The 251,335-nt window shown below is 44.9% G+C and overlaps 1 protein-coding gene across 1 annotated transcript; it reads left to right on the forward strand.

Moving 5' to 3' along the window:
* The first annotated feature begins 16,687 nt into the window (after positions 1-16,687).
* Positions 16,688-231,056, forward strand: PCBD1 (pterin-4 alpha-carbinolamine dehydratase 1). The gene is made up of 4 exons (XM_078643254.1): positions 16,688-16,818; positions 127,361-127,492; positions 190,647-190,727; positions 229,165-231,056. Exons 1-4 carry the CDS (start codon positions 16,816-16,818, stop codon positions 229,261-229,263), a joined length of 315 nt encoding a protein of 104 aa, XP_078499380.1. The 5' UTR covers positions 16,688-16,815; the 3' UTR covers positions 229,264-231,056.
* Positions 231,057-251,335: the final 20,279 nt, after the last annotated feature.

The raw sequence follows: 251,335 nt of genomic DNA on the forward strand, positions 1-251,335 counted from the left end.
CTCTCTGCAATCATCCTAAATTTGGGATTGTACCACGTTTGTCTAAACAGACGCAACATAGCATCTCTTCCGATGTGAGCTTGACCATTGTATGCTCGGGCCATGTTTGAGATCATGCTATCAGGCATTACTGGTCTTTCATCTTTGTAAACCCAGATTTCATCCTCCTCTCTTTGTCTACATCCTGCCTTTAACCAAATATTCTTTTCTTCCTCATCTGCCTCTTCCTGCATTTGCCTCACTTCCTGCCAAGTGTCAACTACTGTTGTTAGCATTAAAGGACTTGGAACATGCTCTTTTTCCTGTCTTTGTTAATTGAAGCCAAATTCTTTGCACAGTATGTTGCAATTGAGTCAACATACCTATTACCTCATGTGATGTGGTCATCCCCCTTCTTATGCACTGCACATTTGACAACAGCGATATTTTCTGGAAACTGTATCGCATCAAGTAGCCTCTTTATAAACTCAGCATTCCGTATGGGTGATCCTGCAGAAGTCAAGTAACCTCTTTGAGACCACAGTTGCCCATAATCATGGACAACTCCGAAACCATACTGGCTGTCAGTCACTATGGTGATTTTAATCTCCTTTCCCAACTCACATGCTTGAATTAAAGCAATCAATTCCGCTATCTGAGCAGAACGAATCCCTTTCAGACAAGATGCTTCCAACACGTGTGCAACAGCACACACTGCGTATGCTGCACTCAAGGCACCTTCATCAGTTCTCAGACATGAGACATCCACAAACATTACATAATCAGACTCTGTCAATGGCTCATCTCTAATGTCCGGTCTTGGTTTGGTACAATACTCAAGAACATCCAAACATTTGTGATCAACCTCACCTCTCACGTCAACATCTTGGAGATCAGGCAATAATGTGGAAGGATTTACATTGACACATCTGGAAATTGTCACATTTTCTGCTCCTAGAATTGTCTTCTCATATTTAGTGATCCTGTTGTTGGTCAGGTATTGGGTCTTTGTTCTAGTGAGGAGAATCTCCACAGAGTGTAGTACATACACCCTCACAGGAAATCCCATCACTATTCCTTCACTTTGCTTGATACTGACACTTGTAGCTGCTAATGCTTTCAGACAACCTGGCAATGCTTTTGCAACAGGGTCCTAAACAGCTGAGAAATATGCAATTGGCTTTCTCAGTTTACCATGTCTCTGAATCAATACTGACAATGCACATCCCTCCCGTTCACTGCAGTACAGTTCAAACTCTTTTTCATAATTTGGCATTCCTAAAGCTGGTGCTTCGCAAAGACTCGTTTTTAACTGTTCAAATGCTTCCATTTCAGTTTTAGTCAAAACAATAGGGTCTCGAATATCTGCTCTGGTCAACCTCTGCAATGGCTTTGCAATCAATGAGAATCCACTAATCCACTGTCTACAGTAACCTACCATTCCTAGAAACGTCCTCACTTGCCTTTGAGTTTTTGGTGGTTTGATTCCCTGTATCATTTTATTTCCTTGGCAATCTTATGACCTAAATACTGTACCTCCTTTTGACGAAATTTTAATTTTGAGGGAGACACTTTATGTCCCCCTTCGGCCAAATGATTCAGCAATATAACAGTATCAGTTATGCATGCATCTCTTGTCTTTGATGCTACCAGAAGGTCATCAATGTACTGAACTAATACAGACTCTCCAAGCATGCTCAAACTCTCTAATGATTTCTTCAGCAATTGATTAAAGATTGATGGACTTTCAGTATACCCTTGAGGAATCCGGCACCATGCCACAGTACAATCTCCGAACCGGAACGCAAATATTGTCTGGCTTTCTCGATGTAATGGAACTGTGAAGAATGCATTGCATAGATCTATGACTGTATACCATTCTGCTAATTCAAGGAACAAAACAGTCTACCCCTTTTAATTTATATTAAGGCTCTACTTGAGTCCTATATTTAAGATTAGCAGTAATAAGCTCACTGAAACCAGAAACAGAACAACCTTAGTCAGAGTCAAATCATTATGAGAAAATATTCATAGTTTATTTCTTTTCTTCAGTATAAATATATCATTTTTTCTTCAAAACAACAAGACAAGATTGACAAAACGTAACAATGATAATACATACAGGAATATTTCAATGACATCCCACACACCCCAACATACATTCAATCAATCTTCTCCACAAACACACCGATTCTTTAGGCATCCAAAAACTCAATAAATTATTACATACTAACCCATTCTTCAATCATCGCGTACACATCATACTTCAGTAGCCAGATGTTGTACATGTATTGCGTCCTGGGTAGTCTCCAAACAGAAGATAGGAGACTAGATGACAACATAGCAGGATAGACTCAAAACGCCAACGCGTGTTTCGGTGCGATGCCAGGTCTAGGGTCACACCTTCATCAGAGCACCCTGAAGAGGGGAGGGGGACGAAAGAACAGCATACAATCTGTAATAAGTAAAAACATGTTTTTTTTTAAATCACACAATTCCTCTATACAGTTGTTCTCCAAATGTTACCAAACAATTATTGAAGGATAGTTTTTCACCAAAGTGACATCACAATTATGCCAAAGTTTTGGTTAGGACAGTGAGCTTAAACACTGCATGATAAATCAATGCTATGAGATCAGAAGGAACAAGAAGGAACCCCCCAAGACCACACGTATAATATAAACAAACACTTTTACTAACCTCATTACCACCAGATAGAAAGACCTTACAAGGTTACAACTTAATATTTCACAAACTTCACAACAACAAGTGTAACAAAAGGAAGGAGGTCTCTTGGGAGGTAACTAGTTCCATCAGAGGTGGTCTATCCCCACAAGACTCAAAAAATTCAAAAGAGTAGATTAGAGTCAATACCTACTAGAAAGTGCAAATTTACTTTCAAAGTTTCCTGGCGAGATTCCACTTTAGACGTTCCACGCGCCTCTAGTCCTTAAAGTAGTACGACGGCAACCAGGGAATGTTTGATTGTATGTATTCTGCGGAGGGGACATGAAACACTCGCCAAGTACTCAGAAATCAAGGTTCATAATTTAAAAACCGAGGCATGAGACTCGTTCTAGCTAATCTAGAGCTATTAGCCCCCTGGATTATACTTACCAGAACAATCAGACAAACCGACTCGTGGGCAGTTTTTCAACAAGAAATGCGCACCCACTCCAGAATGGTAACTGCAACCATCCACTCGAACTCAAAAAAGACTTGGAGAGATACTGCAAGGTCTAAAAATAATGTATAAAGAGTGTCAGGACATCAAAATTTGCCCAAATCGCATGTGTATGCGTTCCTAAAAACATATAGAAAACCAGGGTAAACAAGGTTTCAAGTGGTGAGCATAGAGTGAGGTTTTTAAAATACCTTATCCCCATTTCCAAAAACCTAGATAGCGCAAACTCACAATAGGGAACACCCACCCATTCTCTTCAAAAATCTGAAATGCTCCAAATAAGAAGAGCAAAGCATTTACACGCTTCAAGATGATTTAAATACAAAATCATATCATCAGCATAAACAGGCTGGTAGGTTACCTGGAAGTATTAGGTGGGCGTACGCATATTCAAAAATGCCAAACAGGCCGTTTTCAGTCTTTCAATCAGTTCCTGTGGAGGGTCGAGACAGAGCCGACGGTAAAAATCCAAGCAATTGGCAATATAGGTGGGAGGCCGTAATTAACTGATCCCTTAATTAACTGGTGTATCGATAACGTTTCCTGAAAAACGGGGGTGGGGGAGAAAAAACAAGGCTCTCCCCTCAGTACTATGTCGTATATATCCGACCAAGCATGGGTTGCAGGCAGTTCAAACCACACCCGCTCATTATCAAAATAGTAAAGTGAGCTTGAGAGCTAAGATGGCAAAAGAAACCATCGCTCGTGAGACTTGGTGCCATAAACCCACGGGTCCCCCACCTTAACCCGAGACCCGGACATTTTCAAAGATAAAATAACAACGTCCTAGGGCCCCCACTTATAACAAGAATGGGCCCCAGGGTAGAAGGATGAAAGAGTTTCCATACCTTAAAGCCATTATGATATCCAAGAAATTGCAGACCATTCCGACGTGCGGCGAGGCGTTGGAATCAGCAGACCCGGGGGTGATGGGCGTAAGACACAGCTGGGTTATTGTAATTCCCGCCTGGGGCCCTAATCCAATCAAAGGGCAAGGATGTACTAGAGCCACGGTCAGGAATATGTAAAATCCGAAGTGGATCTTGACGGTGGAATAGACCCGGGTAAAACTAATCTAATCGTCAGACTCAGGTAAAATAAAGCATCGGCAGGCATGAGAGAATCAAAAAATATACCAGTCCCGCAAGTAAGCGCTCATGTCTTCAACGAGCAATTCAGGAATATATGCGTTCTCGTTTTCAATAAGTAATTTAGAGATCTTTTAAGATATGCCAAAAAGCAAGATTCAAAATCTGAAGTGGATAAGAAGAATCCAAGTAAGAGGCGGCTGGTCATACAAAATGAAAAATAAACCATCCGACACGGAGACTCAAAGGACATAATAATAGAGTAAAGATAATATCCCGTAATATCTTTCCAAAAACAGGTACAGTATGAGATGTGTGGAAACCCGGAACAGACGGGTAAACAAACCACAGAAGAACTACTCTAGACTGCCGAGCTCCATAGGGGATAGTGGTTAAAGGCACAAGAAGGAAAAATGCTCTCAACAATGGAAATGATCCCGGAAGACAGCGACCATTCAAGTAACGGTCTCATAAGATCGCATTCTCTCATGGGCAGTGTTCATTGAGGCCCTTTTTAGTTGCATCAAGGAGAAAAATCAAAAAAACCTCCCTTTTCTTTCTGAGGGCGGTACTATCCTTCCCTGCTATGGTGCGTACTTTCTCCAATATCGACCATTTGAGATCCAATTCATTGTGTTTGGTGTTGGTCCAATGTTGGACAAGTGGAGCCCCACTTTTCAAATTCCTGATATTTGACTTGTGTTCGCCAATTCAAAAACGGCATTCACAGCCGGTCTCACCCACATATGGGATCCCACAGGGGCATAATATGACGTACACCACATTCGATGAGCGACAGTTGCTCATTCCGCTCAAATTGATAATGCGGTTGTCAATCGCCAAAGAACTTCCTACCATGGCATGAGGGCAAGCTTGACACATTCCGCAGCGATGATTGCCCTCAACAGGTGGCAGTCCCAAGACTTCAGTTTGTCTCATTGTCTTGGTATACCATTCTGCATCATGAGGAATTTGATATAAAATCACTGCTGGATTTGGGACAACCGGACAACATGGGACAACTATTTTATTGACTTTTCTCAGGTCTTGTACAATTCTAAACTTCCTATTTGGCTTTTTCAATCCCATTATTGGTGAATTACAAGGACTGCTCTCTATTTCTCTCAATATTCCCTGCTCAATCATTTTGTCAATCACTGGGGTTACTCCTTCAATTATTTCTGAAGTCATTTTGTACTGAGGAATGTTAGGGTAATTCGCACCTTCCTTTACTGAAACTTTTACAGGGTCTACATCTTTCATTAACCCAATGTCTTCTCCTGTGAAATCCCACACTTTCTCTTTCACTGTCTTTTTCAGTACATCAGGGATTTTCTCTCGATCAAATACAGGAAACAATTTACTCCGCTCAGCCTCAACCATGAGCATAGTCATTTTATACAGGCTGTCTTCATCTGGGGTTTGCAATTCTATGCCATCCGTTGAACAGTATATGGCACAGTTCATTTTACACAGAATATCTCGTCCTAACAGATTCACGGGACTACTATCACACACCACAAATCGATGCATGTCTTTAAAATTCCCAATCTCTATCTCAACTGGTTGTGTCAAAGGCGTTTCCATCTGTCTATTAGCTACACCTACAACTTGGATCTTGTCACCCGAGAGAGGAAGATTTTTAACTTCCACTGATCTAACAGTAGAACGCGTAGCACCAGTGTCCATTAGGAAAGTTATTTCTACATCGTTCACCTTTCCGCTCACATATGGACCAGACTGATCTACCTCAAGAGTGGCTCCAAGCACACACTCTTCTCCCTCTCTCAGGCACCGTCAGAAACTTTCATCCGACTCACTTCCACCCTCTTCTTGTAACCAATACTGGGGACACGCATTCACTCTGTGCGGTCTTGTTACCTGCTCTCCTCCGCTGAATCCTGTCTCTGCACTGTATCTCTGTTTGTTTACACTGTGTGGAAGTGGCGGTTGTGGCACCTGACTTTGCTGAGTTACTATCAGCTGTTGTTGCGGTTGCTGTTGGTTTGTCTCATACTGAATCTGTGGATTCAATGATGTATTTTCTTGATTAACTCTTGGTGGATAGTTACACTCTTTCTTCCAATGTCCAATTTTGCCGCAATTAAAACAGGGATACTTTTTCTTCAATTCATCTATATTCCCTACTAGTTTTGGTTTTACAAAGTTCCCTCTTGGTTTTCCCTGATTTGCATCAGTGCTTTTATTGTCCAATTGCGCTACCTGTTCTGCCACTTTGACCTGTGCCCACATGGCTTTTTCTTTTAATTTCTTTTGCTTTGCATCAATTTCTTCACTACAATATTTAGCTTTTCTCAAAACTTCATCTACAGTACTCGATTGCCAACCTATCATTGTGTGCCGCATCATGTCTCCAGTCTCCGGCCTCAATCCATACACAAACCGATATACAAAGTGGCTCATGTCCTTCTCACTTAATTCCTCATATCCACTGTACTGTTTGAATACTAACAACAATCTCTCATAAAATGCATGTACAGATTCTTTTGGCTCTTTAGTCGTCCTATCTATTTTAACCCAGTCTGTATCTTTTGGTGGAATTTTATTTTTCAAAAATACGATCACTTGTTCATATTTCCGCATTACATCTGGTGATGGGGCACCTGTCACTTTGTCTCGGGGATACTCTTCTCTTGGCCAATTTACAGATATTTTACATTCAGTCCATAGGTCTGCTGGCACAACTATGTCAAACAATCCATCCAAATCCACCCACAACACTTTTGAAACCTTTACAAATCGGTCTACCTGTTGATACCATTCCACTGGTGTTTCTCTCAGTCTAGGGAAATCATTTGTAAATTACAATATATCTTGTCTACTCCAAGGACATGTACATATCCTCCTCCAGGTATCTCCCTCATAGGAAATTCAGTTGCAGCTGGCTCTTTTTCCCTAATCGGAAATGCTAATGTAGATTTATCACTACTTTCTTCTTTCTTCTTTCCCCATTTGACCCTCCATTTGCTCACATCTCCCCATCTTCGCAACAAGACAATCAACTCTTTTATTTGTGTTAACCTTCCAGCAGTATTCATATTTTCGATGTCTTTTTCTGCAAAATCTAGTCTATATGATTTCTGTAATGTTTTAAATTTGATAAACTCCACTCCCAACTCATTTGCCAATTCCTCTAATTGATCATGCACTGTTTTAGCTTTCCATGTTATGCTTTTACACATGAACATAAGTTCATCATCCTGGTAAGTTTTTTATTTGTCTGTGCCAATTGTTCCAATAATTAATTCTTCCATGTCTACTTTTAACTTAGCCACATCCAGCAGGATACAGGGGTTTGCGTTAAATCTACCATCTCTACACTCCTTTCTGGTGTAGCAGAGTCAGATTCTGCTCCAGTTGCATATTTATAAGGCAAACTTTGATTGAAACTTAAGTCAGGCGGATTCACAGTGCTCACTCGTTTAACTGCTGACAAGTCTGGATAAATGTTTCTGTTCAACTTTTGTAAACCTTGCTGTAACGGGATTGTCAGACTTGGCTCTTTTACTCTTTGGTTTTCAAACACTGGAATTACAGGTCCTATTGTTACTGGGACTGTCACTGCTTCTATATTTTTCGTAAAATCTTGTATCTTCTCTGTTAATTCATTTGTAGTTCGTATAAATTCAGGAGTACTAGCTTGCTCTTCATTTACACTATTCACCCTTTTTACATTTTCCCGCTCATAACTCTGTTTAGGGGTACCGGTAAGTCTTGATTCGGTCATTGAGGTATTTGGGTTGTATCTTACTTCTACTCTTTCTGGTACATCCTTTAATTTCGAAAACTGCTTTGGGGTTTCATTATTCCTTTCTTCTGCCAATGGAGCATTAGGTGTGGTCCATAAAGAACCTGGCTGATATGGAGGTGGTATCTATCTAAGATTTCCTCTAATACAGCATCCTCCGATTCACTATCACCATAACTTTGCCTCTCTCTTTCTATGTTTTTCTTCTTTTCTATACATTTTCGCCCTTCATACTCATCCACTAATCTTACTAGATACATTCCATCAAACATGTTAGCATTTCTCCACCTACGCATTCGAGTTTCATGTGTCTCTCCCCATAAGTCACGAAATTTACCTCTTGGTCTAATATGCCTACTTAGTTGTTCGCTCTCCAACTCATGCATCTCATCTTCCCACTCAACTAATGCTTCAAACTGAGTTGGTCTCGGTCTCGGCTCAAGCTGCATCATTCTGTCTCTCAAATTTCTCAAAATTGCCAAATCAAAAGATCCTACCTCTAGGCAAGCTAACACACCATCATCCTTGGTATATCGCACCCAATTCTCTAACCAAACACATGTTTGGTAACCAAATTTCGATAACATGTAAGAAGCAGGCGTTTTTGGTGGGGGAAGTAATTTTCCCTCCCTCGTGACTATCTCCTTGCCCTTCACAAACACATTCTTCAGCCTTTTAAACCATGAAGGTTTTTTTCTTATCTTCATCAAAATAATAAGCCATTTTCTTTAGATTTCCTGTCTTCCAAAAGATCGCGTACTGTTCTGTTGCTGCTCCGTAACACCAACCTATCACAGCGCGGTTCACACTAGCGTACCAATTAGAACAAGATACGTCTCTTTAGTGCTTAACCAATAGTTTTCGCTGCTTTTCGTGATGCACCAATCAGCTCTTTGCCCTGTCTTGGTCACGTGGACCAATCCAAGCGCAACACTTTTGACATCACCAGCGCTCCGGCTTCTGCAGCGCCGACTGACCCCTCCTTTACAGGATTTTTTTTTTCAAGAAGCCGTATTTACAAGATATTTTACAAAATCAGTTAGTAACTTACACAAAACAATACCATTCGCGTGTTTCACTAAACAAAGTGATAGAATTTCTCAATTGCACAAGTATTCTGTATTTCCAGTAGATAGCGCTTACCTCTTCTCTACCACAGAATTTTTACACTTGCCAATAAAGCAGCACCACTTCCGCTACTTTACCCTTCTCCCAAGCTCGGGTTAAGCTCTATTACTCTCCCAGCAGTAAGTTTTAGTTAGGATACGCAATGATCCCTATACTTGAAGGCTAAGATTTTATAGACTGTCCTCGCTATTTATTTATCCTTTCACACGTAGTGTCCCTAAACAGTGATATACGACGATACCACCGCAGTATACGACGATACTACTTTTCTTGAAACAGACTAATGCACTGTGCGACTCTACTTGTCACACTTCCTCCGTCTGCAGACAGAGGCACCAGCTTTACACAACACTTGGAAGCCTTTTCTGGACTACATATAACGTGATACGGACTCAATAGATGTTAGTCATAATTCTGTACCCCAAACCCTTATATAGCACTTTATACATAACCCTAGCTAATTTCTATAGCAACCACTACTCTGCTACCAAGCTTAACACTGATGCAGCGCTACTCCAAAAATAGCCCCTGAAACCATTTCACTTATCCCTAGAACACCAGAACTTACACCTACTCACTAGTGGGGCCCATATCACTGTGAGTTATTCACACATTCCTGCACTCTTCTCTCAAGGGATCAGTGAATCTCAATGAAGAGCTGCTATATCATTGGCGAAATGTCTAAATTAAATCTAAACGTTTATATTATTTACATCTGCAGTTTTTAATATTTTTACCATAGTTTTATCATCAGAGAATACACATTCAGATACATCGCCGTAAGGGTCGATGGGTCTGCTATTAAGAACAGTAGGCGTAGGAAAACTCAAGACCAGCTCAAATTTCCATGAATCTAATCTTTATTAAAGCAGATTTGACATGTTTAAAAGTTTCGTTTCTTTATTTCTTTAGTTATTATTTTCAAAAGACATTTAAACGAAATTTTGTTAAAAACAATTAATCTCATTTAATGTAAGTGTATCAGAAAAATACATTAGCAATTTAGGTTCAGAGCGCAAGTATTAGCAAAAGACAAATAGTTCCCAAAGTCCATTCTCCTAATTTCCTTAACTAAAGTCCCTCACTAAATATGTCTGCTGAAAGAAAAGTTCAGAGTTTCATTAGAGTTTTCTGACGTGTCCAAAGTAATCAGCGGTCCAACAGCATGTCTAGCAGCATTCAGGAAAGGGTTTTTTTCTTGATAAAATCGCAGTTTTTATACCTTTTTCACTCACTCTATCTACCTAAAAGAGTAACTTTCAAAGAAAAGTCGAGTCCTGATTGGTCAATTTTAGGGATGGATGAGCATAACCTCATTGTCACATTATACATTTTCTTCTTGTCAGGGGTTTTTAATGCCCCTATTGTTTTTGTCCTGTCCGGCTTAGTCGAGTTCCTTAATTTGCAACTTCATATTGGATTCTCACGTTCAGAACCACTGTTCTCATCACTTGGCAGCCATCTAGACTTCCAGGCCATCGCGGCCTTGAACTGCCTTCTGTACAGGCCTAAGCAGCTCGCATTCATTCTCATCTCCGCTGTCGCACATGCATTCTTCCGCTTGTCACCACAATAAACCAGTGACTCCATTTTGTCATAGGCCTCTCGAGTCAGAATGGGAACTATCATAGAAACAAACAAAAATAAACGTTAATTTAAGAAAACTAGCCCGTTCTGTTTACCTCCCTCCTTACTAAGGTTTCCCTATTAGTAATTACCTAGCAAATAAGCCACATATATGCATAATATACTTACTTTAGGTCCAGGCTCTAGCCACAAATACATAAACAAAAGCACATTTATGCTTCACTCCATTATCTTGAAGCAGCATATTAGGGGATACACTTGAAAGTAATACTGGTACTGGCACTGGCCAACAAACTGTGAGAACTGTGTGTGAAGCGAGTAACACTGAACCACATCGAGCATGATGCATGAGATAATTCAGCTGTGACGTGTCAGCAGGGTGCTCCAAATCCCTTTGACTGTTTAAGATGGCTCCCGTGGGCCGTGAGCTGACGAGCTCTGTGAGCACCTGCGCGCTGAGAGTGGCACTAACCCTGAGGAAACTGTGGCAGCACGTCCAGCGACCTATGAACATTTTCCCCACTGATGAAAGAGGACTCTAGAAACACGTGTCTGGGGATACACTTGAAAAGAATACTGGTACTGGCACTGGCCAACAAACTGTGAGAACTGTGTGTGAAGCGAGTAACACTGAACCACATCGACCATGATGCATGAGGTAATTCAGCTGTGACGTGTCAGAAGGGTGCTCCAAATCCCTTTGACTGTTTAAGATGGCTCCCGTGGGCCGTGAGCTGACTAGCTCTGTGAGCACCTGCGCGCTGAGAGTGGCACTAACCCTGAGGAAACTGCAGCAGCACGTCCAGCGACCTATGAACATTTTCCCCACTGATGAAAGAGGAATCTAGAAACACGTGTCTGGGGATACACTTGAAAAGAATACTGGTACTGGCACTGGGCAACAAACTGTGAGAACTGTGTGTGAAGCGAGTAACACTGAACCACATCGATCATCATGATGCATGAGGTAATTCAGCTGTGACGTGTCGGCAGGGTGCTCCAAATCCCTTTGACTGTTTAAGATGGCTCCTGTGGGCCGTGAGCTGACGAGCTCTGTGAGCACCTGCGCGCTGAGAGTGGCACTAACCCTGAGGAAACTGCGGCAGCACGTCCAGTGACCTATGAACATTTTCCCCACTGATGAAAGAGGAATCTAGAAACACGTGTCTGGGGATACACTTGAAAAGAATACTGGTACTGGCACTGGCCAACAAACTGTGAGAACTGTGTGTGAAGCGAGTAACACTGAACCACATCGACCATGATGCATGAGGTAATTCAGCTGTGACGTGTCAGCAGGGTGCTCCAAATCCCTTTGACTGTTTAAGATGGCTCCCGTGGGCCCCGAGCTGACGAGCTCTGTGAGCACCTGCGCGCTGAGAGTGGCACTAACCCTGAGGAAACTGCGGCAGCACGTCCAACGACCTATGAACATTTTCCCCACTGATGAAAGAGGAATCTAGAAACACGTGTCTGAGGATACACTTGAAAAGAATACTGGTACTGGCACTGGCCAACAAACTGTGAGAACTGTGTGTGAAGCGAGTAACACTGAACCACATCGACCATGATGCATGAGGTAATTCAGCTGTGACGTGTCGGCAGGGTGCTCCAAATCCCTTTGACTGTTTAAGATGGCTTCTGTGGGCCGTGAGCTGACGAGCTCTGTGAGCACCTGCGCGCTGAGAGTGGCACTAACCCTGAGGAAACTGCGGCAGCACGTCCAGTGACCTATGAACATTTTCCCCACTGATGAAAGAGGAATCTAGAAACACGTGTCTGGGGATACACTTGAAAAGAATACTGGTACTGGCACTGGCCAACAAACTGTGAGAACTGTGTGTGAAGCGAGTAACACTGAACCACATCGACCATGATGCATGAGGTAATTCAGCTGTGACGTGTCAGCAGGGTGCTCCAAATCCCTTTGACTGTTTAAGATCGCTCCCGTGGGCCGTGAGCTGACGAGCTCTGTGAGCACCTGCACGCTGAGAGTGGCACTAACCCTGAGGAAACTGCGGCATCACGTCCAGCGACCTATGAACATTTTCCCCACTGATGAAAGAGGAATCTAGAAACACGTGTCTGGGGATACACTTGAAAAGAATACTGGTACTGGCACTGGCCAACAAACTGTGAGAACTGTGTGTGAAGCGAGTAACACTGAACCACATCGACCATGATGCATGAGGTAATTCAGCCGTGACGTGTCAGCAGGGTGCTCCAAATCCATTTGACTGTTTAAGATGGCTCCCGTGGGCCGTGAGCTGACGAGCTGTGTGAGCACCTGCGCGCTGAGAGTGGCACTAACTCTGAGGAAACTGCGGCAGCACGTCCAGCGACCTATGAACATTTTCCCCACTGATGAAAGAGGAATCTAGAAACACGTGTCTGGGGATACACTTGAAAAGAATACTGGTACTGGCACTGGCCAACAAACTGTGAGAACTGTGTGTGAAGCGAGTAACACTGAACCACATCGACCATGATGCATGAGGTAATTCAGCTGTGACGTGTCGGCAGGGTGCTCCAAATCCCTTTGACTGTTTAAGATGGCTCCTGTGGGCCGTGAGCTGGCGAGCTCTGTGAGCACCTGCGCGCTGAGAGTGGCACTAACCCTGAGGAAACTGCGGCAGCACGTCCAGTGACCTATGAACATTTTCCCCACTGATGAAAGAGGAATCTAGAAACACGTGTCTGGGGATACACTTGAAAAGAATACTGGTACTGGCACTGGCCAACAAACTGTGAGAACTGTGTGTGAAGCGAGTAACACTGAACCACATCGACCATGATGCATGAGGTAATTCAGCTGTGACGTGTCAGCAGGGTGCTCCAAATCCCTTTGACTGTTTAAGATCGCTCCCGTGGGCCGTGAGCTGACGAGCTCTGTGAGCACCTGCACGCTGAGAGTGGCACTAACCCTGAGGAAACTGCGGCATCACGTCCAGCGACCTATGAACATTTTCCCCACTGATGAAAGAGGAACCTAGAAACACGTGTCTGGGGATACACTTGAAAAGAATACTGGTACTGGCACTGGCCAACAAACTGTGAGAACTGTGTGTGAAGCGAGTAACACTGAACCACATCGACCATGATGCATGAGGTAATTCAGCCGTGACGTGTCAGCAGGGTGCTCCAAATCCATTTGACTGTTTAAGATGGCTCCCGTGGGCCGTGAGCTGACGAGCTGTGTGAGCACCTGCGCGCTGAGAGTGGCACTAACTCTGAGGAAACTGCGGCAGCACGTCCAGCGACCTATGAACATTTTCCCCACTGATGAAAGAGGAATCTAGAAACACGTGTCTGGGGATACACTTGAAAAGAATACTGGTACTGGCACTGGCCAACAAACTGTGAGAACTGTGTGTGAAGCGAGTAACACTGAACCACATCGACCATGATGCATGAGGTAATTCAGCTGTGACGTGTCGGCAGGGTGCTCCAAATCCCTTTGACTGTTTAAGATGGCTCCTGTGGGCCGTGAGCTGGCGAGCTCTGTGAGCACCTGCGCGCTGAGAGTGGCACTAACCCTGAGGAAACTGCGGCAGCACGTCCAGTGTCCTATGAACATTTTCCCCACTGATGAAAGAGGAATCTAGAAACACGTGTCTGGGGATACACTTGAAAAGAATACTGGTACTGGCACTTGCCAACAAACTGTGAGAACTGTGTGTGAAGCGAGTAACACTGAACCACATCGACGATGATGCATGAGGTAATTCAGCTGTGACGTGTCGGCAGGGTGCTCCAAATCCCTTTGACTGTTTAAGATGGCTCCCGTGGGCCGTGAGCTGACGAGCTCTGTGACCACCTACGCGCTGAGAGTGGCACTAACCCTGAGGAAACTGCGACAGCACGTCCAGCGACCTATGAACATTTTCCCCACTGATGAAAGAGGAATCTAGAAACACGTGTCTGGGGATACACTTGAAAAGAATACTGGTACTGGCACTGGCCAACAAACTGTGATAACTGTGTGTGAAGCGAGTAACACTGAACCACATCGACCATGATGCATGAGGTAATTCAGCTGTGACGTGTCAGCAGGCTGCTCCAAATCCCTTTGACATAAACAAAAGCACATTTATGTTTCACTCCATTATCTTGAAGCAGCATATTAGTACAGGACACGACAAAATTACATAATTAGTTAGTTATGATTGCGACATAAGCAAAAGTTAATTCCACGTGTTGGTGTATGCGACAATTTATTCTAAGTTGGTTAATTTCTCATGCACCACTCTATTAGTTTAAATTATTCGTTATTGAAGTGTGACTTCACAAGGGGTATACAAAATGTTGTTTCTTTTCCTTGCTCCATCAAAGACAGAGTCCTTTTCCTTCTCTGTCCATTCGGCCCTTCCCCAAAAGCCACTATTGGCCGTGGCGATTTCTGCTGTCCGGGAGGCATGTTTAAAATAAGAAAGTAGGGGAACAGACTCTATGAAATTAAAGAAGTAGGGGCACGCCATGCCCTGCCGATACTGCCCACTTTGACCACTGGGTAGCGGATCTAAATTGTAAAATATCTAATTATGCCTTGCATTTACTATGCAGCAATGAAAAAGAGGAAGGCCTGGAAATATCTAAAATTATTTTTCCTCTAAAGATAAGAACTTATAAGAGAGGGATGATCCTGTTTGACCAATTGAAAAGCAATGATTGCATTATTGCTAAATGGAAGACTAGCCTCGGATTCCCCGCACAATACACACATAACTCTCCGAGGGAAGGGGCAATCTTGGATTATGTGGTGGTCGGTCGTAACTTCATTTTCAAGGATGGACAACTAAAAGGTAATGGATACCCCCTTCACTGTCCATTTTATCCTTGGGCTTAAATATGTCTTCTATTAGTGCGTGGAGGTTCGATGGAATCTCATCTAAATTTGATTTTAAAAAACAGGGAGATCATAGGATGATCTCTGGCCTAAAAGATAACCTAGAAGCTACACTACAACATCTTGATGCCTGGGTAGGAGTTGAACTGCATAGTTGCAGTATGTTCATGAAGCAGTTAGTAGTATGTGCCAATCATATGTTGAAATGGCTACGTAAGTGGCTAGCACAAACAGTGTTGCAGGCTGACCAATAGCACTTCATTTACAGGTGCTGGGTACATGTAGCACCACTGTACTAGGTACTTAAATTAGGTCAATTGGGGATAGGCCAATTTTACCATGTTTTAAGGTGCGAGCACAATCACTTTAGCACTGATTAGCAGTGGTAAAGTGCACAGAGTTCTAAAGCCAGCAAAAACGAATCGAGCAAAAAGTGGAGGGTACAGGTAAAATGTTTGGGGGTGACCCTGCAGAGAGGGACAGGTTCAACACCTGGGTACCTTTAGACTCCCCAGAATGTTAGAAAAAAGGACAGATATGTGGCGTGGATCCTTTTGGTATCAAAAAAGTTATGAAGGTTCAAATGCGTGCTCCACTTTACATCAACAAAAAGGACTTAGCACCAGGACGAAAGCGTTAGCAGTCAAGAGGTTAATCCATTAACAACCTCATTTTGTTTTTAAGTTCAGTCAATTACATTCAGTACATACTCTCCTGAGGTTAACAGTATTCTGTCCAAGATCTACCATTTTTTTCTTTTTTTCTTGTTAACTACTTTTTATTGAAAAGTAAAGATAGTAAGTGAACAGTACAATAGTTATGCAAAATATAACAAGTTAAAATAAAGTACAGATTTAATGAACAAGATCTATCATTTTTTAACCATTTGTAGAAGCTGGGAATTCGAATTGAGACTTAATCCTTATGCGAGACCAGCATGAAAACCTTGCACTTTGATAGTACGCTTCATGAAATTGTGGCGAGGGTCAGAGGCTGTGTGGTAACCCTGCTGGACATCCCCATCATGGCTTCCTGTGTCAGCCCTGGATCACAGGAGCGCTGCGGCCGTGTGCTTCTATCCAGGCGCCCGCCTCTGATAGCAGACAGCTGGGAGCAGGGGGTGTGTCATTCTCTGACTTCCACGCCTCCCCTCTCTCCTCTAGCAGCCGAAGCTGCCTCGCAGGACCGATCCGCCTGACTTCGGATCTACGGTGCTCCCGATCACAAGGCAGTCATGGTAAGCTTGTATGTTTTACCTGGGATATGGAGCAGGTTTGGTTTTTGACTTGAAGTCCGGGTTTAGGAGAATTTTGTAACCGATTCGCCACGCCAGAGCTTTCAAATACACGCTGGAAGAGAGAATGGGTTGAACAGGTAGCCATTCTGCTCGTTGTAGTTAATGAATAGCTAGGCTGTTATCAAAGAAGGGTTGAGGCACTCTGCTTCCTAACTGGTTTGCAGGAAAATCGTATTTTTAGTTAATTGGGAACTGAGCAAATGCATGAACCGTTTCTAAATGTGAGCAACACACTGGGCTGAAAGTCGACCTGCGCTGTTTTATAAGATTCGCCGTGGAAGGGCAGCTCTCTTCTTGCAACAGGTTGTTGTTGACGATCAGTGCCGACCTGCGTTTCTCTGGTTATTTTTATTTACCATTGTTACAAATGTGTGCATTTGTGCTGTTGAATGGTTCCGCAGAACTATAAGCAGTTATTGCCTTTTTACTACGACAGGATAAGTAAAAACATACCATTTACGCATTTTGTCATACCTCCAATTACCTCCCTGTTATGAGCGACGGCTACAGTCCTTCTTGTAGGTAATCTCGTTTGCGTTCTGAAACGTGTTCTCACTCAGATGGCAACTTTTACGTCTTCCGTGAGTGAAATTATTGTGTATCCTTCTATAAGATTGACTCTACTGAAAAAAACATATTTGGCTTAAAATGGCAGTTTTCCGAAGTGGGCATATTAAGTCGCCCATCTCCCCAAAATAGAAGCTTTCCATTTTCATCAAGTGTTGCATGTACAATTCGCCCATTTGTACAGAATCCACCATTACATGCCTATGGGCGTATGATACTTGTGACAGAGGTGACATCTTTCTGGCAAACATTATGCAAGGGATGGCCACAGCAAAGTAAAAGATGCTGATGATATGCCAAGTTTGGATACCTTTTCCAAGGACACATATCGAGAGAACACATTGATTAGGCATCGTATGCCAATGAAGGTTACTTTTTGCCAGGACCACTGTAATTCTCACATCATGACAGGAAGTGCCCCCATAATGTATAGAATGCCTCGATTAATGATGGTGGGCTACCTTATTCCACGACCACAATGATGTTAGTTTGCCCATCATGGTCCTCATTATGCCAGGAACTTCACTCCCAAAGGAAATGTGTAATAATCCTTATGTTCGAACAGAGACTGACGAACGTGCTCACCCATATGCACACACACACCAGCATACACAAAAATAGCACCCCTTCCGTGCACGGATTGTTGTCACAACTCTTAACCATTGGGGTGGAAATCGGGAACCTCTTAACACCCATGGCACAGCAATAGTCCTCTCCCATAGACTCCTACTATGAGCATCTGGAATCTGCTCCCATTCTCTTCCACAGCAGACCATTCTCCAGTCTTCACTCCACGTCCCATCTCAATCCAGACCTACATTCCCAGTGACACACTCTCTCTGGCTAGTAAGAAACGTCCTTGAAAAGATGTCCAATCACAATGTGATTGCATGTGGTGGAGGGCTTGGTTGCTCTTAGGCTTGCTTGTCTTTGGAGTGGAGGAACAAATCACTTTCAACTCGCCTTCTCTGAAAGCAGGATGTGACGACAGTTCCCCTCTCCCAGCGCTGGCACGTACTAGCAGCCAACCTGACGGGCCCTGTTACCTCAGGCTGACAGCCAGAGCGCACCGCGGGGAAATCGCAATTATAAAACATTGGAGCAGGGAGTGTGAGCCTGTCTGCTGCCTTAGCTCACTGCGAACAGAGCCCCAAGCCTGGGAGAGCTGCGTGGGTATGCCGCTGCTGGCGCGCTGATTCCTGCCCCACTTGCAGTAACATCTTGAGATGCTATGCATATGCGTGACAAAGCATTTCAATGCAGTAATGCGGATTACCACATTGAAATGCGTTAGTATCACACCTGATGCGTGATACTTGGCAGGACTGTTCAGTTTGCAACATGTCGGCTGCAGTGTTGATGGCTGATAGAGTGAAAATTACACTAGCACCCGAATTGTTTGAACTGCACGTGTTTGAGGGAACTCTGAGCCTGTAATGCATACACAGTTTTAGTGTTCTGGTTGTCGGCCAGTGGGTGTGGAGCAGCTTGGTGTCACCTCATGCAGTATCCTGTGGTTGACTCGAATGGGCTTAGGTTTTAAGAGCGGCAAGCCATCACTGGAGGCAAAATGCCCTTGTGTTTGGTCGCCTTACTAGTATTTCTAGAACACAACTTTACAATTGTGGTGGCCTTGTAGTTTGGTGGACTGTTTGGAATGTGTATTCCTTCATGTGAATTTGTGCACAATATGTCTGCTTTGCACAGGTAAGTAGTATCTAAATGTGCTGCAAATCACTCATTGGACATGCTGGGTAGCGTAACATGAGTGGAATTAAAAGTAAGATTGTTACAGGTGGGATTATTGTTCTCCTCTGCCTGTTGGTGCATCACAAGCTACATCACGCTCTTTCCATGCTCCACTAAACTTCTCACACTGTTGAGTTATCTGCAAAAAATGCACCTACAATGGTCTGTTCCTGTGGCTAGATATACTTCAAACTCCCCTTCCACATGTCCAAACCTAATGGGACTGTCTGATAATGTGACACAAATCTCTGCTCCATGTCCAGGTGGCAAAAGCTCCTACGCTGTATCTCTTGTTACTTTACCTTCTCACACTGTGTGCAGGTGTTTCCTCATTCTTTTTTCCATTGACCTCAAGTTATCCAATGCCAGGTATAACTCATTCATTTCTTGTCTTTTCTTTCCATTCTGGACTTTGTAGGCTTGCATATAAAATGGAGGGAAAACCATAGCTACAAATACAACTTCAATGTTGTTTTGTGTGTTCCACAACACTGTGTGTTCATGTTCTCACATTTGACCCAATAGAGAAAATTAGTGTAAACTACATGAGGAAGTTTACACTTCCACTTAACCATGCTTTACAAATGTTTGCAAGTCACAGGCATTTCCAATAGTATGCCTCAAAAACTGCTTTGCGTATGGCTTTCCAGAGACACCATTGAGAATTTTTTGTGACACATGCACTCTGCTCCTATTTCTCCTGTATGTACCTGTACTTAGTGTTCACTTATAAGATGGGGTAATGCAATTTTTTTTACCTTTTCTTTTTCTCTTCTCCATGGGGAATCAATCCCCCTTGTGGATAGACCTCTTTCCTTACATCTCCAGGTCTGAACATAATTTGACCATCTTCCCACTTTGGAAGATTAGTTACACTAGCCCTATGCTCGAGTGAATCTTCGACCACTTCCAGGGTATGAATGGATCAGAGTGGATTTTGTGAATGACAACAAATGTTCAAGTTAGTGGACACTCACAAGTTTACAAGGTGAAGCACGCTGTGTTCCTCTTGTATCACCTCTTGTGGGTGTTTGCTACTGTGTTATTCTACACACTCGTGGAGAAGATGTACCCTAGTAGTAAAACCTTTACCGCTGTCAGGGGTCCTTCTGTGAATTCCTGAGAGGCCTAAATAAAAGCATGTTCAGCCATATGTCTAATGCTTCGAACGATTTCCGATGAGAGAAAATCCGCATGCTTCCACCCGTCTATCTTGAAAGGGGTTTTCGTTTGTGAAAGTGAGAATGGTTACAAACTAATATGGCATGCATGTTTTTTAAGTGCACAACAACCATATAGGGTGACACAGCTTGACTATTGCTCAGATTTAAAATCAAGAAACATTATTAAATGGTCGAAAGCACTATGATTTTTCTTTCAAAACAGAAGTGTCTATATACTGTGCAATCTATATGTCTTTGACAATTTGTAAGGCTCTTTATGAGTCTCCATATTGTTGATGCATGCCGGTAAATTCAGGTTTAATCTTAACTTCAGCCCGATGGGGAGAGAGCACATTCTTGCGCAAGGACACCACATGTTTACTCACCCTTTGCACTATTCTCTCTTTCTGTAAACGAGGGGCAAACTGCTGAGCCGCCTATCCGGTCCGTTCTTTTATTTAAACTGTTTGTTTTGTCAAAAGGTCGCTGCGCGCGCAAATCAGACCAGCTTGCTAGGATCCATGTCGCCAGCTGATTGTTTGCTGTTGTCTAAATTGCCTTACAAAGCACCATTTCTTGTTGCGTGAGGTTGTGCAAGCATCGCACGTGTTTTGTTTGAAGCTTGCTCTTTAATGTAAAGCATGTGTCACATGGAAGAGATTAGTTGCCAGCTCCGCCGTAAACGGGAGTAAAGGCTTTGGGTGGGGGTGATGGCACTGCTATCGGTGACTACCCCACTGAAGAGAATAGTGCATTGGTAAACTTCGAAGATTTTTGTAGTCGCAGACATTTCGACAAGAAGGACTTTACATAGCAAGTTGATGCTTGTCACAATTCGCACGTCTCCTCAAAATGGTTAGAGGTCGTGATGCAGGAGGTGTATAGGGAGGGACATAGCACAAACCTAATTTTCATGGATTATATTACATATGACTTTCACAAAGTGGGAAGAGTCAACGATTTAATTATAGTATTATACTTTTTTTATTTGTCGGTTTGGACTGGTGATGAGTTTTATTAGGCTGGTTTTTATAATATAAGCACATTGGTCCCCGAAATAATTATATGGCTTTCATGATCACCTTGGATACGAAACAAGGGAAAGCACGTAGACTGTAGGACCAAACGAAGGGTGCGGGTCAGATGCCCTATGAACTGTGAGAAGGGGACTGGGATATATTGAAGAGCCCAGGCCGGATGTCCTTCTCCATCCCTGGCGGATCACCGCCGGACATCTTCCACTCTGTGAACCATAGCTGTGCAGAGCGGTGTACTGATGGGTCTGCGTTTCTGTACATGATAACCGGGACATTCCTGCTGGGAGATTGCCTGCAGACTTAGATGGCTCCACTTTTTGGAATTACCTCCCTTTATACTTTCGGTTCCGTTCTGAACATCTTGCCTTGCAGAAGATTTCTTTCTGCTTCAGTCTGATTGGGATCCTTCTGGACAGGTTGTTTGTGTTCGAGCTCATTGATGCCTTTGGGCAGGGGCATTCATTCACTCCAGCGCTTGACCACTCGGCTATTAATTTCACCAGCTGCTCTCTGACATCTTTGAAAAAGCATTGGGAATCCAACAATGCCTATGCTAAGCTGGCTCAAAAGGACGTAAAAAACAAAACTAGATCGCTCGAAAGGTGGAACAAAATATTGTGACTTTAGCATGGAAAACAATTGCAGGGAAAGTACTGAATACATAAAAAATCCTCAAGAAAACCAAAAGCGTGCACTATCCGCAGGACATTTCTGGTTTTCCAAGCTTAGGAGCTTTAATTTATTTTTGAGTTCTGCTTGAACTAGGCTCACGAGCTCTGAAACTCGTGGGCTGATCACATGGCCGGTTTTATCACTGGTGGCTCCCTGTGGCACAATTTTTTTTTTTTTTTTTTTTTTTTTTTTTTTTAACCTCCTTTTGATCCTCACTACCGCCAGGGCAAAGTGCCCCTCACCTCTCCATTGCTCTTGTCTCACATTCACGTCCGTTGTTTTAAAACACTGGTAAAGGTTGGCTTTACTAATGAGAATGTATATGTGCCCAAACAAACCCTTTTTAGAAACATTAGGAATAGATAATGAAAGAGTGGAGAAAAATACACAGCATCCTAACCTATTTAATGCAGTTTGCTCTTTTAAGACAGTTCAGTAACTGTCACTGTTCTACATTGTTTGTATCTTGTAAACTGCATTAACAAAAGGATCTCTGTGACAAAAGCAGTAATCTCACTTCCCAATCTATATAAATACAGATCTGTGATCTGCAAAGTATGCGTTCTTTGCAGCAGGTATATTAGACCCATGAGCTACCATATGGTGAGCCAAATCTGCCACTATACAAAACACCGAGCTCTCTCTTTTCCTGGAACATTAATCACAAGAGTTATTGTGACATTTGTATTGTGTCCTGAAAGCTGAACACACAAGGAGCTGGCAGCAGTTGTTTTTAAATCATACATTTTTGCTAATCGCAGCACCTCCCTGAGGTCAGCGCCCTCCTTCCCAGGTTAAGCCCAGTGCAGCTGTACCAGCCGCACTGTCCTAAAGCTGTCTATGGCTGATCATTTAATTGAAAAGGCCTCACTTCTAATAAAGAATAGTTTGCCAACCCCCTTCAGTCATAGTCCAATCCTCAAAAACGCACAACAAATAATCTGCACGTTCTTCATTTTTCCATAAAAGGCACTATTGACTTTGTAGGGTATATTTGCACCTGACACAGCAAACAGATCAACAGTAAATCAAGAGTTTTTGTAAGGTGCGCTACTCACCCGCTAGGGTCTCAAGGTGCTTGGGGGGCTGCTACTGCTCGAAAATCCAGGTCTTGAGTTGCTTCCTGAAGGAGAGATGGTCCTGGGTGAGTCGTAGGTGGGTGTGGAGGGTGTTCCAGGTCTTGGCCACCAGGTAGGTGAAGGATCTTCCTCCGGTGGTGGTTCTGCGGATCCGTGGGACGGTGGCGAGGGCAAGGCTGGCAGAGCGGAGATGGCGGGTTGGCGTGTAGAACGTGAGGCGGTTGTTGAGGTATTTGGGGCCCAAGTCGTGGAGAGCCTTGTGTGCGTGGGTGAGGAGTCTGAACGTGATCCTCTTGCTGATGGGGAGCCAGTGCAGGTCCCTCAGGCGGGCGGAGATGTGGCTGTGTCGGGGGATGTCCAAGACGAGTCGTGCTGAGGCGTTCTGGATGCGCTGGAGTCTTTTCTGTAGTTTGGCGGTGGTCCCAGCGTAGAGGGCGTTCCTGTAGACCAGACGGCTGGTGACGAGGGCCTGGGTGACCGTTTTCCTGGTTGCAGTGGGGATCCAGCGGAAGATCTTACGGAGCATGTGGAGTGTGTTGAAGCAGGAGGAGGTAACGGCGTTAACTTGCCTGGCCATCGTGAGGGAGTAGTCAAGGATGAAGCCCAGGTTGCGTGCGTGGTCCGTGGGCTTGGGTGGGGGGCCCAGAGCAGGGGGCCACCAGGAGTCGTCCCAGGTAGAGATGGATGGGCAGAGGATGAGGACTTCCGTCTTGTCTGAGTTCAGTTTCAGGCGCCTGAGCTTCATCCAGTCTGCGATGGCTTTCATTCCGTCCTGGAAGCTGGCTCTGGCGGAGGTGGGGTCGTTGGTGAGGGAGAGGATCAGTTGGGTATCGTCGGCGTAAGAAATGATGTTGTGCTTGCGTGCGATGGCTGCGAGGGGGCTCATGTAGATGTTGAAGAGGGTGGAGCTGAGCGAGGAGCCTTGAGGTACGCCGCAGATGATCTTGGTGGCTTCTGCGAGGAAGGGCGGGAGACGGACTCTTTGGGTTTTGTCGGAGAGGAAGGATGTGATCCATTCCAGGGTCCTTCCTTGGATCCCGGCGTGGCGGAGGCGGGTTGTCAGGGTGCGCTGGCAGACCGTGTCGAATGCAGCCGAAAGGTCGAGCAGGATGAGGGTGGCGGTTTCTCCATTGTCCAGCAGGGTCCGGATGTCGTTGGTGGCCGCGATGAGGGCGGTCTCGGTGCTGTGGTTCGCTCGGAATCCGGACTGCGATGGGTCGAGGGAGCCGTTCGTCTCCAAGAAGGCTGTCAGCTGTTTGTTGACGGTTTTCTCGATGACTTTTGCAGGGAAGGGGAGGAGCGAGATGGGGCGGAAGTTCTTGAGGTCTGAGGGGTCTGCGGTGGGTTTCTTCAGGAGGGCGCTGATCTCTGCATGCTTCCAGCTCTCCGGGAAGGTGGCAGATATGAAGGAGTTGTTGATGATGTCCCGAAGTTTGGGTGCGATGATGGAGTCGGCTTTGTTGAAGATGTGGTGTGGGCAGGGATCGGCTGGGGAGCCCGAGTGGATGGTGTTCATCGTGTGGGTGGTATCTCCGTGCTGACCTGAGTCCAGGCGCACAGGGTGGTGGTGGGGGGTGTAGGTTCGGTGGTGGGGAACGATTTCTGAGCGCCGGAGCTGTCGTGTATGTCGACGATCTTACGGTGAAAAAAGGTAGCCAGAGAGTTGCAGAGGTCTTGAGAAGGCGTGATGTCGTTGTTGCTGGCGTTGGGGTTGGAGAGGTTTTTCACGACGTTGAAGAGTTCCTTGCTGTTGTGGGTGTTGTTGTCCAGTCGTTCTCTGAAGGATGACCTTTTGGTGGTGCGGATCAGCTGGTGGTGTTTGCGGGTGGCGTTCTTGAGGGCTGTCATGTTATCCGTTGACTGGTTGTGGCGCCAGGCTTTCTCGAGGTCACGGCAGGATTTCTTGGAGTCTTTGAGATCGTTGGTGAACCACGTGGCATTCTTGCTGTTGAGGTTGCTGGGAGGGTTTTTCAGTGGAGCAAGGGTGTCAGCGCAGTCGGTGATCCACTGTGTGAGGTTGCGGGCTCCTTCGTTGGGGTCCGTGGTGTTGGTGGGAGGGTTTAGGCTCAAGGAGGTGGTGAGTCGGTCGGTGGTGCTCTTGCTCCAGCATCTTCGGGGGGTTTGTTGAGGGCGGTGGTGGGTCGTTATTTCCTGAAGTTGAAGTGTACGCAGCTGTGGTCTGTCCAGTGGAGCTCGGTGGTGTGGCTGTAGGAGATGTGGTTGCTGGAGGAGAAGACCGGGTCGAGCGTTTGCCGGCGTAATGGGTGGGGGTGTTGACCAGTTGCTTGAATCTGAGGTTGTCTAGTAGGGTGGTGGTGTTGTTGTCCTGGTTGTTCTCCAGGTGGAAGTTGAGGTCTCCTAGGAGGATGTAGTCGGGGGAGGCGAGGGCGAGTGGGCTGATGAAGTCTGCGATGGCCTCCCTGAAGTGTGAGCGTGGTCCCGGGGGTCTATAGATGAGGGTTCCTCTGAGGGTGGTCTTGGGGTCGGTGTGAATCTGGAAGTGCAGGTGCTCTGCGGTGTCGAGGGTGTCGTCGGTGTTGGTCGTGATGCGGATAGTGTTTCTGTGGGTGATGGCGATGCCTCCTCCGGTCTGGTTGACGCGGTCCCTCCGGATGATCTTGTAGCCGTCCGGGATGGCGATGTCGGGGGCTGAGGAGGCGTTCATCCAGGTTTCCGTGAAGAACGCGACGTCTGGTGCCGTTTTGTCCAGGAGGTCTCATAGTTCGACGGCGTGCCTGTGGATGGAGCGGGTGTTGAGCAGGATGAACTTGAGGTGGTTGTTGTTGGCGGTTGTTTTGGCTGGCGCGGTGCAGGACCGAGTGCAGGTGAAGTAGCAGGCGTGGCAGGTGAAGGCTCCGTGGGTGCGGTTCGGGGTGGCTTGGTAGCAGGCTGGATGTCGGCCGGTGTTGAGTGCGTGGAGGGTGGCGGCGTCGTAGCTCAGTCGGGTTGGCTGGCTCTGGCGGGGTCCAGGGGTTCTGGCGCTGGGCGCGGTCCAGGCGTGGACGGGCTTGCCTTCGGCGTGCCCGCTGCGCGTACGTGCGGTCCCCGCCATATTATGGCGAAGTGGGAGGGAGGAGCAGCTGGGAGGCGGGAGTGGGGCGGCGAATGGGGAGCGGGAGACAGGAGAAGGGGGCGGGGCCGCAGAAGAGCAGCGGCAGGGAGCAGAGGGGGGGGTTGGAAAGAGCGGGAAAGCGGAGCGGGGGAGAGCGAGGGCAAGCCTGGGCAAGCCTGGAGAGCGAGGGCAAGCCTGGAGAGCGAGGGCAAGCCTGGAGAGCAGGGGCCCTAAGGAGAGGCGGCAGCAAGAGGGCCAAGCAGGCAGCGGCAGCAGAATCCTGGCACACGGGGGCCGTGCGGTAGTGGAGTGACCGGGTCTAGGTAAAGGAACCATTCCTAGCCAAGCTCTTTGAAAAAGCAGCCTTCGCTGACAAATCAGACCTTGTTATGCAAAATATCCTCCCCTCAGTCATCATCTGCCTTCCAGCTCCAGAAGAAGCACTAAAACCAGTGGTCGAAGTGGGTGGGATCTGCAAGGCACGGCATGCCCCAACTTTTTAAATTTAACAGAATCCGTTCCCCTACATTTTTATTTGAAAAATGAGCCCCTAGACGGCAGAAATAACCAAGGCTTCTAGATAAAAAAGGTAAAATGTTTGTGGCTGTTCGGGACATGTGGGGCAGGCAGAGAAGGAAAAGGACTCTGTCTTTTTCTTCTTACCCAGAGAAAACCAGGACAGTGTCCACTTCTCCTGCTCTGCTGCTGTCAGCTGCACCTTCTCTCTCTTCTTCTCATTCGCCCTTTCTGTTTCGCCCCACCTCGCTTCCTGAATGAAAACCATGACTTCAAGAAATTACTCTTACCATCTTGTTCCTTCACCTGTTCAGTGGCAGCTCCTTCATGGGGCGTGGGGGCGTCGCCCCTCTGCTTTCTCGCAGTGCGAGAAGGCAGAAACATAAAATGGTAGTTTTACGAGAAAGCAGAAGTGCCTGGTTGGGGGCAGGTGGGCGTCCCTGCTAGAGGGCAGGGGGGGGGGGGGGAGTGGCTTGCCCACTGTTGTGAGTACTGACTGTTTTGGACAAACCCAGTCATGCGCACTCTCCCTTTTTCTCTATGTAGGCTGCTGCATGCAGTCTACATAGAGAAAATGGCCCAGCTGGGGCGCTCTCCACTGCGCCTCACCAATCGCAACGCTGTCATTGCAGCGTTGTGATTGGCTTGGGGGAGCAGGAGGAGGGAGGGTGCCTAACACGCAGCAGGAGCTGAGGCAGTGGCGCATGATGCGGTCGCAGAACTGGAGGAAGGTACATTTTTAAAATTTCATATAGAGATTACCGTCCCACTGGCCACCATCCCCTCCACCCCCCCTGCTCGTAAACCCACCCGCCCATTTTGCCAGCCGCGACTGGATCCTCCTGTAAAATTGTGACAATCATTCGAATCTGTGAAGCTTTGGAAACACGTGTCAATCCTCAAGCATGCCAATAAATCATTGTTGTGTTTTAATATATTTACCCTACTTTCTGAACTGTCAGTGGTAATGGTGCCATGCACCAATAGTTTGTTTTCGTGGCAGCAGTGCCAGTTGAAAGTTTGCACATGTGCAGAAACTTGGAACCCTATTTACTTTGGACACGTTTTGCTTCATTTTTAGTAAGCAACAACACCAGATCGTTTTTTTGTTGATCCTCAAACTTATTTGTATAAGCAAAAAGGTGGATTGTAGTTACTGTCACATTTTTTTAGTTGTGAAATAATCCCGATCAAGCTGGTTTTCCCTCATGCTGGCAGAATAGCTCTGCAACTAAAATGTCTGGCTGTAGTCACGTCTTTCAAACTCAGCCACTCCAACCTAGCATTTCACCCTGACAAAGTCGACAAATGGTCATTAACTCTTATAATAATAATAATAGCAATATCTTTAATTGGAAGCTAGTGTAAAAGTTAAAGTGGCTGTATTGCCCTCTTTAGAAAAGGTACTGTTGTTCACGTTCGAAAACTTGGGCAGTAAAATAACAGCCAGAATGGAGTAAACGTGCTGTCTCCATAATTTGCTTTCCACAGCGGTGTGTATATTTTTGGAGCAACTCTGGTTTCTGTATTCTTAATTTGAGAAAAAACAGGGCAAACAATCGAAGTGCTTACCCAGTTGCAAATGCCCTGTAGCGTGGGTCATCTTTTTTAAGCTTTCCGATGTAGAAGAGTGCGGTTTATCAAGTTTGGTGTTTTGTTTCTCAAGGTTGATCGGAGAATGCCTCTTATTTTGGTCGTTAAAGTGTAATCCACATGTGAAAAGAATGATGTAGCAAATAGAAAATGTGTTTTTAGATATTTGCCATTATTGAGTCGGCTATGCTGTTGTCCAGTGTAGTGATATCACGATAAGCCATTAGCCCGGCCAGTATGTGCTCAGATAAAGTACAGCGGAATCAGGTAAGTTGCGAGTAGTACATCCCTCTGCCTACTAATGTTAGTCACTAGAATGCCAAGCCTCCGTGTTCATGCCAAGTCAAAATCCATGCCACGCATTAAATGAAAAGGAAATGCTTCACTGATTATACTGCAAGAGATATGTCACAGAAAGCTATGCAAAGCAGTTGAATGTTAAAACCAGGTTGCTGCTGACAAAGTTTAGAAATACAAGGAAGCAATTGGTATTGTATGATACAATGATGAGCTACATTCCCTAAGCGCTAGTGTCCAAGTAAATTCATCACCCTGTCAATCATGGTATTGTACATGTTAGCTTGTGGTTCTATCCAGTATGATTAAGAATAGTTGTGCTACTGCAGTACCAGTAAATTGCAGTTTATTTTGTTGTTCATTTTAGTTCCATATCCCCAGAGCATTCTCATTATGTGTCAAACTTCTATAAGGTTTCTTAACTCCCACAACTCTAAAAAGTAGTATTGACTGAGCTGTTCTTCACACCTTCTGGTTTGCTTGAAAATGCACCATTTGCCACTCTTTTTTTTCAAAATTTTCTCGGTAGGTGGTTTAGGCACGCTTGCTCGCCGCAGTGAAGTGAAGTAAAATTGTTGTACGCCTTACCACTTTCAAATGTCACCAGCCGCCACTGCACAAAACAGAAAGAAGCACTTTTGCTGGAATTGCCCTCTTTCTCTGACATTTTTCTATTCCAAAGTGCAGCCTCTGGAGGAGAGGGGAAAAAAACGTGAAAAATATGAAAAATAACTAAAGCAAGACAGTTTTCACAAAGTGACCATATTGGTTTTATTCACACCCAAACGCATTAGCGCCACTTAACAGAAAGTTTGCCAATGAAGCCCTAGTTTCTTTTTCTCTTTCTTTGAACCGCATTCTTTTCCCCGGATGGGAAAGTGCACTATTCCTGCAGGAACTGCAATACCTATTTGATCCATGGAGTGGAAAACGTTTAATGTTATCCTTATCAGCTGTATTCCATATTTTAGTTTATAAAATGTGTACTGGCTGTGTTCAGGGATGTGGTCTTTTTAAACCATACCGCTTATGTTTTATAAGGATACAAGCAAGCATCATTGCTTCTGGGCCCTGTATTCATGTCCTTAACTATTTCAGGCAAAACACCCATTGATTTCTGGATGAGTGTAAAGGTTTTAAGGTAACCATGCTGTTCCTGCATTACATTCACATGCTTTACTTAATCTTGCATTCCCTATGAGTGTTTGCATTTTTCAGGATGTTTATTATTATTTTTTCTTTCAGGCAGCATATTACTTTTGGCTAGTGCATACTTTGAATTGAGGTGCATCCAGGTGTTTATAGTGGGGCACAATCGTGTTGTAGCTGAAGGCAGTATGAATTTCTCTCAGTTGGGTAGTATGGTGGTCAATGGGGAAGAGGATGTAGCACTATAGCCAGAGCTGCCAAATTTATAATTGGGGAACCAGGTTCAGCCTTCATGACCAGTCCACCAGGCCACTCTCCTAATGGAGCACGTTCCCATGCTAGACCTTAGAAGGTCCCGCTAGACCTTAGAAACCCTTGTGTCTTAGCACCAGCAACTGGACCCTATTGGTGCCGAATGTGGGTCAACCTTGAAGTCCTGTTCAACACAATCCATATCGAAGTTGATCTCCAGTCTTGCGGGCCGGTCTAGGAAGCAGCACACCCTACAGCGACAGTTACTATCACTGAGGTCACAGGACCTTTGAGGGTAATCCGCCACACCGATTGCTACATCCATTGGCCTTGTTTCAGCAGTAGTAGTGCAACTCATCAGGGATCGACACTGCAAGATTTGCATGCACACCAAATTAAGTTTGCAAGCTTCACCGTCTCTCTGCTTAATGCACTAGCACTTTTAACATGTGCTGCCTGATTTGGGGCCACTGGAATTATGCAGCAATGGAGGACAAAATTATGTTGCAGTGTTGACTAAATTATGCATAAAAAAAGGCTGCAGCGTAATGCAGTACATTTACTGATGCTTTAGTATTTTGATATTTTCGCACATACTAACAGTCTCTGCAAAGATTTTGCCTTATTAGTACCAGTGTAACATACAAACACAGCTGTGAGAATGTTGATCTGTCAACCTTTGCAATGGACCCTCCACTTTGAAGCAACACAACTCACATTATTTAGTAACTTTTGATCCGTTTGAGTTACAAACAATCTTGTAGTAAAAATCGTCAGATTATGCAGTAGATGATGCATTAGATGGCAGAGCCATACTTATGTAGGAAACACTTGCAAACTAGGATATTTTGGCATTCATGTTTGAACTGCTGTTGTGGAAAAAGAGAGAAGTGCTAATAGTAGAAACCGTATGGCTCTGAGACAAATTGCTTGTGATTCCACTTTTAAGCGTAATAGGGACATTCTGTGATTGGAAACATATGCCACTTTATGTATGTATTTAAATGTCAATAACTCATATTAAACCTTAAACATGTGAACCCATTGATGGAATGAAATAATAAGCTGTGCCTGGTACAAAAATGTGGGATGTTTTCCTCTTTCTGGTCACACCTCTGACTCAGCCCACTGATCCCATCCTCGAGTTATTCCCGCCCTCTGAATCTCCGTCCACAGTTCCCCTACTTTTCTTTAACCCCCACTTCGACAACTGACTCAACAGTGCTTAATTTGTGCCGGTGCTTAGCACCGGCACTTAATTATCAGGGCCGGGTCTACACACATTGCTGCAGTGCACACACGTCACTGATTTTTATTTTGGATATTCATTATTTACCTCTCTACTGGCACAGAGTGTTGTGTTGTGCAACTTCTCGTCCGCACTATGCAGTACTGTCTGCCTGCCTCTCGAGTCCCCAGTGACTCAGTCCCACTCCAAGTGTTGAATGCCCGAAAGAATTTAAGTACTGGGAATGGAGTTTAGAGGTCGTGACATGAGCAGCTAGCACTTCTGAACGTGTTTACCAAAGACCAACTGTAGGTGGCGCAAATCAACAAATTAAAAACTAAACCTTGCGATCTTCGATAGAAATCATCCTGAATGTCCATGATTCAGCATCAGTGGGCTAAGCTGAGCGAGAATGAGCGAAAAAGATATGTAGGTTACCTCTTGGCAGGGTCGGATTGGGATCACAATTTGGCCGGGCACAGACGAAAAAAGTGGCCCACATTTGCGGGGCGTGGCCCACATTTGCGGGGCATGGCCCACATTTGCGGCCGTGCCCTTTCATGAAACACAGAAGGAATGTAAGTGGGAGGATATTGTTCTTGGGAAGGACACAGGGCCAAGGTGACAATGTCCTACAAGCTGAGCACCTGAAAAACAGCCAGGCCCCTTTCTATTACCAAATTATTCCCAGCCCTCCAGCGCAGGAGCATCTGAAAACAGCGAGGCCCCTTTCTCTTAAAAAATTATCCCATCTGCCCTCCAGCGAAGGATCACCTGAAAACAGCGAGGCCCCTTTCTCTTACAAAATTATTCCCCAGCCCTCCAGCGCAGGAGCATCTGAAAACAGCGAGGCCCTTTTTTATTACAAAAGTATTACCCAGCCCTCCAGCACAGGAGCACCTGAAAACAGCGAGGCCCCTTTCTCTTAAAAAATTATTCCCCAGCTCTCCAGCGCAGGAGCACCCGAAAACAGCGTGGCCCCTTTCTATTAAAACATTATTCCCCAGCCTGGGAGCACCTGAAAACGGCGAGGCCCCAGCTATTTGTAAATTACTCAGCTCTCCCCAGCCCTTCAGTGCCTCAGGGCAATGGCGTGGCAGGAGAGGGGCTAAAGCAAAAACACAGCTTCTGGGCTATCCATGGGGGTGGGGGGCTGAGGTGAAGATGGTGCGAGTTCCCCATATCACCTGGTCCCTATAGTGAGACCCATTCTTCCTCGCCCATTATGCCCTGAATGAGAAGGGCTGTGGGCGAGGACTAATGCAAGCACTGTTTCTGGGCTGCGTGGGCCCCAGGGGGCAGAGGTGAAAAAGGCTCAAAGGCCTGGGCAACAACTGACCCCCTGGGAGGCTGATTCTGGCACCCAATCACCCCTCCCCAGCCCACCATCAGCATGATTGCTTGGCAGGGCAGGAGGTCAAGGAGAGGCCACAGCTGATCATCGCTGAACTGCCGGCCGCACAGCGAAGCTGCTTTCCTCTCCGTGTCAGTGGACTGGGAAAGGGGGAAAAACCGGCCCACAGAGTGCACTGAGACACCGGCCCTTCGGCCCATGCCAGAGTGCCCGCAGTGCCAATCTGCCCCTGCCTCTTGGTTACTAAAGAAACAGCTTGTAGGTGTTTGTGTTAAACCCTTTAAAGCACATTATCATAGGAAGAAGAGCAGCATGATCTTACAGCATTAATCTACAGACTACATGTACTTTCAGGCCTTTTTAATGTATGCATTTGCCTCGGTATTTGTGTATGGCAGAGATCTAGCAACAAGGAAACAAGGCCCTTTAACACGTTGCGTGGGGTCAAGCTGAAATTAAAACACGTTCAGTAAGTAAGTAGACGTGAAACTGATGCGGTAGTAGACAACGGAGCAAGTTTCTGCACACTCCACTCAGAACAAACCTCAGATTCTGGCCGAGGTCACAGCACAGCTCCGTTTGATAAAGAGGACCCTGCCTATTTCAAGGAGGCTTGGAAAAGCCACTTTTACCTCTTGGACACTAAAATGCAATAAGAATGCAGTCTGCAGTTTTTCAGCCCTTTTATCATTCTACCTGGATTTGACAAAGGGGCAACACATGCTCACAAATAACTACGGGGAAGGTACTGAGAGAGTAGACGGCCCCCGTCCTCTCTGGGAGTGTCTTTGCATTCGGGTTTTTAGATGTAGCATAATGTGAAGCAGTCTGTTTCGTGAGCTAGTCCGCATCTCACATGCCTGTGGTCAAAGCTTCCATCAGAGAAGGGTGGTAGGATCAGAGGGTGTTCGGAGCTGATTCCCCACTTCATTAATCACCGCTGCTTAAGTCTTATTTTTTTTAATTGTTTAATTTAATATACAGCCAAAGTGCAAATGTCCAGAACTCCCAGCGCGAAGCTGTGATGAGCGAGCTGCCTTGCCTCCCTGGCTGAGCCAAGAAGAGATTGGGAGGGAGGGGTGAGGGGGGCAAGCAGACCGCAGACAAATTTCTGTGTGTGAAAAAGGCCGCTTTATTGAAACAGGTGCACATTAACAAATTAAAAACCTCGGCCAACGCCTTCCAAAACTAGTCCTCACTAAATAATAACTTCCTTAATCTCCACACCCCACCCCACCCCTAAACGTCATTGACCCCGCCCCCACCCGAACATTACATCATTACAAATCCAACAATGCAAAAACCCGCATAAACATTTCAACTTATCAAACCCTCCAAACCATAAAACAAACTCCACCGTTTGCCCTAAAACCCATTTTGGTCCCCCAACCACTGTAGCCATTTCAACAAGTCATCATGCCCAATTCCCCCGGCCGAATGAGCCAACCAAGTAAAAACCAACCACAAACTTGCCAAGCCTGACAAAAACACAACTAAACCCCGCCACCCAGAAAGCGGGGGGGAGAACCACCCCCCCCTTTTCTGCCCCCCCCAAAAGACAGCGAAAAAACACTAAAGAACAAAAGGAGGAATTAGCCAGCAAACTCCTGAATCTTCAAACAACGAGACAGAACTTCTCGCAACTCAAGAAGATATAAATCCATACCCAACCTGGAAAGGTGAATACCGTCCTCTCGAAAGAACTCAACTGCATCATACCGAATGTCACCATGCGTCACGCGACCAAATCCCAAATCTCTGCAAAACCTGGAAACCTCTAGGTTGATCTTTTTCCGCGCCTTATCAATTGACTTGGGCTTATGAGCCCCTCTCCAGTATCTCCTAGGGACTAACTCCGTCCAAAAAACATGGCAACCCGCCCACTGCTGCCGCAATAGAGAAAGATCCTTCTTCATCGCTCGTAAGAGAACCACACCCTTCACCCTGCACAGATCATTTTCCCCAAGGTGAATTACTAAAACATCAGGACAGTGGCCTCCACCCAACCAGGAATTAAGGGCAGGAATCAAATCCTTCCAACACATACCCCCTCTACCTCTCCATATCACATTGAAAAAACGCTCATTAAAACCAAGTAGTGATCCAAAATAGCTATTCCGTGCTTGAATCTGTGCCCACTTCACGAATGAATGACCTACAATCCAAATTGTCATAGCCGTTGACCGAGGACCAGCCACCAAACCTGAAATGAGAAAAGCAGCATCAGATTTTAAGACCACGAGGATGACGCAAGCGCCCCGACCGCGTCATTCTTACATAGCGCCGAAAACACCTGGAGGACCAACGCCCTAAGCGCATGATATCTTGCCCAGACCAACCTGATTATGTGCCTGTCGCTGCCCCAATTCGAAAAGAATGAGTGCCATACTTCTTTTCATCCAATCCAATGCTTCTCAACGCTTTGCGCAATACCATGCGCAATTGATATTCAGTAACCCTGGCGCCATCTGCATGCTGAAAAACGCCAGCTTCAAGAACCCCCCCAGAAACAGTACACCATCTCCTGGCCCACTGTAAGGGGCATGTTACAGAGGGGGAAGATGCTATTAACCAAACCCCTTTACCTTTACCTCTTTGATCAGTTTTTGAGCGATGCAGCCACAAATGTACACCCTTCTCAGACAAATGAACATCCTCCCACCCAATACCTTTATTAAACCTAGAACGCAACAACTCTGAAACCCTAAATGCGCCAAAAAACATCCACACCATGTGCGTGGAGAACAGGCAAACCTCAAACTCATCTGTACAAATACGTGGAAGCGCCTCCACCACCCGGGCCAAATTCTGCCAAGACAAGGGGTTCCGAACTGACTGCTGCACACCGTGCTCACGAGCCCACCCTTCCAACAATCTCCTCCCCAATTCACCAGCCGAAGGAGAATATCCCCAAAGGAGTTTACCCATAAAGGAAATGCCTGCTAACTTCCCGACAATGGTAATCCTAGATAACCCCTTATCCATCAGATACAGAATGAATTGAACTGCATCTTCCACACGCCTCCAACCAGGTTCACGTCTGCAAGCCCCTGACGCCAAAAAAATCCCTCCAAGCCCGATCACACGCCGCTCGAGTAGATGAAGACAACGAACCTACCACCAACTGTAAGACCCCGTGTTGTCGACCTCCCAAAGGTGTTCCGGCATGCGTGTCGGTGTCCTGTCCGCCTCCGAGGCAAGCCCATGGAATCTTTCCTACTGTTAACGAGACAAAGCATCCGCAATGTCATTGTCCACACCAGGAATGTGTAGGGCCCTAAAGCTAATGTCATACCTGAGGCACCTCAAAACAAAGACTCGCAGCAGTTTCAGAATCTGAGTATCTCTGGCTGACTGTCTATTGATAATGTCGACAACAGCCCGATTGGCAATGCGAAAAAGAACCTTTCTGTGAGCCAACTCCTGCCCCCACAGTGTCAAGGCCACCACCACCGGAAACAATTCCAAAAAGGCAATGCTCCTACCACCATCTTTCCACCGGTCCGGCCACTTCTCCGCACACCACTTGCCTTGCCAATACGAGCCAAAACCATCACTGCCTGCTGCATCGGAGAAAATCTGGACCTCCCACAACCAATCCTGTTCCTGAGCCAAAGGGACTCCATTGAATGAATGCAAAAACGTGGACCACGTCCTTAAATCCTCTTTCACCCCAGCAGACAATCTGACACGGTGATGAGGTAAATGATAACCCGACAGTGCCCTGCCCAGTCACCTGCAAAAGGTTCTACCTGCTCTCACAACCCTGCAAGCAAAATTCAAATGCCCCAACAGGACCTGTACCTCCTTCACTGTAACCTTTGGTTTTGACAACATGGAGTGCAAAAGATCCAGCATTTTCACTTTCTTATCCTGTGGCAGACGAGCCTGCATCGCTCTTGAGTCAAGCTCAATGCCCAAGAAAGACATGGTCGCGCAAGGACCCATGGTCTTTTCCGGCGCCAGGGGTACTCCAAAAATTCCATAAGTTCTTGAAATTTGTCCAAATCTGCCTGACACTTACAGGATCCCTGGGGCCCTACAAAAAAGAAATCGTCTAGATGGTGTGACACTAACTCATGACCAGATTGGTGTGTGAAAAACCACTGCAAAAAAGTGCTAAAGGTTTCAAAAAGAGCACAGGACATCGAACAACCCATTGGCAGTGCCTTGTCCACGTACCATTTTCCTTGAAAATGGATACCCAGAAACACCAATCTTCAGGATGGACTGGAAGCAGTCTAAATGCAGATTCATATCGCATTTCGCCATTTCCTCTAAAGGACCTGCTGTCACCACTAAGGACATTGCCACATCAACCGATGAATAGGACACTGAAGCTGACTCTTCATCAATGAAATCATTAACTGATGCCCCTTTTGGCCATGATAAATATTGGATCAAGCAATACTGCCCTGGCTCTTTTTTGGGAATGACTCCTATGGGTGAAATGATCAAGTCCTCCAAAGGCCAATCATCAAAAGGACCAGCCATCCTACCTTCTTGCACTTCTTTATCCAGTTTGTCCTGCACCACTGATTTGAGCTCATCAGCCGATTCAAATTCTCTGAATAACCCAATCTGAAACCTTCTCGAAAACCAGTTAGCAAAATTTGTTGAGCTCTCACATCCCCATACCACTTCAAACTATCTGCCAACTGATCCAGCTTAACCAGAGTACGAGCCTTTTGGCCCAACCCCCGGAGCATTCTTCCCCCCTCTGTTTGCTGAGAGGGGCCTGATGTGTTAGCACTCTGCAGGGACCACTGTTGCCCGCCTGCTGTTCGAGGCCCCCAACACTTGACCGATGGATGTCTCCTACCACACTGAGAGCATTCATGCCGAAATCTGCAGTACTCCCTTGAACACAGACCCTTGTTAAAGTCCCAACATGCCCCCCCTCCTGACTGCGTAACTGCTGTGCTTCCCACCCCTCCCCTGGTGGGCTTACCTTGAAAGGGCCGATAAACTAAAGGTAAGCCACTGGCAGTAAAAGTAGTCTTACCACCGACAGAAACACCCATGGTGTGTTGCCAAAGATCTATGTCCAATTCACCCCACTTGGCATCAGGGTCCCAAGCCATACGAGCCCTGAATTCCTCATCATATTGAGCCCATGCAAAGCCACTACCAGTGATCTGTGCTTTTCTAATAACATCCATGTATTTAAATAAAGCAACACAGCGCTCTGGAAACTTTTCGCAATAAACGCTAGCGAATATCAAAAATGCTGACGTCCAATTTTCAATAGTCAGCGGTACCTTAGGGCGCTTAGCCAACTCATACTCCTCTTCCTTTGAGCCATCCTTAGAGCGCACTTCCCTATGCAGCAGCTTCAAAAGCACTACATACTCACCATTCCAAATTCTCTCTTTAGTAGAAACCATCGGATGTGCCCCCAAAGGCTTAGTCACACCCATATAGGGTAATTTCTTAATCTTTAATTCCTTGCTATGCAAAGGATCTGTTCCCTTTATTGGCTCTGTGTTCGTCCCACTCTCAGCCTTAGCGGCCGCACCCTCTCCATCACCTGTGCCTACTCCTTGATCCTTTACGTAACGGCCCTTATACAATTTTCCTTCCGACTCTCCCTCCAAAGAGTCACCCTCGATCCCCACTGACACCATTTTTGGTTTGGCCCGTGGTTCACCAAGCTCACCTGGGTTTAACACGGGGCATGCCCTGGCCCCGACGTCCAAGCCATTCGTTCGACGTTGTCCACCATCTGAGGAACCCTTCCTGCGGGGCCGCGCTCTTGAGCTGGTCCGGACACCACCACTTTCTTTGCTTGCACCTCCACCGGTGCCTGCAAAACACTACGATAAGCATGAAAATGCCCCCTCCCGAAGCAGTATCACGCAGTTCCCCTTCCTCGGGGCTATCCTCATCACAGTCCAAAATCAAAGGCTCCTCTAACTGGGGAGGGCTTGACACCAACAACCTCTTATGAGCTGTCCCAGGCTCTTCCACAAAAGAATGGGCCTTACCAACCCGTTTTTGAACACTTAACGGGGGAGCCGACTGTACGCGCCGGTACTCCCCCAACCTTTCACTACTCCTGTGAAGGTTGTCAGCAGTCCATTCCGTCCTCCTTGCTTGAAGATACGTAGGGGCCAGTGAGGTCACGCCGGACCTGCGTCTGCTGACCGCGCCGGGCTCCCCCGACGGTACGGAATGTGCCGCGCTAGGCTCCACTCTCCCTTCTCCTCAGTGACCATGGGCTGGACTCCGCCCTACCGAGTCCGCTGTCCCACACCGATCCCTAACCTGTAAAGAAAAAGGCTGGACTGATGTGCCGGGCCCCTGACTACCAACCACACCTAAACCAATCGAATCCTTGGACCAAACTCCCTGCATACTCCCCTTGTTCTGCATCACCACATTATCTGAAGAAAAACCAACCCTGCGAGGAGGGGGGGAAGGCTCCACCATTCCTCCCCACTACTCCAATCTAGCATGGCCTGTAACACAGCTGACGCAGGACCCAAGGCTTGGCCCCCTGAAACCACCTGGTCCGGAACCCCTACATCATGAGACTGAAGCACCTGACCCCCCAACATAGGATTGCGCAACTCAACAACCCCCTCTAATTCCGCCTGATATCCAAAACTGGCACCACTTCTACCCCTACCAGCTTCCTGAAGACCCTTAGACCATGAAGGAAACACATCAAGCCCCTCCCAAGACCTTGCTCCCACTCCAGACTTCCTACTCACCACAGCCCTTAAAGGAAGGGTGCCTACCTGCAACAAATTCCTAGAAAGCCCCTTTGTGGACCTCAAGGCATGAAAAGGGGAAGTTAAAGTGCCTGCCTCATGACCCCGAGCCCCAAAAGACACGTCCTCCCAACCCCCCCATCTGTGCCCACTCTCCCTCTCCCACGGACCCACTCTGCACAGAGATCACTTCACCCCTATTGGATGCTGGAGGGGAAAACAACAGGGGGCAGAATTGCCATATCGCACCCTCATCACAAACCTCCCCTTCAACCTGAGTTTGTAACCCCTCTTGCCTCACAAATCCTTCCTGCCCCCCAAAAGACGAACGAGTCGGTGACATTAAACTCGCCCCCCTCCCCAACACACTTAAATGCCGCATCATAGCGAGCACCGGGAAAGCAGAGAAACCTTGCCCCTCAATACCCGGCGGTACAGGCTGTAATTGAGTGCGCGAGGGGGAGCAAGCAACTCGCGCCAACTCCTCCCCCCCTCCCCGTGCGACCGCGGACAATTCAAAAGCGGAGGCCGAAGCACAACGCTTCTGGCCGCCACGCTGCGCACCTTTCTTCCCCCGCAACGGCGGAACCGAGCCCGCCCGAATTGAAACCGCCGGAGCTTGAAGCAGCTCCCGCGGCCCCCCAACAGGCAAAGCCCCAACTTGAGAGGGTCTTACCGGCACCAAAGACCGCTCGGCGTCGTCGCACGCCGTTTCCTCAGACCTCCGCGCCTTCACGCTCTGGCCTGCCTTCTTCACACGAGAGCGGCCACGTTCACTCAGTGCCCCCGAGCGAGAACACTTGGGGGTGACACAGGCCGCCACCACCGCCGCTACACCGTCAGAAGCTTGACGGTGAGGCCGCGACGGGCCCCCCACATTGCCAATCACCAAATCAAGCCTCCCTGCCTCAGTAAGAAGCCGGATGGCTTCCAAAACTCTATAGTCCTCAGCCGCCATTGCTAGAAATAGATGGACGTCAAAAAAGACTATGATAAAGAAACGCTAAAACTACCTCAAAAATTTTTCTAACTCAACCTCCCGGCCACCAGGTCACCAAACCTAAAATGGTGGCCGGGGGGAGGAGCCACAAGCATTTATGCTTGGGCTTGATTTGGTAGGAAAAAAACAGCCCAATATGAAAAAAGCCCGGGACCGCGATAACCCCCCCCCACCTGACCCTCCCAAACAGCCCGGGGGGGGGACCTCCCTTTGGTCGGCTGCCCCCCCCCAAATCCCCCATGGATCTGACTCTCTTGTTGACGGCGTGGTGGCCGCGGCCCTTAGATCATTCACAGAGTTGCCGGGCCGGTGGGCGGAACACTGATTTTGGGCTGAATTTTGGTTCTGCTCGAGTAGGAGCTGTGCGGCAGAAGGCAACGTGCACAGATTTCTTTCAGATTGCGCGCATTTGCCACGCAGCCATGCCCCAGCATGCCCGCACGGCCGCACCCCACCACCGAGTCCCCTACTCCTGTTCAAGCCAGGCAGCGTGACCTCACCCGACCGTCCGACGACGTGAGGTTTGGCAGCAGTAGTGCTGCACCTGTACTGGCAACAGCACCAGGTGAAACAGGCGGCAGGCTGGCAGGCCAGGCCTAATCAGTTATTGTTATTAGCCTAAGTAAGGCAGAGTGAGTGCAGTCAGTGTGTGTTCCAGCCGCTCAATGGGCACTCCACGAACTAACGGAAAACAAAGTCAAGCAAGCATAGCAGAGATGCAGTACAGTACTGAAGAAGTTAAGTAACTAATGGTAGTAACGTAGCTTAGCCGCCATGCCTTGATGCAAAAATTGGCAATAATATGCCATGGGTGGGAGGCAGTGTCTCATGCCAAAGCAACGCTGTTTTTTTTTTTGAGAGCGTGGTTGTGGCATGAGTCGACAGTCATTAGCAAGTCACGTCAGAGACTAGTCATTAGCTATTGCCCGGCGGCTTTGCTACTCAAGATTTATTCAAATGATCATGATTGAAAGAATAATCATCATGATGAGAGATGGACTGCCGTACCGGCGGCCACCTAGTACTAGCTGCCGCTGGCGGTACACAGGCACACGCACACAGGTTTTACTGAAAAGTGTGCTGGGAGTGGAACCCCAGCTTGCAATGCGCCAAGAGTGACGCTAGTGCTACCGATGAGCAGAAATGATAGCTCGCCTGAGTCACCTCGGTCTATACAAGCTGGGAAGATTGCCTGCATGCTGCCTCAAACATACAATGGATGTGGACATGTAATGGGGTGATCTGGTTGCTGTAGATGGCCATGTAATGGTTGACGTATATCAATTCTGGTGCTTTATTTAGAAGTAGACCAAAAAATCTGCTTCTGAAATCATATCTACTCGTGAGCTCAAACATACAGTGAGTGTAGCTGTGCTCTTTTCGGTAACCAAGATATAGCTTTGTTGGAAATGGGATCCCCGGCTGGCCAGGGCTTTCGCCAAAGTCAGTCAGAGACCACCACTCCCAAGTCAGGGCAAGGGAGTTACACGCCAAGATAACCCCTACTCACCCTCTAGGTAACGTGGCGCGAGCAGCAAGGCTAAACTTGGAGGCGATGTAGGTTAAGTAGTTGCGCACGCACCCCAGCAACAACAACCAAAGGCCCACCACAAAGGAAACTCCACACAAGGTTATATAAAAATAGCCTTTGTATTACACCAAAACACATTAGATAAAACACACACTTTACAATGTGCCAGAGGCACGGGCAGAATTTACAGGGGATATGTACAAGACAGGGCCACCTGGACCACTGTCAGGAATCAGAAGTAGCACTTTCAGAAATAATACTTTTGCATGTAAAATCACTGTAGCACAAAATAGCACACAATATAACAATAGAGCGCACAACCAGTAATTACTGGTAACCAGGATCTCACTAGCACCACCTGTACTAGGGAGAAAACAACCACCTATGTATCACAATACCTGTAGGGGTGTAAGAGGAAAACACATGATGCAATGCATAACATTCATTCAGAGGTGTAAAGGCACATGACGCATAAACAATACATTCAGAGGTGCATAAACAATAACAATTGCGCCAAACTCACGTAAGTCACCACCTGTGACTGTCCCTAGGCCAACTGGCCTCTCTAGGGCTAGGACGCCCTGTGTCCAGTGTCCAGGGGCCTAAACGTAGCAGTTGCCCACAAAGTGCTGGGCAACTGGTGCAATTGAGGATGAGCCAATTGTGGGAGCCTCACAGGTTCTGGAGAAATAAATGTCCCCCTGAGCCTCGCTGGGCTCTGAATAAACAAATGGCCCCTGAGCCTCTCTGGGCTCTTCACAACGACTTTGGCGCCTGGAGCCTCTCTCCGGGCCCTAAGAAATAAAGGTGGCCCTCCAGAGCCTCACTGGGCTCTTCACAAATGGAAAGGCACTCAGGAGCCCTTCTCAGGGCGCTACACCAATGACTGGCCCTCCCGAGCCTCTCAGGGCTCGTAAAACCACTGTGCCCCCTTGGAATCCCCCTCCTGCGGACTCGTAGCAAAATGGGGGCGCCTAGAGCCTCTCTCAGGGCTCAGAAACAAATGCGGGTCGTGGGGTCCCTCTCAGGGGACCCGGCGGAACAGGGAGGCACTAGAGCCCTCGTGGCTCTATGAACAAAGGTGCCGGTTGGAGCCTCGACCGGCTCAAAAAGAAATGCAGCCCAACAGTAGAGTCCTTCTCTGGGACTTGCAAAGGAAATGCCCCCGGGGCCCCACTCACCGGCTTCTTCCGGACGGGCGGGGCTCTCCTCTTCACACGGGAGCCTCGCTCCCTGCAGCACTTCTCCCCTCTCTCTCCTCGGCTCTCCCTCGCTTTGGGAGCCGGGGGGGGGGGACACGGAAAGACGCCGGCTTCTGGCTTCACTCTCTGTCCTGCCCCCGGCCTGCCTGACTTCCGGGTCGCGGCTGCGGGGGCGGGACTTCCGTCGGCGAGCTCCCTGATTGGCCGGCCAACCACTTCCGGGTCGTCGCGGGCAGCGCGGCGGCCCGTTTTCGGCACTTCCAGGCGGGGGGTGAGTTTACCGGGCTCCCGAGTTAAATTCTAGAAACAGCGGCAATTCACCGGGGCAATGCCGGGTGGGCACCGGCTTTCTTAAATAAACCCTCCAATCGAGGTGGGCACTCGATCTGGCCACCACGAGCAGGGTGGGCACCTGCACAGCAATTGGAGCGCTCCCAAGCGCTAGGGGGTCGCAATAAAGCGCGCTCAGCGCTACAAGCAAAACGAAACGCTCCCAGGCACTAGGAAAATCAGGAAGCGCTCACCAGCGCTAGGGACAACAAAGTCCAGCTAAAAGTCCTTCCAGGGGGGGCAGGGGGGCAAGGCTGGGCCCAGAGCCAGCACACTGGGTCTCCAGGCAGGGAGACACCCCAAGTGGCGGTCCTCTGGCCCAGCAGCAGCAGCAACAGCCCCCTCAGGATCCTAGAAGAGAACAACTTCTGTGGGGACACAGCCCCATTTTTATACAGTGCATTCCTTTGTTCAAGGGTGTAGAGTGGGGGCGGAACCAGTCGCAGCTGGTTCTTGAGTACTCTGTTTACCTCAACCACCCTCTCTATTCACTGGCAGGGCTTGGGTCATTAGACACACCACAGGGGGGCGGAGCCAGCATTGTGTGGGGAAAACCCAGCCCATTCAGGACACAGGTACACTCCTCCCACACATCACTCATGCTAATCTCCCACTCACCACCGGGCAGACCCATCCAGACTTCCTGGAGCCTGGCATGCCAGCCAGCTCCAGCCAATCACACGCCAGCACCCTCACAGCACACGTACAGCCATGTCTAGAAATGGCGCTTCGCTACTAGACACATACATGCTGCATACACCATCTCGCAGCATTCACTCTCACGAGTTCACACATACCAGACTCAAGCCTGTACACCCCACGCATCAGGAACTACCAGGGACACATAAATTCCCCATGCATTCCTATGGGCGGGCAGGCCTAGCTCAGCACATGCACTCAGAGTGCGCACGCACTTTCCACTGGGACACAGTGAAAGTGCGCAGAATCCTGAAATCACCATCTCCAGGTCACCATTTCAAGCAAAAAGTCTAGGGGTGAACCTGCCCTAAGGGCCAAAGTCCAACATAACCCCCTTCCAGCCAAAACGCAGGGGAGACCAATCACCACCGTGATGGACTTCCCTGCTTGGGGCGATAGAACACGGACGCGGGCCCGCAACTGCAGGGACACCCTCCTGTTCTATGCCACGGTGAACCCATGGGATTCCTTCTCAACACACTGTCTGGACCAACTGGGCTACCCCACTGGTACTCCCAAGTTGTCCGCGGCCAGGACCAGGCCCTGGGCCACCCAGGTGCCACTGGTCCATGCCAATTCGCAGAGCGGGGGGTAGTAACCCCTGGCACATAGGAGCCATTTTCCACTCTTCCTGTCTGCAAGACAGGACTAGACTGCCACTGGTACTCCAGCCTAGGGCCTACAACCTCAGGCGGACCAGGAGTCTCGGGGAAGGCTCTCCTCCCCCTACCTCTTCTCCTAGGGTTCCTCCTCCTCCGGCGAGGGGTACACCTAGAACGCCATTCCAACCCAGGGCTTATCCACTCAGGTTGCACCGGGGTCAGAGGTGGGCTCTCCCACCCTCTGCACCCCCTTCCAGAGGTCTGCCCTCTCCCACCTGGAGAAGTTCCTCTGGAAGGAGAACCGGTCAGGACACTGGTTACAGTCGTCCTACCCTTCAGGTCAGGCTGATCCTGAACCTGGCCTCCCAACCTCTGGTCTAGAACCTTCGGTGGAACAATTGCCTGGCACTCCAGGACTTCTGGGGATTCACACGCAATCCCCCTGAGGCTAACAAATGTCACATCTGTTGCGTGACTGTCTGTCTGGCGCAGATCTCCCGCCCTCTGTCCACCTGACAGTGCGTGACGATCCCCCAGACCAGAAGGGGTGTTACCATGGTCACTACACGGGAACCTAGCCCAACTGGGTAGTCCCTGACCCACTGGTCCTTCCACTGGGGAACTCCCCCAATCACTCCTCACTCTGGACTCCTGTACCCTCCCTACCGGAGCGGTACTGCCAGACTCTAGAACCACAGGAGCTCTGTTTACAGACACTCCAGGTCCTCTACTCACTAGGAGATCTTCCTCAAGTGGACTAACAGGACAGCCTAGGTCCCCAACCTGGTGTTCCCTCAAGAAACCACCCAGGTTCTGAGACAGGGCTTCGGGCCTCTGGGGGCTCTCAGCCACCCACTGACTCCTGCTCCACTGAGCCAGGCAGTCAGCCCCTACACCCTTCTCACTAACCAGGGACCTAGCTGGGCTACACTGAGCCTCTTCCACCACGCTGGGCTGGAAGATCCCTGACCCACTACTTTTGGAGTCACTCACCAATGACTCTACAGAACCTCTGGTCCCTTCCCAGCGGTCTGCTTCCTCTGCCAGCTCACATGGTTCAGACAATCCACACCCTAACAGGTGTTGGCGCAACCCTGGTGAACAACAACTGAGCAACTGCTCTCTGAGAAACACATCGAACAATAGGTCCCAATCACATTTCGTGGGCTCCCGTACCCAATCACACAGGGCTTCACAACAGTCCTCCTCAAAGTATTCCCAAGACTGATGAGACGGTTTCCTAAGGTTCCTAAACCTCAACCTATTCTCCTCCTCTGGGGAAACAGGAACCATACTCTGGGAACTGGGACTTTCTAGACTGAGATTTAAATAGCTGCCACCACTGGACCCAACCCACCCTGGGGGATCCAGAAACTCAACACTGCGCGCAGGGGATAGTCTACCCTCCAGAGCTACTTTGCCTCTGGTGGCGGCCCTCTCAGCCTCCTCTATCCTGTCCTGCGCTAAGACCCTCTCGGTCTCCAGCTGTTGCTTCTTAACCTCCAGCTGTTGCTTTCTAATGCCCAGCTGTGCCATAGCCTGGGCATGCTCCAACCTGAGCCTCTCTAAAGCCAGCTGGTGCTCCCTTTCTCTCCTCCTATCTTCCAGCTCCTCTGGGGACAGGGAAAGGGATGAGGCGCTGCCTCCTAAACTGGACCCAGCAAGGGACTCCCTATCTATGGGGTCCTCACTCTCTGCTGGCGTCCCTGTGCTGTCATCTTCCTCCTCCTCAGACTCTTCAGGGCTCCCCTCAGACCCACCACCCTCATGGTGTGAGACCCGGGCCCTCTCCTCACTCTGCTCACGCTCCCAGTCATCCTTCTGCCATTGGATCAGGTTACCCCTAAGTTGGGACTGGGTGTCTGACTCATTCACTGCAATGTCTCTCTCTTCGCAAAACTCTCTCAGTTCATGCAAAAACAGACCCCAGACATTAAAAGCAGACTCCATCTTGGCAAGATGCTCACAGACACGTGCAACACAGGGGACTGAACAATCTGAAGTAAGAGGACACAATTCCAAAACTTCAACAATCTCCTTATCAAAGAGAACTCATACTCATGCGTCCAGGAAAACACACCATTCATCCACACACACCCTCCCCTCGGATCGGTAAGGCAGTTTCTACCACCCCTGACTTCTCAACCTGACCAAAAGCGACACAGGTACCAAACTCTGGAAGCAGGGCGGGGGACAAATGTACTGAACACAATCAAATGACACTCTTCAGGAGAAGAAACAATGGAATTTCAAAAACAATACAATCCCCTAAAATGTGGTCATCTAAAATGCAGAGTTTTGTGGTGCAGCCAGCCGCTACTAAGGTACAAGGCAAACACAAATCCTTATCCCGCCGCTTGCCGCCAATGTTGGAAATGGGATCCCCGGCTGGCCAGGGCTTTCGCCAAAGTCAGTCAGAGACCACCACCCCCAAGTCAGGGCAAGGGAGTTACACGCCAAGATAACCCCTACTCACCCTCTAGGTAACGTGGCGCGAGCAGCAAGGCTAAACTTGGAGGCGATGTAGGTTAAGTAGTTGCGCACGCACCCCAGCAACAACAACCAAAGGCCCACCACAAAGGAAACTCCACACAAGGTTATATAAAAATAGCCTTTGTATTACACCAAAACACATTAGATAAAACACACACTTTACAATGTGCCAGAGGCACGGGCAGAATTTACAGGGGATATGTACAAGACAGGGCCACCTGGACCACTGTCAGGAATCAGAAGTAGCACTTTCAGAAATAATACTTTTGCATGTAAAATCACTGTAGCACAAAATAGCACACAATATAACAATAGAGCGCACAACCAGTAATTACTGGTAACCAGGATCTCACTAGCACCACCTGTACTAGGGAGAAAACAACCACCTATGTATCACAATACCTGTAGGGGTGTAAGAGGAAAACACATGATGCAATGCATAACATTCATTCAGAGGTGTAAAGGCACATGACGCATAAACAATACATTCAGAGGTGCATAAACAATAACAATTGCGCCAAACTCACGTAAGTCACCACCTGTGACTGTCCCTAGGCCAACTGGCCTCTCTAGGGCTAGGACGCCCTGTGTCCAGTGTCCAGGGGCCTAAACGTAGCAGTTGCCCACAAAGTGCTGGGCAACTGGTGCAATTGAGGATGAGCCAATCGTGGGAGCCTCACAGGTTCTGGAGAAATAAATGTCCCCCTGAGCCTCGCTGGGCTCTGAATAAACAAATGGCCCCTGAGCCTCTCTGGGCTCTTCACAACGACTTTGGCGCCTGGAGCCTCTCTCCGGGCCCTAAGAAATAAAGGTGGCCCTCCAGAGCCTCACTGGGCTCTTCACAAATGGAAAGGCACTCAGGAGCCCTTCTCAGGGCGCTACACCAATGACTGGCCCTCCCGAGCCTCTCAGGGCTCGTAAAACCACTGTGCCCCCTTGGAATCCCCCTCCTGCGGACTCGTAGCAAAATGGGGGCGCCTAGAGCCTCTCTCAGGGCTCAGAAACAAATGCGGGTCGTGGGGTCCCTCTCAGGGGACCCGGCGGAACAGGGAGGCACTAGAGCCCTCGTGGCTCTATGAACAAAGGTGCCGGTTGGAGCCTCGACCGGCTCAAAAAGAAATGCAGCCCAACAGTAGAGTCCTTCTCTGGGACTTGCAAAGGAAATGCCCCCGGGGCCCCACTCACCGGCTTCTTCCGGACGGGCGGGGCTCTCCTCTTCACACGGGAGCCTCGCTCCCTGCAGCACTTCTCCCCTCTCTCTCCTCGGCTCTCCCTCGCTTTGGGAGCCGGGGGGGGGGGGACAAGGAAAGACGCCGGCTTCTGGCTTCACTCTCTGTCCTGCCCCCGGCCTGCCTGACTTCCGGGTCGCGGCTGCGGGGGCGGGACTTCCGTCGGCGAGCTCCCTGATTGGCCGGCCAACCACTTCCGGGTCGTCGCGGGCAGCGCGGCGGCCCGTTTTCGGCACTTCCAGGCGGGGGGTGAGTTTACCGGGCTCCCGAGTTAAATTCTAGAAACAGCGGCAATTCACCGGGGCAATGCCGGGTGGGCACCGGCTTTCTTAAATAAACCCTCCAATCGAGGTGGGCACTCGATCTGGCCACCACGAGCAGGGTGGGCACCTGCACAGCAATTGGAGCGCTCCCAAGCGCTAGGGGGTCGCAATAAAGCGCGCTCAGCGCTACAAGCAAAACGAAACGCTCCCAGGCACTAGGAAAATCAGGAAGCGCTCACCAGCGCTAGGGACAACAAAGTCCAGCTAAAAGTCCTTCCAGGGGGGGCAGGGGGGCAAGGCTGGGCCCAGAGCCAGCACACTGGGTCTCCAGGCAGGGAGACACCCCAAGTGGCGGTCCTCTGGCCCAGCAGCAGCAGCAACAGCCCCCTCAGGATCCTAGAAGAGAACAACTTCTGTGGGGACACAGCCCCATTTTTATACAGTGCATTCCTTTGTTCAAGGGTGTAGAGTGGGGGCGGAACCAGTCGCAGCTGGTTCTTGAGTACTCTGTTTACCTCAACCACCCTCTCTATTCACTGGCAGGGCTTGGGTCATTAGACACACCACAGGGGGGCGGAGCCAGCATTGTGTGGGGAAAACCCAGCCCATCCAGGACACAGGTACACTCCTCCCACACATCACTCATGCTAATCTCCCACTCACCACCGGGCAGACCCATCCAGACTTCCTGGAGCCTGGCATGCCAGCCAGCTCCAGCCAATCACACGCCAGCACCCTCACAGCACACGTACAGCCATGTCTAGAAATGGCGCTTCGCTACTAGACACATACATGCTGCATACACCATCTCGCAGCATTCACTCTCACGAGTTCACACATACCAGACTCAAGCCTGTACACCCCACGCATCAGGAACTACCAGGGACACATACATTCCCCATGCATTCCTATGGGCGGGCAGGCCTAGCTCAGCACATGCACTCAGAGTGCGCACGCACTTTCCACTGGGACACAGTGAAAGTGCGCAGAATCCTGAAATCACCATCTCCAGGTCACCATTTCAAGCAAAAAGTCTAGGGGTGAACCTGCCCTAAGGGCCAAAGTCCAACAAGCTTCATAAATTGTATTTAAAAACTGGCAGACAAGTGCAACCCCTCAGTAGACTATTGTACTGTGTTGGAGAGGCCTAATTGTTGTCATCCATAGTTCAAGCAGGTAAATACATGCTGGCTGCAGGCCAGGGTAGTTTACTAGAGACACTGGCAGCCTTCCGTGTAGAGAAGTAATAAAAGGCTGGGTTGAGTTGGTGACACGGTACAGACTGACAATAGTCAGTAAAAGCGTGACAAAAATTTAGCAGGCTACAGTAGATGGTGGAGTAATATGATACAGACTGTCTGTGATTGGTCTCTCTGTAATAGAGCTAGGTAGGTACCAAGAGAGTGACTGGAGTCTCATCATTGGTACAAGATCTGAGGGCCATAGTAGAGGAGTGTCCCTTTTCAATGCAATAGTGATTTTAGCTAATTTATTCCAATATTGTGCTTTAAATGCACTTTTTATTTATTTTATTTTTTTAATTTTCACAGGGCAGGTGCATTTCCTATCAAAACCTTACTATGAATTGCCGAAATTCAGATCAGGTATTACATCTGACTTTTAGCACTGGCAGTTGAAGATGTGGGTGGGGCTAATATAATATGTGGGTGGGGCCAGTAGGGGAAGTGGGTGGAGCCAGAGAAAAGTAGGTGTGGCCTCCAACAAACCTGTGAGCACCTGAACTTCATATTTTACAAATTAAGCACTGTTTCCAGGTTAAAAAAAAAAAATTCTGTTTGTTGTAATATTCCATCAATAGTAAGATGACAACAACACGTTCCAGCACAGCAAGTGAAGATTTGCAGTAGTTTGGATCTTTACATCATAGAGTTAAACATGCATGGCAGTTAAAAGCAGTATATCATATCATATCGCCACTTCTTGCTCGTTCCCGTCCATTCTGCTTAGCTAGTGTCCGATGCGTGCACCTGTCCTCCCCTTCTGTGCCCCCTGCCATGCCTCCCTTCCCATTTGGGGAGACTCAAGCACCTCGTTTATAGCAAATGTATTTCTATCTTACGCTTAGCCAGTAGTAGGTCCATAGGTGCAAATCTATGCGGAATTTTGCAGTATTTGGGTTCAGGACTATGCCCAACAGGCACTTGCAGATAGTTTCCATAAGTCCAGTGTATGTCACCCTCTTTAGCTGCAGGGACACCTCCGCCAGTGTGCTTGCAGTTTGTTGCAGAACCATGTCTTGTGCTGAAACTGGGCTCCCTGCTCACCGTAATGCGGGCTTTCTGAGGTTCTAACTGGGTTCATCTTCTGTAATCTAGCAGGAATCCAGTAAGTGTGGTGGAGTGAAATGTGCCAGTTTAAATCCCTCTTTGCTTGCCATCTCTTGCGCTTGTATGCCAGTTGTTGGTCATTTTGTGTCTATCACTGGGTTACGTTCGTCAGGCCTATTTGGCCTCAAGTAGGGTCAGGGATCTGTTGCTTTTTAGTGCTGCGTTGAGTCGTGACGGCTGTGATTGCTGCACATCTGCCAGACCTGCCAAGGGTTGTCGATTAATGGGTGGGTACTGTACAGAATATCCGGCAACAAACCGGGACAAGACCCACATCTATGGTTGCCACTTCTCCCTCAAGTGCTTACTCACAAGAACTACTATATTGAGCAGCTTAATAGGGATGGGAAAATTGTGCCCAAGAGTTCGATCAAAATGTCCTGAAATAATGTAGTTATGTTATGTTATGTTATGTTATGTTAAAATATGTTTATATAGCGCTCGGCTACTCTAAAAGAGTGTCCCGGCGCTTTCCACATGAAGCTACAGTGTATAACAACATAACAAGAAAAAAAACAAAAGCCCAGGGGAGAACAAAGAAGAAAATCCACCTAAACAGAAAGGTTAAAAAGCCAAGTCTTCAAATTCCTTCTGAATTGAAGCAGGGTGGGAGTGCTGCGAAGTTCCAGTGGAAGCGAGTTCCACAGCTGGGAGGCCTTGAGGCTAAAGGAGCGCCCCCCAATCCGGGCCTTCCTCACGCGAGGAACCACAGCCGTGAAAAGGGATTCCGAGCGCAGTGAGCGAGCAGGGCGATAGAAAGCCAATCTCTTCTGAAGATATCCTGCGCCTGAGCCAGACAGAGCTTTATGCACCAGCGTCAAAGATTTGAACATAATCCGTTTACGGATCGGGAGCCAATGCAGCGTCCGCAGAAGGCCAGATGCCCGTGCGCGTCTATGCAGACCAAAGATTGCGCGCGCTGCAGAGTTCTGTGTCACCTGCATGCGCTGGACCAAGTACTCTGGAAGGCCCAGGAAAAGAGCATTGGCATAGTCTAGCCTGGATCCGATAAGCGCCTGCACCGTAATCCTTCTATGCTCCGCAGAAAGAAGTGGAAGAAACTTGCGGAGCATTTTCAGAATGCCGAAACAGGCGCCAACCAGGCCAAGAACATGCGATCTGAGAGAAAGCTTGTTGTCAAGCTTAACGCCTAGATTTTTGGCCACCAGGGATGATTGTGCCGGCGGACACATGGCGGCCGGCCACCACTGCCGCCACTCGGGATCGGTGACACAGCCGAAGAATAATACCTCCGACTTACTGGAGTTGGCCTTTAGACTGTTCCGCTGGAACCAGCCAAAGACCATATCCAGACAGTCCCGAATTCTCTCCCCATCAAATGGCTGGTCTTTAGCACATGTGAAAAGGAGTTGCGTGTCGTCGGCATAGGACACGATCTGGGCTCCGTAAGCCTCCACCGCTGCCGCCAAGGGGGACATAAAGATGTTGAACAATGTCGGGCTCAACACAGATCCCTGTGGAACCCCAACTCCCAATGGCGGCATCTCGGCGGAGCTCTGGGAAACCCAGACCGTCTGGCGGCGACCCTCCAGAAAAGATGAAAACCATCTGAACACCGTCCCCCTTAGGCCGATGTCATGAAGCCTAGCGAGAAGCGCCTCATGAGGGACGGTGTCGAAGGCCGCCGACAGGTCCAACATGACTAGCATGGCCTTGCCACCCACATCCAAGGTCTCCCTGATGATCTCAGAGACCTCCACCAACGCCGTTTCCGTACTAAAATTCGGACGGAACCCGGATTGGGACGGATGGAGCAAGTTGTTAGATTCTAAAAAGCTCGACAAGACACCATGAACATGTTTCTCTGTGATCTTAGCCAGGGCCGGGAGCAGTGAAATTGGCCTATAATTGGCCAAAACCTCGGCATCAAGACCAGGCTTTTTCAGGAGGGGGATCACCATCGCCCTTTTCCAGGAGCGAGGGACGCTCCCCTCACGCAAGGAGGCATTGAGGATGGGGTTGACCAGAGGATTCACCACTGCCGCCATCCCGGCCAAGAATTTGGCAGGGCAGGGGTCAAGCGGGGAACCAGATTTGAGACTGGCCAGCAGGGCCCGGGACATATCACTGGAGACAGGTGGAAAGTCAGCCAGTACTGCCGTAGGCAGGGACGATGTTCCAAGTCCTGCCCCGGGGCCACAGCAACCCTCCACAACGCTCTCCGAGAAGGAGGCCTGAATAGCCTTAATCTTGTCGGTGAAAAAAGTGGCAAGATCACATGCCCACGCATCCGAAGAAACAGGCGGGGGAGAATAGGAGGAAGGGGCCGTGAACTCCTTCAATGCACTCCTTCAATGCATCCAAAATGCATGTTCTATTTGTATGTTCATTGTGTTTGGAACAGATCTAAAGAACTTAAATAGAATAAAGAGACAGCAGCCGACATGTGGTTCGCCCGTGAGGCTATATAGGCCAAGGGCTTTTTCAAGGCTGGTGGTCACAGTAACACCCATGTGATATATTCCATATCAAGAGGTAAAGAGTGATAGACCCAGTTAGAAGGTGGGAGAAAATAGTAAATCAAGAAGAGCGTAAAATAAGTAAATGGGTGAAAGAAATAATTACAGAGGTAAAAGTGGAATAGAGAGAGAGTGATATCGAACACGTAAGAGACATGAAGTACAAAATATCAAGACCTATCCATAAAAATATTAGAGTTAAGATATTCTGTTCCAAATAAATGAACATACAAATCAAGGAATGCATTTTGGAGTACATTATTTCAGGACATTATGATCGAAGTCTTGGGTACAATTTTCCCCTCCCATACTTATATTAAGCTACTAAGGGATATAGTAAAGGTTTGTGCTTATTAATATATAGGCTTGACTACTTCACAAAGGCTCTGAATCACAACAGTAGTACAGGTACCGACTCCCTCGGCAGTGAGGTGTTAACCGCACCAACGCGGTGCAGATTTCCGCGGTGCGCTGAAGATTTCAAAAACCCGCGGTTCATGACGAGCTCTGCTCGTCATGAGCCTACGAGAGGTGTACCTCATGACGAGCTGAGCACGTCATGAGCGTCGAAGGGGTTAATAACCGCATCATCTGCATGTAGCAACACCACATGCACTCTTCTTCCCACCCATATGGTTCCCGGCTCCATCTCGTCACGCAGCCAAATCACAAAACCATTTTAATTGCATACTTGATTGACCACAAGAAAATGGTCGATTACACTGGCATGGATGCTCTCCTCTCCCACAGACACTTTTCTGCTTTCAACACTGTTGACCATCATCAGGTACTCAAATCAACATTGGAATCAAAGGCACTGTCTTTCACTGATGAAGACCTACCTTTTAAAAAGAGCCCAAATCGCTCCTGATTCCCCACCCCCTTCTGTGCACTACCAGTTTCCGCAAAGGATAAGTGTCCCCAGGATTCAACAATTACACTGTTTCTTTTTCATTTCTAACTGTCTCTGCTTCGAGAAATCGGCAACTACATCTAGTTTAGAAGGGCATGGAGACCTAACTGTTCCCCCAAAACATAATATAAACTGTAGTAAACTCGAAAGAACCACTAGTTTGAATATGCAACCTACCACCCAGAAAGGTCTTTGGATCTTGCAACGGGTAAGAAAGAGTGATACAGTAATTAATACAATTCAATACAATTCATAGTTTGCAGTGAACCAGATCTGAAAGTGCCCATGGCCCATTTTTGCCACAGTCCCTGTTAATACCCATAATTTAAGAAGACAATGTGGTTTTTCCTAAACTTATATGTCTAATATACTCATAGAAGCTTCAACCAGCTCTCTTCATCCATTGGTCTCTAAATGTCCAATTCATGTTTTTCATCCACCTACTACATCATAGAGAAATAAAGCAGCCCACTTCAGTCATTGGTAACCTCTCTGTGAATGATAGCAGTATTTCCTTTGACAAGGAACACAGACACACACAGACACACACACACAGACACACACACACAGACACACACACACAGACACACACACACAGACACACACACACAGACACACACACACACACAGACACACACACACAGACACACACACACAGACACACACACACAGACACACACACACAGACACACACACACAGACACACACACACAGACACACACACACAGACACACACACACAGACACACACACAGACACACACACAGACACACACACACACAGACACACACACAGACACACACACAGACACACACACAGACACACACACAGACACACACACACAGACACACACACAGACACACACACAGACACACAGACACACACACAGACACACAGACACACACACACACACACACAGACACAGACACAGACACAGACACACACACACACACACACAGACACACACACACACACACACAGACACACACACAGACACACACACAGACACACAGACACACACACAGACACACACAGACAGACACACACAGACACACACACAGACACACACACAGACACACACACAGACACACACACAGACACACACACACAGACACACACACACAGACACACACACACACAGACACACACACACACAGACACACACACAGACACACACACACAGACACACACACACAGACACACACACAGACACACACACAGACACACACACAGACACACACACAGGCACACACACAGGCACACACACAGACACACACACAGACACACACACAGACACACACACAGACACACACACAGACACACACACAGACACACACACAGACACACACACAGACACACACACACAGACACACACACACAGACACACACACACAGACACACACACACAGACACACACACACAGACACACACACACAGACACACACACACAGACACACACACACAGACACACACAGACACACACACACAGACACACACACACAGACACACACACACAGACACACACACACAGACACACACACAGACACACACACAGACACACACACAGACACACACACAGGCACACACAGGCACACATACCCCCCTCAGTGCCCTGGGCAAGATTCTGAGGTTAAATCATGGCCGTTGAGACACTTATTTTAAGCGTACGGCTTGAACATCATCTCATACAGAATTAGTTACTTGTATACACAGTGTGAGCTCTGTGCTACAACTGATTTCTCTGGCATCCATACACATTTGTCACATGATTGTCCTTGTTAAATTTTCGGGTATTTGGTACGTTCCTTTAGCTGTCACACAGCAAAAATTCTCCTGGTGGCAGCGTACAACTATTCCCTCTAAATTTGTTCCACCCTCCCCACACCCGCTCCCATTTCTTGGGTCACCCTCTATGTGTGTGTGTATATATATATATATATATATATATATATATATATATATATATATATATATATATATATATATATATATATATATATATATATATATATGTATATGTATATGTATATGTATATGTATATATATATATATATGTATATATATATATATATATATATATATGTATATGTACTGCCTTTTCAGCCACCATAGCCCAGTCCATGTCGTTGCACCATTCCCCATATGTTGGTGCATGTTATGCCCCCCAATGTTTGGCAATGTGGCATTTTATTTTGCTATTGTCCTGCCCAGTGTCACGCAGTCTTGGACCTTGAGATTGAGGTCTGTGGCTTCCCATATGTTCAGGAGATATTGTTTGGGTTCTGGTGGTACCGGAGCCCCACTGACTCGTGTTATTGGGCTCCTAATTGCTTCCCAGTATGTTTTCATCTCTGGACATTACCATATTGTGTGATAGAAAGTGCCCACATCACCACATTTCCACAAGAAGGGCTGGGTGTCAGCCATCCCTATTTTGGCTAAGGTTTCCCTAGATAGATCTGTGGAGCACTTTGAATTGTACTAATCATTGTCTTGAGTGTTTTGCCACCTTTTGTGGATATTCTAGCGCTTCCTGCCAGTCGGTGTCATCTAGTTCTCCAATGTTGGCCTCCATATTTTGGGGAGATTCTGTTTAGGGTGTAGTTGGTTATTAATTATTTTCCGGTTTGTTAGAGATAAGGCTCTTTTATCTATACATTCCGTTAGTAGCCTATCAACCAGTGGGGAGGCCTCTGGGAGGGTAGTGTCTGGTGGAATGGTGGCCTTGAGTGCATGTCTAACTTGAAAATAGCGAAACAGTTTTGTATGTGCCATATCATACGTGTCTTGAAGCTGTGCAAATATAATAACTTTCCCATTGATCCAGAGATCACTCACCCTTGAGATTCCTATTATATCCCATTGCTTAAATCCTTGGCAGCTGCTTAGTTTACCTAGTTATACGGTTTCCGAAAGAGGTGTAGAATGTGTCATTGTGTTATCCCACCCCAGTTTTCTAAGTACTGTATACCATATTTGGACTGAGTGTGTAGTGGGTCCCATGAGATCTGCCCTGCGAGTTTTGTTGTAGATTGCCATCATGAGCCCTCCCTCTCCCAGGATGCGCCTATTCATGCAGAATGCAGGTTCAGTCTGAGGAGAGTGAAGCCATTGATTGAGCAGAATAAGTTGAGGCCCAATAGTATATCTGTATGTTCGGGAGTGCTATGCCGCCTTGATACAAACCTTTAACCAGTTTGTTCACGGCTATTCGGGCTGGTTTCCCGTCCCAAAGGAGGCTGCGTACTTACGTTTCTATCACCCTGAAATACGATGGAGGAACCAGAAATAGGGTATTCTGCCAAGCGTAAAGAAATATGGGATTGCCATCATTTTAAAGAGTGCAGCTCTTCCTAGTAGAGTCAATGGTAGGGATTGCCAATGCTTGGTATCTCAACGTAGTCTCTTCAGGGGCTGTAGGAGGTTTTTACTCATAAAATCGTCTGGGTTCACTGTGATGTAAATCCCCAGGTATTTAAAGCCGTCTTGTACCACTCTCACCTACCAACCCTTCGGTATGACTGGCTGGGGGCTACTCAATACATACAGGATAGACTTGTTCCAATTAATTGTATACCCAGGGTACCTCCAGTACATCTCACAGATATTCATTAGTCTGGGTAGCGAACGTCTTGGGGATGCCATATATAACAGGGCATCATCTGCATACTAGGATATCCGGCCCTCCCACTCCTCTGTCCACCGGAGCCCGTGGACAATAGGGTCTCTTCTTATCCAGGCGGTCAGCGGTTCCAGTACTAGGGCTAAGAGGAGTGGGGACAGGGGGCAACCCTGTCATGTTCCACGTCCCAAGGGGAATTTGCCTGAGATTCTTGAGTTTACTACCACTTGTGCAAATGGCTTTGAGTATAAAAGCTGTATCCAAGAGCAACATTTGGTCCCAAACCCCATATGTTCAAAGACGATGAAGAGGAATGGCCACTCGACCATGTTGAAGGCCATACGCGCATTGAGAGAGAGGATGATGGAATCTTCCTGAATATTATGTCTACGGTTCAGCACACTGGGCCGGCATCTCAGATTGAGCACCGTATTTCTGCCCGGCAGTAATCCAGATTGGTCTGGATGCACTAGTTTAAGGGGGGGGGGGGCGGCAATCTGTTGGCCAATGCTTTGGCCAGAATGTTGGCTTCCCGTTGAGCCATGATATGGGGCGGTAGGATGTGCAGTCTTGGGCCGGCTTCCCCGGCTTGCAGATGGCCACTATTGTTGCCATGCACTGGTGTTTCGGGAGCTCTCCTTCCTCTAGGCTGGTCTCGTACATAGTCAGTAAGTGCAGGGGTTAATTTTGTTACTGCTTTTTTATATAGCTCAATGGAGATGTAATTCGGCCCCAGGGCTTTCCCAGCCTATATGCCTCCTACGGCTGCCGCTATTTCTTCTGATGTGAATTCAGTCTCTAGTGATTGGGTCTCGTCTATTGTTAGTGTGGCAACATGGATATCTTTAAGAAATTGTTGCTTCCCCTGGTGTTGAAGGAATAAATCTTTTTGTTTACCTTGATCACACAATGTTTGTAAATGTTTGGATAGATCCACTCTAATGCTTAATGGAACATTGCGTAATCGATGTTTGACTGGGATAGCATTATCCTTAACTCTAAGAGAGTGTTGAAAATTGGTGCTCTTACCAAGACTGTCCTAAAAAGTGTTACTGTATTTGCACTCTCAGTTACTGGTCATTTGAATGGTGGACAGAGAATTAGTGTCAGAAGTGGAAGCGAAACTTTGACTAGGTTGTCTGTCAGAAAAACTGGATTAGCTAAACCTGGTTTGATAGTCAATCCAAATTCAGCTTGATGAAGAAGACCAAGAACATTGATCTCAAGTCTTGCAACATACACTTTACCGTTGATGGATTTCCCTAGAACACCAATGGTGTCCCAGAAGTAGCCTAACAATTCAATTCTACTACATTCAAAAGCTACAGTAATGACATCCGGAGGTAATAAGCTCTTCTCAGACCAAAATCTAATACACTTATCTTGCGAGACAATAGTGATATGTGCTTCTGCATCTACTAGAAGTTTAATTTGATTCATTTCAATAGTGACATCAACCCCAGGATCAGGAATATGTAGTAGGTTTTTCTTTGCATTACAGTTTTTAACTACTACAATATATTCTTGACTGGTGACATCATTGTAAAAATTATCACTTTCATTGATAACACATCTTACATGTCTTCGTCTACTACTCATACAGACTTTGGCAAAGTGGCTCATTTTGCCGCACTGGCCACATTGCTGGTTGAAGGCTGGACAATTTTTAAAAGAAGATACATTTATGGACGAGCCACACCTATAGCAATAGATTGTGGGATTGGATTGTCTACTTTGTGCTAAAATTCTTCCACCTCTAGGTATGCTTGGTCTTCTGATATTATCATGTGGGTCAAAAGAAGGTTTGGCAGTGGAAGGCTTGGCAGAGACCGCACCAGAAACAGTGGTATTGGCTAGAGCAGTTTCAAGTTGCTTTGCATCTTCCAATGAACTTTCAATGCTCTTTGCAATTTAAATTGCTTTATCTAAAGAGGGATCTTTTCAGGTAAGTAGTCTCTCTTGGATCTTTTTACAATAGCAACGTTCAACAAGTTGATCACTTACAAGTTGAGATGTGATGTTATCAAACTCACATTTTGAAGCTAAAAATTTTAAAGCTGTGATAAGTGTCTATACTTTTATCCGGTTTCTGCATCCTTGTGAAAAACTTGTATCTGTGCACAATATTTTTTGTTTTGGTGACGTGCTTATCTAATTGTGCCACAGCTATTTCAAATTCGTCGGGATCTTCATTATCAGGGGATCATATGGAGGTAAATGGTCAAATACATTTTGACCTTCAACCCCCAGATCATAATACATGAGATTCTTTTTCCTCTCGGGTCTATAACTTTGGCCATCAATCGCCCCTAAATACGCCATAAATGATCTAAGCCATCATTTCCATTCTAATGGTGGGTCACCAGGTACTTGTAGAAAAGGTGCTGGCGGAGTGACACTTTGCATGTCGCAAAAAAATACCTGTTGAATAAAAATAGGTAGGAAAAGAGAAAATGAAGAGAAAAAAATGGTTAAGAAAAGTGAGAAAAGAAGAAACGGGAATAAGAACTAGAGGCACAAAAGAAGAAACCGATGATAAATGGTTAAACGTTCAATAAAGAAAGGTTTAATACCAATAAAGTATTTCTTCAAAACATCTTGTCTAGGACAAACATGTAAATGTAAAAAATAAAATTGCATTTGACGAAGAAAAAGTGTGTGTATCACAGATGTAATGCACAATGAAAATTGCAAGTAAAATATTAAACTTTAACTTCGGTCACTAGATGGCAGTGTTGAATAAAGAGAATTGAACTTGAATATTCCATCCGACTAATGAGAAAATCCTTGAAGATTTCCTTCCGTGAAACCATAGTACTCCAGGAAGCAATGTGTAGATATGTACAGCTGTGCGCATATGGCAAGCTGAGTCCTGAATGAGGTTCCACGACGTCATCATTCGGAAGGGACAGCAAATGATGAATACCTCTAACTCTAACGGTTTTGATGGTAGAAAACGAGAGGGTAAAGCAGAACAGATGCACCACAGTAAGACGTTTTCTTATTAATTTATTTTCTCTGTGGAATGAGTACGCGTCAGTGAAACTCAACTCTAACTTCATTTACTGAGAGTTGAGACGCGGTGAGTGACTCCCACTCCGAAAAGTCTCCGTATTTTGAATTTCTGTCTACTGGACGAGTCAGCGTAGGTGACTTCTAATTCCAGGGATAGACGGTAGTAGGGAGACACGAAACGGGCACGGCTCTCTGTACTTACTCTGGCAAATGTGCCTGGGAGGTAATAATAAAAAAAAATACTCAGTTAAGCGGCTTGAGTACTGGCAGGCAGGAAGTACTTGTGATACCGCACAGAGGTGGCTATAAATAGGACTGGCTGTAGGTGGGCATCCCGTCTTCTGTCGCCACTGAAGAGAAGTATGTGAGGACGCAATTGTAGGTTTCCAGTCAAAGTATTTATTAAGGTGGTACAGAGAGCAGTCCCAGCTGGTACAGCCCAGGCATGAGAAGTAACTGCCACTCCAAGAACGCTCAGAGCACAATATACATGCACACCCCAAATTACATCACAGTAACTATGCTGATCTCTGTCAGTGACACATCACCACACATATGCAAATCAGTCTGGACCCTGATCCTTGTGGGAACAGTCCAGCCCAAACTGCCAAGCCAGGTGCTCCCTGGACCAGAAACAAGCATCCTGGGACTTGAGTTAACTTTAATGTACGCCCCTGCAATGCACTGCTTCTGACCTCCTTTAATACATCACACATGACATGGTGAGTGACATCACTGATGACACAGCTGGTGACATCTCCAATGACCTCACTGATGACATCATCTAGACATCATCTATAAGTGTCCTTGTAACCGTGTTTTTTTCAGTAAAAAATGTATAGATAGAAAGAGATTTACTCTTCATAACTTCACAGCTAAGTACATTAAAGATGCACAGAAGTGAAGTTTAGGAAAGTAAGTAAAATAAACTTGCATGTTCATGATATCGCAGGTATTGTATAATCAACAGAGTGGGGCTTGCAAAAAAACAATTGCGAAGTGGCTTTGCCAAATTGAGAGCGAAGACAGGTGATCATGTTGCAGGTACTGCAGGCTATCATAGTGTGTGTTTGTGTGTAAGCCAATGGCCCAGTCATTGGTTTGGCTAACAGCTGCCCCAAGGACATGGAGAGGTGTAGAGCTGCCATCTTCAAAATGCTTAGACCATGTTAATTATGTATCGAGCTCGACTGCTCTTCAGGATTCTCAGTACCTCCCAAGCTACCCATTGATGACCCCTGTTTTACGAAGGTAAGCTTGTAGTGTTGCACATGCCCACACTTAAATTCGAGCCTATAAACCCCATCTTTGAGGTAGATGGTATTGTTCCACTGACGTATTCAAACAAACCCCTACAGCGAAAAGTCCCTCCCAGGGCATTGCGAACCGTAAGTACTGTATCTGTGCCATTATCGATGTGGGGCAGTGGTACAGCCTACAAAGGTGCGAGGGCCTACAGAACAAATGAAGCTGAGCGCTTCACCCCTTTGCTGCTGCCTGTAAGAAACTGTCAAAGAGCTCTTCCGCGGGGGATGGCCACGAAAAGGCCTCTTGTCTCTTAAAGGGTGCCTGTCATAGGGGCAAGTGAGACGTCTTTTCTGCTTAAAGTGGCGATCTTCTGCCCTCTGCGGGTGACCCCTTTGGAAGTCTCCTACTGCTGTTTTGCCCGTGATCTAGGTCTGTTCCAGCCTTTTGTGGAACGTGGTGTTCAGCCTAAAACTTTACACGTAGCGATTCAAAACCGACATCTGCAAATGTGGTTACCTTAAAATGACTGTCCACATGTTTTCATTTATAGCAGTGTTGTCATTCATATGTTTCAGATCAGCACATGCTGCTGACGAACTGCTATCCTTTCTTACCGTCTTGCGCAATAGTTAAAAAGATTTTAAAGGATGCAAGATGATCTTATGAACAATTCTCCATAACTCATTACCAGCTATCTCTGAAGATTCAAATAGGGCTAATAGGAACTCCCCCAGCCTTTGCTAAATTATATATTGTGCACTAATTTGTCTTCTTTCTACCTTTGGAGCAGATGTGAGCTGCAGTGTAATGCAGACTCTGCTAAGTAGTCTGCCATCAAATTTTGTAAGTGTTTATAAAGTCCCTAGCACAGATGGGCTCGGCAAGGCCTTCATCCTTAAATGCTGATAATCAGCATATTTCCGTTGATGGGTATGATTTGAAACTAATCGTATTCGGACAAGTTTAAAGGAAGCAGCAAGGCTCGTCTGAGATAATGTAAAACTCACATGAAGTATTGGATAGTTTTTTTGCCCCCTAACAAATCCCATAAAGCTCAGGGCCAGATGTATTGGATGAAAATGTAGGTCAAAAGCTCTTGTCTCGCAGGTCAGACATGAGCCGCAGTGCCCAACAAGCAGACTCGGCTAACCTGCTGACCACCACCTCTGTTCAAGGAAAGCTTAATCAACAAGCATTGAAAATGCCATAGGTCTCGCCTTTTATTAAGTTAAAGCCATTTGCTTTGCTAATGGTATTGTATAGCAAAGCAAATGGCTTTAACTTAATGAAAGGCGAGACCTATTGCATTGTTTAAAGATGAAGGTGGGTAGATTCGTCATAAATACAGGCTTAACATATTGTACTAGTAGTCCTTCATTTATAATGAAGGAATGTCACAAGTCGAGGAATGCAATTAAAAGCAGAACGTGATAAGATCCTCATGCCGGGATGGCACAACTTCAACCTCTCTGAACCATCCCTTTGCCAAGTTACTATAGAATGATGTGTGACTCTTTGTACAACCCTCTTTGTAATTTGCTGTGCATCATCATCTGTCTCTCATAATGCACACCCCCATTTGCCTTTGGCATGTACATAATAGTGCTCCCCTGAGATTAAACAATCCGTGCTCACCTCGGGCACAACATGTAATGCTACCCGAATGTACAGTATCTAGCTCTTCCATGAAGCACATTGGCCAAAGCTCCCTTGAAGACTGGGTGAAGACTTTCTAAGGCAAAAAACGCAAGCCACAGACATAAAAGAAGGACTGCACAAGAATTTGGAGACAGTGTCCTGAAGATTAAAAAACGGGTCAGAAAATCGAGTTGCCAGGGGGTACCAGGTCTTGAATATATGCAGATTTTGGAAATGAATCTGGCGTCGGGCAGATAATGCTGTCACATAACCATTCCCCTCACGTACAGCCATTACATGCAAACCTTACCATAGCCACCTCTCCCCCACATACATGCAAAGCCATTTCCCACACAGGCAGGCACCCAGACATCGCAAGCCTAAGCCCCTGACTTTGAAGCTAGGGAACCAGGGTTGAGTCCTGGCACCTGGTCAACATCTTGTGACTCTAGGCAAAGCACTTAATCTCCCTGTATCTAAAGCAATAAAAAAAAGTCGGACCTTGTGTAATGTAACCCGGTGTTCAAGTAAAGCGGTCGCATGCCTCTAAGCCAACTTCGCGCGATATAAACCTGCAAAACAAAAAAAAAAGCATTGCATCACTTGCAGACATCGGTTGCAAACACAACCATCACTCCACCTACGCACAAAGCCTTCACACAACACACACTATGTATTGCAATCACAAAGTTGCATGCAGGCATCCATTGTAAACATAATCATTACACACAACTAGCCACTACTCAGCCACCACGCACACAGCCTCGCACACACATTGGAATCACTCAACGAATATGTGCAGATATGTTGAAACACGCAGCCATCAGCCCCTCGGAACCGCTTAACTCGCCTCGGGTCTGTTCAGTGTGTGCACCACTAGCAAACTGTCTGACCGCGGTCCTGTAGTGGACCATAAGAGGTGTGTGGGTTTCTACCTCCCACAATCGTGCTTGTGTTTTCTGGTATAAAGTGAGTTTGTTGGAACAGCTGATGGGTGGAACTCGCACAAGTGTGGCGCTGCGGAGGGGGAAGGGGTGAACAGGTGGAGGGTGGGGGAGGGTCAGCCGTGTGGCTGCTCAAACACCGGGAGTGGGACGTGTGGGCAGTGGTCGAAGTGGGGGGAAAAAAGTAGGGGAACTGTGGGCGGAGCATCAGGAGGTTGGAATAACAGAGGATTGGGTCAGTGGGCGGAGTCAGAGGTGTGGCTAAAAAGAGCAAAACATACCAATTTTTAATATGTTTATTATGTTTGGCATTTCACTGACCAGTTACATCTTATAACGAATGATATTTAATACAACCAATAGATACACGTTTGTTTGAGGTTTAATATATGCGTTAATGACATTAAGACAGCTCCAGCTGCCATGCATGGAGAGTGACAGAAATTAGAGATTGTCCTAAGCCACTTGTTCCTCCTGTTGAGACCTCATAAGACATCAGAGATAGCAGAACAGAAAAACAGAGAAGCTGCAAGCCAATGCAGGTAAGCAAAGACCTGCACACTGAACATGTGAGACCTTGTGTTTCTGCTGCACACCAATCAAAGTGGAGGGAAGTTCAAACCACATTTTGAACCCCAACCATGGTATGTTTCAGATCAAAGGTACCATAGTAACGGCAACTCAATGGGATGCCAATATACTTGCAGTATCTCCTACATCAAAAGAATCCTAGTACAAGCAGCACAGAAGCGTTTGCCTGCCACTATGCATAGAGAAATAACACCACAGCAGCTAGACAAGAAGGCTGAGGCCTATGTTTCCTTCCTGCTCTCGAGCTAAGAAAAGAGTTGGGGCAGAGGGGTTGAGAGAAACAGGGGTGATGAGAGATGGGTTAGAGATGAGGAAAAGATGAAGACAATTTAGAGAAGGGGACTGGAGGGATCGTAAGAAGGAGGTAGTAAAGGCTGGAAACAAAGAGGGAGCCAGAGGAGAATGTGAGATAACTGTAGGGGGCGCCACAAGAGATTGAAAAGCAAAGGAACCAGCAGGGTGGAATAAAAAGAGTGAAAAATTAGGGATTAAATAGAAGAATGATGGGAGGGGGGAGAACGAAGATAAAGCGAAAAAGTATAGAGAAGAGGTGATGTACAAAGGGGAAAGGAAGTTGGAAGAAGATGAGACAGTCAGGAAGAAAAGGGAAGAGAAAGTTGGCCAGACAAGAGGACAGACAAGGAGCTGGAAACAGAGACCAGGAAAGGAGAGATACAAGAGCGAAGGCAGCGTAATGACTAAATGGCGGTAATTTAAAAAAAAGAGGCGAGATTCGAGTGACAGAAAGAGCAAGTATTGGAGGGACAGAAAGCGAAAGTAAACTCGAGAGACAGGGTTGTAAAATAAACAGATTTTGTTTTTTAAATGTGGAGCCAGTGTTACAAAACTCAACTTTTCCTTCCCTGCTCACCACAGATTGCTGCAATCTCTGCCGCACAGACTCTGCTGGGCAAGAAGAGGGTCGGATATGTCTTTCAGTCTGTGTTCTTATACACGTTTATTGCTAATTTCTACAACATGTTCGAGTGCCATTGGTTAATGCATTGATGATCTTTACAGTACACAAATCCGTGACCTCTCTGGCACCGTATCTATGCCCTTCACATACACGAGTTATGCAGTTGGGGGGGTGCTTGAAGAGAGATATGCGCATGCCACGCCTCTTATTTTTATTTATTTAAAAGGTTTTATATAGCGCTGGCTAGACCCGGAGGTATCAGAGCGCTTTACATGAGCATCAGATCATAGTTACAGGTTACATAGTTACAAAGGTTACACAGTTATTAGAGCATGGCAACATAGTTACTTGTAAGGTCAAGATAAACAATAAGCACACATACGAAAGGGGGAAAGATTCAGGGGAGTGGGGAAGGAGCTGGGGAAGTAGACAGGTAATGAAGGCGGGAAAGAGGAGGGGAGGGTGATGGACATCGCATGGAAAGAGGAGGGGAAAGGCGACAGGGACACAAACCGGTAGACGAGTCAAGGCAACGTCCAAAGTCCAGTAACCTGTGATCCCAGGGGAAGTGGTATCACTTCCCTATCTCTGTTGCGGGAGGCTCCCTTTACGCAGTGGACTCTCTCAGATGGGTCTCTGAGACGCCAAACCCTACATACTGGATCCTTCCCCAAAAAGGGGAGAGGGAGTGCTTTGGCAAGGGGTGCCATACCATAGTGGCTCCCTTGGCGCAGTGGACTCTCTCAGCGGTTGCGCTGAGACTCCAGAGTATAAATATTGGATCTTTCCCCAACAAGGGGAGAAGGAGTGCTTAGTCAAAGGGCACAAAGGACAGGGGGCTAGGCAGACTAGCAGGCAAGGTGAGAGATTCAAGGGACAGTGGATAGGAGCTAGGAGCTAGGGAGGTAGACCAAGGGAGAAAGAGTACTAAATGGGAACAAATGTAATTAATGAGTTATTATATAGCGCTGGCTAGACCTGATGGAATAAGAGCACTTTACATGAGGGACAATAATGTTGCAAATTACATGAGTTAAAAGTTACATAAGTATCAAGAAAAGCATTTAAAGAACATAGGGGACAAGGTGAATGGAGCAGGAAGGGTAAGGGGATAGGGTAAAGGGGTAGGAGGAAGACAGGACGTAGAAACGAGGGGAAAATAGTTACAAAAGATACCAGAAAAAACTTTTTAGGAGCATAGAAGAAAAGGGAAATGAGGTGAGGAATGGAAAGGGGGTGAGGGCAAAAGGGGTAGTGTATAGATATAGTGGAGAGACGAAGGGAAAGTTTGTCCAAGGTCCGGCTGGGTAGGTGACGGCCAAGGGGGAATCCTCGGCCCATCTTCTCTTCAGTTCATCATAGACTTATTGTTGAAGGTGTAACTCTCTATCAGGTTCGAACCAATCCCCGTGAGGGAGTCCCCGAGAACGCTCTATAATCCATGCTATTGAAACCTAGTTGTTCTAGAATGCAGTGACAACAACTAATAAAAGGCATCCGCAACAACAGAACTGCCTCTTTTAAATGGAACGAAGCAACAAAAGTTAATAAGGTTGAGATGCAAATTGGTCTTGAGAGCGAAGAAAATACGGAATTCGGAGGAAGGAAACGAAGAGAGGAGGATTAGAGGAGATGAGGACAATCCATTAGGTTGAGTTATATCTGGTGAGCCTCTCCACAGGAACTGGTGAAGCTGGGAAGGCCAGCCATTTTTACTAACCCAAATTCTGTAACTAAAACTTACTTGACCTGGATAAGTCTAGGATGAAAATTAGCAGGTAGGAATTAGAATTAAGTCAACCAACTGTTAGGGAGTATTTGGACTTGCAGTTTGTTAAACCTGGAACCATGTTTAGTATGGATCGATGGGGCCTGGGATAGACTACTATGAACCAGGTTTTGGTTTGGATTTGTGAGGTGGCATCTCAGGTTTCCCCTTGGTCAATTTGACACATCTAAAGATGTAATATGCCCCTGTGATGAATCCTCCCCACAAAGAATGCTGCAATTGACCTTTTTCAGCCCATTTTTAACTTGTTTTTTACTAAAGGTTTTTTATTGCCTATTATTAATTTGCATGTAATCAGAAGTTCCAGACTAGCTTTAGACCATCAGCAGCAAATAAATTCTACAATCCAACTGTATCAACATTTGTGCCTTTCTAAAATGTGCCCAAAATAGAAGGAAATCATTGGTTTTTAGGTCTCCCCTACGCCGAGACCTAAATGGGCTGAAACATTTCAGGGGGAGCTTTCGATATTTTCGGTTTTGTAAAAAAAATGGTGGCAGTTAATCCCTAATGAATTGTGTGAGCTGGTTGAGTATGTGGCTTCCTCTATGGCATGCTTACTATAACTTGTCTGTTATTCGATTTTAAGAATTTTTTCTGTAACCAGGGCTTAGACAAGAATGACAGAAATTGATGTGCCTGTCTTACTGGTATATGGCCGAACAGTGGTGGTATCTTCATGTGAATTAGTCTTGTTAGCCCCGACTGTAATGTACAAGGCTCTGTCAAATGTTTGTTTTTAGGATCTCGGTTTCCATTTGTTTTATTTTTATGTGCCTTTAAGGCACCTTTCTGTAACTGAAATAAAGGAGTGATAAAGGGTGTGTCAGCCAAGGGGAGTCGAGTAGTGACTGTCTGCGCAGGCTCGATTGCGCAGATCACTGCTTCCCGCGCGCGTGTGTCTGCATTACTGATGCACTGTGGCAACCATTTTACACTCAAAGCCCAGGGTCCAGGCAGACTGCATCGGTGAGCAGAGGAGGCAGGTGACGCAGGTCTGTCCCGAAGAAGCATCTCATGGGACTTGTGCGCCATGCCATTACCAGCAGTGCCAGGTAGTTGCTGGCTGTAGAAGGAGGAAGGACTGGGCTCACTGTGAAGTGTGAACTCGGTCAGTTCACCAGGTAAGGCCCAGGCGGGCACTTTTTAACTTTGTTTATAGGCCCGCTGCGAGTTGACTACGGCTTCGGGACAATTTACTGTGCAAATTAATGATGAAAACAGCTCTCTGTTGGGGGAACACTAACAGAGAGCTGCTGTTTTCATCATTAATTTGCACAGTAAATTCATTGTCCCAAAGACGGACCCCCAGCCAAAGAATACAGTGACCATGTGCAGCTCCAGGATGATTGTGGTAGATAGATAAGCTATTGCTAAGGGGCTATTGCTCAGGTAGTCTAAGTATGATGCATGCGATCATGTGTTTGTTTCCCTGTGTGTGTTAAAAAAATTATCGGACCCACGCCATCGGACAATTGAATTGTTGGCTGGATGCCGCCTGTGGGCACCTCTCTCTGTCCTCCTTCTGGCATTTCCACCGGGGCCTGGCCTTGTCTCCAGCTCTTGCTCCTCCTGACCTCCCCCCATGGGAATCGGAAAAGTTTCGGAGCTTTCGGGTTGTGGGAGCAGGGTCTCAAAAGCTTTGCTCTCTGACCGTGCCACAACTGAGAAGCCCGAGATATGACACTGCAGTCTGAGGCTGTAGGTACTTGTTTGTAACATGCACACGCCACTTTTCTCTTGTAACTCACTGTTTGCTACCTTACATTTTGTTTGCTTTCGATACTTGCACAAATGCCACCATTGCCTAAGTAACGTTTGTTCTTGTGTTTGAGTGTCTGCCATTTATTGCAGTATTATTAGTTATTCCTCTACTTTGTACTTTGTAAGCTTTTGTAACTTGCACACGTCACTTTTTCCTCCTGTAATGCACCGTTTGCTACCTCTTGTATTTTGTTTGCTCTCAATTGTCACTTTTGCCTCATGTAATGTAACGTTTGCTTTTGTAATTTGTTCACTTATAATGTTCTCATGTTTCAGTTCTGTTCCTATTGTGAATCGCTCTGACACCTTCGGGTAAACTCTGCGCTATATAAAAATGCATAAATAAATAAATAGTCTGTGTTACCTGAAAATAAAACTGCTTGTAATTTTTAATCACATGACCGTCTATGGCTCTATCTTTAAGGGGTGTGAACACGCGTAGACGGAAAAGGCAGTGGGATAAACCCCAGGAAGGGACTCTGATCGGCTGTCAGTGTTTGGTGCCTTGTGGCTCACGCCACTTCCAACAACGCTCCCTCTGAAATCTGCACTTGTCTCCCAGGCTCACACCTCTGCAGCACAGCCAGCTGTCAAACCTAAGGGTTGACATTTGCAGGGTTTAAAGCCTTGCAAAATGCAAATGTCAAAACGGTCAAAATGGGGAACAACACAGAGTGTGGAAGGCATCTTCTTTTTGACTGAACTATTTTCTATGCAAAGATGAAGTGCTTAATTTGAGCCGTGATTTCCGGTGCTCGGCACCGGCACTTCATTCCCAACACAGACACTACCGGGGCAACGTTGTCTGTCTAGTTTTGAGATGAGTACAAAGTATTGTTTAATTCAATATACATTAAAGATAATTTATGCCGGCCACCCAAGCCTTTCTAAAAGCTATGGGTGCCAGGAATAGTGTGAATTGTCACACTTGTAGGAAGGCGATTGTTAGTAGTTGCGTTGGTACCTTCATGGGCAGCGCGGCATCGGGCAATGGGTGATTCTATTGGGCTCCTGAGAAAGGCCTAGGCAATAATTTCGCACAAATTAAGCCCTGCTAAATACCAGAGGAAGCACTATACCAGCAGCGCAGTCAATAAGAAGGCATAGTGGACCGTACGCACATGCCACACCAACCAAACAGAATTCACATGTGTATACTTTAACACAAGCTTTGTGTCATAGCACAAGTCTGACTCCGAGGAGCAGCCTCGTGCTATACAGGGGACATTCTTAGGTTTGACAAGTAATCTAGTCTCAGCTTCTGCCCACTGGCTTTTACATACTAAACTGTACACTATTGACCCTGGCTTTACTCTGGCTTTACTAGTCTCTCATTTCAAGTAATCCCCTGAGTTCTTGACGGCGGACAGGACGTGTTAACGCTGCATCTTTGTTTGGTCTTTCTTTGTTTGACACTTTATTTAGATTAAGACGATAGTCTAAGCTTTGTCTGAATTTATTAAAGCTAGAACATCACTAAATCATTCGAATGTGCATAGATTCTAGGGTGTAAAACTGAAAACCACCTCTGCAAATGGAGGGTGTGGTGTGTGAAAGGCTGAGGGAATAGTGCTCTTTTGACTGTGCATCAGATTGGATCGTTTTCTTATTTTGTTTGGCAGAACACAAACATACCTTCGTAGTCTCAGTACATTATTTGGAAATCTGGTTATAATAGAAACACCTGGCAGAGAGTCGGGGTGGGCTAGCCTATAGGACAATGGGCAGTGCCCGATGGGCTGGTCTTACAAGTTTGTGTGTGTGGGTCAGTTTCCTTTGGCTGTTTGTGGACCTGTTTTATTAATCTGATGGGACGACTTTTGCTGCTAATATATTCGACATTAAAACAAATACTGTCTGCAACAGCTCAAATCCAAGCACTCTTCGATAGTTCGCAAAAGACAGCATGTCTTTACAAGTTCAAACCTGCTCCAATTTGCAAACATGGGCCACTTTTCTGAGCCATATAAGTCACTAATGGGGTACTTTTTTTTTGGTGCCCGGGCCTATTTTATGTCCAAGTCGAACCCTGCAGAGAGTACTCATGTCCGCCTCGAAAGGCTGACAGGTTCTATCCAACAATAATCTTCCAGTCTGTGGCCGGCATATTTACGCGTTCGGCGTCCTGCACACATAGGGGCCGATTAGGATGGCGGTTTTTCCGCATCCTCCGGGCCGGCGGAAGTGTCCGCCGGCCTGGAGGATGCGGAAAAACCGCGGCGGAGACTCCAAAGACCCACCGCCAAATTAGGATGGCTGGTGGGTCTGGAATTCCGTCCGCCGCTTTTCCGCCGCGGTCGGAGCCGACCGCGGCGGAAAAGCCATAACATGGCAGGCGGTGTCTATGAGACACCGTCCGCCATATTATGATGTGTGTGTAAATATGCTTTTCCACGGCGGCATTGCCGCCATGGAAAAGCATACGGACCTTCACTTCGGGGGCCCGTTGCGGGACCCCTGGGTGAAGGGGTGGTGGTGGGTGCACATGGGGGGTACCTATGGTACCCCCCTGCATTTGCGCGCGGTGCCTGCCGCTTTGTGCACGGAAATGCTGTGCATGCATTTTTTACATTGGGGCGGGTGCAGCTTGAAGCTGCACCCGCCGCAATGTTAGAGATAGAGGATGTGACCGCCACCCTGGCGGTCACATCCTAATCAGATCGGAGGGAACGCCGCAGCCCATGCGGACGTTCCCTCCTCCTCAGGGGTCGCGGACGGACTCAAGTCCGTCCGCGATCCTAATCGACCCCCAAGTATGTATTCCTGTCAAAAGCCAGCATTATGTGCTACTGCTCTTCCACAGACCTACCGACATGGCAGAAACATCTTGGGCTGTTCCCCACACCACAGGACATATATATATACGTCTTATGCATGAAAGCTTTTTTATTGGTCTTTCTTGGGCCGTCTGCTGGCACGCGGGCATCTGGCTCTGCAGAAACTCCTGTACAAGCCCCAAGGGACAGACGCAGCCTGCACCCGCTTCCGGGAGGCCGGCACGAGGCCGGAAGCCCATCAAGCGCTAGGGAAGTTACCTCAACTGAAGCGACTGGAGGTGGCTGGCTCAGTGGCCAGCAGACGCAACACACCTGAAGCCGCAGTTGCGAGGGGGGAGGGGGAGAACTCCCCTGGTATCGTCGAGAGTCCCCTGCTCTTCAGCAGGATTCGTTTTATTTATTTATTTAATGAGATTTTTTATAGTGCAAACTTTACCCGAAGGTGTCAGAGGGCTTTACATAAGAACCAGTGGGAAAACATAAGGACTTAAGATTACATGCGTTACATAAAAGATACAAACCGAAAGAAAAATTGCAAATGTACAGATAGCCAGCCAGCCACCTCTTCCCTTTCATGTGGTTAGGTGGTCCTCTCCCTCTCCCAGACTAAGAGAAGGCCTTGCATGCACATTGCCATTACTGCTAGTGCCTCCCCGTGCATCTCTCTTGCAGGAGTGCTACCGTAACTACAATACTAACAGTCACACCTTTAATCTCTTTCCCTCCGCCTGCCCTTGACTGCTGTCACGCACAACTTCCCGAAAAGACTGCACATTTCTACCCCTTTATAAAACACGGGGTCGGTGAAGTGAGCATGTTTGTGTACCCTTTCTCCCTCCCTCTCAACTTCTCCAGCTTGCCGAGGGCTGGCGGCCAGGGGATAAAGCCTCCTGTGTCTTTTAGTGCATTTCTGCTGTAAAGGTTTGTTATGTTTTAAATGATTATATTTCCCGCGCTGAATCATGTTTGTCACTGCTGTGTTTGTGGGGCTCTAGTGGTTCCTCTACCCTATTCAGAGTCATGGGGATTGCAGAGGTTTTGATAGTAGAGCAATAGCTGGCTCTGCCATCGCAGCACATTCATTCAACACAGGGCCATCAGGCTATCGATGGCTACCCCACTGTATTCAAACTATTACTAGCAGGGCACAAGCGGGGATAGTGTTTTGAAAACCCATTTTTTATCTAACCCCGGAGTAGCCCTATCTTCAGTTTGCCCAGAGTTAACTTGGACAATTCCGATGTTCCAGCCACTGGGTGGGTGCATACTGCAGAGCTTGAGAAGACACACCTGTGACCTGTTTGTTTCAAGTTGCGAGATGTCGTGACTCGTGAGTTGTTAGCTTCGTCCGTCCCACAGACGTGGAAACTAAATTGGGTCTACGCTGGTAATGGAAGACCTGGAAGGCACAGACACAATGACATTTGTAGCCAGTCAATACCTCGTTAGCTGTAGCCTATATACTTATAAAAATGCTTAAGATAGCATGGTAACCAAGACAGACATGGAGGACAATCACATTATATAGAATTTGGCAGAGAACTGTGCCACAAATGTGAACATGTCCGCCAAAATCTAAGTAAGTCCATTAATAATATGTTTGGCAGATGTTGCATCAGGCAAGGAAATGTGCAAACCTGATGGGTTTGGTAGTCAAAGTTCCCTCTATTTTTTGTTGTATGTTTCAATAGCACTTCAGCGGTCACACCATTTCCCTTTTTGTGCAAATCTGAGAGTGGCAGTGAGCCCCCTATTTCCAGAAAGAAACCAGTCAAGCTTTTGGCTCCTTGAGTGGTGTTTGCGACTGGAGGCGGCAAGTTTCTCACAAAGGTTTGCTCTGCTGGGAGGTTGTAAGTGATACAGATTGTCTTGAAGATGACATGTGCCTTAAGTGGGAGCTACAGAACGAACCTCCTTCGATTTCAGGGAGATGTGGTTGAGACTTGAGAGATTTGAAAGACAGGAGTTGATTGCACTAGTGACAAGACCCTGTTAGCTTCCTTAAAAACGTGTTCCCCTCACTGCAAAATATTTTGCACTGACTGTTGTTGTGGAGCAGCATGTTTTACTGATGCAGTGTCTGTTAGTGTGTCACTTTAATTTATTCTCTGATGTGGTGGATAACCCTGTGTGCTTTGGAGGGATAATTCACCTTGCAGTAAAATATTATTATTAGCGTCAATCAGCTTGGGAAGTTTGATGTGACACTCCAGAGCAAAGGTTAGAAGTTATTGTTGTGAGGTATAAAGCATAATTAATTCATAGGATGCAAACTTTCTAAATCCGTTTTACATTGCTTCTGTTCTACTGCCTTCTTTTGAAAGATTCCACCACATTTGACTGCGTAGAACATTTGTACCTTAAATTATTTTTCTAGTTGCCTTATGAATACTTGGGGGCTGAGTTGCATGTAAAAGTTTATTTTCAAATTAAAATCATGAAGAACTCGACAAACCAGTCCACGTTAAAGATGCAGAGACGTTGGCATGTAATGTTTAACATAGTCTATTTTAACACACATTTCTATCTTCTAAAATTAGGTGATGTTCCCTCCTACACATGTTGCACTCGAGCGTGGGGTGGTTGGCTCCTCTGCTAAATGCCTGACGGAAAAAATATTCTTTTATCCTCCTGCGCACACTGTGAGCGACATGTCGATCATAAATATAGTAGTGCTCACATTTGTCCTGCAAACAAGAATAAGGGAATATTATTTTTCTTGGCTTCTCTTGAGTTGTTTATTTTAAAAATTAGCAATGAGGTAGTCAGCAAATATTGCTCCAGACTTAAAGATGCATCTTCTGCATAAGAAAGGGTTTTCATTAGTGTCTTTATGTACTTGAAAGCAATCGAAGTCATTATTCCTGTGAGACATTTAGGGGTAGTAAGCGCTATATAAATGCAATTACAATTATAAATACTTAATTGGAGGTCAGATTAACTGCTATGAAATGTTATGTAGAGTCATTTCAATGTCATTGCACTTTAGCTCTCGTGAATGCCGTGCAGCGTTTGCCTTGTGCGGAGCCTGTGGTGGGTTTTCATTTTGCGATTGGCCACTGACACTGGCGCAGTCTGTTTTTCCATCTGCCCCTCATAATGTGGTACTTTTGAAATCACAAACACAGCCACATTGGGAACTTTGAGTCTGTGCCCCCTTCAGTTTAGTAAATCATGAGAAAAACATGCATATGGGGTATTTTCGATAGGCATGGCAACCAAAACATCCATACATATCACAAAAAGAGGATGTAGAACAGTACTGGTGTAGAAACTATATTACTTAGCAGATCTCACGTAGGCACTGGCTCAGTAGACAGATCCAACCTATTTATGCAACATTGTTAAAATTAATTGTGGTTTATTGCAATTTAGAATGGTTTATTCATGAGGCCTTGGAACTGATGATAGTTTTAGGGGAGGCAGTGGCCTGTTTCTTTTTAAGCACAGTGGCTTCTGAAAGTCTTGAAAACCCACCATTTGCCTACTAATTTTTCAAAATTTTCTCGGGGGAGAACCCCCCGAACCCTCCTTAGGTGGTTCGGGGTCGCTCGCTGCGCTCGCTCGCACGGTGTGCTACACAAATAATTTGCCGCCTCACCACTTTCAAATGTCACCAGCCGCCACTGATGAATATCAGTGGATGGTGGAGAGAGCAGCGTGCTCTGACTCAGTGGTTGGGTCTGATCACTTGGTAAAGTCAGTGGCAGGAGCAGTGCTCAGTCTGCAGGTAGTAGCATACCCATACACAGGGGATTTCATCCCACGCTCCGGTTCCTTTTTTTCTGCTAATTCACTGCATTTGCTAAGTACTACTTTAAATGTCACCTATAACAAGTTCAACAGCTTTTCTAAGTGTCCGGGTGACTCTTAAAAACACAAAATCTAGACGGAGTAGGGGCGTACATCTACACAAATAATATATTTGGGCCATCTGTAATTATTGTGAGAAGTTGGCCTGATATATGATGTTTCCAATTCTGGAACCACCTTGTATCAGTCCAAACAACCCTTATCGTGTCTGGTTGTAAGTCAACCTTATTAGACAAGCTATCCTAGGGGTAGCATGGACTAAGCAGCCTTAAAGGCTTAACTTAAGAGGTCGTGTTAAGCGATCTGTTTTACCACATACAATCCTGTAATATCAAATGAAAGGACACCACACAAGTATATATTATAAAAATATATGTATTTATTACTAAAAACAATCCCCAGTATTCTTTATGAATAAAGGGGCACAAGCGTTAAATCAAAAGCACAGTATAACATACAAAGTTGCACAATTTTGGATGAGGCCAAGGGGCCGCTCAAACCATATACTAAAAAAATGGTATAAGAGAGACCATTCGATCAGTGGTTAGGCCTAGGGCCTAGGGAATCGCTGGGGGCAGTCAGGACAAGCAATGCTGAAGTCGGGAAAAGCCCGCGGGATTCGGGTGCAGTGCAGAAAGTGCACGCATGCATCAATGTTAACCAATGGTGCGTAAAAGTTACAAAGTTAGAGTTTAAGGACACTTCCGCTGAACCTAGAGGAACAAAACTTAAGACACAGACCCTAGAGGTGTGTACCAGTGTGGGAACACCGGCGTTGCAATGTTACCTCACCCACAGGAAGTGGGTGCACAGGGTCGAAGTTGAGTCGGGTTTCGTCACGCAGGCTCTTGGTGCTTGGAGCTGAAAGGGCTGCAGGCGGGGTGAAAGAGAAGTGTCCGGTGGAGTCCAAGGGTGGACTCAAGTCGAAAAGTACCTGAAAGCAGAGGGGACAGAGTCTGGGTCACTCAGCAGTGACCAGGGTGGAACCAGGATGGAACCAGGCAATGTCGGGCGCAATCAGGTGGTTGTCGAGGAGCTTCTCTCCGCTGTCACGTGGGCTCTGGGGCATCTACGAAGTCCAGGAGCAGGTCACGATCTGTTCCACGCAGGCACTCGCCGTCGGCGCTGTCGGCTTCAAGATTGGAGCAAACAACAATTGGCAAAAGCAATCCACGCGGAACTGGAAGATTGCTTCTCACTCGGACCAGGAGGGTCAGAGTGGGGGCTCCTTTTCAGAGGAGCTGGTGCAAATCTGGAGCAACCAGAATCGCAAGTCGAATTTCAAGTTTCGTCGGTACAGGGGCCACAAGCCAGCTGGCAAGTGACCGGACCAACGCGTTGAGCCAAAAGAAGCAGAAGGGCCCCACGCAGCACTCGTTGAGTGTGGAGGGCCGAACTTCGGTGCAAGAGTGGCTCAGGGTTGGGGCTTCTCAAACCCCGTTGTACAGCTTCGAGGGTCACTCGTGGGCTGCACGGTCAGCGTTTCGTGGTCTTTCCAAGATGGCGTGCCCCACGCTTCCGGTCGCCTCCACGGGTCTCAGCTCTGCAGGGACTGTGGATCGGGCTGTTAGAAGACAGGCAAGCTTGATCTCGTCGATCTCTGTCGCTCGAGTTCCGGCGGGAACTGCAACAAAGTAGACGTCGAGGGCTGGATGGTGCCTGTTTGCACAGGGTGGTCACTCCTTGACCACAAGGGAGATTCTTCAGTCTTCTACGTTGAGTAGGATGTCGAAGGGTCCAGAGTTTCGTTTCTTATGTTTCATCAGGATAATCTGAAGTGCATTGGCACTGCTCCCACTCTTATTTGAATCTGGGGGGCTGGATTACCTGCTAGGTCCCCTCCTATGGGTGGGACCCAGGAAGTGGGTGGATACACCCCCTTCGTTTGATCCTGGCCGCGCTGGGACGGGGGCTGGAGTGCCCCAGAACCGGTTTGGCCAGATTATGCAAGGGGCAGCCTTGTGCTCCCCAGGCAGTGTCTGGTTTATTTCAAACCTCCCTGCTACAATCCACTATCTCCTGTCTGGGGGGTTGTAACACCGCCCTGCGACAGGAAACCCTTTGTCCAGGCCCCTTGGGCTGAGTTTCGGTCAGCTTCAGGGGGTCAGACTTGTGTCTGTGGCAGAAGCATCCATTTTGTGGATCTGAGGCCCTTTTAGAAATTAACCGCATTTAAGTAAAGTAACATGTCTTACCCCTCTAGAGGGGTGGAATGCTATCCCCGTCGCCAGTACTGGCGAGGGGATAGTATTCCAAATCGTATGACACCTTACACGACATGTTTTGATAAAGCCAAACCAGAGTTGCTATATAACCGCGAGGATTATAATGCACTTAAGAGTATATGGTATGGCATTATCCTGAAACAACTTAGGGATTTGTTCCCGACGGCTGCAGACAGGCTCAGCTCATGCTAGAGCTCCATCTCACATTAAACCACGCACTCTGCCTCCAGGATTGAAAAGGCCTGCCATAGGAGTGGCTCACAGGTTTATATGTGTCCAGATATAGGTTTAGATATAGGTATACTATATCTAAGCAAGGGGTGATTACACCACCTTGCCCCAGCTGAGTGATCAGCCAGTTGTGTCAATTTAAGAACCAGCCAGGGGTGGCAAAAGATATGCTGCAGCCCCTGGTAGGCCTTGGTGGCACCTATGCCCTGAGCACCTATAGTGCATTATACAGGGGCTGACAAGGAGTCCATTTCCAATTGTGGTATGTACCTAGGGTACATGGAATCCATTTTACAGAGAGAGCAGATGGTCTGGGGCCCTGATTAGCAGGGAACCAGGCCAACTAAGTCAAAAACCAGCTAAACACAAGGCAAAAAATTTGGGGTAACCATAGTCAGGTAGCCACCTTCCTACATAACCCCCCCCCCCCCCCCCAAACGAAAGAAGATAAGGCTATCCTTGGCCAGGTAAGCCTATATTGCCTGAGTGGCCATATAAGGAAGTACCTGCACTAGCATGGGTACCCCCTGTCTCATGGTCCACTAAGCAGTCCCTCACCCTTGGGGTATTAGAGGGTCTCCACCATAGGGAATCACTACCTTGGGTGTGTTTATGCAAAGTTAAAGGCTGGTTTGGATATGGAGTATTGAAGTGAGGCTCCACTAATTTAGGGCTCAGCTTCCTCCAATTATCTTCCACCATGTGTGCCTTTCTTTCTTCAACTGAGTTGCACTGTGCTCTCAGGGTCAAGCTCTGGCTACCTAAAGCTGGAGGCTGGGTCCCTCTGTTTGGCTTGCTGGAGGGACAGTTCAGGTTTGGGCCCTTTGGGTCCCAGGTTTGGCTGTGCCCAACAGAATCCAGTTGTGGGAGGTCCCTAACTATTTTTAAGGGGGGTCCCTCAGGATTTTTTAAAGTCTTCACCTAACTAGGGCTACTAGTTTTGGTGCCCCTAATCTGTTGATGGGGGTGCTTTATTTGACAGGGGGCCCTCTGGGTCTCACTGCCCTTCTTGTCCTCTGCAGCCCTGGGCCGACTAAGGCAAGGTAGAGAGGGGCAGGTTACCTGCTCCAGACTGGGTCCCACCTGAGAAGGGTCCACTGACATCAGAGGCTCTGTCAGGTTAGGCCCAACCACCTCTGGGCAGTTCCTTCATCAGGGGTAAGATCAGTTCCCTGAGGAGGCTGATCCTTTCCTAAAGTCTGGTGAGGGGGAGATTTCTCACCCTCCTCTGTGCTCTCAGTTTGTGTGGAGTTATCCATCATTTCAGGCTTCACAACACACATATCAGTTTGAGTTTGGGCTGTGGCCATCACAGCTCCACCAACCTTTTCAGGAGGAGACTCAGTTTGGGTTTCTGCTAAAGATGGGGCAGAGAGTTGCTCAGCCCTGCCAACCTTTTCAGGAAGGACATCTTGAATTGGCGCTGTAGCCATTACAGCCCCACTAACCTTTCCATTGGAATTTACCATTCTAGAATGGGTTTCCTGTTCAACCTCAGCCCAGGCTGAGATTTCTAAATCATTACCCAGTAGACAGTCCACAGGCAAGTTTGATGACACTGCCACTCTCTTTGGGCCAGTGACACCTCCCCAGCTGAGACTTACTACTGCCATGGGATGATTTGCCTGGATTCCATCAATGTTTGTTACCTGGTATGTGGCACCTGGTAAAAGTTGCTTAGAGGGGACTATACCATCAGCCACCATGGTGATGCTAGCCCCTGTGTCTCTAAAAGCTTCAACTTGCAAACCATTGATGATGGGTTCTTGTCTATATTTGCTCAAAGTATTTGGGCAATCAGAGAAGTTGGCAAACCCCATGCCAGTCTCATAAACAAGATTATTTGGGGATGGGGACCTGGATAGGCCAGGGTCCTCCTGGGCTCCAAAAGTAAACCCACCCAGATTCCTGGGTGTGCTCCCACTTCCTGGGGGATTACTGCTGACAGTAACAGGTGGTGTTGGAGCTGGCTTTGGAGGTATATTCTCTTTATTGTTATTCTTGGGACAACAGTTGTCTGTTTTGTAATGCCCAACCTGTTTACAGGCATAACAATAAGGCTTTTTCTCAGTTGAGGAAGTGTCTTGGGACCCACCCCCATTCTTGGAGTTTTGGGGCCCTGGGGAAGTCTTTTCTTTACTTTTATCCCCACCCTTATCTTGAGGGTTGGTAGACTCCTTCTTCTGGTTACTGTCCTGATTCTTAGGCCTAATCCTGGTTCTGACCCATTTATCTGCCCTCTTTCCCAATTCTTGGGGAGAGGTCAAATCTGAGTCCACCAGGTGCTGGTGTAAGAGCTGGTTCTGACAATTACTTAGGATCTTCTCCCTCATAATCAAATTATACAATCCTGTAAAGTCATGTACTTTGCTGCCATGTAGCCAACCCTCCAGAGCCTTAGTAGCACAATCTACAAAATCAGTCCAGTCCTGATTCTGTGTCTTCTGGGTATCTCTGAACCTCAACCTGTACTGTTCAGTGGTTAAGCCAAACCCATCTATCAGAACACTCTTCAGGACTTTGTAATTATTTGCATCCTCATGTCTAACAGTGAGGAGCTTATCTCTCCATTTCTCTGAAAAGGAGTACCATAAGATTGCTGCCCACTGTTCCTCAGGAACCTTCTGTACCATGCAGGCTCTCTCGGGAGCAGTTATCCACTTGTGGATGTCATCCCCTTCCTTGTAGGGGTGCACAATCTTTGTCAGGTTTCTACTATCATAGGACCTGGGTTTCTCTTTAGGAATATTGCTGCCACCAGTGGCATCTAAGCCACACATTTTCTGTTCTCTTGCCAAGACAAGTCTAGCTTGAGCCAGGGCTACCTCCTCTCTCTCTATTTGGAGTTTGACAGCTCTCATCCTGGCCTTATGCTCTTATCTTTTGTGAGGCAGTCATACCTCTCTGAGATTCTCTTGAGGCACTATAAATATGAGAGTCCCCTGATGGAGATCTCACTCTTCTGTTGCCTGGGAGAATGCTCTGGTGGGACCTGGGGAGGTGCTGGCCCTCTCCATTTCCCAGTAGGTTTAAGTTGGCCTGGTTAAGCCTGGCAACTACAACCTGGTTAACCCCTTGATCCTGATCTTCAGGGTCATCTACCTCTGAGTCCTCCTCCTCTTCTACCTCCTCTTCTTCCTCCTCTGGGGTGGTCTCAGTGGCTCTGGGGTCCACTCCATCTCCTGATTCTAAGGGAACTGCATTTGCCTTTTCCAAGTCATCCTGCTCTAGAATGGCTATCAGGGAAGGACTGGTGGGACTTCTGCCCCTTTTTAACCCTCTTGAGATGCACAAGGCAACCAAGTCTTTGTGGGTTAGTTTGTCATAGCTGGAAGTTGCCTGGGTAAGGTCAAGTGTCACAGGAACAGACCCTGAGGCTTTTCCTGTGTCAGACATGACTCTAGTGTGGTGTAAGTGATGCACCTACCTACACTAAGTGTTTCCCTACTGTACCTTGCTAGTGGGTTGTAGTCAGGGTGTGCTAATCCCTTTAATCTACAACTACTAAGTTCAGTAGAACTTAAATATGCTAAGCTTTTGATTTATATGTACCTAGAGGTACTTGATGTGATCTTTCAATTTGATAAAAAGATTGCAATGGTAAAACAAAGAGCAAGCTCAAATCCGCACCGCTGCTCGCCAATGTGAGAAGTTGGCCTGATATATGATGTTTCCAATTCTGGAACCACCTTGTACCAGTCCAAACAACCCTTATGGTGTCTGGTTGTAAGTCAACCTTATTAGACAAGCTATCCTAGGGGTAGCATGGACTAAGCAGCCTTAAAGGCTTAACTTAAGAGGTCGTGTTAAGCGAGCTGTTTTACCACATACAATCCTGTAATATCAAATGAAAGGACACCACACAAGTATATATTATAAAAATATATGTATTTATTACTAAAAACAATCCCCAGTATTCTTTATGAATAAAGGGGCACAAGCGTTAAATCAAAAGCACAGTATAACATACAAAGTTGCACAATTTTGGATGAGGCCAAGGGGCCACTCAAACCATAAACTAAAAAAATGGTATAAGAGAGACCATTCGATCAGTGGTTAGGCCTAGGGCCTAGGGAATCGCTGGGGGCAGTCAGGACAAGCAATGCTGAAGTCGGGAAAAGCCCGCGGGATTCGGGTGCAGTGCAGAAAGTGCACGCATGCATCAATGTTAACCAATGGTGCGTAAAAGTTACAAAGTTAGAGTTTAAGGACACTTCCGCTGAACCTAGAGGAACAAAACTTAAGACACAGACCCTAGAGGTGTGTACCAGTGTTGGAACACCGGCGTTGCAATGTTACCTCACCCACAGGAAGTGGGTGCACAGGGTCGAAGTTGAGTCGGGTTTCGTCACGCAGGCTCTTGGTGCTTGGAGCTGAAAGGGCTGCAGGCGGGGTGAAAGAGAAGTGTCCGGTGGAGTCCAAGGGTGGACTCAAGTCGAAAAGTACCTGAAAGCAGAGGGGACAGAGTCTGGGTCACTCAGCAGTGACCAGGGTGGAACCAGGATGGAACCAGGCAATGTCGGGCGCAATCAGGTGGTTGTCGAGGAGCTTCTCTCCGCTGTCACGTGGGCTCTGGGGCATCTACGAAGTCCAGGAGCAGGTCACGATCTGTCCCACGCAGGCTCTCGCCGTCGGCGCTGTCGGCTTCAAGATTGGAGCAAACAACACTTGGCAAAAGCAATCCACGCGGAACTGGAAGATTGCTTCTCACTCGGACCAGGAGGGGCAGAGTGGGGGCTCCTTTTCAGAGGAGCTGGTGCAAATCTGGAGCAACCAGAATCGCAAGTCGAATTTCAAGTTTCGTCGGTACAGGGGCCACAAGCCAGCTGGCAAGTGACCGGACCAACGCGTTGAGCCAAAAGAAGCAGAAGGGCCCCACGCAGCACTCGTTGAGTGTGGAGGGCTGAACTTCGGTGCAAGAGTGGCTCAGGGTTGGGGCTTCTCAAACCCCGTTGTACAGCTTCGAAGGTCACTCGTGGGCTGCACGGTCAGCGTCTCGTGGTCTTTTCAAGATGGCGTACCCCACGCTTCCGGTCGCCTCCACGGGTCTCAGCTCTGCAGGGACTGTGGATCGGGCTGTTAGAAGACAGGCAAGCTTGATCTCGTTGATCTCTGTCGCTCGAGTTCTGGCGGGAACTGCAACAAAGTAGACGTCGAGGGCTGGATGGTGCCTGTTTGCACAGGGTGGTCACTCCTTGACCACAAGGGAGATTCTTCAGTCTTCTACATTGAGTAGGATGTCGAAGGGTCCAGAGTTTCGTTTCTTATGTTTCATCAGGATAATCTGAAGTGCCTTGGCACTGCTCCCACTCTTATTCGAATATGGGGGGCTGGATTACCTGCTAGGTCCCCTCCTATGGGTGGGACCCAGGAAGTGGGTGGATACACCCCCTTCCTTTGATCCTGGCCGCGCTGGGACGGGGGCTGGAGTGCCCCAGAACCGGTTTGGCCGGATTATGCAAGGGGCAGCCTTGTGCTCCCCAGGCAGTGTCTGGTTTCTTTCAAACCTCCCTGCTACAATCCACTATCTCCTGTCTGGGGGGTTGTAACACCGCCCTGCGACAGGAAACCCTTTGTCCAGGCCCCTTGGGCTGAGTTTCGGTCAGCTTCAGGGGGTCAGACTTGTGTCTGTGGCAGAAGCATCCATTTTGTGGATCTGAGGCCCTTTTAGAAATTAACCGCATTTAAGTAAAGTAACATGTCCTACCCCTCTAGAGGGGTGGAATGCTATCCCCGTCGCCAGAACTGGCGAGGGGATAGTATTCCAAATTGTATGACACCTTACACGACATGTTTTGATAAAGCCAAACCAGAGTTGCTATATAACCGCGAGGATTATAATGCACTTAAGAGTATATGGTATGGCATCCTGAAACAACTTAGGGATTTGTTCCAGACGGCTGCAGACAGGCTTAGCTCATGCTAGAGCTCCATCTCACATTAAACCACGCACTCTGCCTCCAGGATTGATAAGGCCTGCCATAGGAGTGGCTCACAGGTTTATATGTGTCCAGATATATGTTTAGATATCGGTATACTATATCTAAGCAAGGGGTGATTACACCACCTTGCCCCAGCTCAGTGATCAGCCAGTTGTGTCAATTTAAGAACCAGCCAGGGGTGGCAAAAGATATGCTGCAGCCCCTGGTAGGCCTTGGTGGCACCTATGCCCTGAGCACCTATAGTGCATGGTACAGGGGCTGACAAGGAGTCCATTTCCAATTATGGTATGTACCTAGGGTACATGGAATCCATTTTACAGAGAGAGCAGATAGCCTGGGGCCCTGATTAGCAGGGAACCAGGCCAACTAAGTCAAAAACCAGCTAAACACAAGGCAACAAATTTGGGGTAACCATGGTCAGGTAGCCACCTTCCTACAATTATAAAAAGAGGAAGCAAAAAGTTGTCAATCTAGATTTCGGACCGATTTTTAATTATACATTTTTAAGACATAGCATGAATTGCTGTCATTTTATTCCATCGTTACATGTTACGTCACTGAAACTTAACGGTAGCATCGCCAGTGCCTTCATCTGCATAAACAAATCTCCCTAGACCGCAAGGGGTTGACCAGATATTCTGGCTCTGTGCCTGGTTCCTTACTCTATGGTAAGTAAACTGTTTCCTGTTGATTAAAAAAAAAACAATCACTCGCTAACAAAATAGAGGTAGTTGAGAAGACTGCACATTTCCTATCCTGTATTTTATGGAAAATACCACGAAGTGAAATCCCCCCCCATGCCTCACTTTGTGATAAGAGCCCAGGGCGGGGGTGGGAGGGTGTTCAGGAGGCCTGGTACTTCTCACTCACTTCACAGGCAGGGGGCCTTGTCACTAAATGAGGTGTAAATCACTGCTGATTGATTACTCCCACTGTGAAACGCTTCTCCTACAGTGTGGCCTCAGATACAGAGGGGAAGGGAAAGGAGGTCGTGGAGACTTCAGAGGCCTTCCTTAATCTGCATCACACAGGGCTGAAGCATCGCGCAATACTTTTTACATTTAGACCATCCCTGCCGTCCTGGGACGTATTTTTAAAATAAGGAAGTAGGGGAACGGACTGAGTTAAATTGAAAAAGTAGGGGCACACCGTGCCCTTCCGTCCCCGCCCACTTCCACCACTGCGTGTGGGAAGGCATGGGAGGCAGGCTGGTCTGTGTGGGATGAGCCGGCCTTGTCCTTGCCCGGGGTTTGGTAGCTCTTAGGCGGAGGGTGGTGGTGGGTCGAACTTCCTACCATCACCACAAAGTGTGGTAATAGCAGTAACCTCCTTTCACAGCAGCAGTGTTTGTGAAAAGGGAGAAATGTGCCCCTACCACAAAAGTGTTTGTGAAATCAGAGAAGGGACTACCTGCCACTGCCAAGGCAGAGTGCGCGAGAGGAGCGCGGGAGTCATCTTCCACTAAACACAGAGGCGAGAGGGCGAGAATAGCACTGCCGCACTGAAGTCCACTCACCAGCCAGCGACAGACCAATGAGAGAGCTGACTGGCGCATGCTCCAGGCGTGAAGCCAGCGTGGTTGCAGGACCCCTGATTCATGCTCCTTCACGGCTCTCTCGTGAAGACATTTCTTATCAGCTTGTTAAATAAACCAGCTGAGAAGAAATGTCTTCACAACAGACGCAAACCAGGTGAGCCAGTCCGGCTCGGAGAGAAAGGGCGGTAACAGAAAACCCTCACTTCCAATAGCAAGCCACCGTTTACCATAAACCGTGACGCTGGCCAATGGAAATGAGGGGTGGGGCTTAAAGCCCTCTTCTGAAAGTTCTCTCCTACAAAATCTCTCGCGGAGGCAGACCAGGGCTCTTCCCTGCAAAGCACCTGAGACCTAAAAACGATGTTCAACAGAAACCCAAGGTCCAGAGGTACATGTGGTTCTCTCCCATTGTCCTCTGCTCACATCTCATGATAAAGGGCTGGTAGGTGCCAATGCAAACATTGGGTATAGTTCCCTACCTGTCTCCCGCCATGGATGCTTTCAGGCGTTTTTTTTTATGGACACAGCACCGAGATCATTCCATCAACTTCAATATTTTAGTGTGCTAATTCCAGTTATGTGAAGAGCACAAAATAAAGTGAAGCAATTGTTATTGCATTGTTTAAGTGACATGTATATATTGCGTGCTACTTTTAATGAGCCTCCGAAGCTAGTGTGCAACTATTGAGAGAAAAGAGTGCCTCTGTCTTGTGTTTTGATGTGCTTGAGGACCACAGTTCTGCTACTATCATGTTTTTTGCTGCTTGTGTGGATGAATTTGCAGATAACTGGAGTGAGATGTAGGATGCATAAGCATTAGATGCTAGTGTATGAAGGGCCAGAAAATGTGTGTGTGGGTTGTGTGGCCTAAGAGGGAAATGTTTTGATGTTGTGTATGCCAAGCTCAACCCATTTGCAGCAAGCTTGCATTGGCCCATACACATGGGTTTTCTAGTAAATTGTGAAAAAATATATAACTGTGCACATAAAAGGATACCCCAGATCATGAGATACTGGATGCTTTTCAAACCATTTGTAGCCAAATTTCTTCTCACCTCACGGTTAAACTAAGGAAAGGCGAAAGCAACCATTGCCGTTGGTTTGATGCTTCATGTACGAAAGCCCACAAATCTTTAAAGGCTGCTCTTAAAGCAAACCCAAGGGTGAGGACAGAAATCGCAATATTAAGAAAGGATTATAAGCGAGCCATCAAGGTCAGGCAGGACAAAATTAAAAATGAGACCTGGGAGACCTTACTTTCTACCGATATCTTACGGGATAGCAGGCAATTTTGGGCAGTAATTAATCAGCCCTTTTTCTCTGACTCGCCAAATTTAGTCACGGACTGCGTCATCCCGGACGATAAATGGTTGGCACATTTTAGATCAGTCTACGGGGACACTGGCACGGCCGCCCAGTCGATTAATACGACCATCCCGGAGGCCCCCCCAATATGCTTTAACAGGGCTGAGGTTGAGAAAGCTATTCTGGCCACTACTAAGAACAAAGCCCCTGATCCAGACGGGGTGCCGGCAGATTTCTACATACACTCCCCAAAATTATGGGCGGCCATTCTAGCCAATGTATTTACAGCTGCTAACGGCAACTCTTTACCAACCACATGGGTAACCTCTACAATCGTTCCCATATTTAAGAAGGGGCACCGGGACGACCCAGGGTGCTATAGGCCCATATCCCTTTTGGACTCTGCAATCAAGATCTTAGGTAGAGTCCTTATGGCCAGGCTTAGGGATGGTTTGGAGTGTTGTGGAGGTTTGGCTGACATCCAATATGGATTCAGAGAGAAGAGAGGAACAATAGAGCAGTGCTCTAACTTACACCTGCTGATCTCAAAGTATACAGTGGCCGGGGAGGGGGCTCTGTACCTAGCGTTTATGGACCTCTCCTCGGCCTTCGACTTGGTGAACAGGTCTAAGTTGTGGGACATCCTCTTGAGGATTGGGATCGACGTGGCACTGGTTAGGTTTATGGCTTCACTCCACCAAGAGCTATTCGCAGTTGTGCGGGTCACAAAAGAGGGTAGATGTACGTCCCGTTTTAATTCCATGCGAGGGGTCAGGCAGGGCTGCATACTGGCCCCCCTGCTTTTCACAATCTATATCAATGGCCTAGGTAGCTGTCTGGATGCAGTGGCCAGAGACGTTCCGCGTGTAGGAGAAGTTAAAATCCCTGCTCTCCTATACGCGGACGATGCGGTGTTGATAGCCCGCACTGTCGTCTGTCTCCAGCAGCTCCTGGATGCCTTTGGTACCTTCATGGACCAACTAGACTTGAAGGTCAATTCAAACAAGTCACACACCATGGTTGTTGGACACCATAGGAAAAAGGCCTTAGTAAAAACTTTTAAATGTAAGGGCGAAGTTGTTACTAGGGTTTCAGCTTTTGCCTACTTGGGGGTGCTTTTTGACGTATGGGGTACCTGGGGCCCACAGGTAAGGGCTAAAAGCCTGCCGGTGACCAGGACATCAGCAGCCCTTTTGGGTTTTTCAAAAAGGCTGGGCTCTAGACCGATGGAAGCCCTCCTAAAGGTTTACAACAGTAAATGTTTTTCAGTGGCATTGTATGGTGCACCATTATGGGGTTATGTATGTCTGGATCCTATTCAAAAAGCAGAAAATAGATTCTTACGTGCCCTTTTGTCTGTTCCCCAGTCGACACCAACCTTTTCCATTCATGCAGAATTGGGTCTGGATTATGTTTGTGATAGGTTAAACCTAGCGCCTTTAACCTACTGGCTAAAGACATGGCTCAATAAAGAATTAACTCTTAATCACCTGATAATGAAGGATGTCATGTCATTGGATCGCAGTGGTAGAGTATCGTGGATGGCCTACCTGAAGAAGTCCTTTATGGATCTGGGCCGCCCGGAACTCTTTACAGACCTCTCTGGCATCAAGAAACAGGAAGTAGACATCGTCAAAAACCAGTTTATGCTAAGGGCAAGAATTTGTTGAGAGGAAAGGGAACTGCAGAAGCCAGCAGTGAGACGACACTATTTGTTAGTGAATTCCATCGCACTAGAACCCTATTTATGTTTTGTCACCATGCCATTTCACAGGTTTCTTTTGACTAAATTTAGATTCAACCTTTTACATTTTTATTTGGGAAGTTTTAACACATGGGTGAAACCAGAGTCAGCACCGCCCTGTACTTGTGATAATTTTTCTGTGCAAGACATCCTGCATTTCGTTATGTTCTGTGGTTTCTTTTTAGATCATCGAAAAATATATTTGTTACCTATTTTAAGGGAAGCTGGTTTCTCCCAGGTTAGACCAGCCATGATTTATCTTCAATCATTGTGTAACGTCAGCATCACATTTTGTATGGCAAACTTTTTAGTGGCGGCGGCTAGATCGAGATCACATAAGATATCATAAGATTCCCCCGTATGAATTGCATTTTAACATCTTTTTATAAAACATGTTAGCTTAAATTTTTCGTCACATGAATTTGATTGATATGAAATTGTTTAATCGTGTTTTACTTGTACAAAACCGTTTTATTCTCTTTGTATGATTTTTAACTAAATCGAATAAAGACTCTTTGACTGACTGACCAGCATCAATGGCGACAACACCATCAAGGTCATGAACATCGTCCACTCCGGATCCCCATCAGACCCATGCCCACCCCGCATCTTCAACAAAGCCAGCACCACTGTCGCACCCCATCTCCAGAAAGCCATCAACATCTCCTTCGAGACAGCAACCTTCACGGAGAGCTGGAAGCACGCCGAGATCAACGCCTTACTCAAGAAACCCAAGGCGGACCCCAGGATCTCAAGAACTTCAAACCCATCTCCCTGCTCCTGTTCCTTGCGAATGTCATTGAGAAGGCCGTCAACAAACCACTGACCAGCTTCCTTGAGGAGAACAGCATCCTGGACCCATCCCAGTCCGGGTTCCTCAGCGACCACTGCACCAAAACTGCCCTCATCGCCGCCACTAACGACATCAGGACCCTTCTAGACAACGGTGAAACCACGGTCCTCATCTTCTTGGATCTGTCAGCCACCTTCGACACGGTCTGCCACCGCACACTACAAACATGCCTCCACGATGCCGGGATCCAAGAGAAGGCTCTGGACTGGACCACCTCAATCAGAACATTTATATAGCGCACTATTCACCCGGAGGGTCTCAAGGCACTTGGGGGGGGGGGGGGGTCCGCTACTGCTCGAAGTCTTGGCAGCCAGGTAGGAGAAGGACCTTCCTCCTGTGGTGGCTCTTCGGATGCGGGGGACGGCGGCGAGGGCGTTGCTGGTCGATCTGAGCTGACGAGTTAGAGTGTAGAAGTTGAGGCGGCTGTTGAGGTATCTTGGGCCTTGGTTGTGTAGGGCTTTGTGTGCGTGGGTGAGGAGGCGGAAGGTGATTCTCTTGTTGACCGGGAGCCAGTGCAGGTCTCTCAGGTGTCCGGAGATGTGGCTGTGACGGGGATGTCGAGGATGAGTCTTGCTGAAGCGTTCTGGATCCGCTGGAGTACCTCCTTCCTCTCCGGCAGAACAGTGTGCCCCCCCCCCCTTCGCACTGAGGCGACCAAGATCTGCGGCGTACCCCACGGTTCCCGACTGCACAACCTCAACATCGTCTCTTACGCCGATGACAGTCAGCTGATCCTCTCCCTCACCAAGGACACCCACACCACCAAAACCAACCTCAATGAAGGAATGAAGGCCGTCGCCGACTGGAAGAGAAACAGCCGACTGAAGCTGAACTCGGACAAGACGGAGGTCCTCCTCCTCGGATCAACCCCCACGGCCTGGGATGACTCCTGGTGGTGGACCGCACTAGGAACAGCTCCAAGGCCCACCGACCACGCACGCAACCTAGGGGTCATCCTTAACTCCACCCTCTCGATGACGAAGCAGGTCAACGCCGTCTCTTCCTCCTGCTTCAACACCCTCCACGTGCTCCGCAGGATCTACAAGTGGATCCCCACAGGGTGGGGAAGCATAGTCACCAAGGCCCTCATCAGCAGCATTCTGGACTACGGTAAACGCCCTCTCCGCAGGTGCCACGGCCAAACTCCTGAAATGGCTCCAAAGCATCCAGAACGCCTCCGCACGCCTGATCCTCGACATCCCTCGCCGCAGCCACATCACACCCCACCTGAGAGACCTGCACTGGCTCCCCATCAACAAAAGGATAACCTTCAAGCTCCTCACCCACGCACACCAAGCACTACACAACACCGGACCAGCGTACCTCAACAGCCGACTCAGCTTCTACACCTCCACCCGCCAGCTCCGCTGACCACGCCCTCACCACTATCCCCCACATCCAAAGAGTGACCGGCGGTGGCAGATCATTCTCCCACCTCGCCGCCAAGACATGGAACACCCTCCCCATCTGCCTACAGCAGACCCAAGACCTACTGACCTTCAGAAGACTCTTCAAGACCTGTTTTTTTAACAGTAGCCGCATTCCCCACTTCTTAGCGCCTTGAGACCCTCACGGGTAAGTAGTGCGCTCTACAAATGCTTGATTGATTGATTGAGAGTGTTGCATAATTATGCAAAAGGAGTTAGAGAACTCTGGGTAGTTCCTATGTTTAGGTGGAGATCAGCTCCTGTAAAGAGCCACTTACAACACCAGCACCACCCTGAATTTGCTCACCTCAAATGTCTGCTTTTCTATCAAAGTTTTTAAGCATAGTATTAACGCAATGCAATCCATGCTGAGATAGAATGAACAAAGTCTTTTGCCATTTCTACAACAAATTCTTAAAGCATAGGATTAGCAAAGTGCCATCCATGTAGAGCTGTAAAATGATAAAATCCTTTTACCACTCCTGGCACAGTATTACAGCTCTTGATAAGTAAGATATCATCCAAGCCAACCTGGAATGAATAATAGCAATACCTGACATGTTTCACTCTCATTAGAGCTCTGCAGAGAGGTTTAACTTTGTCCAGACACAAAGGTCATCCAGTATAAGTCAAAACGAAACTCTTTCAGACACAGAGTGCTGCACAAATTAGGCAAAAAAGAAGTGGAGAACTCTGGGTACTTCCCAAGTTTATGTATTCTCATGAGTCCAACATGGAGCAGCAAAAAGGGCAACCCTTATACAACCATCAATAATATAGGTCCACCCATGTGTGGAAGGGAACTACTGATAAAAATGGAGCTGCTCTGATGAATCCATGCAGGTGCAACTGAAGGCAACCCACTGCGATTGACATTACACATTTAGCCTTCGTATATGCTCTGAATTGTTTAATCAGGGTGCTCGTGGAGTAGCCATTATGCTACTAGCAATAGTAAATGTGACTTGACATTCTCATCAGCCATGGTATATGGTTTGACGAGCCCACCCAGGGGAGCAAAGGATGTTGCCCATCGGAATGGTTTTCATACAATATAGCGGTGCTATTCTGCCATCACTCTAAGCTGTGATTAAAATGGGGGAGGCCAACTGAGGTATGTCTAAGGAGAGGGCTGACACAGAGAGATCACATACCTAATTAGACCTCAATTTCAATATACAAACAAGAAGCTAGTTGAAGAAAAATTACAGTAAAGCAAATGGTTCTGGAAACCAACCGTAAATAGCGGTGCTGCAAGTCAATACAAACACTTTTAGTACCTTGCTTTGTTGGTTCTTTACCCATGTCATACCTTCTATGGTGTAAAACGGGTCCAGACCAGCCATCCTGACAGATCCTTAGTTAAACTCCCTTGGTCAATGCTGCCAATGCCTTGCAAAGGCGTCTGTGATGCAGCACTGACTTCAGATCAGGACATTTATTTAGTGGAATCAACTAAACCTAAAACAGAGCATTCCTCATTAGAGATTTGTAAGCCCTCTTGTTCTATTCCAGGGTTAGGCACATGTACCAAATCATCCCATTTCTTACATTGTCCTCACAAATAACATTTCCAAACTGTGACCTTTTGCATACATTTGCATGCACCACAATGTTGTATTCGTTTCTCTGAATCTAAACTTGTTTTACATCTAGCTTCACCCAACATTATCACAACGCCCTGAACATCATGTACAAGGTTTCGTTCCTTACTACGTACAAATATCATCACTATCTTCTTCCACGGGCTATCTACATGTCCACAACATCACTAATCTATGCATACATCGCAAGGCTGCTTTCTTTTTAAAAAGATGAGCATCCCGACAATCTAGCAGAGGAGCTACTTCCAGTGACACCAATGGTTCTTGCATGCTGAGAAATCACCACGCAGCAGTCTGACATCTTGTGAGGGGCGTCCAGTTCGTAACCAAGTCAGGGTTCTTCACTCTGTCTTACCAGGAAATGGGGTTTGATCACCCCTTGGGAGCGATTCTTGGCTCTACACCTACGTACACTCTAGGTACACTTAGAGTAGGTTTTGCATAGTAGGAGTACTACAGATTACTGCCTTGTTTATATGCCTGCATACATACAATTGTTTCGCACCATGGTAGAACTATATCTACTATTGACGTCTTGGTGCTTGTAATCATGTTTATCTGATTCTGTCTACTAATCATTGAAGCACACTCATTTTATGCAAGAATAACGCTGGTTCATTATTGAAAATGTCCCCCTGTGTATTCTCTGTATACTTCTCTGAAAATAAGAGAGCACAAGTGACAGGTTTTGTACTGTTTCCACGATTCCTGAGGAATCCGGGTTATGTTTAGTGGTTGCCAGAAACCATTCTTTCCCTAGTAGGTTAGCGGAGCTTGAAGTGGCACTGTGAACTAGCTAGGCTATATAGGCCAACATATGTGGGTGTGTCTGGAATCAGTCTTGACACCAAGCCCTTAGTTTATGTTGCCCAAACTATGCGCAGGTACTACGGATTGATAGGAACTACACAACACCATCTCAAGCTTCTACCTTGATTCTGAGATGTGGGATACATTTATTAGGCAGCATACACTTAACAAAGTGTTTTCTTGAATAGATAGTCTATAAATTATACAGCAGAGCCTGTCAAATTATGATATTGTGTTTTTGTAATATGGCTAGCTGAGAGCCAGTTGTTCGATAACCGGATTAATTGCCCAGTCAGATGATGCTTCTCTTGTATTCTTCACTACCATCATTCCAACCTGTAATTCACAAATTGCATGATGTCCACTGCTGCAGATGCATTATTCCAGCCTTATGCAGCAGGCAAAGTTACCCTGTTATATCAATTTGTCTGTGCTTTCCCGAAGTTATTCTCTGCCTGGCTTGTTGCACATATGTGGCCTTCCATTTAGTTTCTTGATAATAAAGGAGACGATGCAGATAATCGGATTCCGACCTTAACCAACGATGTGGTCAGTGCAGGAAGTGAGTGAGATCCAGTCTGAATCCGTATCTGGCAGCTGCTATTGAGCCAGATCTGGGATCCAGGCTATCCACAGTGAAATATATGCAAAAATTGTCCTGGTGTAATTCTATGTGGGAGGGGTACATGCGTCGATTGGCTCTGAAATGGAGCTCCTCCCTCGCCTTGGTGTCCCAGCTACTACTAAATGAGAACCTGAGACCTCGGTTTTTTTTGGGTTAGACAATATCCGTAACCCCTTACTTGTTAACAAAACAGAAGTCCTCAAATTCATAATATCATACAAGCATAAAGGATTATTACACAAAATATTTCCCTAAATACATAGTTAGGTTGACCTCAAGTTACCTCACTGTGTTTTCGCTCACTACCCTCCCTGTGTGACCAAACACTTTGTGAACTTATGGTTTGCAATTTTATCTGGTCCTTCAGCACTCGCAACCTTTCTAGGCCCACTACAGGACCCACCTCGGAGCGAAAGAAGCGCACTCTTCTGCAAACCCAAGAGATAGTCACTTATGCTAGTGGTCCATTCCTCCAGGACACCCACCTGGAGTACCCACAGCACTGGCCGGAGAGATGGTGTGAGAAACCGGGCCACAACTTGCTCCTTTTGGTGGAGACCGCATACTCTGATACACTAAAAGGTCACTGACCACTGGAGCTAAGGGTATGCCTGGAAGACTGGTTAGCGCCACTTAAGAGACTGCCCCAACCCCAGTAAAAGTACATGCCTTTTAAAATGCTGCAAACACCCTCTGTGAGTTCCACCTGAAACCGGTTTTCTATGTGCCTTAGTCCTTGAGAGATGTCAAGTTGACCAGGAGTATCCACCCAACCATGAACTCCATTCCCCCCTACCACCACCACAGGTCAGCACATCTTACACAACTGCCAGGGGTTAAACTATGTTGAGGCAAAAATACTGTTTGAAACAATCTGATTTTCATAACACAAAGAATATCCAGTCAGTCAGTCAAAATGGCTTTATTTCGACAAAAAACATGTCTTAAAAAGCAATACATATATACACACATTGTTTTAAAAAGATAAAAGGAGCCAGTTCATAGAAAAAGTACATATAGTTCATAGTACGAAGGCGCCAATAAATTACATAAAAGAATAACAATCTAAAACCAGAATTAAACAAGATACAAAAGCCTATTTGATCTGATCAGCCATGCCCAGCTTAAAAACTTCGCCATGCCGCAGGCAAAGAGGGGTCGTGGATCTGTTTTCAGAATTTGTAGGGCCTCCCTATGGTTCTGGTACCTAACTCTCTGCAGAGAGGTTTCAACCACCTGCGACGGGGAGCTTCATAAGCGGGGCATTCGAATAGGAGGTGGGGAACTGACTCTATCCTTGTCGTGCAATGCGGGCAGAAGGGAATTGTCTGACCCGGGGCCTTCCACCTAGCTGTCAGTTCACCCACAGGAAGTGTTCCTATTCTAAATTTAAAATAGAGTGCCCTGTCTCTAGGTTTTGATATAGTATCGAGATAGGGCTCGCAAAGTGGGACTTCCTTCACTAAAAGAAATTCAGCAGTAGACCTACATTGATTAGGATTATTGTTCCGCACATCTTTCACCCAGCTCCAATACAGTTTTTTCAGGACAGACTTAGGGGGAGCAGTCCTAGACTGCCAAGCTTCTTCTAGACCCAATTCTACTAATAATCGCTTGACTTCCTTCAACCAGCTGATTTTGGACCAACCTGGCCTCGATAAGACATCTGTCAAACCATCTGCGTAGCTGGCCAGTTCTGGGACTCTCCAAATCCGAGCCCACAGGAGGAGAGGACGCAGCCTTGCCTGATCTCTAATGGGACAACTACCCGTATCTAGAAGTAAAGGCAAGGTTGGAGTGCTGTGTGGAAGCCCCATTAGGTCCTTAAAGAATGTATTTTCTGAGCAAGACAGCTGGTCCATATTCTGTGCGCCCCAAAGTTCTGCCCCATAGAGTGCCGCACTCACACCTGTTGCTCTATAGATATCAAGTACCGGGGTGATCGGTTTAAGGGAGGAGGCCCTTTGTTCTTTAAGTAATGCCCCCACCACCCTCTTATGACTCAACAGCATCTTTTGGAGGTGAACATTCCATCTCATGGTGTCACAGAGGCGGATTCCCAAGTAGTCGAAAACTTTGACCCTTTCTAGGGGGACTGATTTTAAAGTAGGTGGCCTTCCAATCTTCTTCGGGGGGTTTAGAACCAGATACTTTGTCTTCCCAGTATTAATTTCTAGTCCCCTCAAGTCGCAGAAAGACTGAAAACTAGTTAAAAGGCACTGCAGCCCTGCCGGGGTCTTGGAAATCAGGAGTGTATCGTCTGCAAACAGAAGAGTGGGTATTCTCCTGCCTGCCAGCGATGGAGCATCTGAAGGGAATTGTAAGAGATGGTCCACCACTCCGTTAACATACAATGAAAACAGAGTGGGGGCCAAAACACATCCCTGACGGACTCCTCTGTTCACAGGTATTCGTGATGTCTTTTGGCCCTGGTTGCCCCACCTGATTTGCGCAAAATTTTCTGCATGCAGTTTGATAAGCCGAGACAATAAGTATGGGGGTAAACACATCCCAGATAGAACCCTCCAGAGATGACTACAGGGGACCAGGTCAAAGGCAGTCCGCAAATCTATAAATGCAAGCTACAGACTGCCTTTGCCCAGTAACACAACTTTCCAATATAGCATCATCAACCGGAATGTTTGCTCGATTGTCCCAGTGCTTAATCCAAAACCTGCCTGAAAATCGGAAAGGATGCCCTTCTCCTCTACCCACTGCAGAACCCTCCCCAAGACCACCTTTCCTGCCACCTTCTGCGTAGAATCCAATAGGCTTATAGGGCGCTAATTTGCTGGGTCGTCCCGACTTCCTTTCTTGAAAATCGGGACGACCTCAGCGCCCCTCCAGGATTCTGGGAGAGCTGCATTAGCAAAAGTTGCATTCAGTAGTGCGGCAATAAGTCTCCCCCATTCTAATGGGTTGATACGTAACAGATCCCCTGGTAGACCATCCGGCCCCGCAGCTTTGTTAGGGACAAGACACTTAATTGCACCCTCTACTTCCTTGGCCGTGAACAAAGAGTCTATGGTCGGCTCAAAGTGGTCTGGTGAAGGGACATCAATCGAATCTTCCCCGTTACCCGTTGCCACATTGTAGAGGTGGGAAAAGTGATTGAACCACAGGGCCTCTGGGATATTGCAAGTAATAAGCAAGTCCACAGGCTTGTCTCTAGTTCTAATCAATTCCCAAAAGCCCTTCGAGTCCCTAGCAGAGCTTGCCAGTTTCAGATCACACCAAAACTGGTTCTCCCACTCTGACTTTCCCAGGAGATGGCACCTCTATAGCTTTTCCTTGCATTACTAATCAAGCCACCGTCCTTAAGTTTAACTGCATTGATTAGGTCTCTTTTAGCATTACGACAGGCAGGGGAATACCAATCAAAATTGCCCTTAGGGCGACATCTATTGGTGGGCCTTGTGCTTTCATTACGAACTGAAAAAAGGTCACCTAGGGCTTTAGTAGTTTGGCCAAACAACGTGGAGATCTCATGGGCACTAATTGTGTCGCGTTCCAAATTGGACAGCACATTGGCCATGATTGATCTTACTTCTACGATCTTACCCTCGTTGCCAACAATATTCCTCCATTTTAACCGTCTCCCACAATTTGAAGGGCAAACTTCACGTGTCGATTTCCAATTATGAGGGAATTGTTCATTAGTCCTAGCTGTCCACAGGGGTGACAGGGATAAGGGGTTGTATTCACTATCGGTGGAGGGAAGAACCACCATATCCAACAAGTGGCTCCAAAGTTTATAGTTCAACAGAATATAGTCAATTCTGGAGGATTGACCTACCCTGTTGAACGTATGTACCCCACAAGGATCTGACTTCGCCCTGCCATTTACTGCCCTTACACCATATTCCAAACAGAGGGCATTAAGATCAATGGCACTTTGGGTCCATCTCTTAATTGGTGACAAAGAGAGGGAGGGGATACCTCTCCTAGTATCATCCTCCTGAGTGCCCAGTATATCTTCCACTGATAGGGGTTCGAACGTACAATTGAAGTCCCCAGCGAGCATGACAAACGAGTCAGCACCACAAGATCTAAGCTCGTCGTCAACGCCCGTAAGGGACAGTGTAGATGTTCCACCCCTGGTACCTCTAACATAAATGTTGAGAATCTCAAGCGCCCTCCCCCCGCGTGGCCCTCTAGCTATTAGTCTCTGTAAGTCAAGGGACTTAGTATCTATACACCGAATGGAATAACCCAAGGCAATGTTTAACCAGATTAGAAGGCCGCCAGAGGGGCGGCCTCTTCCTCCAGGCGATGGAACGGCCGGTACAAAGTAGCTAGTATAACCAACTTTGTGTCGAGGCTCCAAACACCAGGTTTCCTGGAACATACATATCTCGAAGGATTCGATAAATGAGTTCCATTCGGGAATGTCAATGTTGCGTGCCAAACCAGCTATGTTCCAGCTAACAACCTTCAAGACCCTTTTGCCATCTGCTGCCTGCCCCGGCGAACGACCTTCCACAGAAGAGATGTCGCAAGGGTCAGAAGCAGGCGTCACACCCGTAGGTAGGCCCAGAAAGAATATCCTAAAGTCTGTGTTTAGGTAAATTACACGTTCTATTGACATTAAGAGGAGAAACAGTCTTGATGGCATGGTTAGTTATATATGGGTCTGCTCCTTATAACAAAAGACTGGCACAATGAGAATAATATATTCCCACCAACCCTTTTATCACTGAAGGGGTGGGTTTGTCATCTTTGGGATTAATGCTTTCTAGTGAATAGCGGGTCTAAGATCACTATAGACTGCATATTGTAAGCGGCATGAGTTGTTGTTTGGGTGTAAGGTTACTTTTGATGTCACACATTTTAGAGATTTTAACAGCATGTAGAGGGGAAATAGTTCACCTTACAAAAAATTGTGTTGGTGTATTATGTTCCCCTATAGAGCGGTGCCTCCTTTATCCTGAGCTGTTGCCAGGTGGGGTGAGGTGTTTTCTCCATACTGTTGAGGTAAGGAGTGATGGAGTATAGTCCAATTTAAATTGACAAGTCTGATATACTAACTAAGTAATGTATAGACTGTTGTGAAGGGATAGTGTTATTATTTTCTTAGACTCCTGTGGTCTTCTTTGTATCTCTTGTAGATTTCTTAACAGATACGAGAAGCAGAAACTGTGAGAAATAGACCACTGGGCTATCTCCTTTCACAGTGTATCCTTTCGTGTTTTCCTTTTTTTGCACTTATACATATTATCACTTTTCGTTACGGTAGCATTAATATTATGTACTAGGCCCTGAAGAAAGCGTTAGATGAATTTTTGCCTATTTCGCTGAAACATGTCGATCAATTGAACAAATACAGACAGCTATCTGGTCAAACATTCTCTTTCTGCACTGTTTTTAACTTTTGAACGTAGTAGACAACAATAAATTGCTGGGTCTAACTACGCCTCAATTTTAGATTCCACTTGATTCACAGCACTGCACTTTCCCATACATTTTCTATTTTCACTTGCTCACATCTGGTTTACCAAAAATTGAAAACATCCTTGGGCTCCTCCATCATTAGGGTGGAGTTGCAGCCCTGTTAAAGGAGACCCAGATGATGAAGCATGTCACCTGGAATGGTGAGTGATGGGAATCCATATAAATGTTGTATATTTTTATACACATTTTCTTGAGTCTGTCTATGACCACACTTTTTCCCTTCTCTAGACTTTAGGATATTCTTTGTGTTATGTATTGCGTGGGGCTACATATCCTGTTAAGTCTTTAAACCTCGGCCTCTGACCCTATCTAAATTTTCCTGTGTTACAATCTGATTTTCACCTCACAACCGTCTGAACTATCTGATACTAAGAACCAGCACCTGATGTGACTGTACTGATGTGAAATGAATGTGAGCTAAAATTACATTGCTTTATCCTAGCTGCTACCAAGACCAACTTCAGAACGTTTGTGAATTGAGATATGGAGAGATAATCTCTGTCAGCATGGAGGAATTGGGCCCTTGCCAATCCCAGTAGTCTAACCACCACATAATTCTTAATTTCTTGGACCGGGAAACATTGATCCTGGTGGCCTCATTGAGGATTATGCTTTCACCTTCCCATCCCTAGTCAATCTTAGAAAAGGGCAAAGAGCCAGCCAAGGACACCCTTGCCAAAATAATCCTTTCTAACCTCAGTCCACCATGGATTGCAGTTTTCAATCCAGCCGCCACCTCCCCTACTCTGAAAGCACTGTAAAACGCCAGGTAGAAAGCAGCCCTGGATAGAAGGATCTCCAATTCTGAAGTGCACTCTCATGCGATCCATAATTTGATGAACCCAAGGTTGCCAATATCAGGAGGTCATGCATTATATGGCCTCACCCCTTCAAGCCTGTGCAGCCCCTCACAGTCCTCCTAATGAGAAGGAAGTAAGCAAAATCCTTAGCCCCTGTCAATTTTGCAAAAAAGCACTGCATCAATGAGTGCTGCCTTGCATAAGCAGCTGATCTGCCAAGATGTCTCAGAAAACAGCTCCCCAAACCAGTTTGTCCCAGAAAACACAAATAACACTGGAACACCCCCTTGTAGGCTTTTTTGGACTTGAATGCTTAGCTGGTTGATACGAGGTCCAGTTGTGAGAGGGCACCACATCTCTATAGTTGGCCAGGGAAAGGTGTAGGTACTTCTGCGCCTTTCGATGGAGATTTCTAAATTTCTGTCACTTTAAGTGAGATAGAACATCTGCAGCATTATTCATCATCCCAATGCGTGCTTTCATTTAAATGTGACCTTCTTTTTTAAGCAGAATGGAATGATCTTTCATAACCCTGAGCATCATCCTGCAATGCACTGTGGCTGGTTCATGGACCCAACCTCCGCCATGTTATTAGACCAGATTATCTGACAGAAAACAAATAGCCACATATTCAAGGCTACCAGAATGGTGAACTATTCCAGAAAAAGCAACATTCTTCTCCTAACAACACTCAAATCACCCCGACGGCCACCTCTGTGTGAACCATTCCAGGCCAAGAATCACTGCAAAATCAACACAGACTTCGGCAACATCCAATCCGCCGAGCTCTTTCCTGAATTTAGACAAAGCTGCCCAGACCACTGAACTTTTTAATTCTCCTAAAAAGGGTGCTCAGATTCTAAAATTTTGCTTTACCTTGACAGACAGTTGTGTCTGGTCATGCTTTACCTTTTGCCAGTTTAATAGATCTGGATAAGGGCCAGCCAATGGATATGAGGAGCAGCACCAAATTCAACCATCCCCCTAACACGAAAAGCTGATGCAATGTTACTTTCCTTGCTTCCAAACACACGTACGGATTTCTTAATGGCAATCACCTTCTCATGAGGAAGCCTGCGTACTCTAACTCAGTCCCTTAAAACATATGGTTCATGAAGAGGTCATATATCTTTTGTTGCATTTGCAGCACCCCAAACAGGCCAAGTAACTTAAACTCCATTGGTGACTTCCCCTTAAAGACCTGTTTCTGGAGGCCCCAGAAACAGAAAACATCCTAGTTATGCAAGACCCATGATGAACCTGTCGCTTTCTTGAAAGCCCCCCTCACAATATGCTGAACTTCTCAAAATAGCAACATGTAGGCCAGCCCATTGGCATGCACTTGTCAAAGTAATACAACCCCTGAAACTGGAAAGCCAAAACGTGGAAGTCATCTGGGTGGACTTCTAATAAAACCTGAAAGCAAATTTGATATTGGTCTTTCCAAAAAAAGTCCCATGGCCCAAAGCCTGTAGCAAGGAGATAGACTGATACATAAAAGCATATTTCACAAAGCATAGGGTCTGCTGAAAGACCTTTTTAACACAGTTGCCTCATGGGTAAAAAAGGTTCTGAATTAGGTAAAACTCGCACACTTTTTCTTGGGTATAACACCTGGTGGAGAAAACACACAGCTGTCAAGCTATATTAAACCAAAAGGGCCCTGTTTCTGCCCACTTCCATGTTAAGCCGCAAGAACTGCTAATTCTTGCACATTGGAATCCCGACAGTGCCCCAGCGCTGGAATCCTTAATCCACATCTAAATCCATCATACAATGATTGTGCTTCCTCGACTTTGCTGTATCTACTCAACTGCAAATCACCCAGTGAAGGACCCTTCTTAAAGAGAAGCTGCTCTACACTGCTTTTGGGCACCCTTGTCTCGTCCTTTTTCAAAACCTTTAAATTCAGTGTGTGAGCACATTCTACAGAAGGAACAATTTTGTTTGAACCTGGAGGCCTGCTCATTTTGTTGTATGCCCACCATGCCAGTCTCCTCTCTCACATGCCATGATAACATCAAAAGAGCTGGTGGTGGACCTGCCTGGAGTCTTCAGCATCCTGTGGTGCAACTAGCGCCAGGACACCGTTCGGTAACTGTGCGCTCTACAAATATTATGAATAAATAAAATAAATAAATAAATAAACTAGGATTTAATATCCGGCTGATCTCAAAATAAACTCCAATATGTGGTCTTCTTCCTCCTAAAAGCCCTTTTGCAATCCTTCCAGCAATTGCCCCCATATTTCTTACAAAGCACACACAATCCTGGTTTGATAACAGGACCACTGCAGCCCTAAGTCTGGTGAGACGGATGAAACACCTGAAAAATTGTAAAATCTCTCACTCAATTCACCAAAGGTTCATCTACCTTGGCTTTGCACTGTCCTTAGAATGTGAACTCTCCTTGCAGCGCTTTGCCTCATTTCTCGTCTGGAAATACAAGATCACAATTAAAAAAACTCAACAAAGAAGCCCTTGTTAATCTTTTCTTTCATGTCCACTGACAAATGCACACCCAATTGATCCCACTCAGACTGCATGGAGTCAAGGCCCATACTGGGCACAGGCGTTTTGGCACCCTTTGAACCTGTATCTGTATCGCAGTATTATAAACCGAAGCGTCTCAGAGGAAAATTTGCTTGTTAGGAGCAGCCCCACCTGAAGTCTTTTGAGGTACCGGCCCAGGTGTGGGTCCGAACTGCAGCTTGGAGCTCACCTGGGGTGCTTGTGGCACAATTGACCCCGCCCCTGCTCCCAGTTACCTAAATCCAGCACCAATTTCCTATCCTTTGCCAAGCTGTCTACCTCACACATCTCTTGAAAACATACCTGTGAGGACAGCCAGCAGCCGCCATAACCATATTGGACAGCCATGTCAAAAGGCTCATCAAGCTGGGTACTAAATCAGACAGGCCAGCTGAAGGAGATGCTACCTGTTGCACACTAACATTATGTACCACCCCATGGGGAGCAACAATCCCATTCACGGCCATGCAATTAATGCTGCATCATGCAATACTATTGGTGATGGATACTCATCCATTGTTGCCCACTTACACTGTGGGGACCACTACACTAGACCCTGGTCCTTTCAGAAGCATTGCTGCCATATGGTCCACTGCCACCCATGTCAGCCCTGTAAGGCTGGAGTGGCCATCATCCCCTTCCGACCACAGCCCCATATTGGACTTTTGCACTACTGGTGGGAAGGCAGCCCTTGGTGGCATCCCGGTCTTCCTAGGCCGTTATGTTACCTCCTCAGTAGCAGGTGCCACACTACATTACTTAGGAAGGATTGAAGGCCTCAATAATGCCAACAAGGTCTCAATTGAGTCCAAACTACCCATGACTCTCCAAGTCCTGATTGCTATTTGTGTTGATATATCCACCCTTACGACTGCTTTGGGGGAGGAGCATAGCTGCTACATTAGCTCCCTACACAACCGGGGGCTAGCAGAAGACCACATTCAAAGGACTGGACCTCTAGTAAAGCATGGGAAAAATTATCCTACAAACGGAAATAGCTGCAACGAGGCATGGTGTGAAGAAGAGGAGGGTGATCAACTGCACAGCAAGCACAATATTATGCTGCTGTAGCAAGCACTGCAGTGCGTTCAAGAAAGCAGCCATTTTTTATCATAGAGTATTAAAATTAACTTTCTGTAATTTGAGAAATAAAGCAATGTGCTGTAGTGCAATGAAAATTGAAACTGAGAATGCAGCTGTGAATGGCTCATAGGCAGACAATATTTCCTAAAATTTCCCCAAAGTAAGTGCTATCAAATGTGCCAAACTCAATGTGCCTTTGCGTGACCAGATGCCTCCAAAGCCCTCTGCAAATGAACACTGAATTTGTGCTCCATATTGCAACCACAAATATGGCCATCCGGAGCCGTAGGAGCCATGCCTTGAATTTCAGGTGCCATGGTTGGGTAGGAACAGGGCTGCAGAGCCACAGGACCCAGACAATGTCAGGGAACGTGAAAGTAGGGGATCCTTGATCACAGCAACCTCTGAGCAGGTCTATGGAGTCATTGTGGCTGGGGGCGGCAGCAAGTAGGGATTGGTCTCTTTGGTCCTGCCCTCTTTACGTGCCATCTGCTTTAACGGGGTTGCTGAAACTACACCACCAGCCACTCCTGCTGTCACAAGACTCTCACAACATGGTTACCCTGAGCAAGATGGAGGACCATATCAAAGAGTTTAATGCTTACTGGATCATTGCTTTACCTTCGAAGCAGCAACCTGCAGGCAGTGAGGCGGGGGCCTTTTTAGGTCTCGCCTAGACGAAAGCAAAGCGAAGCTTTGCTGTCTAGGGCGAGACGACTTATGTTGTTACTTCTGGGGGAATGAGGACAGCAATCTTCCACGCGCTTTTTCTTCGAGATTGTACCTCGTGAGCGCGCACGTCGTCACTCACGCATGCGCACAAAGAAAGCCATACACACACTGCATATACACACACGCACCCCCCGTTAAACAGACACACGCGCACACAGACAGACGCACGCACAAACACACTCAAACAGACACACACACGCGTACACCCCACCCCCACTCACCCCTCCTCTCACTCAACACACTCACCTGTTCTGGCGGTGCTCGACGGCGGATCTGCATCTCGGGCGGCGGTAGCGCTTTGCGGGGCTCTCTCACCACATGAGAGCCCCGCCTTCCCCATGCGCCCGCCCGCTCTTCACCCGGTCCCCCATCTCGGGACCGGGACTCAATGCGGAGCCTTCGTGGCTCCTCGGGCAGCTCTCTCTCCCTCTCGCCGTGATGGGGCGGGACTTCCGGTTGGGGCCGCGCTGTGATTGGCCGGCTTCCCAACCGCTTCCGGGTCGTCGCGGCCCGGCGGGTATTTGTTTTATCTGCCTCCTGCGTTTTTTTGTATATAGTTACGGTTAGACCATATAGCAATCTGCCATCAGTATAGCACGGCAGCGCATGTAAACAAGGGTGCAACTTTTCAAATGTGCACTCATTCCCCAAAAAAGGCATCACCAGCTGCTCTCTGGGGCCGGATTGGCACGTCACAAAATAAATACCCACAGGGAAATACACGTCCTAAAAAACTATACATTTGACTCGCATCACTTTCATTGTTCAATCCTTAAAAAACAAGCATTGAAAATGCAATATGTCTCGCCTTTTATTTAGTTAAAGCCATTTGCTTTGCTAATGGTATTGTATAGCAAAGCAAATGGCTTTAACTTAATTAAGGGCGAGACCTATTGCATTTTTAATGCTTGTTTATGTTAGCTTGCAGTTGGACATAAGCCAGAGGCCTCATTTAAAGGGCCATCAGATCCTTCTCTTCTTCATCATGATAGATGGGCGGTTTGCAGAGCCTAACCCCTAGATGCCAACGCAATGAAGTGAAACAAAGGCACTTGGTGTGCTATCACCTCACAACTACGTAGGAGAAACAATTATTTGGAGGCAGGTTTTTGACGTTGTTCAACCCCTATATACAAGAGTTCTGCATGAACTGTAAGATTGTCATATATATCAGTCTGCTTGAGTAGCTAATGATTTACATAGCACTTACTATTTTTTCAATTCTTTCATAGCAATACTTGTCAAATTGTATTGTGCCAGAGCAGCTTACATCACAGGAAACTATTATATAGAGACAATGAATCATACAGGTGTTTAATTCAGTTTACAGGAACAGTTACATAACACCAAGGGCCACATGTACAACCGTTTTTAGCTTTCACAAATGAAGATTCGGACCGTTGCGACTACTAAAAAGAGTTGTTGCATGTATAAACCCTATTTTGCAAATCCGTAACCTGTTACTGACTCACATAATAGGGTTTGCGATTTAGTATTAGGAAGAAGCTTGCCAAGAGGGTCCCTTCCTAATAGCAAGTCGTAGGGGGATGTACGAATGCTTTACAACTGGTATGCAGTCGCAAAATGATTGCAGTTTACCGACTACTTCAAGTAGGTGGTTACCCACTTGCAAACAGGAAGATGTCCCTAGGGGACCCCATGCCTTTTGTGATTGAGAGCAACAACTTTTTTTGAAAGCAGACAGTGGTCAGTGGGACCACTGCCTACGCTTAAAAAAAACAACTAAAAAAAACTTGTAATCTTTGTTTTTGAAATGCATCAGATTAAATAAAGTTTTTTTTTGTTTTAAAAGCAAACACAGGTATGGGGGTCTGCTGGCCCTAGCAGGCCACCATGCCTGTGTTATTGCCAATTCCCAATGGCTAAAGTGAGCCAAAGGAGTCTTGGCAACCAAAAGGCCAGAGTGATGTGTCTTCCTTATTCCTGCTTATCATGATGATATGTTGGAATGTTGACAGAGTCATAGTAGAGAGTGACGAAGTAGTGTAGAATGTTAAGATTGTTGGTTGAAGCTTGCTTGTCATATGAAGCAGACATATTGGCCCTTGTATCTGCTGAACTTTTTTTCAATAAAGAAAACCTATGATCGCTTCATGTGAGATGATTTACTCAACAATTTTGGCAACGAGCTGAATTTTCACAAAGGCAAGAACAAAGCATTTTTAAGTTGTACTCTAACTACAGTCCATTTGTGCCCACTGAAAGAAAATGGACTACAGAATACAATGAAATAAATTACTAATATCATGAAGATCTGCCGTGAGTACAAATTACTGCTGGGGACCAATACAAGTTTGCAGAGTGCTTTTAAAATATTTTATTGGGTTAACTGCATCGCATGTTAGCAAACATTAAAGTGGAGCGCGCTATCTTCCCGTATCAGAAGCTTTACACGTGTGGCTCCAGCACGAGACACCATGCTGCATGCCTCCGAGATGGCGGCATTGTAGGCATTGGATTCTTGCAGCGAGCACGGCATGGTATTCGTATGGCAGTCTGTGGTTCGCACTGGCGGTTTACACACCATTGATGCAGTGCAGCCTGGGAACGCGCATTGCTCATGGGAAGTGAGTCATGATGTTAGCACATAGGAAGCCATTTTCAAGTGGGAAACCATTCCGTCAAGCAGAAGCTGCGGTTATCGTAACAGAGGATGTTTTGTTCATAGTTGTCTTTCTATGAAAGTGAGCTCTCATGCAGAGGGGAATCGCTTCTTAGGATAAAGAAACTCAAGCTGACGGATTTTACTGGTACCGTCTAATTGTATTTTTATTTGTGATATACTAACCTTCAGTACAACTTCACTGTTCAAATTGTGATTCATATCCCAGGAGTTCAAATGTGTGCTTCTCAAACTTTTTCGCTTACCCCGTTCCAACTATTCTTAACAACCGCAGGTAATCCTCCCATTTTGTGGCACTAATGGAAGAACTTTTCTTTACTATATCAATTCTATTGAAGATGAAGAATTGTTTTAACTCGTGAAAAAGAACACTCCTTTACATTCTTTAGAGCCACGCGGTCTCAAGGTGTACAGTTTCATGGAAAATAAATTCCATGCTGCTGGTATGTAATTTATCCTTGGGAGGAGTGGAAATACTCATTGTGGCAAACTCTGGATCTCCATATACTATAATTATTAGGGAAATATGGGAAGAGACATTTGAGGGAGTTCTAGGGACATTCTTGAATCCTTCTGATGTAACTCCTGAAAGTTTTACAGGGGAGCCAATACTAATGATAGGTTACAGAAAGGTAACTTTTGAATTTAAAGGGGAGTAAAGCTATTGGTAAACTGTGTGGTCAGTCTGTGTAGGGGTGACTTGATCAGAAAGAGCTGGACATTATACTAAATCACAATGGTGTGGAACAAGTTTTGGTCATGGGTGAAAGTGAGAGACATGACGCCAAATTCAAGAATGATTCCCCAGGGGTATTTTCATGGAAAATGGGTGCTCTGTTTTTTCACACAAGATAATTTTAAAAAGTAGCACAGCTCCAAAGGTACCTAAATCTAGAGGCATTCCTTGGGTCCTGAGAGAGGAGGTCAATAACGAACTATATGCTTTACTAAAAGGAGAAATCATTAAGGAAGTGGAGGCAACTGAGTGGATTTCACCATTGGTTGTAACTCACAAGGCCAACTGAAAGATCCACTTATGTGTTGATTTGAGGGAGCTGAATAGAAACATTGTTGTGGGAAAATACCCACTCCCTATAATTAATAAGATGATTGCAGTGATGAAATTGTTAACGTCTCTAGATTTGTCGTCTGTGTGCCATCAGGTAAAGCTACATGATCAAAGTTAAAACTTAACTGCTTTTATGGCTCCACAAGGTTATCGAGATGTTTGCACGTCTTATAGCCTTGCCTCGACAGCAGCATTTTTTTTTTATTAATGAACGAACTTTTTAAGGACATGCCTGACAGAATTTCTTTCAAGATGACGTGTTGGTCGTAGGGGAGAGTAAAGAATAACATAATGCCGGGGTGGATGGTGTGTTAGGAAAGCTGCGTGAGAGGGGTTTGATTGCAGAATTTCCAAAATTAAAGTTTGGAATACAAGCCCTGAATTATTTGGGACATGAAAGTACTGTAGAAGGCATACAGTCAAAAAAAGAATTGAGGAAAGCAATAAAAGATGCTCCTACACCTTGTGACAAGGTGAGTCAAGATCATCCCTCAGGTTAATGGAATTTTAGAAAAAAGTTGTAAAGAATTTTTTAGAGAACACCTACAGTTTGAGACAGTTGCTTAAGAATAAGTGCAATTTTGCATGGACTGAGGTGTTACAAAATTATTTTGAGAGTATACACAAGCGGAAGAACCTTTTTCTGTAATCGAAAAAGAAACACATGCTGTAGTTTGGGGGTTAGAACACTTCAGAAACTTTGTGTGGGGATTTGAAGTAGAAGTGAGGTGTGGTCATAAACCACTTCTAAAAGTCTAGTTTACAGAAGGTCGGTTAACAGTTACCCCCAGAATTGCAAGGATGTCTAAAAGACCACTGGATTTCGGGTACAGATTAGTTTATCTTCCCGGAGCCATCAATACATTTGCAGATTGCTTAAGTAGGATGCCCGTGCCATTGGAAGAAAATCCTGATGATTGGGAAGAAATAAGTGTAGCATGGGTTGGTGGAAATAGTTGGGATGCTATTGGCAGCAAGGAGTGGATGGATACCAGCAAGGATGATTCCTTTCTAAGGAATCTCTGGGACTTTATTAAGAGAGGATAGCTAGAGAAGAGAACATTGTATTCTGATTTAAGGAATTTTTGGGAGGTGCGTAGTAAGTTATCTGTGATGGATAATAATGTATTAAGAGGAAATTGAATGATTCCACCCAGGAGTTTTAGAGTCTATTGTTCATTTATGTCATGATGGTCATTTAGGTATAGTTGAGTAAAAGAAGAGTTGAGGAGAGTTATTGGTAGCCTGGTCTTGATTTAGAAGTAGAGAGGACAATTGGGCAATATCATTTATGTGTGAATGCTGATAAGTCACAGGTTTTATTGAAACCAACACTGTCCCCGGTTCCGTGTCCTGAAAGGCATGGGAGACTATAGAAGTCAATATTATGGGACCCATGACCGAAAAACATGAAGTATGGTATGCAATTGTGGCTAAGTCCAATTTGTTGATGAGGCCAGTGCTGAAAATGTGTTGTTGTTTTTGGATGAGTTATTTCAAAGGGAATGATTGCCCAAAAAAGTAATCACTGACAATGGAGTGCAGTTTAAAAGTGGAGAAGTGGAACATTTTCTGAAGTGTAATGGTATAGAACATACAATTACCTCAGTTTACCATCCCAGTGGAAACTGAGAAGTGGAGAGGTTTAATCGGGTAATATAAGAATATTTACAATTAGCAAAGTATAAAAACTTGAGTTGGAAATCCAGTGTTGAATGATTTGGCTGTATTATACCACTCTAACTGGTACAGGATACAGTCTATTTACCATCACGAGGGGAAGAGTTCCTTTAAGAAAGGTCAATTAAAGGTTCTTGGTTAGCTCTAGGTTACAGAGGTGGTAAAAAAGAACATTGTGAAAACGCAAATGTCATACAGAGAGTATGAGCACAGGGAGAAGAGAGCAAAATAATTGTGTTTAAGGAAGGGAGCTGTGGTTTGTTAAGCTACCATTCAAGGTAAAGAAGGGAGAATGCAAACATTTGATCCATTGGAGGTTTTTGGAAATTTTCAATAATTCTGTGAAGTGGAGTGATGGAAGTGTGTGGCATATGAGTCATTTTGGAAGTGTGTGGGATATGAGTCATTTTGGGAAGTGCAAAAATAACAGGTGGAATGTACCTGATAATATGGAAAGGAAGATGTATGTTTGGTTGGACTTGTACCAATAAGATGTGAGTGACGGGTCTCCTAATTAATGTAGACTTGAGAATGATGAGTGAGAACATATAATCCAAGAAATCTTTTCTAGTTCTAAAGAGTTTTAACCAAACAAGTTCTCGTGTACCCTCGAATAGCAAATATGGCAGGGTAATCAAACTGACTATGTATTTACAATACTATGTTACCGTATAAAAATAGAGGGTGTATTTATGTTAATGTTATTTTCCTAAACCCATAAGTAAGATTATGTAGCAATATTTAGTTTGTCGCTTAATATATGTATTTTTTTATTTTCCCCATATCGGAATATATACATTTGTTTTCATTTAAGGAAAATGTGTTGTGTCTTTCTTATTCTTGTTTTCCATGATGACATGTTGAAATGTTGAGAGGGTCATAGTAGAGTGTAAAAGAGTAGTGTAGAATGTTGATTTTCAGTTGAAGCTAGCTTGCCGTTTGAAGCAGACGTGTTGGCCCTTGTATCTGCTGTACTTTTCTTCGATAAGAAGACTAAGAATCGCTTTGTTTGAGAGGATTCACTTAACACAGAGCACAGATATTCTGCCATCTTTACAATCGCTGGTACAAATGCAAAATGTAAACGTGTGAAATGTGCACAACAAACTATGCTGTACATGTGCTTTGTATATATTTTGCAATTTAAGTGAGTGTCACCTGACGGGATTCTACCAGATTCATTTGTTTTAAAAATCGTCCTACAAAAACGTTTCAAAACAGGATATAGATTCTTACCACAATGTCATAAAGATAAGAAAGTCTAGGTAAATTCAGATGTACTATTCGTAACTGCACATCTAGATCCCGCTTAAGAATAGTAAATGTATTATATTTACCTTACTATGCTGTGGTATTTCCAGTTCTGACAACGATATTTTGTAGAACGATGTACATGATTAATTGACTTCTCAGACTCTAAACCCAAAACTAGTGTGACAGATTAACATGCCAGGTGGGCAGTTTGGCATGACTTGCCAGCGCAGCGGTATGCTTTTTTTGTATGACCCTTTCTGGCATCCCAGGCACCAAGGCAATGTCACCACTTGCTCTCTATCGACTGTTAGTTTGCGGTACGGTACCTCTGGATGAGGTCGAAGTATAACCAAGCACGTAGATGAAATGTGACCAGGACCTTTAAGGGGAGTGCGGGGTAAAACACATGTGGTTTGTGGCTTACAAAATATTTCTCTTTTGCTTTTAAATTTTGTTTCATTTGGTCCAACTAAATGACGGTTGGATGCTTTCGAGTTTAAGAGAAACAATGGGGAAATAGGTCTTCAAAGAAAGTAAAAAGTACCATTTTAAGAAGTGTGCTTTAATTACAAAGAGAAAAGTACACATCTGTAAAACGTTGTAATACAGTAAATTATTTAACGGTAAACGTAGTGGCTTTTGGTTTCCACTTTGACCACAGTATTTCTACTCTGTTTGAACTCTGATCTCTTGGTGACGGCCATGGATTAAAAACTGCATTGCACAACTGACCCGTGCAATGAGGTTTGCAGAAGTAACTGGTATTAAACTCTGGCCCTCTGCTTTTGACGATTCACAAAAACACGTCTCTTAAATAAATTTCGGTTTCCTTCCTAGTTATGTGTATAGTTTAGCAATTGCATTGATAAATGTCTACAGACCCCTCATGAGGTGCCAAAGTGCATGTGCGAATGGATAGATTGATACTTAGTGTGAGTGCTATGGATAGAAGAGTTAATATGTTCTATATGGATATTATATGATGTGTGTGAGAACCAAAGTTGTGTACCTAGCCTGCTTTTAAACAGAGGAGCAATTAATGTGGGCCAATGAGTTCAATGCCCCAGTATATCCATCCGAGCATGTTGCTGAGAGCTTACTGTTGATTACTGGAACCAGGGTTCATTAATTAGGATGGTGGCTTTGTCTACGGGCGTGTTGTTTACTAGAGCCTTAAAGCTGTGCAAATTCTGTACATCAATTGCTTACATTCCTGGAAAAATGTGAGTAAGAATGTCGTTTGTAAACTGTGATTAGGTTTCTCATTTGGTAAACCCGATAAATAGTCAATAACTTTACCCACGTTGAGCTGACGTTAGTTGGACCGCGATATAAAACCTGTGCCAGTTTTGCTCACCGTAAAATCTTTTGTAGACAAATCTAGTATTTGATACTGCTTTTTTGTGACAACTTGCTTTCCATTGGTGTTCCGATGGATCTTTTAGATCCGACTGAAAGGTAAGGAAAGTTTGCATTAAATCAAACTTCAATTTACTGGGCAACCCATTGACTTCCTATTGAGGACTAGGAATAAGTAGCCAAGTTGAAAAGGTTTATTACAAATTAAGAATGAAGTTCAAATTAACAACTCATAAAACCTTGCTGTAAATGTACAGAATGACACCTGGAAATTCCAGATGTCTGAAGGAATTGAGGCAAACCAGTATTAAACAAACAAGCAATTCTGTGACGGCTGAACAGAATAATAGCATTAAGATATGATGCACAGAACATAGTATAAGACTCTCTCCTATGCATTATTTTTCTAGAATTTCAAACTCCAGAGGATGATTAGGGAACAAAGACTCACAAATCAGGGAATTTCCAAGAAAAAAGAAATCATGTGGGTAAGCATTAGCATCTCAGAAGCAACGGTCAAGAGTCTTCTATAGTTCAGGAAGAAGTGTTAGCCTGAGCAACACTCAGGAAGGAATCCCAGAGAATCGTTGAGGTCTACACCTCACAAGGTCCATTCGGGCAGTAGGGAATCGGGGAAGGTGTCTGCAAGGAATCAATAATTGAAGGGGACAGAAGTCATGAAGGGAGTTGGGAAACAATCTGTGAAGCATCTGAAACAGATGCGACAATTCTTTTTCCAAACTGAAAGCCCACTTGGGCGGAATTGCAATAGACACTAGTGGACTGCTAGTTATAGACCACTATGAGATGAATCAATGTGATGCAATTTAATTTAATTTGCACAGTTTAAATTTGTATTCCAGCATCGAAATGCACTTTAAAACAGTTGAATTATGCAATTCGATTTCAATATGAATGAATTTAACCTATTACAAAATGGCGATTCTGTTGGCTGAATTTTACGGGCAACTACGTAGTCCTCTGTTTAAGTTTGATTTGTGCACTATATCATGTGATGATCACAAACAACTGCTGACCCGTGACCAAGGGACCTGTGTGTTCCGAAACGCGTCGGGGATTGTTTGCCACAGCTTTGTGAATAAAGCTTTGCTTCAAGAAAACTGGGGCTCGGCGTTTTTCCTTGAGATCTAAAGGATTGTTTGGTGCTGGATTATAAAGGTTTGCGACCTTGCCGGTAGCCCGCCGCCATTAAGAGGCATAGGAATATCGCTGAATTGGTTTGGAATATATATATATATATATATATATATATATATATATATATATATATATATATATATATATATATATATAAACAATAATGTATCTGTCCTAAACTAACAATGTGAGTGAATACCTTCAAGAAATGTCGTGTTAACAGAAAATGGGAACAACTGTATTTCGTGAAATGCAGCATGGTGAAATACAAGCCTACACTTAAATTAAACAGTAATCCAAAGGTGCACATTTAATATGCGTGTGCATGTTTAAACACAAATTAATATAAATTCTAATGCATTGCCTTAAGTTACTATATGTAGTATACAGTAAACCTTTAGATTTGATCAGATGTAAGTATGACTGAGAACTACATTTGAATGCATATACGTGTAACATTAGAGCACACATTACATAAACCTTTTTGTCTCTAGAAATATCAGATTATAAATAAATGGGGATGGTTTTAATCACAGTTTCAAGTCACTGAATGTCATTCATACGTTATAGAACACATTTACAACAGTCAAATTTCCTCTTCAGAGAAAGTACATTATCTGTTTAAACGAGAATGGTTTTATAATTCAGTAAACTTCATTAAAACAACTTAATTATCATGGTTAAACACATACTTGTGAGTAGATTTCCAAATTCTACAATAAATGCACTCTTTAATAGTAAGGTTGAGTGCAATATTTCATTAATCATTGACTCAAGGAAGAAACGTTCATCCTGGGTGGCGGACCTGCACAGGTTCTTTTAGTAAGTAAGTAACCTCTATTGTTTGGTTAATTAAAACCGTAAAATTGTTACATGTAAACCTTCTGGATGAATAAATATAAAACCATACAGTACATATAACATGTGTGATATGACAGTTAAGAGATTAAAATTACTATTTAGTATAGTTCAAATGTTCCACCTGTAATATTGGTCGTGCAGCGGGGTGGCTAGGCCCTCTTTTTTTACAGCAAGTTCATGGAGCTTTAAAAACTTTTAACAGTTTACAGTTCAATTGAGGATTAGACTAATTGAAACTCGGAATGATGGCGTCCCTCCATGTCCTATCTATCAATCAATCAATCAATCATAACATTTGTATAGCGCACTACTCACCCGGAGGAGTCTCAAGGCGCTTGGGGGAAGGGGTCTGCTATTGCTCGAACAGCCAGGTCTTGAGTTGTCTCCTGAAGGCGTGGTGGTCCTGGGTCAGTCGAAGGTGGATGGGGAGGGAGTTCCATGTCTTGGCCGCCAGGTAGGAGAAGGATCTACCTCCGGCGGTGGCTCTTCGGATGCGTGGTACGGCGGCGAGGGCGAGGCTTGTAGAGCGTAGCTGGCGGGTGGGCGTGTAGAAGGTCAGGCGGTCGTTGAGGTACTTGGGGCCCAGGTTGTGGAGAGACTTGTGTGCGTGGGTGAGGAGCCTGAACGTGATCCTCTTGCTGACGGGAAGCCAGTGCAGGTCCCTCAGGTGGCCGGAGATGTGGCTGCGTCGGGGGATGTCCAGGATGAGTCGGGCGGAGGCGTTCTGGATGCGTTGGAGTCTTTTCTGTAGCTTGGCTGTGGTTCCGGCGTAGAGGGTGTTTCCGTAGTCCAGTCGGCTGGTGACGAGTGCCTGGGTGACCGTCTTCCTGGTTTCGGTCGGGATCCATCGGAAGATCTTGCGGAGCATGCGTAGGGTGTTGAAGCATGATGAGGAGACGGCGTTGACTTGTCTGGTCATCGAGAGGGAGGAGTCCAGGATGAAGCCCAGGTTGCGTGCATGGTCTGTTGGCTTGGGAGTGGTGCCCAGGGCGGGGGGCCACCAGGAGTCATCCCAGGCGGAGGGAGTGGTGCCCAGGATGAGGACTTCCGTCTTGTCTGAGTTCAGTTTCAGGCGGCTGATCTTCATCCACTCGGCGACGTATTTCATCCCTTCGTGTAGGCTAGTTCTGGCGGTGGCGGGGTCTCTGGTGAGGGAGAGGATCAGTTGGGTGTCGTCGGCGTAGGAGATGATGTTGAGGCTGTGTTGGCGTGCGATGGCTGCAAGAGGTTTCATGTAGACGTTGAAGAGGGTGGGGCTGAGTGATGATCCTTGCGGTACGCCGCAGATGACTTCGGTGGCTTCGGATCGAAACGGGGGAGGCGGACTCTCTGTGTTCTTCCGGCGAGGAACGAGATGATCCACTCCAGTGCCTTCTTGGATACCGATGTTGCTGAGTCGTTGAACTAGGGTGCGGTGGCAGACAGTGTCGAACGCTGCAGAGAGGTCTAGGAGGATGAGGGCCACTGTTTCCCCGTTGTCGAGCAGGGTTCTGATGTCGTCGGTGGCTGCGATGAGGGCGGTCTCGGTGCTGTGGTTGGCTCGGAAACCGGACTGCGAGGGGTCGAGGGATCCGTTCGTCTCGAGGAAGACGGCAAGCTGTCTATTGACGGTCTTCTCGATGACATTGGCAGGAAAAGGGAGGAGCGAGATGAGGCGGAAGTTCTTGAGGTCGGTGGGGTCCGCTGTTGGTTTCTTCAGTAGGGCGCTGAGCTCGGCATGCTTCCAGCTCTCCGGGAAGGTGGCGGTGTTGAAGGAGGTGTTGATGATGTTCCGGAGTTGGGGTGCGATGGTGGAGTCGGCCTTGTTGAAGACGTGGTGGGGTCAGGGCTCGGTTGGAGATCCGGAGTGGATGGTGTTCATCTTGCGGGCTGTGTCTTCGGTGGTCACCGTGGTCCAGGTGTGGAGGGTGGCGGTGGGGGGCGTTGGTTCGACGGTTGGGTACGTGGATGGTGCGCCGAAGCTGTTGTGGATGTCGGTGATCTTGCAGTGGAAGAACGAGGCGAGATAGTCGCAGAGATCTTGTGAGGGAGTAATGTCGTTGTTGCCGGTGCTGGGGTTGGAGAACTCCTTGACGATGCTGAAGAGTTCCTTGCTGTCGTGGGCGTTGTTGTCCAGTCGTTCCTTCAGTGATTTCTTCTTGGTGGTTCGAATAAGCTGGTGGTGCTTGCGGGTGGCGTGTTTGAGGGCGGTCATGTTGTCTGTGGTCTGGTCGAGGAGCCAGGCTTTCTCGTGGGTGCGGCAGTTCTTCTTGGAGTCCTTGAGTTCGTCGGTGAACCAGGAGGCTTTCTTGCTTCTGGGTCTGCTGGGAGGGTTCTTCAGTGGCGCGAGGTTGTCGGCGCAGGCGGTCAGCCACTGCGTGAAGTTGAGCGCTGCTTCGTTGGGGTCCGTTGTGCTGGCGGGTGGGTCTTGGCTGAGGGAGGTGGTGAGCTGCTCGGCGGTGATCTTGCTCCAGCTCCTGTGGGGAACCTGTTGTGGGTGGTGGTGGGTCGTGGTTCTTTTGAAGCTGAAGTGGACGCAGCTGTGGTCGGTCCAGTGAAGTCCGGTGGAGTGGCTGAAGGTGATGTGCTTGCTGGATGAGAAGACGGGATCAAGCGTGTGGCCGGCGTAGTGGGTGGGGGTGTTGACCAGTTGCTTGAGTCCGAGGTTGGCGAGGTTGTCCAGCAGGGCGGCAGTGTTGCGGTCCTTGTTGTTCTCCAGGTGGAAGTTGAGGTCCCCTAGGAGGATGTAGTCAGCGGAGGGGAGGGCGTGCGGGCTGATGAAGTCTGCGATGTCTTCGCTGAATTGTGTGCGTGGTCCCGGGGGTCTGTAGACGAGGGTGCCTCTGAGGGTCGTCTTTGGATCGGTGTGTATCTGGAAGTGGAGGTGCTCGGCGGCGGCGAAAGTGTTGTTGGAGTCGGTCGATATGTGGATGGTGTTCTTGTGTACTATGGCGATGCCTCCTCCAGTCTGGTTGACGCTGTCCCTTTGGGTGCTCTTGTATCCGTCTGGGATTGCGATGGCGAAGTCGGGTGACTAGGAGGCGTTCATCCAGGTTTCTGTGAGGAAGGCGACGTCTGGTGAAGTTGTGTCGAACAGGTTCCAAAGTTCGATGGCGTGTCTGTGGACGGAGCGGGTGTTGAGCAGGATGCACTTGAGGTGGCTGTTCGTGCTCGGCTTGGTGGCTGTGGTGCCGGTCCGGAGGCAGGTGAACTTGCAGGCTTGACAGGTGAAGGGTCCGTGGGTGCGTCTCGGGGTGGCTCGGTGGCAGGCTCTGGATTGGTCGGGTTTGAGTGCGATGAGGGTGGCAACGTCGTAGGTCCGTCGTGTGGGTGGGCATCGTCGGGGGCCAGGGGTCCTGGCGCTGGGCGCGGTCCAGGCGCGGACGGGCGCAGACGGGCTTACCTTTGGTGCGCCTTCGGCGCACAATCGGCGCACCCGCTGCGCGTCCGTGCGGTCTCCATTTAAGGCAGAGTGGGAGGGAGGAGCAGCTGGGAGGCGGGAGCGGGGAGGGTACAGAAGAAAAGGGGGCGGGGCCGCGAAACTCGCGGCGGGAAGCGGGGAGCGGGGGATACACCAGGGGGGTCAGTGAACCTGGCACAGGGGTACAATTTGGACAAACAAACAAAGTATTGAACAGCTACAGCGGGGTAACAGGCAACAACAGTAGGCAGTGAACAGGACAAAAGAACAGGAAAAAAAACGGCAGATCGGCACTGCGAGCAGCAGCAGTGGGGGGCACACACACAACTGGAGGGCCATGCGGCGCGGGGGTGTCCTGAGGACAGGTCACCTAATCGGAAGCTCTTCAGGGTAGATCTTAAAACATGGCTGTTTACTACCATATAGCCTTACCTGTAACTACATGTCCTGATCTTTCTTAATTTGAAGTCTGGCCTCGATAGGGTGGTGTGTGCTGGATAAAGGTGTGGACAAATGCAAATCAGATGGATTAAGTCCTCTTTTTGTTTTATGTCCACAAAGTCTACATGCTATGGGCCCGTTGTATTTCCAACTAGGTTGATGCGCTATTTTTGGTAACTCTCTGAACAGAAGTGCCATCAATCGTTTCAAACACAAAAATGTGAGGTGTAGGTAAGGTGCTTGTTTTAAAAAGTTATAGTTATTGATTACCATCCATGCATGTGTTCACTGGCTAATTGTGTTTTTATCGTCTATCAGTGATTGAAGTTTTGCCATTTTGTTAGTAATTTGTTTCAATGATGAAAAAAAGCAGGTTTTTGTTCCACAGGTCTCCCGTCTTGGTAAATTGGAGGGCTTTGTAAAGATATTTATTGTATCAGGACATTTTGTCTTTTTCCATTTCTGTCCAAAGTGCTTTTGCGATTTGTGAGGATAGGATAGGATATATGTTTGTAAAGCGCTCGATTGCCATGGTGTCTGGGCGCTGGTGTATGAAGAAAGGGAGTATTGACCTGTAGTTACAGGTAAGGCTATATGGTAGTAAACAGCCATGTTTTCAGATCTACCCTGAAGAGCTTCCGATTAGGTTGAAATTTCATCGCTATAGGCATTTTATTCCAAAGCTTTGCAGCACAGTGCGATATAGTTCTGCAGAGTTGTTTTATTTTGTACCAGCTTTTTATGGTGGCGTACATCCTTCTGAATGATTCATTAATTAGCCAAAATTCCAATCAACCTGTGCTGGTGAGGCACTTTTGGGTAATTGGAAGGTCCGTTTATAGGCAGTAACAAGCAGTTTATTTAGAATTTTTGAGTCTTTTCCATCTTGGGCAACGCTACCATCAGATATTGTTTGCAGGAGCCTTGTTGCTATCACGTAAAACAGTGCTTTGAAGGAAGGGCATTCCTGTTTTTTTGCTGGTATGCTAAATGCAAATGTTACTGCATTGGTCCTTGTTGTCATGCAGTTCCTCTGTTCCTGTTGGTTACATCTATTATCTAGGTATCCTTCTAAGTATTTGTGACTTGTGACTTCCTCCAGCATTTTACCATTGAGCCAGATTTTAATTTTGCGGCCTAGTCTGTTTTAGATCAGCATGGTTTTTGACTTACTTGTGTTGATTTCAAGTTTTAGTTGTGACATAATCCTGCGTTTCTGTTAGCTCACTAATACCACATCATCGACGTATGAAAGATGTGACGGGGTTAATTTGCCCAATCTTGACGGATGAGAATTAGTCCGGTCCAGCTTTTGTGCTAAGTCAAAAATTAACAGATACAATAGGTGGGGTGCCAGCAGGCCTCCTTTTTTTCAAACCCCTATTTGTTAGGATCTTTCTTGAGACTCTACTGCCATCTCCCAATTTGATTCTTATCCATGTGGGTGTAGAGTTGTGTTATTCCTCGCAATGTGTTTTAAGGGATTTTCCATCCTTTCAGTTTTCTATACAGCCTGTCAGTCTACACAATCAAAAGCTGCCTTTAGATGTCTAAAGCACAGGTGTACTTTTCTTTTTTTCCCTTTTGCATTTGTCAGTGATTTGCGAGACTGCTAGTATGTTTTTGGGTGTTCCGGTCCCTTTGCTAAATCTCGATTTGACCGGGATCAGGTTTAGCTTATCCGAACACTCAGTCAAATCTTCCTGGACAATTGATGCGTAGTATTTTGCTCCGATATTGAGTAGTGCTATTAGTCTGTAATTTGCCGGGTTTGATCAGTCTCCCATTTGTAAACTGGGTTTAATATAGAAACTAACCAGCTAGATGGGGTGCTGCCTAGTAGTTCAACTTCATTGTATAGCATACAAAGATGAGTGCCCCAGACGTTTGAATCGAGATTGAAGATGGCTTGGAGGATGCTGTTTATGGCTGGTGCTGTCACGTTTTCCTCTTTTTATTGTGTTAATTATGTGTTTAATTAAGAATGTATAGTCTGGGGCTTTATCTACAGGAGGGAGGCTTTTTCTCGCTGCACCCGATGTTGCTGTTGTTATTCCTGCATCATTGGTATTGTTAAGAAGTTGTGCCTTTCGTAAAGTTGGCCTGAATTCTGACATAATATCCCCTTCGACTCTTCTTGCTAGGAAGCCTGCGCAGGCTCCATCTTGAACGTTTGAGTTGTTTAGAACTTTCATTGGTCTGCCTAGATTGTTTACTGGATCCCAGAAAGCAGTCAAGTTGTTTTGTTAAGCACTGAACACTAGGTTTGTCAGTTTGCCTTGCACTGTGTTCTTTTTTCTTCTCAGTGTAGTTTTTTGTATTCCTTTCTAAGCTGGCGTACATTTTCTCAGCCTAGGTGATCTGTATCTGTAGTTTTAGTGTTCCCGACTTCCCTTCTTAGTTCTCATTTTAACACTTGCATTTTACCTGATGTGGTATTATTTTCCTTCCCTGTTTTTCTCCTGGAGCAGCCTGTCATTATTGATGTCAGTTTGGTTGTAATTATTATTCAGGAGCTTATAGGGTTGATATTTTTATTACAACTAGCCATTGCTAGGTCCTTGATTGTGCGGTTTAAGAAGCGATGCATTAGTCCACCTCATGTGTTATAAGTTTGTTGTGTTTAAAGTGCCTTCCAGTGCACATTTTGGATGGTTTACGCACCTAATGCACGGCACCTCCAATTTAAACTTAGTGTACATGAAGATAGGGAATTATATTAAAACCTGTAAATATCTTGAATTACAGGTGGCTGGAGTCAACAGATTAGGATAATGGAATTTTCCGTACCCAGGCCGCTACATTGGCCGGGACGGAAGTACAACCGGCTGAAAGGTATGCACCATATACAGTCCTAATATAAGCTGCACATAATGATTATGCTTACGCTCTTTGACCTACTGCCCGAATATTTAATATCACTCTTACAACTTACAGGGCAGATACTCCATACACCCGTAACACAGGTATGCTAGGGATTGGGGTAAACACTTTGTACACTGGACACTCCCATTTAAGCATGAGATCGTACAAGTACTTGACACTTGGGGCAATTTACAATACTAGTTTAGATTTCTGTTAAAACTCGCATGTACCTGGAGTGACGCATAGTGTCTTATAAATTGTGCTTGAACATATATGCGATTTTGTTTTCTGTCTCACCAACTCACAATTTTGGGTGCTAGAGTTGTCTCAACATTGGGACTGAGGGTCTCCCCTCACAAATAAATGTACAACAATGTGGGAAACCTATGTGTGATGTTGTCACATCATATTGTATATATGTCTTTCCAGCCCTGACGAAGTCGCTGGTGACCTAACAATTAGCGACGAAACAAGTGTTGGCGGGAACAACTTTCAGTGAAAAGCCTAGGGGTGGTCATCGACTCTGACCTCTCACTCAAGGGACACGTGGGGGCCGTGATCTCTGTTAGTCTTTTCCAACTGTGAAAAATTAGGAAGATTTCCCACCTGCTATCTCATGCAGGTCTTGTGCAGGTAGTGATCGCCTTAGTGCTCTCATGCCTTGACTTCTCCAACTCCCTCTACATAGGGTTACCCCAGACCTTGCTTAATCGCCTTCAAATCATCCAGAATCAGGCGGCAAGGCTAATCCATAAAACCCCGAGATGGCAATCTGCTAGGCCCATGCTGCAAAAACTACACTGGCTGCCCATAGCACAAAGAGCTGCTTTCAAGACTGGTTGCCTAATCTTCAAAGCACTCCACTGCAATAGCCCCGAATTCTTGAACAGCCTGATCGTAAAGCACGTCCCGGCCCATAATCTCTGCTCAGCCCACCTTCACTTACTTACCATTCCTTCCATCAGGCTGAAAAAGCAAGGAGGCCGCAGGTTCCACACCTGGCACTCAGGTTCTGGATCTCTCTCCCCCTCGCTATCAAGACCAGCGACAACCTATTGAGCTTCAGAAAGGCCTTAAAGACTTGGCTATTCACACAAATCTGCTAACTTGTTCCACCGCTTCATCATCGTACATACCCAGCACCAGGAAACTTATGGTGACAGTGCGCTTTACAAGCTCCTATTAACATTAACATTAACATAACAAAAAGACTGAGAAGAACCATTGCTGCTGTTTCTGTATATTTAATGTTATGAACATGATAAAATTGGTTTATGTGTGCTAGGATATTGCAACAATTCCAGTGCCGAGATGTTTGTATGCCTTCTGGCATTTAACCCGAAATGCATGTGCTGGTGGCTATGATCACTCTGAGTCAGAAAAATAAATGAAAATTGAATTAAGTGTGATAACGAGATGATTGTATAGTCCAGTATGAATTGAGCACTAGCTCTGTGGAATGTAACTTTCGTGGGCGAGTTCTCTGTTGTTCTACCATTGGTAACCCTCATTTCTAGATACTCTAATATTGTCACAAATGCCCAGCTAATACGATCTGGTCAGTAAGTCAGCAGTTGGTATTGCGGTGACACATCCCAGTTTGTGATGTCTGATGTCAGTTTTTCGTCCTCGAATGGTGTCTGGATCAGATTGGCATTAGTCACCTTTTAAGACTATATCCCAGACAGGATGCACTTTTCTTATCTCTAAGATGATTGTTAATAAGAACAAGTTGTGTTTTTTTTCTTGTTGGAACTTGGGTGTATGTATACACTGATCAGTAATACTGACCTTAATTTAAGGTTCCTACTGTGAGTGAGTTTGATTAATTGCAGGCCAGGGTCTGGAGATTTACGTTTTTCAGATTTAATGTGGAGTGAAGTAGACAGCCAGGCAGTCCTCCTTTTAGATGGCCATAGCACAATATTTTTTTCTCGCTTCTACGAAGTAGTAGATGAAACCTTTCAAGGGCAGGTTACCTAGGGCCCATGTGTCTTTGAGTGCTATTATATCATATGCTTTCCAGTCTTGGAGGGGTATTCCGTCCTCTAGCAGTTTTTGTGTCCCCGCTATGTTCCATGAGAGGAGATGTAGATCATCTCTCATAGTCCTCCTGAGTGTGGTCTCCCTGGGTCATTCTACCATGTTTATGTTTAGTGTGGTGGCAAGCTAGCGCCACTGTGTTTGCTGTTTGTCAATTTGCATGTCAAGGTTGCTGTTGTTTAGTGCTGAGTTTGGGCTACTTCCCTGCGCGTTCTGCAGGACTGAGTAGACCTGAATTTTTCCCAGGAAATTTTATGGGGTATTGTGATTTTGATGATAAGCTTTTAGAGATGATGATGAGCTGTAATGGTTTTGTTAATTGTATAACCAGGATTTGAAAATATTGTGTGTGGTTCAATAGAAGTTGTGCTATATCTTCGGGCTACCATGTGAGTAAGGGAAGTTCAGGCCATTTGAATTCTTCATTAGGTAGGAAGTCCAATGATAACAGATCTATGGATTTTATAAGTTTCAATCCTGGAATTGCTGTGGGCAATTTTAATATTTTCCCCCTGTTAAAAATATCATATCGACCTTGTGAGTTATATAGTGGGGTAAGGATGATTTGCACGTCCATGTTGTTTGGGAAGGAGATATTCTTGATCAGGTGCGTGCACCAAGCGTTTTCTGACTGTGTTTTTTACGTGAGTTTGTGCCACCTCCCTAAAGTTTTTTTGAGGCACGGGTCTATTTGTTTGCTCTTTATCTGTTTGCATACTCTCTTCTAGTGTGGTGTATGGGCAGACCAGCTGGTCTTCAGCTTTGTCTGATTCTTGTTCGCCCCGAACAATCCACTTAAAACTATTCATTGGAGATTTTATTGCTCGGGCATATTGACTGCGTCTGTCATCCTTGGCTTTTTTTGCTCCACACACTTTGATTTGGTTTGTGTGATTGTCTATGATATTTCTGAGTAGTGTGTCTTCCTGGTTTCCATGGCGATTACCTGTACCACGGCTGTTCTTGTCACTGTTTTGTTAGTTATGCCATTGTATTTTTGGACTTGTATGTGTTCCATTATTAAGTTCCTTTTTGTTTTGTAATGGTCCTGCTTCTTTTGTTGTCTCTCTGTGATCAACGTTTGTGTGTCTCTTGTTCTTGTACAGTCCAGTGTTCTTTTTGACAGATTCTGGTGTGGGACTGTTTTGTGCCTTATTTTTCTATTAAGTCTGCCTCTCCCAATCCCCACTCAGTTGGACACTATCGACTATACTATCATCCTGGGCGTTGAGCAAGCTAGGTTCCGCTGTGTTATTTTGAATTTTTGGGAATTTGTGTTATGTTCTTTGTCCTTGTTGGTTTGTTACTTGGCTTATGTTTTTCCTCGCTTTCCTATCACATTTCTTTTGCCGCCTTGTTTGCATTCCCATTTTTGGGTCATATGTGATTGCACCTGTTGTTGGTGTGTGATCATTGTTCGTGATTGTCGTGTTTACCTGTGTTTGCTTCAGTGGATTATTTACTCCTCCTGTCGGTACATAAGGGTCATTGGCTTTCCTTGCTCTCATGTTTCCTTCGTGTAATTTCTTTTCCCGATATTCATTATTTTTATTATCCTCTTCTGATTGGCAGTTGTTGGCCATTTAATTATTGACCAAGTGTGCTTTTTTAATACAAGAATTGCAGGCAGGCAACTTAGCTTATCAATGATCGGCCCACATGGGCATTTTGCTTGTGTTAGGGAGTGGGTTGCTTGTTTCTTTACTATTAAGTTGATACGTTTTTCGAGTTTGATATTAATTCCTGAAATGTGTGAGGCCACCATGTTCATTAGGTTTATTTGTATGTATATTTTATCAGCCTGCATTACCATTTCCAAAGCCTACAAGGCCTTCTGATGTTTTATAAAAAGTTCCTACATGAGCCACAGCTTTGGAATTTTACAATACAAAGGAGTTTTCAGCATCATTTTAGCTTTGCCTCATAATCCATCTTCTGATTTTAACCTAAAAATATTATTTCTGGTTCAAACAAATTAAAATGTGCTTAAACACTGCCACCCCTGCTGTTGCTCAGTGGTAGGATCTTTGTGATGCAGTGGCAGGTCACCTTCAATGGCTCATTACTGCATTTAAGAGTTAAACTGATACTAATTACATGCAACCTTTGCCCAGGCAGTGTTAAAATGTGTAATTATAACAAAATAGTGATTTAATATTGCAACACAATTGTGGTATGGTTCATTCTCTCTCAGTAAATTGTGCATTTGTTGGACAACTTAAACATCAAAACTGTGTGAGACTGAGTCTACGCACACCATTAGGATATGTTTGCCTGAGTGCTGGCTAGCTCACAGTGCACACTCTGTACCCCTAACCTAGTATAGGAATGGGAGGTATGTGCCACCTCAGAACATGACAGCCTTGACTCCCCAAGAAAATCGTGGAAACCGATCTAGAACATTTCATTTGGTAACTCATGCATTCCCAAAGGGAGACACAAGAAATACTCGAATTCGCATTACAATATTTATTGAAGCAATAAGATTATTGTGTAAAATAAATGTGCGCTGCAATAATCAATAGAAGGAAACAAAACTGAGTAATCGGCATCACAAGAATGGTAAAGAAAATTGTGCTGTTACATAGATTATAGTTATACTCCTACCTAGTGCTCCCTATCTATCCTAGTGGATCTAGGGTAGGTGTATTGGCCAAAAATCCTGTAGGGTGATATAACTCCCCAATTACCTCCGGATAGCTTTCATTTGGGAGCCCGTCTTGGTGTAGAGCCGGGCACCATCCTTTTCAGGAGGTAAACCGGATTCAACGGAGCTGGAAATCCGGCATGGGATGACCACTGCAGTGCCAGTAAAATGCTCCTGTAACTAAACAAAGGGTGATGGTGCTTATATATTAAACTTCACCCATGCTGCCAGGACCAAGCCCCAGTCAGGCTGTCATTATTAATTCTAGCCTTACAAAGCTGTTGTTAAGTGGACAATAAAAACAACAGCATTTTTTGTGCAGGGAACTTCATCTTTCGCACAGAATGTTCAAGACCCTGATAATATGCCTATAAAGATGTGTAAATGTAAGCAGTGTTATTTCATGGGTCATTCTCCATACAAGCAAATGTGTGTTAAAATGGTGGTGTCCCTGCCCAGGCCTAATGTGATTTTTCTACAAGCGATCTTGTTCACCAGATCTTTTCCCCTCTTTTTTTGCAATCAAAGGCTGGGAAAGCCCATCAGCTGAGTGGAGAAGAACGGGAGCAGCTTTTGCCAACCCTCCGGTCTGTGGGATGGAATGAACTTGATGGGAGAGATGCCATCTTCAAAGAATTCCACTTCAAAGATTTCAACCGGGTATGTAAACTGGTCCCACGGGGCTAGCAGGTGGTAAATGATCAATACCCAACAAATCGAGGGATCTTAGTTTTGCTACATTTTTATTAATCGATGGGAATTCGAGATCATCTGGAATACTCAATCCAACTATAAATCTGGTGACTTTTTTGAAGTCCTACAGATAAACAGCTGATTTATCATAAGCTAACGTTTAGAACACAATTTCAGCATTGCATTGTAAACAACCTTTCCTTTTGCAGTTGGCGGGCTGCTCTAACCCTCGAATCACAACAGGGCTTTTCACTACCTGTCATAAACCACCTGCATCATGAATATAATATGGCAGAAATTGGCTTGGAACTCCTGGAAAAATGTTTTAATGGCGTAAAGAGGCCTGCTTGGGACTTCATGCCTACACCGCATCATTCGAAATTACAATGTGCTGGTATTGTGACTCCCTGTTTCTAGAATACAAAGGCTCACAGTGCCACAACAAGCGACATATTGTGATTGTAACATCGAGGAGGGACTATATCTGTCTAATGCAGAATCGGAGTGTGTGAATGTTTGGTGCGGGCTCTTGGCAGGGGATAACCCTTCTTCAATCACAAAGCCCAATTTTCCCTTGTGATTTGCAAGGCCTGTCCCTTTCAATTTGCTGCGGGCCACAAAGAGTGGTTTGAGATTGGTAATTGTCTTTGCGATTTCAGACTTTGCATTCACAAGTCAGTTGCACTCTCTTTAGTGACGGAAAGTTTAGTGGAGAGTAAGACCAAAGATGTTTACCTTTATAAAAATGCTTATTTCTGACTCTTGCAAAGATCTTTACTTCTGTGTATATATGTTTTGTATTTTTGTATTGTACTCTATGGTTTATTAAGGCATAAATTTGTTGGCGTCTGTGCTTTCAATCATAGAACCTAAGTCATTTGCATACAATATCTGGAAATCCCCCTAACCACTCACAAGCAACATGCATGTGATATCAAAGAGCCTGTTGCTGTATTATATATATGCACATTAATTCATAACTCAATTTTATGCCAAGGCTGCTTTATTTACAGTGTTTAAATGCTAGACGGCATCGTGCATTGGGGTATATACTCCTCCTCTCTCAGTATGTGGTGAGGGTTTTTTTTCCTTGAATTTTGATCTGAATTGTTCCACCGCTTGCCCTAATACTTTGTTGGCTTACTTTTAGCCTTCATGGTCTATTACCTTCAAGCCAGAGCTAAATTTAGAGGTTAGAGTCGGTCTTCACTCCTTCGAAATGTGTGTGCTTGCTCACGATTTAATAAAGTGCTCCCTGGGACTGATTTACCACATACATTCTCCACCCACTCATCGCCATCAGCATTTAATTTTCTTTCCACGGAAATTTTGAATTATGACTATTCTTCTTCTAATTTAAAGTAAGTATTTAATTGAATACCACTACTGGATTCTGTAGAGAGCCACCCGGGCTTTCTCATACATTGTATCATGCATGAACTCCTCGCTGCGGGTTCGACCCGAGGAGATAACATAAATGGTGTAAGACCGCTCAGGCCAGCCAGTTAATTACAGTTTGGACCTGTATTTCTTTAAGCGCTGCGCATGCCTTACCTCCGTGGCCCGCCACGCTACATTAGCGACGAGGCCGGTCTGAACCCCGGTGCTCGGTCTCACATCCGGCGGTGCATGAGAAGCGTCCTGTGGCGCTCCTGTTCCCGTGGGGCATTGCCTCCCCCCTCGACACCCCTCGCCATCGGCTGCCCTGGGCCCTGGGACGTGTGACCGGAGACGGCATCTGCACTGTTGTGCATCCAGGCAGCAGGAGTCTGCGCATGGCCGTTGCCACCGCGCAAGAGCTGCAGCACGCAGGGAGCCCACCCCTGCACAGGCACCACACCCCAAGCTGCCGAAGAGTCATTGCCCATCTGCATCCTGTGCCGGCTGGCACGCCTCGGTGCTTTGGTGGAGAGGCACTGCACCGCGGCGGCTGGAGCCCGCGTGTCCCTTGACGACAGAGGGTGAGTGTCTGAAACTCCTGAAGACTGCCTCACTCATGTGCTGCTATGTGCACATCACCTGCTGCTCAGCCCAGACAGTGCATGCCCACAGAAGGGAGCGTAACGTTTTAAAGGCCCAACACAACAGAAAAAAAATTTGGAAGAAAGGGAAGACCAATTTAAAATGACAGGCACCAAGCTGCCTAATCAGGAGTCTGCCTCTCTCTCCCTCTACCTGCATGTGATCACAGCATACCGGCAAGTAGCCAGCAGGCCAAGGCTGCCACTGACATCTCCACGCCCACACAGGTACAGTATGCCTGGAATACAACAGGCCATCAACATAGCGCACAAGTCCCTGCAAGCTAGGACTACGCCAGCCGGCCAGGCACGTGCCGCGATGCTCACCTGCAAGTAGGTGACACCTACAAAAGGAAGGGGGGTGAAAACTAGTAGGGGACAGGTACCCCACACCTGTGCACCTACACACCACCAACATGAGCATGCAGCCGCAAGCAGGAGTCGCAGGCCCGCCGGCCAATGCTGGCAATCAACAAAGGGATGCCGGTCTGACACTAAGTCTGCGGAAATGTTCTATGCGCGGCTGCGCAGGTTGGCAAGCTTGTGCTCATTCATAGACAAAAGGGAAGAAATAGGCTGCCAGGTCATCCATGGGTGCCGCTCGGCGCTGCTGCGAAAACAGATATTTCGGCAACCTGGATTTCCCTGGACGAGATTCTCATCTTTGCCAGGTCTCACAAACTTTCAGATGTACGGGGGGGTTGCGAAATAGAAGCTCCCCTGCGGAGGACCGCTGATGCACCATTACCGCTGAAATACATGACCATCAAGGAAGAGAGTCGAGGCCATACAATGGCGCCCGAGTACAGCCTGCCCTGCACCGCGGCTGTCTACAAGTGGGGTGTGCTGCAACTGTGGAGTAGAACACCCATCAATGGCAGTGTGCAGAGCAAGGGGAAAGACGTGCTCTCGCTGCGGAAAGGTAAATCACTTTTGAGTGTACGGACGTTCTTGACAGCTCTTCCCCAGGTCTCAAGGAATGACGCAACGTCTACGCCAGGTATCACTCGACGATGCACAGTCACAAGATGATGGAGCGACGCGTGGGCGCTGCCTCGCGCTTGAAGAAAATGACGATGAGGTGTTTGTCATATCCTTTGTCAGCAGGTCGGACAAACACCGAAGGCCGCCCCCAATGTGCTCTGTCCTGGTTGGAGGGTCAGCTGTCCAGGTGCTCATACATACGGGCGCACCGGTCAATGTCATGGACTCCGAGCAGTACGAACGATTGTCGCCACAACCCTCTCTCGCACAAACCAAGGCCAGGATCTACACCTATGGAGACACACATCCTCTACCCCTCAGAGGGGCAATTGAGGCTGAAGTCACTAGTGATGAACATGTCACGAGGGCCCATTTCCACATCACGGAAAGGAGGAAAGGCACCCTTCTCAGTTGCCACACTGCAGAAGACCTCAGCCTGGTTTTCTTTGCTCATCAAGTCCACGACTCTCGCGCTGATGCCATCTTGCACGACTTCCTGGTGCTGTTCACAGGGCTTAGCAAGCTGAAAGGTAAGCAGTTCAAGTTCCACTTTAACCCCACCATGAGGCCGACGGCACTGAGACACCGGAGGGTGCCGTTCAACCTCTGCCTGCAAGTAGAGGCAGAACTGAAAAAACTTGTGGACCTCGACGTCATTGAAAAGGTATCTGGTCCCATCCGTGGGTACCCCTGTTGGCTGTGGCCCCCAAGCTGAAACAGCCGGGTGCCATACAGCTGTGTGTGGACATGAGGCTCCCAAATGTGGCAGTTAAAAGGGAACGTCATCTCACCCCCCACCAGGGATGACATCATGCCGGGCATGAATGGTGCCAAGTGGTTCCATCAACTAGAACTTGAGCCTGAGAGCGGGTACATCACCACGTTCTCAACCCACGTCGGCCTTCGGAGGTACAAAAGACTGAGTTTCGGGATGTCGTCTGCAGCCGAGGTCTTCGAGAATGCCATCCAGGAAGCACTGTCCAGTCTGCAGGGTATCATAAATCTGAGTGACGACAACATGGTGTTCTCGAACATCACAACCACCTCTGAGCCACCCTCCAGGCTAGAAGACTGCGGACTGACCCTCCAGAGGGCCTAGTGTTCCTTTTACCAGGTGTCGGTCGACTTCTTTGGCTACATCTTCACCAGTGAAGGGTTGAGAGTGGACCCCAAAAAAGCGATGGCCATCCGGGTGGCAAGCACCCCGAAATCCCCCACAGAGGTCCGCAGTTTCCTCTGCATGGCCACCTACTGTGGTAGGTTCATTCTGAACCTAGCATCTCTGTCAGAGCCACTCCGCGCCCTCACCAGCAGTGACCGCCAATGGGAGTGGAATGTGGCTGCCAACACGGCGTTCAGTACCATCAAGACGGCCCTCATGGACAAGATGGTAATGGCCTTCTTCCACCCGGGTCGATGCTCTGAGTTGGCAGTGGATGCAAGCCCAATAGGTCTAGGAGCTGTCCTCCTACAGGAGCATGACCGAGAGACTTGGAAGCCAGTCGATTACGCTAGCTGGGCGCTCCCAGACACCGAGACCAGATACGCCTATATCGAGAGGGAAGCCCTGGCCATAAGGTGGGTGAGTCCGCATTTTCACCGCTATCTGTATGGACAGGAATTCCAGGTATTGACTGACCACAAGCCACTGCTCCCACTCTTCGCAGGATCCTCAAGATTAGCGCCTCAAAGGATTTAAAGATGGGCCGTCCAGTTGCAGGCGTACAACTTCAAGGTTGTGTTTTGTCCAGGGGCACATAACCCAGCAGACTACGTCTCACGGCACGCCGAGCCACAGGTCGATCGAGCCCTGCCTACAGACGTAGTATAATCAGAGGCGTTTGTAAAGATGGTCTCTTACGAGGCATGTCCAAAAGCAATGACCGTGGAGGAGATCAGCCACGGCCGTGGACGAGACGCTTGCCATGGTGAAGGATGCCCTAATAAACAATGGGTTACCCACTTCCTGGATGAAGCCCAATCACTCCGGGCGGAAGAGAGCCATGCTCTGCAACAGCTCTGGCAGATCCGACATGAACTGAGTGAAGGGGAGCAAAGCGTTGCCTTGAGGGGGCACGTCATCGTGATTCCCAGGACACTGCAGGATCTCATCATCCTGCTAGCGCACTTGGGGCTCCAAGGGATGATGAAAACCAAAGCCCAGCTATGAAACAGGCTGGTTCTCAGCGATGGATACCTGAGTGGAAGACATAGTGCGCCAATGTCACTCATGCACCATCACGGGCTGGGACCCTGCACCAGCCCCAGTCATCACTGAAGAGCCATGCGAACACCCATGGTCTAAGGTCAGCATCGACTTTTGGAGTTTTCCTGACGGGTGCCACATGCTGGTGATAGTTGGCTCATTCTCCAAGTTCCCAGTGGTGGAGGTGGTGGCATCCACAGCGTTTCTGCATGTCAAAAAAATCCTGGACAAGACTTTTGCCCTCCTAGGCATGCCGGATGTGAACCGGTCAGACAATGGACCCCCATTCCAAGGACACAAGTTTCAAGAGTACATGGAAAATAAGGTGATCCACCACAGGAAGATCACCCCTCTGTGGCTTCAAGCCAACGGGGAAGTGGAACATTTTATGCAGACCCTTAACCGAGTTCTACAAATCACAGTGGATCAGGGGAAAGATGTGGAATCAGCACTCAACCAGTTTCTAGATGCCTACTGGCAAATGCCACACAGCACCACCATGCTTTTTAAAAGAGCCCCGAGAGACCGCATCCCAGCCAATCCAGTGTGGAAACCTCCTGAAAGAGACAACGCAGCCACACAGGCTAGGAGGACGGTCACCAAACAGAAGGCAGGTGATGCCCGAGGAGAAAAAGAACCATAGCTGAAGGTGGGCGACAGCGTCGTGGTTAAAGACAGACACCCGGGCTGGAAATTCAGAACGGCATACGAACCGGAACAATGGACTGTTGTCAGGGTGCAAGGGATCATGGTCATGGCGAAAAAAGGCCAACAAGTGGTCACCCGGAATGCCTCATGTTTTAAGAGAGTTCATGGGTCGGACATTAGCTCAGCGGAGGCAGAAGATCTGGACGGAGCTTAGTATCACACGCCCGTCAGCACGCCAGAACCTGTGACCCCCCCCACGGAGACACCTGCAAAGAGAAAGTGGAGAAGTGCGGCTGCCGCTCAAAGACACAGCCAAGGTGCCGTTATTCAAAATCCCCAGCACACCCAGATGGATGCAGTGGCCAGTTCCAACTCCCTGAGCCAGAAGTATGGTCTCCGGCCGAATCCTGCACCCAGCCAGAAGTTGAAGGACTTCATGTGCACATCCCCTTAAGCATGCAGACTATGGTGGACGATCACTAAAGAAAGAAGGGATGTAGAGAGCCACCTCCGCTCTCTCATACATTGTATCATGCATGCACTCCTCAGGGTGGGCTTGACCCGAGGAGATAAAATAAACGGCGTGAGACCACTTGGGGTCTTCCCGCCAGCCAGTTAATTACTGTGTGGACCTGTATTTCTTTAAGCTCTGCGCAGGCCTTACCTCGGTGACCCCTCCGCGCTACAGATTTCAAGAAGGAATTATTCATTTTCAGCAAATTTGGGAACATTGATGCACATGAAACATTGGAGAATACAAGAATAAATTCACACCAGGCTTTAGTATGCCCTACGTCCAAGAATAATCGTGGTACATCGGAGATACCAGACATTTGCCTAAAGACAGCAACCACTTGGCAAAGGATGACAGACGTCCATGTGTGTACATACTTGGAGGCCAGAGCATTATTGGCAAATTCATGATTCTTGTATAGATTTTCTATAGTTGTTAATTTTTAACAGGTTCAACCTTTGATGGTTGGCCAGGATCAATTTCCAGAACTGGGCAAAATGTCATGGTAATGAACAAAATATTTATTTCCCATCTATGCAAATAAGTGGATGTTCAAACATGCATCAAAGCTGACCTTGTTAATACATCTTTTCGATTGTACTTTAAAAAGTTTTATAAGTTGTTATTTCATTTAAATGGCAAGAAAGCAATATTTGTTGCTTCTGCTGATAGTTTGGCATTGCTTCTGCTGAAAGTAATAGAGAAGTTTGGTATACTGCTAAGGAAACTGGGCGTTTAAAAACGCAAATGCTATTAGTTCAAAGAACAAAGATGGAAGGATGGTGTGTGAAATTGCTCAGTTTAAAGATGCATTTAAGTGTGTTTTTCAATATGTCACCATCGTAATGGAAGTGAGTGATTTAAGCTTTTTGGTTAAGGTTGAACAGCTAATTGGGACAAAATGGCTTGATAGTTTGCAAGTGTAATTTGGATAAGAATGTTTTTATCTATATCTGTAAATAGGTAACAAATGTGTGTAAATATCAGACCTAAAGTACTGTTTTGCATTTATTGTTTTATAGACTCCCCTGACGAAGGGCAATGAAATGCCCGAAATGCATTGGGTTTTCGAATAAACAACTGCTGCTCTGAACCATCTGTTGTACTGAAATCGTATTTGCGAAAGGGAGGCCCGGATGGGCACACGCTAATACTAGAAGTTTTTCAACTACAAATTGTTGAAATGTGGACAAGTCAAAGAAGAGGAAACGATAAATATTATGGACAAGATTGAAATAATGTTAAAATTGGATTTAATGAGAGATGAACGACTGGAATTAGTATCCGCAAACACGCTGTGCAGCTAGGGAGTGGAGGGTTAACCATACTCTCCCCATATGTTTGTCTGCTGAAAGTTCGGCATATCTTCACTGATCTACTCCTAGATAAAGCCTAACGGCAAGTACAAAACCAAGATGCAGTTGGCGAAAGACCAAAGTAATGTAGAGCTTAATCTAAAACAGACCAGATCCAATGGGCATTAAACTCCTTGCATTAATCCTGCATACACATATGAATATAAATTTGGGAACAATGGGTGCGCACACCAATTTGTTTCATAGCTTTATCGGCTCTGTCCTGTGCAGTCATGGTAATATGACATTTGATGGTCAGTTGCTTACGAGATAAGATTTATTGGTCCTGGTATCATTATTCGTTTGCCAAAAAGCAGTGCTCTGAATTGCCACTGAGTGGTATGTCTGCTATTGGAGGACTCAAAATAACAAAACAAAAAGAGTAGAAATTCCAACGCTCAGGGATAGGTGAAAACATATATCCTAGGGTGCTGATTCACCAAGCCTTCAAATTAAATTTAAAGTCACAAATGTGGCCCCATAGCATTATGCTCATGTTAGGAGCAAATTTCCAGTTTCTTTGGGATACTCCTGTACATTTGTGATAGTTGTCAATATCCTGATCTACTCCAATACCTTCAATTTATCAATGTAGGTTTTTCACTAGGTAAATCATCCTTCGTGTAATAATGTGATACAAATCTTCTTTTGGTAATGTAACTTTATTTGTTATGTATTAGCTTCTCAAATACCCACTAGAATACATACACTCCCTTTTAAATATAAACCCCCCCATCAGGAAGATAAAAATGGCATTTTGATTTGTCTGCTCCTGAGTGACAGCCACCTTATCCTTCTGCAAACATCACATAGAATCCCATCGAGACCAAAATTGAGATGAAATATACACCGCAGTGGACCAGTGTTACAAGAAAGGAAGTCCATGTATTTACGAACAACTTAACTTTGGCAAACGCTTTTTCTAGTAGTCCTTAATTGCAGATTCCGCAGCACAGGATATTCCCCAGGCATCAGACTGGATCTGGAAAGTTTTGAAATGCATCTCTACGCACCTTGGATGATGCTGGCGGCTCTGCACCAATGTCGTCCACATCGGACGCGGTATGCAAGATTCCTTTTATAGTGGCCAACCAAGGGCGCTGACATCTGTTTCTTTAGTGACTGTTTCTGGCCAAAAAACACAAAGCCATGACACAATGATTTTTGACCAGTGTGCAGAGTCTAACAGCATATTTAGGTGAAGAGTCCAGTTCGTAGAATGTGAGGGCTGGTGAGACTTTTAACTGCATATACCTCACCTTAGAACATATTCAACAGTGACACCTCCCTTGCAGATGGGTCTTTAAACTGGCTCAAACCGAAAAAACCCAGAAGACCAAAATGCTCATTTTGACAGACCTGACTATTCAGGCAGTCGTGTTTAGTGAATGGGTAGAATGATGCCCTTGTAGCAGCCTGGCAGATGTCCAGGACATGCACTCTGCATGCTGATGCCTTAGTAGCAGTGTTGTCTTTGGCAGAATGAGCCAGCAAGCTTTCAGGATGGTGATTCTTAGCTAGTGCATAGCATATTTTCATGCAGAGTACAGTTCATCGAGAGTCTGTATCTACACCACCTCACTCTAGCAAACCCAATGAAGAGCTGGTTGTCCTCCCGGTGTTCTGTGGTGCATTCCATGTTAAAGGAGAGGCCACATTTTGTGTCCAAACGATGCAGTCTCTCCTCTTCCTTGGAAGGTTGAGGTGGAGTGAAAAATAACAGCAGTATGGTGTTTCAGTCCAACAACACATTTTGTCTCTGTAGAAGCTGATGTACGAGGGTAATCGCTCACCCTCCTGCCCGATATAATTACCACCAAGAAGACTGTGTTATGCCTCAGAGGTCTCGGAAGGGAGCTATGCATGGGTTTGAATGGAGAACACTTAAGAAATGTTAAGACTATATTAAAGCCCCGTTGAGGCATAACAAAAGGGGCTGGTGGGAACAGGTGCAGTAAGCACTTAAGAGAAGTTGTCACAACTGGTGACTTAAAAAGAGTGGGCTGATCCAAGAACCATAAAAAAAACAAAATAGCAGAAAGGTAACCTTTAACCATGCCACGAACCAGCCCCTGCTGAGCTAAAGACTACACAAACAGCACCTCCAACAGAATCAATTGGTCATGAAGAGCACCAAGCCACAAACTTTTCCCAGCAGCAGGCATTTACAGTTTTGGTTGATAGAAGCCTGGCTTCCAGAATAACATCACAGATCTTGTAAGGAAGGTTGAAAACACTCATGTGTCACCCCACAATCTCCAAACATGAACATGGAGAAAGCGAAGTTTGGGATGAACAACTGTCCCCTGCTGTTGCAACAGGAGATCCCCCAAAAGGACAGCATGATCGGAGGGCAAAAGCTCATACCTAGGAGTTCGAGATAAAACACCCTCTGTGCCTAGCCCGGAGCCAATAGGGTGACTTGGGTCCGGTCGGGTCGGATCTTCTTGAACCCTGGTCAGTAATGGTTTCAGAAGAAAGGCAAACAGGAGTACTGAGTTCCATTCTAAACAGAATGCCTCTCGGAGCAAGAGCTGCTTTGGAATCTGCAATGTGCAGAAAGCCGACGTTGTACAGTCTCGGCGGTGGTGAATAGATCACTCCACGGTTCTCCCCATTCTTGGAAGAGTCCTGGCAACTCCTCGGGAAGCAGACACCATTCGTGTTTAGCAAGGTGTCAACAGTAGAGTTTTTCCACCCACTCATTCAGCGATCCTGCCAGGTAGTGTACCACCAGGAAAATGTCCTGGCATTCCAGCAATGTCCAGAAGCACAGGGCGCTCTGGCACAGAGTCCCCAACCTAACTCTGCCCTGCTTGTTGCAGTATCACATGGCAATGTTGTTGTTCATGAACACCTGGGCTAATCTCCCCTTCAAGGATGGTAGAAAAGCTTTCAGCACCAAGCGAATGGCTATTTGCTTCTGTAGGTTGCTGTAGAGCCATTCTTCTGCGGAGGCAAGAGTCCTTTGATCTCCACCTCTCACAGATGGCCACCTCATCCCAGAAGTGATTCATCAATCACCACTGTCAATTCTGGGTGGGGAAGGGAGAAGGTTCTGCTGCTGACCCAATCACAGTCAAGCACCTATCACTGCCTGCTTTTTACAGCTTCTACCAAAATCCAGACCAATTTGGATGGATTCTCCTGGTGCTGTCCTCACTGGGACTTCATGCCCCACTACAGAGTCCACATGTGCCACCTGGCGTAGTTCACTAGAAGGATGCAGAAGGTCATCTGATTCGCTGTCTGACCCAGCAACATCCGGGTCAGCCTCATTGAGATCCAGGACTGAGGCTGAAACACTGGGATAATAACCCAGATGTCCTGGACTCTCCTCTCCGAGGGTAAGCACCTTATTACACCATGTCCAGCATGGCTCTGATGAAAGGGCGAGTCAAGTGTGACACCGGCACGTTGATAGCGAACCCCAGTGAATGCAGGAGGTTTGCCATAGTCCGGAGGTGGGTGATTTCTGTGGCGATCCACCCTTTGACAGTCAGTCGTCAAGGTAGGGGAACACTGGCACCCCATACCTTCGAAGATGTGCAGCAACCACCGCCATCACTTTTATGAACACCTGAGGGGCACTGGTTAGGTTACAGGGGAACACAGCCAACTGGAAATGCTCTTGGGATACCATGAACCGCAGGTAACAGCTGTGGGCCTGCAGGATCGGAATGTGGAAATATGGGTCCTGTAGATCAAATGCTAACCATTCAGGCTCTGGAATCCAACATAGAGTGGCAATGTTTGGGATTTGTACAGGACAATGGGTTCCTCATTGTTGTGTGGTGACTGTGTCATTGGGAGTGGCATCAAGAGGGCTTGGTATGGCATGAGTGCTGGCTGTGAGGCTAGAGTCAGTCCAGATTGAGGAATAGATCCAGAGCCCCTAGTTGGTTTCGGGGGAAGGCCCGCTTATTGTTCCCCAACTGGGACACACATCTGCTAAATTTGCCCCATAGGTGCCCCAGAGAGACCCAACGGCCCAAAGTTTCAGTGCCTGCAGCATAGAGCTCCCTAAGTAGGGAAGGTCACTCTGGGGAATTCAGGGAAGTGTCAAGCAGACACATCCTCCGACTCCACAGGAGGAGTGTGGGAACTGGGTTTAGAAGCACAAGGTCGAGAAGTGAAGAGGATAAATGCTTCAACCTCTTCTTTTTGTGGTTCTTTGACTTACACAACAACTTCGATTTTGAAGATGACTGATTGCGACACAGGCTTCGCGACTGGAACCAAGAGCTCCCTCGGGAAGGGGACTGGAAATGATGTGAAGCTGCCTTTTGCCACGCCCCTAGCAGCTTCATCACTTGCTCCCAGTTCACTTCGGGTGCATCAACTGGCAGTTGGCGCAGACCCTGAAGTAGAGGTCCAACCTAAAAGACTGACCAAGTGGGGATCAGACACTGGCATCTGTCTGACATTCCCTACAGGTTTTGAAACCCATAGGTTTATTAAAGGACTTATCCCTTGCACACTGGAAGCAATAACTTAAAGGTCAACAAAACAGTCAAAAAAGTAACAGAAGTAGCGTTCCAGATCCATGCTTTTGGGCCAGAAAAGGGGGGCATGGAGCCACCTTTATAGGCACAGCGCGTATCACTTCTGATGCGAACAACTTCAATGCGGAGCTGCCGATGCTACCTACCAACGCGCAGAGGTACTGCTCAAGGTTTTCTAGATCCAGTCTGATGCCTGGGGCATATTCGAAGGTGAGGCATCGGCAGTTAGAAGTCTCTATCCGAAAAAGAAAGCAATTCAAGAGTAACAAGGAAGTGCATTAAATGATATATGCATATAAACAACTAAATCCAATAGCTCACTGGGATGGTTAGAGGCATATTTTTAATTTGAATAAGATCTTAATGGAGGCTAGGGTAGAAGAGCGGATTAAGAAAGGGACCATTGATCTGGAAAGTGGTCCCCCGTATCATCAGTTGTTGTTATGGTCTTAGAGGACTGATCCTCTTATTTCTTATCATCCTTCCCAATACAAGAGGGGGTCTCTGGTATACTCAAGGATGTTATACTGTATCTTCTTTGTTCATATCACTTTCTTGAAGACTGACACCTCTTTACCCTTAGAAAAGGATTCTACAGGTGTTTACATTTCAAGCAATGTATCCGGTTTATTGAAGTTGGTGACCCAAACCGCAACCTCCAGGAATATAGAAAATCCAAATAGACTTTTGCAGAGAGAAGCATACCAGGCAGAGGGCAATTTAAGGACTGCAGAATCCGGCGAAGATTGCAATATAGTCTTGGATTACTGGATGGCTTGGTACAGAGGATGATTTCATGGTACCCTCTTCCTAGCAGAAAAGTTAACTTAATGGCTCAAAGAATAACAAAATAGTGCAAAGAGTTTTAATCTTTGCGGCTGTGTTTGCCTGGTAGGCAGCACTCTACATATGTAAAAAAAAGCTTGCTTCTCTATCTAGAAATCTGAACAAGGTAGATAAACAGGAATATATAAGAAAAGTATACCTAGATTAAAATTACTGATAGGATATTTGAAATCAGATGGTTTATCCTATAAATGCTGTCAAGTAATATTTAAAATCAGCATTTAAGAGGCAAATGGTTCTCTAAAAGGAAAAGGAAAGGATATCATTAGGCAACTGAGAAGTCATTGCTTAGTAACGGACAGTCAAATGTGATTCATCATACCTGGAGAACTGTCTGACATTGATCAATCTCAAACTTTGAACCAGAGTAGTGGAAAGAATATAATCCAAAAGAGGGAACACCTGGGTGAAAACCTGGATTGGGCAAACAGTGATTTTAGAAGGAAATATAATACAGAGTAAAATGAATAATTTACATGTAGATTAGACCGCAAGACAACACAGTGCTACAGTTTTATTATTTTTCAAGATGAAAGAGCTGGTATGAAAGATGCTGGTGGGCTGATGCCTACATGTACTGAACATTAGTAAAGGCTTATGACACACCATTCCAAGCTTCAGCTGGTCTCCTCACCGCTCTTCCCTCTGCTCCACCAGATACAGTTGCATGCATAATGACATGGGAGTACAAATACTTGGCAGTCATGATTTGTTGCTCAAAACGTGACTTACTGCTAAACTGGTGACCACTTTCATATTTGGAATATTGAATACCTTTGCTAGGTTGGAATCCAAAATCTGTCCCATGATCTGAATAATTTTGGAAGGAACCAGAAAGGATGTGGGTTGTTCACGGAGATGCCTAGCTTGTATAAACATTTTAGAGGTACGGCTTATGTGGACTCTGCACGCTCCCTGGATGTCACTCAGATGAAGCACTTCTCTTGTTAGGGGTAGCAGTGGACCATCTCATGGTACAATAAGGATAACACCTGCACCAGGATCTTGGTGAAGACTTGAGGGGATGGCATTGAGGCCAAATTACATTGTCCTATACTGTTAGTGTTAGATTCCTACGTTGAGCCATATGTAATTCTTGTCCTTCCTAAAGGGTTTCCTCATCACATGCCTGCATCATAAGGTAGAGGAGGCACTTAAACTTGGTTTAAAAGACTGGAAGGCCTTTACTACCTTAACAACAGAGGTGGTCTTATTTGGTATCATGGTAGATGGCCAAAGTGATTTTGCCTTGATTATTCCAATTTAAAACTGCTCGGCCTCATTTGTGGAGTGATCAAAAGTGTTCTCATTGAAGAGTGCTTTGATGACTTTCCTTACCCTCCGGCATGAGGTCCAAGTACTTGAGCCTTGATGTGAATAAATAGACAGACCAGAGCTTATGATTCTGGCAGCTGCTTCAATTAGGGCTCTCGAAGTAAGCAGCTTCTGCTCCACATATTATGTGTAGAACAGAAGCTGATATGGTCGCAAGATCAGCTCTCCCAGGTTCATTCTCCAGCTGAGGAGGTCTTGAAGGCAGCTCCATGGAGGAATAGTCAATCTCTGAAGGAACAATGAATGTTCCTGGGACCAAAGTTCAGGCTGGTACTGAGAAGTGGTTCAGTAGTGCCTGTTTGGTGGGGAAACCGGTGCCATATGCTGAACCCCTGTTCTATAAGATGTTCTGAAGACAATAGTAGCTTCCAGAGCTACACTAGCGGGATCTGGAACTGCACAAGATTTGGAGGCAAAGGTGACTTCCGAGGGTCTTACTGGGTATGGAGTTTAAGAATATTAAGGATAGCGATGAGGAAAGTCATATAGAAGTTCCACAATGGATTGGGAGGTCTGAGTAAATTCCAAGTCAATCAATCCAATCTGTCCACCTTTGAGTCCTCAATTCCTGAAGTAGGGAGAGCTAGTGAAGATACCCCTGGGGACTACATTCTGAGAAGACATGTGATAGAGTCTGCATAAGGGATGAGTTGAGTTCATCTCGTCGTTGTTGCTGATGTCATAACATTAGAGCCCCATGCACAGTGCAGGAGATGGACTCAAACTCCCAGTGCAATTGACCTACCATACCGCAACGTGAAAAAGACTGCCTCAGCCTTTTGGCATAGTGGCAGCTGGGGACCTGCATCCTGACAAGGATATTGAATCAACACAACTCAAATTTGCAATAGAGTATCAAGTGCATATGTTTCTCTAGAGTATGATTATCTTCTAAATCTATGTACCTAGTGTCCTTTCCCTGCAATATAAAATTAGGATCTGGCAGGAACAACTCGTAAAAGATTGGGGCAGAGGATGGATTTTCAACTGGTTGCCTTCACCTTCTCTCAAGTTACTGAGGCCACTGGCATAAGGCCAGTGAGGGTGATCTTCATAAGGGAGGTAGGATAGTCCCTGATGGGGATGCCTTTCTACCTCATTGGTAGAAAATCATGATGGGTCAGCCACTTTATAGTTGCCTTCTGATTCATGTTCCTTATGAAAAAATATAACTTCTCTTTGGGGATTGGTGCAAACCTGCAAGCAAGCCTGGTGGTTCCAGAGGAAGTCCCAATGGTGCACACATAGGACAGGTGAGCCCTGGATAGCTCTTCTTCAAACACAACACAGAAAAATTATGCAGTTCAGCAGTTACAAATGGTCACTGGCATGTCGTGCATGGCTTGAGGCAGAAGTTTTATGGAATATTCTACTGCGTATCAGGGAAGACGAGGGTAACCAGAGCAAATCATGCTCTGTATTAGTAATTTGCTGGCCGCGAGAGAAGCAGTTTCATATCAACATCGTTTAGCAGAAAAATATTGTTGCTGACCTCAAGACCGCTTTCTGCCCTTTTGGGGAAGGTGTGAATGATACTCAGAAAGGAACAACATGAGACTACCGTTGGAAGAGGTGTGAGCCCACAAGGCGAGCTTCAAAGGGAAGCCTACTTTGAAGGCAAAATGGTAGTCGGTTGCAAGAGGCTCTGCTCTTTTGTTTTTGGAGACAGGTTGGCATCAGGGACTGAAAGGTAGAAGATGTTGCCAAATGGGGGTGAGGAGGGTAGGGAGAGAGAGGGAGTAGAGGGAGAGAGAGAGACTGGGGAGAGGGAGAGGAGAGGAGAGAGAGAGAGAGGAGCAGAGAGGAGAGAGAAGAGGAATGGAGAGGGGGAGGAGAGGGAGGGGGGGAGAGGGAGAGAGGGGGATAGACTGGGGTAGAGCGGCAGGGAGAGAGAGAGAGGGGGAAAGAGGGAGGGGGAGCAAGATATTATTAGAAACTGATTTTCTACACCACAATTAAATAAAAGCAGGTATAGCAAAGTAGAAATTAATGAAATATTGTAGTAAAAATATTATACTAAATTAAAAAAACGATGTTTTGTAAAATATCTTTTTGAGATGTGATTTATGCAAAAGAGATTTCAGAAAACGACATTATTACATTAAACCCTTGCATGCAGCTGCGCTGTCATGGTAGGCCTAAAAAAAGTAATGGGAAAGAGTCCGTATTCAAGAATTACTACATAGTTTAATAGATTAATCTGGATGAGGTATGCTAGCCTTTGCTACATGTTGTGGTTTGTCCAATTAGTGACACAGATGCCCCATTGGTTGCCCTTACTTTGAATCTGTAGCTTTTTCTGCAGAATAGTGGAGGGAAGGTTAGTCTAGATGCAATGTTCCCTTATCTAAGAGATGACGAAGATGTAGGTTGATGGACCCTGGCTGTTTCAACCTAAACATCAGGAACAGAGTTTATGTGCTAGATTGTGTTATCTCTCAACTTGTTTTCTTTGGGGCAGTAGATTTATGCATCTGTGTAATAAGTTCTCAAAAAGTAATTGTGTAAAAACCCATGCATTTTAATGCTAGTCTGGGAATATACTTTAAACACTTGTGTACTAGTCACAATAAACTAACTGTGCTTCAAAATCTTTGCACAAATATTGATACCCATATCCAGCCAGCTGTGCTTTCAGTTAACATTTGTCTTTCAGAATTCTAAAATAAAATAGTGAATCATAAAATACATAGCCATCACACATGTTCCAGACTTTCAGGTTACCAGCCTCTTAACTTCCAGCTCCCATGTTCTTTGTCAGGGTCTTTTTTTTATTCAGTTCAAAAAGCTTTATTAGCAAGTAGAGCAAAATACACTAGGTACAAGAAGGGAAATTATTCGTACAGAAATGCAGTAGATTTTTGAATCTTTGGGATGTATAAAATGCAATATAAATACAATATCGGCTATAATAAAAAAAACAACGTGAAGAGAATAAATGAAAATCGTAAAACCGCGAACATACTTTTTCTTTTTTGTAAAACTTTTTCAATTACTGGAAAGGAAAACAGAAAAATCAAATAAAACATATAAAAAGAGTTATTAGAAGAAAAGAATTACGAAGACCAAAATGGAGAATTGTAAGCAAAAGTGATATCAAATAGTAGACTGGCGCTGTAGTAAAGTAGGTTAATCACAAGGCAAATAATGACTAAGAAAAGAGGCTTATATAATAAAGGTGGCAAACGATTCTCTGATGTAACAGTAGATGTATATAAAACATTCTTAAAGACATTGTTCATATAATTTGTTATGGATAGCTCAAATACTTCCTTGTTAACAACAATCAACTGGAAATTCACTATCAATACTTAATGTAATGTTTAGTGCAGTTTGGTATCATCATAGAGTAGATAGAGCTTTTGTGGGTGCCACTGTTATTGCTATTCGTTGAAATGCAATAGTCAACAAGAGATCTTTCAATTTATTATGGGATACTTTTGTATCATAGCCTTACTGAAACTTCCAAGAAATATGTTAGTGATTCTAAAAAGGGAGGAAATGTGAAAACGTATCCTAACCTGTTTCCACACTTTATGCCAGAAGTCTAAAGTATTTGGAAACCAAAACAACATAAGCAATAAATCACTATTGGTTGATCACGCGACCAACAATTACTATTGACAACATGAGAACAGTTAGCAGTCATTCAGGGAGTGATATAAATTAGTTTATGAATAAAAATAAAACAATGTCTGAGTTGTATTGGCTCTCCTAGAAGTTTTATGAATTTTGAGCCAGAACTTGTCCCAAAATGTGATTGGCCGAGCAAGATCTAAAGCGTTCTCCCATAGTAGTTCAATTTTAGACTTAGGCCTTAATAAACTAGAAGATGAAAGACATTTATAAATAAAAGAGGTCGTGGGATGTAACTAAAATGTGAGGTAAACCAATGGTAGTAGAGGTTAAAACCTAATCATCTAAAAGATAAAGAATATCCAAAACAATAGACATAAATTGGGACAATGAAACGTCAGCTGAAAATGGGGAACGAAAGTGTCCTGAAATAACTCTGTAACCCATACAATACTTTGTTCTCTCCATGCCGTCGATTAAGTGCGGTAAGTTTACAATGCCATAAGGACATTCTAAGCAAAGCCTTGCAAGCAGTTGTTTCGGAAGGAAAACTCAATTACAAAAGTGAACATGTTTTTGTACAATGAGGGACAAATAGAGGGCTGTTAGGGAAAAAGTAATAGTCCTTTTTCTTTTCAAGATGTTATGTATTTTTTTCGCCACATCAAGCAATAATGGTGAAAAGAGAAGCCATGTCTTGAAACCAAAAATAAGCCTGATGTAAACAGAAGGCCTTGTGGTATTGATTAACATCTGGATAATGAACCTCTCCTTCCCATTTAGCCTTTTTGAACAAAAATATTCTAAACTACTTCTGCTTCCACAGAAAAGCAGAGAAAAGTGAATCAATCTTTTTAAAATGTACAATAGGAATATTTACTGGTATCGATGTGATGCTATAGAGTATAATGGGTGAGATAATTAACTTAATAGAATCCAAATGACCCCACCTGGATAAGAATACCGTATTCCAAACTAAAAAGTAGTATGTTAAATTTGGATAGAACTTCCTTAAGTTTCAAATGCACTCTCATTAATGGAGTCAGTGAATCGGAGACCGACATATTCAATTTTGAAATATAAAACCAGATAATTAAAATTAATATTGGCTGCAGAATGTATTTAAAGGGAGTATCTCAGCCCATAATAATTTTGTAGCACACTACAGAAGAGACAAGGAGAATGAATTAAGTACATTTTAGAAATTGGGTTATTGTTGAGGTGAGGGAGGGATTAACCCTCCCCAAGCATCAACCATAATCCTTGTCAGGGTGAACCACAGAAGTCAGTAAATTAATCTGTGCCTAACCCTCAAGTAGCATGGCACAAAAGCAGTCAGGTTTAACTTGGAGGCAATGTGTAAACTATGTATGCAGCACCTAAACAGTAATAAAGTCAAAACGCATCACAAGAAAAATCCCACACCAATTTAGACAAATAGAGTAGAATTCAATAAATTATTTGACACCAAAACTATAAAAATCCAATCAGTGAGAGATCAAAGCGCCAACGGTGACCATCTAGTCATGCAAGACTGGTGCCAAAGGTTACGTCTGACTGCGATGAAGTGTGATTTTGGATAGACCCAGTTTCTCCTTATGTGCAGACTTCTAAAATATTTTGAAGAAAAATGTCTTGGAATGTAAAGTTCAGTGGGCAAGGCAGCCAGCGGTGACCGAGGAGGAGGCTCATCATTGAGGAGCAGCTGGATGAAATTGTGTTAAAGGGTTCTACGTTTGGACTGTCTCACTTTTTTTAGAAGTCAAAAATCTCCAGCTGGACAAAGCTGCAGGCTGTAGCTGACGAGCTCCACGGTGCCAGATGCCCCTTCTGAAAGGAGCCACTGAACCAAATGTGCTGCTGCGGAGAAGAACGTAGCGGGAGCTATTGCAAAGTCAGGCCAACTAGCAATGCACCTTGGGCAGATTAGCAAGCACGTAGTGTCTTGTCTGTTCTCGGAGCACTTTAGCTGAAAATATTTGAAATCTCAAGTTTGAGTTTTTGGCTGTTTGGGGACCTTTAGCACCACTTCCAAGTGTGGGACTCACTTTAGGCAGGGTTCAAGTTGTTAGGGCATTTTGTTTCCCTGTGTCTCAGACCAAGAAGCCAGCCAACTAGCCCTTGGAGTCACACTGGTAGTCCTGAGTTCAAGCATCGAGGCAGTCCTCAAACAGCAGTTTTTCCTCCACAGATAGTTCAGGAATGTCCTTTTTCCCTCCCCATCCAGGCTCCAAGGGGTCTGGTGGTGATGAGACTAGTGTGAAGTTCTTTGTGAGTGTGCTGTGGCAGCTACTTTGAAATGTTTGTGGGACAGGGAAAGGCTATGCCCCTCAAATCTTGGCAGGATAGCCCACTATGCCAACACCTAGTCCCCCTTTGTTTCACTGTTGGGGAGTGATACACAAAGACCAACTGTCACTCTAATCACAGTCCTGTGACCTAACTTTCTAAAAGAGGCCTTTTCAGAATTGTGACTTTAAATCCAACTCTACCATTAAATAGGATTTCAAATTGCTGTTCTTTAGAGGCCAAACATGATCTTTCTACCTGTTCCCAAACAAGTTATAACGTATTACATGTAATAAGGTAACCTAATGTTATCCTCTGGGTGACGTAGGCATCGCAGTAGTGAAAAACGAATTTAGGAGTTTTTCACTAGCGGGACATGTTAAACCTAAAACAGCATGTCTGACTTTTTAAATGCACTGTACCCTGCCATATGGGCTGTTCCGTACCTACCTTAGGAGTGACTTTTATATATTAAAAAGGGAGGTTTAGACCTATCAAAAACATTATTTCGCCAAGTCAAATTGGCAGTTTAAACTGAACACAGGATGCAGTAGGCTTCGTACGACATGTTTCAAAGGGCTACTTAAGTGGGTGGTGCAATAAGTACTACAAACCGACTAGCGTTTATTTTATGTGCCAAGGGTACATGTTGTAACAATTTACTAGGGACTTATAAGTAAATTAAATGTGCCAGTTGGTTGTAGGCCAATTGTACCATGTTTTAAGGAGTGAGCACACACCCTTTTCCACTGCTTATCAGTGCTAAAGTTCAGAGAGTTTTAAAGCCAACAAAAACAGATTTCATCAAAAACAAGAGGGGGCAAGCACCGAAGCGGGGAGTCTGCCTCCTGAGCTCACCCTGAAGGACGTGATGGACGCCATCGCTGGAGTGCGACCCTCCATGGAACAGCCACCGACACCATAACAGTGGAAGTCCCCCTCATTAGAGCAGACCTTTCCAAGATGAGCGACAAAGTTAAGCAACTCGAGGTCACCTCATCTAGTCTTGTGGATGATGTTTCACAGCTACAAAACGAACTCTGTGATCTTCAAGTCTTCAAGAAGCAGGCGAAGGACAAACTGGATGATTTTGAAGGGGGATCCAGGAGGAATAATGTGGGCATTATTGGTGTGCCGGAGAGAGCGGATGGGCAGGCAGCTGACCTGTTCGTTGAAGACCTCACCACCAACCACCTGTGCCCCAAAGGCCTATGTCGGTTATTTGTGGTTGAGAGGTCCCACAGAGTCCCGGGTGGAAGACCAAAACCGGGGGCTCCTCCACAACCAATCTTGGCCCGCCTACTAAATTTCAGAGACTGGGATATCATTTTGCAGAACGCTAGAGCAGGCCTGCCACTCAAATATGACAATGCCACAATCTCCTTTTTTTCTGACTTCACTCAGAATATTCAGAGGCTTCGACGCTCCTTCCTCACAATCAAGAAGCAGCTTCAGGACAAGAAAGTAAAATACTCAATGCTTTTTCTGGCTCGCCTGCGTGTGGAAGCCAACAGGAAGGCCTGGTTTTTCGATCGTCCTGAGGAAGCGGGGACTGGCTAGAGGGCTAGCGGGATGTGAGAGATCACAACCCGAAGTACGGTAACGGAGCGGAATGACTAAACAGAGACTACACTCGCTGACCTGGTAAGAAACTTTTCCTGACCCTTTCATCGGTTCGGAGAGGAGAGACATTGCTGAGACGTCAGAGACTAGTGTTGTCACACGATACACCTTGGTAAGGGTATGCTCACACTATGGAACACTCGGACATTGGGTTGGACTAGCTGAGGACATAATTTAGACCTTTTCATTTACTATTTGGGCAGGCTGCTGGAGTGATTACTCCCTTTAAGTTACCTTCTGTATGGTTTGCAGGTTGGGTGACAGGCGCTCTGCACTGTTGTTGTATATGAGTAGTTGGGGGCTCAGAATGCAGGGTAGCAGGGAGGGGGGATTGGGGGTTGGGGGGATGGGAGAACTCCAAATATTTTTTTCTTTTTTGTTTGTTTGGTTGTTAGTTGAGACAATGAAGTTGGATATCTTGCACTCAATGCACATGGGTTATAACCACACACTTGCCTGCACAACTAAAATGACTTAGCTGGAATGTTAATGGACTAGGAGATAGGCTAAAGCGCACCCTGGTTCTTCAGTAGCTTAATCATCACTCCCTAGATGTGGTGCTCCTACAGGAGACCAAATTGAAAGGCCTTACTTGTTGAGCCCTCAATCGATGGGGTTACAAGATGATTGCCCATGCGGGCTTTACCACCAGCTCCCAGGGGGTGGGTGTCCTTCTGAAAAACCACATGTCCATTCACTTTACAACATACACGAACTGATGACGGGGGTAGATACGTCAGGAGGTATATCTGCGGGCAAACCCTTAGGTTTGGTCATGAAGCCCTCACACACCAACCTAGTTGGTGTCATGCTTCATCATCGGGCCCACCACAGTGACACCGAATGTGTCCCGGGTGTGCTGCGACTCCAGATTACTGAGGAGCTGGTATGCTTGCTGAGTGTGCAGTGATGGTGAAAAAGAACGTGAAAAGTTAAAAGCTATACAGGTGGTCCCAGTTCCCGAGGGTAAAAGGTAAATTTAATACCTGGGCCCCTGTTAGCAAGATAAAAAGGCTGTGGACGATGTGGAGTGTATTAAGAGCTCCTACGTCCTTGTGGTCTACATGTTTCAGCCAGGCCTTTTGATTAAAACTGGCTTTCCTCAGGACCAATGAGTATGTGTGGGTGATAATAAATAATAAACTATATTAAGTGACAATGTGTGGTAAAAAGTGTCGCACTCGCTAAGGTGCTGTACGTGTAAGAGGGGGATTCCCTCTACTTTAACTTGCTACTTGCTGTTAAAGCCTCATGGGTCACTTGGCAGGGAGGGAAAGAAGACCGGTATTTCCGATCAGCGTGCTCCTGCGACCTATCGTCCTGCTCCAGTGTCCCGAGACACTGGAGCAGGACGATAGGTCGCAGGAGCACTGCCAAGTGACCCATGAGGCTTTAACAGCAAGTAGCAAGTTAAAGTAGAGGGAATCCCCCTCTTACACGTACAGCACCTTAGCGAGTGCGACACTTTTTACCACACATTGTCACTTAATATAGTTTATTATTTATTATCACCCACACATACTCATTGGTCCTGAGGAAAGCCAGTTTTAATCAAAAGGCCTGGCTGAAACATGTAGACCACAAGGACGTAGGAGCTCTTAATACACTCCACATCGTCCACAGCCTTTTTATCTTGCTAACAGGGGCCCAGGTATTAAATTTACCTTTTACCCCCGGGAACTGGGACCACCTGTATAGCTTTTAACTTTTCACGTTCTTTTTCACCATCACTGCACACTCAGCAAGCATACCAGCTCCTCAGTAATCTGGAGTCGCAGCACACCCGGGACACATTCGGTGTCACTGTGGTGGGCCCGATGATGAAGCATGACACCAACTAGGTTGGTGTGTGAGGGCTTCATGACCAAACCTAAGGGTTTGCCCGCAGATATACCTCCTGAGTCTCACTAACACAACCTAGCTAGTCCTATATTGATATTTCTACATATAATCAGGGGACCCGGACTAGCTTACCTAGTCCTCTCTCTCCCTTTTGATTTGTTGATGATTGGGGGTAGATACGTAGCATTCACAGAACGGTGGGAGGTACACAACCTCAATTTGATCTTGGTTTACGTCCCCCTCGGCCTCCAGCACGCAACCTTTACTGACCTTGGGACACTGCTCTTGGGACTCTCAGATGGTCTTCTCCTGGTTGGTGGGGACTTTAATAAGGTAGTTTCGGGCTTCTTGGACCGACACCCTCCTAGGGACTTGAGTTCCTCTAATCGCTGGCTGCTGGATTTTCTAGACTCCCAGGGACTCACTGACACGTGGAGGGCGTTCCACCCCACTAGCATACAACACACTTTTTTCTCGGGGGCTCACAGGAGTTTCTCTTGTATTGATTATTTGCTTACCCCTGCCACGCAAGCGACATATATCCAGGAGGTCAAACACCTAGCCAGGGGCATCTCCGATTATTACCAATGGGATTGGGAGAAACGCAGATGGCGGTGGTCATGCCTATTAACCCATGGTATCTACAAAGCCCACAGGTCAAAAAAGAACTCTTGAAATATTGCAGGCTGTACTTTCAAGAAAACCAGGGCTCGGTTGACTCCCTACAAATACTATGGGAGGCCTTCAAACAGTTCTACGGGGTAGTGCCATTTCTCTCATTGCGGGGTCCAGGAAATAAAAACACAAAGAATTGGAGAAAATAGAGGCTGACATATTCGACCTAGAAAGGCTCTCAGAAGGGGCTCCGTCTACATATTCGCTACACCTCCTACACCCCAAAAGGCAAGAATATAAACACATAGCAACAGATAAAGCCAAGGAAAGGGGTCAGACTGCCCGCGCTTTCCTCTGATGACAAATCATATCTAGATAGTGACATAACGACTGAAGAGATAGCACAGGCCATTCGTAGTCTTAAACCAGGGAGAGCTATGGGACCCAATGGACTGCCCATCGAATTATTCAATCTGTGCCCGGACATGCTCTCCCCACATCTGAAGGCTTTGTACGATGACAGTAGACGCATAGGCACCCTCCTGCTGGACCAACGTTTGACCTCATTGGTAGTTATTCATAAAGATGGCAAACAAAAGGACCTGTGCTCTGCATACAGACCCATCTCCCTTCCTAATCCGGAGCCCAAAATCCGTGCCAAGCTACTGGCAACTAGGCTTATCAAGGTCATAAATAGTTTAGTGCACGCCGATCAGTCGGGCTTTATCCATGGAAGGCATGGCTTGGCGGTTCGGGCTGGACTGTTCCCATGAGGAACAGGGTCAGACTGATTTGCATATGGCCATGTCTGAACTGGGGAGGCAGAGTGGGCTAAAGAACGGTGATGGATTAAACCCAGATCTGTTGATGGGTGTGAGTGTTTGATTGGATCTGATGCTCCGTCCATCACCACCCCCTTTTGTACCGCTTTGTTCGCCATAAGTTGGCAGGGTATGCTCAGACGTGAGTCCCTTGCTCACTTTGCCACTGGATTCAAGCAAGCCTGGCTGAAGACGGCTGAAATGCCAGGAACCGGTCCTAGGAAGCTTGTTTCCGGTCCATGGAAGGCATGGCTTGGCGGTTCGGGCTGGTCTGTTCCCATGAGGCACAGGGTCAGACTGATTCGCATATGGCCATGTCTGAACTGGGGTTCAGAGTGGGCTAAAGAACGGTGATGGATTAAACCCAGATCTGTTGACTGGGTGTGAGTGTTTGATTGGCTCATATGCTCCGTCCATCACCACCCCCTTTTGTAGGGCTTTATGCCCCAGCGGAATACAGCCCTTAACCTGCGACGAGTGCATGGTGTATTAGGGAGGATTGACACGATACAGAAGCCATTATACTATCCTTAGACGCCTCAATGGCACCGTAGAGTGGCCATGTCTCATGGCGGTGCTTGCAAAGCTAGGCTTTGGTCCTATCTTCATATCCTGGATCAGACTACTATACGCGGCACGGCAGGCACAGGTAGTAGTAAACAACAAATGCTCCGCTGCATTTGAACTCAGCAGGGGTTCCTGCCAGGGATGTCCTCTGTCGCCATTACTATCTGCCTGGTCCGTGGAGCCCCTGGCGGCATGGATCCGACAGGATCCAGTTATCCGAGGGCTGAAGTGGTCTTTGAACTGGGAGGATCGCATCTCGCTACGCTATATGCAGATGACATTCTCCTTTTTTTAGCTTCCCCCTGTAGATCACTCAGAGGTATCCTGGACATCTTTGCAGTGTTTGGGCGGCACTCCGGCTTCTCGATCTATTGGGACAAATCAATAATGTATGTGCTTAAGGGCATTCCCCCTCGTCTCTTTGCTAATTGCCCCATTCAAACTGCGCAAGATGGTTTTTGTTATTTGGGGATTTTTGTTACTCCTGACCCCAAACTACACTTTGACAGAAATCTGCGCCCACCCTTACAGAGACTACGACGTGATCTCACCAATTGGAAGAAGCTGCCTCTTTCACTCCTGGGACGGGCAGCTTTATTTAAGATGATGTACCCAACCCGTATCGTGTATGCACTACAAAATGCTCCCAACCCGGGGCCAGCCTGCTATTTTAGAGAAATTGAGAGTCTTCAAAGGGAGCTGATATGGAATGGGAGACCCCGAATAGCACTTAGAAAACTGGTCCTCAACTGGTATGATGGAGGCATAAGTATCCCAGATATTAAAAAATATTACTCGGCTTCACAACTAGCAGCCATTAACAACGCCACCTATCGCGGCCCCTACGATCCAGGATATGCAATGGATAGATGGCTCCTGCCGGGCGGAACCTTTAGCACTGCATTGTACTCCTCTAGGAAGAAACTACCGCTCACAGGCCCTACAAGGCATGCTGTGAGGATTTGGCAGGACATCCAAAAAAGTATGGGTTGGAGTAGTAGACTCACACTTGCCACCCCACTGTGGGACTCTGAGCAGCTAGGACAACTGAGGACCTCCAAGGGTTTTGATAGATGGGACCTAATTGGCATATCAATGAATTGGTGGTCTATGGACCGGGGGGACCGGGGGTGATGTAGTACCATTTTCCACGTTGCAACAGCGGTATGAAATGGCAGACACAGAACTTTTCCAATACAGATCCGCCATGCCCTTTGCACGGCTATACCAAAGGGTACTTTGCTCCCCGACTCCTCCCCCCTGGAGGACAGACTCCTAGATGTAAGGGAAAAGGCAATTTCCCTTACATATAAGAAGCTCTTACAGCATACACCCGACCCCTTTGAACAACTGAGGAGACACTGGGTGGCCGACGGCCTTGAACTAGAAGACGACGAATGGAGGAAGGCAGTAGCATCCCCCTGGGAGGTGGGTATATCTGCTTGACTGCGGCTGGTCCAACTCAAGATCCTCCATAGGACCTACATCACTGGACCACAATTGGTACATAAGGGGAGAGGGGGAGGCGGTGAATGCCGTAGAGGGTGTGGACAGGTGGGTACATTTATACACATCCTTTGGGAATGTGACCGTATTCAGAGGTTTTGGCAAAAGATACATCAAACCTTTAGAGTGGTCCTGAACAAACGCATACACCCTGAGGTGAAGCACTGTCTTTTTAATATGTGGGAGCCTACTGATCTAACCACCCCGAGAGAACATGGGTTATCTTGGGTCTTAAAGCAGCAAAAAGGGACATCGTGCAACACTGGGGATCGGACACACCTCCCACACTGACACAATGGAAGCAAAATTTGGACTGGTGCATGTTTATAGAGAAGACGGTCTACATCACACAGGGATGCCCAAAAAGTGGTCCTCAATTTGGTGCGCCTGGAATGTGTATAGAGGGGAGCTCTGTGAAGTGCTTTAAGTGCCCAATGAGGACAAGGACCTATCTTCCTAAGTCCAAGCAGGGAAACTGTCTTCCAATGTAACATTAATGGTTTACTAAATGTGTATTGATAAAGCATGATGTTTTATATCTTTTTCCAACAGTGCTGCTGTCTCCTACAACTTCAATAAAAATAATTTTTAAAAAAAGCAAGAGGGGGCAGGCAAAATGGTTGGGGGAACACTCCCCTATGGCTGACAGGATGAACATGTGTCCCCTCCAGCTGAAAGTGGAAATAACTATCCACCCTCTTGGGAGCTATCATCACTAACGCAGATGAATCTAGATAGACCATCCCCATTGGAGTGGTATGTCCCAGGGCGGTATTCCACCGTAAAGTTAATTTCCTGTGGAGAGATGGACCACCTCATCAGTTTGGAATTCTCGCCCCTCATTTGTATGAGCCATCTGAGGGGGGTGTCTGTGGTCTGTCTGAACTCTTAAGTGAGTCCCAAATAGGTATGTTCTGAACTTCTTCTTTGCCCAGACCACAGCAAAGACTTCTCTCTCAATAGCGCTGAACCTCTGTTACCTGGGAAGTAACCTCCTAATGATGGATGCCACAGGTTAGTGTAGACTCTCCTCATTCCGCTGTTAGAACACAGCCCCTATGCCATCCTCTGAGGGATGATTCTGAACGATGAACTTCTTGGAGAAGTCAGAGGCCTTGAGTACAGGTGCTGTACACGTAGCCCCCTTAAGGGTGTCAGAGGCTTTCTGGGAGGCCTCTGTCCAGCTCATCTTCTTGAGCTTCTTCTTAGAAGTCCGCTCAGTCAGGAGAGTGACAATGGTGCCATACTCCTTGATAAACCTCTTATAATGTTCAGCAAAGTCAAACTTCTGTCTGAGTTTTGGGGGTTTCTATGTGAGAATAGTGACTACCGTGCCCCAGTTCACGAAGTGTCCCAGATACCCCACAGAATCCTTCTCTATCTGGTCCTTGCTGTCCTCGATTGTCGGGTCTGCCTGTTGCAGAGGCTGAAGATAGCTATGTCATCCAGGTAGGCTCCATTGAAGGCCTCCATTCCAGCCTGAAAACTGTTAACAAACCTCTGCAAGTTGACAGGGTTGTTCTTCAAGTAAAAAGGTATCGCACTAAACTGGAAGGGGCCCTCTGGTGTAAAGAATGCTGACCGCTCTTTATCCCCCCTCCCCCCCAGTCAGAGCAATCTGCCAGTACCCTGAGGTTAGATCAAAAGTGCTCAGGAACTTGGCAGCTCCAAGCCTGTTAATGAGCTCATCAGCTGTAGGATGGGGTAAGCATCTCAGAATGTATTGGGTTCATGTGTCCCTAAGAGCCTCCAACCTCTCTGTAGAAAACCGCCACACCAGGTAAGAGGAAATAACTTCTTTATTCAGTATAACATAGGATAGGTGTTCCCAGCTTGACAGAGCCCTGGTCAGAGCGGAGTCCCAACATTACAAGGCTGCCTTCACATGAAGTTTCTAAGGCAGTACCAATGGGGTCAGGAAGAGCAGGGGGGGAAGCGGAGCAAGGGACAATCCATGGAGGAAGGTTACAACACATCATCCTTCCTACAGAAAGAAAAGATGGGATGGAGAAAAGTCTGAGAGGAGTGGAAGAGGGGGATGGGAGAAGAGAAACGGAATAGGGAGGAGAAGAAGGACAGGGTGAGAACTTAAACTGTGAACACAGGGTCCTACGCAGAAGTCACTAGTATCTACTGCTACAAATGTTCTATTTTTTTTGAAGGGCGAGCCCTCACCTCATGCTATACTGGTTGTGCCAGTGCGGTGTGTATCTATGTCTATTCCCTTTCCTTATCTGACTCTCCCCATGTCTAGCACCCAGGTCTGCAGGAGTGCTTTCGCCTAGGTCGGTGGTTCTTTCTCTGACTGGTGCCACCTGGTCTTGGCTCCACATTTTTCCATCTTCCAGAATGACCACATTCTTTTTGACCTCCCTGATTTTGGTTGGGGCATAGTCCCTGTCACCACCTCTCCCTAGCTTCGCCGGCTTCTTTATGTAGACGCTTTGTCCCAGTCTAAAGTTCCTCTCCTTGGCCCCCCACTTTCTATCATACCACTCTTTGTACTTTTTCTGTTTGCCTTCAATCTTCTTACTGGCCTCATCCTGACTAATCTCAGCCAACTCCTTCCGTCCCATCCAATTAGGAGTTAACTTGGACCCTGCTTTTCTTCCCCTCAACAGCTCAAATTGGGAGTGTCCAGTAGTTAAGTTAGGTGTGGTATGGTAAGACCATAACATGTCCCTGATCGCCTCCTCCACGTTTTTTCCTGACTTGTCTGCTAGTTGGATGCACTCTTTTAACATGCGATTCGCTCTTTCCACCTTCCCATTTGCCTTGGGACAATACAAGGGTGTGCGTACGTGTGTGATTGAACTGTCCTTCAAGAACTCTTTCATTTCCTCTGAGACCAGTTGTACGCCATTATCCGTGATCATCGTAGTGGGGATGCCTTCTCTTGAGAAAACTTCACTTAAGAAAGAGATCAATGATTTGGTGTTGATGTTATGGACAAACTTGTGAGTTATCCAGTTCGAGTAATAGTCAATAAGCACCAAGAGATACCAATGTTGAGGGCCCCTCGTACGAATTGGGCCTGCTATGTCGAACCCTAGCTTTTCCCACGGAGCTCTTGGTACTTCTACTGGAATTAAGGGTGCGTACCTTGTTACTTTAGACTTGTCGCTTAAACCACATGCGTAGCAGTCCCGTACTTTGTCCTCCATATCCCGATCCATGACCGGGAACCAATACTCCGATCTCAATCCTGCTTTGCTGAGGCTGCGACCTAAATGACCTTCATGGGCAAGGTCAATCACTTGATTTCTTAGCCCTTCCGGAGGTATCAACTTCCCTGATTTAAGGAGAAATCTTCCCTCCACCGACAGGTCATCCTTCAATTCCAATAGGATTGAATTTCGGGATCCAGGTCTTTGCATTTATTTGGCCAACCCATAACGATGTAAGACTTGACTTTCTGTAAATTTGCATCTTGTTCCATGCTCTCATCCCATTTTTCTTTGGTTACCGCTGCAAGCCTCACTTCCAATATCGTATCTTCTCTCTTCACATCATCTCCTTCTCCTTCCACAGGAGCTCTGGATAAGAAATCAGCTGCTTTGTTTTGTTGACCCGGTATGTAAGCCGTTCTGAAGTTAAATCCTTGGAGACCTAGCACCCATTTGGCAATGCGTGGGGTCATATCCTCCATGTTTTTCTTTGTAAACAGCGACACCAGCGGCTTGTGGTCTGTGTGCACTTCGAACAGAACTCCCCATACATAGAACTTGAAGTGCTTAACGGCCCAAAAGACGGCTAGAGCCTCTTTTTCAATTGTTGAATAGTTGGCCTCAGGTCCTGTGAGTGTCCTGGAGGCAAAGGCCACAACCTTCGCCGTTTTATCCAACCTTTGTGATAGGGTGGCTCCAATTCCCTTATTGCTAGCGTCAGTTGTTATTATAGTATCCTGTTCCGGGTTAAAATTTCCTATGAAAGGTGCTTCGATAATTGCTTTCTTTATGTTGGTCAACGCCATCTTTTGTGTTTTTTCCCACGCAAATGTGTTTTCCTTTTTGACCAACTCCCTTAGAGGATGTGCCATATTGGCGAAATTCTTTATGCATTTTGCCATGTACTCCGCCAGACCCAGAAATGACACAATGTCTTCTTTGTTTGAGGGGGTAGGTGCATCTCGCACTGCATTAACTAGGTCAAACTTTGGCTTGATGCCCTCTTCCGAAATGGTATGACCCAGATAATCAACGGAAATCACTCCTAGTTTACACTTGCTTACTTTTATGGTGAAACCCACCTCCCTGAGTTTCCCCAGGACTACTCCTGCGTTGTGATTATGTTCAGTTTCACTAGATCCATAAATGAGAATGTCGTCCTGGAAACACATAGTCTTGTTACAGTCTTTAAGCACGTGTTGCATCACTCGTTGGAATGCTGCTGCTGCGGACGCCAGCCCAAATGGCATCCACAAGAATTTAAAGTTTCCGAACGGTGTTGTGAAAGCAGTCAACGGCTGGGACTCGGGATGGAGTTGTATTTGGTAGTAGGCAGAAGAGAGGTCAAGAACGCTAAAATATTTTGCTCCCTGAATAACACTCAGCATTTCGTTAATTCTAGGTAGGGGGTATCTATCTACTAGGATGCTGGCGTTTAAGCCTCAGAAGACCACACAGAGCCTTATGCTCCTCCCACAATCTTTTGTCGTGATGACCACTGGGGCCAACCATGCCGAACTTTTGATTTCCTTGATCACCCCTTGACTGACCAGTTTCTCCAGCTCCAGTTTCAACGGTTCCCTCATGAGTAGGGGAACGGAACGAGTTTTATGCACCACTGGCACAGGTCCGTCTTTAAGGTTAATCTTGTGCATGTAGTTCTTTAGTACACCCAGATTCTCATTGAACACTTCTTGAAATTCATTAGTAAGTTCATCACCAACCCTGGGAGGTTCCACTAGTAAAACTTGCTCTCTGTTACTGGGGTCTAAGGTGATCCCTAACTCCTTTTGATGTTTCCACCCCACGAGACTTGAACCCTTAGTGCTGACATACACTTTTCCCACTGTGTGCCTGTCCTTAAATGTAATTCTCATCCTGGCCATCCCTTCTAAAGGAATAATTTCCTTGTTGTACCCTGAAGGACATATGTCTGCTTTTTCTAACTTCACCTTGTGTTTGGAAAACTTCTCTTCAAAAATCTTTTTATCTACCAGAGTGAAGGGAGAACAGGAATCTGCATACACCTGAAATTTCTCACCATCTAATGCAATTTCACATTTTGGATAATTAGTGTCATCATTCACATTGCCTTCATCAATCTGGAAAATAAAAGTTTTCTAACCTTCCTCCTCTCTCTCCACATTTTCTATGGCATGTATGTTTGAACTATATACTTTGCATACTTTTGAAAAATGCCCCCTCCGGTTATATTTTCTGCATATTACATTCCTTGCTGGACACTTCCAATTGTTAGCCATATGATTGGGACTTCCACATTTAAAACATTGTAAACCCTCTGTCTTAGTATGTTGTGAATCCCTGACTTTCTCCCCTACCTTACAAACCGTCTCTTCATTTGGAGAATTCTTACTTTCTGCCTTTTCCTTGTTTACCCCTTCTTGGATTTTCATCTCCCTCATGCACATGGCGGAATGTTCTAAACCCTTTGCTATGCTTAACGCTTCTTCAAGGTCCGGGTTCCTAGTAAGTAATTCCTCTTGAATCTTGGGGTCGTTTGTACATCTCACTAGTTGAGCCCTAATTAAAGAGTCAGTGAGTTCCCAAAAATCACAAGTAGCAGATAGGCCCCTCAAAACAGCCACATATGCGGTCACTTTCTCATCTTTCTTTTGTGCTCTTTTAAAAAATTTGTGCCTTTCTAGGACCACATTAATTTTAACCCTAAAGAACGCTTCCATTTTCCTTAAGGTATATTCATACACATTTGTCCCTTCTATTTCCTCCACCGGCTGATCCTCAATTAACCTTCCTGTTATGTCTTCAAACATCTTCCTTCCCTCAACGCCCAGATTGTGCAAAAGGATATGTTGTTTTCTCACATTAGAGAAGTTACCTCCCCCAATTGCTATCAGGTAGGATTTAAAAATGCCTTCCCACCTCCTCCATGGAATATCTGGCTCCCCTAAATCATTAAGGAATGGTGGGGGTTGACTCATCCCCGCCCCTGCCATCATATTACAGGTTAAGATACTTAAACGATAAATACACAAACTTCCACACTTGAGGGATGGCTACAAGAAAATAGTGGAAAGTTACTTCCTAAAACTGCCACAGAAGGAGAAGGAATAATAAATGTAATTATTAAAATAGACTCCGCAAAACTCCTACATAAGCAACACCATGAAAGGATATGAAGGCACAGTCCTCTTTCAGTTATGCTGTTTCTCCCCCCCCCCCCCTTAAAGCGAGTCAATCCTCTCAGAAGGTCAGGAGGCAGGAACTTCCTGTGAGAAGGAGTTTCTGTGTAGAAAAGTAATGTTAGGCACACGTTGAGGGCTGCTCCCGGTAGAGGCAGTCAGCTGTGAACAAAACCTGAACAACCAAGTACCACTCAGTCGCCGAGGAAGGAACAACCTCGCGCCTTAAGCAGGACAAAGCCACTGCTCCCCCATGAGCCGCTTCTCCTCTCCTCAACCTCCTGTCTGCCGCCGTGAACTTGACACTCCTCTTCCCGCGTCAACGAAACAGGGTGAGTCTTGAGGGGGCTTTTCCACAGTGAGGCCCTCCGATCGGTCTGCCCAAGGATCGCTGGCTCCAACGATGCCCCCTATGCGCCGTACGCCCTCGTCAGCACTCATCGCCTGGAACGGGGCACGACAGTGCGCACATGCCCAAGACTGCTCACAGCGCCGTTGGGAAGGGCGCGACAGGATCCCCAGCGCCGGCGAACCTCCTTCAGCGCCAGCAATGCTCCCGGAGCTCCGGCGATCCTCCCCCAGCGCCAGCATCACTCCCGCGCCCCACCGTCAGTCGAGGCAGGAGGAAGACCCAGCAAACCAGAGCCAAAACTGCCAGATGTGCTCCGCACCTCAGATTCAATAGGAGGGGTGCGCCAGCCACATCGCCCACACCAGGGCTTTTCTCCGGATATCCAAAGTGACCACAGGTTGGCTCCGGTGTTCTGCTCGACACTACCATACAGCCGGCTTCTGTGCAAGCGGAGAAAAACTTCAGGGGGGAACACCTCGCTGTCCCTGACACAGCTATCCCGGTGTTGTCGCCAAGAAATGTAGAAAACCGCCACACCAGGTAAGAGGAAATAACTTCTTAATTCAGTATAACGGGTGTTCCCAGCTTGACAGAGCCCTGGTCAGAGCGGAGTCCCAACATTACAAGGCTGCCTTCACATGAAGGTTCTAAGGCAGTACCAATGGGGACAGGAAGAGCAGGGGGGGAAAGCGGAGCAAGGGACAGTCCATAGAGGAAGGTTACAACACTCTCCCTATTAATAGTGCCCCATTGCCTGTACTTGGAAGTACTGGAAGGCATGTGAGTTTTGGGTACCATCTCCTTGTCACCTAGGGACACTAGGGTAACCTCCGCGCTAATCCCCCATACTAATTGTGGGGTAAGCTTCTCCCCTAGTGCTACACTGACCTGTCCTTGGGTCTTCCATCAGTGAGGGTTGTGCCCTCTTTGGACACTTGGAATCCCACTTAACATGCCCATATTTGTAACATTCATAGCACTTGTGGACAAACGTTTCTGTTTTCTTGTCATCAAATCATATTTTCGTCTGATCAGTTTGGGGCTGGCTCTCCTTTTCCTGTGAACTGTTTTGGGGGCCTTGAGAGAACTAATTTTATTTGTATCTTGCCCCCTCCCTTTCTTCTGGTGAGGACCCTCACCACCCAATAGGGAATCCTGAGATGCCTTTTTAGACACTCTGGTGCTGACCCATTGGTCTGCATCCTTTGCGGACTCTTTGCGGTCAGTGAGCTCACTGCCATTCAGATTTTGGTGTAAATCGTTAAAGCAAGTATTGAGCATTTGCTGTCTCCCAGTAAGAATACCCAGCACATTAAAATAGCTCACTTTACTGCAATCCACCCACACAACCACTCCGTGCCTCACTGTAGTAGTCCCAAGAAATCCATCCAAGACTGGGTTGGCAGTTTCTGGCTATCCCTGAACCTGATGCGATACTTCTCAGTAGTGAGGCCAACATTTTAGTTAAATGGTTTTCCTGGGAGTGTATCTCATGTGGTCCCCCCATCTCTACAATAACAAGGGTATTCCTCCCCACTAGGATCATGTGTTTCCACAGGCTGGCTCTCCAATCCTCCTGTAGGACCATGTGCTTCCTCAGAACTATCTCCTATGTAGAAACCATTTATCTATATCATCCCCTAACACATAGCAGGGCACCAGGTCTCGGGGTATGCAAACCCTCAGCTCTCTATAGGACACTAGATTGCTTCCACATTAGCCGCTGGACCCTGCGGCTTGCTTGGCTCTCAGGTACAGCTACTTCAGGCTCCTCTCATGAGCCATCCTCTTTTCCTCCAGTTTAAGTTTGGCCATCTGCAGCCTGAACTCTCTCAGCCTTCCTGTCCACCAACTTCTCAGGCTGTGGAAGGACACACTGCTTCATACCTTGGCAGGTGGCTCCGGTTCTGCCACCATGTTGCCCTCCTCTGCAGGGTGTTGTAGCTTGTGGTCTGCAGTGAGGCCTTTCTCCTCTACGCCCACTCCCTGCTCCTTAGGCTTGACATCCTCTGACTCCTCTGGGAAGGACTGCATCCTTATATCCCCTCATAGATATGAAGGGCTACATGTAGTTCCACTTTTGTGACCTTCCTTCACACATTCATCCCCCTCTATTTGAAGAGCCTCTCCAGGTCAAGCTTGCTGAGATCATCCATCTTGATCAGCTCCATCTCCATAGTAGCAAAAAGAGATGAGGGAAACTTGCGTTTGGAAAAAGAGAAAAATAGGCAAATCAAAAACTAAGGAGAATTTAAAAAGCGGTAAGTTCTGACATCAAATTATTTTGGGGATTTATAGTGGTACACCAATCACTGTATGGTGCTACAAAAATGTGAGTACTAGATCCCGCTACTGAGCACCAAGGTTAGAAATTGTTTTATTGGTTGGGGGGAGGTGATATAAGCCCTTCCAAAACCACAACCTCAATCCTTGTCGGGTGAACAACAAAAGTCACAGGTTCCAAGGTGTGGTAAAAAAATATTGTGAAGTTCTTCATGGCAGCTCCTTGAAATGTAAGTGAAGCAAGGAACAGCTCTGCTCCACCCCTCCTGTCCTGGCAGGATTACCCAACTGCCAACACCTAGTCCCCATTGACTGTCTGGGAGGAATACACATAGACCAACTGTTACTCTAATCAGTCATATGGCCCAGGCAACAAATCATTAGGACAAGAAAATAACAACTTTCGAAAAGTGGCATTTTCACAATTATGGCTCTATACCCAACTTTACCATTAAAGATGCTTTTAAAGTACACTTCTTTGGAGACCAAACATGAGATTTCTACCTGTTCCCAATCCAATGTTTTCACTTATTAAATTGAATAACGTAACTCAATATTATACTATGGGAGAGGTAGGCAGGCCTCTCATTATTAAAAAATGAATGTAGGAGTTTTTCACTAGAAGGACATGTAAAACTTAAAAGTGCATTCTAAATGCACAGTACTATGCCTTATGGGCTGTTTAGGGCCTACCTTTGACGTAAATTGTACACATTTAAAAAAAGGTTTAGGCCAGGTATAAGGTTTAGCCTACCACGTTGAATTAGCTGTTTGAAACTGCACACAGGCTGCAATGGCAGGCCGAGAAGTTTTTTTTTTTTAAAGACTACTTTTGTGGGTGGCACAATAACTGCTGCACGACCGCTAGTAGCATTTAATTCACAGGCATTGGGTAAATGTTGTACCACTTGATTAGGAGCTTGTAAGTAAATTAAATGTGCCAATCAGGTGTAGGCCAATTTTGCCATGTTTTAGGGAGTGAGCACAAGCATGTTAGCATTAGGTAGCAGTGGTAAAGTGCTCAGAGTCCTAAAGCCAATAAAATACAATGTTGCCAAAACAGGAGGGTTTTAGTAAAAAGGTTTGGGGGTAGACCACCCTAAGGCTGGCAGGTCAAACAGTAAAGCTGATGTATCTGCATTGGAAGTGATAAGGAGAATATGATCTGCATAAGCTGTTCATTTCAAATGTTTATCTCCACAATGAAAACCAGAGATTTAGTTACTTTTGATTCAAGTAAGGAAAGGTTTTAGCACCAGAACAAATAGAAGTGAGGACAAGGGGCAACCTTGACAAACCTTTCTTAGGAGGGAAAAGAAAAGATGTATCCTTTCACCATCACTGAGGACTTGGGGGAGTTGTATAATTAGGAAATAAGGCAATTCATTTTGGGTCCTAGACCCCTCCAGTGCAAGGATTTAAGCATAAAATCCTATCCTAGTCTTTCAAAAGCTTTGTCAGCATCAATTGATTTGCTGTTACAATCTAAGAAAGATGGGAAGCCTTGCAGAAACATTAAAGAATAATCGAGTATTATCGGATGCAAGTCTAATATATGAAATCTGGTTGTTCATTCTCAATTTGCTTAAGTAAAAAAAAAATCTAAGCACAAGGCTAATATTTTTGCAAAGATTTTGTAATCCACGTTGACAAGATAAATCATCCAATAATGTTTACAATAAGTGGGGGGGTTTGCCAACTTTATGTATGAAGACAGATTGTGGCTTCCTGAAATGTTCCACTACTAGAATTGGATAAAGCGGGGAAAAGTCTACAGCTGCAATAATATTGGTGTTAATATGTGAGAGAAATAAAGAAGAAAACTTGGAGAAGCAATTCTGGCCAAGTGTTTGGCCTTTTTAAGTATAGAGATAGCATCTAAAAGTATCTGTAGGCATGAATTGTTCTCTAGAAAAGCGAAATCTAGATTGAGTTTTAGGCTTTTTAACAGCCTCTAAATAAGTGTCAATTTCTGATAGTTGTGGTACAATAGCTGGAGTATATCAAGATTTGTAAAAAAAATCACAAAGTATTTCATTTTCTCTCAAAATTTGAAGTACTCGAAAGCTTTGCACATTATCTATAGTGGTGTGGTGCTTTTTAATCTTAATATAATTGGCTAGTAGTTTCCAAACCTTTTTACTACCTACATATTAGCGACCAGTACTTTTGAGTGAGATGGTGGAGGCAGTATTTGTAGAAATTTCATTGAAGCACATTTTAGCCTTAATTAAATCTTGTAAACAGTACCAGACTGCGAGGAATAAAATATATATAAAAAATGTTTGCTAGAGGCAAATGCTCTCTTTTCCCCAAGAGGCATATTCAGTTATAAGCAGTGGATATTAATTAGATTCATGTATTAGGGTATATATATATATATATATATATATATATATATATATATTCACTGAAAAAACCATAGGTTATAGACCATATATAGTTAGGAATTAGCATTTATAAAACCTTATTTTACTCACACAAAACCATTGAAATTCGCATATATAGTTAGCTGCACTAACTATATATTTCACGCACCCGCAATCCACTGCTGATGACGTCACATATTACATCATTCATGACATGGTCAGTGACATCACTGATGACATCACTGATGACATCTCAAATGACATCACTGATGACATCACTGATGACATCTCATTTGACATGACTGATCACATCACTGATGACATCATTCATGTGATAATACGATGAACTTCTTCAGACTCTAATATAACCTTATATACACTCAGTGTAAACAGACACTCACAGACTGTCACTCATCCATGGAGTTACTTACACACCTAGTCAGTCATGCAAAGAATCAATCACACCTCCATTTCCTCAACTATACAGTTATACACACCTTACTTATTCAAACAGATACTAACACATATTTACTCTCTTATACAATCCCTGATACAATTTCAGAATGATCCATACAGCCACTCACACATTCACTGGCTCTTATGCACAGTTATTTATATATGTCAACTCTCACATATACTGTGTTTTACATATGTTCTTACTATGACATGTAGCACTGAGATATCCATTCACTCACCAATACACTCATGCACACAGTCAACTCCCCATACAGCTGTTTCCACATGCACTTTTGAACCCATACATCTAGTGAATCAACTGCTCACACATCTATGCACAGTCATACACCTCCCAACCACCCACACACACACTCAGTCTCCCATACAAATACTTGGGCAACCAATCAATAACCCATATAGTTACTCATATAGCTACTGATCAACACATGCAGCAGTTTACAGAACAACAGACATAATGATGCACAAATTAAGACATCTTTAGTCACTAACCCATGCACTCAGTGAGACACATTTAATCACTCACTCATACAGTCAGTCATGCACCTACTAAATCCTTCATCCAGATACTTATACATCCACTCATTCTTCAATATGTAAGACATATTTAAACTTTACAGAAACATACAGTCACTGGATGTTGTTATCAGTGATGTCATCAGTGATGTCATTTGAGATGTCATCAGTGATGTCATCAGTGATGTCACTGACCATGTCATGAATGATGTAATATGTGACGTCATCAGCAGTGGATTGCGGGTGCGCGAAATATATAGTTAGTGCAGCTAACTATATATGTGAATTTCAATGGTTTTGTGTGAGTAAAATAAGGTTTTATAAATGCTAATTCCTAACTATATATGGTCTATAACCTATGGTTTTTTCAGTGAATTTTCAAGGTTTTGTAAATGCTAATTCCTAACTATATATGGTCTATAACCTATGTTTTTTTCAGTGAATTTCAATAGTTTTTTAATAGCAAATATTAAAAGCTGTTAAATGTATTCTTCTTTTAAAGGAAAAATATATTTTATATGTATTTAATATTAAAAAAAATTATGTATATAATTTTTTTTTTTTTTTTTTTTAGTTTCGCTACCGGTCCGCGCACCGGGTAGCTTCCCGTTAGCTCAATTTTATGCCGGGACCCGATCCGCGCACCGGGAAATGTTCTGTTTGCACAACTGCCGCGTTCGAGAACAACATCGTGACGCGTCGCGTAAGTGCGACGTATCGCGTTGCCGCGTAATGCGGCTTATGACGCGCCGCGTTAGCGCACTCAGAAGTGCTCCGGTCCGTGAACGAGGCGCGAAGCGCAGCACACCGGAAGCGCTCCGGGCGCGGAGGGGTACACGTAACGTAAGCGTGACAGGTCATGTGACCTGTAAATAACGCTTTTCATTGGTTTAGAACAATTTTTTTCCCAAATGATGAAAACCCCTCCTTTTTTCCTCACTCTGACTTTCATCTTTGTGAGAGGAAGACCTGTTTCTGCTTGTTAAAATAATGACAACTGTAGTAGCTCCAGCTGGTGGACCCCCACCACCACCACAACCACCTAGGAAGGAAGGACCACCTGCACAGTTCAGGAAGAGGAAGAAGAAGAGGACGTAGAGCCGAGGCAGTTCTTGCGTGAAGAGCCCCGGAAATCCCACCACATAGCCAATTTTATATGGCAATTTTTTTCTTACCCTTGAGACCAAAAAAAGGTCAATGCCCGATACGTGACATGCCTCATTTGCAAAGATGTTTTGTCTAGAGGTACAAACAAAAAGTATCGTTTTGGAAACTATACTATGCACCACCACATGCAGAGGTGGCATCCAATCAATTACTTTGTCCCTTATTCTTTTCCAAACACAACCTACCCTTCTTTGAATCCCTTTCTTTATTTGACAATTATCGAGCACGAATTAGTGAATTAAGTTGAATCTACCATGTATTGTATGAATGTGTAATATAATACATGTACAAATGCAGTAAATCACTGCTAATGGCTTGATTAAAAGCAATCAAAATGAAATTTAATCAATTGATGTACCTTTCTGCATTAATAATGAGATGTTTAACAGTTTTGTAATCGACCACCCTTTTGCATATAACAATCCAATCAATTACAGCGCTGCTGAGCTGCGTCACCTCCAGGATAACCCACGAACTCCTGTGGCCAGTACATCGTCACAGGAAACTCTATCGGGACCAGAGGCGAGGGAGACGGTCCCAAGTATTCAACAGAATTTTGTGCACATGAAGCTAGTGTGCATTTATTGTGGTGAACTAATTTCATATGGGAATATGAGTATCATTTTAATTAATAGAGCATTTGAAAACCACTAGTGCTCAAAACGCCCCAAGAAGTACATTTTTTTTTTTTGCTCCTGTTGAGCCCTTTCTAATGCCTGTTTTTCGTTGTTCCCCCCAAAGAAAACCAAAAAAAACCATAAAATTGTTCAAAAAAATACAACAAAAAATGTTCAGAAAAAAAAAAAAACAACAAAAACATAAAAATGTTCTTTTCAGAACTACCTCCCATTTTAAAAAAATTACTAAAATTTTTAGCACTCTTGACTTCATTTTTCTCATGGGTGCGCTTCCCGGTGCGCGCACCGGAGAGCTCCCCGTTAGCGCAATAAAAAAAAGAAGAAAAAAACAAGAGAAGGAGAGCATAAGAGAAAGAGAAAGAGAGAGTAATGTTAAGAGATAGACAGCAAGAGAGAGCAACACAGAGGTACTGTGTAATACATAGTAAAACAGTGTAAAAGATATAAGAAAGTGTAAGTGAGAAAATGAAAAAAATATAAGGCTGTGAAACAAAGAAAGAGAGAAGAAAAATACTAAAGCAGAGGCACATGAAGAATGTAAGTGGCTGTAAAGAGTTAAATGAAAGAGAAAAAAAGATGTACAAATAAAAGGTAATAACGGAACCAGATTTAAATAACACTGGTGAGGGAGAGAGAGAAAAAAGTAGTGTGCATAACTAAAGAGGGATGAAATAAGATGGATAAAATCGACTAAAGTTAAAACATGTGGATTGACCGAGAGAAAAAACTGAAAGAAGAAAAGAAGAAGTAACAGAAATGGAATAATTGAAGCAGCAAAGAAATGTAAATAACGTAGTGTGCTTGAACTTCAGGGAGAAAGCATAATGAACAAGTAGTGAAAGAGTGAAGAAACAGAGACAATTACAGTAAGAGAGACGGACTGAGTGAATGGGAGTGAGGAACTGTGAGAACAGAGGGACTGAGAAAAGGAGTGTTACAGAATTAGGATAACACATGGTGAGTGACAAAGAGAGAGGACAAAGAGAGTAAAGGAAACAGTACCTGAATGGGCTTGAGTAAAACAGCAAAAAAAGATAAGTAATGCAGTGTGTGTGACTTACAGGGAGTCAGTGGGTGTAGGTCGGAGTGTGGGTGTGTAAGGTGTGTCTGTGGGTGTGGTTGTGTGGAGTGTTTTGGTGTGGGTAGAGATGAGGGTGTGTGAAATATGTGTGAGAAGTGTATGAGTGTGGGGTGTATATGTGTTCGATGGATGTGTGTGTGTATGGAATGTGTGTGTGTTTTTGAGGAGTGTGTGTGGGAGTTTTTTTTGTGTGTATGAGGTGTGTGTGTGGTGTGTGTGTGGGGTGTATGTTACAGGTGTGTGTATGTGTTGGGAGGGGGATGAGGTATATGTGTAGGAGTAAGGTAAATAATTAAGAAAAAGAGAATGAGTGAAGAAGCAAAGGAAGGGAACAGAGGGTAAGTGAAGTAAAGAATAGGGATCAAAAGAAGTTGAATATGAGAGGGTAAATAGGGAAAGGGGAGTAAACATGGAGAATAAGAATAAGTGAGAGAAGCAGAGTAAAAACACAGGAGTGAGGTAGATTGAGAAAATGTTAGTGACCTTAAAGCAAAGGGTGATAACAAACTACATTTTTTTAGTCATACTTACCATATAATAAATGTAACTTTAATTTTTTTTACTACAGTTGGTATCTGTGAAAGAGAGAAGAAAAAATAAGTTATAATTAGTAAAATATGTATTTTAAATTAAAAGATACAAATGAAGAGCTAAAAACATCATAACACTCTATTTAGAAATAAAGTTAGAGCGAAGAACACAGAAAGGGAAATAAACTAAGGAAGAAGGACAAAAAGAGGGAAACAGAAATAGAAGGAGAGCAAATTACAAAGAGTAAGGCATATAGATTCACTAAGAAAAAAAGAGAGAAGAACAGAGAAATGAACTGAAGGTAAGAAAGATACTAAAACAATGTGAGTTAGCAAAACTAAATCAGGAAACAGAAGTAAGTAAAAAGATAATGACTGAGACACACTAAGACAACAACTGAGTGAGGTGGAGTACAATGAGTGAGAAAAGAAAATGAGTAAGTGAGCAAAAAGAAGGAAAGAGAGGAGAAGACGACTAAAACAGTGGTACTGAGAGAAAATAATTTGGTGATGAAAGTAAAGAGAAGGACATTGAAAGAAAGGAAATGAGGAATAGTAATGGAACCAGAGTAAAAGAAATGGGATGAAGAACGATGAGAGAGGAGCAGTGAAGTTGTTGTAAAAGAAGTGATAGAAGGTAGATAAACACAAGTGAAAATAACACAAGTAGAGTGAGGCACTGAGGACATAGAGGTAGTGAACGAAAAATAGAGAGAAGAGGTCAAAAGTAAGGAGCAAACAAAGATAAGCTAGGGAGAGTGGGTGATTTATAGTGATAGAGTGCAATAATACTGCTGAGTGAGGAAAATACGGAAAAGAGAAGTAAAGCAGAGAGACTCAAAGCTGAAAAGTTATGCAAGGGAGAGAGGGGATGCACACGGTTGAAATGAGAATGAGGGGTTGTCAAAGAAGTGGAGTAAAGGAACGGGGGTTACAGACAGTGAGAGAAAGACATTATAAGTGAGTAAAAAGAGCTGAAAGAGGACGGAAAAAGAAAAGTGAGTGTCAGACAATGGGAATACAATTTAATTTACACTATCCAAACTATAGAATAACTTGTACAACATGTTACATAGTTTATTTTTGCTGTTCTCAGAATATATTGAATTTCACTTAAAACAGTGAGTTCAAATTGCTCATCATATGACAGCGGGGAAATCTAAAAGATTGTGTTTTAAAAAAAAAACTTATATACTGACAAATGACAAATGTACGCTAATCTTTGATTGACTTACTTTTCCTTCAGGCCAAATAGTATATCATGGAAGTCCTTTTCTCGTTGCATAGTACTTTTCTGTTCACTTAGAAATCCATTTCATCGACTTTCTACAAGAAAAGCTCCAAGAACATCTGAAATATTTTCAAAATTTTAATATACTCCTTTTTTTCAGTCATGACTCTTTACTCATTCTTGCACCTTTCCATTTGGCCAAATAGTGTCAGATGTATGAGTATATATGAGTACTCCTCCCGTCTTCATAGGCCAATTACCTTTACCTAAATTTTGGCTGTAAAAACACTAGGTATGAATTTATAAAGCCAAAAGGCAAACGTTGTTTGAAAGTCAAATGAGTGTCGTTACATTGGGTCCAACCTTTAGAAGTTTTTAAATAGCATGTGTAATGCCCTGATGTTGTAGAAGGACCGTCATGAAAAATAATAGCTACAGTTGCAAAGGTTCTTCCTGATATCGATAACAGAGAAGCCACAAAATTTTTAATAGAAGTTGTCAATTTAGTTCCATCAGGTCTACATCGTTGGAACATTAAAATAACATAGTGACCATAATTTTGTAGAAATAATGTGGACAGCATTGCAGACTTACATTGGGTACACACCATATTGTGATCCGCTGCTTTAACTAGATTATTGAAAGACACTGATTTGCAGTCTGGTAAAGTTAAATATATAAATCTTTCAGAGTCAATTCTAGTAGTACTTGATGAAGCACAGTTATCACAGTCATGTTGCCATTGATAAGAAAGGCCAAATAGATTTTTTATATCTACTCCTTCATCTTGTAATACATCAAACATATATATTAAAAATTCCTGACAATCCTGCTGAATATTCTGTGAAAATTGATTTTGACCTGAACATATATCTAGAAGATTTCTAATTTCTGAAACACTTTCTATTTTTGCTCTATCACTACTACATTTGTCTAACACAGAATTCAACAAACAGCACAACGTTTGTTCCCGATTTTCAACAATCTGTCTTTGTAAATTTTGAAGAAAAAAAACAACATTAACTACTACATTAGCATAGCAGTTGACACCAGAACTGTTTTCAAACTGAAATCCAACAACATCTTCAACAGAATCCTTTTTGTTTCTCTTTACAATTACACTTTTATCTACTTTATGCCTTTTTGCTGATACCTCACTGCAATTACTCTCATTTCTTCTTTTTCGGCCTACCACACATTTTTCAATCACAGGATATTGAGGCAAATGTGGAGCATACTCTCTTCTTAACCTATTGTATTCTTTTACACAATCTAGATCTGCACAAATCTTTGTTTCATCACACTCAATCAAGTACAATCCTGATAAAGTTCTGACTCGTGATAATGCCACATATGCCATACCCTCTTTAAACACAGAACTTCCAATGTTCACCAAAGCGCTATCTACACTTAAACCTTGAGACTTATGAATTGCCACTGCATATGCCAAACAAATAGGAAACTGTTTTCGGCGAACATATAAGTCTTTCACGAGCAAAAATTTAGCTGAACAACGACAAATTTGTTCTATTTCATCAATGTCATCAAATTTAATTTTTAAAATTTCAATTCCATCTATATTTTTGTAATTCACAAAACCAACAACATAACCCATTGCTCCATTTACCAGACCTCTTTCAACATTTAAATTCCTTCTTAAAATGACACGACAATTCAAACACACATTCAGAGTCTTTTCAAAACCAGCAGTTTTAGATATAGTCTTCTCTAATGAATCAAATTTTGATTTCAATTTTCAGACAAAATAATTGTTGCTCCCATATGCTCTATTTTATCAATAGCTTCCAGTTTCACTATCTCTTCATTTTCTAAATTTAACATTTTGTTGTTGAACATGGAACATTCTTTCAGAGTTGGCATCAAACATATGGCAGATTTCCTCTCGTTAATTTTCTTAAAAATATTCTCTGGAAGAATGTTTTCATTTGGGTACAAATTTGAAATTAATCGTGCATGTAAAGCTTCTTTCCCTTGCTGACTTACTTTTCCGATCCTTACATCTTGTAGAATATTTTTATAATCTTCATCCTTTGCCTGCCGCATATTTCGAAGCAGTTCTGCATATTTAAAGATTAACCATATATTAACGTTTCCAATGCTCCCTAAGCACTTCCTGGTATCTTCATGAGTGAGTATTTTGAACACAGGTTGTCCTTTCACATGAGTCAACTGCAGAAGATCTCCAAAAACAATAATATGTTTTCCTCCAAATAAGACATCATAGTCTGTTCTAAGAATTTCTTGCATTCTCAAATGCACAAAAGCAAGCATTATATTTGACACCATGCTTACTTCATCAATGATAAGAAGTTTCATTTTCTTCAGGACTCTCGAAACTTCGGAACACACATCTCCAGATAGCTTGTGATACTCCAATTTGTTATCATGCTCCAGTGGCAGCATCAGTAAACGATGTAAAGTAATCCCTTTAATGTTATGTGCTGCCAGCCCAGTTGGAGCGGTAACAACACAAGACAGCGGTGATTCAGTCCTTTTCTGCAGATAAGTTGCAATGGCTTTAATCAGAAAACTTTTTCCAGTTCCCGCTTCTCCACTCACGTACAGTTGGACAGGCTTAAATGATGTACATGAGCACTCTTTTTTCTCATGACTGAATCCATGTTCAATCTGTTCTTTGACTTCGTCATATATCTGTTTCTGCTCAAGGTTTAGTTGTTTCACCAAATCTTCTAAGTTAACTTCATCATCTTGAGCTTGTTCCATAGCTCTTTCCACCTCATCCATGGCAGTAGCAGCTTCATTTTGGATAATTGGTCCTCCTAGTGGATCCTGACTCAATGAAGCAGAACTCTGACTACCTTGAGAACTGTCTCTCGCAATCTCTGCAGCAATTGTGGCTTCTTGCTCTATTTCTTCATTCAACATTTGCAGATAATTTGGAAAAACAGGACATTCTATGGTATCCTTCGTTGCATTAAAGGAGTCTTCATAACAGAGAAAATCTCCAAGAAGTTCCTCTTCTTCACGCCATGGTTTAAACAGTTGCAAAAGAGCCAAATAATAAAATTCTCTTTTATCTGGATTATCACAACTCAATTTGCGAGGATTAATCAAATGACCTTTTTTCTGTTTCACTAGACATCCTTCACATCCAATGACTCCATATATTCCATTATTGATATCTTCTCTGATGTTCCTCTTATAAATATATCTTTGCAGAACTTCATAGAGACAAGCGTTCTCAAGGTGATGACTTCTATTTGGATAGTATGTATCCAACATGTTTGTCTTCAAAATATCTGTACTTTCTGGTTCTTTCCCCGCCAAATACTCTATCTCTTGTACAGATTTCAAAACTCGATTTCGTGTTGCAGCAAGACCTAGACTCACCCAAATGATGGTTCTAGATTTGGCATAGAGACTTGCTGATGACAATCGATCAGAACATTCATATGCTCCAATTTCTCGATGCGACAACATCTTCAGACAGTAACTGTACAATTTCTTGCTTAGACTCTTTTCATGTGAAATGTCCTCCCACATTTCCTTCAGTTCTGTCTTTTCTTTTTTTGTGATGTAAGACGTCACATATCGAGCTACAGCAATAGAGTTGTCAGCAACGAATTGAATATCCATGTTAGCATTCCACATGGACAAAATCACTGGATTGTAGTCGTTGATGTACTTGGACTCTTCATCTCTTTTTAAATTGTATGTATTTTTTGGTGATTTCCTCGTCACAGTATGTCGCAGAGAAGACATTAAATTATTTACTCTTCCTTTAGAAATCACTGGTCGTGGAAAAGCGAAACGACATTTTGTGTAGAACTTGTCCTTGTTTCTGAATTTTCGACGACAGTACTTTCCACAACGATGGGATTGAAAGCGTAAAACTTGTTGCCTTAAACTGTTTTCTTCCGTAGTTTTCGGAACAGCACATGTTGAATACTCTTCAATGAAACTCATGAGTGTCTCATCTGAATCTGTTCCAAATTTGGGTGCATCTTTAATCCATAACAACATATGTATGTGAGGACCACCTCTCGCTTGATACTCCTTTCTCCAAAAGAAATCCAAAACCTCTCCAAGGGGAGGATTTTTTTTGTTGGTAATAAAAGAGATCATAGCTTCAAATCTATGATTGAAATATCTGCATACATTCACTGGATCCAAAGAACACAGTTCTCCAGGTGTTTTGAATTCTATATTTTGTATATTAGCATTGGCCTCTCGTAGAAATTTAAGTAAGTCCTCCCATGCATACTCGGCACGGCTAAGAGTGAGGAACCATGTAGGAGTTCCTAAGTTTCTAAGCATACATTTCAATTCCCCATGGCGACGGTACCAATACTCATTTGTACCACGCTGACATGCCATGAGATTGATTAGATGAGATTCTAAAATATTATCTTGCAGATTCACTTTCTCCATAAAGTCCCTCGCCGAAACATTTTGTAGATGTGCTCCACTTTTCAGAATATGGTTTACTGCATAAGAAAGCCCAGACAAGTCACTTTCATACAGTAGATGAAACAAATAGGGAATGCATTGACGAAACCTTGCATCTTCAGCATATAATCTTACAGTTCGATATTCAGATGCAGGAATTTGAAGTGGTCGATCGTCATATCGTCCACCTTGACCTGTTGGAAATAGCTGTGGAAAAAACGAGCTTCCAAACTTTCTTCCCATACACTAATGGGACTTCCTTTTGCTGTTTTCATTTGAAACAATTCAATTGCATTCCCCATTACTTCTTTGGAATGCAAAGGATGAACAGTATAATGTTCATATATTTCTTCACTTCTAGACGCATCAACTTTTTCAATTTGGCCGCCTGAACAATCACTGTCTTCATCTGCAGCTGTTTCCTCTGCTGCAACACATACATCTTTGTAGTACTCATTGTTTTTGACTAAATACAACGTTGCCTTTTTGACTTTCCTAACATCCACTAAATCTTGCCAGATGTTTTTACTCTTTGTTGGAACCCCATTAACTAGAATAACTAAAGGTTCCTCTTCTACTTTTTCTATACCAATTGTATCAATATTTTTTTTCAAATCTAGGGGCAGATAAACAACTCTTCCCTTAATCCTCTCTGCAAATCTGTAGGAGGCAATTTCCCTATCTTAGGCTCCATGCGAACAATTGCCTGAAAAGGATGGACACATTGAATCAAAATAGACTCATATGTATTTAAATCCATCAATTCACGGGGAATGTCTATCAACTCCAGATTATTATGAACAGCTCTAGCAGGCATTCTGTTTTGATTTAATTTGTCATAACAATATTTACAAATACGCTGATCAGAACTCAAATCAAAAGAATTCTCCACCCACAAATAAGATGCTAAATCTTTCCACTCATAATTATCCATCTTTTCACTTTTTGCATATAAATCAACTAACCTAGTTTGAATCTTATAATGACTTCGTCGACAACACACACAAGTAAAATTCGGCCTTTCACTTGATTTCACCTTAAACCTGGTAATTTCCTGCTCAAACTTTTCTGTATTCAAAATCTATACATTGTCTTCCACATTACCTTGAATTGCTGTCTCAATTTCTACACTGTTCTCTTGTTTACGAAAATAACAAATCTCAATTTCTTCACAAATCTTCTTCAGATCTAATTCTGTTCCATGCAAAAGAGCACTGTTTAATTGTTTAAGCTTAAGTGCTGGACCTTTTTGCATAATACAACATTCTCACTAATTGATGTATGATGCACTGCTAACATCCTAAAATGATGAAAAACACTCTGACAGACTTTTCTAGAAAGACAAGCCAGTGAATGGCCTTGCAAACCTGTGATTCCTCTCACTCTGCAAGGATCGAAGTCTTGCAACAACTTCACTTTCTGCTTTATACTTTTTTTACTATAGGTACGTAAGAAATTACAAAACAAATCAATTGATTCCTGTCGCACACTACAAATACTACTACACTTCCAAGTGTACACTGGACCCTTAGTACGTCTCCCTAAAACTCCATCAGATAACACCTCTTCTGGTTCTCTAGGCACAAGTTTCTCTTTTTCAATCGGACAACCGTCTTTCACTTCATACGCTCGACCACTGGTGTCAACTGCATGCACTAAATCATTCTCCTGGAAGTAACTCTCCTCATTAAAAAATGGCTCACAACTTGAATTTGCATCCATTCTCCAGAAAAAAACTTTACAAAAATTAGTCCGATTAATTACTCTTTTCCATCTACTGTTTGATTTGAAAACATCAATTGTCTTGTTAAGTGTCCTAATTCTATTGATTATTAAAATAAATAGTTTTTTCTTAACTTCAAAAGCCTGATCAACAATCTTCTCTACACTTTTCTTTTTCTTATAAAAAGCAGCTCTCTGTTTACCTTTCCTAATTTTTTTTAACAAATTTAAAACCACTCTATTGCGAAACATTCGTCTACGAATATCTCTAAACTGATTCTGCCTTCTATTCCTATACATATTATTCTCTCCTGCTCCAGTTTTAGGATTCTTTGAAGTTCTCTCCTTCCTTTTCAATTTTACTCTCTCATTTTCTTTTTCTACATGGTGTCCATCATTTTTTTTGGATGTACATATGTTACGTAAAAAAGACTTAGTTGTCTTACCAGGAGCTTTGTTCCTGTTTTTTGAAGTATCTGTTGTGGAAGAATGCTGTAATTCCGTTGCTGTTTTTTCCCGGTTACGTTGTTTCTTTGTCCTTTCCTTTGTGGGCATCTTTGCTTTTTCTTCAAATAACAATTTCAATCTGTGTTAAAGAAAAACAGTAGCACATTATAGACCACTATTACCAAACAACAAAGCAATGACAAAAAGCAAACGATCTATACAGGGTTACAGATCAGGTGAGGATTCTCCAGTGGTGCACAAAAGGTGAGGCCTGTATTGAAAAGTATAGTGGAAGACAGTTCTGTCCACAAGTACAAAGAAGATCAGACCTATGTCGAAGTCCACTGCACTCTTATACACAGGCTTCACCACCTATGCTTCCCGAGAAAATATTGAGTTATATAGTTATATAGAATTGTATTTTATAAAATTGTGAAGCTCCATGAGAAAGCGTTTGCCTCAGTCTTATCCCTGCTGTGAGGCAGATGATTGTAAATAGGATCTGTGCTGTGTTTCCTAAATGTGATGTCAAAAACGATTTTGGAGAAAATGATTGGTTTTTACATTTTTGATTATAATGTGGCGCAGAGGTTTAAAAAGTGACGCATCTACCTACATGCATCAATTTTTAAATATGGAGCAAAAAGGTACTTGTTTGGGTTTTCCTGGGGAGCGTAGGTTGTGAAGCTTGTGTCTAAGAGTGCAGTGGACTAGGCTTCATGAAGCATATACCTGTCTGCATTCTTAGACGCAGGTATCAATTTGACTCTTTACAGTGATGTTAGCTGTGTTTTAAATCAGTGTAGGAAGCATATTGAGTTTGTTTGCTTAGAGGAATTGTATTTTGTAAAATTGTGAAGCTCCATGTGAAAGCGTTTGCCTCAGTCTTATTCCTGTTGTGAGGCAGGTGCAAGATTTTGCCTCAGTCTTATCCCTGTTGTGAGGCAGATGATTGTAAATATGATCTGTGCTGTGTTTCCTAAATGTGATGTCAAAAACAATTTTGGGGAAAATAAATGGTTTTTACATTTTTGAGTATAATGTGGCGCAAAGGTTTAAAAAATGACGCATCTACCTACATGCGTCACTTTTAAAATATGGGGGGGAAAGGTACATGTTTGGGCTTTCCTGGGGAGCCTAGGTGGTGAGGCTTGTATCTAAGAGTGCAGTGGACTAGGCTTCATGAAACATATCCCTGTCTGCATTCTTAGAGACAGGTGTCAATTTGACTCTTTACAATGATGTTACCTGTGTTTTAACTCAGTGTAGGAAGCATATTGAGTTTGTTTACATAGAGGAATTGTATTTTGTAAAATTGTGTAGCTCCATGAGAAAGCGTTTGCCTCAGTCTTATTCCTGTTGTGAGACAAGTGCAAGATTTTGCCTCAAAACACCTGTGTCTAAGAATGCAGCAGAGATAGGCTTCATGAAGCTTAGTCCACTGCATTCTTAGACACAAGCCTCAACACCTATGCTCCCCAGGAAAGCCCAAACAAATACCTTTTTTGCCCCATATTTAAAAATTGACGCATGTAGGTAGATGCGTCGCTTTTCAAACCTCTGCGCCACATTATACTCAAAAATGTAAAAACCATTTATTTTCCCCAAAATCGTTTTTGACATTACATTTAGGAAACACAGCACAGATCCTATTTACAATCATCTGCCTCACAGCAGGGATAAGACTGAGGCAAAATCTTGCACCTGCCTCACAACAGGAATAAGAGTGAGGCAAACGCTTTCTCATGGAGCTTCACAATTTTACAAAATACAATTCCTCTATGCAAACAAACTCAATATGCTTCCTACACTGTTTTAAAACACAGCTAACATCATTGTAAAGAGTCAAATTGACACCTATGTCTAAGAATGCAGACAGGGATATGCTTCATGAAGCCTAGTCCACTGCACACTTAGATACAATCCTCACCACCTAGGCTCCCCAGGAAAGCCCAAACATGTACCTTTTTCCCCCATATTTAAAAAGTGACGCATGTATGCGTCATTTTTTAAACCTTTGCGCCACATTATACTCAAAAATGTAAAAACCATTTATTTTCCCCAAAATCGTTTTTGACATCACATTTAGGAAACACAGCACAGATCATATTTACAACCATCTGCCTTACAGCAGGGATAAGACTGAGGCAAAATCTTGCACATGAAGCTTCACAATTTTACAAAATACAATTCCTCTATGCAAACAAACTCAATATGCTTCCTACACTGAGTTAACACAGGTAACATCATTGTAAAGAGTCAAATGTATTTCTATTAAACATGCACACATTCTTTATTCCTTTTAAAAAATGTAAAAACTATTTTCCCCAAAATCGTTTTTTACATCACATTTACAAAACACAGCACAGGTCCTATGTAGAAGCATTCCATGTCACGACTAAAAATTCACAATTTTACAAAATACAATTAACGCTTTCACATGAAGCTTCACAATTTTACAAAATACAATTCCTCTATGCAAACAAACTCAATATGCTTCCTACACTGTTTTAAAACACAGCTAACATCATTGTAAAGAGTCAAATTGACACCTATGTCTAAGAATGCAGACAGGGATATGCTTCATGAAGCCTAGTCCACTGCACACTTAGATACAATCCTCACCACCTAGGCTCCCCAGGAAAGCCCAAACATGTACCTTTTTCCCCCATATTTAAAAAGTGACGCATGTATGCGTCATTTTTTAAACCTTTGCGCCACATTGTACTCAAAAATGTAAAAACCATTTATTTTCCCCAAAATCGTTTTTGACATCACATTTAGGAAACACAGCACAGATCATATTTACAACCATCTGCCTTACAGCAGGGATAAGACTGAGGCAAAATCTTGCACATGAAGCTTCACAATTTTACAAAATACAATTCCTCTATGCAAACAAACTCAATATGCTTCCTACACTGAGTTAACACAGGTAACATCATTGTAAAGAGTCAAATGTATTTCTATTAAACATGCACACATTCTTTATTCCTTTTAAAAAATGTAAAAACTATTTTCCCCAAAATCGTTTTTTACATCACATTTACAAAACACAGCACAGGTCCTATGTAGAAGCATTCCATGTCACGACTAAAAATTCACAATTTTACAAAATACAATTAACGCTTTCACATGAAGCTTCACAATTTTACAAAATAAAATTCCTCTATGCAAACAAACTCAATATGCTTCCTACACTGAGTTAACACAGGTAACATCATTGTAAAGAGTCAAATATATTTCTTTAAACATGCACACATTCTTTATTCCTTTAAAAAAATGTAAAATCCATTAATTTTTCACAAAATCGTTTATGACTTCACATTTAAAAAACACAGCACAGGTCCCAAATAAAAGCATTCCATGTCACTACTAAAACTTCACAATTTTACAAAATACAATTCCTCTATGCAGTAAAAACTTTTTATCAAGCATTATCAAAAAGCATGACACAAAGCAACATTAAAAAACCACAATTTGCTTCCAAATCTTCTCCATAGAGTATACAAGTCTCTATGTATATTAAATGAATCATAACTCACCTTTACAAATGCTTTAGGAGATTCAGAACAGTGTCAGATACACACACCAATATTTCTTTAGCAGAGCAAAAGGTATGTTCTCCAGGCACTGCAAACCATAAAGGCACATAAAACCTCTAATTCTACACACATATTGCTCATGGTAACCAATCAAAACTCTTCCCTCTGTATTTTCAAACCAACACCCTTCCCCCCTCAGCCTTTTCTACCTGTTACCATAGCAACTGCCTCCTCACTGAGCTGCCAGGGTTAAAAGTTTATTCTACAATGTTGCATATCACCTCTGCAAGGATGTTTGACCTGCAAACACACCAGCTTATCTGGTGCCATGTTTCTTTAAATGACTTTTTTTAACCATTCAAATTACTTCTTACACAGAACACAACCATGCACCCTAACTTTCAGTTTTCACCTATCTCATTCTACCAATCATTGCTTGTGATTCAAGAGCACTGAAACTCCACAGGTTTTTTTTGCAACCTCCTATTATTCCAACTGCCATTTCTTTTCCACACTTCATCTGACTGCATCAGAATCTCCTCTCACCATGTATTCTGTCTCGATTATTGGACATAGCTATATCCACTGGGCTCAAAGGTATGCTAGTACCAGAAATTTTCACAACCTTGATTTATCAAACGTGAACATCAAATGGATTGGCCAGAGAGGATTAAAATGTCACCAATTGATTCCATTGGTGAAAACCTTTTTGCATTTGCCACACCCTGACCTGTTAATTGTGCACTGTGGAGGAAATGACTTGGGCACTTTGACTGGTGTAGGTCTGGAAATGCTTTTAAAGGACACCTTTGATCAATTGATGGCACTTTTTCCACAAACTGCCTTGGTATATTCCAATATATGCCAAAGGCAGAAATGGAAGGGTCCAACCAATTTTGTCCACAATTTGAAAAAGCACGGAAACATGTGAATAAATCTGTTTCTGCTTACATGAGAGACTATGGAATGGGTTCAATATACAAGAACAACTTGCGTTACAACATGCAAGATATTTACAGAGAAGATGGTGTGCAATTCTCAGATGAAGGGAATAGAATATTCCTCCTGAATTTAAGACTGTGCATTGGTACCTACTTGTAGGTACCTAAATCAGCCACAGAACCCAAAAGCCCTTTTCAGGGCTACCCTATCTCTGATCACTCCAAATGATTATCTTTTTCTAACTTTTTTCACTATTTTTCACTATAGTATGCTCACCGGTACGCTTCCCGGTGCGCGAACCGGGCGCTCCCCCCCCGAAAAATGAAACCTTTTTTTTTCTTGTTTGCCTATTTCGGCCTCCTAAGACCCCCTCAGAAAACCTAGAGGGTCAAGGAGTGCCTACGATGCCCCCTTATACCCATTCCCAACGTTGTTTGTCCTCCATTTTCTGTCTCAAATCTACCGAAACACAAAATGGACGACTCCCGTAGCGCTGCCGGTACGCGTACCGGGGCGCGCACCGGGAAGCGCTCTAAAAAAATGTTAAAAGTTAATTTACATAAAAACCACTGGAGACACTTTCACCAAATATAAAATAGCTCATACTACATACCAATCCCTACCATTTTCCCTAATTCGATGGAATTCCATTGAGCCATTTAGCATGTAGACCTCTCTAAATACCTTGAGGGTAAATTACTTCACAAAAACATCTGAAGTGTTAGATTTAACAACCTATTAAAATGTTACTTTCATTTTCTATTTTTTTTCCTGACATTTGATTGGTTATGTACATGAATATAAATGAAAAATGAGAGGGAAACACGGCCATTTTGACTACAACTACCTGAGGTACATCTTGAAAGGATTTTCGCATTTTGTCTTCTTCACCTCTCTGTAAAGTAAGTTGATAATTTGTAAGGGGCACTTTAAGTTATTTTTTAAAAAAGTTTTCTGATAGTTATTTACTGTCCCTCTGCTATAGTTATAGAGATAGGCTCCTCTGTTATATTTATGGATTGACTTAGGCTTCTCTGCTATAATTATGAATTTACTTACGCTTCTTCACAGGCACTTTTTTATATTTCTACTTCCTGCCTGTTACCATACATTGCCCAAAGTTAACTTCACTATGAAAAAATCAAAACTAGCTGTCTGAACTTAAACCCAACAGTGCCATATTTCTACTGATTTTTTTTAATGCAAATTTCAGCACAAAAATGGAAGGAGATCAGAAGGTTCCCTTTGAAATTGTCCTAGAGATGAACAATGAGGAAATCATTGAACCCAATGACTTGGAATTCATGGATGAATCACGGGACCATGAACTTCTACAATGTGTAGAATCTGTGGATTTGTTAATTCAATATGAGGACGTTTCTGACAGTCAAATGTTGGAAGTTATGTTCACTCAAAAAGAGGACATTTTGGACAGTCAAATGTTAGACGTTCTATAAAATTTTGAAAATGAATCTCAAAAATAAATTTATATTTAATAATTCTAAAATTGTTTGAGACATTATTCATTTTTATATGTAAATGTTAAACTACTACCAAATTGATTATAATGTAAAGTCAAACTTATAGTATACTGTGCAACTTTTTTGTTTTACATAGTAATTTTGCTCATAGATACTTCCTTTCTCCCACTATATTATCTCCAAAGTGTATTTGACATCTCTTTTTCATCTCCTGCCTCCATGTTCTTTATGTTTTCCTGACAGACTATGGTATGCATTCCATATACCACAATAACTTCTGTAACAACATGCAAATTATCTACATAGTAAACGGTGTACATTGAATTTAAGACTCTGCATTGGTACCTACATGTTGGTACTTAAATCACCCACACAACACAACAACTCTAATCAGAGATACCCTACCTCTAAGCACTTTAAATTATTATTTTAGTGTTTCACTGAGTTTTCCCCATGTGTGGGGGTGGGGGAGGTGTGTGTGGGGGATGTGCGTGGTGTGTCTGTGAGGTGTGTATGTGTGTGTGTGTGTCTGGGGGGATGAGGTGTATATCTGTGTGGGGTATGTGGGTGTGGGTGGGGATGTGGGTATGTAAAGTTTGTGTGTGGGTGTGGGTGTGTGGGGTGTTTCGGTGTAGGTGGAAGTGTGGGTGTGTAAGGTGTGTTTGGGGTGTGTGTGGGTGTGGGGAGTATGTGTATAGGATGTGTGTGTATGTGTGGGATGTGTGGATGTGTCTGTGAGGTGTGCGTGTGTGTGTGGGGGGGAGGTGTGTGGGATGTGTGAGGTGTGTCTGTGAGGTATCTGTGTGTGTGTGTGTTGGGGGGTGAGGTGTGTGTGTGTGTGTGTCTGGGTGTGCGTGTGTGTGTGTTGGGGGGGTGAGGTGTGTGTGTGTGTCTGGGTGTGTGGGATGTGTGGTTGTGAGTGTTGATGTATAAGGTGTTGGTGTAGGGCTGTGGGGTGTTTGGGTGTGGGTGGAGGTGTGCGTGTGTAAGGTGTGTGTGGGGGTGTAGGGTTGTGTGCGTGTGGGTGTGTGTGGGACGTACTTGTAGGTACCTAAAACAGCCACACAACCCAAAAGCTCTTTTCAGAGCTACCTTACCTGTAATCACTCAAAATGATTTTTACACTATTATTTTCACTATTTTTCACCAAAGTACGCTCCCCGGTGCGCGTACCGGGCGCTCCCCCGCGAAAATCGAAAAAAAATTATTATTTTTTTTACCCGAGGAACCCTTTTATGGCCCCCACATCAAACCTAGGGGGTCAGGGGGGGTCTACCCTGCCCCTTTTTCATTATTTTCCCTTTTGTTTTTACCACCTCTTGTGTCTCGATCCTACCGAGACACAAGATGGCGGCCGCTGCGGACTGTTTCAAATGTTTACAGACACCCGAAAGCCAATCAGCTTCCCGTGCGCAGGTCGCGTGGCGCGCCCGGAGCGCTCCCCGGTACGCGCACCGGGGCGCGCTTACAGATATATAAATTTTTTTGAACCTAAATTACTCTAAATCCTCTGGAGCACATATCTTGAGACATAGCAAAGGCACATCGGGCTACCAGTCTCTACAATTTTGCCAAGTTTGGTGAAAATCCATTCAGCCGTTCGAGCTAAAAGTGCGACAGACCGCCCTATGGAAATTAACATGGGGAAAACACGTTTTGGGACCCCCCTTTTATCTCAGCCCCGGCTTTACGAATCCCCCCCAAACTTTCAGGAAAGGAGCGGAGCGCCGCGAGGCAAAGTTGCTGAAAAATTCAGGCAGATTACTCAACCGGCGCCAAAGTTATTCCCAATAGAATGTTGCGATTTCCCTATGGAAATCGATCCTAACTACATATACCTACTGGCGACCGCCAGTAGGTAATATATATATATATATATATATAACATTTCTATGGCAAAATAAAAACCCCTCATTTTGTTCCTTTTCAAATTAAATGTATTAAGTGTTACCACTTTATTCCAATCAAGATGACTTCAGGTGTGCCATACTTTTGTCATAAGTAAGACTGTTAGCGTTCTAGTTGTTCTTTAGAACACTCTGGGACATTCTGTCATTGGGCTATAGTTTAGCTACATCTGGCTGATATTTGGGCTACATTTGGGCTCTTTTGTCTCTGGTGGCCATCTTGGGAGACTGCATATCAGAATTTGTTTAATGAAATATAAGAGGATTTGAGAAGTCACTCAAAATGTGCCCTAATTTTTCTTTCTTCAGCACTAATCATAATTTCTATGGCAAAATGAACCCCCTCATTTTGTTCCTTTGCAAATTAAATGTTTTAAGTGTTAACACTTTATTCCAATCAAGATGACTTCAGGTGTGCCATACTTTTGTCATAAGTAAGACTGTTAGCGCTCTAGTTGTTCTTTAGAACACTCTGGGACATTCTGTCATTGGGCTATAGTTGGGCTACATCTGGCTGATATTTGGGCTACATTTGTTTTTTTTTTGTCTCTGGTGGCCATCTTTGGGCTACATTGGGCTACATTTGGGCTCCAACATATATATATAGCCCAATGTAGCCCAATATATATTTTTTCAAAGTAAATTTTCGTAAAAACCACTGGAGCATATATCTTGAGATATAGCAAAGGCACATCGGGGTACCAGTCCCTACAATTTTGCCAAGTTTGGTGAAAATCCATTCAGCCGTTCGAGCTAAAAGTGCGACAGACCGCCCTATGGAAATTAACATGGGGAAAACACGTTTTGGGACCCCCCTTTTATCTCGGCCCCTGCTTGACGAATCCCCCCCAAACTTTCAGGGAAGGACCGGAGCGCCGCGAGGCAAAGTTGCTGAAAAATCCAGGCAGATTCCTCAACCGGCGCCAAAGTTATTCCCAATAGAATGTTGCGATTTCCCTATGGAAATCAATCCTAACTATATATACCTACTGGCGACCGCCAGTAGGTAATATATATATATATATATATATATATATATATATATATATATATATCTCCAAACATCCTTCAGGACTCGGCCTGTTACAGATCAGCAGCACTCACGGGGTGGTTTTTTCAAAAGATTTATTCGAAAAACCTCAGCACAAACATAAAAGTTGCAAAGGCAATTCAGCAAAGAGTTGTTACATTTCCATCTACCTTATTGACTCTGAATCAGTGGCAGCCACTCCAATAGAGCAGAGGAGCGCCGCCCCCCTGCCACCACCAGAAAATCAAAAACAGGGTTTAAACCTGTTTTATTATTTTATTTTATTTTAAAACCCTGGACCCGCCCCCAGGACTCTGGCAAGTCTTTGGGGGTGGGTCCAGAGATGATACTGGTGGTTGGGGAGTCATGGGTACTCCCTTCACTATGCATGAGGTGTTTGGCCGGCCAGCTCAGGCCGGCCACACCCCTCATGCGCAGTGAAGCTCTCTTCAGCCCCAGCTGCATTGCTGGGGCTGAAGAGAGCAGGCACAGGATCCCAGTCTGCCTAGGATCGCAAGTTGCAGACGCTCCGGCCAGTCCTGAATCTGCTTTCATGCAAGAGCAGCTTCAGGATTGGCCGCAGGGCAGGCTGGGAGCCTGTGCCCAGGGCCAGAAGCAGGAAGAGCACGATGCGGCAGGAGTTGGGAGCGACGTTAAGGTACGTTTTATTTTTGTCCCCAAACCCTCTCCACCTCCGACCCTTCCCCCTCCCCCCCACTTTGACAGGGGAGAGGCCACTACTGTTCTGATAGGTAGGTATTAAATCCATATAGTTAATAATCGGGGCAAGATCTAAAATCAGAATTGGCCTGATCTCATTATAGGCAATGTTTTGAGCTAGTCTTTTACTTAAAAATATGTGATCCAATCTAGTGAGTGAGTCGTGAACTTAAGGATAAAAAGTATATTCTCTTGAAGTAGGATTACAAATCCTCCAGGAGTCAATCAAAGGTCTCTGTGAAATGGTGAAGCTAAACTGTTTTTGCATTTTAGGAGAAATTAGTTTGACCGATAGAAAAGGTCACAGCACAATAAGAAATAATTATCCTCATTTTGAAAGCATTGTAGTCATCCTGTGTGGGACCATATATATATTGAATAGTGTCAAAAGAATCTTGTTAATAATAAATTTAGCAAAAATCAATCTTACTTAATCATCAATTTCATGAGAAGACTTTGAAACCTATTTTCTGTTGCATAGAGTAGAAACTAAATTTTTCTTAATAATCGAAGGAGAAACAAGCTGTGCCTACCCAACATTTAAGTTTCAAAGCCTTGGCATCACTGAGATGATACTCATGTACCAAAACCAGATTGGGATTAAATTAATCCAAATAAGAGCTTACTCTCTGCCTCTTTAGGGGGGTATTGAAACATTTAATGGTCCATGAAATTACTTCTGAATTGTGTTAAAATAACCTACATGGGCTTTAGGAAGAACATAATAGAGCACCAAAATAAATTATAAACAACTACAAAAAAGTTGAGTACAACAAGGAGTATAAACAAAGGAAAAGGGACTAAGGAAAGAGACAGTTCATGTCAAGCAAATAACCACTAAGAAGAACGTGCATGTTTGTAATGAAAAAGGAGAGTGATGGTGGTAGCAGCAGGGAATACAGACACAACTAGGAAGCTAAACAATTACATACCAGAGTGTACGGTGAACATAAAGTTAAGAAAGGAGGACTTCAGATAATGTAAAAAGCTTGAAGCGAGAAAAGATGGGAGTAAGACATAAAATAAGTAATCCTATTTACAAAAGATAAGAGGCAAAAATATGACCAGAATAAAATAGAATCATAATAACAAGGATGCAACTACGTCATATGCATTAATGAAGCTAGCTTTTAACATCGAGAAAGATCAGCTGTATCCATAACCTCATTCATATGGTCTTGAAAAGCATTCCTAAGATCTGCTGAATTATTACAAGGGATAGTCTTCTCTTCTAGGTGATCCTGAACACGCATGTGTCGAACAGTCCATAGCGAGCCCCTTAGGAGTGGAGAGATGGATGACGGTCTAGAAATTCTTTCCTTTTATTTGCAGTAGCTTTGGCACTATCTTAAGTGAGGAAAATCATCCTGCCTGACCAAAGCAATTGTTTCTGAGTTTTTGCAGTGTTAAGCTCTTTGAAGAGATCTGTGAAGTCTAGAAATAGGATAATAATGCCCCTGGATTTGGGTGAAGAAGCATTTGGAGCTTGATGCTGACTGTGTGTGTGTGTGGGTGTGTGTCCTACGGTTGTTTTATATAGTCCATGGTTAGGATTCAACCAGTTAGGTAAAATAGAAGCAAAAAATGTGACACAGTTGTGCCCTCCTCCATTTGTTCTAGAGGGCAATACATGTGTAGGTTATTGCGCCTATTTCTGTTTTCCAAGTCTTCTGACTGCCTTTTAAAAATATTTTTATACCTCTTTTCGTAGTAAACCGATATATGCTTATCATTCACTCTTTCACCTACGAAACCCTTCTTTCTGTGATAGACCAGTTTTCATCTAAGTTCTTGATACATTTATTGGTTTTCTTAACAAAGGGGCCCATCACATTTTTCTTCAAGTAGTATTTCCATAGAAATGGGTAAGGATGGCTTGTCCGGTAAGGGAGGATCATGAGTGAGCCTCCTGGTAGCAGATGAGGCAGTTTGAGATTTTGAGGGGGAGGAATATGAGATAACATGTTTAGGTATGGTAGAGGACATCATCTCACTAGATACAAAGTTAGCCACTATTGATTTCATACAGAACGTCAAGTTTTAGAGTACAGCTGCAAGTAGAGAAGATTTCTTCTTTAGCTTCCATAACCTAAACATGCAAGGTCAATGAGAAGCAATATAAAACATATAATGTGGCCAAAGGAATCAAAACGTATGAATCATTAGTAGTCGAAAGATGCAATATGGAATCATGAACGTTCGGAAAATATTACATCATTAAAAATTCGGTTTTTTTCTTAAATAATATTTCAAAGTCAAAACAACATGCTGGAACATAACTCAGAGATATAGAACTCCATCGCCGATACCATGCCAATTAAAAATAATAGATCCAAAGTCAAAAATACATACTGTAAATGAGCATCCAGGCTGTAGCATCATATAAATAAGCACTGATTACTGTGAAAAAATAGAGCATTTGCTCAAAAAACTTTTTCTAAAGGATTATTTAACGCTTGAGTGGTAAAGAATATTTGGTCTTTGTGAATACTAGAATGAGCAGTAAATGCACAAATAGGTTAGTTTTCTTGGGTTGCCATTGAGGTATTTCAGTATTCTTTACACCCCTTCCTCTTTACTGGTATTGTTCGACACTGTATGAAGCACAACATAAATACAACAACAATGTACTGCAATGTATATTACATTTTAACTTTACTTTTCTGATTGACAGGCGTTTGGGTTCATGACCAGAGTGGCACTGCAGGCTGAAAAACTGGACCACCACCCAGAGTGGTTCAATGTTTATAATAAGGTAAGAAACAATTTGTTTATTGTACACCACTGGCTACATTACATTGAGAGCAAACTAATGTGTAAGGCACCAGGGCCCTTACTTATCAAGTCATTTCTCAATAGACACAGAATGTGTAAAAATGTCTGATCAGAACTTTAACTGGGATAAAAAAAGTGGAAAGGGTTCTAAAAGGGGCATGACCAAAGCAGCTTAAATAGGAATGCTTTCCAAGAGATATGGCCTATGGAACTAAGGGTGACTGTTAAATCATGCCGACTAAAACCCTGGGCTTCCTAAAGTGGACCAGAAATTGGGTTTGCCATTGCTTGTTTGCTACTTCAGCTACATGAACAACAGTGAATAATTCGAAATGAAATGTTTCCAATTCTGAAAATATATGACAGAATTAAACATTATTAAGTTCTCTGGAAGAGGAAATGCTTTCAGAGTGTCTCGATCATTCCCTGTCTCCTAAGTACACCACTTTCTTCTGGAGTTTCTCTATGGACATTTATGACCTTTTTCTCCCCACATCTTTCTGAAATCCTCCATCTGCATATCACACTTTGAGATCAGCAGGAAAGAAAGCTTTTAACTAATCAGCAGCACCTGTTAAGGCAGTTCAGAAAATAAAAAAAACTCAGGCAGCCCTGAGGCCAGCAGAAACAGACTTTTAGCTGATCAGCATTACCTGTTTACATTAGCACTTGGGTAAATAGATCTTGAAACAGTACATGCTTCAATACCTTCCCAGGTGATAGTCTGCTATAAAAATCTGCATACCATAACCCAAAACTAAAGTACATAGCATGTCTAAATAAAGTGCATAGCAGAGTACATGGCACCTGCCCAACTAGGAAACAGGGACAACAAATATGAACAGCACAGGCAGACTGGGGCATTATAGTAGTGATGTAGGGGAGGGGTGAGTATGGGACAGGTGAGAACAATCCTATTAGTTGGGATTGTGGGGAAGAAGAGGATTTGACAGGGTAGGTGTTAGAAAATGGCCCTTTCTACAGGGTCGCGCCCTAACATTTTGCCATCCTCCTCCTACTTTTTGCTGAATTCCATTTTGTGGCCGTAGGACTCCAAACACTTTAGCACTCCTAAGTGCATGCACTCTCTCCTCTGGTAAAATTAGCTTTTACCCAGTTGGCATACTTAATTTACTTATAAGCCCCTAGTAAAAAGCACTACATGTGCCCAGGTCTTGTAACTAAATACTACTAGTGGACCTGCAGCGCTTCTTGTTTCACTCCAGACCATAGTTGAGGCCTGCCATTGCATAGTCTGTGTAGGCGGTTTACACTGTCATTTCGACCTGGCAAAATAAACCTTTTGCCAGCCCCAAACCTTTCCTTTTTTACATTTAAGTCACCCCTAAAGTAAGCCCGGGACAACCCAGAGGGCAGGGTGCAAAGTATTGAAAAGGTAGGCCATGTAATTTCAAGGTTTACAATTCCTTGTAGTGAAAAACTCTTACATTTGTTTTTTACTACAGTTAGGATAACATTGAGATTACCGTATTACGTTCTATAAGAGTAATTTCAACATGGGAACATATAACTTATCCAAGTTTGAGGTCTCTGGAATCACAATTTAAAATTCAAATTCATGGTGCAGTTAGATTTTAAATTGCATTTCTGAAAATGCCACTTTTAAAGAAAGTTAACATTTTCTTACTTTAGCCATGTGGTGCCTGCTGCCTGTCTCTGATCGCATGTTTGGGGTGTGTGACAGCTGGGCTTTGTGCATTCCCCCTAGATAGCCACTCACTGGGAGTTAGGTATGAAGGTATGACTTGATGGGCCATCCCGGAAGAATGGGAGGGAGGAGCTGGACCCAGCCTCACTTGCAACTGAATAAATTCAATTCAGTTCAAAACCTTTATTCAAATACAAATTGTATCCATAAAAGTACAATACAGTAGCAAAAAAACCATATAACATAAATAGTTTAAAGCACAATGCATAAATAAGAACAAAGTTTAAATCCCAGCCCTCTGACAAAAGTGCATGAAGTGAAAAATAAAAGGTTGATCCTTGCAGCAGGGCTGAACTGCCTTCATAGTGCCACATGCTCTAACAGCTGCTTTCAGGAAAGCGACCAAATGAATAATCACTTTCTATTCCTCCAGATCAAAAAGTGCTTTGAGTACATGACATAAAATCCACAAAAAAGTGTAAAATGCATCATTCTTTACCCAGAATTCCTATCACACAGGCATGGCGTGCAATCAAGGTCAGCAATAAAACCCAATGCAAGATATTTCATTGTGCCATTAATCAAAAATAACACCATGCAATCTAGCAAGTAAGAAGTGTGGCACCTGCAAGACCTCAACCAACTGCACCAGACACTATACAGAGACAAGGCAAAGAGAAAAACTAAAAATACTTTGACCTAGTCGTGTGGTCTGATGGTTCAGTCAGGAAGAGCCAGCGAGAGGCAAACTGTGGCCGCTGCCACTGGGGAGGTCTCCCTTTCTACATTCCGGAAAGTCTTATGCATGCCCCTTCTCGTGGTCGCCGAATGTTAGAGAGTGGTTTGTACCACATAAACTGGCACGGAAATGTGCTGTCTGAAATGACAAGACTCACGTCTGAAAATGCAGGAATCTAGACTGGAGTTACACTATTTATTTAAACAAACAATAATTGTCAAAGACACATCATTAATTAAAAATAACACAATGCAATCTAGCAAGTAACAAGTGTCAAAGAAACCTCTTCGATCATGAGCAAAACCATGCAATCTAATACTTTTAAAATTGCTGCAATGCAAAGAAAGAGAGAAAGAGAGAAAGAGAATATCTAAGTACAATGAAGCATTAAAACCTTAATCAAAAATGCTAAATAAATCAGTTAACTGTGAGCACTTCAATGTGGAAACCACTGCGTGAGGTGATCAACGAATGGGCCGGTAAGTGGCCCTTTTATCCACTTTTAATGAGGAACCATTGACTGCAGGATCTAACTTTGGCAGTTGCTTGACCGTAGAACATAACAAAAAGTTGAACATTTTAACAAAAACAATTTGAGTCACTTCTCGGAAGCTTTAAGGCAACATCTCTTTATATGGTACATAGTGCATTGAAAGGTTGTCACTTTAAACGACGTTGCTATCTTAGTTTCCAAGGCAAGCAAAACATTGAGTAATAAGCTGTGGAAAGTTACAGTTAGCCCAAACAACTACTCTTACCCCTTCTTGTTCTTCTAGATGTCAGATGCATCCTGTTATTGCTACATCTTCTTGATGTTCGTAAAGATGTGCACGCAGAGGACCGGGGAGGAGAGCGGGGGCCTGGTCAATTGTTTATCAGAAAAGCAGTGAACTGAGGTTCGTGGCATTCACAGGAGAGATATCTCAAATCCTTTTGGATGGGCATGAGGCCTACTGTTTCCAGTGAATGCTTAAGGCAGTATGGATATGTTAGCACACCCTTACCTATTAACTAACTGGAACATTCAGGACTCTCATGCTTCAGATGCGGAAAACAATAGCTGAGGCATTATATGGTGATCTGCTTCAGGTGTGCGTGCCATTAAAACCGCATCATCCGCACACAAACGTGACAGTAATGCAGAGCTGTTGATGGTCATATTCTTTAAAAACAGGTGAGGATTATTGATATCTATATATATAAAAGCAAATGTGTCTGTCTGTCTGTTTGTCCTTTATGCATTACTACACCATTCATCCGATCACCATGAAACTTTGGGAAGTTGTTGAGTATACTCCCACGAAGGTTTCTGGCATAAAAACTTTTTAAAATATCGGCCCCCCAGGGCCCTCATAATCTTTCCAATACTGATGTACGCACAAGACGGAAAAACAAAAAATTGTGTATCCACAAGCACTCGAATAAATAAATAGAGTTAAAACAGCATTCATCCGATCGCCAGGAAACTTTGGGAAGTTGTTCGGTACACTCCCGCAAAGGTTTCATGCCATAACATTTTTTAAATATCAGCCCTCCCCCCCCCCCAGGGTGCTCATAATCTTTTGAATACTGATGTACTCACCAGACGTAAAAACAAAAAATCGTGTATCCACCAGCACTCGAATAAATAAATAGAATTAAAACGGCACTTTGAAATGTTTTCCATATTAAAATGAATAAATTTCAATAAAAATGACACAATATAAATTGAATGTTATCATAACGAGTTTCCTTGAATTTCCTTTCTTCGGAGATCGCAGCAACGCACGACGGGTAAGCTAGTATACAATAAATAAAAGAGTTGCCAACATGCTCCCCTGTCTCACTCCCCGGAAGACTTCTATTGCCGACGTGACCTTGCCTTCTGCAATATTTCTAATCTTGGCCTTCACATCTATGGGCAAGGAGGTGCACCAATGTTTCATCAGACCCTATGGCCAAAAGGATAGACCAAAGCTACAAACTATTTACACAATCTAACTCTGAGGTCAAAATCCATAAAGACTAGATATATAGGCGACTAATGAGCAATTGTATTTCTAAATAATAAGTGACCGGTTTAAACATTGTTCAATGGTCCCAACTCGACTCCTAAAACCACATTGGCATGGGTATATAACAGCCTTCTCTGACCACTAACTGATTCAATTTTATAAAACCATCCCAAGAATCTTAACTATAGTGTTGATTAGGGAGAATAGCCTATGACAATTAGGCTCTGTACGATCTTCCTTTTCAAAAATAGGCACTATGATGGAGGTTGACCATGTACTAGGTAATGGGGAGTGGGTCAGACCATTAAAACATTCTCCAGCAAGGTGGCCATAACACCGGGGTATGCTTAAAGAGATCAATTAGGACACCATCTGCTCCAGGTGCTTTTCCACCCAAACTTTCACTAATGGCATCTTCCACCTCCTTTAGGGAAACAGACCCCCCCCCCCCAACTGGGCACACTTCAGACACAAAATAATTGGATCATCAATAGCCGCATAGATTTTAGAGGAGTGTGCCTCCCAGATGTTACTGGCAATCGCACATTCTAGGGGATCCGATTTGAATCTCATTCCTTATTGCAGACACCTCCCTCCAGAATGATGAACTGTTCTTCGTAGCTGTGAAGAATGCAAGTGAGTCCCAGCGGTTTTGCAGTGATTCCTGCTTCTTTCCAGGGATTACTTTTTTATACTCCTTGCAACATTGTGCTACTATCACAGGTTCCCTAGGGCTAGCAGTGACTTCCCTGCATAATTTAAGGTTGGCCCCTCTGAACTCCTGGTTTAACCTCCTGGGATTGGAGGGAAATTCCTGTGGGTGGTATAGTAACTTGGTATAGTAACTTGCTCCTAATATTGGAACACATTGAGTGAAGACCTGGACCACCTGGTGATCCAAATCTGTATCGGCTGTACAGGTTTCAACCAGAGCTATATTCTTATTAATAAAGATATGGAAGAGCTATGCAGGATCCACAGCTCTCCAATTCAATCTTAGGCCTTCAGTACTTGTATGTAAATTGCAGGCTCCATACTCCATTCTTAGTTCATCCTCGTTGGGGAGGGCATATATTACCTCAAGTGGATTATGATCCCCATAAGTGGAAGACATAACACAAAATCAACCAGGTTAGGTGTAAGAAAGAAATGATCTATTGTGGAGGCACAGCCTCTGCCCTTGCATGTGGGCATCATTTGTCCTGCAGCCCCAACAAGCATCCTTTACATTAAGAACATTATGAGAATCCAATTAGCTCCTTAATTCTACCCCTCTGTTATCAGTACTAATCATGTGTTTACCATGACTATTCCTGCCCTAAGGGGCACAGTTAGACATAGGGTCAGCATCTGAAATCCATCTTACATTAAAATCTCCTGACAGACAGTAATCAGCTAGTAGGCCTTAGGCCGCAATGTCATTCTGCAAATCTAACAAATATTCAAATACAGATAGAAAATGGATTTTCGAGGTATTACTAAAATCATTATTATAAAAATTAATAAAAAAGTCATGCTGCTTTTAAATTTCAACATCTGAAAATGATTGTTAGTTAGGATTCAAACCCATCAACTAGGACATCTTCAATAACCAGGTTTCATGAACCAAGAGTACATTAAATTGCCTAATAATCATTTACCAATCAGTTGATGATAGTTTTGATAAAAGACCAGCCATAATTCAACATAGGATGCCCATCATCGAGTCCCCAACACTCCTGATTATTCCCGGGGGAGAAATGGGAAGAGGTGAGAGGATGGTTTTGCACTGGAACTGTAATCCAGGTGAGAGCGGTGTCAATACACTATTGTCATTTTGTAAACCTGAATAGGCTGTCCTGTCCTCTCACACAGTGCTGCATACCCCTCCCCTCCTCCCTGTAGTGAGTCTGGAGCCAGGACAAGAAGGGCAGGGCCTCTGTGCGCTTCAGAGACCTGTCTTTGAAGCCTCCCCATTTCAAATCCACCACCTGAAAAAATCAACTTCAGAGACATTGAAAGTGTCATTTTGAAATAAAGCTTGCAATGCCCTGATTTTGTTATGTGTGTTGTGCGCCAATAATCATATTCCGCTAAAGACGGAATGGATGGAGTATTTACATTATTGACAGTTGCCATGCCAAAACAAGTTGTTTGGTACAGTGTATTATTTAAAAACAAATTTTGAGCTGCGATCAGGCAGGCATGATGTAAAGCTTCAGTGCCCTGAACCTGCCAAGGCTTCGAGCCCCAGATTGATCAACAGTCTCTTTCCAATGATCATAACCCTGCGCAGCCAATTTATTTCTAAACAAGTTGGCGTAAATCAATTTTGTGTGGGTCAACACAAATTTGGATTGTGTAGATGATCGAAGTTTAAAGTAATAGGATTCTGGATTAGATATGTCATAATCTGTAAAGTAAGTGTACTTATCCCTAAAAGTTTTGGAACTCCCCTCTATGGGAGTAGAACAATGCTCCCATTGTGTAAAATTAAATACCGATTTTGACATGTATGTTTTATGTAAAAAATTATGCCCTTAATGTTGATAACAATATAAATCCCCATAGTTGGCAGAATTTAAAAACAAATCTTCTGCATCAAAAGCAGCATAATATTTTAAATCTGAAAACAAAGCATGTACTGCTTGCACATCCCAATTATCAGAATGTATGTCCTGTGTAACCACATCTCCTAAAGAGACACGAAACACGTATGAGGACCTCAGTCGTGCCGTGGATTTTGTAGGCTATTTTTTCCCAAACTATACCACCTGCAACCAGGAATGCTGAAATGTTAACATGAGACTTGTCACGTTTCATGATATGGGACGATGTGTTGGGGGCCCGAATTCCATCGTTTACAGCAGAGCAGAACACTGTCACGAATCCAATTGACATGAAGAATAAAATCAGGATAAGCACCAACCAAATGTAGGTCCATGGAGGGACCAGGTAAGTCGTTTTGAACCAAAAGAAAAAAATACTTAATTTAGTCGGTGTGTCTGCCAAACTGAATGTTGAGGAAGACGAGGCGGAAATGAGGCTGGCATGATCCCCATAGTAGCCACTCGTAGATTGATTAATCAGAGGTGGAAGAGTCTGGTCCGCTTGATGTTCTCCAGGACTGTTCGGCACCTCACTCACGGACTCATCAGGATGATATATATACTCGTCATCCTGTGTAGAGAGAGTGTGTTGGACACAGGGACAAACCTTCACAGCTACAGGATAGCGACTTATCAGGGTTGCTAACACGGAACGGTTTCGATTTTTTGATGGTAGTGTGTGCCTAGCTCGGACCCCCTTGAAACGTATGACTCTTACTTTAATGAGTCGTCATATCACGTGCTAAGCTTCATCTCCTTACATATGGTAGATGCTGCGGTCTGGTTCATTACGATCACCAATGGATTTTCTGATGCACTCCTAGGTTCACCATTCTATACACTTGATGGTGCCCTGTTTCCAACATATCATATTCGCTCTTAAAGATTGGGCGGACTAGCAATTTCATCTATCATATTCATGCCTTGATGTAGTCTGTGTGTGAGACGAAACACGTGTTGGCGATGTACATGCTGGGAGAATCTTTTTTGTATGAAATATGAAAACCAATAAAGGAAATTGATGAAATCTGAAGAGGACTTTCTTTGAATTCACCTTGAATCATTTGGATCCTAATTGATGCCATAATATACGATCATATCCCTAATCTTGTTATCTATGATTGTTAGATTTTTTCATTCCGGAAGACGTAACATTTAAGCCAAGACTTAAATTGTACTTGAATGTTAGGTGTGCTGTAATTAGAAGCCCATTCTTCAATAATTCTATTGTGGTTACATACTTCGTGTGTACCTATAGCACCTGGAGGTAGTAGGTGCATTGAGCTTCTTTAGCACCCATTCCTTTTATAAAAATTGTTTCATTTTGCTGATATATTATACGCTTCACTTGTATGTGCAATTACATTGTAACCGAATGATTGGTGCGGACGTATCCTCTGTGAACACTACTACCTAAACCTGTTGCATACTCGTCATCCATAGTAGGAGATAGAGGTTAGACGGGTGAAAGATCGATAATAGTGTCCATCACTTCCTTAGCACTACGAGGACCAGTGGAAGATGGCATAAGTCAGTGATCCAATGAAATTGTGTTGCATAAAACTGCAGGTTTGACACTATTCAGAATCGGCCACATGGTGTACCTTGACATTGTCAACTGAAATGTATCTGTTGTCTTTGCGACCAGGTAAAGTTGGTAAAATAACTGTACGAGTACCCCTCAGTCCAAGCACTGAAACCGGTGCACGATAAGAGGGACCAAATTCTTTTCTCCAACTTTTCTCGTACCAGATCTCGGACTTTAGAAAGCCAACCGGCAACTGGAATCAGCAGCGCTGCATCAGTGGAAGAGGGTAAATGGTCAGTTGCATAGCTGTCACATATCTTTTGTAGATCCTGTAACAAGGTAGAATGATTATCTACATCAAAGGTTGCGGCTGCCGCCACAACGTCTAGACCATCAAGGTCTGGCACAAACATTTTAATGCCAAAGAGCATTTCATATGGGGTCCGGCCACCCAGAGATCTAGGGAGGTTATTAAGTGCATGTTAAATCCCATACAAGTGGGCCAGCCAGTTACTGTCAGTACCTAAGACTAGCTTTCAAGGATTGCTTTAAGTCACGGTTCATTTGCTCCACAATTGAATTTCCCTCAGACCTGTTTGGAGATGAAAACTGCACCAGCACCCCTATAGACTTCATCGCATCCTTGTACGCCCTAGAGACGAATGCTGGACCTTGGTCAGAATGGAAGGTACCACAAGCAAACATCCCGATAAAGACACGCAACTCCCTGATAACATTTCGAGTTTCAGCACTGCGTTGTGGCCAAACACAAAGGAATCTAGTGCACGAATCAACTGCAACAAATATATATTTAAACGCAGTATCAGAAGAAAGAGGACCACAGTAATAAAGATAGACACAGCCAAAAGGTTGATTAGAAATAAATAGCTGTGTTTGCGGTGGGCGTGTGACCGTAGATGGCTTGATTTACTGACAAATGTCACAAGAAAGTACATAATTACGGGTCTGTTTATATAAACCACGCCACCAGTAATGTTGCTGTTAAATAGAGACTGCCGCCAACACACCGGCATGTGCAGATGCTATGCCTTCGTGTGTGGCTTTCATCAAGGTAGGTCTATGATCCATTTTGAGGGATCTTCCGCTCCCCAACAGAAGGAATCAAAGCATGAGGAACCTGTTCGGGAGGTATGTGATAAGATTATTTTGCAGGGAAACCTTGAGGATAAGAGGTTTCCTCCCTCATTGCAGCCACTGCTGCCAAAATCTCATTATCTATTTTAGTCATGGATCTTGTTACTGCTGCTACGGAACATGTGGCTACTACAGACTTGGCCGCTTCATCAGCCGAAGAATTACCAAGAGCATGTGCTCCCACATGCAGATGGCCAAGAGTATGTATAACATGTGTGAGGGGCAGACGTTGTTTAGGATCTGCCACTCGAACCCAAAGCGTTTTATGCTTAATTACCCTGCCTTTAGAATCTCGATAGTCATTCTGAGACCTAAAGAATAAGTTGTCATTAAAGCAACTTATTCACTAAATTGTCATTAAACAACTTATTACTGGACACAGTAATAAGAATCACACACAATAAGAGTATTCACATTTGGATCAGCAAACTTGAGAGCAAGTACAAGAGCACGCAGCTCCGCCAATTGTGCCATACAGTCTCTGAATGCCTGAGTGTGCACAATGGAAGACTAAAACACTCCATTAACAATTGAGCCAGCAACAATTGTGCAAGCCACTGAATAAGCATGTTCGGAAACCGTGGCCGGTTGAGCCGAGCCATCGGTATAGATGATGCAGGCATACTCATGTAGAGGTAGCAAAGACAAGGGAGGAGGATGCACATGTTCATACTGTAAGAACTCCTGTGTCTGTGAGGAAGAATCTAAGATAAAAGTGACATCAGCCAATGTCCAAAAAGTAGCCCATTGTATCCAACTGGGATGTAGTGCTTTCAAGTTAGGTACACTTGCTTTAGTCACAGCTTCTAAAGCATGGAAGGGTGTGACCATAAGAATGCGTTTGCCTTGCGCCAGTGAGCGTTCTTTTAGAATCGCTATTTGTACCGCCGCCAAGATTTTCTCAAAAGTTGAAAAGTGCATTTCAGCAGCAGTGTATAAATGTGATCTGTATGCAGTAGGTATTGTCACCCTAATTGAACGTCAAGTAAGTGAAACCCACTGTCCCAGAAACAACACGTATTACCAGGTTTGTGGTGTTATCAGGCGTCAACAAGTAGTTGCAAGCAAGTCACTTTCCAAAGAATTTAGAATAGAAGTATGTTCCGGAAGCCAGTTGGCAAACGAAAAAGTCCATTGTATCAATGCATAAAGCAGTTTGATACGCTGGGCATAATCTGGAATGTATGTCCTCCGAAATTTAAAAATTCCAACAAGGACTGAAGTTTCTTCACTTTAGAAGGGGATTGCAATTGTGCACATTTCTCTAAGAAGTGAGGGGTTAAGCCCTTCTTTTCATTATGGGGCTTGTAGCCCACAAAGAGCACTGCAAAGTGGGTGATGTGCGATTTTTCAACATTGAATTTATATCCATAGTCTGCAAAGGACAAGAAAATCCTATTGACTCGGACAAGATGCTGCATATGCTCATCGTCTGTCAGATAAATGTCATCTACGTACAAGAACGCATCAGGGTCTATGTCGTTCAAGAAAGACCCAATCCGTGCCGCAAATGCCCCATGGCTATTCTTATACCCCATAGGCAATCGTGTACATTTTTTCTGATTCCTGACGGCAGAAAATGCTGTCAAATCACGACTCTCAGGTGCAAGATTGTAACTGTTGAAACCATTCGAAATATCAAGTGTAGTTTTGTATTTTTTTACGAACAAGATTGTTCACCAGTGCAGAGCTGTGAGTGTTCTGCCCACCAAAAGTGCGACAATGACTGTTCAAATTTCGGTAATCCAATACAATCTGATGTGAACCATCAGGTTTTGATACCGTTAAGCCTTTGCTTCAAGTCTGATTGGATATTGCGGTTGTGGCTGTGGCATAGAGCGCCAAGGTATTTCATGAGCCAGTGAATCAACATCCCAACTCACCTGATTACGACATACCGCCGGGGCTAGGGCCAGAGCCCACTCGGCTGCGAAAGCCTGTGTATGCTCCTCAGGGACATAACGCGAAAAACTCAAAAGTATCACGTCTTCCCTCTAGATGCGGCTAACACAAAGGGTGGAGGCCTTTTGCTCAAGTCATAAGTACGCTCAGAAGACTCTGGTATCGGTGAACCAGCACGCAAACCTTGTTTATGTTGTTGCTGCCCCTGTTTTTTATTTTTCCAGTTCTTTTTAGGAAAGACTGGACGCCCATCTTTACCAGCTTGGACTTTTTGTTGAGTTTGAGATCGACTTTGCATTTGAGTAAAAGGCTTAACTCCCAACTAATGTGGCCTATGGTCTTATAAGCCTTTGCAATCGTTTTTGGTAATTTACGTGGCTTGTCTGCATCCTGCAATTGGGCACAGCTCTCCTGCACCTAACTGTCGCACTGCGGTATGGGAAATCATTCCTTCGTGAAACTTTTCCTCCATAGTTACATCATAATTATCTAGTTATCAATATTAGTCCAATATCTTAAATCGTGCATCATTCTTCATATTTCACCACAACGGAGGCAGCATGTTTGCGCTTGGAATATTTGATTCGTCATTTTCAAGTGCCAAATGTTGCCTAACCAGGCTTTGACGGAGGCATGTGAAGTCAAACATGTTTAAACAGTGGTTTTGTAACACGGCACGTTCCCAATGCATTTCGAATTTTTACAATCCTTCGTCAGGGGTTAACTGCGAATAAAATAAAGAAACAATTAAGCTGGCTACCCGACCATTTCAATAGTGCATAAACCCAGATTCATTGCTCTGAACACTGCCCTCAACCAAAAAAGAGCTGCAAACTATACAATATAAACACTAAAGCATAAACCTCGCTCCATGCTCATAACCTTCCCAACTCAGAAAATATACATCAGTGGATTTCTCAACATATGCAATAAATCACAGCACCCGCCCAATTAAACAGTTTCTGTGAAACTACGAGCCTCCCTTCTCTCTCATTTACCTTATCTGCGCCAAAACCGGCAGCGTAACCTCTTTTGACTTCCTCATGACAGAGACTCGAGTTGTATTACCCTCACGCTCGTGCCGTTTTTAAAGAAAAAACTCTTGCACCTGTAAACCATCATGCTGTGATTCACTCCAACCCCACCCTTTGTTTTGGATGTGTGCCATGGCGGAAAACTACATCTCCCATGATACCCTACTCTATTGTCAAAGAATTATATATATTCCATCGTGAATGACATCTCCCCCTTTGAATTCCGCAATAAAATAAACAAGACATGTGTCAAAAATAAACATGCTGCAACTAACAAATATGTGAATACATATTCGGTGGAAACAAATTGTTCAGAAAAATGTTCAAGCAGCAAAGTTCAACTGCCCCCTCATTCCAATATAGATTTTATCAGTCATAGTAATTAAAACAATCCACTTGAGGTGTTAATTTTCTTCTGTCTCCGTGATGATGAATCATTCGAAAGTTAAACTTTAAACCTTGGGGTGCAAGCTCAGAGGCGATAATGTTGCAAAGCAAATGAGTCATAGTTGAGCGCTGCACTCCTTCCCTTAATCCGTTACTCTCATAATCATATTTATTCAGTGAAAATGCGTGTGAACAGAAGCCGTGGAGCGCCTCGTCACAGCTAAGTTAGAAACAAATCCTCCAATTGGGCACAGCTCTCTTGCACCTAACTGTCGCACTGCGGTATGGGAAATCATTCCTTCGTGAAACTTTTCCTCCATAGTTACATCATAATTATCTAGTTATCAATATTAGTCCAATATCTTAAATCGTGCATGATTATGAGAGTAACGGATTAAGGGAAGGAGTGCAGCCGCTCAACTATGACTCATTTGCTTTGTCTGCATCCTGGACATCCTCCAAGTTATTTTCCACTTGAAAGCTTACTGCATTGCCCTTGACGTTAGCAAGGATCATATCAGCAACCATGTCGAACACCCCCACCAGTCTCATCCTCAGCTCTACAGGTGCTTTGGATCCGTGTTCATCTTGAACACGCTTATTCGCGGAGGGGAGAACGGTCATGGAGGGAGTTCCGAAACACTTTAAATATACCACTGCAAACACCTTGCCCCAGGTGTTACAATCAGCCAACTCTGAAAGTAAGTCTTTAGGCAAACTAATAGTCAATATCCTGTGTGTCTCCACAGGAGAGGTATTTGGAAAAACAGCCACTAGTTGTCCAAATCTTTCATCAAGCCAATAAGGTAGTTCTTCCTTATTCTGTGGTTGCTTGTCTATTACTATATTAACCATTACGGCACTGATAGTTACACCACCAGGTCCAGCTGGTTGCGCAGCAACGCCAGGTGGTCCCACCTGGAAGTTGCGTGACATGAGCTGTATAACAGCTCTATGCACGCGTATTAAAGACTATGTAATACGCGCAGTTCTGCAAGCGTCGCTGTTGTCAGCTGACGCGGGTGAGGGGTATGCCCATCCAAAATGGGCCATGTGGTCCCATCTATCGATAAAGGACCTAAATGGACCGGCGTTATTGGGTGAGGAAGGGTGCCATTAAACCAAATTTGGTGTTGCCAAGCTGTAAGCGAAATCTCAAGAGCCCGATAGGGCCGATAAGCATTAGAACGGCCGTAGGCGTATATTTGTGAAACAAGTTATCTGTTCCATCTACCGTCGTAAAGTTGACCCAAGAATAAAACACTTCGAAGCGGTAAGCAGCATCCACTTCCACTCCAAAAATCTGCGCAACACCAGCATTAGGGACTTCATTTGGAGTCAAAGAAGCCGTGAGTGCTGCCCTACTAGGCGGAGCAATTACGACCGCCATAACTGATAGTAAAGAACAACACCCTAGTGCGCGGCAGCACAAAAATGGGTTAAAAAATAAAGAGAAGAAACCTTTGTAAAACTTCAAGCTTGAAAGAGCCTATAAGACATCAATATAGGAAGTTACACCGTCATAGCCGTCTCCGTAAATAGAAGTGAGGGGATTGTGGACAAGCAACAGCACTATTCAAGCGTCTTGCAGATGAGAACCAGACCAAACGTTGGCGGCTCCATGTTGCAGGGATTCTGCACATACACAGAACTATGCGCAGGAAACTAGGACCTCAGTGAATAGGGGTGTACCAACCTACCACATCAGTACCCAAAATCCCAAACTGACAACTATAGTGTCTCATTCATTCTCCTACAAAAATCACAGAGCTATAAATGATTAGGCAACCCAGAACACAACACTCCCGACTCTCTCCGGAATCGCGGGAACAAGACGTACTCTTTCGCTCACTCACTAGTACTTGTCCACAATGAGAATATGCACTAAATAGTTCAAAATGTTTGTTAACTATTGTTCTCTACAATATAGTATATGAGTCACTACTCTCAGCAAAATGCTTAAACTCAGCACAGTTAGCATTATTACAACTCAATAGAATACAAAGGGTGAAGTCATTGTAGATAAAGACTGTGGAAATATGGACCTTAAGGCCTAACCCCCCTCCCCTTGACTAGAAGCAGTTTATTTTTATAAAAAGGATGATCTAGGCTTTGACAGCAGACCCCATACCTTAAAGCCTGGATGTAAGGTTTACATCATAGGAAAAGCAGAGCTCTTCTCCATGGAACGGCTTTCTCCAAGTGTCTTAAAACCATACAACAATGTAATATCAAAGTATGAGTCTTCAGTACTGCATCTGTGTGTAGCATGTTATGTCTAGGTGCTAAAGACTGATCAGAACAGAATAACAAGGCGCATTGTTGATTGACCTTGCACATCATGTGGAGACTAAATTCCAGGCAGAGAATGCGAAAGCAGCCCGTTCTCATGGGCACAAACAGAGTCTTGCAAAAACAAAGTCATGTGGTAATGTGCGCAAAATGCATCATCATTGCAACAAAGTTCATGCTAACTTAGCAATGTCAACAAAAGTCCCCAGGCACCATATAACACCCTAAGAACCATATAACAAGACACCACCAATTCAATATGCCGATAGACCTGTGGATCCTCTGCCAAAAAGGACAGCAGTGCTGCTGAAGGACTGCCACTCTACTAGACTGTTGCTTTGTTGGACCCCTGCTTTGCTGTGCTGACCTGCTGCCCTCCTGCCTAAATGAGAAGGACTGGATCTGCATCACTTGACTGCAGAACCCAGAGCGACTCCAAGGGCTAGCTGGCTGAGCTGATCTGAAGCCTTCAGGACATAAAAGGCTTTCAGCCCCTGTACTCTGCCATGTGTGAGTCTACCTTCCAAGTGGTGCTAGACCTGGACCCTTGGAAGTGGGCCTAAAGTGCTTGCCAGAAAAAGCAATATATCTTCTCAGTTGAGTAATGCTGCCTGAGCAGAACTGATGCATCGCCACTGTTGCATGGATTGGCCCTTTCGCAAAGGCTCGCATCGCCGCAGCTTCAGGCATGTAGGACCAACGCATCACCTTCTGAACCACCACAGTTCAACTGTTTTCCCGGCGCAAGCTCCTTGCATCCCTTGTCAATGGCAGTCTCAATGACTAAACTCTGCATCGCAGCTTCACCACTCATCAATCAATCAGGGTTCTTATAGAGTGCAGCTAATTACCCGTTAGGGTCTCAAGTTGCGGTGGTCTTCAGTTCAGTTGAAGAGCCAGGTGTTGAGGTTCTTCCTGAATTGAGGCAGCGAAGGTGATTGCCTGAGGTGTAGCGGTAGAGAGTTCCAGGTCTTTGCAGCGAGGTAAAGGAAGGATCTTCCTCCGGCCAAGGTCTTGCGGATCCATGGGATAGTGGCCAAGGTCAGTTGGGCGGAGCAGAGCTGTCTGGTGGGTGTGTAGGAGAGGCGTGGTTGAGGTATGCAGGTCCGGTTATGTGGAGGGCTTTGTAGGTGTGGAGTGACTGGGTGACCGTTCTCCTGGATTTAGTGGGATCCACTTTAAAATCATCCGGAGCATGTGGACTTGTGGAAGCAAGAGGATGAGAGAGTGTTGGTAGTTCATTGACAGCGAGGAGATGAGGATGATGCCTAGGTTACTTGCCGACCGGTGGGGGTTCCGGGCGCTGCATGCCACCAGAATTAGTGTCAGGTGAGGGAGTGGTCCCTAGGATGAGGACTTTGGTTTTGTCAGATATGAGTGTGAGGCAGCAGTCCTTCATCCAGGCGGCAACTGCCTTCATCCCGTTATGAAAGTTGCCATTAGTGGCTCTGGGTTCAAGTGTCATCAGAATCAATGCATCATCTCTGTTGCACCTCGCATCCTCGAGACTGGACTTTGCATCACAAGCTCCGTTTACAGGATCCTCGACATTGACTCATCAGGACCTCGCACCCCAGCCTTGTTGCATCTCAGAATATCTTTGACACAGATCCACGTAATGCTCCACAACCAGCATTAAGTGTACTTTGTTCAGCAGAGCTAACTGGGTCCTTGTAGTCGCCTGGCTCCTGCATGGTGGTCGGCCTAAACTTGTGACTTCTTCCCAGTCCTGCTCGACCGGATGACCCCAAAAGCCCTATTTGCTTCTTTGCACAATATTTCTTAAAAATGTGAATTCAATATCTCCAATTCTACTAATTGGATTTTTGTAAACTTGATCTTGTTTTATTTATTACATTAGGCTCTATTTGTCTAACCAGGTGTGGAATCTTTGTGTGATGTTTCAATGTTTTACTGTTTGAAGTATTGCACAAATACTTTACACATTGCCTCTAAAGTTCTACCTGACTGCTCTGTGCCAGTCTACTAAAGAGCGAGCACAGGTTAATTTAGGGTTTGCCTGCTTCTTAACATGAGTAGAAATGTGGCTGCTGCTTGACTAGGACTTGTAACATCCTCCCGAGCCTGGGTACCAGCCAATCACTGCGCCTCACACAGAGCTTGGCATTACACATCTTTTTTTGTCTTCAGTTCGCAGTTATATGCACATTCTAAACCAGACTTCATTGCATTTGCCTCTAACACTTAGAAACACAGTTCTACGGAGTCCATTCAGAGCCAAAAGGGTTCCGTCATTTCTAACTCACAAGACACTTCATCTACCCCTCTCTTAAATAAAAAATATATATATATTTATATTTTGCTTCAATTGGATCTTTTTGGCTCTTTAATTTTTCGACCTGATCTTGTTTTGTAAACTGGGAACTCTTCATCACCATTGTCCAAGATCTGTGTCAACTGTGTAGAGGCAACAGCAGCTACTGTTGCTTCAGACCCAGGATCTGCGTCAACAGTTTGATCCGGTGAACGTTTAGTAAGGGCTTAAACTAGAAGAATCTGTGATAATAGACTTCCCAGAGCGCTGGGCGTTTACCTTATGCCCTTGGTAGACACCACTTAAAAAAAGGTTCCTCATCAAATGGAGCATCACATTTTCTTCATCGCATTTGTCGTGCGAGCACTCAAGTTCCTTTTTTTTAAAGACTATGGGGCACATTAGGATAACGGGCAGATCGCCAAAAACCTCAGCCCGCTACTAATTTCCCACCCGCCACATTACCATGGCGGGGGGGGGGCCCAGCGGATGGGAAGACCGTCCGCCGTTTTTCCGCCGGTAGGCAATCTGCCCGCTATCTGCCCGGGCGGAAAACAGTTTATATGGTGGCGGTGTCTGGTAGACACCGCCATCCCTAATACTATGCAGGCGGGGACATGCCTTCGTTACCGCCACGGAAAGGCAGGCGGTGTTTGACATTGGGGGCCCGTTGCGGGTCCCCAGGGACTCTGGGGGTGGGGAGTGCACATGGGGGGTACCTGTGGTACCCCCCAGCAGTTCAATGCACAACATGGATAGCACCGCGCGGTGCCTGCCATGTTGTGCATGGAAGTGCATGACATGCCTTCCTGGCATTGTGGCGGGCGGTGCTGAGTGCACCGCCCACCACAATGTTAGGAATGCAGGATGCACCCGCCACTGGGGCGGGTGCATCCTAATACCACCAAGGGGACCCCCGCACCGATGGCGAGCGGTCCCATTTTCCACTGGTATGGCAGGCGGACTAAGTCTGCCCGCCATACTAATGTGCCCCTATTTTTTTCGCATGCCTTCTTTTGTCAGCATACACTTTCATCTTTTGTTTCTTAACCAAGTCCTTCTCATGAGTCAACTTGGTGTTCATTGCTCTCCTGAACTTCATTGTCGCAGAACTTTTACCTGTGGTCGAGTGAAGTGTTGAACATTACACTTTCAAGGTAGAATTCAGCTCAGTTTTCAAATTGAGCTCATTAAGAATAGCAGGCTGCATTGCTTTCTCAAGTGTACTCATAAAATGCTCAACCAGTTTGTTGGCTTGTGTGCTTTATATTCGCATGCTCTAAGAAATCTCTGAACTTTCGACTATTGAAAGGTGGACCGTCATCAGACTTCATATGTCTGGAACACCCCATGTTGTAAAGATACCATCTAGTCTTTCAATGACTCATTCTCGAGTGAAATTGAAATTATTTATTTATTGTTCAGTTAGTTAAAACCATAACAATATTACAAATCGCAGAAAAGTTGCATGTCTCTAATAACATCTTAATTTAAAATTTATATCATTATAAAATATATTTCATGTTTTATCATTACTCAGATTTAGCTTTCAGTTCTTGTTCGTGAATGCGTAAAAATTGAATCAATTTACAGTTCATTTGGGGGTCAGCGGAGTCCAGTCCTATTATGATAGCTGTTCTGCACAACTTTAGGCCTCTATCCTGAAATGCTCGCCGTAATATTGTGGTTCGTGCCGGTTGCAATATCTTGCAGTGGCATACAAGATTAATAAAATCTTCCTTTTTATAGCCCCAATGCCGGCAATTTTCATTTTCCTTAAATTTCCAATGAGGGGCATCCGCAAGAGTAGGGAACTGTCCAAACCTTAATGTTATTAATTTCCTCTTTACTTAAATGGAATAAGTGGAATCCAAATAGGCCCCTTGTTTCAATGTTTTATAAGTGTTGATCAATGTTCATGAATGACTTCTGGTAGAAAAAATTTCTTTATCAACCAGTAGTGAGTGGAACCTTGCAGCCTTATTTATGTTAATTTAAATGCTTGGTAGGGCATTTGTTTATTCCACAGCTCACTTGTGCAGGTAATCTTTAATGAGTATTCCTAAACTGTATATACTGGCAAGTGTTTATCTTGTTCCATTTACCACCATAAAGATTCGTTAAGGCTGTTTTCTTCTACATTTTGTTTTATTTGGTACCATACTTTAATGTATGTGTAAAGTCTGCCCAGTGTTCCGTTCACTAAACCAAACTCCAGGCGCATCTATGCTGGTGAGGCAGTCTTCGGGAGTTGAAGAACCTTTTTATAAATGCGCGTCATTCTCGAGTGATAGATGAAAGATCTTTAATTAATGGAAATCGTTAGTATTCATCTACAACCACCATACGGTCATGTCCATTGTCCATTGTCAAGTGGACCAAAAAAGCCAATAGCTACTCTCTCCCATTCATGCTTCAGGGGTTTAGACATGTTCAAGATGTGGTGAGTAGTTTTTGTAGAAAGGCAGTTGCATAGATGACAAGCTTTTAATTCCTTTTCCATCCTGTCATCAAGATAAGGAAACCAGAATCTGTCTCAGAGAGCTCATTTTGTGGCAATAATTCCACGATACACTTAAGGGCCACTTCAATTATTTTCTGTCGCAGACTCTCTGGAATCGGGATCCCCGTCCCTAGTATTGTAACTCCTTCCTGAGTTATAGACAGTTAATCCTTGACATTTTTGTATTTTGCATATTCACCATCACTTATGAGCGGTTGAGTGTGTTGGTTCAGTGAGTGATGTGTAATTCTATCTAAGGCTCCCAGTTTTCCGTTTTTACTGATTTTTACAGCTAAATACAGACAGAAAACAATATGTTTCCTGTCTGTATTTATATTTAAAAGCAGTCAAATACAGAAGTGTACTCTTTGTGAGTGACTTTCGATGCTGTCCTTCATGAATTCCAGGCCAACAGCTGAGCAGATAGAAAGCATGTTGAGATAAAAAAAACAGGATGAGATTTCCTTAAATAGGGGCATTAGTTAACAGATATTTGTATATAATGCTATGTTTACATGTGGATGTAGTGTTTTGTTAATATTTGACTGCCTAAATTGCTAAAACTCGACATGCATGGAAGTATAAGTGCATGTTTCTCAGTTAAATAAATGAGGATATATACCATTATACAACTGTTTATTCTCATGACACAAAATAAATATGGAAAAATACTAATAAGATGACCCAAAAATAAATATGGATAAATACACACGGAAATGTTAAAAAAATAAATACCATAAAAATGGGAGCCCTGATTATATCCCTTAACTTTAACATGTCACTGTCATGGCTTGGGGCAGTGATAATCGCGGCTAATGAAATGTGAGCTGGTGTGTTTGATTTTACTTTTTTTTTCTATTAAAAACTTTTTATTATTCTATTACAATTCATACCTCTTTGATTCTAGATATTGGGCTGTTGGGCCCTTAAAATGCTTTGTACATCTGACCATTTAACCTTGGAATTATTAGAGACTCACTGTAGGTGTGGCGGGTCAGAAAAATTGAATTAAAAAAAATATATGTTTTATTTGGTTTTACCCCCCATAGAGCGAAAAAGAAAGTTGCTTAATCCAAGTCATAGCAAGTCTTTCACAGAAAATAAACACATATTCTGTAGAAAGAAGAAGAAAATTAAAAAAACTGAGAAAAGAGGAAAAGGCAGTAAAGTACAAAGTGACAATTACAACCATACATTTCATTCCATATGTACCAGCAGTAGCAGCGCATAGCTCCCCATCCAGTAGGGGTTACACAAAGAAAGAACAGTGCCCCTATGAATATATTACTCTAATATCCAGTCCATTGGATCACTGATGAATATAAACAAAATTCAATACAGAGTAAAGAATTCCATTATCCCTACCTTTCTATTGATTCACCAGTCCTGCAATAGGAGCCCAGATTCCCTGCTCCAGCACTTTCTTCCTTCGTCCTCATGACTTATATACTGAGGATTCCATGGTGTAGGTGGCCAGCTTCCTTGAGCGCCAGCTGGAAAAAGTTGGGGGTCTCTGCTTATCCATTGGGAGGTAACACATAAGCGAGCGATGGCCATTGCAATAAACACTAATCCTGTGTATGACCTCGTCCTATTGCTTGCCTCTGTGTTATTTTCCACTCCAAAAATAAGAAGAACTGGCGTAATGGATACCGAAGCCCCCCAAAACTGTAGTCAAGAAGACTTCGATATACTGCAGAAAAATAAACATTTTAGGACCGGAGTAGAACAAATGTATGGTATCCGCCGCTTGCAAGCCACATCTGTTACATTTCACCCACCTCCCCCCCCCAATGACACTGAGCATCTAACAATCCAGAAACCGATCAGGAAAGGAAGAAAGGATGGAGCACCAGGCCGGAATGGAATCCCGCCTGCAGTCTTCAAACAAAGGACGGAAGAATGAGCGAAAATACTCCTTCCACTATTTCTGGATGTAAGATGACTGGGCACCATTCCAGACTCCTGGAAAGGTTCAACGATCATTCAAAACCACTAAAATGGCAGTAAGGCCTTGCCAGCCAATTATCGGTTAGTTGCACTGATCGATAATGAAGCCAAATATTTTGCAGGAACACTGCTAGACGAATTAACAACCTGGTTAGAAAATAATTATATAATCCCGCTAAATCAGACAGGATTCCGAAAAAACTCTGGCACGATCTCTAACCTCCGGACACTCTCTCTGATAATGGACACAACAAACAAAATCGAGGAAAACACAGCTGCTTGTCTGTTTGATCGACTTCAGTGCCACATTTGACAACGTGGAGAGGCCTAAGCTGTGGAATAAACTAGCCAGATGGGGCATTCTAAACACCCTTTTATCAATGATAATGCTTTTACATACCGACACCTGGGGACAGGAAAATTAGGATCAGGGTCTCATCTCTCAAGAAAAATGAAAATAACGAAATGACTTAAACAGGGCTGCGTGCTGGCACCTATTTTATTTAACTTCTTTATGGCAGACTTACCACAGACACTTAACACATGTAACTCCCACGCGCCCAGACTTGGGGACACCACCTTGTCCAACTTACTATACGCGGACGACGTAGTCTTGCTTAGCCATACGGTAGTTGGCTTGCAACATCTTCTTTACCGACTGCATGTCTAAACAGAAGAAAACAGCCTGACAATAAACTTAAACAAAACAAGGACCATGACAATTAACAGCAAACGATAAGAGGCACCTATGGCATCTGGGTGGCACAAATATTGAATCAGCAGAGTCTTATAAGTATCTGAGTGTCTACTTTTGATAAAGAAGGATCATTTACCCGCCAACAAGAAGAGATCAAAAGGAAAGGGATGATCCTTGCCATAACCATGAAAAGTTTATCTGCCAAACTATTGGGTCCCACACTGAGCCCTCTTTTAACGGTAGCACAGGCTAAAATTCTACCTACATTCACCTATGGTGGCGAAGTTCTGCGAGGAAGAGATACCAATCTTTTGGACAAAACACTTGTAAAAGCTTACAGAACTATGTTTAGCCTCCCGCACTAGACTCCCTGGCACAACTTAGACTGGAGTTTGGCCTGTTAAAGCAAACCTGGGCCAGATATGGAGCATACATCAACTGTTGGAACAAAATCAGAACATCAACCCCTAATTCACTAAACCACCTCCTCTGCCAAGATCTCCAACAAAGGGAGAATTCACCCGCAAGATTGGATCTTCAGGAGGCACTGGCAAACACAGGTTTATCCCCCCTATGGAATGCACAGTGCCATCACTTAACTATGAAGAAAATAGTCTGGAAGTCGCTGAAAAAACAGTCACTGGTGGAGGATAAAGCTGCTTTTTCATCCAGAACACATGCCTGGATGACGCTGAATTCTTACAAGATTCTAGCCCCTCAACAATATTTTTACCCCAGGTCGCTCCCCACGCCGCACGGCTCCTCCTGATTGCCCGAGTCTCTGCCCCACTGCTCCGCCGCTGCCGAGTGTTCGCCCCTGGTAACTGGTAACTGTGTTTTCTACCCTCTGTACTGCCAACCTTCTCCTTTGCTGTGTACTGTATTTTGTATTTTATGTATTTGTATTTTTAGGCGCTCCTTTTACGCCCCTGCCCTCTGTGCCCTCCCTGCTTCCCGCCGCTGCTCCCCCACGGCCCGCCCCCTTTTTCCTTCTGTATCCCCAGCCCTCGCCCATTGGCCTCCCAGCTGCTCCTCCCTCCCACTTGGCCTCTTATGGAGGCCGCGCGAGTGTGACCTGACCCCAGGTCGCTCCCCACGCTGCACGGCTCCTCCTGATTGCCCGAATCTCTGCCCCACTGCTTCACCACTGCCGAGGGTTCACCCTTGGTAACTGGTAACTGTGTGTTTTACCCTCTGTACTGCCAACCTTCTCCTTTGCTGTGTACTGTATTTTGTATTTGTATTTTTAGGCGCTCCTTTTACGCCCCTGCCCTCTGTGCCCCCCCCCGATACCCGCCGCTGCTCCCCCGCGGCCCCGCCCCCTTTTTCCTTCTGTATCCCCTGCCCTTGCCCATTGCCCCCCCCCCGCTCCCGCCTCCCAGCTGCTCCTCCCTCCCACTTGGCCTCTTATGGAGACCATGCAGCGGCCACGCCGCTGGCGCATCGAAGGCGCGCCAAAGGCAAGCCCGTCTACGCCCGTCCGCGCCTGGACCGCGCCCGGACCGCGCCCAGCGCCAGAACCCCTGGTCCCCGCGCAACGCCAGACTGCACTACGACTCCAGCACCCTCCACGCACTCAACACCGGACGAGACCACCCCTGCTACCGGGCCACCCCGAAGCGTGCCCAAGGCCCCTTCGCCTGCCGGAACTGCAGATTCACCAGCATCCAGCCCACCAAACCACCAACCAGATAACCCAACCACCTCCGCTGCATCCTCCTCAACACTCGCTTGGCTCGCAAACACGTCATCGAACTCTGGGACCTCCTAGACTGCACCGCCCCAGACGTCACCTTCCTGACGGAGACCTGGCTGAACGCCACCTCAGCACCAGACGTCGCCATAGTCATCCCACAGGGCTACAAGATCTCCCGCAGAGACCGCACCAACGGAGTGGGAGGGGGAATCGCCATCATCCACAAAGACACCATCAGAATCTCGACCAACACCGACGACACCCTCACCACCGCCGAGCACATGCACTTGCAGATCCACACCGACCCCAACACCACCCTCAGAGGAACACTCGTCTACAGACCTCCCGGACCACGACCACAGTTCATCGACACCATCGCCGACCTCGTCAGCACCCACGCCCTCGCCTCCATGGACTACATCCTCCTCGGGGACCTGAACTTCCACCTCGAGAACAAAAATGACCCCAACTCCACCGCCCTGATCGCCAACCTCACCAACCTCGGACTCAAACAGCTTGTTTTGACACCCACCCATGCCGCTGGACACACGCTGGACCCCATCTTCTCCACAAGCCCCCACATCTCCTTCAACCACACCACCGAACCCCACTGGACCGACCACAGATGCGTCCACTTCACCTTCAGGAAACCCATCACACACCACTGCACCCAACAGCTGCCACACCGCTGCTGGGGCAAGGTCACCAAGGACCAACTGACTACCACCCTCGTCCTGAGACCATCCGCCGACCCCGCCGACCCCACTGACCCAGACACCGCCGCGACCAACCTCAAACAGTGGATCAATGACTGCGCCAACACCCTCGCCCCTCTTAAGACCTCCACAACCAACCACACCAACAAGAAAGCCGCCTGGTTCACCGAAGACCTCCGGATCTCCAAGCGCACCTGTCCTCCACAGAGGAATAAAGGCTGTAGCCGACTGGATGAAGGACAGCAGACTGAAGCTGAACTCATACAAGATGGAGGTCCTCATACTCGGACCCACCCCATCAGCCTGGGACGACTCTTGGTGGCCCACATCGCTAGGCACAGCCCTGGAACCCACAGACCACGCACGCAACTTGGAGGTCATCCTCGACTCCACCCTCTCCATGACCAGGCAAGTCAATGCCGTCTCCGTGTCCTGCTTCAACACCCTCCGCGTGCTCCGCAGGATCTTCAAATGGATCCCTCACGACACGAGGAAAACCGTCACCCAGGCCCTCATCACTAGCAAACTCGACTACGGGAACGCCCTCTACTCAGGAACAACAACCAAGCTCCTGAGACGACTACAACGAATCCAGAACGCCTCGGCACGACTGATCCTCAACATCCCCCGACGCAGCCACATCACACCCCACCTGTGAGGCCTGCACTGGCTCCCGGTCAACAAGAGGACCACCTTCAAACTCCTCATCCACGCACACAAAGCCCTACACAACACCGGACCTACATACCTCAACAACTGACTAAGCTTCCACACCCCCACCTGAAGCCTCCGCTCAGCCAACCTCGCCCTCGCCACAATTCCTCGTATCCAGAAAACCACCGCCGGCGGCAGATCCTTCTCCTACCTCACCGCCAAGACCTGGAACGCTCTCCCCACCAGTCTACGACTGACTCAGGACCTGCTGGCCTTCAGGGGACTCCTCATGACCTGGCTCTTCGATCAGTAGAACTCCAGACTAGTCAGATTTCTTGAAGCAGCCAGAGCAAAAATGCCAAACTGTCACTAAAGCTGTTTTGGGGTGAAGGAGACTTTGGATTATGTATTTGCACAGGGGGAGTAACAACCGCTGCAATGACGGGTCAACTTATATTGGCTGCTCTTGCTTGTTTAAATCTGTATCTTTTAACTTGTAAGCAACAGCAGCTTTTCTTATTTTAACCATGCTGAAATGTTATTATTGCGAATTAATATTTCACACATGATATTATGTTACGCATGCATTGCATTGGTTTTAAATAACTGCAAAATAAACTGAAACTGATTGTAAGCTGCTTTCAGTATTTTAAATGTGGTCTTTTTAAAATAGCTGGGTTCAAATACCCTGACCAAGCAGCCCTTGGCTTCACTCCCCAGACCTAATTCATATATGGGTGGTCGTGCTTCCAACGGGATTTCTGCCTTACCTCCCACTAGCAAAATGTCAATATGTTGAAGAATAGATGCCCAATAGTAGAGGAGAAAACTGGGTATAGCCCATCCACCCGATGTCTTGGAAGGATCATCCATTTAGCCACTCTTCTTGCCTACGGTACCCCCAAAGAAATCTACAGCATACCCTCTCTATCCTTGCTAGGCAAGACAAAGGGATTTCAAGAGGGATAGTCCTGAAAAGGTATAAATATTTGTGAGGATCGACATTTTGATTTCATTACTTCACCCATAGAGGGAGAGATGCAGATGGTCTAACCTTGCCAATTTTCTATTAGCATTTTCTTTCATTGGGACAAAATTTAGATCAGGAATTTTGTCTACCACAGCTGAAATTTTAATCCCCAGATAAGTAGCCTCTGAAACAACTGGTAGTCCTACAGGACACATAGTCCCTGAAGAAAGAATCTGAGTTTTATCCATATTTAGTTTATATTCTGAGAGGATGCCGAACTGTTCTGCTAAACCCTTCACCACTGAGAATGCGGAAGTGACATCACTAGTGAGTACAGCGATTTCATCAGCGTATACCAGTGCCCTATAATCAACATCATTGACCCTCAGTGCCTTGATATTCACATTCAGCTCCAATTTTTTAGGAAAAGAGTCGAAGTATAGAGCAAAGAGCAGAGGAGAGCACGGGCACCCCTGCCTAGTACCTCTGCTGACATTAAACAGATATGACTCCTGCCCTGGGATACGAATTGCTGCCTCTGGATTTAAATATAGTGTCTTAATGGCTTGGATAAATTCCCCACATATCCCCTTCCATCGTAGGACAGACCACAGAAACCGCCAGGAGACCCTGTCGAACGCTTTCTCAGCGTCCAGCAGGACCACCCCCAGCGGTGATTCCGTGGCCTGAGCCCAGTCAAGAAGGGCTATGACACGATGCACATGATCTGTCGTATCCCTCCCAGGGATATACCTGTGTTGGCTTAGAGATACCAGAGGAGAAATGACCTTTCCTAACCTAATTGTAAGTATCTTCGAATAGATCTTGCTATCACAGTTTATAAGTGATATAGGTCTATAAGATGCTGGGATATGAGTTCTGGCTTATCCTTTTCTTTTTTTTTTTTAAAACAACAATAGTTGTCTTCTTCCATGAATCAGGGATATAGCCCTTTTGAGCCTGTTGGAATAAATGCATAATAACTGGCCACAGTAATTGCCGATATGATCTATAAAACTCCAAGGGTATGCCATCCAGCCCCACGGCCTTACCTATAGCGAGAGAGGTTATGGCTAATTCGACTTCTCCCCATGAAATTGGGGCTGCAAGTACCTGATTTTGATCATATGTGACCTACATTGCTTCTAGGTCTTTAAAGAAATCTTCCGGGGATTTTGTCCCTAGCGCAGTCGCGCCCTCAGTATAGTTGTTCATAGAAATTTTGGAAGACCTTCATTATTTCTGCCGGGAAATCCTGAACCTGCTCTAAATTATCTTTAATTTTACAAATTTGATTGGTCACTTTGCGCTGTTGCAGCCATTTTGCCAAGACCCTCCCCGTGTTTTCTCCAAGCTTATATAGCTCGGCCCTATGCTGCATATATTTGGCTGCCACCTCTACACCAAAATGGTGATGAATTTTAGATTTGATAACCACAATTAACTGTTGACATTCCTCTGTTTTGTCCTTTCAGTATTCTATTCATAAGTTCAAGCTCGGCTATCCTTAATTGTTCGCCCCAATTCCTGATGTTCTCCTGTTTTACTTTCTGTCTAGTTATATAAAAACTCAAGGTCTTACCTCAAACAGCTGTTTTAAAAGCATCCCAGACAATACATTCAGAGGTTGTGTTTCTATTAATAGAAAAAAATTCCACAATCCACTGAGCCATATGGTCACAGTATGTCTGATCAAGCAGCAACTTCCTTTCAAAGGACCAAGGTCTCTGCACTCTTGAGATGCTACTCAGTGGAATTTCAATCACTAAGGGATTATGGTCTGAGATAATCCTCTGGAAGGTCTCAATTTTGACTATCTCGGCCACTTGAAAAAAAAAATAGCCCAACCGGACTAATTTATTATGAGGGGCCGAATAAAAGGTAAACCCTGAGTCAGGTAATTTATGTTTGTCGGGTATCAACCAGCCCATGTTTCCTCACAGTCCCTAAGACTCAGACTTTCCTACCTTGATATGGCAGGTCAGCATATAGATCAAACTTACTGTCTAAATGGATGTTAAAATCACCACAAAGAATCAAAGGATGCGGCCATGAGGCCAATTCTACACTTAGGTGATTTAAAATATCTGAATCCTCTAAATTAGATCACTAAATAGAACATATTGAAACAGGTGCATTATTGACTATTAGCCACCAGCGTTTACTCCAAGGTATATGTGTCTCCTTGAGACATAACAGATCAACCTGCATGAGTCGCAGTTTCTTGGCCTGCATACCCCTCTTTTTTCTATCATTGAGACCACATATATTCAATGAGCAGATACGCATTTTGCCCACCATCCTTTTTTTTGATGTCCTTGAAGCCAAATTTCTCCTAACAATTGTTTATGCATGTTTATAGAAATCATTTCATCCTTCTTTACATAAACAGAAGAGCCATGACAAATAAAAAAAACACACCCAACCCACACCTGCCCACCCTCAACCCCAAACCCTCCCTACCACCTCCCCCCTCCTTCCCACTTGATAGGGCATAAGGACCAAAGGCCCTCAGTGATGAAAGACTGGCGACCCCTCCCCAAAAAGTCCCACTCCCCCCAAGAGCTGAAAAAGGGAGAAGCTTGACTTTTTGAAGTAAACGACAAAAGCATCGATAAAATGCAGAAGAAAGCAATATTAAATATATTAGCATATCTAACTTAAATTGATTCCAAGAATTCTTTTGCTTGAACTTCGGAAGTAAAATACTGTGTCTGGCCCTTACAAATACCTTTTAGTTTGGCTGAATTGAGCAGAAAAACCTGCGCTCCTTTTGCCTGAAACAGTGGAATCCATTGCCGCAGCAGCCACCTTTTCTCTACTGTCGCATGACAGAAATCGGGTTTTACGAAAAATTCCTGCCCTTTTCCGGTCTGGTCTAGCTAGATCATATACTTCTTCGCGGGTCAAAAAATTACTTAAGCAGATCAAAATAGCCTTAGGTTTGGTAGTGGACTGTCCCGTTATTTTATGTTGATTAAAAGGGGATCTGTGGGCCCTCTGCACCTCGACTTTCCAGTCCCACTGCTAATTTCCGGGAAGGAGTCCGTAAAAAGTTCTGCCACAAAGTTCGAGATATCTGCCTCCTCCATGCCTTCTGGAACACCCAGAACCCGCAGATTGTTCCTTCTAACACGATTTTCCAAGTCAGTTAATTTCCAAATTGTATCTGTCTTTTGAGCTTTCAGAGTTTTCTGTGTGGTAAGCTCGTCCTCCAGTGTTGAAATCCATGCTTCAGCCTCCCCAATCCTGACTGCGAACTCTGAGCAGGATTTCACTACTCTGTGTATAGCATTCTGTAATTTACGGCATACAACTTGAGTCCTTGAACTTTCCGTCCGAGTCTTTTCCCGATGGGCCATAATGCTCTGGTCGATAATGGAGAGCGAAACTTCTTCTGAATTTCCCAGGCACAGATAGGTGTCCCTCCAGTAGCCTCTTCCCTACCATCCAGGTTCAGGGAAAAGGAGTAATCCCACACTAATGATCTGGCTGGATCTGTGGCCTTATTTGTTGAGGTTTCCCCATACTTTCTATGTTTGCGGACCGTTGCTGTAGCGCCTGCAGAGTTGCCACCAGTACTCTCCTCTTCTAATTACAGACTGCTGATATCACTTCCATCATCCTGGCTTAACTCATCTTCTGCCAAGTCCCTTCCCAGACTTTCATCCCCAGAGGAGTGGGAGGGATCTGATATTGAATGGAACTTATCTCCAGAATCCCCCTCCTTTACAGGTTCTGAAACTGAGCCAGATTCACCTTGCTCCACCTCTCAGGATTCACTCCCCCTGTTTCATCTTTACACTTGGGGGAACCTCCATGGATTCTGCCATTTACCTTCTATATCTGGTCTTTTTGGGGAGCTCCGGCCTCCTTAGAGACCTCTTGTTTTATTAGAAACTGACGTTAGAACTTTGCCATCCTGTGACCCCGCAGCAATATCCAGATTTCCCCCAAATTCAATAGTCTCAGTGGTTTCCCTACCGCCTTCACTTATTGCCCCATTTCCAGCACTCACCTCAATTGCATTAAATAGAGCATTTGAAGGAATAGCCTGGCTAAGTGCTTTCTGGGATGTCAAAGTGTCCTCCATTGCAGAGGCCTTGTCAAAAACACCAGCATTGGCCGGCATCTCTGCGGTGTGTATAGACCTCACCCCCTGTGCTTTAAAGAATTCCAGGAGCATTTGCCGACCGCAAGCAGGGGCGCCTCCTCTCCCTGTCTGCTCACCGGGATCAGGAGACACAGCACCAACTGAACGCCGCACTCCAGTACCACCTCCGTTCCCATCACAAGCAATTACTTTCGCAGGATTCATGGGCCTCGCCTTAAAACCTTCGGAGGCACCGGGCATGTTGGAGACGCCGGGCAGGTTCAGAAGCAGAAGGGGCCCACACGAGACAATCTGGAAGGAAGCGGGAGCTCACAACGCCAAAGCCAGCAATGCCAAATCATGCCTGGTAAGAGCTCGATTTCATAACGACCAGACAGCGGGAGTAGTGTGGCTCACTGTGGAGTAGTGTGGCTCACTGGTTAGAGGCGGCAGGCCTGAGAGCAGAAGTCAGCCTGGGACCAGGGTTCAATTCCCGACGCGGCAGGGTCGTGGACCTTGGTCAGCGGACTCGATAATTCTCGCTTCGGTGCTTACTCTAATCAGGGGTTCCACTCGGCAACTGTGGGCATTAGCTTGCCTAATCTCCACAACGGCCCCACCAATTCCGGGGATGCCTGGCTCCACCTTGGGGACTCCCAGCAGGGACCATCCCACAGGGAAAGCCAGGACGGGTTCCCCAGAGTTATACAGCGCCGGGACGCCCCGTTGCTGGGGTAGCTGTGCGCTTTACAAGTATACTACATTTACATTTACAGCGGGGGGAGAGGTTCGTCACAGATAGTGTCGGTCAACCTGCTTACTTGGCCAGCAATGCCGCCGCCATCTTGCCCCTGGTGTGTTTGATTTTACAACAAAATTAATATCCATGACCATACCATGACCCTGTATAAGCCCTGTGGAAAAGTAGTCAGCAGGGTTCTGATCCTTCCCTGGACGATGCACAATGGTATAATTGTACCCTTGTAACTGTAGTCCCCGTCTTTCAATGCTAGGAGGCATTTTGGCCTATAGATTGGCAAACATAGTCAGTAAAGCTTGATGATCATGGAAATGTTCACAAGCCCAGCCCAGAAGCTAAGCTTTCTTTTTCAGGTTGTGAGTAAGCACATTCTGTTTGTGACAAACCTCTACTTGCATATGCCACAATAGTAGTAGTAGTAGTAAAATACTTTATTGCATTAATCAGTTGATTACATTAATAGAGAAAAAGCAGACATTAAAATAGAATAAAAGGTCACATAATTTCCATGCGTGGTATCCTATAAACACATACATAGATCATGATACCTGTTTTTTACAACTATATACATATCCATATATTAAAGCCATCTACACCTTTAATGCTTTATAGGCATGTTCTAAAAACTGAACTATCCTTCTAATTGCACTTTCCCCTGTGAGCCTAAAACAATGCCACAATATGTCACCAGGGCGATACAAAAGGGGATGATGGACGTAGCGTTTGAGCAAATCAAACACTCACCCCCAGTCTACTGATCTGGGTTTAATCCATCACCATTCTTTAGCTCACTTGGCCACCCCAGTTCAGACATGGCTATATGCAAATCAGTCTGACCCTGTGCCTCATGGGAACAGTCCAGCCCGAACTGCCAAGCCATGTCTTCCCTGGACCGGAACCAAGCATCCTGGGACCGGTTTCGGATTCATAATCCTCATCAGCCAGGCTATCTTGAAACCAGTGGCCAAGTGAGCAAGGGACTCGCGTCTGAGCATACCCTGCCACACTTAGGGCGAACAAAGCGATACAAAAGGGGATGATGGACGGAGCGTTTGAGCAAATCAAACACTCACCCCCAGTCTACTGATCTGGGTTTAATCCATCACCATTCTTTAGCTCACTCTGCCACCCCAGTTCAGACATGGCTATATGCAAATCAGTCTGACCCTGTGCCTCATGGGAACAGTCCAGCCCGAACTGCCAAGCCATGTCTTCCCTGGACCGGAAACAAGCATCCTGGGACCGGTTTCGGATTCATAATCCTCATCAGCCAGGCTATCTTGAAACCTGTGGCCCAGTGAGCAAGGGACTCACGTCTGAGCATACCCTGCCACATGTCACCAAGCATTCAGGTGTCTGCTGTTCTGCGCAAGAGTGGCACCTAACCCGACTGGACTAGCCTCTACAACAACCTCTGTATGAAGTTTCCTATTGAAAAATAAAATTTCAGCAACATCTTCTAACAGTTCATGCACTGTATCAGTTCCAATCATCAGAAGCAGTACTAGGGGTAATGACCTAATTCAATGAAATTTTGAACAAATGTGGAATTTGTAAAAGCTCAAATTGTAGCAGTCACCCCCTGCATGTGCCAAAGCCAGACCCTCGTGTGCAACTAATATTAACCCCAATCTGCGATCAGAGTTTATATTACTTTTATCCCCACTTCAGGAATGTGCATATATGGTATGTTCTGTGCATCGAACTTGTCGGAGTACTTTAGTGGAAAGCCTTTAGGCAGGTGGGTGCCATCACGTTTAGCTTCGGCAGGCACCATGATTTCTCTGTCTATCCTTGTGCTAGAATGAGTTGGTGCACACTACGAAAAGTGATATGGAGGGATGAATATGCTAAAAGTAAGCATAGGGTACGTCAAATTACTCCTATTCCTTGGTACACATTCCCATCTTATTTATCTACGTCTCAACAAACCACACACCATTGTTTAGTTCTGGTTAGAATAATTATTCATTTCCTTTAATTGTTTCTCCAATAGATAACCATAAAAAGACAATACACAAGGTGTACAAAAATACATAAATCATCTCAAACACAAATGTTTCCTAACCCCCAATATTACAAAGAAAGTATTCGCTTTCTGATTCGATGCAATCCACTGTGAGGTAATCTTCTACACACTTGTGGTACCACTTACACCTCTATACCCTTTTAATAGTGTGACAGTTGAAGGAGGAATCCACAAAATTACGAATATTGTGTTAAACATGGATGTGCACACTATTAAAGGGGTGTAATTTTTCTGTTGACGATGGTTTAGTTTATCAATATAGAATCCCAAATACTTATAACTAGATAGGTTCTCCAAGGATTTGCCTTCCAGCGAAATGTTATGCAAATGGGCTGGCCGAGTACTGATTAACATTGTTTTTGTTTTTTGTTATGTTGATTTCTAACTTCTTTACTGTTAACAATTCTTATAGTTCAGCTAATAATCTGGTTGGTCCAACCTTGGTTAAACTCAGTAAGACAATATCATCAGCATAAGCAAGGTACGAAAGGGCCAATGGACCTAGGCGCAGAGGATGGGAGTTGATTGTATTGAGTTTTACAGATAGGTCTGATATGAATAGATTAAATAAGTGTGGGGCCAACACACATCCCTGTTTCAGGCCCATGTTTGTGTACAATTTTCTTGACTCTAGAGCCATCCCCAAGTTTTGCTCTCACCCATGTGCATAAAATAACATTAGTCCTCTTAAAATTGTTTCTGGGATATTCCATGCACGTAGTTTAGCCCACAGATATTTCCTGTCTACACTATCAAACACAGCTTTTAGATCAATGAAACAGAGATGCAAACTCTGTTTGTTTTTCTTACATTTCTGTGCAATAAAGGAGATTGATAAGATGTTAGAGATGATTCCAATACCCATTCTAAAGCCTGTTTAATTGTTTTGGGATACGGTTGAGTTCATCTGACCACTTGACAAATTCTTCCAGGATCAGAGAGGCAAAATATTTTGATTCCACATCCAGTAGTGCAATAAGCCTGTAGTTTGTTGGATTAGTTCTATCTCCTCCTTTATTTATGGGTGTTATAAATGATTCTTGCCAACTGTCTGGAATTTGATTTTGGGACTCAACCTCGGCAAAGAGGTTCCCTAAATGAATGCTCCAAAAGTCTGTATCATGTTTAAATATGGCTTGGGGAATGTCGTTAGGCCCTGGAGCGCTGTCTCTTACTTTTGTTTATTAGCCTTATTAATGCTTCCGCTGAGTATGGGGAGCTGTTTGTTTTACTTTTCTCTTGATGGACAAGTTTCTCATTCGTGCCTTTTATGTGTAGCTGACGGTCGCCTACACCCAATTTATGTTGATAACTTGGGCGGTCCAGTGGTTTCGGTATCTGTTGAAGATTAAGGGGCTGCTCTTTAAATTTCTGAGTTATATAGTTAAACCAGTCCTGTTCCTGCATATTTGACGTTAGGATGTTCCCTGGCCTAAAGAAGTAATTTATCATGTGCCAGAATTTATTTGAGTTGTAATACTTTACGTTGTGTATTAGTAGATTTTTTACTCAAGCGGCAGCTTTCACAACACAAACGATTTCTCAACGCGAGCGACCACTCACAATGAGAAATCTGACCACCTGTGTTGAGAAATCTTGCTGGGATATTTATTTTCCATGCTTGTGTTCGCCAACCTCATGTTGACGAGCACAAGCGAGGAAAAAAATCTCCTTTTTCCTGAACCCCACGTAACGCGAAGTTTGGAAAACTCCTAAACGGAGCAGAGTTCACCCCCCAGACTTAGTAAGTAGGGGTCGCTGAGAAGGCACAATTGATCTACTCAGCCCATCCATTAAAAAAACAACGTTGGCACCATGTGGTGTAGGTTTCACCCTATGGTAGGAACTTCATGTTTGTGGACAGCATAATTGTTGGGATGGTGCCAGACTGATTCCACATACCCCCTCAGGATATGCCGTCTTATAGGCCAGCTAGCTCACAGTGTCACCATAAGTACCTCTAAATCTAGGCAGGTAGCATATGGTTCTGGCAACCACTGAACATGACAACCCTGATCCCCCCAGGAAGTTTGGAAACTGATCAGGAACCCTTTTGCTCAGTCACTACTGCTCTCTTCCTCTCAGAGGAACATACAAGGAATACATAGTGTAATGTTTTCTATATTTATTGAACTAGCATTATTCTTGTATAAAATGTGCTGCAATGATCAATAGATAGAAGCAAATTAAAGTTATTGTACTGAAATGGTGAACAGAATAAAAAGTTCCACCATTGTGCTAAAACAATGTATATATGCAAGCATATAAAACTATATAGAAATCTGGTGTACTCCTACTATGCGTCCCCTAACCAAAGTGTCTAGGGTGTGTGTTCTGCAAAGAATTCCCTTACTGTATGATTCAACCCCTTAACTGAAGGGAAAGAAAGCAGGTCCCCTTCAAGGTCATCAGTAGTGCACCCCTCGCAGAGATGTCAGCAGGCTGCTGGGCTTAAGCATCAGCATGTGGAGAGCTTCACAATGATAGCAAAGTGCTCCTCTGCTAACACCGGGAAACAGATGTATCTTTATCACAAAATGCATTGCCTTGGGCCGAGATCTTGATCAGACATCTATTGTTTGTGTGTTAGAGATAGCTATGTCACCACATGTACGAAAACAACACGCACATTTGCACAACATCTGTATAAACCTTGTACATGGTGTCAAGTTCGCATGATCATGTTCTTACGAAGTAGACTCTGTAAGCAAGTATATTTTCCGAGAAACTAATCCAGACTGTCACAGATGCACGTGTGTCAGAAGTCATTGTGTAAAAGTGAAAGCAACTTTAAGAAAGACCCATGTATATGTACAATGGCAGTGTTTTCCTCCAGGCCTAACTGGAACACATGGCAATGCAATTACAGCAGAAGACACAAGTACCTTGGAAGCTCTGTGATAAATCATGCTTGATTCACTTGATTTTCTAGCTATAAACGCTATTGCGAAATGATCATATATGGTGTAAACACGCGTGCACATACCTAATACTCACATGCGCAGAAAATAATCAAACTACACCTGTGCCAAGTAATAGCAGCTGTGCACACATGCTCCAATCAGCAAATCATTCATACACTGACAGGATATTAAAAGCTAAAACACCACCACTCACTAGAACGTACAGATTACAATTGGGTTTAAAGCAGTAACGGACTTGAGGGAAGGGGTGATTTGTTGACAGGGCTAGCACCAGTAGGTGCGTGGGAGCAGCAACGATGGGAAAAGCAGTGACTGGAAGGGGGTTGATCTGTGGATGGGCATGAGGGTGGGTGGGCGGAGACTGAGTTGGTAAAAGCACGAGCACTGTGCAGAGTGCTGGAGAAAGTTGGTCCACAAATTGCTTTAAAAATAGGAGCAATGGATGTTTACAAGTACTTTGGGGGAGGGTTAAAAATAAAGAAGACTAATGACCATGCATGCCAGGGACAAATGTTGACAAGAATATGAGACAAATAGGAAGCCTTTGGGTTGGCTAAAGCCCACAGATTGAACAGACAGCTCATGCTCTGTCTATCCAAGACCTAAAAAACAGCATATGCTATCCTAGACGTTCTTCAAAAGCTCATTTGTTAGCACAATTTCCAGATAGAAGTCCACTCTGTTTTGTTTTGGGTTCTATCTGGTTGGAAACGGAGATATGTATGAGGACCTTTTCTAAATGATAAGGTCCAATGGCATTGTGGATCTGAAGAGATCAAGGGCCAGATGTACTACCATTCCATTTTACGAGCTGTAAATTGCAACATTTTGTGACTCGCAATGTGCGACTTGCCTCATCCATATTCATGAGACAGGTCACAATTTGCGACCCATTGGGAATGGCCAGCACTCGCAGGGATGGCGGCTGGCTGGAGTCACCAGACCACCATGTCTGTGACTGCTTTTTGAATAAAGCAGGTATTCTTTTTTTATGCAGCCTGTTTTCCTTAAAGGAAAACGGGATGCATTTTTTAAAAAAAGAAACGTTTTTTCATTTTTTAATAGTAGGTAGTGGTCATTAGAACGACTGCCTGCTCTCAAAAAATATTTTCGCATCCTTTCACAAAGGGGAAGGAGTCCCTTGGGGATCCCTTCCCTTTTGCGAGTGGCTCACCACCTACCTGAAGTAGATGGTAAACAGTAAGTGTTTTCACGGTTGCAAAATGATAACTCGCTATTAGGAATGGACGCTCTTGGCTCGCTTCTTCCTAATGGCAACTCGCAAACACTATTTAATAGCGTTTGTATATACCAACACCCTTTTTTGTTTCGTAAATGGGCCGATTTCCAGTTTGCAACCGCAAAAAATGGTTGTACATCTGACCCCAAATATTTGTAATGCCTTTTTCTCCCGAGTAAAGCAATCTAATTCATTGAGGGAAAAAGAGAACTGCACACATTTTGTATCATATTACCAAATGTGTTTTATGTTATATTTTAAATTGCTGTCCTGTATGGTATTTTATTTTTCACATTTTCTGGAGAACAGTGACTTTTTTAGCGACTTCAAACTGTTATTTCAAAAATGATTTATTATAATCCTATGCCTATCAATTTTCATTCCAAATTTTATTTACATTTATTCTGTTTAAATTATGTAGAGGACTCCGAATGAGCAATCTGCTTTTATCTGATCAATGTTTAAGTCCATAGCATACCTTAAATGTGTTGGTAGTCTTTAAAAAAGCATGGGTTTTCGTTAATGGGCTTGTAAGAAGTTGTAGTTCAGTTCAGTTCAAAGTGTGGCTGTTTACGTGATAGGTGTGTGAATATTAAAATATTGAATTCCATGTTTTCTTCAGGTCCACATCACTTTGAGCACGCATGAATGTGGAGGGCTATCGGAGAGGGACATCAACCTGGCCAGTTTTATCGAGCAGGTGGCATCCCAGATGTCGTGAAGAAGGTGCCATGGAGAGAGACCTCTTATGAAACTGAAGCCCCCACCTTCGAACCATTCTTCCTTTTGAAAATCTCTTGCAAATAATGTTACTTAAAATGGCACCAAACCGACTAAATGTGATTGAGAAAATGTAAACATGGCTTATGCATTGAAACCATTTTGCATTTGGCCTCTACCTGCCAAAGAATGTTTGATTTGTTATGTCCACTCTCTATGGTAACCTGTTTATATTAACAATGCGTCAAGTGCATAGATTACGATACTATTTTTTTCCATAATGTGTAGGGTGCACAGGGGTCGTGCTTTCCTTGACGGACACTGGACTAACCAGACCATATGAATTGGAAACTCTAGGTGTCAAAATTCGGACACTACTTACTGAAAATTGGTTTAATTTTCTTTTCAAGGCAGTATTGCTTTCCCACAGAGGTAAATAAGATAATGTTTTGGGTTGCTTGTTCTAATGCAAAATGATTTCCTAGAGGAAATATTTTAAGTGTCCCTGAACTTGACGTAAAATGTAGTTACCAAATCAAGTTCTTCTCAAACTAGAAGGTGCATTGCAATTTACTGTGTTTGTTAAAGATAGGTTGCATGCATTTCATTTTAATCATTTTAACTGCATTTGCTAATTTTCTGTCTGTAGAACCAACATGTATATTCTCTAAACTCTGGCACCGCTGTGCTGAGTATACGATGTACAATAAAGCAACATCTCGCATTACTACTAATAATTAAAATGGTGTATACAATGTGTTTATTGAAGACAAAACATGGCACAACATATTATAAACCAACCTCTTGAGACATGGTTTCAGTACAAACACGTATCAAAGCCAAGCATAAGAGCCAGCGTACATTTTGTACTGACCACACTCCCATAGCACATACAAATCAAAACACTGACCAGGTATTGGTCACTAACTGCAAAAAATGGAAAATCTACTTGTTGCATTTTTCTCATTGTTCTATACAGCAGAGGTACAGTGTAGATTAGTAGCAGTACTAGTGATGAGAATGATGTCACTCCCTTTCCTTTCCTAGACAGCTTCAAGAGTATGTGGAATTTAAGCCCCTTGGACAAGATTGCATATTTTGTAATGTAGATTCCCATAGATAACTAACAAAAGTGCTCCTTTTAAATGTACTATATGACTTAGGCCTGACGGTTGTGAGACCTAATATCACCTGTCAATGTTGGTGCGGGAAGAATCATGGGGGGGTGGGAGTACATTCATCCAACTAACTAAAAGGAAATATGGCAAGGTTTCAGCTCCTTGGAGAATGGACTGGAATATCAGGAAAGATTCAGATTCTAAACTGAATCTTGATTGAGTACAGTAGTAGAGTTCCCTGCCTGTTCCATATAAGTTTGCAGTCGCTCTTTTTCAGGAAATGCTTCCGTCCCTGTCTTTCTCAAATTCGCTTTTGATGAGCTGCACCATTGATAGCAATTCCTTACCCCTCCCTGCTGACACTTCCAACTTCCCTTCAGTGGTAAGGCATTGTTTGAGACCGTTTGCGTTGAAACCTTCATATATATTTTTTCCGCAAGAGGTAACCAGGCCATACTATTTTCTGCATATGTTGGGGATTCTATAGGAATCTAGAGTTTGGAGCTATCCCTGCCGGGAACCATGAAAATAGCCAAACATAAGCTAACATTTTTTTCCCAAAATGTGAAACGTGCTGTTCAAGAATGCATGCATTTTGTTTCTAAGACTCTTCAGGTCGTATGGATATATAGTGGTTTTTGGTTGTCCAAAAATAAACGATACCCGGAGCCATGAACGGAGCATCAGTATATAATTATTTTTCATTGTGTATGACCATCAATTCATGCAAAATGTAATGAATGAACTATGGATATGAAGAAAAGCCATGCATTATTAAAATGTGCTCAAGATAATCCGTTTAGGAACTCTGAATTTGCAGTTACACATATCATGTGATACAGAGGGCATTTTGTAAAATATATTTTTTTTAACAGTGTTGTACATTGGGAAGCCACAAATGGAGAGAAATTCAATTGGTAATAAAATATATTCTGCTATTTTCACACTTCTACATATAAAAACGGTACCCCACTTGAGTGAATGGGCCAATAACCTATGACAGGAAAGACCCTAAAACACAACATGCAAGCATCAAGTTTTTTTTTCCTTTCAAAGTCATTCATTCTGATGATGTTGATAGCTGGAAACCTATGAACTATAGACATTCCTGATACCGAGACACCCAGGGCAATGAAGGGGTGTGTGACTTGCATGTATTCTACTGATTTCTTACACAGAATGTAGTGCGATCAAACTTAGGTTAAATCATATTTTTCCTCATTTCTGTGAGGTAACGTTCTGTAATCTGTGGTGATCCACAAAACTCCCACCATTGAGCTTCCCCACACTTCTCCCAAAACAATACGCCACTAGGTGGGCCTATTGTCTGCAAGAGGAACGGCCAAAAACCTGGACTGTGAGAAGTCCATGTGGTGTGAATGAGGTCTTCAAACGGTTAGAATTTTGGACCATTCCTATGACATGCTTTAGGTGCACCCATACATGGGAGGCAGTGTTTCAATTAGGAGATGTATGCGCAAGACTTTGGCCATGTCTAAACTGGCGTGGCAGAGTGGGCTAAAGAATGGTGATGGATTAAACCCAGATCAGTTGACTGGGGGTGAGTGCTTGTATTGTCAACACTCCGTCCATCATTTCCTTAGTTTTTTTCTCTGCGCAAGACTTTGGCCATTAGATGGAAGTACCCAAATTCCTGTCACATAAATAAGGGACAAATAGTTCCCACACTCTGACCCACATTCTGATGTTTGCAGGGCATTCTGGGTAATAAAATAAGCTATAAATCACATAAGCTACACCGCTCTGGATTCCCCTGGATCTCTAACGTTCAGAAATGTCCATTCAGGTAGTTTTCCAGGGTTGCTGACTGTCCCAGAGCCCAAACACTAAAGCCAATCATCTTGACAAGTGAAAAGAAATAGGAATTTCTTTTGGCATTGTTTTGATACATGAGCTGTAGGAGAGCATAGGTCCCATACAAACTCTGCCTCACCCTGAGGGCAAAAGTACTATCTAGTGCCCAGTGGGACTGGGAGCCAATGCTAAAATGGTCCAGGGCCTGCCTCACCCAACCCATTCTTTTTTTTCACTATTTTTCCTGGTATTCTGGTGTGCTGTCAGCCCCTTGGGTGGGAGCTTGGGGGGCTTACCCTGTCTGCCTGTGGGGGAAGGCTGGCTGGGCCAGACCATCCGGGAAAAATTGAGAAATGGAATGCAGTGGGGGGGGGGGGGGTGCAGTGGGGGGGGGGGGTGTTTCCCTGTCAAGGCACAGCATCCCCCACCCCATGCACCAGACAGTGTTTCTGAAACCGGGGGAGGCTGAATTCAAGGGCTAATACACTATGTTGGCGCTACATAAGTCAAAACTATGCCTAAAAAAATGCCAAATTCCTTTCGCTTGACATAGGGATGGTGGTGCTTTAGGCGACAGAAAGACTTGGGACTTTGGGGTGAGGGGTAGGGCCTGAAGCATGGACCCGCAGACCCCCACCCCATTTACAAGAAAAATCTATCTCTGTCTTCCAGTGACATCCCCTGTGGGAGGACAGAGTGGGGGTAAATTCACCAATGTGTCCCCAGGTGGGACAGAAAGAGTTTTAGGGCTTTGGATGTGGGGCCATAAGGCCTGGTGCCAGAATAGGCCAACCCCCACTTTAGAGATTATAAGTACGGTGCAATGTCTTAACAGGCTGCCCCCACCTAATTTTTTAAATACAAATAATAGTAGCCCTGGTGTATGGGGAGGACAGAATCACCTCAATATGCCCCTGGGGCACTGGGCAGAAACACTGTGATACTTCAGGGTATGGCTCGATGCCAGGCCAAACTGGTCCCCATCCCATTCTTTTTAAAAAAAAAAAGAAAATACCCTAGCATTCAGTAGCCTTTCCTCTCCGCCCCCATACACACCTTCGGGGGAGGGGGGCAGATTGGAATAAAGTCCAGTCTCTTTCCTAGAGAGGTTGACAGACTGAGGAGTCCCATTTTTTTTAATGAGGAAGTACTTGACCCTGCTTCCCCTCCAGCCTCACCTGGTGGCTGCTCGGAAAATACATGCTGGAGGATCACCCGCCTACAGCAATCCCTCAAGTGGGGATCCACTTGAGAGAGGTACAGTTTGAGGGAGGAGATTATTACAGTTATTGGTTGAGTTCAAGGGAGAAGTATGCCATTTACATGAAATTTGTTATTTTTCTTCTTTAAATAAGGCATTTTAAAATGTTCTTAATGAAGGAGTCTGTAGGTTTTGCTGTACATTGTAACACACATAATATTGCAGCTTGTTTGGCATGGGAGAGAATGGGATCCGAACAGCCTCTTCCAGCAGGATGTCTTCTGTTTTTGAGTCATTGATTGGTATGTACACTGGTAGACCTGTCAACCTTAGGGTGGGCTCCCCCCAAACGTATTGCTTGCTTACCTCCTGTATTTGCTGATTTTTTGTTGGCCTTAGGACTGCTGACCAGTGCTAAATTGCATGGGCTTCTCCTCTAAACATGGTTACATTTGTTTATCCACAAGTGGGAAATGTATTTTAGCTGGAAGTCCCTTGTAGTGGGCACTATCTGTGCCCAGGGACTGTAAATTAAAGTCTACTAGTGGGCCTGGAACACTGATTGTACCACCCACACAAGTAGCCCTTTGCACACACAGGATCTGCTGTGGCGGGCCTGAGATGTCTAGTTTTACTGCCACATCGACTTAAGATTTGAAACCTCTTGCCAAGCCTTAAACTCTCTTTTTATTACACACGTCACCCCTAAGGTAGGCCCTAGTAACCCATAGGGTAGGTGCTGTGTAAAAGGTAGGATATGTACTTTTAGGGTTTGCATATCCTGGTAGTGAAAAACACCTACATTTGGTTTTCAGTACTGTGAGGGCCCACTCCTCTCATAGGTTAACATTTGGAATTCCTTATGACACTTCTGAGCTTTAATTACTGATTTGGAAGAAGCAGCTCTGTCATGTGTTATGTCATTGGAGTGGTAATGATATAGCATGTTGGCTGGTAAAGGTGAATTTAACATTACTATTTTAGAAATGCCACTTTTAGAAAGTTTATAGTTCTCTGCTCCTAAAGCTCTTTGTGCATGCCCTCTAGATAGCCACATACAAAGGAAGGTTAGGTGTGTCTGAAGGCTTACCTGCATACTGATGGCTGATTCTGGGCAGGATGGGAGGGAGGAGCTGACACTTAAACCTGAACAGGCATTGCCCTTTCACCACACAAAGGGTTGATTATCCACCTGTAGTGCATCTGGAACCAGGGCTAGTAAGAAAGAACCTTTGTGCACTTCAAAGACCCTCCTTTGCCATCACCCTCACTTTAAAGGCACAACTAGGTATAATTACCCAGTTGCTGACCCCACAAAATTAGACACTTCTGTACCTTCTGTAAAAATAAACATCCGGGAGAGGGACTGCTGTGCTGTTTCAAGGACTGTTGCTCTGCTGGACTGTTGTTCTGGAAGAAATACTTTTCTGCTGTGCTGCCCTGCTACCCTCTGCCCCTGCTGAAGAAGAACTGACCCCAGTGTGATCTCCAAGGGCTTGTTGGCTTGCTTCCTGTTTTTGAGACTTTGGAATATCAGTCTCACTACCTTCTCCTGTGTTTGGTCCATTGGAAGTGGACCCAGGTGGTTGCTCCAGTTGAACTTGCGCATCTCCTGTCTGCATGAAGCAGAACTGATGCATTGTCACCTGTTGCAGATGAATGAATCGGTGCATCGTACTTGGACCAGTGTATTGCCTTAAAGAACTGATGCATGGCAATTGCCGCCACTTCTGTATGGGGAGATCGACCCATCCCCTTGATTGTGTGGAGAAACCCAGTGCATGTCTATGGAACCAACTCCTCTCGGCTCTTGAGCATCTTCTTGGGAACTGGCGCATCATCACCACAGTGCGAAGAAAAGTGACGCTTGACCTTGACTCCGGGATCAGCACCGACGCATCACTCTGCTGTGCCTCCCATCTCCCTGTTATGACCAGAACCAAGGTACTTTCTTCAGTGGCCCTTGCGTGGCTCCTTAATCCGATCTGTGCTCCAATGTGGTCAGCATGGACTCTTGACTTTAATCCGGTCCAGTGCGACCTGATAACCCCCATAGGCACTTACTGCTTCTAAGTCCTATTTTTACTTTTAATCTTTTAAAATTCATATCTCGACTTCTACTGATTGGATTTTTGTTATTTTGTATTTCTAAAATCATAATCTATTTTTCTTTAAAACATTCTGATGTTTTTACCGTGTTACTGTATGAAGTGTTGCACAAATACTTTACACATAGCCTCCTAAGTTAAGCCTGACTGTTCTGTGACAAGCTACCAGAGGGAGATCACATGTGAATTTATGATGTGTATTTGTCGTACCCTGACTAGTATTGCAGTTCCTGCGTAGACAGGGAGCATACCTCTGCCAACCCGAATCCCAATTAACCCCTTCACTGCGGCGGCTATTCCGCCGCAGTGCTAAGGGGGCGGGGCGGCCGCATGCTGGTGACCGAACCGCTCCGTCACCAGCGTCGGTTGAGCTATGCTGGTGACGGAGCGGTTCCGTCATGGCCCGCCCCGCTCAATAGAACCCTCAGCGCAGGCGCGGAATTCGCGCCGCGCATGAGCGTTCTATCGAGCGGGGCGGCCATGACGGAACCGCTCCGTCATCAGCACAGCGCACCCGCAGCTGATGACGGAGCGGTTCCGTCATCAGCGTGCAAGGGGTTAATTACAGACGCCGTGTGGCGACAGTCACCAGACTTTCTCCTGAGTAGTGATGGCAACAGCATGAAGTGTGAAGACCTTGGACACATTGATACTGACATTAGATGAGCACCATCTGCTACATCCATCGCTTTCTACAAGTGGAAGTGTCTGCAGTAGTACACATCAGAAAAGTTATAATCCAAAAACATATACAATGTATGCAACATAATTGGCATGGAATTCAAACTCCAACTTGAGAAAAAGCGGAGTTACTTTCAGCAAATTTGGTCTTGCAATATTGTCGCTGCTAGAGCACTTGCCTTTTGGGGGGCAAAGAACTGCAAAAGTGAAGTTCCAGACATTTTATGCTAAATCCGTTAGAAATAGCAAACAATGACGTTGCATCATCCACTCAATAACTTTTGAATAAAACATTTTTATGGTATGCCGTGGAAACACTTCAGATTTTGAAAAATAGCAGTCTACTTTGATTGTTATGATGACATTAACTGCGTATTTATCCAGAACTATGTGTACATGGAGAGACAGTACCTGTTAATAGCCAGCTCTAGGTGCACAATTAATGGCCCTTTAAGTGAGAAGTGGGCTTGAGCAGGCAGATTGTATCTGAAGTAGCCTTGGACTCCTGACCTCCGGCTTCTCACATCAGACTGAACATTGGGAGAAAAGCAAGGGTAAGGTTGGTCCATGATTCACTTACAACTTTGAGATATGATTTGAGATTTATCCCTAAATCAGTAGATCGCGAATTTAATTCCAAGGTGTTTATAGATAGTCAACTGCGTTTTGACTTGTTCATAAAACACACTGCATTAAAACACTTTACACTTCTCAAGCTTTCGCCATAAAACCCAATAAAAGCAGTATGTTTCGGGCAGTTCCTTCGACTCTGATGGAACTTCTCCAATGTGACAGAATTTGTCAAGAACTCAGACTCTGAAAGAAAACTTCGATTTAGAGACTGTCCTAAGCATTTGAGTAATCATTCATTCTAAAGAGCTAGGTTCTGTATTCCAGACTGTTTGTTTGACCAATCTATGCCAAAGGGCGAATCTGACTGTAATCACAGCAATGTATGTAATAACATCAGAAAATTAATTAATTTCAACCAGCACATACTTTTTTAATTATTATTAAAAAAAACGTAATTTTCATTTATACCAGTTACAGGCAATCATTTCAAGATAAAAAATGAAGGTATTAGCCTGTTATGTAACTTTAACATTATTCACACAGCAACAGTCACTTTTCCAATAGTTAAGGACCTGAAGTTTGACTTCCACATTATGTGGAGCAGTGTGAAAGGGCATACCTAGGTTTCCCGCCAGCGAACAATCCAAAGGTATGCTCACGAGTCTCTTTTGTTTCCGCAAGGTACGTTCGCGATCGACCACAGATGTCATTGGGTCTGGAAGACACTGACGGTAGAGTGCTGTAGTTTTCAGCATTGTTTGAAGAGGTCGTAAGGTTTCGTAACCACATCACACAGATAAAATCGCCAATGCCTCTTGAGTGCATTGCAATTAGTCACTTGCCCATCAAGTGCTATAGCAGCCAGTTTCCTGTATGCTTTAGGAATGTCTTTACCGTATTTCAGCAAGCACATTAATGGGGAAGCAGGGAACTCAACCAAGATCATCAGTTTAAATGTAACAGTTTCTGCCAAAATAAATAAATACATCGTTGGGCAATCCCAAGCCATATGCAAAAAGTCCGGTTTTAGGGCTCCACATCACCAACAGTCAAAAATTGCAGGCAGTCCAGAACGCTGCATTATCGAAGGGCTGTGTTAAGCTACATGCAGAAATTTCGGGGGTATCCACCTGTGATTGTAATTTGTGAGATTTTCATACTCTATTAGCAACAATACAACCAATGCGCATCAGTAATCTCCCACCCCATGTCCTCTTCCATCTGCTCTTCATATTCAGAACTACATTGCATCCTGTATGCCCTCAGCTGTTATATATACGTTTTAGTAGCTTAGTCAGACTTTGATTTGCTATGAGTATGCTGAGCAAATTGTATTTGGGTGACAATGTTGGCATATCAACTATTTCTCTTATATCCCTCCACTATCCTTCTCAATCCAAATAACTGACTTAACATATCCACCACTCAAATTACTTTCATATTTCACTATACTAATTCCCCACTAATCCTTTATGGTTTCTGGAGTATATAATGTTATGTTATGTTATGTTATTTTATAAAGCGCACAGATGCCGCAGCCAAGTGGCGTCCCGGCGCTTAGGAAATGGTAAAAACACAACACGAAAACTAATAAAAAAAACAAATGGAAGAACTAAACAGTGGAAAATAGGAAGGTCTTCAAGGCTTTCCTAAAAGAGAGCAGATCAGGGATGGAACGAAGAGGGGCAGGCAGAGAATTCCAGAGAGCTGCCGCCATCACCGAAAAGGAGCGTCCGCCCATCCTTGCTCTTTTAAATCGTGGCACTGTGGCAAGATTTGACCCTGAGGATCGAAGGGCTCTGGAAGGGACATAGTGACCAATTGTTTGTGACAGAATAGGGGGGGAGGCTAACTTAAGAATTTTAAAAGTTAAACAAAGAGCCTTAAATTTAATTCTTTGCCCAACAGGCAACCAGTGCAGATCCTGAATGGTACGGCGTGCAGAAACAAACTTCGGAAGACCGACCAACATCCTGGCAGCCGCATTTTGCACCCTCTGCAGGCGAACTAATTCTGCCTGGTTAACACCCAGAAGCAGAGCGCTAGCGTAATCTAATCTAGCCAGGACCATAGCTTGGACAATAATCTGTCTAGTACCTGCGTCGAAAAACTTGAAAATAGGTCGGAGGCACTGCAGAGCACCGAAACAGGTACCAGCTACCCGTTTCGTGTGGGTGGTGAATGAAAGTTTATCATCCAACCACACCCCCAAGTTCCTGACTTCGGCCACTGGAGTGGGAACAGGGCCCAATTCAGATGGCCACCATTGGTCGCCCCAGAGCTCGCTTTCCCTACCAAAAATAATAACCTCGGTTTTAGAGGCATTAAGTTGGAGTCGATTGTTCCCCATCCAGCCCGCCACAGCTTTTAGCGCGGACTGGAAAGTGGGGGCATCCATGTTGGACTCCCCATTAAGTGCCACCGCCAACTGCGTGTCATCGGCGTATGACACCATGGTGAGACCAAAACTATGGGCAACCTCCGCCAACGGTTGAACATATAAATTAAATAAGGTAGGGCTTAGGGCCGATCCCTGCGGGACACCCTGCGAGATCGGGCGAGGAGCAGAAACAAAAGGGGGTGTGGACACTTTAAAGGTTCGATCAGTGAGGAAAGATTGGAACCACTCGAGTGCTCTCTCTCCAACTCCGGCCTCCTCAAGGCGGTGTAGGAGGATCTGGTGAGACACCGTATCAAAGGCGGCACTGAGATCCAATAGGATCAGTGCCGCCGTTTGACCCTGGTCTAGCATCTTACTGCTATTAATAGGTGCTAGAGAACGTGCTGCACAGAAATACAACAAAAAAAAACAGCAATATTTAGATCCTACCTTTTCACAGACTCCAAAATGTTGGCCCTGCAGAGCTCTGATGGGACTTTTGAAATAGGTAAAACACTAAAAGGCGACTGTGCTGAGAGAGGGGACTGAATTTACGACAACAGGTTTAAGTGTCGGATGCAGAGTTCTGTAATTAGCACTGCTGGAAGCAAAATGTCATGGGGTTTTGAGCATTTTTCCCATCTGAAGTTAGCCACTGTGACAGTCCTTCTTTTACACCGGTTGGTAGCAGCTCACTAATAAAATTAATTTTATCTAAATGATTTGACTGACATACACACACAGACAATCACACACACTCTTACAAAAATAGATCATATTTATCTGAGCAAAATAAGAACACAACAACAAAAATCCAAATAGTAGAAGTAGAGAAATGTTTTTTTCTAAGATTAAATGCAAAAACAGTGCTTAGAAGTTACTAGAGGGCAAAAGGTTTCTTGGGGTCGTGCAGGACGATGCAAATCCAAAGCTCAGGCCAACTACAATCGACGACAGGCAGGCTACTAGACACAGACAGGTCCTGCTGAAGAAATACCTTGGATAAAGTTTCTATCGACGTCGAGAGTCTACTTCGTGATCATTGAGCTGAGCAATAGGGGTCCCGCACCAGCCTCTAGCTTCATTGTAGTTAATGCAATGTTTCGGCGTCAAGCTGTGCAGAGCATCGCCATTGAACTGTACAAGCTATGGAACTGCTGTCATCAGGTAGCCTCTGTCGGCGTCAAAGCCTGATACTGCAGAATCTCTCAGGTAGTTGATGCAATGGGCTGTGTTTTAATGAAAACAGCTGCAGAACCCACTTCTGAGGCCCAGAGCTTGGATGGGACATCACAGGTTAGGGTAGGACTCACAGAAGGCAGAGTCCAGCGGCAGCAGCAGCATTGTAGGATAATCCATGCTGCAACGCACTAGTAGCATTTGAAGTACAGGGCCAGGGTATGCATATACCACTTTACAAGGAACTTACCAGTAAAACAAATATGCCAAGCAGGTATAGACCTATGTCATCATGTTTAGAGAGGCACATGCACTTTAGCATTGGAAGGCAGTGAAAGTGCTGAGAGTACTAAGGCCGACAAAAAGAAGCAGGAAAAATGGGAGATAAAAGGCAAAAAGCTGTTGAGGAAAGACTACTCTAAGGATGACTGGTCTAATAGCGTCATCCCCTAAAGAGTTGTATATTGTGCAGGAAAGAGGGAAAGTACCCAAAGGGAGATAGAAAACCAAGTAGGTATTTGCTGTGAAGTTATTACAAAAAACAGGGTCCAGAGGGGCTGAGAAAAGCATCAGTCACATATCTGTACTTGGTCCACTAGGAGGGACATCTGTAGTGGCAGGGTCTGCACAGGGGACTGGGGGGCAAGTTCTTAGGAGGCAATTAAATAACAATGGCACAACGTTAGGGCCATTGCAGCTCCGGATGTCTTGGTCTAGACAAAGGGGCCACCTTTTTCTGAAGGGAAGACTGAAAGTTGGACTGACTTAAAATCTAAATCTGTAAACTATTTAGGCGAGAAAGTGGGACTAACAAATGAAATGGCACCTGACATCATATATGCAGGAAGGGTGAATTGGTGGGATGAGGGGGTTAAGTCTTCTCAAGTGGAGTCTGGGATATCAATTTGAGAACCCCAAATCTGGTTGAGAGGATTTTTTTGCAAGTTAGACCTCTTCACACAGAAAATATTCAGATTTTACCTTTCGTAATGGTTATTTCTTGACAACCCACATTTTTGTGTCCATAACCGCCTCAAAAAGGTCTAATTAAATATTGTCTCTTCAGCCAATCTCCAACAGCATTAACCCTACTAACTATGCCCTTTCTATTCTCATTGGTTTAGAGTGCCTCACACAACTGTGAATCCTGATTTATTCAGGCACTCCCAGGTGAACAGTAATTATGCTAATGGAGACGAGTAATTGATGACAGAGTAAAGTCTGCAGGGTCAGAGGCAATGGGATAGCTATTCACTTCTGAACACTGCAGTGCACATACCCCGTTACCTAGAAGGGAATGCCAAATCTGGGGAGACTCAGTCGGGCCTGCCATTACACTCCATAAGTTCTAGGTCGCTTTTCATTTTTTAAACGTGGCGGGCCTGCAGAATAGTTTGGATAACATCAACACTTTGGTTAAAAATATATATATGTTGTGACAATCCACTTACCTGCAGTGCACTACAATTTAGGGATGCCTTGGTTGTGGACTGAAGATTTATATGTCTACCCTAATAGAAGGATATGTATATAAATATCAGATTTGCGAGTCCCTCTATCAGAACTATTGGAATAGAAGCTTCAAGGAGAGTGCGGATAGTATGTGTAAATGTTATCTTGTAGATGCGCAGAGAAGTGGCGTGCTTGAAAGTCTGGACAAAGATTCAAGTGCACTTAATGGGAGAGGACACACATGACTCATACAGCTTTAATGCTCATTTATGTCATGTGGTTTTAGTGATGCTAAGGTCAATTATCAAATGTACGTCGCTCAAGAGGGTTATGGTAGTATGATCAACCACGTTTTGTTAAGCACATCTTGCTGTTTGCGAATGCATTAAGCAGACCAGCTGCACCTTTCGCAGACACATTTACAGCTGGAGGGAAGTGTGATTGATTTTATTTAAGTATCAAAGAATCAGAGTCATAATATCCAGAATGTTTTAATTCATGTCAATTATTTTAGTGATCACTACCCTCAAAGATTTTAGATTGAAAGTCACTTATGGGAAGTTCACTCTAATCTATACAAAAAGGTGAGCGGCATTGAGGTTTCAGAGAACAAGGCCCCTCAAATAAAGTGGGACAGAATGAACCATGTTGTGTTTTTTGGCCAATTTAATAAAGCAGAAAAATCTATGGTAAACATCTGTTTGGATAAGAATGCCAATGATAAAAATTAAAGAGGCTTTCATCAAAATGTCGACTGACATTAGAAGAAAGCTCTCCAGACTCTCCCTAGTTGCAAGGCAAGAAACCCAAAAGGCTGGGTCAATTTTGAATGTACCACGTCACATAAAGAATTAAAGGACACTTTAGGTAAAGCAAATCGATCCACAATGGAGATCATAGACTGCAGAGATTCTATAAACAGGCACTCATAAATAGTAAGAGGATTATAATGGAAGATTCCTGGGCTACTCTGGGAGCTTCTATCAAAGAAAGATATACAGCCTGATTCATGAAGCGAAATAGCGCCCGCAATCGCAGCGAAAATGCAATTGCGGGTGCAATTTACGGAATTGGCATTCAAGAACAAAATAGCGAATTCGCTAACACATAATAGCGAATACGCTAACACATAATAGCGATTACGCTATAATAGTCGCAGATTCCCGGTAGTCGAGCATTAGCGATACGGAAATAGCGACCAACCACGGAATCTGCGAAATAAATAGCGAAACGCAATATATTCTCAATCGGCATTCATGAAAAATCTACAATTGCGAAAAAACCCAAAATCGCAGTTTGCGCGGCGCAAATTAAGGACAACTCAAAGCAGGTGGTAACCATAAAAGCCATGAATAAGTAAAATTTGAAAAACCGTTGGCCAATCACCAACAGGTTCAGGCCTGACCAATCACACATAAGGACATTCAGCAGCAGCATTAGGCGTTCCACAATGCCAGGAATGTACATGGTGGTGAGGCGGCGAAGGCTACAGCGAGCAGCACGGAGGAGACGCATGAGGCAGGAAAGGATTTACCGGCAGCGGGTCACCTTGCTGGGCCAAACCAGAGAACAGATATTTGCTAAATACAGGCTGAATGGGGAAATGATCATCTGGCTGATACATGAACTTGACCCCCTCATGCAGCACCCAACAAGGCGAAACAATTCGGTGCCTACACATGTGCAGGTATTGTGTAGCCTGCACCTCCTAGCCTCCGGGAGTTTCCAGGGCATAGTAGCGGCTGCTGGGGGGATATCCCAGCCCACCATGTCACGCTGCCTCCACACTTTCGTTGACGCCATGCTCACCCAGCTCCACCGTCACATCACATTTCCCACGAGCCAACAGGAATTGGACTTGACAAAACTACAATTTTACAATGTAGCCCATTTTCCCCATGTCCTCGGCTGCATAGACTGTACCCACGTCGCCATCTGCCCACCAGCTGCCACGGAGTATATGTTCCGCAACAGAAAGTCCTACCACTCCCTCAACATACAGATGGTCTGCAATGCCAAGACCATCATCACTGACATTGTCGCCCAGTACCCAGGGAGTACCCATGACTCCTTTATCTTCAGGCACAGCGGACTCCACACACGACTGCTCAGGGGAGAGTTTGGGGAAGGACACCTACTTGGTAAGTACACTTTGTCGACAATGTCACATTGCTATGAAGTAACTGCGCTGCACAGGCAATCAACATCTGCTCCTCTCATTCAGGTGACAGTGGCTACGCCCTACGGGAATACCTCCTGACACCTTACCTCAACCCTGCCACACCTCAGCAACGGCGCTACAATGTTGCGCACATCCGGACAAGGAACTGTATAGAAAGGACATTTGGCCTGCTCAAGAGCAGGTTCCGTATACTGCACAAGACAGGTGGGGCCATGTATTACAGTCCTGCTGTGTGCTGCCGCATTGTGGCTGTCTGTGCAATGCTTCATAACATTGCAACCAAGCGCCGGATACCTGTTGACATCTCAGGCAGTGAATCAGAAGGGGACGACCGGCCACCAGCACATGCGCACCATGCACGCGGGGAGAACCCAGCTGAAGGCCACAGACGTCGCAACCACATCACAGAGAACAATTTCTAGCCCACCCTCTTCCCTCACCCCACAAATCACAATTGCATGCAAAATGTAATGATTACACAACGCTAATGTGTGCAGCAAAATAAATATATTTGTTTCATTCACAAAAAAAAAGGTAATCAGTACAACTATTTACTACTAACAGTATTCCTTCATACTGCAGTGTCAAAGGACAGGGCAGGCTTATAGTCAGCCTGTGCCAGTGATTGTCTGAAAGAGTCAATTGCGCCTCCTGCGCGTTATGCCCAAGCGCCTCTGAGGCTCTTCCTCTTCCGGGGCACCTGTACCTGGCGTTGCCCTGGTGCTGCGCCTAAGTGGCGGGACTAGTGTGGCAGATTGGCTGCTGATGCTGGAAGCCCCCTCACTGCCATCGTCACCCCCTACAGTGGCAGGTAGAGCAGGAGGGTGTAGTGCCGTAACCGCCGTGGTGAGGTGCTCCAGGACCCTGGTGATGTCCTCACAGCACTGTACAAGTTGGTGCTGCTGTGTTAGTGACCGCCGCGACAACTGTGAGGTGGCATTTGCAGCCACATAATTGGACCTGCTGTAGGAGGACAGCCGGCTCATGAGCTGATGGTGGCGCCGGCTTGCTGCACTGCGCTGCTTAATCATTGCAGCAGTGTTGGCCTCCATGGCTGCAGTCATGCGGCCCATGGCCGCCGTCATGCGGTCCATGCGGTCTCCCACTCCGGCCACATTGCGCCCAATCTTGTGTAGCTGGAGCTGAATGGCACCTTGCTGCTGTGACTGGCGCTGATGGATCCTCAACATGCGTCTTTCGACGCTCAAACAGGCATGTCTCTGTCCATTGCCCCTCCTGCTGATTGCAGCAGTGGTGTGATGGCGAGACCTCCCACGCCTGCTCTGCTGGCCTGTCACTGTGGCTGGCCGCTGTGTTGGCGCTGTCGCAGGCCCAGATGTCGTAGCACCAGCTGCAGGTGGTGTCACAGCAGGCGTTGCTGGTGCGGCAGGGACTGGAGGCACATTAGTGGCGTGCCTGGCTTTGGCTGTGGGTGGTCCGCCAGATGCCGGGGGTACAACGGTGGGGGTCCTGGCTTTGGCTGTGGGTGGTCCGCCAGATGCAGGGGGTACAACGGTGGGGGTCCTGGCTTTGGCTGTGGGTGGTCCGCCAGATGCAGGGGGTACAACGGTGGGGGTCCTGGCTTTGGCTGTGGGTGGACCGCCAGATGCAGGGGCCACAACGGTGGGGGGCCTGGCTGCTGGTGTTGTTGCAGCGGCAGGGGCTGGTGCCTGGGTTTGCGGTGGAAAATCCTCCTCCTGGGCCTCCTCATCTATTTGCAGCCTTTCACTGTCGCTGCTTTCTGCGCCACCTGTGAGGGTAAGTGGATACTCATTAGTTGCATGTGACTGTCAGACGTGCTGATGTTACATGCATGCTGGGTGACATTCCCTGGATGGCTGTGGATTTGCGTACTTTGGAACCTGTCTGGCTGCATTGTGGTACTACTACATTGTGGACAAACTACATCTCCCACAATGCTTCAGGGCATTTCCTGATGCGCAACAAAGGCATGACTAAGGGACATTATGTGAGCCTATTTGGTCAGGGACGGTCATAGGAGACAGGGTCGCAGTCGCATGCCACTTACCTTGGGTGTCTTGGGTGGGGCGGGAGGAGTCCAGAAGTGTGACGCCAACGCACGCCTCCCTCTCAAGGGTGTTCTCCACCTGGTCCTCCAAGGGTGTGTTGGGAGGGACTGTAGGTCCGCCACCTCCAGTGCCCGATGACTCTCCAAGGCGCTCCGCCACCCTCTCCTTGGCACGACCTCGGAGGTCATACCATCGTTTCTTGAGCTCCTCCAGTGACCTATCGGCCACACCCACGGAGTTCACACTGGAGGCTATTCCCAGCCAGATCCTCCTTTTGTCTTGCTCCGGGACCTTCCTGGAGTTTATCCCAAAGTGTCTGTCGTGGTTGGCCACCACCCCTTCTATCAACTTTTCAAGATTCTGCTCTGAAAACTTTAGCTTCCTCTTCCGCCCTGTGCTGTTGCTGGGGCCAGGAACAGGTTCCTCTGACATGGCAGCAGAGTAGTAGCAAATTCGCAATCACCAGAATAGCTGCTGCTTTCCAACTTGCTCCCTCGAGGTCTGCCTCACTGTGGTGAATGGGGGTGGGAACTGCCTGCTTCCTGGTTGTGATGTCATCACTGTGCTCGAAAAGCGACTTCCCGTTTTCCCGATCGCGCGAGATTGCGATTCGCATTCCCGATCGCGCGTGATTGCGATTCGCATTCCCGATCGCGCGTGATTGCGATTCGCATTCCCGATCGCGCGTGATTGCGATTCGCATTCCCGACGCAGGTAGCCGGAAATAGCGATTATTCTGCGATTATCGTTAGTCGCTAACGGATTTTGCGCCCGCGTGCGAGTCGCTTTTTTTTCCGGTAATCTTCATGAATTCAGATTTGCGAGTTCTCAATAGCGGTTCGCATTTTATCGCTATTTGAGACTCGCTAATCCCGTTTTTCATGAATCAGGCTGATAATCCGGTTTTCTATAATGTGATTAATCTGACTTTTTTGCGAGAGAGATATACTGGTGCTGCATCCTTAAATGTAGTGATACCGACAAATGAATGGAAAGGCTACTTTAGTATCCTAAATGCGGGTGGGGAAAGGAGGCCTCACTCTGAGAACAGGGCTTGCGCCCCTTTGAATATTTACTCCCCTAGTGGTGGGGTGTTTGAGCCCACTTTAGAAGAAAGTTAATCCTATAAATAAATGTGCTAACTCCAAAGCCCCAGGCCCAGATGGGGTACTGGTAGTTGTGTTTGAGACTTATGGGGTCCCCTATTGACCAACCTTCTAAAAGCAACTTACAGAACAGGGCGCTGTACACATACTCCCAGTCATTAATGATCCCCATCTTTAAGAAAGGGAATTAACCCATGCCATGATGAAACAGTCTAATCTCCCTATTGGGTGCACTGGTCATGGTGTCGGGGAGAATAATGTTAGCTAGGTTAGAGGTTTGGGTGGAAGAACAAAATGCAATGATGCACATTCAATAGAAATTTTGGAGGGATATTGGCACTGTAACACAATGCCTAAATCTGTCCCTATGAATTACAAAATACGAAGGGGCAGATTTATGAGGACCTTGCGCCGCAATTGCGTCACTAAATTTGACGCAACGGCGGCGCAAACAATGCGCCATATTTACGTGACGCATCTAGGAGATGCGTCACGTTGGAAAGCCCTGCGCCATAAGGAGGCGTTCCTGCGCAGGGGGGGCGTTCCTGCGCAGGAACGCCTCCTGAAAGTGGCTGAGTGAAATCTATGAGATTTCACTCAGTCACTTTCTACGTCAATTCCTTACGCCTGCTTGAAGCAGGCGTAAGGGTGACGCACCAGGCATTGTAGGGGTGGCCCCTGTGCATTGCAGGAGTCATGTCGCACTTGCGACATGACTCCTGCAATGCGCCGCCCGTACGCCGAGAGATGCGTGACGCATCTTCCATGCCTTGCACCATGGTGCGCCGCATTGTAAATGCGGCGCACCATGGGTGGCGGAGCAGCGGCGCATGATAACTGGCGCATCCCTGGGGATGCGCCAGTCATCATAAATCTGCCCCATAGTTGCAAAAAGGGAAACTATCTGCCTAGGTTTTATGGATCTATCCAATGCTTTCAAATGTGCTGTTTAATTGAGCAGATGGGGGGTGGATGTGCAGATAAGTAATATAATTTGATGCATCTATACAGGGACCGCTGCCAGAGTAAGATTTGGTATAAATGAGGAGTGCACTGGGGAGCTTTCTATAGCTAGGGACTGAGGCAGGTGTGTGTCCTTTCACCCTTCCTCTTTAACTTGAAGAATGTGATGACAGGGAGGAAGGGACATGCCCCAGGATAGCCATTCTTCAATTCCGGTGCTCCTTTATGCAGATTACTTGGTCCTCTTGGACCACACCCAACAGCACTTCAGTGTTTGATGGATTCATCTACAGCCTAAATGGGAGACATAGATTGGCCTCTGCCCAATCGTCATCTTCTAGGATTCCTACTTCTGTTTCCCATGCCTCTCGCAGTTAGACTAGCGGGTCTGGTGGAATATTGATTTTTTTTTTAAATGTCAGCGAGACTGCTTTGGACACCATGGGGTCCAGTAGGAGCCTATCCTCCATCGGAGTGTATTCAAGTAAGCTATCCCCCTTGCGGATGTGCCTCCTTAGCACAAGATCCAATTGCAGATCTTGGAATTTTTCAGAGTTCGCCATACTATATTCATCTTGTAATCAGTGCAAGGTGCCTCCACACATCCCCAAGAGTTTATATTCCCAATATCCTCCATTTATGAAAACCTTCCAGTCTACCCACTTGCCTTAACAAGTCGCTGTCCCATGGGGGCGTTTTTTCAGTCAGAGTATTTGCGCACTTCAAATACCTATTTACCTCGTACCACACCTAGGTAACTGTTCGAGTGTGTAGTGGAAGTTGTTTTGCACCCTTTTGTTTTGGTATAGTACGGCTGGATATCCTCTATCTCCCATCGCCTGTCGGTCAACCTTGTATGCGTGTTCCTCCCTGTCGGCATACAACCATGCATTCACTGTGCTTAACTGTGCTGGCCAGTAATACTTCTTAATATCAGGGACTGGCAGCTCCCCTTCATGAACCCTCCTCCGCAGCGCAGCTTTGAAAGGGCTATTTGGGAGCTGCCTCTGTTCCAGAGAAGCCCCTGCAACTCACTATCTTCCGAAAGAGGTCCAGAGGGACCCAGCATGGGGCGTTTTGTTGAATATGGAGAAAGTTGGGCAGGGCCATCCTTTTGAAGAGGGACGCTCTACCCATGAAGGATAGTGGGAGGCCCCTCCAGTGTGCCACGTCCATCCTGAACCTCCTAACCAATGGAGAAGGATTATGGCCCACATGCATCATTGTAACATTTTGCACTTCCTAATTTGCGAAAAATAAGGAATCGCAAATTAAGAAGTGCAAAATGCTATGCATCATTATTTTCGGTATTCATTTGGGATTCGGTAAAAATCGCAATTTTTACCGAATCCCAAATGAATACCGAATTCTTAATTAAATTTTCGCAATTCCCATTGATTCCTATGGGCCAAAAGGCCCATAGGAGTCAATGGGAAGGCATCAGCAAATTGCGAGTGGCACTTAGAAAATTTCATGGGTGCAGGGGGGGTCCAAAGGACCCCCCCATGCACCCCTGAAATGTATTTTTCGCATCATGTTTCACACACACATGTCCTAAGGACATGTGTGTGTGAAACATGAATGTTGAAAAAAAACCATTTTCACCATTTTAAACACTTTTTCCAAATTTACCGAGTGGTTCAACCACTCGGTAAATTTGGCACCCTAATTGCGAATTTCCACTTGTAAAAGTAATGATGCATTGCTTTTAAGAAATCGCACATATGCGACTTCTTAAAAGCACCCGCAATTTTAGAACTCGCAACAATGTCACGAATTCTAAAATTGCTTCATGCATCCCAAAAAGCACTTTTGCATTCGCAAACGGCCGATTTTAAGGAATCGCACCGTTTGCGACTACAAAAATGCTTGATGCATGTGGGCCTATGTCTTAGGAAGTCACTTAGATCTCTAGTGATCTGTATCCCCAGATACTAAAACTTGTTTGTATTAATTGGAGATTCTGGATAGCCCCAACTATCTCCTCTTCAAATAAGCCTGCTCCAACATCTGTTTGTCCTCCTCAGATAGTTCTTGAAGCGATATATCCTGCAGTAGCTCTACACAGTCCACTGTGATACTTGTCGAGACTGGGGTGTGTAGCTGTTCTTAGTAATTTGTAAAGGCTTCTGTAATTTCACTCCCCATCCTATAGAGTGTCCCATCAAGTGCTTTTATTTCATGCACCCAGTTCCTACCCTGATCCCTGCGTTCAAGCCATGCCAACATCTTACTGGTCTTGTCCCCTACATCATAGAGTTTCCTCTTAATTGTCCGTGCTTGGGCCATTGCACTATTCAGATATCTCAGCTCTTTCTGCTTAACCCGAACCCGGTGGGTGGTTGCAGCCCGTTTCTCACCCTCAGCCAGTATCTTAGGGCCACATGCATCAATGTAGGATTTTGCATTTCCTAAATTGCGAAAATTAAGGAATCGCAATTTAGGAATTGCAAAATCCTATGCATCAAGAAATCCTAAACGTTTTTAGGATTTCTTAATTTTCGGTATTTGCGATTCCTTAATTGCGAATCGCAATTAAGGAATGGCATTACATTGATTCCTATGGGCCTAAAGGCCCATAGGAATCACTGCAGTTTTGCACTTTTTTATTTTGAGAATCCCATTTGTTTGATGGTTTGCAAGGGTGCAGAGGGGGGTCCAAAGGACCCCCCCCTGTACCCCTGAAATGTATTTTAAAGTGCATGTTTCACACACACATGTCCTAAGGACATGTGTGTCTGTAACATGAAAGTTTAAAAAATGCATTTTTGAGCATTTTCATAACTTTTCGCAAATTACCACGAGGTTGAACCTCGTGGTAATTTGCACCCCCTAATTGCTAATTCGCAATTTGAAAAACAATCATGCATTGCTTTTAAGGAATCGCAAATTAGCGATTCCTTAAAAGCAATCGCATTTTTGGAAATCACTAAAAATAGCAAATTCCACAAAAATGTATGATGCATCCCAAAAACTTATTTAGGAATCGCAAACGGCCGAATTTACCGATTCGCACCGTTTGCACTTCCTAAATAGGTTGATGCATGTGCCCCTCCGTTTCTAGTTCTGCAATCTCTTTCTCAAGTTCTACATACTGTATCTCCCTTTCTTTTTGTTTCCCTCCTATCAATCCCAGGCACCAGTCCCCGTTTGACGGTCTCATATGCCTCCCACAGTATGTCGTCCAATGGAACTGATCCGTCATTTGCCTTAAAGTATAGTTCCGACTGCTCCCGTACCTTCTGCCTAAAGTTTTTGTCTTTGAGCTCCCATGTGTCTAGTCTC

This window comes from Lissotriton helveticus, chromosome 5_1 (genome assembly GCF_964261635.1).
Source record: "Lissotriton helveticus chromosome 5_1, aLisHel1.1, whole genome shotgun sequence".
Lineage (NCBI taxonomy): Eukaryota > Metazoa > Chordata > Amphibia > Caudata > Salamandridae > Lissotriton > Lissotriton helveticus.

Coding starts and splice junctions, on each gene's coding strand:
- PCBD1 (XM_078643254.1), top strand. Junction 127,493..190,646: donor ACTTCAAAGATTTCAACCGG/GTATGTAAACTG, acceptor TCTGATTGACAG/GCGTTTGGGTTCATGACCAG. Junction 190,728..229,164: donor GGTTCAATGTTTATAATAAG/GTAAGAAACAAT, acceptor TGTTTTCTTCAG/GTCCACATCACTTTGAGCAC.